The sequence below is a fragment of the Hyperoodon ampullatus genome (assembly GCF_949752795.1).
Source record: "Hyperoodon ampullatus genome assembly, chromosome: 13".
NCBI classification, from domain to species: domain Eukaryota; kingdom Metazoa; phylum Chordata; class Mammalia; order Artiodactyla; family Ziphiidae; genus Hyperoodon; species Hyperoodon ampullatus.
Genome location: NC_136926.1, coordinates 44,725,798 through 45,014,155, shown reverse-complemented (window position 1 = coordinate 45,014,155; position 288,358 = coordinate 44,725,798). Strand labels below are relative to the sequence as shown.

The following is a 288,358-nucleotide window of genomic DNA, read 5'->3' as shown; positions in this document are numbered from 1 at the left end:
GGCCTCTCCCGTTGCGGAGCACAGGCTCCGGACGCGCAGGCTCAGCGGCCATGGCTCACGGGCCCAGCCACTTCGCGGCATGTGGGATCTTCCCGGACCAGGGCACAAACCCGCGTCCCCTGCATCGGCAGGCGGACTCTCAACCACTGCGTCACCAGGGAAGCCCAGAAACACCTTCTTTTATTTTTTATTTTGTTCTCTGCTTCCCTCCTCCTACTCCACACACCTGTTAAGTCACCTACCTGGATTGATATCCCTGGAACTTTCTTCTTTTAAAATTCATCATTTCCGTTCTCCCTATTCCGACCTACACAGATGTCTTTCTCACATGTACACTTACAATATTCACACTTCTCACTTGTTTACATTCTCTGTTGTGTTGTTTTTCGACCTTTTTTTAATATAAATTTATTTATTTATTTATTTATTTATTTATTTATTTATGGCTGTGTTGGGTCTTCATTGTTGTGCATGGGGTTTCTCTAGTTGCGGCGAGCAGGGCTACTCTTCATTGCGGTGCGCAGGCTTCTCATTGTGGTGTCTTCTCTTGTTGCGGAGCGCGGACTCTAGGCACGCGGGCTTCATTAGTTGTGGCACACAGGCTCAGTAGTTGTGGCACACGGGCTTAGTTGCTCTGCGGCATGTGGGATCTTCCCGGACCAGGGCTCGAACCCATGTCTCCTGCATTGGCAGGCGGATTCTTAACCACTGCACCACCAGGGAAGCCCAAGTGTTTCTTTTTTTGTTACATATATTATTAAATCTTCAGACTAGATGTTTCTCTAAGTGAAAAGAGCCTCCCCTACATTTTTCTTATACATTCCACAACCCCTTCAGTTAGTGCTAAACCCAGAGAGATATCATTTTGAGCATTGCATTAACGAGGAAATCATGCCTACTTCATTTATTCTTTTATAATGATATATCTCTTTTGCTTTAATACCATGATAAAAGTTTTTTTTTAATCATTGAAAAAACAGAACACTAAAACACATTTTGGATTTATCAGATGAATGGTTTCAATAAAGATCTCCAAAAGTACTACAGTACAATGCGAGAGAGTTATATGAGCCCCCGCGAGATGGGATTTTTTTTAATCCTGATGTGCTGTAGAGATTTGGGGATAGATTTTAGGGCCTAGGCCCCCATATCAAATACCACTGTCTCACTTTCTTTCTTTGGTCATCAAACTCTTCCGTAAATTACTTGCAGCATGGGGGCTTTAAATATTAAGCAAGTGTTACAACTTATCTATAACAGAGCAATTTGAATTTAGACACAAATGTTAGGTTTAGAAATGTAAGAGCATGAGGTCCTTTAACAGCATGTTTTAAAAGGTCTGTGGTGTTGATTGTGCCCTGCCACTGTGAAGAGAGTCACGGCTGCACCCAGGTGACCCCTTAAATAGAAAGATTCCAATGGCCAGTTCCTGCCACTGCTGTGCTACAGCTGAGACCCACTGAGAGAGAGAGCCGACCCTTCCAGGACAGAGGAAGGAGGACCTCAGGAACCAGATGACTGGGAGAACAATTCCACCTCACCTCTTCTCTGCTGTTAGACTGTCCCTATCCTTTCGTTACTGGAAATTTCACAAGCCTTTCTTTAAATCAGGTTTTAAACAAATCGATTTGTTTAAATTTGTGTCTTGAGAAATGTAAATATCAATAGATATAAAAAATAGAAAGAAGAAAATGTTTTAGAGCCTTATAAGTCTCCCTCTCTTTCTCAGAAATTAACAATGCATTTAACTTAGGAAAGACTCTGAGAAGATCTGTAGTAAAGAAATCTATTTAACTTCGATTATTCTAGTCTTTTCCCAAGCTAATTTGAAGTTGAGATCTTTTATTTTTTTTCACAACATCGATAAACATTTTAGAATATATTCATGTTCCATAGGAAACATTGCTTAAAGCATTTTAAGATGTGACTAATGTTTTATCCTAATGGAAATATGGTCCATCCAATAACACTTATCAAAGTATGTACCTACACCCCTCCTTCTAGTTAAATAATTTTGTAACTTCTCTTTTTATATCTATATTACTAACAATCTTTTGTCATCAAATTAAAGGGTGATAGATAAGAATTACTTTTTACTTTTGTTAAAGGATTTAAAAAAAAAGTCATAATTCTCACGCAAATATAAAATGAACACATGTTCAAGATCTTATTTAATTTATTAGTTTATAATAAATTAGTTTATAGGGGAACCAGTAAGATGTTGCAGCCAGTTCAAAGAAGAATTCAAAGGATGAGCATATAAAGGCCATCACGAATGCTGAAATGAATTTACATGTAGAGTACATCTCCACGGGGCAAAATTCATTGGCAGTTCCATGGACAAGAATCATTTTGTATTATTAATTTTTCTACAATTTAACAGCTATAAAATAACTCATAGACAAAGGTGGAGCTAATCTAGAAGGGTAGAGAGTGCCCAGAAATAATGTTTTTGCCCATTTCTTAATCTTTCACAATTTTTCATGACACTTTTTAAATGCAAGACAATCCCATTTAATTTAACCACTATAAACAAGTCCTTTTCTTTGTATTCATTACCCTTTAAAGACCTACATACTTTATGTTTTCACCTTAGATTAGTGTTATTTTAATTACTGAGTGAGTACCATATACTTAACACTGTACTAAATGCTTACATGCATTATTTCATTTAATCCGCAAAATATGATAATATCTCATCGCCCGCCAGATGAGGATACTGAGATTTAGAGTGACTAAGTCTTCAAGGTCAAACAGAAATAGAAGTCACAGATGTAGAAAACAAACTTATGGTTACCAAGGGGGAAAGTGGGGGGGAGGGATAAATTGGGAGATTGGGATTGACCTATCCACACTGCTATATATAAAATAGATAACTAATAAGAACCTACTTTATAGCACAGGGAACTCTACTTAATACTCTGTAATGGCCTATATAGGAAAAGAACCTAAAAAAAGTGGATATATGTATATGTATAGCTGATCCACTTTGCTGTATAGCAGAAATTAACACAACACTGTAAATCAACTATACTCCAATAAAACTTAATTTAAAAAAGTCTTCAGGGTCACACAGAAAATATGAAGCAAAACTTAGTCTCAATACTGTCTGACTCTGAGGCTCACCCTCCTAGCCAATCTGTCAACTTGAATGTCTGCTTAACCCACAAACTTCAAATAGTGAAACACACTCACCTTAAGTTTAGCATGGACATCAGCCTTATTAAGCAAAAGTGTCTCAACAAGAACCTGATTACCTATCCATTTCCAGACCTCACCTCTCTCCTAGAGGCTAAGATTCCTATATTCAACTGCCTCCTCAGTTTCCTTTGGATGTCTAATGAACATCTCAAAATTAACTTTCCTCAGCCCCATAGCCCATCAGTCAGGAAATTTCAACATCTCTTCTGCAAACATTTATTTTAATCTTGCCTGCTCTTCTCTGTCTTTGTGCTACCACTCTGGATCATTCAATCATCACTTCTTAACTAAACTGCTTCAATAACTTCTCTTCATCAACAGTAAGGCTATACCTGGAGGACGGGAAAAGAATGGACCGAAACAAAACACTTGCATTGTTTTCAGCTCTCTTAGGTTATCTGGTCACATTGCCAAGGCAACCAGTTAAAAATGAATAACGAACATTTAGTCAAATAATTATTCTGTTGAAGTTATGCAAATCTAAATAATGGCTTTTCCCATTGAATAGCATGATTGCTTTTCCAAATAGGTCAAGTCAACTAGTTTATTATCTGGCATGTGAGTCTCCTGAATTTAGGAACAGTGTCTTATTCCTAGTGTCTTTTTAGTCCCAGCTCTACGATCAATGTGGAGCATATAATAGATGGTAATTAAATGGCATTGAATAAATGAAATGTCATATTAGATGCAGGTCCAATTGCTGGTTTATATTGCCATGTGGTACACCCAATCAGTTATAATAAATAAAATATAATAATAAATATAATATAATATAATAAATAAAATCAGCCACTAGTACCAATTAAAACGAAAACTCAAGGGCTGACCTAGTTGTTTCTTAGTTAATCACAAATGTTAAGACCTAAATGGTAGGTAATTTTAGATCATTAAAAACATTAACTCGCTGAACCCAAGAATTTCCAGATCTAATTTCTCATCCCCATGATGGAATATTTAGGTATGGTGTTTTATTAAATGATGAGTGAACTTCAAGGAAAGCGCGGGTTGACATGCTTTTTTGGTGGGACTGCCTGCTTAAAAATCTTTAGGGGGCTTCCCTGGTGGCGCAGTGGTTGAGAGTCCGCCTGCCGATGCAGGGGACGTGCGTTCGTGCCCCGGTCTGGGAAGATCCCACATGCCGCGGAGCGGCTGGGCCCGTAAGCCATGGCCGCTGAGCCTGCGCGTCCGGAGCCTGTGCTCCGCAACAGGAGACGCCACAACAGGAGAGGCCCACGTACAGCAACAAAAAAAAAAAAAAAAAAAAAATCTTTAGGGATTTTTGCAAGAAATTAAGTGACTAGTTTCACAAAATAATTGACTCTCTCATGGAAATTCAGATGACTATTTTGATCTTTGACTGTACCTTCTTTATGTTTTCATGGAGCTTCCTGAGGTTTCGTCAAGATATTTTGGCATATTTTTCAAATCTTCACCAAAAAAGACACACTATTCACAAAATAGGTTATGAACTTGCTCATACTATAATGTAATAGTAATAATAAATATACTCCAAAGAAATTAATGAAAGCAAATTAAATGAAGAAACTGAAATAGGAAATCAAGTCAAGGCTCAAAGCAAAGAGTATCATTATGATCTTGAATCCAGGAACAAGGTCATAATATGGAGCAATGATAAAGCCAGAAAAGTTGAGTTCTGTCAACACGTTCAAAACCAAAAAGCATAACATGTCCTATAATAAGTCCGAGTGTACCTGAGGGGTAAAATGGGACAGCACATTGGAAACCGAGATTGTTCTGAAAGATTTAAATATATGGCTCCTAAAAGGGAACCCTCTTGCACTGTTGGTGGGAATGTAAATTGATACAGCCACTATGGAGAACAGTATGGAGGTTCCTTAAAAAACTAAAAATAGAAATACCATATGACCCAGCAATCCCACTACTGGGCATATACCCTGAGAAAACCATAATTCAAAAAGAGACGTGTACCAAAATGTTCATTGCAACACTATTTACAATATCCAGGACATGGAAACAACCTAAGTGTCCATCTTCAGATGAATGGATAAAGAAGATGTGGCACATATATACAATGGAATATTACTCAGCCATAAAAAGAAACAAAATTGAGTTATTTGTAGTGAGGTGGATGGACCTAGAGTCTGTCATACAAAGTGAAGTAAGTCAGAAAGAGAAAAACAAATATTGAATGATAACACATATATATGGAATCTAAAAAAAAAAAGGTTCTGATGAACATAGGGGTAGGACAGGAATAAAGACATGGACTTGAGGACACAGGGAGGGGGAAGTGTAAGATGGGACGAAGTGAGAGAGTGGCATGGACATATATACACTACCAAATGTAAAATAGCTAGTGGGAAGCAGCTGCATAGCGCAGGGAGATCAACTCGGTGCTTTGTGACCACCTAGAGGGGTGGGATAGGGAGGGTGGGAGGGAGATGCAAGAGGAACGGGATATGGGGATATATGTATATGTATAGCTGATTCACTTTGTTGTACAGCAGAAACTAACACAACATTGTAAAGCAATTATACTCCAGTAAAGAGGTTAAATAAATAAATATATGGCTCCTAAATATAAAACCAACATATCAAGATAACAGAAGCTAAAGTTAAATCAGCAAAAGCCTGCAATCTGTCTGTCTCAGGGGAGCTGATACAGCAGTCTCAGCTTCCAAATGAGGCCTTCTAGAAAGCAAGAAATCAAGAAAGATTATATCCAACCCTTATCACTCATTATTTACATCCGAAAGATTGGCCTTCTCAGCCAATCACTGTGAGTAGATTAATTTAATTTGTAATAATGAAAACCACTGAGTGGTAAATACACTAAACTGTTGGTCTGATGGTAATATATGACCTTAACAATTAAAATATTTCTTCATTGTAAAAAATGGTGTTCAATTGTACTAAACAATAACTACTTGACTCAGGATAATTAAAGATAGTGGAAAGAGTATTACTTTTATTAATTTGGCCATTATTATAGACTGGGCACTATGGTATATCAATTATCTCATTTATTTCTCAACGCAGCTCTACCCCTATGAGGAAAGTAAGGCTCAGAGACGTTAAATAATTTTTCCAAGGGCACATGACTTTTTAATGATTACTGAAAGAAGTGAGTGCAGGTCAAACTGGGACAGTCCAACAGAAACGAGGATGGTGGTTTCTTTAGGAAAAAGGCCTCTGTAAATCTAATTTTTATTCTAATGGCTATTTTGAGAAATCAAATTATAGGCCCTTTGACTTTTTACAAACAATAAGTTTTAGGAAGACAGGAAACTAGTAAAGTGGTTACTTTTTAAAATCAATAAAGTCATTGGATATGATCACTCTAAACATAACACTGTTTGACTCGGGATGATGAAAATGAACTACATTCTTGATAAACGACCACTGTAGTGTCTGACTCCACTGCACCTTCCAACATCTGCAGTATCCACAGCAACAGGCCATCCACCCTCCATTCCCCTCCACTAACTTCCACCTTCAGGTGTGTGTCATTGCCTTTTCTCGCTAACAGGAAGACAAATATCTAAAAGTAAGGCTAGGGCTCACAGCTTATATTCCCAGAACTCATAATCACAAGTGCCTAATAAAGAACTTTTTAAAAAGTAACAAAAAAAAGGAAAGAAAGAAAAAGTAAAGCAAAGAGAAAGAAGTGAAATGAGGAGGAAGGGAAGGGAGAAGGAAATGCAGGAGGGAGGGAGGGAAGGAAGGAAGGGAGGGAGGGAGGACGGGCTACAATTTATATTATTAAAAATTTATCTTAAATTGTTAAACCAGTTGTTTTAAATATAATTTTTTAATGAATGTTTCTAAGGAGCAAGAATCAGTGAAAGAGACTCAGATTTAAAGTTAAGAGGTAATATCAAAATAATTCATTCTGTGCGATATAGACTTGTTAAGTATTTAAAGATTTAATCTAAAATGTAAAGAAACGTAAAAATTTAAGGTAGAATGTATAACGGCACCAAATCTAACGGGAGAGGTGATAATACCTGTAAAAGCAAAAAGAAATTTTTGTTGTTATTTTAAACTTGTTTGTGTGACCTTGGCAGCTTTGAAGAAATATACTTTCACTTGAGTTAACAATTATCTTAAATGATACATGGATCGTTTTGTAGACATAAAATACTTTTTGAAAATGAGTGCTTGTGTGACCTTTTTTAGCTTGATAACATGTAAAACATGTTAAAAGAAATGCAGTGGTCAACCTTTATAACAAGGAGTTACAAACAGAAAACTATTCTTAATAGTTTCATTAAAATCTAATATTTAGATTATCATACATAGGACTTCTGCTTAGATTATGAACCATAAGAACTTAATAAAGACACTATTTAAATGTTTATTTTAATTTTACCAGTTATACTGAGAAATAAAAGCATACAATAAACTACAATTTCTTAAAACGTACATTTTGACAAATTTTGCCTTCTGTATACACCTACGAAAACGTCACTACACTCAAAATAATTACTATATCTCTTACACCCAGAAGTTTCCTCAGACTCCCTGAAATCCCTCAGTCCCACCCTTCCAATCTCTCCTGCTCATTCTCTTATCATCAATTACCTTCTTTTTTGATTGTTTTTTTAAGTTTTTTTAAATGTGGACCATTTTTTAAAGTCTTTTATTGATTTGTTACAATACTGCTTCTGTTTTATGTCTTGGTTCCTTGGCCACGAGGCATGTGGGATCTTAGCTCTCCGACAAGGGATCGAACTTGCACCCCCTGCACTGGAAGGCAAAATCTTAACCACTGGGCAGCCAGGGAAGTCCCATCAATTACCTTCTTTCTGTCACCACAGGTTGACCTGCATCTTCTAGAATTATATATAAATGAAACAATATAAATGAATATAATGAATATAAATGAAATAATGCACTCTTTGTTCTAGCTTCTTTTACTCATCATAATCAATTTGAGTGTTATCCATGCTGTGGCTTATCAATAGTTCATTTTTTAATTGCTGATAGTGTTCTGTTATATTAATATACTACAGTTTATTTATCCATTCATCTATTGATGGGCATTTGCATTTTTTTTCCAATTTGGGGCTATAAAAAATAAAGCTGCTATGACCATTTGTGGACAAATCGCTGTGTAGACATATATTTTTATTTATCTTAGGCAAATATATAGGAGTAGAATGTCTTAATTATATGATGGATATATTATTAACACCTTAAGAAACTGCCAAACTGGTTTTCAAAATGATTGTACCATTTTATGTTCCCACCAGCAGTGCATGACCGTTTCAGTTGTTCCAACGTCCTCACTAACATTTGGTATGGTCAGTCTTAACCTTAGCAATTTTATCTAATAGGTGTGTAATGGTATCTCGTTGTAGTTTTTATTTATAATTCCCTAATGGCTAATGATGCTGACCATCACTTTATGTGCTTATCTGCCATCTGTGTATCTCCTTTCGTGAAATGAAGTGTCTGTATTAATCTTTTACCCATATTTTATTGGGTCATTGTTTTCTTATTATTGAGTTTAAAGAGTTATTTATATATTCTAGATAGAAATTCTTTATCAGATGTGTTTTGCAAATATTGTCTTCCAATCTGTAGCTTGTCTTTTTCTTCTTTTAACAGTGTCTTTCAAAGATCACATCTTAACGAGTCTAATTTATCTTTTTTTTTCTTTTATAACTTGTGCTTTTGGTTTTATATCTAAGAAATGTATATCTAACTCAAATCATGAAGATTTTTCCTAAGTTTACTTTTTTATATTTTTAGTTTTTATATTCAGTTAATCCTTAGTTAACTGTGTGTACAATGCAAAATGGGATCAAAGTTCCTTTTGAGATATATATATATATATATATATCCAATTCCTTTTGAGATATATATATATATATATATATATATATATCCAAGATATATATATGTATATCTCCAATTGTTCCAGCATCATTTGTTGATATTCTTAATGTTTTTAATATCTTAAATCATTATGAGGGGTATAGGTTAATAATGAAAACTTTTAGTAGATTTTTACATATATGCTTAAAGAATAACATTTTAACATTTTATCTTATGGTTCTTTCCTTATCATTCCATCTGTCCTTCCCTGGAAATATAGATTTGAAAACAGGCATTAATGGAGTTAGGTTAATATTTTTTGTGTGTAAATACATCCCCCAAACACTCATAAGTATAGAGCTTATTATCTTAGGGTCTAATTTAATTATTAACAAAAGTGTATTAAATGCAGAATGTAGAAATTAGAAAAATTAAGAATCGAGTCAACTTTTTAAATACCCTCTATAAAATGATTAGTTATGTGTTCATTCTTCCCCCATATCTATTCTCCCCTTCATCCTTTCCATAATGGACTCCCTCTCCCATAGAAGTGCACAGTCATAGCCAATCAGCTAAAGGCTACAATTCCCTTGTACCAGTGCAAGGCATTTTCATGGGGCTTAGACAACAAAGCAAGTGCAAAACAACGTGGGCAACTCCCAGATCACATTTCTATCACAAAGCTGTTCTTTCCTTTCCCCTCTCTGCTGGATGACAGAGAAATGGAAACCATGTAACCACACGCAGGGGTGGGCTGCGGGTGATCTTCTGGAACAAAACTCCCTCCTTGCCTTTACATCTTCCTGCCTCTGAACTGTTCAGATGAGAAAGAGAACATTCCATCTTATCTGAGAACTTTGGTTTCTGTTAGAATGTCATAGTCTATGCTCTAATACAAAACTTGATACGGACAATTGGTGCTGCCCTAACTGCAACTTCAAATATGTGGAAATGGTGTAATGGTCAGATCAGAAAGCTGGTGACCCTTGTCATGCCGTAGTAAAAATGTAGTAAAACTGTTTCCCATGAGAACTTGAGAGCAGACCCTTTGTCGACTAAGACCGCGGCTCTATGCGAACATACTTAGAAACCAACAGGGTGCTGGTGCGCTTACCGCCAATGCCAGGCGGTAACATACTGAAAAAGAGAGCATTCCAGCAGGGATTAACCACTTCCCATGTCACAAGCAGAGAACCAAATGAAAGTTCTGCTAAAGGAAGTTCTCTGTCAATTTGCTCAATGTCCAGGAATTTGGGGGCAGGGCTGGGTTGGAAAAGCCAATGTCTCTGTTCCCCAAATATCAGGAGATAAGGTTGATGCACAGAGCCTTTCTCCAGAGGCTTGGGTTAAGTGTTCTCAAAGGTGAGCCAGGTGGTGGCAAAAGCAGATGAAGGTTGCCAGTTGTTTCAAATGGCCTCCAGGTGGCAAGTGGTAGCTTGAGAGAAACCACTGGATGGTCATGAACAGAAATCAATCAATAAATGAGCATACATCAAGAAACAAGAGAAGGAGAGATCTTTGACCTTAGTGATTCTGACTAGAAACATTTGACTAAAAGTCTGCATGTTGTAGAGAAGTTGGCATTAAAAATTATGCCTTTCTGGGACTTCCCTGGTGGTCCAGTGGTTAAGAATCCACGTTTCCACTGCAGGGGGCACAGGTGTGATCCCTGGTTGGGGAACTAAGATCCCGCATGCCACGCGCTATGACCAAAAACAAAATTATGCCTTTCTGGGGCCACACAGCTTTCATAGCCTGCTTTCTTACACGGCAGGTTAAGAGGCCTGGGTGGGGTGTGGGGGTCCGTAAATTATCCTCTAAAGCTTTTGCCGTTCTGGCTTATAGTTTCTCTCCTTTGTCAATGTGATTCCTTCAAAATCTAAGTCAGAAAAAACATCCTAAAAAAGCAAATCTGGGAGCCATAGAAGACAATGAACAAAGCAGTTCCTGATGGAGCCTGGATCCAGGGTTTCAACAAGGAACTTTCTCCATGGCCTTCTGACCTACAGAATTTCACTATTGCTATGGACCAGTGAGTTCTGTGTTTTTCCCCATCTTCCATTTTCCGAATGAAAAATTTTATTGGGGCTATTCTGATCGTATTCCATTATTTTTTACTGGGTGTGACATGGGAGGTAGAAAAATGATTTTTTTATAGGTCATTGGGCATCTAGGAGCCACTTCCAAGCCTGTTGGAACATCACTCAGAGATCCTGGACTTTGAGTTGGATGCAGTTTACTGGATGGGACTTAGGTCATTCTTACTTGCGACAAGGATGATGTGGTATCTGTGGGAAGAAGGGTGCCCAAGGCAGATGGGGGTAGGGGTACAGCCATGGATCACGGCACACAGCCTTTGTCTCTAAGTACTAGTCTCCCTTTCTTCTTTTTAACAGTATAAACTTCCCTTGTGTTTTAGCTAGACACATGGCTGCTAAGCTACAGACTACATTTTCCAGCTCAATTTATATCCATTTCCTTTATTCCTATAAATGTCAGGTTTATTTATTGTACTTAAATACACATTAAGATACCATTCTCAAAGGACCATCAAAGCAGACTGATTAATATACGAGGCTGTCTACAAGGAATAGTAGAATAAAGAGTTTAAACACTATTTTGAGAACTCAGACTGAAGTAGCTTCAACAGGCAAATAAGACAATTGTTTATCTGAAAATATTCAACAAATTCTTTAGATACATCTCCATTAAATTTCTCTGTGAAGCAGTCACTTTAGTGGCTAGTTCAATGTGAGAACTGGTCTAGATCAATGTGAGAACTGGTCATATTTGTGCAAATTATAGTCACTTAGAGATCTAAAGCCACTTGGCTTTCTCAACATATCTAAACTTTTGATAGCTCTGGCTTAATGTGTATATATGCATATATGTATTTACAAATATTAGAATTCAATGTGTGTGTATTAGATGTGCATTTATGACTATGAAGGTTGTGATTATTGTTTTGAAAGCTAGAAAAAAATTAGCTAGAAAAGATAAGTTAATATTTGATAAGATAGTTGATACCCCCATTAAAAGAAACAGTTATTAGAAAAGAGGGGAAAGGCTTTTGCAAATTGATTCATAAGAACTGGCCTAGAGACTAATACCATATTGCTTTCCTCAGAGCTTTCCCTTTTGGAAAATACTGAATGAATATAATGTCATGTCACAACCAAGTAGAGGAAATCATGAAACTAACGGTTAATTGTGCCATTAAAATGACATTAAGTAGCTTTGGAGGGAGAGCAAGGCAGCTAAGGAGATGGCATCTGCCCAGCTAAGATGTTGTTTTGGTACATCTAAAGTGCAAAGTTTGAGCCGCCTGAGGCTCATGCCCACACATGCTGAAAGAACTAACCAGTGTTATGTATTCAGTTTGAGATAAAATTCAGCATTTATTTGAAGGAGAAAAAAAAGGCTGGTATGGACTGTTTTAAAAATGTATAAAGTAACAGATAAGAATTAAAAAATCATAAGATTGCAGCTAAATAGAAAGAATAAAATTTTTGCAAAGCCATAATTTCATGAGACAAATACATTTTTATGATATTTTATGTATAATGTGTTCTGATGCTCTTTAAAGCCAGATGGAATGTCAAAGTGTTTTGTGATTTTGATTTTACCTAAGCGCTTGTTTTATGAACAAAGAAAATAATTCAGGATTACAAATTTAGTAACCTATTAAGGAGATCTGTGGTTTAAGATGTTCACTTTATTAAATATCACATCATATTTATTCCTGTGCAGAAATTCTGGATAGAGTATGAAGGACAACATTTCTAAAACTGGGTATTAAATAATTCAGAACCCAAGAGTTGTGATCAAACAGATCTGTAGGCATATGTAAGTGCCGCTGGAGGTGAAAGTGCCAACCAAAGCAATTAGATGGAAAATTAATGTCTGGAGGTAATCAATGGCTGTGAGCTTTCACATCTGCATCATCTTTGTTTATTGCCATAGCTGGGCATCACAGAAAACCAACTCATTTCTCAAAGACAAAGAAAGGATGTTTCCCTCCATTTAGACATTCCTAAATTAAACTGGAATCTATAGGAAGTGATTCTATGCTCAGATCTTAAGATGATTTTTATTAATGTTGCTGGGCAGTAACGAAGATAAATGATAAGTACATCCCACTTAAGTCAGGAACTACAAATGCAAGGTTGGGACAGTTGGGAGTCATTAATTATATTCTCTCTGCAAGGGTTCATAGGGCACCGGGGTTACCTTTCTCTCTAATGATGGCCCCCTCTCCTGATGACAGCAGCACTGATGCTGGAGTTGGACATTTGACATTCTCCTCAGTATCCAAATGTGACTTAGGGGCATCATAATGAATGCTTCAAGATGAGCCCATCTTGGACATGATTTTTTACATTTCATAATGTATATTATACCTGCTGGTAAAATTAAAAATTCCAGCAAGACCCATTTTAGCAATCATGTGTATGATTAGGGAACCATTAACTTCTCATGGATAGAGTTCTCAACTTCTCATGAACAGAATTTTCCTGGGTAACCAAGGGGTTAAAAAGAAAAACCTGTTTTGCTTCAACCTAAGTAGCTGAAAAAATCTTTGAAAAATGAATTAGTTCACTTTACAGCCTTGCTAAGTACAGTATACTTAGGCTAATTTAATATTTCTTTTATGATTGATGACTTTTCAGTGCCTGGGGGTCAGTATGAATTGTTATTGAGGTAATATGCTGTAGTATATTGAGCGCTGAATCTGAACTGACCAGAAATTGGTTTATTTCATTGTGTTTTGCTTCTTTCTTCCTAAAGCAGAATACAGAAAAGAAATTCACTGGTGTTATGGTTCTAGTTAGAGCTTTTTACTGTATAGGTATATCACACACTGTGCTTCTTAGGACAGGGGTGGCACATAAAATATTAAAAGTTTACAATGATCCTGCCATGTGGTCTAAAATGGACAGACACACTGACGATTGTGTTCCTGAATGTGGGAGACTCCTACCAGCCCAACTCAGTTTACAGGTACCTTAGTGCTTAAACATCCTCTGAAATTGCCATGTTCCAATCAGTGAAGAAATAAACACAACTGTAACTGGACTGTAGTATCGCTAACGACTTCATGGCCAAGTTGACAGCCATGACAACTGTGCTCTGAATTCTGAGCTTTTACTAAGGAGATAATAATAATGATTTACTGACAAATTATGCCATCAATATAAAATCCCGTCCTCTGTAACAGTGGTGCCCCAGTGCAAGTCTGCAGACTGCAGACTGATACAAGCTTTCTCATCTTATTTGGGGAACTTTATAGAAACACAGCATCTAGGATTTTTCCTAGAGCTTCTCCTTCAGAAAGTTAAGAAATTGGTCCATCACTCTGTTTCTGTTTTTGTTTTCAGATCTTTTCATTTTGTTCAGACAAAGGAACCACAACTCTAAAAAAACAATAAAACCCTTGAGGAACAAATATAGAAACTACATAATGGACTCCTTAGGAATACTATATATAAGAGCTGAAGGGTCAATTCTCTCTACACCATTGTAAATCTAAGACTGCAGACTCCCATGGGAAATTACAGAGTGCTCCATGGTAATAGTGATGGCAGATCGGTCAAGGTTATTCCAAATGTTTCCATAACTTTTCTAACCTAAAGAATCCAAAGTCCTTAGGCTTTCATTTTGCTAGTTTCCACAACAGCACCACAGGCTCAAGAGTAGGGAACTTTTGGAAATATGTCTTTTAAAAGAACGAGGAAATCGCTCCTTCCTTGTATCAAGGAATAAGATGTGAGAAAGCGAGTGGGAGAATGTGGGATAAAAATCATTCATGGAGCACCTACTCTGTGAAGACATTCTAATAAGAACTTTATGTATATAACTTAATTCTCTTTTTAGTTCTATAAATAATGCAATGTTAATTCCATTGATAAGTGAAGAAATTGAGATTTAATGGTATTAAGTAATCTGTTAAAGGTAATAATTTTAATAGCAACAATAATAATTAGCAATAGTTACTATTTATGGAACGCCTGCTATATTTCAGGCATTGGGCTAGGTACTTTACATACATTATATAACTTAAATTCCATCACATAGGGTAAATATTACTCATTTTTTACAAAAGCAGACTGGGGCTCAGAGTTCTAAGTGACTGCCAGTGTCAAAGTAAAAGGCAACTGGGATTTAATTCAAGTTAGTCTGAGTCCAAAGCTTACTTTATTTCCACTATATCAACTTTAAAGGGGGAGATCTACACAACCTGGCTCCCACAAGTATTGGGTAAGCCTTACAGATCCAATCAGGGAGGGTGCTGAATGGAGAGTTTTGTCCAACAATTTAAAAAAATGGGTTTTTCAGAATACACAAGGCACAATTTTAGGCATTAAAAGGGATACCAAGAGGCATACAACATAGACTTTGCCTTCTAGGAATTTATGATCTGTAAAATACCCAGAAAAAAAGACAAGAGTGGCAGTTTATGATATAGATCAAATGACTTCTAATAATAGCAAATAGTTATTAAGCTTCTTTGGTGCCAGACATTTGTTTTAAGCTTTGTATGTATTAACTAACTTATCCTATAAGGAAGACAGGTAGGTAATGTCATTATTCCCCATTTTACATAAGAGAGACTTCTCTAAAACATAAGCTATGAAGATGTTCTGAGGATGAAAAGATCAATTTCTCCTAGGGGCATTAGTGAAAGGTTTTTGGAAGTGGTAATGGAAGGGGACAGGGCTTTGGAGAGGCTTCAAAATGGATCATGCTTCACACAACAACAAAAATTGTTTCCATTTCAACAGCTCGCTAAGCCCTTTAGTAAGAGTGAAAATTTACATAATGGAAAAATTCTGATATCTTTATATACAAATGGACAGTAACCAGGAAGCAACAAGAATAAATAGTTTATATAATAATCACTTAAAATCCTACCTATGCATATAAAATCCTACAAATATAGTGCATAGCCAAAAAAATTCTATGTTTATTTATATTTTAAAGAAATTATGGAAAGAACTCTTAATAAAAGGATTCTTAGTTAACATGACTAAAAAAAGAACAAGGAAAAGAATATAGATAACTTGAAATAATTATAGAATTAACATCATTTTTCCAATTATCCAGGGAAATTTTGAAGAAGGAGCAGAAATTCCATTGTCAATGGAATATTACCCAGCCATTAAAAAGAATGAAATAATTCCATTTGCAGCAACATGGATGGACCTAGAGATTACCATACTAAGTGAAGTAACTCAGAAAGAGAAAGACAAATACCATATGATATCACTTATGTGTGGAATCTAAAATATGACACAAATGAACATATCTACGAAACAGAAACAGGCTCACAGACATGGAGAACAGATTTTGGTTACCAAGGGGGAGAGGGGGTGGGGAAGAGAAGGATTGGGAGTTTGGGATCAGTTTGGGATGCAAACTGTTATATATAGGATGGATAAGCAACAAGGTCCTACTGTATAGCACAGGGCACTATATTCAATATCCTGTGATAAACCACAATGGAAAAGAATATATATATGTATAACTTAGTCACTTTGTTGTACTGCAGAAATTAACACAACATTGTAAATCAACTATACTTCAATAAAATTAAAAAATTAAAAAAAAGAAATTCCATTGGTAGAACCAGCCCATGTGGGAAGTAAATGGATAACAATGGCAGTGAGAGGTAAGACTACAAAATTTACCCCACCTCTCAACAGAGCACCTTTTTCCCCCAGCCTTTTTGAGGGAACGGCATGGAGTGGACCTGGGCATGAATCAGGATTACCCTGTTTTGCCTAATTTCTCTTCATTGAAGAGCTAAGTACCATATTTCATCTAATCTAAGGAACTGTCAATTGAAAGCACACCATTAATTTAAATGCCACTAAGAAAGAAAAATTAAACTATCATAATCAAACCATGACAAATACTCCCTTATCATCAATTATAAGGCCATCCTGATTTCAAAGATGCTAAAATGTGAACAAATGAGCATATTCCAATCAACGAAATATTACACAATCCAATTCTCAGCTAGGTCTTAACCTCAGCTAGTCTGCAAATCTATTCTGGGTTATGGAAAATCTGATTGTATGACCACACATAAACTAAGGATGGAAGAGTCTAACTGATAATCTACTTTAAAAGAATAATATAACTAGAAAGAAATAGCAAAGTATCACAGAAAAAGTATAGATTTTGTAATTAAAGGTACTTGGCTTTTAACTCCAGTCCCACCCTACATATATACGATGAAAAAATTTGTTTAATCTTTTAATCTTCCATTGTCTAATCTATAAAATGAATACCTACTGAGCCATCAGGGTTCTTGTGAGGGTTGAACAAAGTCATTTATGTGCAGGACCTACCACAATTTCTGGCCCAAGGAACTGTTCACTAACAGAACCACAGCAGAATATATGAGGATTGACAGGCTATTAAATTATGACATCAGGTGAGTTTTCAATATTAATATTAAAGGCACAAGGTTCTCTCCAATCCCAGATTAATTAATTGTCCCTTTCTTCCTCACAGATATCACCATATATTTCTCTAATGACAATGTGCCACAGTATGGAACCAATGGAAATAAATATTGAACAAAATAATGAATAAATCTAACTTCTAGATGAACTGGTAGAAATGCATTGATGACACCACAAATGAATGCAAAAGTGGAGTGTACAGGATTTAACTTGTGTTCAAGATTCATGAGTAATACGTGGTGTCACATTCAAGGGGAAAAGGACTATTGATGGCCACAAATTTTAATCTATTGGGTTTTTCTGAGGAATAATCTGTTGTAAAATGGGTTTTGTTTGTTTGCTTGTTTTAATGTGTTCTTCATGTCACAGTTATAATGATCTTTAGACTTAGATTTTGTTTCTCACTAAGGATTTAATAAATTAAGATTTCTTATACTGTGGCTGATTACATTTGCCTACATTAAATTCACTCGGTCTCTGTTGTACTCCATTGTAGCTTAGAAATGCTCTGGTGGACTTAATCTTTGTTTTCTTTTTCCTTCAGTAATATGTGCTGTCATGTTGACTTGTAGCCAATATGAAAAATAAGAAAAGTTTAGGAAAATCAGATCAACAAAATTCTGGGATGTCAAAAAATTAAACAAGCGAATTTCCCTGATTTTCTCAAGAAAATGTCTTTATGAAAATAAGGAGTGTCATTTTTTGGAGAACCCAGCCTTAAAAAACAAGAACCCTGACAATTTTAAAGAAATGCTTTATTTTCAATTATATCATTGGAACAAGGTTCAATTATTATATTTTATATCATTAAAATTAATAGCTAGCATTAAAATTAATAGCTAGCTGGAAACCTGAATACATATTTCAGTTTCTAGTATTCTTAGAATAAAGCACACATTGACGTGGTTAGAAATCATAATAATAATTTCACTTATATAAAGCCAGGTCAATACCAGGCCTAATAGCTACCTCAGGTACCTGTTTAAAGCAAACAATTAATTAAAACCAAATTAATCTAAGCCAAACAAAATAGGTTACTTGTACTTATAGGCAATATGGTCTAAGAAACAATTTCATGTAGCCACATCCACAGGCTTTGTAAGAAGTGTGCTGAGTTAAAGTAACTACAATCAGGCAAAAAAACCAGCTAAAGATTCTATTGCTTAGGATTTTTGTCATAATCATTAAATAATTGACATGTAGACATAAAACTGATATAAAATCTCTATTAACTCTGAATCTTGGATCAAATCAATGTTCTTGAAAGGAATAAAGAATTATTATAAAACCACAGGGAAAATTATTCCAGTCTAAGCCTTGCCGGGCCAAATTGCAGTGTATCTGAGCTCCATGCCCCCAGGTACATGAGGAAATAAAGATCAGTTATTGGGACATCTTAAACAGGAGATAACCTGAGTGTCTGAGAGAGGAGTCTCAGAGACTTTGAGGAAATCTAGGGTATAGTTCCTTACTCTATTAAAAAAATATCTCCCATTGATTGGGTATTATCAAGCAAGGCAGTTGTCTCTCTCTTCCACTGAGAAGTAGCCATGAATTTTGGCTGAGAGTACAACTTGGAACAGACCCGAAACTAGTCTTCACTAATTAGGATAATACATATCTCTTGCAACAGTCATACAGGATGGGTGGACATGTGGTCTAAGGTGATCCAATCAGTGATTTTCTTCTGTGGACACGAATAAGGAAACGTGAAGCCCTAGTTGGTGCTAGTAGTCTTTTCAATCATGCCAACTCATGGCAGAGGGGAGATCCAAAAGGGTCAGAGAGAAGCAAGACCTTTCCTGAATTCTCCTCCACACCCAAACATTTTAGTTACATGGCACAATAAATCCCCTTTCGTATTTAAGCCAGTTAGTTGCAACCGAAAGCATCCTAACTGAAGCAGGGGGGTGGGCTGACCCATTCATCCAGAACCTGGCTGAAATCAGTAGGTGTGTTTTCTATTTCCTAAGGCAAGAGAGAAGAATTACTGACCCAGCACATGGTGTGTCCTGAGATCAGTTCATCCTCTGATTTATCATCCCACTGGGAAATGGGGACATATTGAGCTAACTGTTGTGTGTCCTCCCAGCTTCTGTCACCTAAGCCGACAGCCTGCTTTAGGTCATCCCACAAAATTGTTACAGTGAAGCAAAGTTCCTTCATATCTGAGCAGATCTAGATAGAGTCCCTTCAAACAGCCACGACCGGGCTTCCCTGGTGGCGCAGTGGTTGAGAGTCTGCCTGCCGATGTAGGGGACACGGGTTCGTGCCCCTGTCCAGGAGGATCCCACATGCCGCGGGGCGGCTGGGCCCGTGAGCCATGGCCGCTGAGCCTGCACGTCCGGAGCCTGTGCTCCGCAACAGGAGAGGCCACAACAGTGACAGGCCCGCGTACCGCAAAAAAAAAACAGCCACAACTGTCAATTTGGAGGTGGCCTCCTCACCTACTCCTTACACTGCTCTCCCCCACCAATGAACACCTTTGTGCCAAAAGGTGAGCATTCCAGAAAATAACTAAGAATAAATAGCTTGATTCCTTTTTGATCCCACTACAGAGAATAAATAAAGCACCTGAGATTTTGTGCATTCAGCCACTCACCAGGTTTCAAAGAAAGTCTAGGCTTAACCAGATTTTCAAACAGTAAAGGATGAAGCCAGGAAGAGCAAAGGGAAGAAGCACATGGAATTCTCCCTCCTTCAGGACCTTGACAGTGGCTGATGCCATCCGCAACCCTGGAATTCCAAACCAGCAGACAGAGGCTTTCTTCCATCCCCTCAATCTTGGCAGACAGGAAAGCTGTAAGAATCTTCTAATGGTCCCAGATAGAGTCACTAATTCCAAAAAGACAGTCAACAACCAAAAATGTGTGACTTTATCTTCAGGGACAAAGATACACATGGATACATAAACAGCCTCTCCTTTAAGCATCCAAAACTTTCCTTAGTCCTCCATGTATCTGTAAAACATTAAGAGAAAGGGATCCCTCTGTGCTAGTGCACAGAAATACAACAGAACGTTAAACCAGAATTTTACTGTGACACCAAAATTAGCAGATATGAATGACGTCTCTACAATGAGGCGTCAAAGATACATATTTTCAGTAAACATTTAAATAAATACTTGAAACTTGTAGTATAACTCAAACTCAATAACGGAGAGGGAATAAAAGGAGAGAGTTGGTGAAGTGTCATGAGTCCCATTTCTCCCCAGAGAGAGGTTGGCAGGGGTTGGGGTGGGGGAATTGACTGCTCATCTCAATTTTAGTAAAAGGGGCTTCAAACAAACCACTGGGAAATCCTGATATGTGTACCCTGCGATTGAGGGGCACGGTAAGCTGTGTCTGATTCTTGTGCCCACACAAAAGTTTCTTCCCCAGTGGGAGAGAAGGATAGTTTCCTGCTACGTTGAGCAAATGAGATATATTTTCCTTGGGCAAAAAGCAGACCATATACACAGACGAGAGCAGGGGGTAGGTCCTACTCAGCCCAGCAAAGAAGGGTCCCCTAAAGGATGAACAGTCCTTAGGACAGAGAAGCTGAGCCAGATTCCTACCAACAGTGGAAAGAGCCAGAGAAGAGAGAATAAAGTCAGAATTTCCCAGCCACTCTTTGATCAACGCCCTGACTGATCAGAAACCAAGTCAGAAAAGTGGAAGAGGAGGATGTTGGAAAGAAAGAAAATGCTGACCATGTCTTCCTTCATCAACAGGGTACCAGCTGTAACAGGTCCTCGCTGGGAGAAAGGGGACATTTTGAGTTTGAGAGTTTTGAATTTTATGTGTGGTATGAATTCTAATTTCAGACTTTAGTAATTAAGAGGAACTTGTGGATCTTTTTTTTTCTTTTTGAGCCTAAGATTGATTGTAAAAGTCATGGAAGTGACCAAGTTTTCAACTGGACCATTAAGGAGGTAAGAATTTTTCTCACTGAACATAAGTTTAAAGGGGATGATGATGGAAGTCAATATAAAAAGTTATTTAATAATTTTTAAACATTATTGAGTATTTTTAAATAATATTTATATGATAAGATCCTTGGGGAGGAGGAAAGATCTCTGTTAGAACATCTCAGCACTACCAAGAGGTTGAGAGGTTGCAGAAGTAAAGGCCCTTTGGGGCAAGAGTTGTTCTTTATCTGATGGGTTAAAAGGCTGCCTATTTTGGAACAGCAACATTATTCTTACAGCCCACAGCAGAATTTGGGTCTGGGCAAGACACATAGAACTGTGAAAGCAAAAGCCAAAATAAACAGACTTCATGTCTACTTAGGGAGACTTTGTTGAATACATGAACAATCTCCTAAATCTAGACTTAATACCTTTGAAATTTTGTTATAATCTAAATGTTTTCTTATATTAATTTAATCAGATTTAGTTAACAATGCAACCTCATTAATATATAAAGAAATGCATGTTTGTTTACTACTACAAAAGTCTAGCATTGTCATCAATATACATTGTAACTCTATAGTTCGCGTTTCCTCCAAAGAGCTCAAAGCAAAGTAATTATCTCAGGTGTTTCTGTAGAGTAGGCAGGAGAGCACCTTATAATGAAAATAAATAAGAAACACAGTTTTGGGGCTTCCCTGGTGGCGCAGTGGTTGAGAGTCCACCTGCTGATGCAGGGGACATGGGTTCGTGCCCCGGTCTGGGAAGATCCCACATGCCGCGGAGCGTCTGGGCCCGTGAGCCATGGCCGCTGAGCCTGCGCGTCCGGAGCCTGTGCTCCGCAACGGGAGAGGCCACAACAGTGAGAGGCCCGCGTACCACAAAAAAAAAAAAAAAAAGAAACACAGTTTTGAAATGATTTTCCCAAGTTCACACAATGAATTGACTCGTGGCAGCTAAAATTAACTGCCTCTTTCTTGATTTCTACCTCAGTGTATAAGAGCGTTAGGATGCCTGTTTACCATTGTTTGTATAATCTTTAAAATGTACAGTGTGCATTCTTTTTCATTAATTCAACAAATATTTATTTGGTACCTACTCTGTCCAGGCACTGTGTTAGATGATATCATACAGATTTAAAGATTATAAACTATAAAAACAGCCATACATATTAAGTATACTAGGGATTGTGACAATATCATTAAATGATTTAATTTTGTTACTAATATAAATATTTCAATCTTATGTTTCCTAGGGATGGAAGAATGGAATAGGGAGCCATGACCCATATTGACTAATTCACTTCCAGGTTATATTCAGCCAACATATACCCTATCTCACTGATATAAACAACAACAACAAAAAAGATTTTATTTGGGGATGCTGAGGACTTATTCTGTTTTTATTCAAATATTTATTTCTTTATTCTGTTATATGGTTTTCATTTTTAAAGGATATAATTAAACTTTGAAAAAAATTGTAGTTGTATTACATTGTTCTTGCTTTTTGTTAGTTTGCCATACATGAAACTGGTTTTTTTTACATCACTGTAATCAGACAAGATGTGATTCTTTCTGTGTTTTTCTTCCCCCAACCACAAAATGTTCGCTAAAATCAACCTTAGAATTAATGCGTGTAGGCGCCAATGGTTCTTGCTCTGTGTTAGTTGAACCATGAACATTTTAATCCACATCCATAGTGTAGCATGTAAGTAAAGACATAAATACATAAATACCTTTATCTCTTTGTGTACTAAGTCATAAAAAAATCAAATTCATAGACTGTGTCAGAAAGGCTCATTATGTTGTCTGTGGTGTGTGTGCAACCCAGCACTGCCCCTCCCATCTAGACCACCCCCTATTTTCAGTGGCTAGAAGCCTGGCCATTAAGGAATTTCTCAGAATCCCTTGCCAGATGGATTCCAGGTTGCATTTTACCAATAAGCAGCATTTGTGAGAGATCTGAAAGGTGCAAAAGAGAAAGCAGTATTCATATAATTACTCTATGTCAGTTATGAGCAGAACTTGGTCTTCAGCAGATTTGAAGGTTTTGCAGTGACCTCCAGGTATTTCCTAGTGAATCGCGTACTTTGGTATTATAGGAAACTGTGTTCATTACTAATAGTTTTCCATGGCTTTTGAAATCCCCTGCCCCTCTGTAAGGCAGTAGTAAACTGAGAGTTAAGAGAGATCTTCCACGACCTTGGGTTCCCCAGGCATTTTAGCAATTAGGAAAGCTTCTAATGCCCTCCACTAAATTCTCTCCTGCTTGAAATAATTCAAGGAGCTGCCCTTATCCAGGTTGGACTTTCTGAGAAAATATTTGGTTCTGAAGGTGGTCTCAAAAATAGACTTTGAAAATGAGAAGTGCCTGGTTAAGTTAGGAGATAAAATAACCTCATTGCCATGATCCGTTATATTCAAAGATTTTTAAATAATCATTAACATATCACTGTAGTTGCCTGAAATGAAGTGCCTACTGAAGACAAGGATTTGGGATGCAAAGTGGTCACTATAATAAAGCATTCTGTTGCAGGTGATGACCAGGACTATGGGGCAACCTATCTACTTCTGACTGCAATATTTCTTTTTTAAAATTTATTTTAATGAAGTATAGTTGATTTACAATGTGTTGATTTCTGCTGTACAGCAAAGTGATTCTGTTATATATATATATATATATATATATATATATATATACTTTTTTTCATATTCCTTTCCATTATGGTTTATCACAGGATATTGAATATAGTTCCCAGTAGTAGGACCTTACTGTTTATCCATTCTATATATAATAGTTTGCCTCTGCTAATCCCAAACTCTCAATCCTTCCCTCCACTACCCACTCCCTTGGCAATCACAAGTCTATTCTCTATGTCTGTGAGTGTTTCTGTTTCATAGATAAGTTCATTTGTGTCATATTTTAGATTCAACATATAAACAATATCATATGATATTTGCCTTTCTCTTTCTGACTTACTTCATTTAGTATGATAATCTCTAGGTCCATCCATCTTGCTGCAAATGACATTATTTCATTCTTTTTATGGCTGAGTAATATTCCAATGTGTGTGTGTGTGTGTGTGTGTGTGTGTGTGTATATATATATATATATATATATATATATATCACATTTCTTTATCCATTCATCTGTCGATGGACATTGCAATACTTCTTTCTACAAAGAGAAACTGACAAGCTCAGGGTTTTACATTTTTAGCTCAAAGCATGATCAGAAAACAAAAGAGCTTCCTAAAGTTTGTCTTGTCCTTGTAGCCAAATGCATGACTAATGTATTTGGAAAACTAGGTTCATAGTCCTATGATGAATATGGAAGAATTACAAAGCACATTGAACTCACATCTTGCTTGGTATCTTATGTGAAAGTTAGGGTACATATTGGGGAAAAGTGGAGATTTTGGGTGGATTCTGATGGATTTGAGCCTCCAAATTCCACTGAGCCACCTTGAAAGTAGAAGGAGCCCTCATCCCCATCTGAAGAACCTACAGGGCTGCATTTGAGGCAGTTACTGGCTTGGTTAAAAAGTTGTTTTTTTGCATAAGCTGGCTCTAGTAGCGCTTAGTTGTCTTTAACTTCATTCAAAATGATTTTGTTAGATTGTATTGTGACAGCTGTCATATCAGCATGCATTTAAAATAAAACTTATCAAAATTGGTGAATTTTTGTGTAGCCATTTTAATATTGAAGATGGAAGAAAAAAAGCAACATTTTCAGCATATTATGCTTTATTATTTCAAGAAAGGTAAAAATGCAACTGAAACGTAGAAAAACATTTGTGCAGTGTATGGAGAAGGTTCTGTGACTGATTGAACATATCAAATGTGGTTTGCGAAGTTTCATGCCGGAGGTTCCTTGCTGAACGAATGCTCCATGGGGTCAGGTAGACTAGTTGAAGTTGACAGCGATCAAATTGAGACATTAATCAAGAACAATCAACATTATACCACGTGGGAGATAGCCAACATACTCAAAATATCCAAATCAAGTGTTGAAAATCATCTGCACCAGCTTGGTCATGTTAATCGCTTTGATGTTTGGATTCCACAAAAGTTAAGCGAAAAAAACCTTCTTGACCATATTTCCGCATGCGATTCTCTACTGAAACGTAACAAAGTTCCGTTTTTAAAACAAATTGTGACAAGCGATGAAAAGTGGACACTGTACAGTAATGTGGAACAGAAGAGATCATGGGGCAAGTGAAATGAACCACCACCAACCACACCACAGGCCAGTCTTCATCCAAAGAAGGTGATGTTGTGTATATGGTGGGATTGGAAGGGAGTCCTCTATGATGAGCTCCTTCTGGAAAACCAAACGATTAATTTCAACAAGTACTGCTCCCAATTAAACCAACTGAAAGCAGCACTCGAAGAAAAGCATCTGGAATTAGTCAACAGAAAACACATAATCTTCCATCAGGATAATGCAAGATCGCATGTTTCTTTGACGACCAGGCAAAAACTGTTACAGCTTGGCTGGGAAGTTGTGATTCATCTGCCGTATTCGCCAGACATTTCACCTTCAGATTTCCATTTATTTCGGTCTTTACAAAATTCTCTTAATGGAACTAATTTCAATTCCCTGGAAGACTGTAAAATGCACCTGGAACAGTTCTTTACTCAAAAAGATAAAAAGTTTTGGGAAGATGAAATTATGAAGTTGCCTGAAAAATGTCAGAAGGTAGTGGAACAAAGCGGTGAATACATTGCTCAATAAAGTTCTTGGTGAAAATGAAAAATGTGTCTTTTATTTTTACTTAAAAACCGAAGGAACTTTTTGGCCCACCCAATATATTGCTTGGAGTTGCTGATTCTCCACAAGATGTGTCTCATTACCTTGCATTGCTTCCAGACCCATCGCTACAATGAGATCACAGGAGAATTGGAACAAAGTCTGACTTGGGAGGGGGTAGCTTATCCATTTTGCTAATTTATATTGGTGGAAAGCTGGGGAGAAATGCTACAAATAGATTCTGAGAGTCCTAGTACAGGGAGACAGAAACAATTGGATTAAGCCACATTTATTAACATAATTACATTTTCATAGATATAATAGATTAAAGGTGTTTGATGTTTGGATGCACAATTGTGGCTCATCAGATTACTTGGTCAGTAGACTGAAACCTGGCTCCGTAGTGGCCAAGGCTAAATGAAATTGAGGTACAAGGATTCCCAGGGTATAACACAGATGAAGTTATACAAAGAAAGATAGAAATGCTAGTGCTGATTCATCAAGTATGACCTGCTACTCACCCCGTCACTGTGCTACTTAGATGAATTCTAAGGACATTCCTCCATCAGAGCACGAAGAAACATCAAATGAGGCCATGCATGACTATAGGAAGGAACTCCATTCAAATGGGCTTCCTAAGTTCAGTGCAGGATAATGGGATTCCAGAGAGAGGCAGAGTCCAAGAGGCTGTGCTGAGGCTTGAAAGCCAGAGACAAGTGGACATGATTCCCAAGTGGGCAGCAGGCTAAACAGTGATCAGAATGCCTTAAGCCACAGGAATCACAGGTGGAGGCAAATATTGGGTTGGCCAAAAAGTATGTACGTTTTCCGTAACATCTTACGGAAAAACCCGAATGAACTTTTTGGCCAATTCAATAGATCTTAGTGTCCCCTGGAGTGAAATAGAACTACTTGATTTTTCTGATTTAAAACATTCTAGATCTCATTTTCAGGTTTTTGGCACAACAGAGAGTCATGGCCTCTCCCTCAATTTCTAAACTCAGAGTCCCTGAAATGAAAAGTACGCCAGGTTCTTTTGAAGAAGTACCCTGTGTTTTTGCCAAAATAATAAACTGTAAACTTTCTTAGAGATTCCTCAGAGGAACCAATAGTCATCAACCAGAGTGACTGTGCATTATATAAAATGAGGTAATTGCCTCACTTTTTGAATGTATGACAAAGATATACTCTGCTAATGCCACAACATCCACACTGGTTCTGTGAGGCATGGGATATTAGGAAGCAATGATTATTAGCCCCTGGAACTGCTTATCCCTTCCAAATTGTAAACTAAATTGAAGGATGGCACAGATCCATGCCATCAAAACAAGACTAGAACAATGCGGATGTAGGATTCCTATCATACTTATATTTAATTGATCTATTTGACCAGGGCTGGAAATAGATGGCCTTAGGGAAAGCCAGTGGATTATCGCAAACATAATCAGGAAGTAACTCCAATTGCAGCTGCTTTTCCATATATAGTGTCTTTTTTGGAGTAAATCAACACATCACTGAGCTCTGGTAGGTGGCTATTGATCAGGCAAATGCTTTTTCAACATGTTATCAGGGGGAAAAAAAAAAACACAGCAAAGAGATTTGATTTCCCCTAATAGGGCAGCAGTATATCTTCAGTCTACTTGGACTCAGGACTAGGCCAACCATCTGCCCTCTGTCATAATCTAACCCACAGGGCTTAATCAGTCTGCTGTTGTATAGGACGTTTCATGGATCCACTACATTGATGTGATGGGTTGCATTTTCCAAGATGGATAGAAGGCTTCTCTTAACCTCTGATGAATCCAATCCAAGATACTTCGCTCTTTTGTTTGAGCAAACACTGTCCTGGGACTTTTGGTTATGAAAATTTACCAAAATGACCAGAGGAAGCTAAATGACTTTGTTCTATCTTTTAACATTGATTTTCCATTTTCTTTTGGTAGCTCAAGAGAGAAAAGTTTTACAGGAGCCCTTGGACATGAGGGAAAGAGATGATGAAGAAAGACTTCTACAGAGAGTGAGGGCATGAGTCAACCACATGGCATAAGGCACAGGCGAGGGTCTTCATAAAGGGAATCGCTGTGGCTTAGAAATCATGACACCTGATACTGATATGCAGGGCTTAGCTGTTACTGTTCCCTGCTGCTACTGTCATCCATTAACCTCCTACATTCAGGAAAATCTAAATACACTGTAGAAATCACCGTGGGACACTCCTCTGTTTTTTTTTCAGTGCTGTATCCAAGGACAAGAACATCACCTGGCACGCAGTAGTTGTTCAGTTAAAAAAAAAAAGTATAAATGACTGGATTAGTGGTGCTTTTGGAAATGTCTACATGATGTTTTGTCTGTGTTTGGGATAAAACATGAGAAGTGAAGACTGCTCAGTATACAGATAAAACAAAACAACTATAGGTGAAAACAAAACAGCGATACAGAGATCAGAGTAGGTGGTGTAGACAACACCATGTATTCAGGCACATATACCCTGCACCTATTGAAGAATCCTTAGAGATACTGGGGAAGGCACTGGTTTTCCCTCAATGACTTGAAATGGAGGCTCATGTGATTGTATGAAAGTATCAAAGAGAAGGTTGACTTCCTTAGGCTGAGGGACTTGGAGATATTAGGTAACACAGAATAGATTCATTTCAGCTAAATCTCATAAATGTGCACTCAGCTTGCTGAGTTCTAAATTACTGACCCAGCTCTTGTCTGAAAAGGGAAAATGCAAAAAAGCAAAGGTGTACAGTCAGACTGTAAACTAAACCAGTGTGCAATTGAAGAGACAAGTCCTACCAGCTGGCTGAACTCCGTGTAATTGCCATCTGACCAGCTCTTACATGTTCCCCTGGACCCTTGAAAGGAGAGGATCTCCCTCCACTGGAGGCTGAACAGAACAAGTCACTAATGGAGCACTAAGTCTGCGTGTGCAGGGGCCCAGATGGAGGACGGTGACTGTGGGAGCAGTGTTCCTGAGCACACAGATGTTCTGCCTTCTTGTAGCTCTCAGAGGGGCTGTCTTCTCAGACATAGCTCCTATTTTCTCTGTTCTCTGACGAGGCCCAGAGGATGAGTAGCAGAACAGTGGTAGGTGGTACCGGGGCTACGGAAACATCTGACTTCTAGGTGGGTTAAAAAGCAAAATGTTGTCTAAAAAAGCTTCACTCTAACCAAGTACCCAAACATCCTTTCTGAATGTTTCCTCTCCAGGAGTCTTGAATTTGTATTTAAATCTCAGTCCAAAGTTTGTACTAAATGCTAGGAGACTGGGCACTAATTTTCATGGTAGCAAAATTTAGGTGTGCAAATGGTAAATTTCTTTACTTCTCTACATCTGCAATGAATTTAGCACCCAAGCTCTGATTTCTGCTAATGACTGTGAATTTTATGTGGAAATCAAGGCACACTCAAATTTGTGATTACTTTGTCTTTTGGGTGTAAACTCATGCTCTTTTGGGTAATTTCTCAGGCTATCAGAATGTGTCCCCTTCTCTTTCTCTTACACATCTCCCCAGGGGCCATCTAAATTCTGAGTGTGCATGTGTGTGTTCAGGGGTGTGTATACCATCTTAAGCTTGGGGGGAAGACATTTGATCTAGAATAGTGCTTTTCAAAGTGAGGTTCTCAACCAGCAACATCAGTGCCACCCAGGGACTTGTTAGAAATGCCAATCGCTGGGTCCATCCCACACGGACCTACTGAATCAGAAACTCTAGATGAGGGACCCAGGAATCTGCATTCTAACAGGCCTCCAGGTGATTCTGATGTGCACTTACCTTTGAGAAGCACTGGTCCAAATTCATCAGCAGCCATCCACCTTGGCCTCTGATGAGATGTATGATCATTACTGGTCTTTGGTTTTGTGGCACCCAGCTCACTGCATGCATAACTGAAATGCCTTTCTCTGCTTATGGGCCACCTCTGTGTTCATTCTGCTTCCCCCTTAGACTCGCCTGGTCTGCTCCTCTGTACTTCTGTGCCTACTCAGACCTCACAATATTCTTACGTGCTCTTCTCCAGCCATTTCTACTTTATAGCTTGGGTTCCATGCTCAACACAGAGCTTCTCTAAAACTTGAGACCTTCCTACTCTATCTGAAAACTGGGCCATGCATCTCTTCCCTGGAATCCTCCAAACATCAGTGGGGTTTCCATCATCCTTACTCATTAGGGATTGATCTTAGGAGAGGGGATGGGGGAAGACCCAATTCTCAGGCCCCTAAGTCATAGTTTATTCTGCTTTTTCTGTATCTCATTGCTCTTTCTCCTCCACAGTCAGGAAGTTTTTTGTTTTTTATCTGTGCTTCTTATGGAAAGAAAAAAAAAATCCTGGTCAGACACAGAGACTTCCAAACTGACCATCTTTGATAGGATCCATCCTCTTTATATAAATCACTGTTTTCTCTAATAATGTCCACTCTTATCATTGAAAACCTTAACTTGCAATTCTATTGGCCCTTAAAAAGTTTCAAAATCTGTTTTCTGTCTCAAAGCCTTAGCACTGATTGGTTTTTTGCATCTCTGCCTTAATACTCCTCCTTTTCCTTTAGACAATCAATACCTCTGACTGAATAGAGGAAGTATACGGATGTGTAGAAAAGCAAACTCACTAATTAAAATGTTAAGATATTAGCACAGCACACCTTAATTTGAAACACTGTAATAACTTCCTAAGTGTACTACCTGATTCTAATCATTTCACACTAAAATCCTCCTGCTACTAAACTACATAAAATACTCCTTTTAACACATCATTTCCTTCCTTGGGTTCTTTCAACAGATCCCTTTTTAACATAATTTTAGACAAGTCTTTACTCTAAAATTCATATTTCCATGTACATGTACAATGCTTGATAATGAATGAGTGAATTCCAAGCCATCCCTGACCTGGTTTTGACTCTTGTATTAGACTTTGTTTCTAGCCTATCACTTACACTCAACCTAATTTACATCATAACGAGATTCATATTAAAAATGCAGTCCCCATTTGTGGGCTCAGCCTGGTCTGAGATCTGGCATCATTCCTTATCTTTGGCAAGAAATATTTAAGCAGCATAAAGCTCTAGACTTAGAAACAAGTCACTCTTATGGCCTAAAAGCCCTTTTATAATAGAACTTTTGCTTTACTCTCAACAATCAATTCTTACCCTATTCCCCATCATTATTTGCATGGCTCTCTTTCTACTCCACTCTCTTTCTTTCTGCATTCAATAACAATAGCACCATTAAGTATTCAATGATATTGTTTTAATTCATTGGAATTGTTCATTTTATCAGTACTATTAAAATGTTTCCACTGACATTTGCAAAATCAAGTTTTCCTCCATTTACTACGGTACTAGAGCTATGATATGACCCAAAATATATTCCATTTGTCAGGACATCACAGGGCTAGAGGACTAAATCCTCTTTAATGATTTATCCCACACTTTGGATTCAATAAAAGTCATATCTAAATTTAGAGTAACTAATCATAATTTATACACTTGTATAATGTAATCTTTGGCTAAAAGGTTTTTTTTCCCCATTAAATGTGATATATAAAGGTTACAGTTGCAGTTCCTATTTCACATTTCTAGTCCTCTGTATTTCATATTTCACTGCTCTGTGAAATTCTGTAAAATAATGGGGGTGGTACTCTGATAGTTTTTAAAAAATTCCTCACGGGAAACATAGGCAAAGTTTCTACAATTTCAGGCACTCTGTTTGATGACAAAATCATCTCCAACTGTTGTCCCAGGTATTATAGAGTATTTTATTATAACGACGCGTCCTCTCCTTTTCTATATCACCACCTCTCAATGCACTTCTGTAAGGAGATTGTGGCAATACAGTGGTGCTTCATGATTACTTTGTGGTTCTCTGTGACTCCTTTGAAACCCTCTTTTTCTCACTCACTCTCCCTCCTGGCAGCCTTTCAGGTTGGAGAAAGATCCACTTGTTCAAAATTACCCATATAGCCATGCGTCGAATTAGTTATAGAGAAAGGATCTCTGTTAAAATCGAAGGACTCCATGATAGCCACATTCTGGTCTCCCGGAGAGCTGTGTGGAAAACTAAAGACATAGATCCGCTAATACTCTCATAAACGTAACTTACAAAATGCAAATTCAAATGTGTATAACTCATGCATTTCTACTATGGTCATGCTCATTCTTACAAAAGTTGCTTTAAAAATCTGAAATAAATATATTACGGTATCTAAAATAATTCTGTGATTTTGTCACAGAATACTATTTTGAGTGTACATATTTTTAGAGTGTTTGTATTTAGTGGATTTTGAAAAGAATCAAGCCTTTTTGTAAAAAACTATATAAAATACTACACCTATAGAGAAGCTAATGTGAGTCCATTTTTAACCTACAATGATTTTTTTTACAGCCAAATAATAGGGCTTTGAATAACAGAACTACTATAATTAACTCAGTTGTCAATGAAGGCAATTTTTCCAGGGTATCCATTCATAGTCTGAAATATTTCTAAATACCCTAGCCTTTTGTCATTACTATAGCACTTCAGAAAAGAATGCCTAGCTGCACCTGAATCTTTTTTCTTAATCCTCTATTTAGTAAATGATTAAAATCATCTCTCAGATGCATTACAAGAATGTAGCGTCAATGTAACTAATATTATGACAAGAACTTTTGGAGAAGTTGGTGCTTTTCATTTGCAAAACGAAAACCACAATTGCAACTCTTCTTATGTCAACAAAATCCAATTCACTCTCTGGCTTAAATTGTTGCCTGAGCTGAGAGCAGTCTTCTGACCCACAGGCCTTTACATTTATTTAGTATTTCAATTTCAAGAAAAAAGAACTAAAGCAAAAGAAGTTACTTAAATTCAAAAGTAGCAGTCGGGCTTCCCTGGTGGTGCAGTGGTTGAGAGTCCGCCTGCCGAAGCAGGGAACACGGGTTCGTGCCCCGGTCTAGGAAGATCCCACATGCTGCGGAGCGGCTGGGCCCGTGAGCCATGGCCGCTGAGCCTGCGCGTCCGGAGCCTGTGCTCCGCAGTGGGAGAGGTCACAACAGTGAGAGGTCCGCGTACCACAAAAAAAAAAAAAGGAAAAAAAAAACAAGTAGCAATCAACACACTCAGAAGACTCACCAGCTGTAGAAAAACCCTTAATGATGTTAATCATAAACTATATACAGGTTTATTTAACAAAGCATAGACTAATAGTTGATTTTTAAATATTTCTCTATAATGTAAACAAATGTATCCCCCCTTTCTTTTTTTGTTTTTAAAAAAATTTTTTAAAGTAACAGCTTTATTGAGATATAATTCACACACTATAGAGTTCACCTTTTAAAGTGTGTAATTCAGTAGTTTTTAGTCTCTCCGGAGAGTTGTGCAATCATCACCACTATTTATTTATTTATTTTTTAATTTTTATTTTATATTGGAGTATAGTTGATTAACAATGTTGTGTTAGTTTCAGGTGTACAGCAAAGTGATTCAGTTATACATATACATATATCTATCCTTTTTCAAAGTCTTTTCCCACTTAGGTTAGTACAGAATATTGAGCAGACTTCCCTGTGCTATACAGTAGGTCCTTGTTGGTTATCTCTTTTCAATATAGCAATGTGTACATGTCAATCCCAAACTCCCTATCTATCCCTCCTCCGCAGCCCTGCCCTCCTAGTAACCATAAGTTCGTTCTCTAAGTCTGTGAGTCTGTTTCTCCTGCCCTTTCTTAAAGATAGTTATTTTCTTTAGGTAATCGGCTTTAAAAAATGAATCAAGATGAGATATTTATGACAGTGAAATGAAATATAAAAGCACTAAAGTATACTTTAAAGAAATTATAGTATTTTATATTAAAACAATTTAAGTCCTCAGTGAAATCAAAAAGATACTAGGCCTTGCCAGTATAAAGACTGGTGAAAAAGAGCTTCACAGTTGTTAGCTCCCATTGCTCACGAATGGAGGTGGAATCGATTAGGAAAGAGAGACAGAGGAGGAGAGTGCTGGGCGGTTCGCGAGGGTTCCTGTTGCCGGTACTGACCCTTTCTGGTGAAGGTGGCTTGGGTCACATCCCAGGAGCGTGGCGCAGGGTTCTCAGGGAGGATGCCCCAGAAGCCAGGTAACAGGAGAGCATGCAGAGAAGGAAGAGAAGACAGTGCTAATATGGCAATTACACAAGCTTCTAATTGGGAACTTAGCAAGCAGATTAAGCTTCAAAAATAAATCTATGCCAACAACTAAGAGAGCAGTTCTGTTAAGTGAATGTAAGAACATTTCCTTTCACCCCAAATGTTTAGCATCTTGTGAAAAATCTGTTGAACAGAGGTCTCATATTATTTTTAAATTGGAAAAGAGAATGTAGTTTGGGTACAGTATGTTTCTGAGAGACAGAAAATACTCTGGCTAAAACATTTGACCCCCAAACTTTCCCTTTTCCTGTGATGCATATGTATAGCATGCAAAATGATGCTGGAAATAATTTGGCTGGTGATAATTTTTCCATCTTTATATTCTTAAAAGGCACATTAAATCTTTTTGATCAGACTGGAGTTAAAAATGTATTATTATTTTCTAGCTAAATTTAAGGGTCACTGATCCCCATTTAACCTATAAAGGACATGCTTATCACAAGACCTTCTTTACTGCAAAGCGATTTTATGAAAAAAAGACTGCATGGGGAGATTAATATTATTCCCTAAAGGTCTCTGATGGTTTTGCTATACTGATTTCTACCACTTTATGAAGTATATGTCCTCTGGGCAACTTAGCTATGCAGCTGATTTTCCCAGATGCTAGACTGCAGACTAGTACCCTTTGTGGCAAATTTTTACTAATTCACAAAATGTTCATTTCTGAAAGGGGCTTGGAATGTCATCACCAGGTGGAAAACTTGTGGGTCCCTTACCAGCACCCAAGACGTCCCAGTGGTCAAGCAGTAAGATGCAGTGCTCAGTCACCCAGGGCTGGGGTCCTGCCCCCACAGGGTACCACGCCCTCCCTCCTCACCAACCATTCCTCCTCTTTGTCTCTCCTAAGATTTCCACATGCCTCATTCAACACAGATGGTCTAGTATCTGTGCTTTAAGTTTATCCAGCATTGATTACAGGCTTACACTGAGCTAGACACTGCCCAATGCACCAAGGCAAATAAGAAATCATTCCTGGCCTTGAAGAGCTTATGGTAAAAGGGGCTAGTCCAACACTAACAAACAAGGCAGAGCTATTCACAGGGAAGGAACATATAGCATCAGAGCTTGTAGCTCCACCTAGGGATTCTATCAGGGCTTCCCTGAGGGGATGATCCTGAACTAGTCTTGAAAGAAGAAGGCAACTTGGTCCTTTAAGAAAAAATGGGGAGGACTTTTAAGCCCAGATTATAGCATAAATGAAGGTCCTGAGGGTTTATAATGCTGTTACGTGTCTCCCCTTAAATTCATATGTTGAAACTCTAACGCCTAAAATGATAGGACTTTTAAATAATTATGGTTAAATAAAGTCATAAGGGGGGGGGGGATCCTTACCCAATAAGATTGGTGGCCTTACAAGAAGAGAGAGCTGTCGCTTTTTCTCCAAGTGCACACACCAAGGAAAGGCCATGAGAGCACACAGCAAGAAGACCACTGCAAACCGGGAAAAGAGCTCTCCCCAGAACCCAGCCAGGCTTGCACCTTGCTCTCTTCCACGCGCTAGAACTGTGAGGAAATAGATTTCTGTTGTTTAAGCCACCCAGTCTATAGTATTTTGTTATGGCAGCTAGAGCAGAATAAGACAAGTACTCCCATACATTTGGGTTACTTTAAAATGTACACTTATTAGACAATGAAGTTTGAGATGGGTAGTGAGTGAAATGACACTGGAAATATAAAGAAGAAGCAGAGAGGTGAAAAGAAAGGAATGGGGAACAGATAAGGACATAACTCTCCAGAGAAACTTTGGATAAGGGAAAAGGAGAAGATCATTCCTAGGGCTCCGGGAAGCATGTCATGAATTCTGGCATCCGCAGAGGGGAACTCTTAGCTTCCCTTTCTTCCTCATCATTCTGCCCCTGTTTGCAAAGGGGTCAACTTCATTCCCTTGAGCTGGCTGCCTAGACCCACTGGAATTCTGGTTCACTTCCGCCTTGGCTCCACAGCATAGAGAAACTGGAGAGTTTAGGGACATTTCTTTTGGCCTTTGACCTGTGACGGTAGTGTTCCAGCAGCTGTTGCAAAATATGACTATAGAGAATAAAGCTAATGCTGAAAACACAAAATCATTCGCATTATTAGGGTAATAAAATGCAACAGCTTAGAAATTCCAATTTCTCCAAAAGAGGACTATGTAGCTGTATATATATATATATATATATATATATATATATATATATATATATATATACTTTTTTTTTTTTTTTTTGCGGTACGTGGGCCTCTCACTGCTGTGGCCTCTCCCATTGCGGAGCACAGGCTCCGGACGCACAGGCTCAGCAGCCATGGGCCCAGCCGTTCCACGGCATGTGGGATCTTCCCGGACCGGGGCACGAAGCCATGTCCCCTGCATCGGCAGGCGGACTCTCAACCACTGTGTCACCAGGGAAGCTCTATGTAGCTATATTGATGACAAAGTTTAAATAACTGGCTTAATTATTGAAGACTGGGAAGGGAGAAGATATGGATAAAGGAAACAATTAATAAACAAGAGCCTCTTTGTTGCTATTTTGAATAAACAAATAGTTATGAATATATGTTAATTATTATGAGATAGCCACTAACAGAATTAAGCACAGGAAGTCTGCTTTCTAAAACACCAAGAATATAAAAATAAACAAAATAGCCTGTAGAACAGAGGCCAAATGGTAAGCAAACAGAATCCAGATAACAAAATTATCTAAGTCAGACCAACAAAATTAATGAGTATAGTATAAACTTCCCTCTTAAAAGGCAAAAGGTATCTGATTGAATAATCCAGTGATTTATTACTTTTAAGAGAGATTTAAATAATAATTCAAATTACAGCCGTGGTGGCAGCTTACACAAATGGGATTTAAAAGGGTTGTTATATACTGACAAAACCACAAACAGTAAAAAATAAAAATACTGAGTACCTAAAGCTTAATAGCTTAAAACACACAAAAGTATTAAAAATATAGGAAACGATGTTTTAAACACACAACCTTATCTATCTATCCTGTTATACATCAAAGGACTATAGGTAGATAGATAGACATATGAAATATCTCTATTTTTATATCAGTGTCTATATTATGAAAATTTAAGACATCTGAACAAGGTAGAATTGATTTATAGAATAACATTTATCCTCTGCTTTTCTGTTGGGAGATAATTCTCCATGGTAGTCTTGCATTTCTGCACATCCTGTGAGCAGAGGCACTGGATGCCTTTGTTCCAGACTTTCCAAGGCTGCTCTTATAGGAAATAACCTTGGAAGAGAGAGAGAATATCTCCCACTGAATCAAAGTGTTGGCTTGCTTCAAGTCTTGTAAGATAGAGACAGTGTCCTTACAGAACAAAGGAGAGGCATGCTTACTGCCTTTTATTAAAAAACCAGGTTCTCTAAGCTCAGGGTTCCTCTCCTGTAAATATCCACTGTGTGTGGAGGTGTCACCTGACCCTCTTCACCTGCTCCTATGGAAGTCACAGTGTGGGGAACTGACACAAAAATGATAACATTCTAGCTACTGCTATTGCTGCGAGTAATAAAATCCTTTCCCTCTGACACAGGAATGGCATGTCTTCCCAAACATTCATACAGGACTGGAAGCTAACTTGTTAGCTATCAAGTAGGGCAACATCCCCACCTTTCACAGTTCTTGACATTGCTGGTAACTTTCTTCATGTAAAAGATGCAAAAAGCATCTATGGCAATTGATACCACACCAAAAGCAAAGTCAGTAATCCAAAGAAACCAAAACAATGCACCACATTAACTGACAACAATGGAATAAAATATAAACTTTTCTGTTACTGAAAACAAGGTTCAACCACTTAGAAATGAACACACACCTTTCTAAAAACTACTGAACCAAGGAAGAGATAAAGAGTAATATACAAATCTGTTAAAGCAAAGGTGGTGTGCAAAAGTGAATTCATAAATATAAATATTTTTCTGTGTGTTGTGAAGAACCCAAACAAACAAAATTTTAGAAAAAGAAAATAAGATCAACTTTTAAAAAGGAAGAATCAGGTGACAAAATTAATTAATAGGAAATAAAAAATAAATAGATCCAAAATTTTTTTAAAAAATAGAATAAAAGCAAATGTCTAATAACATTATTAGTAAATGTTAAATAAAATTATGTAATAAACACAACATAACAATACTTTTAGAAATAAATACCAAATTTTGCTGAGGATATCAATATAAGAAAAAAGCCAACATATCTCCAAATGAATATGAATTTTAAAAATCACAAATAAAATCTTAGAACTTGACACTACATAAAAAGTCATCAAGTAGAATTTATCTCAGGAATGCAAAAAGAATCAGTATTACTTACTTTATCATTATAAATCATTAAAGTATTAGGTCAATTAAGAAAAACATAAACATCATAATTTTTGAGCAAGGCATTGAAAAAATTCAATGATCACAATTATTGAGAACACCCATAGCATACAGTATGCCATCAACATGATTAAAAATAGTTGCTTTCATACATTTCTAACAGTTAAACCCAAGGAAGATTTGCATTAAATGTGGAAAAAAACAATAATGATGTCTAACATCCTTATCAGAAGGTTTTGGTCAATGCTAGAAGACATGACTCAGAGCTAAGAGATAAATAAAAGACATAAAGAACAATGATTCATTTAAAGAAAATCCAAAATGATATCACAATTATTTCATTTATTACAAGGGAAAAATACAAAAAAACAATAGCATGTCCATATGCAGGTAATAGAAAATGTGGAAATAAAAGTATACAAAGAGGGGCTTCTCTGGTGGCACAGTGGTTGAGAATCTGCCTGCTAATGCAGGGCACACGGGTTTGAGCCCTGGTCTGGGAGGATCCCACATGCCACGGAGCAACTAGGCCCGTGAGCCACAACTACTGAGCCTGCGCGTCTGGAGCCTGTGCTCCGCAACAGGGGAGGCCACGATAGTGAGAGGCCCGTGCACCACGATAAAGAGTGGACCCCGCTTGCCACAACTAGAGAAAGCCCTCGCACAGAAATGAAGACCCAACACAGCAAAAATAAATAAATTAATTAATAAACTCCTACTCCCAACATCTTTAAAAAAAAAAGCATATAAAGAAATTTCACTCATTGTTGCAACAAAAATATAAAATCCCAAGAATCTACTTCAATAAACACACATTTAACATATGAAGAACATTACAAATATTTTTGAGAGATATAAATAACTTATGGCAAGACTATTCCACAGATAAAATTATTGTCAAATTAATTGGTAGCTAATGCTGTTCAAATAAAAATCAAATATGACTTGGAGTAATTTAAAATAATACTAAACTTTATGGAAAACACTCAGGTGAGAATAACCAGTAATTTTTTTAAAAAAGAATAATAAGAGGGAAAGATAAGTCTTCTCAAATAGTTAATTTATTATAAAGCTACATCAATTAAAGTGGTGTGGAACTGATGCAAATCAGAAAGACCCTGATCAATGAATATAAAAAATATATATGTCTCAAGTCTTTAGTGACTATCCTTGGGACAGCAGGCTAGTAATTAACTGTGGGGTTGGAGGTGGCATTTACTTTCGATCTTCACTTCGCACTTTGCATCATTAATAATCTGCAAGAGACATAGTGTGTGCAAGAATTAAATCTTTGTTAATTTAAGCCATTGAGTTTTAGGAAGTTTGTTAGAACAGCATAATTTAGCCTATCCAAACTGATAGTCATGCTCCAAGATATAATTTTTCCCAGTAAAGTTTAATGTTGACTCATAACATAAGCACACATTTAAAATATCTTTATCTTAAGTAACAAGGGCTTGAGTGTCTCATGGAACTAGGGTGCAGAACCCTAAGCTGCCAGTAGGTGTCATGATCTACATTATGCGATGCTGGCTTAAAAAAAAAAAAAAAAAAAAGCCTGAGCTTCAGACTCGTTAGACTCATTTATGAGTTGAGTGCCAAAGGTATGAAAGTAAGATACATAGTCCTATTTGCCAGGCGTTAACTCCTAGTAATAATAATAATAATTTTTAAAAATTAGCTTTCTATGGGAATTTCCTGGCAGTCCAGTGTTTAGGACACTGTTTTCACTGCTGAGGGCACAGGTTCAAGCCCTGATCCGGGAACTAAGATCCCACAGGCCGCTCGGCATGGGCAAGAAAAAAAAAATTAGCTCTCTATCTTATCAGTTGTACAATTTTAAAATTTTGTGCACTGGTTTTCTTCAATGTGGAGATGTAAAAAATAATAATGTTTAGTATCAATGTTTGATTGTCACATGGAACTTCATAATTGATACAAAATTACTGAAGCCATTGTTCAACCAGTTAAGTAATTCACAGCACTGTAAAATTTTAGTACTTGTACCGACACCTGTAACCCCTTAACAAGAATCTCTATTACAAATACCCAGCCTAAAATCCTTTATTCTCCTCCAAACACTGCCTCAGAGGCAATGGAAACCTTGCCGGTTTTCTGGTGGCTTTACTTGTTCTTTAGTCTTCTTTGTTCCATGCATGTTCATGTTTGCACCTAACACTTGTCAAGTAGCCAGTTTGGGTCTGTAACAGCAAATAAAAAGCAGCAATGATGGAAACAAAATGGGTAGTTAACAGTCAGAATGGTGTCCATAATAAACAGCTGTGAAACTGCATTAGGAAAGTAGAATCTACTCTGGAGGCATATTCAGGATACAAATATACCCTTCTATTTTACAAAAATAGATACAGCCCGAGGGAAGACTTCCTGAAGACCCCTGCTCTACACCAGTCAACATCAACTACATCCCTCTGAAGGTAAAGTAGCTGAGAAGTTGTTCTTTCTCAAATACATGTTTTTCTTTGAACCTGATGGATTTATCTGGTATTCTCTGGTGAGAGATGCCACAAAAACATTTGCTTTTTGGACTAGTTGGATGACTTCAGTTTCCAGAGCTGTCCGCTTGACAATTTTTACAAGTGGTAAGTTCAAGGGAAAGAAAATTTCTAAAGTTAAAGATCCGTTCTACAAAACATAAAAACTATACTAGCCTTAAAGGTTTGGAAGAGTCTGCTCTAAAGTATGAGCACCTCCTAATGGCTGGTTCAAAGAGCAAGGCCACTCCACTTCCATTTTTAGAGTTAGACATTTAAACAAAGCATTAAAAAAATCAACAGTGTAGGAGCTTCCCTGGTGGTGCAGTGGTTGAGAGTCCGCCTGCCAATTCAGGGGACACGGGTTCGTGCCCCGGTCTGGGAAAATCCTACATGCCGCGGAGCGGCTAGGCCTGTGAGCCATGGCCGCTGAGCCTGAGCGTCTGGAGCCTGTACTCCGCAACGGCAGAGGCCACAACAGTGAGAGGCCCACGTACCGCAAAAAAAAAAAAAAAAAAGAAAAAAAAAGTCAACAGTGTGATAGCTGACCATCCTTTTGTTCTTTCCTCCCCACTTACCCCCTCCTTATTTGTTTTATCTTGCTTGCTTGTTTTTAAGATACTGTAAGCTGACTCAGAAGAAATACAGATTTTTAAACATAGCATCGATCACAGAGAGCTAAGAAATTATATTAGCTATAGGGTTTGATTCAAAGGATAACAAAGGTGGAGCAATGTTTAGTGAAGACAAATGTGGTCAAAAGCAAATATTTTTAAAACAGAAGTTGGGAAAATGGTAACTAAGAGTACAAAATATTTATTTATTTATTTATTAACATCTTTATTGGAGTATAATTGCTTTACAATGTTGTGTTAGTTTCTGCTGTATAATAAAGTGAATCAGCTATATGTATACATATATCTCCATATCCCCTCCCTCTTGCATCTCCTTCCCACCCTCCCTATCGCACCCCTCTAGGTGGTCACAAAGCACTGAGCTGATCTCCCTGTGCTATGAGGCTGCTTCCCACTAGCTATCTCTTTTACATTTGGTAGTGTATATATGTCTGTGCCACTCTCTCACTTCGTCCCAGCTTACCCTTCCCCCTCCCCATGTCCTCAATTCCATTCTCTATGTCTATGTCTTTATTCCTGTCCTGCCCCTAGGTTCATCAGAACCTTTTTTTTTTAGATTCCATATATATGTGTTAGCATATGGTATTTTTCTCTTTCTGACTTACTTCGCTCTGTATGACAGACTCTAGGTCCATCCACCTCACTACAAATAGCTCAGTTTCGTTTCTTCGTATGGTTGAGTAATATTCCATTGTATACATGTGCCACATCCTCTTCATCCAGTCATCTGTCGATGGACACTTAGGTTGCTTCCATGTCCTGGATATTGTAAATAGTGCTGCAGTGAACATTGTGGTACATGTCTCTTTGAATTATGGTTTTCTCAGGGTATATGCCCAGCAGTGGGATTGCTGGGTCATATGGTAGTTCTATTTTTAGTTTTTTTTAGGAACCTCCATACTGTTCTCCATAGTGGCTGAATCAATTTACATTCCCACCAACAGTGCAAGAGTGTTCCCTTTTCTCCACACCCTCTCCAGCATTTATTGTTTGTAGATTTTTTGATGATGTCCATTCTGACCAGTGTGAGGTGATATCTCATTGTAGTTTTGATTTGCATTTCTCTAATGGTTAGTGATGTTGAGCATCCTTTCATGGGTTTGCTGGTAATCTGTATATCTTCTTTGGAGAAATGTCTGTTTAGATCTTCTGCCCATTTCTGGATTCGGTTGCTTGTTTTTTGGATATTGAGCTGCATGAGCTCTTGTATATTTTGGAGATTAATCCTTTGTCAGTTGCTTCACTTGCAAATATTTTCTTACATTCTGAGGGCTGTCTTTTCATCTTGTTTATTTTTATGTTCAAAATTTTGCACAAAGAGTTAAGAATTTTCGTTCTGGAAGAATATTAATTATGATATTGGTGTTTACAATAAATGCAATGTTGTGGAGGATCACGTCTGTTTTACTGTTAGTGAAGATTTTTTTTTTTTTTTTTTTTTTTTTTTTTTTTTTGTGGTATGCGGGCCTCTCACTGCTGTGGCCTCTCCCGTTGCGGAGCACAGGCTCCGGATGCGCAGGCTCAGCAGCCATGGCTCACGGGCCCAGCCGCTCCGCGGCATATGGGATCCTCCCAGACCGGGGCACGAACCCGTATCCCCTGCATCGGCAGGCGGACTCTCAACCACTGCGCCACCAGGGAGGCCCAGTGAAGATTTTTAACATTAACTTTGGGAAACTTAAAATAGCAAATATATTTTTACTTTAACTTTCATAATAATCTGATTTTGCTATATTGATTATAGGAGATGCTGTCAGTAGTCTGAACTGCAGGACATAGAGGAATGCAAAAGGATTCCTTAAAGGTGTATATCATGTGCAAGCAACTGGATTGATTTTGTGAGTTTTAAAAATAGACAAACAAAAAAAACAGGAAAAAAATATGTACCATAGGGGAACGCCTTTAAGGTTTTAGTCAGGGTCTTGGGTTAGTTTTTCTAGGCTCCACTGACCAAACTAAAGAATTTCCTCCTTATTCTGATCCTGATTTCCTCAGGCAGGAGCTATATGAACTCATCATCTATTCATCACTAGCTTTTGCCAGGCACATGGAATAGAAAAATCTCTCTAGAGTTTTCATCGTCCATGTTCCTGCTCACCATGGTTCTCCCTCCCCGCCAGCGTGTTCCTTACCCCACTGTTTCTTTTTTCTTTTTTTTTTTTTGCGGTACGCGGTCCTCTCACTGCTGTGGCCTCTCCCGTTGCGGAGCACAGGCTCCGGACATGCAGGCCCGGTGGCCATGGCTCACGGGCCCAGCCGCTCTGTGGCATGTGGGATCCTCCCGGACTGGGGCACAGAACCCGCGTCCCCTGCATCGACAGGCGGACTCTCAACCACTGCACCACCAGGGAAGCCCCGCCCCACTGTTTCTTTCCCCATAAACTCTATAGTCTGTACAGAGCTTCTGTAAGTTGACCTGTCCTCCTTAGAGCTAAGGGTAAAAGAAATTGCTTGGCAGTTTTGGTCTTGTAGTTTGTTCTCACTCAGAGAAGTTCTCCAATCTGCACACAGTCTTTTAAAAAGTCAGCTTTTTTTAAGAGTAATTATTTCCCTTATTATTAAAAACCGGCTTTTTCCTCCCATATGTTAATAAATTTGTTATTACTAATAAGTGGTTTCCTACCCAATTCTAATGAAAGGTAAACCGGATACTCTCAGCAGGAGAGATACATTTCTTAGAACTGATTATCTGGAACTAAAAATCTTCTGGTGAAATGGCGAATGATTTCTATGCATCTGTTAAATGGATGCTAATACCCCTCTGAATTCCAAGTTTGCAATCATCGTGTGGCTAAAACCTTTATAAATCCCTATAAGGTGAAGTGATGGTACCCTGTTGAATAGCAAGATGGCGAAATTCAACCTCATAAGGCTTCGAACAAATATTGGGTTGACCAAAAGTTTCATTCAGGTTTTCCGAAAGATGTTACAGAAAAACCCAAATGAACTTGTTGGCCAACCCAATAGAAGGTTTATACTAAGTGAGAGTGGAGAGCAATTAAATATTCAGTCCGTGATTCTCAGCACCAGGCGTGTTAGTGGGGAAAGCAGTAATGACCGTCCCCACCAGGAACATGTCACAATATTTTGGGGGGCAAGTTAAGGTAAAAGCACCTATTGATTCACATACATGTATTTGGGTTCACCTCCCCCAATGAAAGATTTTTTTTCTAGGACATTTTAGCACTCACATATAGTATGACAACACCAGAAAAAAAAATAGTTGAAGACAATTGTACTAATATATATATATATATATATATATAAATATATATATATATATATAAATATATATATAAATATATATATATATATATATATATATATATATATGCATTAGTTAATGAGATACTTCTTTCTCATCTACTCTAAATTTCAGGTTTGGATTACCAATGCTGCAAATTTATATCTTATTATTGTCTATTGGAATCATGAATCTAGCCATATTATATAGATAAATACTTCATCCTGCTTTGTTTTAGCTAGTGAGAAGCAAGTGAACACATTAGGTGAATACACACCCATGAATTGCTTCAACAGCATGTGGTAAAACCCTAAAAATAGTTTTCATAACTATTATGTACGTTGAGGATAGAGTACTTACATTTTTTAAGTTGAAAACTATAGGGGCTAAAACTATGATTTGGGACTAGGTAATCTGTGGAGGTGACACTATTTCTCTTAAAACATGGAGAATGGGGGCATCCTTAATTAATTGGAGGAGAGGCTGGGTCCCAGTGGGAGTTCTAAGCTGCTGCCATGGACATGGGCCTCCCTTGAGACTGATGTGTATCTCATCCTTGGGATGGGATAGATGACCAACTTAGACAGGGGAAAATATGAGCAATCATCCAACCTCCAGAAAATCACCGAGGGCTTCTTCTTTCCTCTGTCAAGCAATAAGTCACAGATTAAATCTGGACAGAGATAAGTAAGGTCAAGCCAGCAGCAGAGTGCAGTGTGGCATGAGCCTGTCCCAGCTGGGGAGACTCTTTACACACTTGTGCGGGGCAGACATTAGAAAACTCTGAACTCATGACCCAGGGAAAACTGAGGCAGGGTAAGGTGGCTTATCAAAATCTGGGAGGATTAAGTGAAATTCTGCATACTGAACAATTATCCCCAAGAAAGTCTCTCTAACATCAAAGACAGAGACAACAATACACCCTGCAAGAAAAGCAACAGAGAGGAAACCAAGGTAATCCAGTGAGCAGAAAACAACTTTTAAACACTATGTGAAGAGATAAGAAAAACTCTCACATCCATGAAACAAGAGCAAGTTTCTAAGAAAGAAACTATCAGAGAACCAAAAGCTCTTGGAAATTAAAAACACGATCAACTTTTCAACAGAAAGGCTGGAAGAGAGAGCTAAAGAAATCTTCCGGGAAATTTATTTAAAAGAGAGAAAGAAATTGCGGGGTGGGGGAGGTGAGAGAGATAAGAAAATTAAGGATTAATCTGTGAAGTTCTAAAAAACAGGAGTTCCAGAAAACGAAGGAAAAAAAAATAAAAGAAGCCAACATGTCTTCCTTAGTTAAAGCTTATACTACCTCACTAACAAATGAATAGGGCTTATTTTTGACTTAAAAACAAACAAAAAACCCAAAAAGTCATTGTACATCATTTCCACCTTTACAAAAATAACTCAAGAGGAGAATTTTTGAAGTATAAACAGGGTTTTAATATTTGTTGAAGTAAACAATTTAAGAGTTGAGAGTTAGCAGCTCACAACCCCACTAGCAAGCATCTGAGTGAAACTTTCTTGAGTGAAACTTTCTAACTGGCAGCGGTGACGATTTGCCCTTATCAAGAGATGTGCAAATTCTGGGAGAGGACAGACTGCACTGCCATGGATGGACTGTTACTTATCAGTTGCCCTGTTGTGTGGCCCTTCTTATCTATTCTAGATGCCAAAGGGCTGTCTGCATGCTCTTGTCCAAATTCCACATCCTGTGTTTTGTTTTGTTTCAAAAACTGAGCAAATGTTTACTGAACAATTACTAGGATTATGACCTTGTCCCTATGCTGTAGTTTGGCCATAGTCCACATTCTATCCACATACGAGCCCCTTACCTCATCAGAGAGCACAAACCTCAGGTGCTTTCTTTAGTCCCTGCCTTCTTCTGATGTTCACTTGTGTCCATTTGTCCCTGCCTCTTCTCACCCCTTCCCTCAGAGCCCTGATGATCAGACTCCTTAAAGAACTCTTCCCTCAACTGGAGACATCAGGTGTCCTAGGGATCCTCAAAGCGTCTGAAATTTCATATGGCTTGGATAAATTCATTTTGAAATGCAAATACGTGTTTTTTATTGGCCATCCTAACAACTTCAGAAGTGAGAACATTCCCATCTCCTGCAAACTCGTTTTTGAAAAACCTTTCTCAGGGATGACTCAAAATAATAGACCTCTCAGAAGGATAATGCTTATTTGTGATATCACTCAGCTCTTTTGAGCTATGTAAAGAATGAATCACAGTGACATACATTATAAATTCTGTGATAAATGGGACTATGGTTGATTTTTTGTGTTCACTGTTTAAAAGGAAAACTCAGATTGTATCTTTCCAGAGAGTGCTGTAATATAATCAACTCTGAATCATCTGTGAATGATCATGGTGCACATAACAATATAATTTTCTCAAGTATCTATGCATGAACATGTGTTGCTTTTGTAATAGAAAGCTAAATATGTTATTTTTAAATTTTCTGGATAAATGAAAATTAAAAAGGAGAAAGATTTAATAAGCACTTGGTGGCTTGTTGGTTATGCCATATCATTAAAATGTGACTTAACTTTTGGAACCAATTAATCATTCCTCTTGTGATAGCTGAATCCACAGCCTTAAAGAATTCCGTGTATTTCTATAGAACTTCTCTCTAAAGAACTAAATAGGCTTTACTGACATCCTTTTCTTAGTCCTCTCAGCATTTTTTGAGGAAAGTGGAATTATTTCTCTTCTACAGATGAAAAAACATGTAAAGAAATGAAGTGGCATGTTTAAGATTATTCAGCCAGCCATTGACCTGGGAAGAGAACACAGATATCCATAGCTTAATAAATACTTTATCAACTGCCTCTATTTTCACTGGAGGAAAGGGTACAGTCAATATAAGTTTAGATACTAAAGATGTCTTACTATCGTCCAAACACTGACAGTTGTATTTCAGAATTTTCCAGAAAGCAGAACTTTGCTTTTGAAAGGACATGAGGGCAAAATCTTGGCACCACTAAACGTTACCAAAGTCTTCAGTATGATTTGTTTTATTTTCTGAAGAGACGTTTAGCTTGAGAAATAGGCCATCTGACTTTTAAATAATCCAAAGTGGTGCCCCATAAATACTCACACTTCTGCTGTAGAAGGCAGATTTCTTGAATAGCATGCAAATCATATTTTCTCAAAGACAGGTGATCTTCAAGCAGGACTCATGAAATCAACTAGGAAACCTGGACTCTGGAAATGAGTAGGCAGAAAGTGGTTTGAGAACTTTCAAGAGCCAGGTTCACAGGAGAAAGGCTCTGAGCAAAATGCGTTGTAGTCCTGGTCTTGCTATTATCAACTTCTGAGATAATTCAAAAATGAATTAGGTTTCCTGTATGAAATCAATATATTAACATTGACTATACTGTTCCTATGAATACTTCCATATTCTCAGATTTGTTTTTATGCATTTTATAAAGCCACCAAATTTTTTATTACCTTTATCAGCCTGTGTGTTACTTACAGAGCCATTACGATCTACATTAGGGATTTCGGGCTATTCTGTAAAATTTGAGCCTCCCGAATAAAACTCTGATTAAAAGTCTCGGTGTTTTTTTTTTTTCAATTGCAGACAGAACTGGAGGAGGTAAGAGGAACATTCACTGAGATTCCTGAGTAACTCCGCTCCAAATCCTCAGTGGAAATAATCATACTTCATACACGTACAGATAAAAAGTTAAGCTCCTGGGCTTGCCTGGTGGCGCAGTGGTTGAGAGTCCGCCTGCCGATGCAGGGGACACGGGTTCGTGCCCCGGTCTGGGAAGATCCCACACGCTGCGGAGCGGCTGGGCCCGTGAGCCATGGCCGCTGAGCCTGCGCGTCCGGAGCCTGTGCTCCGCAACGGGAGAGGCCACAACAGTGAGAGGCCCGCGTACCGCAAAAAAGAAAGCTAAGCTCCTACTCTGTTGCTCTGTGTTCATATCAGGCTTTCTTAAGAAATTCTGGTATATTATCCACATTTGGGAGAGAGGGAAAAAGAGCCTCAGAAACTCACCCAAGTTCATGGAGCTAAGTCTACCTGAATTCAAATCCATAATCTGTTTATTACACCCTTCTACCTTCCAGAAAGGGATTTGGTGGTGCTCCTCCTAATACAGGGGCCGCTTGTGAATAACTTCCCTCGTCATGCAAATGTATAACTAACTCATTTTCTCACTTCCTTGACTGTATATACTTCAAGTGATAAATTTGGTGATATTTTCCATAAAAACTTTGAGTTTCGTTTTCAAATACTAAAAAAAAGAAAGGTAAATAATATTTCCAAACTAGAGTGGATTTTTTTTTTAAGCCAGGGTTTTCTTCTAGTATTGGAACAGGTCATGACTTCTCTCGGTGAGGATCAGAGGAACGGCTGGCTTGCACTTGGCTATAGGTTATATCAGAGATATGACTCTTGAAATGCCAGAATCACACTAAGATCATCCCATGAGATGATCACACTGAGAAAGGCACCTGAGAACGGAGACCAGTGAAAGGAAACTCAGACTTACATCTGCAATCACACATACTTTGAAGAACAAAATACCTGAGAGAAATACTAGACAAATCCCCAGCATTATTAAATTTTCCTTTTCTTGTTTTTAAACCATCCTCATTCCACATAGGTGAACTTTTCTAAAGTTAAAAGAGACTCCGTAGGGGAGACTGGGAGTAAGACTGAGTCCCAGCCAGGGTTCTCTACTTTCCAGCTAGTAGCCTTCTGTACGTCTTTAAGCTTCGGTGTTCCTGTAAAATGAGGGAGTTGCACAGACCACCTTTACGTTTCATTTAGAGTCCATGACTCTAAAAGGCCTATGAACTCAGGGAAGGTCAGTTTTAACAGACTAAAGCTGGCTGGGGAGAAACCTGCAAATGTGACGGCTACTTCCTAAGGGACAAGGGATAATCCCAGCTTGCCCTGGAGATGGGGAGAGAAAGGGGGAAGCGTGGAGGGCCTTGAGTTAACATTTGGGAAGGACACTCAGCTGGGTGTCAGAGGCCAAGACTAGTGTGTGTCCTGCCCCAGAGGTCTGCGTGTCTGGGAGGGGTGTGTGTATCTGGGAGAGGTGTGTGCGCAGACTTGACAACTACTGTTTGCATTTCTTTCCAATGTCAGGATCCTTTTAGAAAAACATTCACGTAATGTATGTTTAGCATCTCCTGTTTGAGAATACACACCAGAACAAAAAGTTATTATGACTTTTCTTTGAAATGAACGTTTAAAAAGGAATCATCAGGGCTTCCCTGGTGGCGCAGTGGTTGAGAGTCCGCTTGCCGACGCAGGGGACACGGGTTCGTGCCCCGGTCCGGGAAGATCCCACATGCCGCGGAGCGGCTGGGCCCGTGAGCCATGGCTGCTGAGCCTGCGCGTCCGGAGCCTGTGCTCCGCAACGGGAGAGGCCACAACAGTAAGAGGCCCGCGTACAGCAAAAAAAAAAAAGGAATCATCATGGCATTTACATGCACATGAAAACTTGCCATGCATGCAAGAGGCGTCATTTATTCAGTCTGTCTGTAATGTTTGATGCAGGTATTCATTTGCAGACCTCTTGTAGTAAATTGGCAGCAGCGCCTAGGTCAGAAATCAAGGGATTAAGCTGATTTTCAGTGTTATGAGTCCAGCCTTAGTTTTAATTATTATTTTTCTTGTTTCCCCCCCTCTTTCCCCCCTTCCCTCAAAATCAAGCTGTTTCTCTGGGTCACTGCCTAAGCCCCTGCAGCCCTGGAGCTGCGCAAGCTGATAGGAAGTCTTCAGACTGGCAATGCCTTGAGGAGAAGCTGAAATCCTGACAGTTGGGTCACCACTTGCCCAGAGAAATGAAAGGCCCCATTAGATTACCTTTAGAATGGTGCAATGAAAGTACCATTTGTGTTGGGTGTCAAAGTCAACACTAGATCTACTTTCATTAGCATCAAATGGATGCACAAGTCTCCAATAAGTTGATTTGAGACTAGGCTATCCCTTCTTGTGATCAAAGGCTGATTAGCAAGGTTTGGCTGACCACGTGATCAGGTTAAACTCAGGCAAGATTCCAAAGCAGTCCATAACCATTGAAGAGTGAGAGGCATGGAAGTTGGACATAAAATAAAATGCTGCCAATGCTTACCTGTCTGATTGAAAACTACTGGAATCAGAGAATTAGTTGACTGACAGGCATTCCAAAGCAGATTCTGAAGTCATAATAAGAGTTTAATTTATAAGGGGCATGGTATTTAAAGCTTCAAGCAAATAATACTAACAAGCAATAGTTATTCATGCTGAAATCTCTTCATCTTTCCGTTAATCAGAATGGCAATAAACATCAGTGGCTATTGCTGGGAGTGGTGAGGATGTAACTAAAGCCTCAAGTCCAGGATCACAGCTTAATTCTTAGGCATAGAGATGGGATCTATAAATTCCATTTTGGAATACAACAAAGGATATCCCCATATTACTACTAAGTGTTTTACTATTATGCATGACTCCTTGAAAGTGGCATTTATAAATACCCTATTGTGAGGAGTAATTTTAGGCCAATCAGCCATAGTATGACAATAATATCTAGCAAAGAAGGAAGAGAAAGAACAAGTGGGGCCTTTTGTCTTTAAATTTAATTAACATGACCTTCCTTATTCTTTTGAAAAGAAAATCCAGGAAAAAATTTTGAGTTTCATTTTTAAAAGGCCTACAATATTATGTTTTAATTAAAACTGCATAAACTTCCCTATGAATATTAAATTTTGAAAAGCCTAGCCAGCGACGGTACATTATTAAAAGCTGCATCACTTATGTCAAAGAAATTAGTACTTGATTTTTAGAGATTCATTATCAAGTCCTTAAATGATCAGTATCCTGAAACTCAAATTCAAATAATCTTAATACTTCAGTTACCCAAAAGAAGAGTAATGTACATTAACCGCAACGAAGTTCGATGACCTCCGAAGTGCTGAAACGCTTAGAAAAAAAAAAAAAACCCGTATTTTTATTTACCTGAAAAACCTTAAAAAAAAAAGTTCTGACAAAAACTTAATACCTCGCCAAAATCAATTGCTCCTCACCCTTCCCTCCATTCCACAAATGCTTGTGACCCAAACTTGTAAAGTCTCTCACTTTTTGTGAACCACTCCAAGTTCATGCCTTAAAAGGAGGAAGCAAATATCCTTTACTTGGTGCGAACTCTGAATCAGTCATTCATGTCTCAGATAATCCTATGTTCACGGCAAGTTCTGGTTTTAGGTCGTTTTCCCCTTTCTCTTTCTTTCTTTCTTTCTTTACTTTCTTTTGTTGTTATTGGGGGTGGTGTACGGAGGGAGGCAAAGTCCCTTAGACCATTTGCTAAAAATTGTGAACAGTATCACTAACGAGTAGAAACAGACAACGGGAGATTTCAAATAAAATAACACGCACTCTCAACCCCCCAGAGGGAAAAACAACAAAACAAGCATACACAAACTTGGGCTGTTCCAGCACATCCGCAAAGGAGGGAGAGGTGCGTGCGCCCGAGAGAAGCCACAGGGCCTCCCCCCTCCAGGCCCGCAGGTGGCTCGCGGCAGACAACAATGGCCAGGATGGGCTTTGCCTGCGTCGCCAGTTTGCTGTGTGGGCCCCTGCCCAGAAAAACAGCCAGAACAGAAAGAGAAGCGTGCGTGAGGCGACGGAGAACGCATTCCCTCTCCAAAGCCTAATCTCTGATTCCCCTTCGCGGTCCACAAATGAACCTGCCACCAATCAAGTTCCTGCGCAAGTTCTTTTCTTTCCCGCAGCCCCTCCACCTGCCGGGGCGGTGCTCTGCGCACCCCAGGCCTCCCTCCGGCGACCCCCCGCTGGCTGCAGCAAAAATGGGGCGCTTCGGCTGGGCGGGGGCGGGCGGCTGCCGCGGATCCGGCCGGCTACCGCTGCAGCTTGGTGGCCTCCGATTGGTCACGACGCGGGCGGGGAAGCTCGGCGGAGGAGGGAGGCGGGGGCGAGGGCGGCGGCGGCGGCGGGAGGAGATCCGAGCGGGGAGCGGGCTGCGCAGCCAGGCAGCTCGCGCGGGCGGGCGAGCGCGGGGAGAGCGGCGGCGGCAGCTCGCCCTAGTCGCGCTCGCGGAGGACGAGCGGGGCGCGCAGGCGGCGGCGGCGGCGGCGGGGGTTGGGGCGGCGCGCGCGAGTGAGCGGCGCGAGGCGAGAACCGGCGGGCGGGTTCCCGGCGGGCGGGAACCAGCAGGGGCAGCCGCGGCGGCAGCTACGCGGGACGGAGCCGCGGCGGCCGCGCGGGCCCCTGGCCTCACCCTCGCGGGTCGAGGCCAGAGAACAGTCTCCAACTCTCCCAGGGACCGGAAAGGGGAGCCCAGAAGGGGTCCTCAGCCCACACGCAGCGGGGGCGGCGGGACAGCTGCCCTTTGTGGGCGCTGCGCTCACGGCCCGAAGCGCCCTCCCCGCGGCGCTCTCGCCGCCGTCTTCGTCGTGCCGAGCGGCCCTGGAGAGGGGACCCGGACGAAGCAAAACCCCGAGACCGAAACCTCGCGTTGCGGAGCTCCTGGGGAGTGCCAGCCGCTCTTCTTCCACCTCCGCATCCTCCACCGGCCAAGGTCCCCGCCGCCTGCATCCCTCTTGGCTTCCGCTGCGCTTTGGGCAGAGCAGAGCAGCCGGCGCTGCCACCGCGGCCCTCTCCCCCCCACACACACTCACACTGACACCCTCACGCGCACGCCCGCCTTTTACCCCGCCCCCTCCCCAGCTCCTTGATCTCTCGGTCTGTTTTATTACTCGCGTTGCGAGTCCCGCGGACTCCGCGGCCCGCTATTTGTCATCAGCTCTCTCTCCATTGGCGGGGAGCGGGGAGCAGCGGCGAAGGGGGTGGGGTGGGGAGGGAAGGGAAGGGGGTGGAAACTGCCTGGAGCCGTCTCTCCGCGCTGCTGTTGGTGCTGCCGCCGCTGCTGCCGCCGCCGCCGCCGCCGCCTCCGGCTCCTCGCTCGGCCCCTCTCCGCCTCCATGTGCCGGATAGTGGGAGCGCCGCGGACCCTGCTGCCGCTGCTGGCGGCCCTGCTTCAGGTACGCGGCGGTCCCCGCGGGCCGGGCCGCGGGCGGGGTGGGGCGGGCGGCGCCGGGTCCCTTTGTTCCCCGCGCCGCTGCGGGGCCCGGCTGCGCACCCGGGAAGGGAGTTGCCGCACCGCGCGGCCGAGAGCTGCGCAGACACTAGGCTTGGGCAGGGTGCAAGGGCAGGGCTACCGGAGCCAGCCGGTCTCCCGCGCCTCTCTTGGCGGGTCCCAAAGGGGCCGGTCGTGGGCCCCCTCTGCTCCTGCGGGGTCAGGCGAGCTCGCGGGGCGGGGGGTGTCCCTTGGCAGCAGAAAGGTGAGGTAGGATAACACTCCGGTTTTGCAGTTTTCTGCGCTTCTCGCGCTTAGCATTGAACTTTGCTCCATTTTTTGTTTGTTTGTTTATTTCTGCAGGGATGGGTCGCGAGTTTGCAGTAGGAATTCTCACTCTGGTATCTTAGTTACGGGACTTGCTTCCACCCCACCTCACCCTGGCACCCGCGCGCCTCCCGGTGCCCGAGGGCTCCAGCGTCCTATTGTCTTTACCGCAGCTTAGAGTTGCTTCTTATTTTTGTTTTCCTGCCCTCACAATTTTTTTTTGTGTCGGTCCTACCTGAAAAGAAAACCTCGCCCCCTAGCCCCGAAGAGTCTACGCGGGTCGGCGCCTCCGCACCCAGCCCCTGGCCCCGCACGCCCCTTATCCCGCCGGGCGGGGAGAAGTTCCGTTACTCGGCTATTATTCTTCTCCTGTCCGGCTGCCTCTGCCCTGCGTGCGTCCTGGGGGCGCCTTTACCGGGAGCTTCCGCACTTTTCACGCCTTCGGGAGAGCGCCAGACAGCCTTTCCCTGCAGTCGGTGCCGGGAGGCTCCTCCGCGGCAGGAAGCACCTGCTGCAGGCTGCTCGCAGCCTCCCTCCCCACTCCGCGCCGCGGATCCCCAGCCCGGCCGAGCGCCCAACTTTCCCGCGGCGTCCGCCCGGAGGATGTACCGAGGCCCCTCCCGGCTGGCCAGTCGGGTCTTGTGGAGCGACGCCACGCGCCGCGGCTGCGACACCCGCGCTGGGCGGGGTCCGGGCGGAGGTCGCGAGTCTGCCCCCGCGGGCGGCGGGAGCCCCAAGCAGCTGCGGGAGAGGGGCGTGTCCGCCTTCACTTTAAGGCAGGATCTTCAGGGGAATCCGCCCGAAGGGCCCCCAGCGCACCGCCGACGGCTAGGGGTGGCCGGCCGGTGGCCGCTCCAAAAAGTGCGGGCGCGGCTTGCAAGTGCCGCTGCGACCGGGGCGACCGGGGCAGGGACAGATGGTGCGGATCGCCCCTCTCTGTGGTCTGCGTGAGTCAGGGCCTGGCGCGCTCCGGCCGCGGGCGCCGGGGGCTGGATCGGGCTGGCGCCCGCGGTCTCTCACACTCCCTCCCGCCACCCCCTAGAGGGGTGTGGGCCGCGGCTGCGCCGAGCCCTGTCCATGGTGCGCCGGCTCCGCGCTCTCCTCCCCCGGGTCCAGCTCTCCTACTTTCCGGCTTTCTCCCTCCCACTGGCTCCCGGGCCGCCCGGGTCCCGCCGTTCCTTTCTCCTTTCTTGGGTTTCTCCTTTTGTTCTTATCATCTCCAGCTGGTCTTTTTCTTTCCCCTTCCCCCATTCGCCAGTCCGCCCCCTCCCCCACCCCCATTCTCTCTCCTGACTCGGGGGTTTCAAAACTGTTAGACATTTTGGCCTCTGCACTTTTGGGGAGTGGATGGAATTTCTCCTAACTTGGGGGAGGAGACCTGCCAGTCACTTGCTAACAAAAGTACCTCCTGTTATAAAACCGCCCTTTATTCTGGGGGCGCACACTCATTCTTTCACCTCCTGTCACTTCATTTATTGTTTCTTCTTTTAAAATGGGGTTTATTGAAGAGGTTAGACTGAATGGGGAAGAAGGAGAAAAGTGCTACTTCACGTGTTTGAAGTTAAGGGGAAAGCAAGATAAACTTAACCCTGTGGACATCAGATTTAAAAAAAAAACAAATATGTCATAGATTAAACAAATGTCACTTTAAAAAACATTATGTTTTGGATATCATGGCATGGTCTGACTTACTTACAGGCAACTTATAATAAGTCCTAAGAGTGTGAGTCCAGCAGTGGATGGTATGCTCACCAACTTTTTGATCTGAAAGTAAGTTTTAATTGAATACTGTGCAGTGAAGTTAGGACAGGAGGAAACGTTTGTTGGTCGCTAATAACATGGGACTAAAGTGTGTACCACTGGAGCAATCTCATTTCCTCTTTGAGTCATCTGCCTTGAAACCAGGTGTAGATTTTGTAAGTCATTTTCTTTTATTTCCTTAAGCATTTTTAAAATATATCATTTATAAACGTCAAATCACGCCCTTCCCTTTTCCATTGAATGTTCTTTCTCAGTTTCTTCCAAGCCAATGTCATGTTGACTTTTATAAACCTCGAGGAGAGGGGAGATTAAAACTTTGTCATCAAGTTGTTTGGCTTATTCACGGGTTCGAGTCAAGCAATAACACTGAGTGATTTGCAAGGTCATTAGAAGTGGAAGCAGAGCAGTTTATGCAACATGGGTTTTAGGGTTAAGTGCACCTTGTGGATTGTACACACTGAGACTGGAAATGACTTTGTGCTAATGGTCTGCTTTACACACCAGAATAACACAGATCTATCTGCAAGGTGAAAATGGCCCCTCTGCAGTCATCTGCTATTAAAAGTCTAGGTTTTTGTTTGTTTGTTCATTTGTTTTCAGGCCAGACTAAGGAGTCACGAGTTTTAGAAAAGAGAATGAGTAGGTTATTAGTGTAGATACGGAGCCACCTTATTTTTTCAGAACAGTTAAAGAAGAATAATTGAATATTCAAAAGGACTTTATGCCTTTAATTAACTGAAGTGTTCTTTTACTTGGAACACTTTTTTCACTTTGAGAGAATCTTTACTAGTTGAGTTATTCTGTTACCTAGATTTACATAATTCTAGTCAATTTTGCATATTATGATATTCAGCTTTAAGATTTTCTCTATTCTTCCTCATTTTAGCTTGAAGCATTAGCATCGTCCTATTTTTAAAAAAAGCAGAATTTGAGCATTAAACTTCAATGTGATATCAAGGGATATCACAAAGTTATGACAAGCTTTCCTTTTAAATTATACAAGTGACTTTCAAATCCTTAAATAGATTTATTATCAGGAATAAAAACCAATTTTACTTTTACTACCCATCTGGTAATGAATAGATTAGAAGCCTGCTTTGTTTTTCTAGTTCACATTTTAATTGCATAGCTGCATTGTTCTAATTTAAATATGTTTGTATGGGTTATGAAGCATCAAGGACACCTCCTTAAGGTTCACAGATATTCTAGATTCTTAGTCTTATTGCCTTGGCTCTGCTTTCAACCCTGGATGAGGATGTATGAAAAAAGATGGACAAACCATATGTGATTTTCACCTATTAAATATAGACTTTCAAGGCATTAATATTCAACACGTGAAATGTAAAAAGCTTTGTTTTAGAATGTGGAAAATCTAGGATACAATAATCATTTTAAGTATAGACCATATATGTATTCACCATGTTTATTTGATTTTCAACAACTTTGTAACAAGTTCCTATGAAAGTAAGGAGAATTAACATAGTTGGTGTTCACAGTTTATTCCACTTATGCGTCTCTGCCCTTTTTTAAACTTGTGGCATGTGGCCATTACTAACAGGTGGTGCATTGCACATGTTCTAGGTGTGATTTGAAAAATAATTTGTGTATCCTAAAATACTATAAGCATATTTTAAAATTATATATATATATACATATACATAAATTAAAATTATATATATATTTTTAGGCCTTAATTGCAAGTTCAAAATTTACTTAAAAAGCGGACTTTCATACCTTCATCAGAGTTTACCCTGACCTTCTTCTAAAAGTTTGAACTGAGATTTTAAGGGGAAATTCTTTTAGATAGTTTGTATTTTTTACATGTAGAGACTCAATTATTCTTGGAACAGATTATTTTGGTGACAATGTATTGCACCAAACTGTCCTTAATTTCCGTTTTCATTAAAAATCTTCAATTCTTAAATCTGTTGTGCCTCATTAAGCTTTAGGGTTATTAATTGCGAAATGTCAAGACTTAAAGCAACAGTTAATCTTGCTTTAAAACGCCTTCAAAAAAATCTTCATCCCCATCGTGTTTTCAAAGGGATAGTCTCAAATTAGAAGAGTGATTTAAAAAAAAATCAGCTGTTATTTAAGAAGTGTAGTGTTTGTATGTACTTTCTATGGTTTTGCCCAAGTTAACATTATTCATATTTGCTCTTTTGGCTCAAATACAAAAATTAATCAAGTTTAAGCACTGCACAGACTTGTGGTGAATTTCATCAGCCATTTAAAAAATATGATAGATTTGGAATTTGGGTTTTGTTAATTGAGTAATTATTTCACATCTGCCATGAGTACACCTTCTAGAATCTATTTTCAGGTTGGGTTAAGAACTTTAAGCTGAAACATAATTTGTACCAACAAATCATTACGCCTCACATTTCTGTTTTTTCCTTCTACAAATTTATTTTTGTTTGAATTTTTCAGTAAATTATGCCAGTTAATTTGAGCGGATGCTAGTCTTTGTGTATTTAACTAAATGTAGATAAGTTTTAAATTAAGCAAACCTATTCATGCCAGGGAGGAAGTATATACAGATAAATATTGTAGTAAGAGCTACATCTTCTGCATATACCAAGTGATGAGTTTAAAGTAGGCAGAAGGTGAATTCAGGATCTAAATGGGACCTTTTGAAAAATTTGAACTTAAAGATTATGATTTGTGTTACAATTGAGTTTTTAAGCTCTATTTTAGATTATGCGTAAATACTGCTCAGTTTTTCCATCTTACTCTCTTTAGGACCCAGTGTACTTCCTTGTCTGAGCTTCCAACTGTACTTACAGCACCCAGGTTCTTGGGTTGCATATATATATACGCAGTACGTATGTTGAGGACTGCTATCTACATGTGTCACCTGCAACATGAACTGTCAATTGATAGTTAATTGATAACTTTGTGTGTATCATCCAAGGTGGTTTGGGCACAAAGAGTATAATAACTTTGTTCTGTGCAAGTGAGCTGCCCTGACATAGTGTCAAGGTCAAGAGCTAGTGTCAAGGGCAGAAAGCCTGGGGTTCTAATCCTGTCCAGATGTAGTTTAGTCTCTTAAACTCTGCTGACCTCATTTTCCTCAATAATAAAACCTCGGGCCTGGTTGGATTAGTTGATCTCTAAGGGACTTTCTAGTCTGTGACTCTTGGGGCTGCTTAAAATATCCCAAAATGATTCCTTTTCAAAGACTTTGGAATGACTTTAATAACTAACCTGAAATGCAGAGATTTTCAGGTATTCAGGGTGATAGAGTATGATTTTTGAGGGCTATTGACAATGGTTTATCATATATGATAGCATATCATTCAGAATTAAGAATATAGCTCTTTTGGATGGACCTAGAGATTATCATATTAAGTGAAATAAGTCAGACAGAGAAAGACAAATATCATATGATATCACTTATATGTGGAATCTAAAAAAAATGCAAACGGACTTATTTGCAAAACAGAAATAGACTCACAGACATAGAAAACAAACTTATGGTTACCAAAGGCAAAAGGGGGGAGAGATAAATTAGGAGTTTGGGATTAACATATACACACTACTATGTATAAAATAGATGAACAACAAGGACCTAATATATAGCACAGGGAACTATATTCAGTAGCTTGTAGTAACCTATTAAGGAAAATAATCTGAAGAAGAACTTATATACATATATATATGTATGTATGTTTAACTGAATCACCTTGCTGTATACCTGAAACTAACACAACATTGAAAATTAACAATAAAAAATAGTTCTTTTTAAAAAAAGAATATGGCCTCTTGACCTAGCAAGTTCTTCTCTAGTCATTTTTACAGATATGTCTGTATTCATGATGTATGCATGATATATATATTTACACATACAGGGATGTGCATTGAAGCATTGTTTATAATTACAAAAGATCAGGTTAGATGGTCTCTGAAAGTCCAGTAGGGACTGATTTAATAAATTATGGAGTAATGGGCAGTCAGATTTGAGAACCCCTGCTGTGTGGAACAAACATTTTAGTTCTACTTACAGTTCAAGAAAATTATTGTTAAACCACCTAATGTTTTAGCATAATCACTAGGTATCTACCTAGAAAAACTTCAGGGAAGGACAGCCAAAATCATCAGTGGGATTGCAAGGCCTCTGAATGAAGAGGAATTGGACATAGACCACAGAGAGAGGCTATAACTGAAGAACAGAAAATCAAGGAGAGTAGAAATAAGATGAAGATGACCTACACTAACACTAGAACATCCTAAAGTTGGGTTGAGAACAACCTGTAGCAGGCTGAGCTTATAAGTAAGTCCAAGGAAGATTGGCTAAATTTAATGGGTAGTTATGTAATAGATAGTTTCCATGTTGTGTCATAGAATGACCACACTGTGCTGAGTTACCTGTGCCCAAGAGATTATACTAGTTGGTTAAACTATTAAGATATTTCTTACATTCTCTTGACTGATTGAATATTTAATTTTTCACCTGTTCTGATAGTGAAAATGTAGTCTAAAGTGGACCTTACTAGTACCTAGAACTTGAGATGCAGAAGAATGTTTAGTATTAGAATTGGATGTTTTGGTCTACAGCCTCAATTAAGTAAGATATTTAACTTTCTCAGGTAGCATTGGGAGAATTATTGGTGTAATGCTTTTAAAACAGCTTGAGTCATTTAAAAGGAGGTGTTATTATAAATATAATATGGCATTCATAATCGAGTAACTTGGAGAAGTATTTGATCCATGATCTGTTCTTAGATTTTCTTTTGCAAAATATACCTACCTATACTAAAAATAAGTAAATAAATCTTGGAGTAATAGTGTACTTCTGTACTACTATATATTGTTATTTTAATATTGTTTTTTATATTAATTTAAAAACTTAACTTGACCATAGCATACTTATGTACGACCATATAGTTTTATATTTTTATGGTCTTAGTTTTAATGTTGGTTTTTGTGTTTTTTAAAAAATTGTACTTGACCATCATAATTTAAAACATTCATGTGGAGTTTCCCCACCCCCATTCTGTATATAATTTAGTGTTTTGGTGGATTAAGGAATTAGTAAAAAAAAAAATAAATAAAGGATCATAATTTGGAATCTTTATTATTCCAGAAATTATTGGAACTAGAAATGTGAAATGACTCTCTTTATCCTCATTATTAAAATAAATTTTGAGTTTATTCAACTTTCTTCTGTTGCATTAAATATCAAAATTTGTAAAATTTTGGCAAAGGGAAATCTAAATTGTAGGGACAGGAAATAGTTTAGTGGTTTCTGGGGCTAGATATGGATGGAGACAAGAGATTGGTTACAAAGGGGCATGAGGGAATTTTGGGGGTGACAGGAATGCTCTAGATCTTGATGGTGGTGGTTAGGTGAATGTGTAATTTTTGAAATTCATTGAACTATACTCTTAAAATGGATGCATTTTATTGTATGTAAATTATACCACAATAAAATTGGTTAAAATATAAATGACAATTCACACATTAAAAAAAAAAGTATCGAATTTCGTTATTACTGCTTCCAGTAAGGATTCTAAGGAATGCCCTTTCAGTGTTTTTTTTCCCCATATGCAGTTCTAAGACATTTCACAATTTATTTTATTTTTAGTAATAATCAGTAGGTCATTCATATAAGTCAGAAGAGCACACATGCCAGATAAAACTATTTGAAACTTTAGATATTTGCTGTCATCTCTTCAAATATTTTTTTTAAAACCAACATCTGGTAGTACTAAACCTTAAAAATGAAATAAGTTTAATTGCAGGGAAGGAAACTAACATGTTACCTCAGTTAATTATTTCTATATCCTTGTAACATAGGTGGTTTTATTTCCATTTTAGAGACTATCAAAGAGGGAGTCAGACAGTCTCAGTATTTATTGTGAGAATCCATAGTAGAACCATATCTGGTTATAGCAGAGTTAAGCCTGACTGCAAGGCCCAAGGTATTTTCCCTCCACCAGGCTGGGACCCTTTTAATATGATATTCAGGGAATGAATATCGAATTAGAGGGAAATTTCAATTCCTCACTACTGAGTTTATAAGGTTTTTGTAAAGTAGTTAACTTTTGAGTTACATTCTCTATTTAATTTTGACCTTAAATAGTTTGATTTATTTTGGCATCTGAAACCAAAATTTAATGCTTGGTTAAGATTTTCATTCTTTTTTTTTTTTTTTTTTTTAAATATGTTCCCTTAGAGAAAGAAGAAAAAAATCTTAGGTAAATGATTCATAGTCAGTTTTATGATGTTCTTCAAATTGTCTTGATCAACAAATAATGTGTTGTTAAGTACTCAAAAAATAATTTTTTGTGTGTGAATCCTGGAATTTAAAATACTTTCTAAGAGCCAAGAAAGCCTCAGGCTACGCATGGTTGATTTTGTTTTTTGGGGTTTTTTTTTTTGAAACTGTGTTTTTTCAGTGTTCTTTTCTGTAAAAGTAAATTCAAGAGATTCTATCATTGTGTTAAAGTATTTTAATGTTTAATGGCACATTTTCCATGTTTGAATAATTTGAATTACTTCTCCCACAAATGGAATCAGTTGACATCTTTTAAAAATATATACGTCTACATCTACAACAGGTTTTTGTGTGACTGTTTTGTGGCGTGACTGAGTACACGCTGATTTGTTTGCTGCCCAGAAAGCCTAGAACTATTTTGTTTGTAACTTGACCTATCGTTGGTGGGTGGATACACTTGGCTTGACTATAATAGCAAACAAAATGTCTCTTAGTTGGTTGGGGAGCTGTTAAGTGAACTCTGAAATAAATCACTTAAAAAACATTAAACTTATTAAGTTAAAGGCTATGATTTAATCCCTATGCTTAACACAAATCTTTAATAAATCAGAGGCTGTGACTACTTTAATTTTTTTTCTTTTGTTGTCTTAATTGGTTAACACAACAGTTCAAAGTCTGCAGTTCGTTCTTTATGGCTTTCTGGTCCAGTTAGTAAAGAAGAGTGTGTTTTGTGCAACCAAAATATTAGTCTTTCACAGCTCCTTTGGTATACACCCCCACAAGAGCAACTCCAAGATTGGGTTCTCATGTCTTGCTTCTCATATTTCAGGAAATTCAAAATTTAAATTTCACACACACACACTTACTCTTTATGAAAGTATCAAATGTATACGGGACAGTGCACGTATAAGTGGATAGCCTGCTGAGTGTTCATTAATTGATCATAGTATTTAATCAGCACCCAGTCAAGACACAGCATTTCCAGCATCCCAGGGGTACCCTCTCCAATTTTAGCCATCTCTTCAATGGTAACTATTTACTTGACTTCTAATAGCATATATCAGTTTAGCTTATTCCCGTACTTTATGAAGTCATACACTGTATGCCGTTTTGTAGCTGGCATCTTTCACTCAATTTGTAGAATCATCTGTATATTTGTATCTTATACATTTTTCAATAGTCACAAAATTTGGAAAGGCTCATGGACTCTGTAGAAGGATCTGGGGGATTAAGGAAGGTGAAAACTGAGTTAAAAACAAAAATAAAAATAGGCTGTTTCATTGCAGCTAAAGGTCACTTCAGTGTTTATGGTGTCAAACCACGAAACACCTTTTGTGGATTTTCCTACCTAGATATCTTCTTCTTTAGTTCTGGTAAATTGGCAATATTGTTTCACCAAAAACCAAAGACATTTGGAATTTAGTAAGGTATAGCTTTTCTTGCCCTTCCCTATATCAGAAGGAGGATGGAGACAAAGCACTAAATATCTTTTTGACTTGAAGTCTTAAAGCAGAAGGTTTGGATGTTAAGACTAATCTTCTCAGTGATGCTTCTTAATACCTTCTCTGAGCTTCCTAGCGACCCACTTCTCAATGAGGCCCTACCCAGATTTGTTTTTAATTAATTTTTATTGGAGTATAGTTGCTTTGCAATGTTGTGTTAGTTTCTGCTGTACAGCAAAATGAATCAGCCATACATATATATTTATCCCCTTTTTGGATTTCTTTCCCATCTAGGTCACCACAGTGCATTAAGTAGAGTTCCCTGTGCTATACAGTATGTTCTCATTAACTATCTGTTTTATACATAGTATCAAGATTTGTTTTTAATTTAAAAAAGGTTAAGTTGGGGGTTACAATACCACAAACTGCTAGTTTTCTGGCTGGTCAGTGCATCTTTGGGTAGAGTTGATCCTCTTTTATGTTTGTGTAGCTTTTTTAAATATCTGAGAGGTTGCCTTGAAGGATGCAGAGCGCCATCCTTGTCCCAAGCTTTCTTTCTGAGGGCCTTTTCTCTCCATTTATAATACGTGTTGAGTAGAGCTAGAATCTAGGTGGAGGATGCCGTGCATAAGGATGAGGACTAAGGAATCCATATCCAGAGGTAATGGCCCACCAGGGTCTGTTTTTTTTCAAGGCAGCTCTAATTTATTTATGTTTGTACATGAGTGGACTTTACAATATTTAGAAAGATTGTACTCTAGTGTGGCTTTAGCTTATTGATATCTAATTGGTATTTCACTTGTGTTTCGCCCTTACACATAGTTTTCTACCATAAAAGCAATTGTTTACATACAGTGTTTGTGTTTTCAGCATTAAATTTTATTTACAGTTCTGTCTTTTTTGTTTGACAGATAGCTAAGAACATTTGGGGAGAATCGCATAACTATTGATTTAATTTACCAACTGATTTATAGCTAAGTGCCTTGTAAATGAAACTGAATTAAATCCATGATTTGGTTTATGGTCTTTCCCTTTATTTGAGGCTGTCTCAATGGAGCTTTGTTTAAAAGGGGGATAGTGGTATATTTGAATGTAGATAACAACGGATTATGTGTAGATAGCTTATAACATTTTATGGCCTAGAATAAAAGCATTTTGGAAAACAGTGAGGTTACTTTTTCTAGTGTTTGTATATGTAATGGATTTGTTAAGAATCGTCAAGACTCTGATATCTTATTTTCTGAAGTCTTGGTTCTTCATAATTAAAATAAATAATATATAATAATATACATAACAACATGTAATATGTATTATATATTATATATAAGTAGTATATATATGAGTAAATTATATATAATAAATTAAATATATATACATATGGTGTGGTTCTGGAATACTAATTTGGTGGGTATGCCAAGATATAAATTGAGACTTTCCACCTCGAAACACAGTCTTCTCAAACATCATGCTGTATCCAGTTGTACTTACCTCTTTATATTTCCACATTGAGATATTTTGCTTATCTGAAATTTACTTTTGTATTTGGTATGAAGTAGGAGGTCTTAACATGTGGGTAGCTGTCATTTGTCAAAGAAAACTTCTGGTTTTTCTAAACAAATGCTTCCTCTATTAAGTACAGATTGCCATAGGCTTTTGGATGTCCTTTTTTCTCTCTCCAGTTGTGCTGATTGCCTAGCGAGGCGGTGTGCACAATGGTTAAGAATGTTGGCTCTGGAGCAGGACGACCTGTTTGGGGCCCTGGTTTTGACACTTGGCTGTTGTGTGAACTTGGACAGCATGTGTGGCATTTCTATGCCGCAGGATGTCCGTTTGTAAAATGGGGGTAATAAGTAGTATTTGTCATAAGGTTGTTAGGAAGAGTAGGTGGGTTAATTTATATACATCATTTAGAAAAGTGCTTTCATATGGTAAACAAGACATAAGATCTTTAACTGAAGATTTGGGGGGTATAATCATTACCCTCGTTTTACACAATCATAATCAAGGGGTAATTTAATTATTTGAATAAGTTTGAGTACTTGATACGTTCGAAGCTCTGTTCTGTGTTCAGTGTTCCGGGGGATAACTTGTCCCTCTGCATGGAATGCTGCCAGTGCCCCTTAGACGGCATGCGGAAGCCACAATTGAAGGGCGCATATTTTAACATTCCTCCTTCAATTCTAACAGATGTTGTCTAGGCTGATACAATTAGGGAAAGGGATGAATATATATGGAGTGTCATTCTGTCAGCAATTTGATTTGGGAATTACAGGTAATCAAACAGGAGCTATTCTGGTGTCTTCCTAGGTCTGTCTCTTTGCTTCTGTGATTTAATTCTTTAATGTTCTTTTATGGACACAAGCATGCGTGTGTGTGTGTGTGTGTGTGTGTGTGTGTGTGTGTGTTTTTGAGACTAGCCTGGAACCAGAGTAGGTTACTTAGTCTCTGAATGTTTTTAACATGATCATGAGGACCCAGCAGAGAGGAGAGGGTTAAGGGTAGTCTTATCATACTGGTTGATGCCAGTACAGAATCTGCAAAAACAGAGTGAAGGTAGATTCATTGTTCTTGTAGATGTTGATGATTTATTGATGATTAGATGCAGGAAATGTTACATTTAACTTAATTTCATTCTATCTTAATAATATTGCATTATTTTTGAGTAATTACTATGTGCAGGCACTGTTCAAAGTACTTTACATGTATTAACTCATTTAATTCATAAAAAAATTGTACTCCATTACGTATGAGGATACCAAAGTACAGATAGGTTAAACTGATGTACCCAAAGTTATTTTGTTAAGTGATGAAGCTAGAATTCAAAGACCAGTAGCCTGATGTCGGAGCCTGTGTTCCTAGGTTTGATATTTATTTGAATGCAGGTAAAAAAATTAAGGCAGGATAGACTTTTTAAAACAGCTTTTTCCATTGTAAAATGTGGTACATGTAGAGGAGTATATAAAGCATATATGCAGTTTAAACAATAATTAAAGTTTACAAAATATGTCCATACAACTACCAGACAGCTTGAGAAATAGAATATTACCAGTGCCTTGAAAGTCTCCAGAGTACTGTTCCCATTTCCCTCCTTCCTCCCAGACGTAATTGTTATCTTCATTTTTGTGATAATTATTCATCGATTTTCTTTATAGTTTTATCATCTATGTATACATTCCTTTTATATATGTGTAAATGTATATATATAGAGATGTTTATATAAACGTGTATATATCATGCATATATGTGTAAATGTACCATGTATATGTGTGTATGTATGTATATGTGTGTATATATACACAGATGTGTATATATATAATATATTTTTTGTGATTTCTTCTTCTCAGTATTATGTCCGTAAGATTCATTCAGCTGAGTCGTGTAGCTATAATGTATGCATTTTCACTGCTCTAGAGCACTGCATGCTATAAATATGGTACAATTTACTTACTCAGTTTATTGCTGATGGACTGTGTGTCTGGTTTCAGAATTTTGCTGCTGCAGACATTCCTGTACATGCCACCTGGTCATAAGTGCCAGGGATACTCTAGGGCTGCATTTCCCAAATTTTAGCTTATATAAAAATCACCTAAAGCTTGTTTAAACATAGATTCCTGGCCCGATCCCCTGAGTTCCTGATTCAGTACATCTCCAGCAAGCTCCCAGTGATGGAATGCTGGTCTGCTCTGGGGTATGTCCCAAGGAGTAGGATTGCTGGGTTACAAGTTATGTGCCTGTTCTTCTTCTTTTTTTTTTTTTTTTTGCGGTACGCGGGCCTCTCACTGTTGTGGCCTCTCCCGTTGCGGAGCACAGGCTCCGGACGCGCAGGCTCAGCGGCCATGGCTCACGGGCCTACCGGCTCCGCGACATGTGGGATCTTCCCAGACCGGGGCACGAACCCGTGTCCCCTGCATCAGCAGGCGGACTCTCAACCACTGCGCCACCAGGGAAGCCCGTGCCTGTTCTTCTTTACCAGCTACTGCAAGCGTTGTTCTCAAACTGGTCCACCAGCACCATGTACATACTTTTCTTTTTCCATAATCTTAGTATACATACTCTAGTTAAGCTTTAACATTTTTAACGACCTGGTGGACTGCATAATGATATCTCTTTTTGGTTTCAATTTGTATTCTTTTGGTTACTAACACGATGGAGATTGTGTTTTTATATATGTTCTGGCCTTTCCGTCTTCCTTGCGGTGTCTGCAGAGCCCTAGTCCATGGAATGAAGTTTGTAACTCGTCTGTAGCTTGTCCTTGCTATTTGTTGCCCATTCTCTTTGCCTAACGTTTTCAGTCATGGTTTGTATAGTATCTTTCCAAGGAGTGTGAGCCTTCTGGAAAGCTGACTCATGATTAAATCTATTATTTGTGGAGTGCTTACTATGTGCCAGGCCAAGCAGGCTGCCTGCATTGTCTTATGTAATCCTCACCTCAGGCTCCTGAGATAAGTCAGCATCATTATCATCATCCATTTTACAAAAGTCTGAATGCAGCCTGGCTTAACCCAAAGGCACACCTCTAGGAACCTCCCAGGGTTTGAGTATTTCTTCCTCCCTGGTAACAATCAGGTCCTTGGAAGTCTCCAAGAGCTGACCCAGGGGGAGCAAGATAAGTCTTTCTATTCAAGATTTTGTAGGATTGCAGCCAGGAGGAGAATTTGGACTCTAGAATGAAGACTTCAAGGATCTCAATTCCAGGGAGCAACCTTTGGCCTTATGAATGGGAAAATCTAACACTGAGCCAGTATTAGGCTAGGCTGCTGTGGAAGTAGGTGATTTCTGTCTCTGGCCAAACAACCCCTAGTGGTGATTTTAAGAGATGCAGGTAACTGATGATTGGTTGACAGTGCTGTGAATGCCCTGTTTTTCCCGACCTCAAGCCGGCTTGGCCCTGAACTGTAGACACCCATCGATGCAGAGGCACATTTGATTCTCTGTTCCCAGGACTTGGGCTTCCCCGAGCACTTGAAGAGACTTGTTTGTCTACTCTCAGACCCTCAGTGTCCAGCCATCCTAGTGGTCTTGTGGCCCTGCTGGCGGTCTAAGGATGTTATTTGGCCTGGCTTCTTTTTGATCTTCAGCCTTGGCCTTTGACTATTCAGTAATGTTGACACCTTCCTGGTAATTTTGGTGTCTTTGAAGAGACCTAATAAATAGTGCTTCTTATCCATCTAAGTTCTGGATAAATAAGACAAAAGAGTCAGCAGATAGAGAACCACAATACAACCTTTATTACTGAGAAAGACGAGGGTAGAACATATATAGGGTCGCTGAATTAATTCCCCTCCCCCTATACCCACCTCCCACCTTTAGTGGTGCTGGATGAGAGCCAGCTTCCCACCTAGGGATCCTGCTGTTTTAAGGTCATCTACAGCATAGCAACATTTGCGCTGTGGAAGGAGGCTGGGCTCCCAACAGAAAAGAGGTGAGGAAGGGACCAGGCTCTGTGTGCCCAGTCGTTTCATCCAAACTGATCAGAAAGATTGACAGAGGTTGGGGGGTGGGTGGAGGTGGGACGTTGCTCGTGTAGCTCTATATGGAAGGAGGGAGTAAGGGTTCCACTAAACCTTCCGCAGAGTTTGAATTAACCATTGAGTTTATTATGTTCTTACCCATCAAGTGTGTGCTCATCCCAAAGAGTGGCAGTCACCCTCAGAGGGAGAGATGGACTCTCTCAGGACAGTCTTGCTCCCGACTTCATGAAGTCTTGGACGATCAATAGCTTTACTTTATAAAGAGTCCTCAAACCTAATGCAGCATGCAAGATGGTCACAGCAGTGTGGGCACATCTCGGAGATACTGTGTGTTAGATTCCAGAGCAGTGTGATAAAGCAAATACCGTAGTAAATGTAGTCACAAATTTTTTGGTTTCCTAGTGCATATAAAAGTTATGTGTACACTATACTGTGGTCTTTTAAGCGTGCAATAGCATTATGTCTACAAACGCAATGTACATGCCTTCATCATAAAAGACTTTAGGGCTTCCCTGGTGGCGCAGTGGTTGAGAGTCCGCCGGCCGATGCAAGGGACGCGGGTTCGTGCCCTGGTCCGGGAAGATCCCACGTGCCGCGGAGCGGCTGGGCCCCGTGAGCCATGGCCGCTGAGCCTGCGCATCCGGAGCCTGTGCTCTGCAACGGGAGAGGCCACAACAGTGAGAGGCCCGTGTACAGCAAAAAAAAAAAAAAAAAAAGACTTTATTGCTAAAAAATGCTAACCGTCATCTGACAATGCACGGTTGCCACAAACCTTCCATTTGTAAAAAAGAAAATCAGTAACTGCAGAGTGCAATAAAGCTGCGTATGCCTGTAGTTGTGCAGCCTACAAAGTTGGAAAGCAAACCAATCCTGATCCTAGGAAAGTTTTTCTAGGCGACATTATGACCCCAGAGCCTGTTCTTAAATGTCCCAAAGACCATGATAGGAAGCGGGTGACATCTGAGGGAAGGACTCACCATGGGTGGCAAGAACCTTCCCTGGTTGAGTCTTTCCCCAATGCTAATGGGGCTAAGCCTCTTGTCTGTAAGTCGTGACCTTTGAACTAAACAGAGGTCAAAGGGGAAATGGAGACTTACAGAGACAGAATATGCTGGACGAGAAGGAAGGGCACCTCCGAAAAGATGGGGATCGCCACCGGGGGTATTTCTGAACCTTGCACATAGGTGGCAGTATCTCAAATGCCAGCTTCCTGAAAGAAAACCCAGAAGGCACAGGTGGGTCCCCTCCCCCCAGATAAATAGAGAATGCTAAATTTAACCTCCCACAGGGAGCCTCTCCCAGATGAATTTTGATTTGCAACCAGCACATTCAAACCTTCTACCTGGCCTTCCCCTGTGAGCACCTTGAGGCTGTCAGCCCGCCACTGTCCCCAGTGTGGGCTCTGTTGGGTAGATGACTGGGGGATGCTCTGTCTTGGGAGCAGGTGTTTTCTGTCTCTCACCACTTGCTGTGGGGTTGCTTTGGCCAAAAAAGGCCATCTGCAGGGGAAGATTTCTCAGTTTATAAAGATCAGTCCAGACTGCTTGGTGGAGGCTGGCCCTTGAGCCTGTGGTCAGGTTACAAGAAGCCAAGATGTGCCTTCTTTGGCCTCCGAATGCAGAGCAGAATTAGAGGCAGACAATCCAGTGCTGCCCTCCTAGACCTGTCATTCATTATTTGAAGTGAGAACCTCCACAAGGCTCTTGAGTTCACTGCCATTTAAAAATAGCAAATATTGTTCTGCTCACTAGTCTTTAGGCAGGAGATGTTGAAATAATCCCCTTTTTCTGTGCCTCAGCTATCTCTGCTCATTCACGGGCACCCCCAGCAGTCCTGAGCTGCCTCAGACCTTTACCAAGGCCGTGCTGCTACAGCCCTCACCCAAAGGCCTTTGCCATTTGGCTAAGGTCACCGCGTGGCCTGTCTCCTTGGTCCATGGCCTTCCCTGAAGCCCACTGTCTTTGCTCTGGGCCCTACCTCTGTAAACAAGCACTTTCCTAGAGAATAACCGCCGTAAGTTGTGGTCACACATCACGATCAAAATACCCTGTGGTTTAGGAACTAAAGCCTCTTGATGTTAAAAGCTACCTGCCCAACTATAAAAACCCACCACACTGCACAATCAAGACTACAAACCACCAAGTTGAAAAACAGGCAGGGCCCTAGGAAAGCACCCTTTCTCCCCTGCCCAGAACCCCAGTGCCTCCGGGACTGTTTTCTTCCCCAGCACTGGATTCCTTTTTTTATTATTTCTCAAAGTCTCCAGAGAGTACACCAAATGCCTAAGTCTTTGAAGGGGCCCAATAAATGGGACCTTTCCTCCCTGAACCAGGTTCTGAACAGAGTGAAATAGAAGCCATAAGAGTCAACAGTTAGGAAAGGAAAATCTCACCATGGTCCTGGTGAGATCTGGGCTGGAAGGCATGGCCTTTATCCGTGGGCTTGTCTATTGCCACTATGGAACTCCAGAATTCCATAGAGAAGCTCACTCAGTTGCAGGTGGTGCTGCCCCCCATCTACAAGTGCTGCAGGGGATCTGTGAGCTTCCAGCGTGGAAAATGAGATCACCACGCTTGTTCTCTGTGGACCTGCGACTCCCAGGTGGGAGGAGTAGGGGGCAGAGCCGGGCACCAGGTGCCGAGATTGTTATTTCGAATTCAGCCTTTAGATAAGTTCAGTTCGTCCCTCTTCTCTCTAGGGTAGCAGTTCACACATTTCTTGGTCTCAGGGCCCTTTTACACTCTTAAAAATCATTAAGTGCCCCAATGAGCTTCTATAATGTGGGTAATATCTACCGTTGTTTAGCATATTAGAAATTAAACTGAGGAAATTGTATGGTATTGATTTAATTCATTTAAAAGTATTAAACCCATTATGTAACACAAATACCAATTTTTATGAAAAATAACTATATTTTCCAAAGCAGAACAATGAAATTAGTAGGAAGAGTAGCATTGTGCTTTTGTATTTTTGCACATCTCCATGTCTGACTTAATAGAAGACAGTGGGTTTCCTGTATCTGCTTCTGTGTTTACTCTGTGAAGGTACGACACATCACTCACCCTTTGGAAAACTCCACTTGACACTCGTGAGAGAATGCGAGTGGAAAGGATAAGAATATTGTTATATTATGGAAGTAGTTTTGCCTTTTCAGTTTCCCTGGAAGGATCTTGGGAACCCATAGGGATCCCGAGACCACACTTTGAGAACTGCTGTTCAGAGCCTGACTGACAGGTGGAGTGGAAACAGATGAGAGTATTAGAAAAGCAGAGTTCCTTCCACACGGAAAGAAGCTTCGAGAAGGGAAGATGCACTCCCCCTCTACAGGTTATACAGTGCAATTGTCCAAATGCCAGACTTAAACTACTCAAGATAACCATAGGTGGAAGAAATGCTAGTCTTCAGTCCCCCCAAGTTGAACCTGGAACTGGTGATATTAGCCCTGTAACCTGTGGGTTAGCATGCAGGGCTGGTGCGCTGGCTTCTTCATGGCTTAACCTAGAACACCGCCGGGCAGGGTGCTGCTTTGGGAGCAGGTTCAGGAATGGCTTGGAACTCTGACGTTATTGACAGAGCCCTCTTCATGGCAGCACATTTCTGGAGGCTGTGCTGTGAATGTGATTTTCTCACAAGAATAATGGTATAATTGTCTTGATAATTATCTCATCAAGGACTCAGAATTAGATAAATCATCACCATGGCCAGCTATTCAAATTGAATCAGAGTTACAGGGACTAGAAGCACTGGTAACCATTTTTAAAAAGTGAAATCATGATCCAGGTTTTATGAAACGGACATAATTGTACATGAAGACCAAGGAGTGTGGGGTACAGAAAGTGTACAAAGAGTCTATCACAGGCTGTAATTATGCCCTCATCGATATATCGCCTACTGAAAATGAATATACTCACCATGGTGGGTATTTACTGATAATTTTCCATGTGTGCTTTTAGAAGAGTTTGGGGTTGATTATGGTGGAGGCCGAGTAGGGCGGGGAGTGGGGTGACTTAAAAAACAAGATGTTTATAAAAGTTTGACCTGATGTCTTCTCTCCGTTTTTTTCACATGGTGAACAGAAACACTGTAATTATTCTGTTAACGTATATCACAATCATATTTGAGAATCATATTTTAGGAAAAAATTCACAGTGGCAGCAGGTAGATTTGTCACTTGGTCTTAATTATTATAGGACAATTTCCAGCCTTTAGCCAATGTCTTAGGATGCTTCCTGATGGTTTGTGTGTGTGTGTGCATGTGTGTGTGTGTGAGATGGGGCAGTGGCTAACAGTGGTCCCCAAAGCCTTTTGGTGTAGGTTTGAATATCATCCGTAAATTGACTAGCTAAATGACCCATGGCGATTTCCCTTCAGTTTGCTTCCTTACCTGCGAAACAGCAGTAGTAATAGTACCTACCTTGTAGGGTTGTTGTAAAGATTGTTGAGATATATTCATGGAAAGCATTGTAGCACCGTTCCTAGGCACTCAGTAAATATTAGCAATCACCAATATTCAGTGTATTTAGTTAATTTCCAAGTTGATTATAACCACAGTCTGATGCTACGTACTCTACTACTTGATGATATTTTGAACCTTGTGTAAAAGCATGTTGCAGTCTCTGCTGAGTGTAATGAGTTGATGGGGCAAAATCAATCAAAGGCAGGATTGGCCACGTCTACTGGAATTGCTGTAGGCACTTCTGGAACTTTCAGTGGCAGTTTAATTGCATAACTGCCGGAGCCACTGTCTCATGATTATGTTATACTTTTATAAGCCAAGTTAATCTGTAGGTGTAGTGTTGCTACCCCTGACATTAAACATCCAGATGCTTATTGTAAACTCCTGTCTATCTTTTGAGACTCCATTCCACAAAGTCTTGATGCCTAGGAAGCCTCCCCTCACAGGGGCTGAAGAGATCAGCGACCACACAGACCTCTGTGGACTTGACTTGCTGCATGTTTGTATATGGTCCTAAGGTCTGATAGGTTCAACTCCTGAGAAGCCCACACTCTAAACTGCATCTCCGATGAGGCACTCTGATTTTTGTCTGTCAAGCGTTTGTACTGCAGTGCTGTCTTCCAGCTCAGAGTTCAAGGTCAGCACAGTTGTCAGGTTCCTGGACCAGCATCAACACCGCTGTTTGACTCTCTTTGTCCTTACTTGATTAAAAGAAATGAAAATCAGAAAAAAATAAAAGCACTGATACCAGAGATATTCAAGGACCTGTACTTATAACAGAATTGAAATAAAGATGGACACGAGGTGGGTCACAGGGGGCAGTGTGACCCCTGCACCTAAGGTGGTCTAGGTTGTATTATGAAGGCAAGAAAGAGTTAACCTGTTCAAAGCGCTGTGCTCTCTCTCCAGGACAGTATGTGACAAAACAAAAATATCAAAGTCCAGGGTTAAACTTCTGTATATTTCCAGGGGTATGAAATTCAAAGTGTCGTCAGTGGCATGACTTATGCAGAGAAAGATCTTTAAAGAGTGGCACTAGCTCTTGAATAATCTTCTTAACATAGCCTCCCACGTCATGGATGGAATCCTGTGAAATGTAGAGAATCTGGCAAATGTATGGTGATAAATTGGATTTAAACATTGAAAAAAAATTAGTCATGCAGAATTGGTCTTGAAGTGTTCCATTATTCTATTACCATGTACCCCACTAACTGCTTTAAAAGTGTCTTCACTAATTGCTTATATTTGCTTATATTGTTTGGAAGACATACAGGCATAATAAAAGCATCATCAGAGCTGCCCCCCCACCACCGCTACCCACCCACACCCACACATCACCTGTTATGAAAGGAATTTCACTTGTTTTCTTTTGTACATGTTTGTGAATGAAGTTTTATTCTTTGTCACCTTGGTTTCTTTTTTTTAAAATTTTTTATACAGCAGGTTCTTATTTGTTATCTGTTTTATACGTATCACTGTATACATGTCAATCCCAATCTCCCAATTCATCACACCAGCACACACCCCCCACCACTTCCCACCCTTGGTGTCCATACATTTGTTCTGTACTTCTGTGTCTCTATTTCTGCCCTGCAAACCGGTTCATCTGTACCATTTTTCTAGATTCCACGTATATGTGTTAATATATGATATTTGTTTTTCTTTTTCTGACTTATTTCACTCCATATGACAGTCTCTAGATCCATCCACGTCTCTACAACTGACCCAATTTCGTTCCTTTTTATGGCTGAGTAATATTCCATTGTATATGTATACCACATCTTTATCCATTTGTCTGTCGATGGGCATTTAGGTTGCTTCCATGACCTGACTATTGTAAATAGTGCTGCAGTGAACATTGGGGGTGCATGTCTTTTTGAATTATGGTTTTCTCTGGGTATATGCCCAGTAGTGGGCTTGCTGGGTCATATGGTAATTCTATTTTTAGTTTTTTAAGGAACCTCCATACTGTTCTCCATAGTGGCTGTATCTATTTACATACCCACCAACAGTGCATCACCTTGGTTTCTTTTCAGTATTCCTACTTCACAAAATTCTTTAAAAATATTTCTCGGGTATTTATGTAGCAAAGAGATAAAAGTCTTCACAAAAAAACCCCAACAATATCATGACAATAGCTAACCCTTGTCTTATGGTGAATCGGGTATTGTTGCTATGCTTCATAGCAATCCTATGAGACCAGTACTACTATTCTTCTTCTTCTCCTCCCCCCTTCCCCTCCCCCCTTCTTCTTCTCCATATTATTATTATTATTATGGAAGAGGTGGAGGCACAGATAAATTTATAATGCTTGTCAAGGTCACATAGGTAGCCAGAGGGGAGCCAGGATTTAAACCTAATCAGGTTTGCTTGGAGGCCCCGTCTTAACTACCACACATTCCTGCCTTTGTTTCCGTAAAGAATAAGGGGAACCAGACATATAAAGCAAAAAGAGTTTTCCAGCTTTGTGGACTGCATTTGATCATCTACCTTCTCAGTACTTTACTTGTTAGTAGATTCTGACCATCTGAAAGGGAAAAAAGGAAGAAATTGATGTTTGGCGGTGGGGGGGGGGAGCGCAAACATTCAATTGATTAAACTTAAAGAGTTTATGATAATCAGCAGAGCCTAGGTTTTAGGTAGGCTGTCTTCAGAGCCAGAAAGGATAGAGAAAGTTTCCATTAGGTTTGGGCTGCTTTCAGCTGTGAAACGTTGAGCCGGTCACCGTGACAGATCTTGATCAGGAAGAAGAGGGGGATGGAAAGGCCCACTCTGGCTTCAGTGGAATATTTTAAGAGCTTGGATTCAGGAGTGACTTGGAGGAAATTGGAAAGCAGAGCCAGTGACCAAGGAAGACTATAAAAAAGAAACACGGTAATAGGAACCTCAAAGAGTAGTGGACTCAGCTTGAAAGCTCGTGGTACTGAGACTATGGGAAAATCATAACGAGAATAAAAAGCGATGTCACTGTGGATTCAGAACCGGAACAGACAGACCAATCCTAACAGGCCCGCAGAACTTCTCCGCTCCAATTATGCTTGTCCTTTTTAGACAAGGAGGGCGATCTTCAGCCTGGGAAGAGTAGAGCAAATACTTGTAAGAGGAAATTGAAACTCAGGATAGGTGAGCTGGTTGTATGAGCACGCAGAGCAGCACTAAATGAGTTGGGATCCTCTGGCCAGCGTGAATTTCATCCTGGTGGGCCAGGAGGACTTGCCCACTGCTTTCATCTTGGAAGAACTGTGGAGAACAGGGGAATTACTAATGGACTGGGGATGGGTTAATGTCCCAATTAAAAGAAAAGCCAGGGCTTCCCTGATGGCGCAGTGGTTGAGAGTCCGCCTGCCGATGCAGGGGACGCGGGTTCGTGCCCCGGTCTGGGAAGATCCCACATGCCGCGGAGCGGCTGGGCCCGTGAGCCATGGCCGCTGAGCCTGCGCGTCCGGAGCCTGTGCTCCGCAACGGGAGAGGCCACAGCAGTGAGAGGCCCGCGTACCGCAAAAAAAAAAAAAAAAAAGAAAAGCCAAATCCAGAAAATGTGGTGTTCAAACAAAAGAATAGAGGGCCCCATGCTGCCCTGGGGCAGAATTCTCCAGCCAGTAATGAGGAAAGGTTGGCTTGCCATTTTCATTTTCAGATGTACACAGTAACTAGAAGACAGCATGGACTTGTTCAGAACAGAAAAAAATAATTGTTTCTTTATTCCCTTTTGTTGCAAAGTTATTCAACTTGGAGACTAGGGTGGAAAGGTAGGCATGCCCATACTGGAGTTCAGAAAGGTTTGGGGAGATGGAGGTATTGGGTTGGATGTGTGGCTGCCCAGTGCTGCACGGGCACTTGTTAAACATACTGATTTATCAACCACAGCTCTTAAGATTCTGTGTTAGTGAGTCTTGGGTTGGGACCCAGGAATCAGAATTTTTGGTGAATGTCCCAGATTACTTGCTATGCCGAGTAAGTTGGGAATGACTGGGCTTTAGGACAGATGTACGAGGTAGGACCATGTTGTCATCATAGTATCAATACTGATATTACTCAGGGCTAATACACTGAATAACCATGTGCCAGACACTATTCTAAGTGCTTTACACGTGATCTCGTTTAATCCTCACACCTGCCCTGTGCGTGGGTGCTGTCTCAATATACATATTGTACACATGGGGGAACTGGGACTTCTGAGGTCTCCCAGATAGTAAGTGATGGGCAGGATTCAAACTCAGGCAGTCTGGCGTGTTGAAAGTCTGGGCTGTCCCTCTTCAGAGCCTGGTTTATGGCTCTGGGTCAGTGGGAAGGGTCATGTCTGGGCATGTGTCATGCCCTGTCTTTAGCATCTGAGTAGCATCATTATGAAGACATTGGGGTGATCCAGACAGCCGGGAGGAATGACTAAATCTGGATGGGATTATTAATTTATCAAGATCAAGTCTTGGAGGGTTAAATGTAATTGCTACCCCTCAGGGCCCCAAGTCAGAGCAAAGATACTGGAAGCCAGTACTTAACAGTTGCCTGGTAAAAAAGACCTGGGTTGTCTGGGTTGACTGCGCGCTCAATATAAATCAACAAGGCCTTTGTCTGTGCTGTACCTTTTGCCTGGGATGCCCTTTTCCACTTCCTCCTCTTTCTCCTGGCAAAATTTTAATCATCTTTAAAGGCAGAGCCTAAATGTCACTGTAGCTATGGAGTCTTCTTTGATTTCTACAGGCAGATTTATCATCCCATTCTGCTGCTTTAGCACTTTGTTCCTGACGTTATAATTTTGCGATTATCTTTCTTAGTTTGTGCCACTCATGTCCACGGTCACTCAGCTGGAAACACGGAGGAGGAGGGCAAAACCTCCTTCCTCCCTCCCTCCCTCCCCTCCCTCCCTTCCACTCGAGTCCCTGCCGAGGAATCAATTTTAACTGTCTGCATATTGATACAATTGCCCCTTTCTCATTCCCGCAGCCCCTGCCTGATTCAAGTCTGTGCCCTAACTGTCGCCAACCTGTCACTTGTTGCCCCCCAACAAGACACACACGCTTCCCACGAAGCATCAGAGAATTCTCTATCAAACACGATCTGCCTGTGCTGAAAATGTGTGCCTGGCTCCCCACAGCCAACAGGATAACCCCAAGCCCCCAGCCGTCTATGATCTAACACTGTCTAACTCTCCAGCCTCAACTTTTGACTCCCTGCCTTGCTTCTTGGACTCCCGTGACACTGAACTCATTGTAATTCCCCAGGCAGTGTGCTGTTTCTTGCTGCCTTGTTCTGGCTCAAGCAGTGACTGCCTGGGATGGCTTCCCTGCCCCCCACTGCCTGACTCCTCCTGGACTCGCCTTGGGAGGCCCCCAGATCCCTGCCCCGGGCTCTCCCCGTGCCCTCAGCATCCCTCTACCTCTCACTGCCACTTTCTATTTGCAATTATCTCTATTTTGCTCTCACTTGAAGCCTTGAACTTCCTAAGTGCAGGGCTGTGTTTCCTCCTGTTTCCCGTGGCAAGTAGACACTCAATACATGTTTCTGCAAAGAATGGTAACTATTTGTCCTACTTGGCAAGACTAGAGGATTAGAATCTTGCCTTTTCCTCTTCCTGGAGGTGAGGTCCTGGGTATTCACCTCTGAGGGAGAATCTGTTTGCTTATTTGTAAAATTCGGATAATTACAGTCCCCTCGGGGGCTATTGTGAGAATTAAGCGAGATGGTGGTGTTTTATAAAACTTAGCGTCCTATTCCAGGGATCCACAAACTTCAGTCCTGGTGCCTGAGTTTGTATGGCCAAGAATCTTTTTCACATTTTTAAATGCTTTTTTTAAAAAATCGTAAGAATAATAATAACTTTTGACCCTTGAAAATTATATGAAATTTCAATTTTTATGTCCATGAATGAAGTTTTATGTGAATGACCAGAACCATGTTTATTCATCTACTGATTGTCCACTTTTGCACTTCGGCAGCAGAGCCGAGTAGGTTCAGTGGAGACCCTGTGACCTGAAAAGCCTCAAATATTCACTCTCTGGCCCTTTACAGAACCCGGGTGCTGAGACCTACGTTATTCAAGTTAGGAAAATGCATGCGATTCACTGCCCCCTCCTTGTACACGGAATTTTTTTTTTTTTTTTTTTTTTTTTTTAATTGCGGTACGCGGGCCTCTCTCTGCTGTGGCCTCTCCCGTTGCGGAGCACAGGCTCCGGACGCGCAGGCTCAGCGGCCATGGCTCACGGGCCCAGCCGCTCCGCGGCATGTGGGATCCTCCCGGACCCGGGCATGAACCCGTGTCCCCTGCATCGGCAGGCGGACTCTCAACCACTGCGCCACCAGGGAAGCCCCACGGAACTTCCTGAGAGGAGGCTTCCTCTCTTTGAACTTCTGGAGCCCTCCTCCTGGTCCCCGCAGTGATGAGTTAGTGTCGGGGGGAAGCCACAGGAGCTGGCTTTGGGCTTTCGGAAAAGGAGAACGTTCCAGTAAGAGTTTCTTGGGCTGTTGGGATAGATAGAGAGCTCCGCACTGCTGGGGGTGTTAAGGGTAGTGGTCACTGGTTTTCTGGGTCGCTGTGGAGCAGGGTGTCACACCATTGGCCCTATTGACATCTGGGGCTGGTTAATTCTCTGTGGTAGGGGCTGTCCTGGGCATTGTGTAATGGTTGGCAGCATCCCCGGCCTCTGGCCACTAAAAGCCAGTGGCATCCCCTCTTCCAGTTTCAATGACAAATGTGTCCAGATGTTGCCAGATGTCCCCTGAGGGGGCAGTACCACCCCGGGTTGAGAATGAATGTTGGAGAACGTTGAAGCATTATGGGTGAGACTACAAAACTTTCAATGTCCAAAAAGCTGTTGGCACTAGAGGCTTCATGAGTTGGACTTGGCTTCCCTGGATGGGTTGTGTCACCAGCTCCGGCGTCTCGCATGATCCCAGACTTAGTCCCAGCCCCTGTTTTGTAAGGTTGCTGTGAGCATTAGATGAGATATCCATGCATCTACAAAAGACCTGTTTGGAGATTGTATTCATTTCAGTGCTTCCTGTCTGCTTTAGGAACATGTTAATTTTGTTATTCCTGGACTGAATATTAAGAGGGGAAACTAATAATAAATTAATAGGGAGAAATATATACTTGAATAATTTTATGGAGCCTGTTTTTAAGAAAACACATTATAGGGGCTTCCCTGGTGGCACAGTGGTTGAGAGTCCACCTGCCGATTCAGGGGACACGGGTTCGTGCCCCGGTCCGGGAGGATCCCGCGTGCTGCGGAGTGGCTGGGCCCGTGAGCCATGGCCACTGAGCCTGCGCGTCCGGAGCCTGTGCTCCCCAACAGGAGAGGCCACAGCAGTGAGAGGCCAGCGTACCGCAAAAAAAAAAAAAAAAAAAAAAGAAAACACATTATAGAATAATAATAGCATGTTATTTTGTGGGTCCATTTTGTCTTGGGGAAGAAGACTTCAGAAAAGTTTCAGTTGTTTAAAAATATGAAAATCTCATAAAGTAATACAGGACGCCCATGGCTGTTTAATATTGGTAGCCAGCATTTGTTAGAGATGTGCTTTACAAACACGGTTTCAGGAATTCTCATAGCCACCCTGTGCGGGTAGTAGATGCTCTTTTCCTTGATTAGGAGAAGGGGGACAGAAGTTCCCTTTTCGGGGATAAGGCGGAGACGGAAGCTCAGAGGTGAACATTCACGGTGTTACGGATGGACTTGATGTGGCCTTGAATTCCCATTCCTGTGGGTTCGGATGGGGAGCACGTTGCTGCTTATTCCTCTCCCTTAGGGCAGATCCACAAGAAAACAAGACACTAGGAGTGGAGTTAAAGAAGAGATGACAGTTTTCCTCTAGTCTGTAGACTTCATTGCCCTCTGAGAGTTCACCTAGAAAACCACACGCTGCCCTAACCCTACCGCCCACAGGATGGAATGTGACCCTTGTTTGTCTCTGGCCTGCTGCCCGCTCCGAGCTCTGTTCCCATCTACCTCCTGGGGTTGGATCCCCACCACGGCTCCCCTCTGTAGCGGGAAGGCTGGAGGTAAAAAGGCCCCTTAACCCCTAACCTGTCACTGGGACACAGATTTAGAACACATTGGTCCAACTTATATGGCGAACTTGGGACTTCCCTTTGTTTGTTTTAAAAGTTAGCTAAAAGTTAACTAGAAGAGCATGCTCTTTGCCAGGGCCAGTATAAATGCCTGGATGTTTGCAGCTGGCAAGTAGCAAAATATCAACCTGTGTCCCAAACTCGATGGCTGTTGGAGGCCCAAGTTCTTACTTCTCAGAGTCCTAGCGATTTTCTCTTTCTCACTTTGAAATATGTAGAGCAGGCAGGGTATACAGGGAATGATATACTTTGCACCCACATGTCTGTGCACACCTTCACATTTTACCCTGTTTGCTTTAGGTTCTTTTAGAAAGAAATGAATTATGATAAATAAAATCAAAGCTGCCTGTAGGATTCTTCCTGATGCTTTTCCTGACTCACCTTCCCCCCGGGGTAGCGACTCTCCTAAATTTGGTGCTTATCGCTACTTTGTATATTTTTATATTCTTACTACATATGTATGTTGTACATTAGCCTTTCAATTCATACCTTATATATAAAAACAGTCATCAATCATGATTTGGATTTTTGGGTTTTGTTTGCACGATTTAGACTGCAGTGCACCTTGTTGCCAGTCTGAATGTGGGATGTCGTATGAATAGATTTCTGAACTTACTAAGGATAATAGTCGTTCCTAGGTTGATTTATAATTAAATTTTTCTTTTGACCTTACATGAAAGTTAAAGAAACTGAGTATTTGTTTTGAGATGGAACCTTGTGGATAGATGTAGCTCCAATTCTTCTACTTTAATGTTTTTTTTTTTTTTGACTAAGTGAAAATTTATTGGTCCATTTCTCCTATTGATGGGCGTTTAGGTAGTTTCTAGGTCCTGCAGTTACAACCATGCTGCAGTGAACATTGCTGCACATGTTGACAGGGGCGCCCATGGGAGAGTTTCCCAGGGAATATACCTGCCATGTAGGATATGTCTACTTTTACCTTTACTAGGATTTTCTGAATTGCACTCCAAGGTGATACCTGTGTAAGGGGGTTGATTGCTCTGTATCCTTGACTTGAGACAATCTTCTCTTGCCCTTAACAGACTTAATATTGTTTGCTAATTTGATGGGTCTGACCTAATATCTCACTGTTGCTCCAAATACGTTTTTGAGATTAGATACTGTGTGAGATTTAACAAAGTCCAAATGTCCTTTTCTCTTGATTTTCTCGGATCTGAAAAGAATCCTTTAAATACTAGATTAGTCTGGATTCTTGCAACTTCAGTATTTGCAATACTTCCCATGCATCATCCAGGAAGTCCTTCAGTTGTGAAGCTGTGCTGATTGGCTTCATTCAGACAACTGTTTTGAGGTCTCCCTATTTCTGGGACCTCCCTTTCTCCTTCGTCCCAGTTTCTGGTTCTCCTCCCCAGTGCAGACTGCTCCTAAGGCTGGCCCTGGAGCTTTTGAAATCCCTCCTTCAGGCAGCTTCTGTCCACTCTCTTCCTCCTGTATTTGGATCCCCATCAGGGCCGGGTAAAGATTTTTATAATTAACGTAAATGCTGCATGAGTTCTACTGAGGCTTAATCATCCTGTGATGATGTCAGTAGGAAGTAGGGAAATTAACTTGGGGTGGGGACGGTGGCGGCAGGTGGATAGCACTTGGTATGATGGAGATTTCAGCCCACTGGGTAGTTAGCTGTGTATGTGATGAGACAGAAGAACACGGCAAGAGAGAGTGACTTTCTCATTTTTAAGTATAAAAAGGAAACATAATTATATTAATTTTTATTTACATTTTTAATGTGTTCTTGCCCTTGATCAAATTAGAGAAAGATACACTTTTTTTCTTAATTGAAGTATAGTTGACTTACAATGTTGTGTTAGTTTCAGGTGTACAGCAAAGTGATCAGTTTTATATATATATATATTCTTTTTCAGATTCTTTTCCCTTATAGGTTATTAGACGATATTGAATATAGTTCCCTGTGCCATACAGTAGGTCCTTGTTTTTTATCTAATTTATATATAGTGGTGTGTATCTGTTAATCCCAAACTCCTAATTTATCCTTCCCCTGCCTTTCCCCTTTGGTGACCATAAGTTTGTTTTCTATCTGTGTCTGTGAGTCTAGAGAAATATATACTTTCGATTGACTGGTTTTACTTGGTATAAGACACTCTATATCCTGCAGTAAGTATATTGAAATTTTGTTTTTTAATTCAAGGGTATATTGAAACAAACTTCATAGAGAATTAGACGAGAATATAAAAATCAATATACTCAAACGTATACATGTTTCTTGCGAAGTTAAGTTAGTGACGGTGATTTGTGGAGCCTCAAAACTCTTGGGCTGTCCCCCCACCTCCTGCTTCACTTGAGTTTTTCATTCACAATGACCATTTTAATGGAAATGTTCAGCCCTTAGAAGAACCTGGAATCTGTATTATTTAGATTTTACTGGACAAGTGGGATTTGTTTCTTCTACCCTAGTTATCAAAAAGATTAACCCTTTGACCTCTACACTCTAATCGCAACCACTCTGAAAACAAAGGGGTTATTTGTACAAAATGGTGGGAAAAGCAAGGCTTTATGCCAAGTGGGATGTTTCTCGGTTGAAGGAGGTGGCAATCACCGCACACATTTTTGTCCTTGTGTTGCAGGCGTCTGTGGAGGCTTCTGGTGAGATCGCATTATGCAAGACTGGATTTCCTGAAGATGTTTACAGTGCAGTCTTGTCCCAGGATGTGCTCGAAGGACAGCCTCTTCTCAATGGTAGGATCTCAAAAGATACATTTGTACGCACAGCGTCTGTGCTCTTGAAACACTGTTCCACGCTGCAGTTGAAAAAGTCTCTAAATGATCTCTACTGTACAATAAGTATGAATTTTTCACTGTCCCTATAATGAAACTGTAGGGACTTTATTTTAGGATTACAGAAGAGCTCACGAATCTCTTATGTACATAACTGGAAGGCTCCCGATCTCTTGAAAACATCAGAGAGCTTTCATTTTTCACTTACAGTGGAAACCATCACACAATTAATATTTACAATTTTCTGCCTACATTTTACTTATGTTGAAAAATCATATTTACCAAATATCTGATTCTTCTGCTTTTAAAAATTATTTACAGCTATCATCTACTTAGTATTTTGAATCAAAGAAATGGCTATAATATTATCTCTGCTGAGACATGGCAAACTTTAATATTTAGCAAAATTATAATGAACAGATTTAGCAGGTAAAGTCTCAAGACAGGAGCATGAAATCCATATTTTTATTATGCCATTGTTTATAGAAATTACTAGATAGCTGCTTTAGTCGTAATATATGTGAATTTCCAATATAGACTCATCTCCTGTCTAAATATGGATCAAGGTCATCATAGTTATCATATGAAAACTCTTGCCAATAAGTCTAGATTAAATCTGAAATAAAACTTGAAATCAAAAGCAAAATTCAAAGTCGCTTCTGTTACCTCTAATTGAAAGCAAGTAAAATTTTGGGTAGTAATATTTTCATGGACTTACTTATCATTACACAAAATGTCATTGAAATAGGAAAGCAAGAAGAATTGATTAAGAAGTTGTATTTAGGTTCTAATTTCCCACAAATCGTGCATCTCTCTGAGCCTGTTTTAGACAGTCGCTTTTAGAAAATCTGAGCGACCTCAACTAATTAATTTACACAGGGCTCTACCACACAGCCTTAATTGAAGTGTCTCTGTAGCTCTGACAAACCTTAGTGGTACCATACTTAAGAATACCATAGACAGAGGACTTTGAAATGTAAATGGACCCTACTAAGCATCTGTGGTGCAGGTTATCTTTTATTTTCATTTCTGTTCTGATTGTGATTTGCTTAACACCTATGTGATCTTTCTGAAGTTGATTTTTTATTTAAAGACATCCTCCCGTCCCTGCCTCATCACATGGTATTTTAATGAGTAAATGTTAAATCAGTCTGTCTCAATGCTGAATTGCTATCTCATCTAGTGGTTAATGGTTGATGCGATAGAGGTTTAATTCAAATCAAAATGTGTAGATTTTTTTTTACTTAATGCAAGTCTCAGAGTTCTGCACATTTGACGTTTTCTTTAAATCTGTAAATTATTATGTGGCATCCTAGGACCTATGTGACCTTAAATATTATTTGAATGCTGAAAAAATATATTGATATGATTCTAAAGAATAATTCAGGCAGAGCAAAAATGTCAGTGGAATTTGTTGCATTTTATTTTTGAGATACATTTTTAAATGGATAATTCCTTCTCCTACTTTCTCCTTCTAAAAGCTTGTTGAAATTTGCTGGTTACAAATAAACACATGGTCTGTCTCTAGAAGCCATTGATTTAAGATGAAATACATTGGCATGCCGAATAGTTTTGAAAATGAAAGCCTGTTTTTTAGTTATTAGATAATGCTGGTGACAGTAGAAACCGGACACAGCTGATTGCCAGTGTCATTTTAGTATAACCTAGAAACTTGGGACTTTGCTAGACTTGTAAATATAAAAGATTGAAAATACTTCTGACTTTGTGCTCTAGCCATCTCTGAGGGGAGTGTGTATGACAGTGTCTGGTAAAATTTCTGCGCTTTCCGTATGCCCAGTTATTACCATTTTTATCTTTTAGCCTTTTTGATAAAACTGTTTCTCTCCTGACACACCATTATTTTTTTTCTTTATCATTCATAGAATATGTTAAAGAACACCAGCATCTCAATGTGTGAAACATAAAGTTCATAGTATTGATACGTAGAAAAAACTTTTTTCTTTGGAAGGAGGAAGGCTTTTGTGAAACATCAACATTCCTTTTTACAAGAGTGTTGTCACCGGTTATATTTATTTGGGGGAATTGTTACTTAGAAGAATTCTATTTATTTATTTATTTATTACCTTTTCTGTCTTTTTGGAGTTTTTAGTGAGATGATAATCCAAAGTTGGGTGTGTCCACTGAACCCAAATAAATACCATACCATAATTATATTCACGAATTCTACGTTCTGCGCTAAGTCCATTCACCGTGTATATTCTAAAGCTGAGAGGACTCTATTGCAAGGCCAACCAGAGTGATCACTCTTGCCATGGTTTTATGATTTACAGTGTTCAAGGAAAGAAGTAATTGTGCATAATGAATATGCAACAGTTTTCCAAGGCATTTGCCTCATGGCAGGTTCTACCATATTAAGGTTGACATTAGAGTCTAAAAACCTGTTGAAGTCATGACTCCTAACTCTTGATGCTTCCTTTAATTTCCCACTGATGACATTTGGGGAAAGGAGGACAGTAGTCCAACCGTATGTATAGGATGGTTTCATAGCGTACGTTCCTGGTGCACGAGACTTGTACAAAAGTTTAACATTTGGGTGTATAAGTGCCATGAAAGCTGATTCTTTTTCAAACAGTGAAGTCACAATCTTTGTGAAGGTGCTTGAGAAACATCAAGCATTGGATAGAGAGAGACAGTGTTATAGTCATGTTAGAACAGCGGGCTCTAGTCTGAAGAGCGTCCTCTTCTCCCCATCCTCCCCTTCTATTTTCTGCTGTTGTAATGAATTTCATAGAAAGACTGGACCCAATGAGCTAGTGCTATCCCTCCACTTTCTCTTACGGTTTTCATCAGTGAGTTTTTGGTAAAATCATAAAGAGGGCAAATGTATTTTGTGATAAACCTTCACGTTTCACATTATATCATGTTGAATATTTCCACTCTTTTGAAAAGAGGTCAGTACTTCAAAAAAATGGTTATCTAGGCCTCTCTCTGTTCCATTTTGTTAGCAAAACCAGATCTTACTTAACTGTGCCTCTATTTTTGCACTTACAGGTGGTTTCCAGTTTTTCTCTTACATATTGTGCTGCTGTGGAGATTCGTTTTTAGCAAACCCTGATTTTTCTTTAGGGATATTTTCTTTGGGGATTTGTGTTCAAAAGTAAAATTACTAGGCCAAAGGGAATGGAGAGTGTATTTTTTTTTTTTTTTTTGCATTTTTGTAGAACTCTTCAGGGCTGCAAGTATGTTAGTTCTTTTCTCCAACCTCATTACCATTGAATTTTACAATGTTTTTCATTTTCCTACTTCCCCTCAGGTGAAAAACATTCCTTTTTTATCCTGTGGTATTCTCTGTTTGCCTTTTGTAAATTAGGATCAATTTTAATACGTTTAGGTAGTCATTTTTACCTTGCATTTTTCTATTCTGTTTTAAAAGCATTTCTTGCCAACCCCCTCATTTTACAGGTAAGCAAATTGTATCTCAGAGACATAATAGGCTTTTCCCATGACTGTACAGTTCCTTAGATTGTTAACTATAGATCTGGAGTTAGAACCCAGGTTTCTGATACCTAATTTAGTGATGATGATGATGATGATAAAAAGCCATTATGCAATAACACAGGGAAGAGTGAGAGCTAGCCTCCCTGTCCATGTGTCTCATGACAAGTTTATCTTAGAGGTGGTCTTCTTTATTTCCCACTTAACACTATGGTTTCCGTGTTACTAGACGTATTTGGGAATTGGTGACGCTAAGGCAAACAAACCCCCCTATGATTAAAAAATATCTCTCAGTGATTGTCACTATGAGTATTTTGTGCATACCTGTTTACAAGCAGAAACATTTAGGGCTTTAGAAAATAATATTTAGTCTTGAATATTTAACTTACACTCCACTGAACTAGAAAAAATCTCTTATGGGAGCACATTACTTGAAATAAAATAACTGCAATCATAAATTTTCATTCTGTCACCAGCAGTGTATCTGACACTAGGAAATAACAACCATGCTGCAATATCAGCAGAGAGCATCTAAGCTGTTTTTAGGCTGGATGTGAAGAGTGATTTTCCTGTGTGTTTTGCATTGGTGGTCCGCATGCTTAGACATCTCGCTAAGTAAACTCCTCCAACTCCGGTCAACATAAATAGCAACCTGCAATTACCAAGAAGCTCTTCAGTAATGCATTCAGACTCACCAACTCTGGGCAGCCCATGATGATTATTTTCAACTAGATGGAATTTGATTTAGATTAGTTTACTTACTGATTGAGGCTCGTCTGCATTAACATGCTGAGAGGAAGCTGTCATATGGTATCTTTAGATACCAGTACTGAAATTTTTTTATTATCTAGTAGGACTATACAACTGCACTACTTTTTTAGTAATATAAGTGCTTGTGTATGTTACACATTACTGAATTGGGAAGCCATCTATATTTTAAGCAGTTCTGCTGTGTTCCAGGCTTGTATGAATATGTTAGGAAACCTTGGCTTTTGTTTAAATTAGTGTGTTTTTTTTTACATTTTGATAAATCTTTTTTTGTTGTTATTGAATGTGTAAATGTTTTAAGATATTTAAAAGGTAGGTTTCTAAGCATCTTGTTTATACTGTTGGGCAGCCCTTTACACTTTACTGATTCCCAATTGATTGTGGGAAAAGGTGTTAAGGACTGAAATTGTTCTCTTGGATATTGATGATAGGCTTTTAGGAGTTACAAATGAAATAGAGATTCTCAGGGGTGGAGAACTTTTTTTTTAATACCTTGTGACATTTATTTTTTAAAGAACTATTAAAGATGTAATAAGATCAACATAAGAACTAAGAAATTTCATCCTTGTTTTCATCGTAATCATTGAGACTTTATTCAAGACTTGGAATTTTTTATATCCCTTTCAATGTGATGTATTTTAGGTCCAGGTTTCTTAATGCACTGCTGCAAACCAAGATAAGCCAGTTTGGTTGGTCTCTCTTTTTTTTTTTCGAAGTCCTTTTGCAGTTATACATAGCCTTCAGTAATCTGGAGTAGCTGAGGTCTGCCGTCTCACAAACTAGCAGCCAGATCTGTGATAAAGAAAGTAAGTCACACCTCACCTGTGCAAACGTATCAGCAAGCAGGCACTGAACGGTTTAAAAATCTGTCCTCCGAAGATCAGGGAGCCCCTCTCGGTCTGTCCTTTTAGCCTGTCTAGTAAGCATCTGGTGGAGGGCAGAAAATAAACACAATAAGTAAGTAAAATTTACTTTATGCTAGATGCTATGGTGAAAACTAATGCAGAGAAGGGAAATAGAGAGAATGTGTGGTTTTGTTGTTTAAATAGGATGGTCGGGGAGGTGTCATTGCATAGGAGACATTTGAATAAGTATTGATGTTGCACATGGTCCAAGAGCTATAGATAACTGGGAGAGGAACATTTGAAATAACAGCAAACAGCAAGTGCAAAGGCCCTGAGGCAGGATTGTGTCTGAAATGTTGAAGGGGCAGCAAAGAGCCTCCATGTGACAAGACATGGAGAGCGGAAGGGGCAGAGTAGTAGGGGGTGAAGTCAGATGAGGCTGGAGCAGTGGCGGGCCACGTTGTGTGGGGTCCTGTAGACCACCGTGAGGACATAGGCTTTAACTACTAGGAGGTAAAAAGCTATCACAAGGCTTTCAGCAGAGGAAAGACATGATCTGACTGACAAAATAGTATTATTCTCGCTGTTGTGTTGAGAAAAACCCCAAAGGGGATATGAGGGGAAGAGGAGACAAAGTAGGAGGCTAGTGATAATCTAGGTGAGAGAAGACAGTGACTTGAACCAAGGTAGTAGTTGTAGAGGTAAGAAAAGGGGGTGGACTCTGAATAGTAAAAAAGTAATTTATTGAAGTGAAATTCACATAACATAAAATTAACCATTTAAAAGTGAACCATTCAATGGAATTTAGTGCCTTTCGGTGTTTTGTAAGCACCGCCTCTATCTAGTTCCAAATAATTTTTACCACTTCTAAGTAAAACTCCTTATCCATTAAGCATTTTCTCCAAAATCCTCTTCAGTTCCACAGATCTTTTGTGTCTGGCTTCTTTCAGTTTAGCATGTTTTGGAGGTTCATCCAGATTGTAGCATGTATCAGTACATCATTCCGTCTTACGACTGTTAGTATTCCATTGTACCTATGTATATGTGTATATAGTTTACAATTTGTTTACCCATCATTAATGGATGGACATCTGGGATCTTATCACCTTTTGGCTATTGTGAACAGCGCTGGTTTGAACATGGGTATACATAGACTTTTTTGAGTACCTTTTTTCAATTCTTTTGGGTATATACCTGGGAATGGAATTAAGAGGTCGTATGGTAATTCTGTGTTTAACTTTTTGAGGAACTGACAAACCGTTCTCCACAGCAGCTGAATCATTTTGCCTTCCCACCAGCACTATGCAAGCGTTCCAATTGTTCAGCATTCTCACCAGAACTTGTTGTTTTCTGTTTATTTTGATAGTAACCATCCTAGTGAGTGTGAAGTGGTACCTCTTTGTGGTTGTGAATCGCATTTCCCGAACAACTAATAATGTTGAGAATCTTCTCATGTGTATCATTAGTATATCTTCTTTAAAGAAAGGTCCTTTGCCCAGTTTTTAATTGTTTGCTTTTCATTTCTGAGTTGTAAAAGTTTTTATGTATTCTGGATACTAGACCCTTATCAGATAGATGATTTGTAAGTATTTCTCCCATTCTCTGGGCTGTCTTTTCATTTTCTTGATAACGTTCTTTTATGCAAAAAGTTTCTAACTTTGACGAGGTACAAGTTGCCTGTTTTTCCTCTTATTGCTCTTGCTTTTGGTGTCACATCTAAGAATCCATTGTAAAATCCAAGGTCATAAAGATTTATTCCTGTGTTTTCTTCTAAGGTTTTTATGATTTTAGCTCTTCTATTCAGATCACTGACCCATTTTGAGTTAATTTTTGAATGTAGTGTGAGATAGATGTCCAACTTTGTTCTCGGAATATGTTTTGGCAGTAGAGCTGACAGGATTTGATGGATTGGTTGTGAGAAAAGAGGGGTCAAGGATGACTCTGTGATATTTGGTCTGAACCCTGGGTAGGACAGTAGTCACTGAGATGGGAACGATCGGGAACTTGGTTTGAGTGTGTGGAGATGAATATCAAAGATAGGTAAGAAGACATTGAGTTGTGGGTTTGGGGTTTAGTGGAGTGGGCTGGGCTCTAGAATGGGGAGTCCTAAGTGTATGAAGGAAAGCCATGACCCAGGGTGAAATCATAAGAGGATTTTCACTAAGTGTGAGGAGGAGAGAACCGAAGAGAGAAAGAAATGGTTTCATATGGCGCCTTTGAGCACTCCAGGGTTAGGAAGTCAGGATTAAGAGGTGGTATGGAGATAAACAACAAGGTCCTACTTTATAGCACAGGGAACTATACGCAATATCTTACGATAAACCATAATGGAAAAGAATATGAAAAAGAATGTATATAGAGAGGTACATATATGTATAACTGAATCACCTTGCTGTACAGTAGACATGAACACAGCAGCAGGTTCCCACTAACTATCTGTTTCACACATGGGAGCGTATTTATGTCAAACCTAATCTTCCAATTCATCCCACCCTCCCCTTGCCCCCTGTGTCCACCCGTCCGTTCTCTATGTCTGCGTTTCTATTCCTGCCCTGAAGATAGGTTCATCTTGCTCTTTGATGACCTAGATGGGTGGGATGGAGTGGGGAGGGAGGTCCAAGAGGGAGGGGACATAAGTATACATATAGCTGATTCACTTCATTGTACAGCAGAAACTAACACAACATTGTAAAGCAATTATACTACAATAAAAAAACTTAAAAACTTAAAAAATAAGTTTACATTGTAAATCAACTCTACTTCAATAAAAATAAAATTTAAAAAAAACCCCAAAGATTGGTTTTATGCCTTTATCAACGTGATAATGGGCATTTCCTCTAAAATTTAGATAGTTTTTGACTAGGGTCTCAAATATTTGGGATATATGGCTGTTAAAATTTTATGCAGGAGCTTTTTCATCCCTTTACAGTTATGATTTCTTATTTTAAAGATATGACTCAAAAGGAAAAAAAGAGGAGGAATGGAGACCGAGAAAGAGTGACCAGAGAGTTAGGGGAAAAATCAGTAGGATGTGGTGTCTTCAAAGGCAAATGAGGGAGTGTTTCACAGGGAGGGAGTGACCACCTGTGCCAAATGCTACTGACGGGTCAGCTCAGATGAGGACTGAGAATTCACCATGGATTTCTCAGCATGGTGGTAGCTGGACGTCTTTGACTCAGGTGTATTCCACAGTCAGGTGGAGGAAGGAAGCTGGCTACAGGTTGAGTTTTCCTTTAGAAGGAAGGAGAGAAATTGGGTGGAGGTTGGAGAGGGAAGGAGGGTCAACCAAGGATGTTGGGTTTTTTTAAATTTTTTTTTTATTGAAGTAAAGTTGAATTACAATGTTGTGTTAATTACTGCTCTACAGCAAAGTGACTCAGTTATACATATATACATTCTTTTTCATATTCTTTTCCATTATGGTTTATCACAGGATATTGAATATAGTTCCTTGAGCTTTACAGTAGGACCTTGTTGTTTACCCATCCTATATGTTAATAGTTTGCATCTGCTAATACCAAACTTCCACTCCTACCCTCTCCCACCCAAGGATGTTTTTTGTTTGTTTTTTAAATTGAATTGTATACTTTATTTATTTATTTTAAAATTTATTTATTCTTTATTTTTGGCTGTTTTTTGGGTCTTTGTTGCTGCACGTGGGCGTTCTCTAGTTGTGGCGAGCAGGGGCTACTCTGTTGTGGTGCGCGGGCTTCTCATTGCGGTGGCTTCTCTTGTTGCGGAGCACGGGCTCTAGGCACTCGGGCTTCAGTAGTTGTGGCACATGGGCTCAGTAGTTGTGGCTCGTGGGTTCTAGAGCGCAGGCTCAGTAGTTGTGGCACACGAGCTTAGTTGCTCCGCGGCATGTGGGCTCTTCCCGGACCAGGGCTCGTACCCATGTCCCCTGCATTGGCAGGCGGATTCTTAACCACTGCACCCCCAGGGAAGTCCCGAGGATAGTTTTTAAGGATGGGAGTAACATGTTTGCATGTTGATGGCAAAGACTCCAGTAGGGAGGGAAAGTGATGGTGCAGAAGAGAGGAGACAATTACCAGGGCAATATCATGGAGTGGACTAAAAAATGAGATCATGTGGGACTTAGAAATCTGTACTTGTGATGAGCTCCGCAGATGTTCTTATGTACCTGCATTTGGGCACCACTCTAGCCCATTTTGTTGAGTTACTCCTAAAAGGGTTTTAAAATCCTCCCTTTCAGCTTGATGATTTTATGTCAGCAGAAGGTTTGCTGTACAGAAATGGCAGCTAGGATAAAAATGAAACCCTTGTGGTGTTCAATGATGTAAACAGTGTTTTCATCGTTGTAGCATCCTTGACAGATGGTTATCCAGTTTCTGCAAGAATACCACTGCTCCCCCCTCCCCCCACAGGAGGAGGAGATCACTCCTTTCTAGAATCTGCTCCATCGTTGGAGAGCTCTTACTGTTAAAAAGTGATTTCTGAAAAAGTTGAACTGAAGCATATGTTCCTAAAGATTTTACCCACTGGTGCCTGTTTCGTCATTTAGCACCGCACGGAGCAGCGAGTGTGTTCTCTTATGCTCTGAGGTAATGCATTTCATCATTTTTTGTTCAACGAGTATTTTTGATCATTCATCACATATCAGGTCCTTTTCAAGGAACAGGGCAATTCTGGTCAACAAGATGGGCAAAATCCTTGCAGTGGAAACTTACACTGAGAGATCCTTCAAATACCTGAGCATAATCACCTTGGCTCCTTCAATCTCTGCAGCAGGCTGAACATCAAACAGTTTCTGCCGTGGTGTTTGAACATTCTGGTTTACTCTTTCCTTTCAAACAGAGGAAACTGAGCTTCCCTCCAGGACTGAACGCGTACCTTCTGGGTCCTGCCTGTGCTGCCAAGGTGTCCTTCTCGCCTTTGATGCGGATGCCGCACTGGTGCAGCCCAGGGTGGACTTAGCATTGTGCACTGCTGCATCCTTCTGTTGGCTCCTGTTAAGACTGTGGTTAACGAACACTCATGGGTGTTTTTCAGATGAACTGCTACCATCTTGCACTTTAAAAAAATGATTTTTGAACTCGATCTGCTTACTGTCTTGCACTTTAAAAAAGTGATTTTTGAACTCAAATGTTAAACCTATACGTAGATTTTTTTTTTTTTCAAAAAGGCCCTAGCTTCAACACCATCTGGAGACCCCAACTGGCAACCTAGACACATAGAAGCCCCAGGAATCAATGCCAGTATTTCTTTTAAATCCTCATTTGAACGAAGGGCCATATGATAACATCTATACGTTTTAGATGACATAAGATGCCGAATTGGTGGAGTAAAGCATACACACACACATACAACAGACACACACTCACACACTCTTTAAATTGTTAAATGACCAAAAAGTGGTGGATGAGTTTCAGCCTATAGCAACTTCGAGACACATGTTAAGATTTTATTTGAATTCATGGTTTATGATTTTCTTAAAATAGGATTTCTCCATGTCAGGCAGTGGAGAAAAGGCCCATTGCAGATATGTGTAGGTATAAATAAGAGGGGATTTAGATCACCCCAGTTACTACTGCTGAAAAATGAATTTCCTTCATTTTAACAGAAAATAAAAATCATCTATTTTCAAGAATGCACATATCTTATTAAAGCACATCTGTAGGTGTTACAAAGTCTCCATTTCATCTTGAGGACTTTTACCTCAATAGATGGTTATCCCCTAAGTTGACAGAACATAGAACAGAGATGAACCTTTTATTGCATTTGGAGATGTGAGCACTGGTTTTTTTTGGTGTTTTGGGGGCTTTTTTTTTGGCCTTCAGTAACTTTGTGTTTTGAACCCTGTCTCTGCAGGATTCTAAAGTTTGCTTTTTTAATTGTTCCCCATTGAATCTTTTATAGAGCACCCTAGTAGGGGTTTGCTCACTTTTAAGGGGAAAGTCACTGATACCTCATTCTATTATTTTTCTTTCTTCAACGTGGACTAGTTTCCTTTTGTGGATATATTAGCTTGCTGTTATTTGGAGGGAAAAAATGTCTTTTAGGTTTGTTTTTTTCCCCCAAAGGGAATCATCATCATACGCTGTTGTTTCAAGAGTGAAATTGAGAATGCCAGCCACTGTTGAAGACGTGTGTCTTTGCACTGGCATGTGCCTTCTCTGAGCCTCACTGTAGCAGCCAGTCAGTCTTTGTGATGGTGCATCGTCTCTCCTCTGTGTAAGGTTTCCAGTCTATGAGGAGGTATCCCTGTAACATACAAATCCATCAAATTTTAATTGCACTGCCTTGTAATGACTGTTACATGGCTCTGCACTCTTTATATGCTTTTATTCTTTCGAGTGTAACTTTTGTTTGTAGTGTCTGTATTAAAAAGTACAGGAAATTACTCTTCCAGAGTTCTCTTAACTATTTTTTTTTAACCAATACGATTGGTTTTTAGACATTCCAGTTTTTACCGATGAAATCCAAGTGATTCTAATAAAGGTGGTCTTCCGCCTGACTTACACAGTTGGCCCTTAGTGTGTATTTACATGACAGAAACACAGATTAGATGGATCTTTAGAGGTGTTACACTTTGAAGGTTGTACATTACCTCTTCTCCAGTGCTTTTTTATGAAGAAGCCTACTTTCTTGTCTTTGTTTGGACAGCTTTGGATCAGCATCTAAAATAGATATTGATGAAACCTTTGTTCATGTTTACAATCCAAACATATCTGTGTCCGCTATTATTATATTTTTGTTTTTTTAAAACATCTGAATATTTATTTTACCAGATGAGGAGACTATTAAGTTCTAAAAAAGTGCTAATAAATCGAGACTAAGATTCTTCACTTACCTGGTAGAAAAAGAGTTACATCAAAGGAAATGGCCCATAAATTCTAATTCCTAGGGTTGAAATCTCCTCTTTCCTGGCCCCTTCATTTACTTGCTGATGTCGTGGTCTAATCCGGGGCATTTCTATCGGAGGGGAAGCACCCGATAGACTACATTTGATTTTCCTCTGACATCAACTGGCTTTCCGGAAGTTCTCCTTTCCTGTTAGCCCTTGACTTTATTGAGCAGTTTGTTGAATGACATTTTCATACCCTACAAACAAGGGCTAGTTCATTATTACTTTTGTCTTTTATTTCAGAATTTCACTTTAAATTAAGTGTCCTCAGATTAAGGTATTATGAATTTAACAAAATGTTGATTTGGAAATTCTCAGAGCCTGGGGAGTATTTGTGTTCCCAACATTTATTCAACAAATATTTGTTTTTTCTTCTGGGTAAGGAAGTCACTCTGCATTGCTTTGCAAAATGCCAGTGCCCAGCTCACACTTATTAGCTGTGGTAGCGGGGAAAATAGTCCCAATTTGTGGTAATTATTTAAATTATAAATGTTTCTTAGGAGCATTTCTGTGTGGTTTTAAAGGGCAAAAATAATGGGCCACCTTAATGAAATGATCGGCGAAAAAATTCGACAGAGCTGAATATTTGTTCTCCTAATTCCTTTGTGAAATTAAACCCTGCAGATTTTCACATTATGCATATATGTAATTATTCCTTCAGTTCAGTCACTTTGATTCGCTGTAGCATCTTTTGTTGACTTGTCATCTGTTCTGTCAATGTAGAAGACGTTTATTAAAGCATCTTGTTGCATTTATACTGTAGGAAAATGTTCCATTATGAGGTAATCTCACACTAACTACTCAAATTGATAAAGCCCCAGTATGGTATTGTCACTTTACTAATTAATGATTAGCAAATTAGTAGATAGTGTGAATTCTCAATCCCTATTAGTGCCACATTCTCAGAAGTTTAGTAGTTTTATATTTAAATGCCCTAATTGCTTAACCTATCTCAAATAATAATCATAATTTATTATTTTCCAAGCAACCATTTAAATAAACTAAGCAATTAAGAACAGGATGCATCCTTTGTTTTGCTGAGTATTGATATATAATGTCTGGTGGTTGCAGCATGCACATTTGGACAATGCTACGTTGAAATTTGTAAGAATCGCCTTACCTTCCACATTCAGATTAGTTATTTATAAGTGTATTATATTTGCATAGCATCTTATACTTCTTGAGAAATTTCATAGATGTTACTTTGGCTGCCCCAAACTCTGAGGCACAGCTAGGATGGGGCCCGGGGGTGCGGAGAGGGGAACATTTCTATGCTCACGTGATGAAAGTGAGTTCACGGAAGTGAGGTGATTCACTTGGAATCATGAGTAATGAGTGGCTGGATGTGGTCTGGATGTTGTCGTCTGATTTCTGTCCCTTGTACAGTCCTTCCCCTCCAGCTCATGAGGGCAGTGCTGCTCAGAAAGGCTGCTTCGGGTGGAACATTTTGTGCCCCTTTGACGCTCTCACCCCCCACGTGCCAGTACTCACTTGCTTGTCTGGGGTTTTAAAATCTGTGTTGCCAGACAAGGTGCAAGTTCATTTTCTCATCCGTTCTTTTATAAGAATGACCACAGGGCTTCCCTGGTGGCGCAGTGGTTGAGAGTCCACCTGCCGATGCAGGGGACACGGGTTCGTGCCCCGGTCTGGGAAGATCCCACATTCCGTGGAGCGGCTGGGCCCATGAGCCATGGTCGCTGAGCCTGTGCGTCCGGAGCCTGTGCTCTGCAACGGAAGAGGCTGCAGCAGTGAGAGGCCCGCGTACCGCAAAAGAGAAAAAAGAAAAAAAAAAAGAATGACCACAAAACCTTGCTCAGTTCCCTAGTGAGATCATCTGAGTTCTTCTCAGTCATTTGGTCCAATTGCCCCACCTTTCTGAACTCTAATAGGTTCTCAGCAGCTTAGGTGTGTTTTAGGGTTTTGTTGTTGTTGTTTGCTTATTTGTTTGTTTTTGTGGTGTGTCATCACTGTCTACTCAGCATACTCTACGCCCTGAATGTTTTCTACTTAAGAAATAGAAATTCATTTCTATGGAAGATGATAGAAGACACAGGTAGCCCTCATGAAGCAGCATCTTGGTTTTGCCAGATACAGCTCGTTGGGCACAGATAGAGAGATGAATCCTCTTGTTTGCCCAGAATACTTGTTGTTAATTGAAGATCTAGCATATGAGAGCTCTAGGCAGCAACAGAAGACTGTGTAAAAACAAGAGATTTCATGGTCCAATAATGATAATAGATTTTTTATTTATCAAGTGACTGTATGTTCCAGGTCCTTATAGAAGTTAAGTTTCATCTTTACCTGTGTTTCCATGTAAGGAAATACAGATGTAAACAGTTTTAAAGTGACTTCCCTGAAGAATACCATTAGCAAGTGGTGGAACTCGGGGTTGAGTCTGGGTCTGTGGGATGTCTACTCCTGTGCTCTTCCTGATGGACTGTGCTGCCTCCATAGGGTGTGCTGAAAAGTCAGGTCAGTGAGGGACCAGATCCAGCAGGGATGAGGTATTGGAGGAGGTGATTGAGCAACACTTTGGAGAGGGGCAGTTTGGATAGATAAGGAGGTGACATAGAATAAGGGGTGTGTGTCTGAGATCAGATGGACATGGGAGGAAGATTTTTATTGGAGAACACGCCCCCAAAATGTGGACTGATGGGACAAAGCCTTAAAGATCCTTGAGTTCCAGAGTGAGGGACTGAGTTGGCTGTTGAGGTGGGAGTCATCCAGAGATGGGAAGGAGAATTAGGTAATTACGGATTCTGGAGAGGACTATATGGATGAAGCTGACTTTAAAAGCTATAAACAGTACGTGAATAATGATTTGTGGTGAATCAGCGGCATGGTGGACATCATGGCAGCCTTCCCTGAAATTCATTCCTCAATTACTGTGCAGTTCTTAGCTTTAGGAGAAGCTTAACCCGCCTCCAGTTTTAGGGAAGAGGCAGCATAGCCTTATTCCGAGGACCACGGTGGAAACCTTTGGACCAGTGATGTCAAGTTTAGGGAAATTTTGCTCCTTCTCCACCTGCAGGGGCAGGAGAAACTGGTTTACAGGGTTATGGCCAGGAAGGGGAATTATCAAGACAGAGGTAAGAAAGGTGCTGCTTTGATCCGGGGTCTGTGCTTTTCTGCTAAGGACTTGAGATGGTGGTCAGCTCTATGTGGTGGGATGGGTCACTTATTTACCTATTATCCTCAGGGCCTCACACAATACCTCCCAAATCCTGGCTGTAGCTCTAGCTGATAGATTAAATGAGTGTGAACAAAAGTTTGGAGATTTACGAGAAATAGGAAATGAGGTCAAGGAGAGTATCATCTGTTGCAGGGAATAGTATGGAAATTAAAAGAAAAATGAAGTCTTTAGTAATTTTGAAAGATGTAAATGGGATGCTAGCTTGTGAATTGATGAAAAGTATTTGGGTAAAAGGAAATTTTGCCTAAGCTGTAGGGTCTCACTGTTTTAGGACACAAAAAACTGTTTTGGGAACAATTTCTTCTCTACTGTATCCTTATTTTTTTTTTCTCTCTCTCTCTAAATGGACCATTTTTTTTTCTAAATCTCTTCCAAAATATTTTGATTTTCTTACAAGAATATATTGTAAGATAGAAAAGTGCAGGAAGAAAAATTAAGGGCTTTTTCTAGGTCAGATCTTAATAGAAAATCACCATGGCAGTGATTGATGTGCTATGTGAAGATTCTATCAAAGTATTCCTGTAACTTGCCTAGAAGTGAAGTAAGGGATTGTCATTAAAAATCCTCAGGGTGGGGCTTCCCTGGTGGCGCAGTGGTTGAGAGTCCGCCTGCCGATGCAGGGGACACGGGTTCGTGCCCCGGTCTGGGAGGATCCCACATGCCGCGGAGCAGCTGGGCCGGTGAGCCATGGCCGCCGAGCCTGCGCGTCCGGAGCCTGCGCTCCGCAATGGGAGAGGCCACAACAGTGAGAGGCCCGTGTAACGCAAAAAGAAAAAAAAAAAAAAAAAAAAAATCCTCAGGGTGCTTGCATAGGAACCTTGCTATGGTCGTAGGGACCTTGCTATGGTCGTCTTCACCCTGTGGCCTCTTTTCTTACAAAGTAAGGATGCAAATGTCATTCAGAGGGTTGGATTTTTAAAAATTGAAGGAAATTCACTATCCAAGAAATCTTTTCCTTTGGTTTCTGTCTGAGTCCTTTTGGGCTGCTGTAACAGAGTACTGTAGACTTACACACAACAGAAATTTATTTCTCACTGCTCTGGAGGCTGGGAAGTCCAAGATCTAGACTCTGGCGGATACACTGAGGGCCTGCTTCCTGGTTCACAGACAGCTGTCTTCTCATGGGGTCCTCACACGGTGGAAAGGGCAGGGGAGCTCACTGTTATTTGGTTTTTTTTTTCCATAAGGACACTAATCCCATCATGGGGGCTCCCCCCTCATAACCTGATCACCTCCAAAAGTCCCACCTCCAAATGCCATCATATCAGGGAATAGATTTCAACATATGAATTTTGGGGGAGCCACAAATATTCAGTCTATAGCAAGTTCCTAGCATAAAATTTAGTATTTACTAAACATAAGTTTTAGTATTTTTGAAAAAGAAAAGATATATAATTCTAGATTTGTGAAAAGGACAGAAGAAACTTGAAAGGAAATCATCACTTTCAAACACTGTAGAACTTAGAATATCTTATTTGAGCTTTTTTGGGTAGTTGTATGGTATCTGTGGGTCCAAAATGACATTTGCTTTCTCAGATTTTTGGAACTATTTTTTTGGTTATATGTCTGGTTAGCTGAGGACATGGTGTAAAGAGATGTTTTTAAAAATAAAGATTCCACTGAATAAATGAGTATGTGTGCTCAGTTATGTGCCTGATTCTACATTTTTAATTAACTCTTAAAGGGGGTTCATCAAAATTGGGGATTACTGAAGTCTCAGCCTCCCATGGAAATTTAATCCTTTCACTCTTCTCAACTGCTTTAAAGAGGGCTTATTGCCCTCACAGTGGAACTCCACTTTGGAAAGTCTTGGCAGAATTACAGCTCTCAGGGCCCCAATGGAGGTAACATAATTTTAGACTTTAGTCCCTGGAGACGGAGCCCAAATCTTCTCCTGCAGGGCTCGCTGGAAGAGGCCTGCTCAGCTGCTGTGATGCTCTCTGTTTTCTCAGGACTTTTGCCGATTAATTCTGCCATACAGACACCAGCTTGGTGTCATTACTTCACAGATGCCCTGTGTGGGGTGGGTGTATACCTGTGTCTTTTAGGGCACTAGTTTTCAAATTGCTATGACTGGGAGATGTCAGAAATACATTTTATGATCCTGTATATATGTATTTCACAAGACAGTACACTTAGCCTTGACTGTGATGTACTCCATTTTCCATTCCACTCCAAATTATACTAATAATCTGTTGTTATCTGTACTTTGAGAAGCAGTGTATTCGCCCTGCTTTCTAGCGTGGAGGGAGTACTCAGCCCCAGAGTCTCCAGAGGGTTTCTGTCTGTTCTCCAGCAGAAGTGGTCCTCCGATGACCTGCCATGACTTACCCATGCCCACAGTCACTCTGTTAGTGCTAATGCCATTCCAAAGTGGTCATAATGCTTCTAACTAGTATTTATTTATTGAACACTGTGTGCTAGATATGAAAGGTTCTTTTGTGTGTTTGAATTACCACCCATTTGCTTTACAATCATCTGTTAGGTGTGAGCGCTGTGATTGTATATTTATTTTACAAATGAAAAGAGAGGTTCCTTATTCTGCGAAGGATGTAGCAGAGAAGGGACACTGCTTAAAGCTGAATTATTCCAAAAAAAAAAAAAAAAGCTGAATTATTCCAAAAGTAAGGCTTTTTAACCTAATAACACCTCTCTTATGTAGTTCTAGATTTCCTAAAAATAGGTAATAAAGTTATATAAATTATGACTGCTGACATATAGAGTCGTCATTCTTTTTTCTTGTATTTATTTTATTTAAAAAAAAATTGGAGGGCTGCATCAGGTCTTAGTTGTGGCACGCGGGACCTTCATTGAGGCATGTGGGATCTTTCATTGTGGCATGGGCTCCTCCTTGTGGCGTGCAGGCTGCTCTCTAGTTGCGGCATGTGGGGTCCAGACGCGTGGACTCTGTAGTTTGTGGCACACCGGCTCTAGTTGAGGCGGGCGAACTCAATAGTTGTGGCGCGTGGGCTTAGTCACCCTGCGGCACGTGGGATCTTAGTTCCCTGACCAGGGATCGAACCAACGTCCCCTGCATTGGAAGGTGGATTCTTTACCACTGGAGCACCAGGGAAGTCCTTCCTCATTCATTTTCTATAAGTTAATAAATTTTATTTTCCAAGTTGTGGCCAGGACTAGAGTCTCACTGGTATTCATCTGATTTGCAAATCATAAGCTGAACTTTCATTAAGAACAAGAAAGTTTTGATAGTTTATCTTTGGTTTATGTTTACCAAAGGAATCAAGGCCATCTTCTTTCACATATTTTTTGATAATTAAAGCATATTTACTTAAATCATGGATAGATTTTTATACACAGGTAGTTATGTTTTGTTTGTGAGTTTAAAATGTTTACAGCTATAATTTTAAAATGTTAAAGTGATGGAAGCAAATTCGTTTTCAGAGGAAAATAACTTAGCCTTAGGAATGTGTCAACTTTGGACTTGATGTTTTGAAAGGCAAATTACAATTTTCAGTGGAGTAGCTAATAAACAGATCACACAAAGGCAGTTCTAAGTTCTGTTTGTGTATAGAAGGGGCAAAAATCACATAATATGTGATTCCTAATTGTTTTGAGTTGACTAGGATACCAACTGAACCCTAGGGTCCTGAAACCTGTATATGAAGGTCTGATGTTATTAGAGGTAATGAGTGTGACCTGTCCATTGTTGGCTGCATCTGAAATTAGTTTACAAATTTACTTTCAAATATAAGCAAAACAGCAATTCAGATAGGCTTTGGCTTACACTGGTGTATCTGCAAGAACCAAATAAATAGGGAGTGTATTGAACATGTGGTAAAGCTCCTTCTATTTATCGTGTTTTTGTGTCCTTCTTTGGGAGGTAGCCTCATTAATAACGGGGTTAATGCTAAACCCAGTGTTCAGTGAGTTCCTTAACTCATGCCATTGAAACATATTAGAATAAAACTTTGAATACTGTAGGTTAACTATCAAGGTTCTTTGGAGGGTAGCTAAATATATGAGAAATAAATATACATACATCTGATATTTTGGGTACACACTTATTATTTCATACTCACAGAGTTCTTGATGCATAATTTAGGAAATTACATAAGTGATAAAATTATAAAACATAATTTTAAAAGTTTTTCAGCACCTATTAATTAGTTTTAATTTTACATTTGATTACAGAAAAACCAAATGAAAAACTGACAAGGAATTTCATGATAACATTATTAAAGTACATCAAAAGTGTGATAATGAGTTACCATGAACTCCTCGTACTTGTTCATGGCCTACTGATCACACTGTTTCACTGTTTCCTTTAGTCACATGTCCTGGGAACATCAGCAGTGTCCCAGGATGGCAGCCAACTCGTCATTGGTCACTTCTTCATCTTTTCAATTGTTAACTCAAATATTTGTCACTGTGCTTTTTTTTTTTTTGCGGTACGCGGGCCTCTCACTGCTGTGGCCTCTCCCGTTGCGGAGCACAGGCTCCGGACGCACAGGCTCAGCGGCCATGGCTCACGGGCCCAGCCGCTCTGTGGCATGTGGGATCTTCCCGGACCGGGTCACGAACCCGTGTCCCCTGCATTGGCAGGCGGACTCTCAACCACTGCGCCATCAGGGAAGCCCATCACTGCGCATATTTTTAAGGTTACAAGTTAATAGGTAATAGTTCGGCTTTGCAAAATATTTGACCACCATCACCTTTGGCCAGCGATACCCATGCCCTTTGATGCCTAAGCACATAGAGCTTCACAATATGTTAACCATACAGTTCGCTGAGTTCATGTGTTTATATGAAATGAAAGAGGAAATGACACACGTTTTTGTTCCTTTATGAAAGGATTTTCTAATTAAGTTCGTACTAAAATACATGCCTTGAAGGTCTTGTATACATTAGGGCAACTCTGCTTCCAACCATAATAAACCCCACTTTTTTCAGACCTAATTATATATGTCTGTAGAGGTTTTTTTCTTTTTTTTCTTTTTTCGGCGTGGCTTAAATTACTGTACTGTAGTCAGCCTTAGTGCTCTGCTTTTTTAAAAGATTAGTATCCTTATTAAAAAGTGGAATCAGCATTATTTTAATAACATTAAATAAAATCTTATATGTGTGTGTGAATAGGTAAACTGGTTTGACCATTGCTCACTAAAAAGTATCTTTCCTTCACCTCAGGACCTTGTACTGATGGCTGCTTCCCAGATTTCAGATAGGGTTCGAAGAACCTGTCCCTCTGGCTACCAGAACTTGAATTGGCTATTATTAGGGGGAAGCTTATAAAGTTCCAAGCCATTCAAAATTTGAATCCATCAGCCAAATCCAAAACTGCTGCCATGGGAACTGGGGGGAAAGCCCTACAGATTTTCATCTTATTTCTTCTGTATCAGCTTGGCGGATTGGATGACTTGACAGTCGTTCTTTTTCTATACAAAAGAAGATGATTTAATAAGTAACACAATGTTTATCTTTTTTTATAATAAAAATTCCTCTCCAAGTTATATTCCATACTGCTGCTGGAATTCTGTATACAGAATGGGTATTGTGTCTGTCGCCTGCCTAAGAGCTCACCACGGGTCTACACGGGCCAGCAGTGCTCTGAGGGCAAAGTGTAGCTGCCTGGTGTACCATGCAAGGCCTTCACCTGCAGGATCTGGCCCTCAAACTCGCCTCTGCAGTTACTTCGCCCCACGGCCCTTGGGGACATTCTGGGCCCCGTCACAGGGAACTATTACTGATGCGTCCTGGTTGCAGATTGGATCACGTTGCCATATCTTTGCAGGTGCTGATCTGTCTCTCCAGAACCTACTAGCCCCCTCCATCCACCTTGCAATTCTAGGAAGTTGGAAGTCACTTTTCCATGCTAGCTTTGCAGTTCTGCCAGGCTGACCTGTGTCTTATTCACATCTTTATCTCCTGTGCCAAGCACAGCACACTCAGCAATATTTGAAATCAATGATGGATTTCACTCACTCATTCTCTTTATTCAGGAGATTAGAGAATTGGAGCGATTTACCCAATATTAAAATTTTTTTCAAAGGTAATTATTTGTAGACGAGAGATTAGAAGCTCTCTGTGTTTTATATTTATGTACGTGTTAGGGGCTTAGATGTGTTGTTCAGCTTAATTATCTTATCAACCAGTGGGGTAAATTTTATATATATTTGAAAGGGATTGAGTAAACAGATTCGGAAAAAGCTAAAGAGTTTGCACAAGCACCTAGCTAGTATTTAAAAGATTCCATATTTTATCAAGAGGCTACGTGCCATCTCTCTAAGGCTAGCGTATGTATACACTGTTCTGTATTTTAAAGAAATGATTCATTTTGATTTTTAAAAGTTTATTATGTAGTCATATTATCTCCCCCTATTATTCTGTTTAAGTTTTATCTCATATATCCACTTGAGGACAGTGTATAATTAAGCAAACAGTCGTGGATATCATGGTCCATTTTTCTCTGAATGATAGCAGTCTTCAAAATAAATATAAAAACAACTGTACAGTTTTAAAAGCATAGCATCTGGATATTTCCTCTAGAATAACAATGTATGACCTTTTAACAATCTCATCTTATTAAACGTTTCCCTGTTTTTCTTTAAATGTGAACCCTTGTGCTGTCGGTCTGAGCAGTTCTAAGTGTTTAAACAATGCAGTTAACTGTAGACTTCATCTCTTTTCCTGTAAAAATACTCTACTTAAGGTAAATTTTCATGTTTTTCATTTTCCATACTATTTTCAATTCAACTTAAGGAGAATGATGACACCATCTTGCATATTTTCTACACTCCCAAATATTTCTGAAATGGTAAACATGTGTATTTTGTAATCAGGAGCTGTGAGTTGTAGGTCATAAACTGTATCTGAGATGTAGCCCCTTCAGCTTCCTTCAAATACAGAAGATAATAACGGTCCTTATTTTGCAAACCTGTTAGGATGAATAAACGAGTTAATATTTATAAACTGCTTAGAACAATGCCCGCCCATAGTAAATGCTACATAAATGTTCATTATGACGATTGAGGGTTCTTTATCGTCTACAGCTTCCTTTTCATCCTTGATTTTCAGAAATCAAGTTAATTTGCATTTAATATGTTAGGGTAGATAAGTCCATTCTTACAAAACAAGTATTTGGGTTGAGTTCCTCATTCCTCTCTCTCCTCAGTGTATTTCCACTTAATCTTGACCCCCTTTTGAAGAAGAAAATTAATTTTAATTTTGAGTCTTACTCTCTTCCACCTCTTGTCTTCTTGGAGTCTCTGCTGGCTGATATTAGTTTTTGTATTCAGTGTATTAATTGAGCGGGGGCAGCTACTTTATTCATTCTAGGTACTTTGTAAATATTGGTTAAATGAATCAATGGCTGGGCAGTAGTGTGCTGGGTTTCTGGCTTCTCGACCTTCAGAGGTCAGTTTTCTCATACTTTGTAGTCTGAAACATAAATATGAAAGTAGAAGTCTCTCCCTCCTGCTTCCCCAAATAGAAAAGTCCTTATTTTCTGCGTCACACCTATGGTGTTCTCCTGATAAAGTGGACATAAAGATATTAGAATCTAAACCCCAGGCAATTTTTAAAATAACTCATATTTGTATCTAATACTGTTTTCAAATAACTGTCTTAAAAATTTCAGAACCAACCCAGTGAGTAGGCAGTGTATACTCCATAATACTGAAACTGAAAAGCATAGCAACTCGCCTAAGGTACTGCACTGCACAGCCCTTTAGTGGCTGAACCTGGATTTGGATTGCATTCAAGTTTGAATCCAGTTCCGGGGCTAGATTTCCCCACCGTTACTGCCCTCCTCTGAACTACAATCAATTACTTTATTTTTTCAATGAGTCATCCTTTAATCATTATTGGTCAGTGAGGTTGAAAAGACCTAAGAGATAAGGAGGAGATGAATGCAGTGATTTAATCCTAAATCACTGTCTTCCTGTCTTTTAAATATGGTAATATCAGAGTAGTAAATATAGATGATAATAATGAGTAAATATGGTAGTGGATCAAAGTACTTAACCCGTTGAATTTGGAAGAGAAGGTGGAAGAACTTTTCAGAAATACTCCTTTAGCTGAAGTTTAGAAAAACAGGCTTTTCGCTTATTTGTTTTAAAATCGAGAATTTGAAAATGTAAAGACGGACACTAACGAAATTCGGAAACATGCTTGGCCTGGGTTCTGAAAACCAGGATAAAGGGGTGTATATTTACCCCTTGACAGCGATTTTTTATTGTAATAAGATCAGTTTGCAGCATATTCAGGCATTTTGAATGAAAATTGAGTTTGACTAAAGAAAATCATGTCCTTCCAAATGAAAATGAGCAGATGTACAAAACGAACCTTAAATTTAATCTCGGATTTACTCTTCCTTGTGATGTACGTGATCTTGTGAATGCGTCAGTTCACAGTCATGTTGAAAATGACAAGGGCGAAGGGAAAGCTGCTGCAGATTTAAAGTTTAAAAAAATCACTACAGACATAATTGGGGGGTTTCCACTGTATTGAACAAGTGTCTTGAGGAGACAGTTGCCTTTCTGCTTGAAGTCTACAAAGAAGACATTCCTCTTTTTAAAGTCGTTTTACCTTTAACTTATTATGACATCCTTTTTAAAACTGAGAAATCTTTGAATTGAATACAAGTTGTATCTCCCTGCCTCTTCTCTAACTGAATGCTGTCTATTATTTTAATCACGTTAATCTACTACTTAGTGGAAAACGCTGCTCTGTGGCTGCGGAGAACAAAAGTGCTTTCTGTTTCTCCTTATTCAGTGAACCGGCCTTCACATGGTGCAGAACAGTCAGGGCTTTAATCCGAGCTGATCAATACATTCCGAACCCTTTATTTAGTGAGATCAATACAGTGTAATGAAGTCTGTGTTCCAGCTTCTTTCCAAGCATTCCGGCCGGGCCAGGGAGGTGTCTGTTTTTCTGTTCTAAAGCACAATCAAAATTATGGGTAGAGGTTTTTTCTTATTATTCTGGACTGGGCAGCGCTTTTGAGCGCCCTCCGGACAAGCTCCACCAAGCGCACTCCCCAGTCCATCCAAAGACGTGTCTCCTATAATAATGAAGGCGTCAAGAGAAATCATGTGATTCCAGAGAGAAAAATTAGTGTCAGCAAAATACTGCTTCAGTAATATCTATGACTTAATCACATAAGATGACTGCTGCTAAATGGCTTGGAATAAAATACTTCTTTTTATGAAAGTATGCCCACAGATTAGCTGCGTGCTTGTGAAAAGTCTGTGGATTATCAGAGAGGTGATCTGTCAACTGTAATTTTTGTATAGATTCACTTGCAGCAGGAATACAACAAATTGGAATCTATCATACTTTCTTTTGAGTTTCTATGGTTTGTTCAGTATTTGCTCTTAGTGAGGCTTTTAAGCAGTTTTCATCTTAACTTTAAAAATATTTTTATATTTGGAACAGTGTTTTAGGGCATTTGGGATATCCATTTTTTAACTTTTGCATCAAGATATGCAGGCAGAACTGAAGCCTGGACATTGATCCCTTATATAAAGCGCTAAAACACAATTTGTCATCTTGTTGGCTGCTTATATCTTCATATATTTTTTTACAAACTTTCAGCATGACCTAAAAATGTTCTGAGATTGTTCTTGCTTGGCATAGTCTATCTCAATAAAGGTGGTCCTATTTATTAGAAACTACTTGTTTTTCATATGGCAGCTAAGTCATTAATATGAGACCCACTGGAGATTTTTTTATTTTCTAGTTTCTATTCTACGAAATGTTGTAAGCTAATGTTTATATTCTTAGGCAAGAATGAAGTACATGACTTCGAGCGTGCTAAAAGAGTGTTGTGTAAGGACGGTTGGAGGAATCACCATATAGGGTGTTGAATTAAAACTGTTTATTTCTCAGTGTTTTTTTTTTTTTTTTTTTTGGCCCTGCCGATCAGCCTCTTCTCTGGGATCTTAGTCCCCTGGGCCCTCAGGAGTGAAAGCACGGAGTCCTTACCACTGGACCGCCAGGGAAGTCCCTTCAGTGTTTTATAATTAGAAATCTTCATATTGACAATTTCTCCTTAACCATATTTTATAAGATCGAAGAAAAGACTAGAATTTTAGACTCGCAAGGAATTTTGCACGTGGCCTAGGCGAGCCCTGCCCCCCTTCCATGGGGTCCGTGAATTAAAACAGTAAACCACAATTTAGCTAACTTAATTTATGCTGACTTTGCTCACAGAGTAAAATGAGACTGTGAACATACTCAAGAATAAGAGCCAGGGTGAGGATGAATAGGAAATAAAAAACCTACTTGGAGAAAAGGCAGCACCTTTGAGCACCTGCTGTGCACGAATACTGTAGCGCAGGGGCCCAACCCCCGGGCCGCGGACCACTACCGGTCCGTGGCCTATTAGGAACCGGGCCGCACAGCAGGAGGTGAGTGGCGGGCAAAGCTTCACCTGCCGCTCCCCATCGCTCCCCATCGCTCTCACTACCGCCTGAACCAACCCCCCCCACAACCCGTCTGTGGAAAAATTGTCTTCCACGAAACTGGTCCCTGGTGCCAGAAGGTTGGGGACCGCTGCTGTCGCGCATATGTGGACAGAAACAGTTTTGCTTTGTCTGAGCTTTTCATCAAATAGTGGAGCTGAGCACAATGGCAGACAGTTGAAATGTTAGGGGATCCATGAAGGAGTGATTCCTTGTGTCTGTGGTGGTTGGGAAAGGCTTCCTGCAGGCATGGCCTTGGAGCTTGGCCTTAAAACAGAAGCATGAATCTGATGAAACCGACTGGGATTTTCTGCTTGGCATTTGTTGGGTAGGGGGTTCCGGGAGGAGAAGGGAGCCTAGCCTAAGACTTTTCAAGATGTGTGAGTAAGTATGAGTAACTAGAAGACTGCCGGTACCTCTGACGAAAATAAGGAAGCACCAAGACCAAATTTCAAGGGTGAGTAGGGAAGACCACCCTCCTCTTCTAACACCTGTGGTTCTGCTGAGCAGAGGATGTGTGGTTCCGTTGAACCTTTCATGGCTCATCACAGCAGTGTGGGTGTGGTTTTATTTTATGGCACGACAGTGACCTTGTTTTTCTTGGTAACCCTAATCCTGGGCACACAGTCAATACTCAGTAGATTTCTGTTGGATTCATGAGAGAGGATAAAGAATTCTGATCATTGGAAAGATAACTGAGGGGAGGACATCCAATAGTGTGGCTTGGGTTTACTTGGAGCTGGGGGAGAGGTTGGAGAACCTAATCTATCTAGTTAGTTACAGTTGGTGCTTTAAAGCCTAGAATCTAGAGAAGAGAAGAGTATGCCTTGGACTGCATCGTGGGATCCAAACGTGGAGCAGAAGCAGGTTAGGAGAGAAACCAGTACAGTGTAAACGAAGGACAAAGAAACTCTCAAGAATGAAGGAATGACCAAGGAGTTAAAGTACTGCAGGGAGGCCAAGAAAAATGAGACATAATGAAAAGGTTGCATTCGGTGAATGGGCAGCCTTTGAGGCCCTTGAGAGTAGTTTAAATTGAGCGGTTAAGATGAAAATATGTGTTTCTTTAAGAAAACATTCCCATGCTTTCACATGTTATTTGTAATGTGCTGGACAATTTAGTTTACTTAAGTGTTTTCTATTGACCCTTCACCCCTGGGCAACCAGCAGGCTGAGGATTTCTTGTGGTCATTTTAGTTGATTGAGAGCTGGTTACTGAGTAAAACATATTCTAAGTACTGGATACTTTTGTGAAACTGCACAGAAGAATAACATTAGTGTTTCACCGTGGTTTCCATGGATTTCTCTGTTTGTCCTTGACTTGTAATGAGCCTGTTAACGGTAAGCTGTCCCAGTGCCTGTGGATAGAGTCAAATTCCATGAGTAACAGCTTACACCTGTGGCCAAAGGGACTTTCTTGAGAAGGGCTGAAACCCTTGCCAAACAATTTGATTTTCGAATCAGGAAATTGTTATCAAAGGAAATAAAAACAAGAAGACAACGTTTGATAGGATGGGTGATGTCTGTGTCTAGGGATGACCGCTCTATGTTGTGTCTGTATTTCTTCAGCACTGTTGTTTCACTCTTAGGTTTACAATTTAGGACAGGATAGATGGGGTCGATGGAGTACCATAGGTTTTCTGTCTGACTCGGGCATAAATCATGCCTTCCTTTTATATCTATCACTTTTATAGTACTGCTCATCCGTCTTCTTTCTTACGGTCATGTCTTTTCAGTACACACAGGCTGTCTAGCTATGTCCTGTTGGATGCAATATCAATTTTGGTCATAGACAAGCATGTATTTGTTTTATACCTATGACTAGGTAACAGCAAAAACTTTCTGGAGAAAACTAAGTAATGTATACAACTTATGTATCAAAATCTGTATCTTTTCTGTGATAGAATATCCTGGCATTTCTTTGCTCAAGTTCTTGACTAGTCATATTTGAAAGCATCTAATCCAGACAAAAGCATTAGGGAGAGGAAGTTTAAGAAATATGTTAGGGCTGTCAGCAAAATATTCCATCCGAAAATGACTGGGGCCCATACACACATATATGTATAAGACACAGATGTATGATACATATATGTGTGTCTGTGTGTATGTTTCAATCGTGTGTATGTGTGTGTGTGTGTGTGTGTGTGTAATGTAATTTAGACGGAATACTTAGGGATAATTAAAAAGTGTGGGTTTTGTTCACTTGGTTTATGAATTACATAAGATAAAACTTTGGCTGTGTGAAACAGGAGCTAGAAATAACAATAACTTAAAAGGAAGGAAGTTTATTTCCCTCACATGTAGCCATTTGGAAGTTGCCACTGGGCATTCAGGGGAGGTAGGGTGACTTTGCTTCATAAAGTCACCCAGAGATCTTGGCTCCTTTGTCACTGTTTTGCCTTCCAAAGTGTCGCCCTCATTTGCACAGTCCAAGATGGCCCATAGTCAAGTTTACAGACCAAACAGCAGAAAGGGAGAGAATACCCCTTTTGTTTCAAGGCATGGTCTGGGAGTTGCACACATCACTGACCCTCACATCCTGTTGGCCAGAGGTTTCATAGGAAGCACAACCACCTGAAGGAAGGCAGGGAAATAACTTTATTCTGAGCTGCTGTGCACCCAACTAAAAGTTCTGTTACTTTGGAAGAAGTTAAGAATAAATATCGGATTACAGTTTCTGTCCTAGGGCACAATAGAGTTTGTGTATCTAAATTGCAGTAATGTCATTCTCTATATTTGCATTATTATAGATCATTTATTGAATGCTCAATATTGGTCAATATTAAGGCATTATTGAATGCTTTATGACTTATGCATAAGACATCTCCTTCAACTGGAAAACGTGATGATCTCAAATTCCAGAACTTTGATCTGCGGAATTTGGTTGTGTGGTGGGTGGCACTGAATTGCTGCTGGAGGCCCATTGGTTTCCCAGCAGGTTAGGGTTGGCCTGTGTCTGATGACTTCTTGAACGCTGTTCTGTTCATTCATTTATTTCAGTTTTTGTTAAGCTCTCCTAAGTGGAGGTCCTGTACCAGGTACTACATGAGATAGAAAATGAATGGGACATAGGCTTTAGCATTAAGGTGTTTACAGTTGTCTCCACATCCCTGTGAAAAACTGGCCTTGACGATCATGGCTGTATCTGGTGAAAATCACAGGCATAATTGCCCCAAAAGCCTCTTCTTCCTCATTCCATTCACTCAGAGTCTGCTCTGTACCATATTCCCTGAACACAATCCACTTTAGACCTGGTTGCTATCATGGGAAATATTTTTTGAAGGTTCAGGTTCTTTCTGTTCCTTGGATTTGTTTTTGGTTTTGAATTTTCTAATATATTACAAAGTTGCCCCCACTGTAGTCAATTGGTCATGTCAGGGAGCAAGGAAAATCACTTAATTTATGTCTGTTTAATTAGTGAATTTTCAGGATTCGAAAAGTTCTTTTTTTTTTAGCATAACAAATATACTTTTAGCTAGTAGTTATGCATATTCTTCTCCTTTCTTAAGCAATTCAGATATTAAAATTTCCCATTTAATCACACTATAACTTCTGGATTTTTTAGAATGAACAATCTTAAGCAATTAGAGGCTAATTTTAATACAAATTGATGGAATGCATCAATAACCATTAAGGTATACTGGCTAAGCCTCTCTTAGGTGCACTGGGTTTGATTCTTAAAATCCCATACACAGCAAAACCTGGAATGACCTTCATATTGCTTGCATCCTGAAATTAGCACACACACACTCATCAGACCCTAAATGTATTATGAAACGATAACATACTCAGCCATAAAAAGAACTAAATAATGCCATTTGCAGCAATACGGATGGACCTAGAGGTAAGTGAAGGAAGTCAAAGAAAGACAAGTATCATATGATGTTAGTTATATGTGGAATCTAAAAAATGATACAAGTGAACTTACTTACAAAACAGAAATAGACTCACAGACATAGAAAACAAACTTATGGTTACCATAGGGGGAGGAGGGAAGGGATAATTTATGTTTAAAAAAAGTAACAAAGAACTGGTCACCTAGTTTTATCTTTGTTTTTGTTATTCTCTTTTATGAGAACTTTGGACCTTGTTGTTTTTAGCAGTATTCTTTTGAAATTGTTTGATTATTTTCTTTGATTATATTAGAACAGTGAGGACCAATAGTGATGTTACTAAAAGTCGTATATAGTAGAACATGGAACACTTTGCTTGGCTGTAAAAATGCATCAGTACATTTGTGGCAAAATCAGCATTTGTTCCTAATTCTTTTTTTCCTATTTGCACTTCTGTCCTTTCATTTCTCACTCTTCTTTCAAACTCAGTCTATTCTCTGTCCTTTTATGTAGATATAAATGGATATTAATTATCATATAGACAAATCTTGAAAGTTTCTGTTTTACGGTATAGATAGAATCATATGATGGGGAAAAAACAAAACTCAACGGGGGCAAACAGAAAAGGAAAATGTCTCTATTGCCCTACACTTGGCGGAGGGCAGAGAAGATTTAAATAAAGATGGAGATACCACATCACTAATCTTTGTTTTGATTTTTAATAAATTAAGTCAGGTCAAGCACTTAGGTTGGGGTACGTGAAAACTCTTAATTTTTCCCCAGGACTGTACATAGTATTTAGATGACAGGCAGCCTAAGCTATTAGCTAGAGCAACAGTCTAGGAGTCAGGAAATTTGGGCTTCAGGGTCAGCCTGTTTTCTTATTTGTAAACTGCAGGGCTTGCACTATGTGATCACTAAGATTTCTCTCAGGTCTGTGATTTTCATTTTACTGGTTACTTTTATCTTAAAATTAACATAAAATAAAACAAAAAGTCAGCAGTTTTTAAAGCCACTTTCTGCAAAGCAGGATTTGTGCATAGATCTGTGCAATTCATCTTACCTTAAAGATACACACTTTTCTTGACAGCTTAAATTCTTCCTTAATAAAATTTGTGACCTAGTGATGTTAAGCTCTGGTCCCTGGGTGATAGCATGCAGCCTCTTCCTACTGTGATCGAGGAGCACTTACATAAAATCTCTTTGAACTAGTTCACAAGTGAAGCTGTGGGTGTGCATCTGGTGTGGGCAGCCGTGCCAGTTGTGCAACCCAGCCTGCTGGTTGTCTGATCTGCTGGTTGTGAACATTTGTCCCTGTTGTATATTTTTTCCTTTATCCGTATTCCCCTTGGATCACATGTCTGGCCATATGGATTTAGTTCACTTAATTTGAGGTTGGTATCTCCAGTCTCAATCTTATTTAGAACAGTTTGGTTTTCACAAGTAGGTGTGGCTTTCTCTTCATGTGTCATTGCTTCCCCTTTGTGTAGTAAGAGTCAATTTTAATTTGAAGGGAATATTCAATATCAGTATAAAAAAATGAGTAAGATAAACAAGCTACTCTTCAAAAGTTAGAAGATTTGTTTCAAACACATTGTAATTTGTGAGGGAGGGAGAGTACGAAAACCAGATTGCGGACACAGCTGTGGGAGATGAACCCTACCCCACCTACCATATTTAAGTAATCTAGCTTTTAAAAAGAGGAAATACTGATTCTTCCCACTTCATTCCTAAGACAGTACTTATTACATAAAACAAGGAGCTATTCCTTTGGAGTATGCCTGTATGAACTTTTTCAGTACCCTTTAGTAAGGACTGGTTCAGTTTCAGGAAGTCAGGAGTTCAGACTTCTAGTGGTTCAAACATTGAGTGTCTATTGTGTCACACTGATTCTGAGCTCAGGATCAAAGGCCAATAGGGAAATAGCTTGAAAACTGTTAACAAATGAAAGAGTTGTTTGGAAAAGTGTGAAACACATACTCTTTGCTCTTGACTGGTCTTAGAGAGAAACCTTGAATGTCAATGACCTTTGGTATCATCTTATTTAATCCTCTGGCCTTTTGGGAGTTCTTTCTAAAATAGGCACATGCATGGTCATTCACTCTCCATGTAAAATCTTACAGTGATAAGGAACCCACTTCCTACTGAAACAGTTATTTTTCTGAGAAACTTTGCTTTGTATTAAGCTAAAATCCGTGTGGTGTGATCCGAAATGGTTCATAAAAGGGTGTTCGAAATGTACATAGAGTTTGATCAGAAAACAAGTTAAAGCAATTAGTAAAATTTAAAACATTATGCAGGATTTCCCTGGTGCGTAGTGGTTACAAATCCTCCTGCCATTGCAGGGGACACAGGTTCAATCCCTGGTCCAGGAAGATCCCACATGCCGCGGAGCACCTAAGCCTGTGGCCCCAACTGCTAAGCCTGTGCTCTAGAGCCTGCGAGCCACAGCTACTGAGCCCATGTGCCACAATTACTGAAGGTCACGAGCCTAGAGCCCGTGCTCCACAACAAGAGAAGCCACCGCAATGAGAAGCCCACGCACAGCAGTGAAGACCCACTGCGGCCATAAATAAACACATAAACACATAAATAAATAAATAAATAAATAAAATAAAAACCACCATATTAAAAAAAACATTATGCAAATGTATCGTCTGTTATCACCTTCATTCTTATAGATGCTCAGGCTTCAAAGTTATCTAGTCTGAAAATTCTTTGATTATTAAACTCTGTCAACCAGTGGTCTCTCCCTAACAAGTTGTCCATTTTAGCATAGCAATTCCAGGTCATTTGGATTAAAAAATAAGTAAAATTTCCAAAAACAAAATTGCCTAGTGAAGGCTTTCACCCCAGTTTCTCAACCTCGGCACTGTTTACATTTTGAATCAAATAATTCTTTTATGTGTGCAACTGTCCTGGGCATTGTACCGTGTTTTGCAGCATCCGTGACCTCTACCCATTAGATGCCTCAGTATTTTGGTGACAATCAAAAATACCTCTAAAACCGGCCAATGTTACCTGGAGGGCAGAATCACCCAGAGTTGAGAGTCACTGCATTAAACAAGTATTACCATCATCTAACACCCGAAATGTCAGAATGAAGGATAAGGCTTCTCAAGGAAAGATAGTGTGGGAAACTTAAGCTGACCTAATAAAAATGCAGTATTAAAATTTTATGAGATTTATGGAGTTTACTTGTTTTCCGGATACATGTTTGACAGATCTGGACCAGATCATAGAAGGTGAAGTGGAGTCCAGATGCACCACTTATTCCGTCACTGAAAAAAATCATTGTAAAAATTCTAACTCACATAGGTGTGTTTGTATAAATGGAGGTAATAATTTTAACATCTGTTACGTGATTTTGGAGTATTCTAGGCAAACTGGAAATGGCCAGTACAGTTGTTGTGGTGGTTCTGGTGTGGTTCTGATGAGGGCCCTGTTGATCTTCATGACTGGGTAGCCAGGGGCCCTGACATCAGGAAATTCCCTGAGAAAGATATGGGGACCAGTGGGAAGTTTTGTCACCAGCCAGTAGGAAACACTGGCCTGTGTTTGAGAATCCTTAGGGGTTGACTCATTTGATTTCCTCTTCCAGTCACAAATGGGTGCTGAAGTGGTCAGACCCAGAAGAGCATGGTGATTCATGCTGGGGACATTCCTGCATCTTCCAGTTTGGAAGGTTTGAAGAATGAGGCAGGAATGAAAGTGATATGACTCATGCCCCCTTCCCACATGGCAGGTCTTGTGGAGGTCATCACTGTGGCACCTGTGGGTAGGGGGCTCTTTGTCAGGAATATCTCCCATAAAATCCTTCAGCCACTGCTACAGCCAGGAGCCAGCACTCTAGGTAAACCCAGTTCTTTCCAGGGTATCGCTTTGGTTCCCAGTCTTCAAGTACAGGCTGAAGACACCTGGCACTCCAGGGTTCTTAACTCATTGAGTTTCAATAGGCAAGATACATCTTCCAGGAATGAGAACGGACCTACTCCTTTGACATCACCGAGTCATCGCTTAGGACCTCCTGGTATTATTAGGGATTTGTCACACCCCTCTGGTGGGTTGGGCAGGAAAATGATTGAGAACTGGGGGAGCCTAAAAAATTTTTGACAGATGGAACCTAAACATTAATACTGTTTCTTGTAAAATATTTTTCCAATATTTGTTTCCATTATGAAGGCAGCCTACAATTTAGATAGAGGGTATTACAATTTTTTTTTTTAGAAGATGGACAGGTTGAGCCAAAGTTTACAATGTGTCTGATTAATAACTGATTCAAGGCCTCACAATTTTAGGTGCCCCATAACTAAAACCTCTCATGACATAGTAACCTAAGTATTTTACTGACATCAGATTTAGATGATGATAACATTGATCTACAGCTTTAATATGAGTCATTTTTCAAAACCATCTTTGACAGCTACATGGCATAGAAAGAAGAGGAAAAGAATACAATTTAAATGAAACTAAAGCTGATTTTATTGCTCATCAGTTGTCAGTTAAATTTAGAAATAAATTCAAATAAAAACTTAAGTAATCCCGATATGAAGAACTTAATTGCTCTTTTTTTTCTTATTCATCCCATGTTTCTGTACTAATTGTATGTTGGAGGATCAGTGAGAAAAATAATTAGTAGTGTGTGCATATAGGCCTGGGTTAAACTGGAAATGTTTTAGGACCGGTTCTCTTTTTTTTTTTTTTTGCGGTACACGGGCCTCTCACTGTTGTGGCCTCTCCCATGGCGGAGCGCAGGCTCAGCGGCCATGGCTCACGGGCCCAGCTGTTCCGCGGCATGTGGGATCTTCCCGGACCGGGGCACGAACCCGTGTCCCCTGCGTCGGCAGGCGGACTCTCAACCACTGCACCACCAGGGAAGCCCAGGACTGGTTCTCTTGTCCCACTTAACATCTTAATTGTTGGAGTGGAGGATGACACTACCAAATACCATGGAACCTGATTTCTTTCCAAATGACTGCTCATGTTTTACATTGCCTTTTTCCTTTGTCCTTTTCAAGATACTGTCATTTTTCCTTAGTTTTTTTAAAAGGTAAATGCATATCTTCATTATGCTTCCTTAGAGTTTGTATACTCAGTCTTTTATGGAAGGTAACTTTATATACACTAGGAATCATCATGAAAAGCTTGATGGAATGTATAGCAGTAGTATTCCATATTCCCTGTCCTTTTTTTCTGAGCTAATCCTAAGTTATTTTTTAAAATCATGCTCATTTTATACAGTATTCTGAGAAAGAAGATCTGTATAAATGCCTACAGTAGGGATGTTTCAGTCCCAATTGCTATGAAGTTCTCTCTGATGTCTAAGTTTAAATCGTTCATATTTCATGTATGCCTAATCTATCTCTATCTTGCCTTCCCTTCTCAGGCAGCAGACAATTTTGTGCCACATCTTTGGTGAACATATGCCTTTTTTTCATCTTGTTTTTTTTTCTCCTCCTGGCTTACAACAGTATTTTGACACTTCTGAATTTCAGACAATCAACTATGTGTGTATTTAAACGTTCTGTTTAATATGGTGGCCAGCAGCCCAGATGTGGCTACTGGACATTGTAATGTGGCTACTTTTTTGAAGACTGAGTACAAAAAAAGGAATATAAAACGTCTCCTTTTTGATTACATATTAAAATGATAGTATTTTGGATATGTTGGGTTAAATAAAATCTACTATTAAAATTAATTTCACTTGCTTCTTTTTTACCTTTTTTTTTTTTTTTGCGGTACATGGGCCTCTGTTGTGGCCTCTCCCATTGCAGAGCACAGGCTCCTGACGCGCAGGCCCAGCAGCCATGGCTCACGGGCGTAGCTGCTCCGCGGCATGTGGGATCCTCCCGGACCGGGGCACAAACCCGTGTCCCCTGCATTGGCAGGCACACTCTCAACCACTGCGACACCAGGGAAGCCCCATATGCCTTCTTTTTTTTAAAACTGACTATTGGAAGCTGTAAAATTACACATGCAACTCATATAATATTCCCACTGGGCAGCGCTGCTCCAGAATCTATTTAGTTTATTTGCATCTTAGAACCCAGATTCAATATACTCAGGGCCTGATAAATGTAGATGGTGTGGAAAGAATATTTACTGTCTTCATATTCTATGAATGCTTCCCTGTACTTTTAACCACTCCTCTAGTATTCTTAAATTTTAGCAAAACAGACAAATATATTTAAAAAATTTTTTTTGTTGTTCCACAGATTTGGCCCCCTTGATTTCCTTCCCTGTGTTGTCTCTATGCCTTTGACTTTCTTCCTTAAAAGAATTAGTGGACACCCTTTCAATGGCTGGGCCTTGTTTGCTTGCCAGCCTGCAGAGATAAGGGGTCATAGACTGCGCTTTGATCTGCTTGTTTGTGTTTGTAAATCTGCTACTTGAATGTGGGCTGAGATCCTTAGGAAGTTTTTTTGTTCTTCTTTTAAAATAAATTTTGAGGGATTTCCCTGGTTGCACAGTGGTTAGGAATCTGTCTGCCCGTGCAGGGGACATGGGTTCAAGCCCTGGTCTGGGAAGATCCCACATGCCATGGAGCAACTAAGCCTGTGCGCCACAACTACTGAGACTGCGCTCTAGAGCCCACGAGCCACAACTGCTGAGACTATGTGCCTCAACTACTGAAGCCCGTGTGCCTAGAGCCCATGCTCTGCAACAAGAGAAGCCACTGCAGTGAGAAGCACTCGCACCGCAACATAGAGCAGCCCCTGCTCGCCGAAACTAGAGAAAGCCCGCGCGCAGCAACGAAGACCCAAGGCAGCCAAAAATAAACACATAAATAAATAAATAAATAAATTTATAAAATAGATAAATTAAATTAAATAAATTTTGAGTGACCAATTAGAGGACATTTATAAGAAGTTACATACATTATTTCTTATAAAAATGACCAAGTAAGCAATACAATGTAGTCTTAAGAAACTTCCTTTTTTTTTTTTTCAAACCAGCCTGGTAATTTCTTTTAAGAGCCTTTGAAGCTTTCGTGAAATTCTACATGAACTTCATAGCCTTTTGTTGAATCTGTCACCTCGGTGCCTCCTTCAGAGGAATTTGTATCTGGCCTTTTCACTGGCCATTTGGTGTCCTCTCTACTGAGAACAGCCTGGAATGCTCTTCTGCTCATTAAGAGCCTGGTGTGGAATTCTGCGGGCAGAGACATCACTAACCCATCTGAGGACAGGGGCGCGGCAAGTCAGAAGGTTTTATTTTGGATCAGTGAATTTGTCTGTGGCTGTAGAGCTGAAACATGAAACAAACCAGCACTGGAGACATAGCGTCTTGCATTTGTAGTGGAAGAGATTTAATGAGTGGTCGGGTAGTAACACAGACATGATTCATGCTCTATCTCCTGATGACGAAAGACTCCAAATACGTTCAGTGTACTGATAGTGCATTTCTTAAATGCTAAATATATCTAACTCTTATCCACTAACTGTTTGTCAGGGTCATTGTCTGCTGCCCTTAAATGCTAAGGTCAAACTGTCTTTCTAGTTTTGTAGATATAAAACTCTTTCTCTGTGACAGAAGTTAGGAAAGAACATATATACAAAAATAAGTGTACACTTGGATAACCTGGTTAGCTTAAAATTTTGAAAGCAATCACTGGAATGCCCTTAAGCTATTTACTATTGTTATTCTTGTTGTTTACTTTATTCTTGTTATCTACTCTTGTTGAGTTTGGAACTGAATCATAGAACTTTAGATCTGGGGGGGAAAAAAACTTTAGAGATTGTCTGTTTCAAGCTGTTAATCTTTCCAAGTTGCATATTAGTAAACCCGGTTTGAAGTCTCCTTTCAAGTCTCCATGCTAATGATTAGCATAGGTTAAACCAAACTGAATTTCTGACACTTCCGTTTAGTGTTCTTTCTGCCAGCATTTGACTCTTCTCACTCAGAAAGTTTCAGGCAGATCCAGACATCTGTGTTTTTAATTTCAAAGAAGCAACACCTGCCTCTCTGATCCTCAGTTACTTCATTTATAAAATGATAGGTCTTGGTTAGATGATTCCTAAGATGTTTTTGTGCTCCCACAAATTACAGCACACGAGTTATTTCTTTTTTTAATGTGGACAGTGTCATTACCTCAACTGCATATGTTTCCAATCTTTAAAAAAGCCACTTCTATTTCAAGGTTATGTTAAGTAACATTCAAATTACAGCTGAAACCGAAGAGAAAAGAAGGAACGTGAGATTCCCTCGCCTGGGTGGGGAGGAGAGACTTGTGTACACGCTGTGTTCGCGCCTCATGCTCTCTGAGCATCTTCATCGCGGTCAGGGTGGGGAGGGGGCACTGAAGCCGAGGCCAGGCTGCTGGGCTTTGAGATCTGGTAATAGAAGTCCCGCTCTGTTGTTTTCTTCCCTGGCCCTATCTGTCCTGCCTGCTTCCAAGGCCTGTAAGTAGGTCAGGCGAGCCACTGAAGGTCAGCCTTGGGAGTTGATAGAAGAACTGATAAGAACTCTGTTACAACGCTGAGCAAGAAGGCACCTGATTCGGTGCCGACTGTCAGATGGGCGTGTTCTTTCTTCATCCTCTTTAATTTTCTACCAACCCAGTTCAGCTTGATTTACCTTCAGTCCTGCTGCGTCTCTGAATTGGACCGTGGAGGCAGTGTGGCTGGGTGAAGAGAACCCACGATTTGGAGAATAGAGATTTGCGTTCTGCAGCCAGCTGGGTGCCCTTGGCCAAGCCTGGCCACCTCTCTCTGGCTTCAGTTTCAGCTGCAGCCTACAGAGGCCTGGGCATCTTTCTCTTCTGGACTCCTGATGCAGTAGTAACAGGTTCACTTTAGCATTTATGTCCCACACTTACTTTGTGGTCATTACTGCCGTATTTGGTAGCAGAAAGTCATCCTCTGTATACCTTTGGCTCCTGAATAGCATGTAAGCTCACCGTCTCCAGATAACCCCTGCTATTGCTTAGGGGGTCAGCCCACTAGCTGGCAGTGCAGACTTTTAATTTAAATATTGGGGAACAGAGGCAAAGATTTATTTTCAAGAAGCAATTGATGCGGTGAAGGAATGTGGCTGATAGAGGGTCCCATGTAGGGAGACGCTGTTTTCTGTTAGTCTTTGGCTGGAACTAAAACAAAGCAGGGGGGACTTCCCTGGCGGTCCAGTGGTTAAGACTTCACCTTCCAATGCAAGGGGTACGGGTTTGATCCCTGGTCGGGGAGCTAAGATCCCACATGCTTTGGGGCCAAAAAACCGAAACATAAAGCGGAAGCGATATTGTAACAAATTCAATAAAGACTTTAAAAATGGTCCACATCAAAAAAAGTTCTTTTTCTTTAAAAATTAAAAAACAGAAAGGAAAACAAAGCAGGATTTACCAGAGGACAGTGCATCGCAGTGGTGATAACAGCAGAGGTCCCGCGTGTAACTAGTCCAGCTTGAGAGTGTTCTCATTTCATATGCTCGCATGGGCAACACCAAGCTCATAATTCAGAAAGACAGTCAACTCCAACAGGTTGATTGCCTTTCACCTCTTATCTCAAGAAAGGACAGCACATGGCCCTGTTTTTGTATACTCCTGCCGTGACAATTCCTTCTGTCAAAAAGGATTTTCTCCAGAAGGATAGTATGTAAATTCTTGGCTGATCATTCAAAAAAGGAAGGAAATAGTGTGTGTTAACTAGCATTTTTGACAATACGGCTTTGACGTATGAAAGAGGAATTAACAACCCCCTGTAAGTGTTGACACTATTTATGTACTTTTAATGATAATAAGAATACATAATTTTATAAACAGTAAAGAAAGTTTTCTTTCTGATCTGCTTCTCTAGACATGAAAGTTTGGGGTTTTTTTTTTTTTTTTTTGGTTTTGATTTTTAGAGTTTCATATTGCAAAGTAGTAGGGGAAAGTGTCAAAGAGATTTTGACACCAGCTATTTGTGAAATCACCTTGAAGGAAGACTTAGTTCTGTCTTGCATGATATTGAAATCTGCAATAATAAATCATTCCCCAGTTTGGGGGACTAACATTGCAAATTGTCTTATTTGTATGATCGTTCCATAGTAAGCGTCTCATATTATTTTTATGATAATACTTAGAAGGAGACATGGAAACTAACACAGCATTGTAAATCAACTCTACTTCAATTAAAAAAATAAATAACTAAAATAGAAGGAGACACGGCCAAAGAGTTCCACTTTAAGTTTTCATTATGCTCAGTAAACCTTTCTCCTTAAATCTTTCATGAACTGTAAGGGGGAAGAAAGTTTATTTCTAAATATGTACAGAAAAAGGAATTCCCCCCAGTTAAACTTAGATGGCACTCCATTATATACTTATCAGTTCTTTGTAAACTGGCAAAACTTCCTTCTGTCATAAGTGTTAAAACTTACACTAAAGGTTACTTAAGGTCACAAGCCTATCTACCAAAATTTATTTATTTTGCGGCCTAGGAATCTTGTTTCTATGGGAAGTTTTCTTAACTGGGCATTTCAAGAACAGACTTTCTCTTTTGACCCTTATTAGCTCCAATCATAGGAGTTTGTAGATACAGTATTTATGTCATTAGCAGTCTAATTATTTTCCCACTGCATGGTGGCCATGGTTCAGATGCTGGTTGAATAAGATTAGTCAGACTGCTTTTAGTACTGGAGAAGGCGCTGCCCTGTTGTCAAAGTATTATTTAATGTTCAACATGGACAGAGCCTGTAGAGGGATGACTGGACTTGGGTTTCATTTTTCTGCATTTCTTCACAGATCAGGTAAATGGAATTCTATAGACTACGAAGAGAGGGAAGCGTTTCAAATTTGTTTAGACATTTCTCTTGCTTCTAGTTAAGGTCAAGAAAATTTGGGAAAAGCTGTTCTGTTCTAACCGCGACCTGTTTTTTTTAAAGTACCCCTTTATGTTTTTGCAAAGCAGAGTTCACATCAATAGAAAATGGCTAGTTAAAACCTTCTGATATGTCATCTGCCTAATGCAAAATATTACCATAGAATAAACCAGAGTTTGTAATTTTATAATTGAGGTTTGTGTGTATCAGGCACGCACAAATGGACTTTGAGGACGTAGAATAAACTTCATTTCTCTGAAATTCCTCGTTGGATGGATGTTGTGTTTGACTGGTAAAGGGACACAAATGTGTCTTCGAGCAGCAGCTTGGTTAAAAGTTGAGCCCCAGTCTATTGGGATGAGTGAGAATTGGTCAGGATTCAAGGGTCTATGATTGCATTTCATCAGTTTGCTATCTCAATGGATGGATCTGTTTCTTTGAGAATTTGTAGTTCGTCCTTCAGCAATGACTAGATACACCACTGACTGTAGATGCCATGGACCACAAAGAGTTAATGATGCTTTTCAGTAGAATGTTATGTTTCCCATAGTAGTTTTTAAATTTACGGATCAAATAAGCAACTGGGAGTTTTCAGTACTTTTTCAGGTCTTTGGAAGTTGTCTCAAAAGCCTGATCCAAGGAAACTGATTTCACTTTTTATCTTTCCAGGGTTTCCATGCCCTCTCAACACCTATGTACTAATGGGATAAGGAAGAATGGTTTTCACTTCTTGGAACCTGCAGGCTATCAAATGGAGGGGGAAAAAATGGAAATGCTTCCTCTGTCTACCAGGTTTTATTATGGAAACTGTTCACCAGATAATTGGGTTTAATTTGAAACAGAGGGGAAGATTTGTATTGTAAACAAGAAAGTTCTTTGAAGATAAATCTCATTAGTAGCTGGAGGAAGCCTTGAGATATATATATATATATATATATATATATATATATTTTTTTTTTTAATGGCCTTGAGTGAGAGGCTGCTTTTCTTTCTTTTTTTTTTTTTTCACCCCCTTTCCTTCCTTTTTGCTAGACTCCAAAGTGTTACGGGGCTGGAAGGTGATAATTAGTAGTCTTCACCTGTTTTTTTGTTTGTTTGTTTTCTGGGTCTTGGGGTTTTTTGCAAGCTAATTAAAATGCATAAAAACTTTTACTTCCTTTGTTTGCCAAAGGGAAACATACTTCTTTTGACAACTGCCTTTCTGACCTTCTGCCCTCTTCTCTGCAACCCTCTTTGTTTTATTGACTGATTCTTATATACAGTAGAGAAGAACTCTAATATGCTTATTTGTAACTCTTAAATGTTAGGGGAATGAGTTCCACTTGTAAATGCAAGGCTTGTAGCAATATTATACTCCTATGAAGTCATTTATTCAGTTCTTCTCCTAGTTCTTTACATGGGGCTTTTTCTTAGTCTTGTGTCATCTTAAGGCTTTAGAAAATAGTGTTCCTACACTCTTAGATATTATAATATATCATGGATTCCACAGTTTCTGCGTTAATAGGCATTCCAGCTCTCATTCTAGACTTTACTGTCACACCAAGAACCAACTAGTTTTTCAACATTTTAAACATAACATATGTAGGTATTGGAGTGTTGTAGATATGTGTCTAGGTTCATTTTTAAGTTTTAGGTGTCTTGCTTCAGATAATATATTATTCCTGATGAGCTTTGATTTTAGGGTCTAAAATGGTGCTAGATTTTTATGAGACATTAACTCCTGCAAATGTACTGTAGTAGAATATTCTCGTTTTGTCTACTTTTAATTGTCAAACTTGTGGGGTTTTCCAATTTTACTGTCCAAGTTTTTCACCATCTCAGAAAACATTTGGCAGGGAATTGGTAATGAATGCTTAGTTTTGTGTGTGTGTGCACATTTCTAATTAGTCCCTCTTTGTATGTAATTTTGATTTTTCTATTTACATCCAAAATAATTTTCACTAAACATTTGTGTAGCTAAATGAACTGTAAAAAAAATAATTGCCTCATGCGACCTAGAATATAATTAATACAGTTAGATGTGCTAAATCTAAATTATAAATTATTTTAAGGACTTGAATTTGATTTTTAAAAAAGCTGATATATAAGATACTTATTCTATAGGAAAATAGTTTATAAAGAATAGTTTAGTTAAGCCAGAAACAAGAGTCTATGAAATGAGACAGATGCTCTGAATCTCAGAAACAGATGACTAGCTCATCTTGTGGACTTCCTCACTGTTGAGTACTTATAAGTTACATGATTTTTTTAAAAATCATATCTATAAATTTATAACTGTAGTGGACAATTTCTATAGATAGTTTTTTCTTTCTCAGATGAAAAATTAAATTCAAGCCACCTATCAGGGAAGAAGAAAAAACCCAGTAGGTTGATGCTCATAAGATACAGATAACACTTTCCAACCCCATGTTTGCTCATGGTGACTGAGTGCTGGCAGGAAATAAACATTTTCAAGAATCTCACATTCATAATCACAGAGCAGAGAACTTGTGAATAAGCCCTTTGAGGGAGGTAATAGCATGAGGATATTACTCAAGAGAATGCATTCTACTCATTTCCCATTTATTACAACATCCAGTTACTGCTTTTATGGTAGGTCCTCAATTAACTAATCCACACAGTTTTGTTTTGTTTTTTTTTTCCTGGTTCATTATAGTCATGTAGGGGTTAACCAGGCACCTAGTTCTATTCAAGCTTTACTTTTAAACATTTTTATGAAACGCATTAGAAGACTTCGGCTATTTATTATAACACCAATAATGAATGTGATTATATTTTTAATTAAGGACTGTGCATTGACCTGGGTGAATATTTTTGTGAATTTGAATTTTCATTTTAGAATTCTGTGACACGGCCATGCCCCAGAAGTTAGAGGAAAGAGTAAAAGGTTTATTGAATGACAGATACGAATTTGTTCTGATGTCAAATTGAACTTTTCCTCTAAGATTAGAGTAAAAAGAGTTTTTTTTTTTAACTTTAAATGTATAAAATTGATGGCTTCCGTTTAATTGAGGCTTACTGTATTTCTTCTTCTGAAAGTCTTACTTTGAAAAGGATAGAAGGAATCTGGAAGTATTCATACTTAATAGTATGAATAAAATTCATACTTAATAGTTTGCTTCATTCAGATTTATTTTGATTGGCATGTGATCCCTATGTTGTGTTCTGAAATATCCGAAATCACAACATCTTGATAGAGTCTTCTCTATTTTTGAATTGTTTTAAATAGTAACTGAAAAATTTGCATTAATTGAACAGTACCTTGTCATAACATTTGCTTTGTGTCATGAAAGGTTACCTATATTTGGAAGTAACATTTTGGTAAAAGGAAGATTATGGAATATTTATGAACTTTCTCTCTCACAGATTCATAGGTTATTAGAACAGGATGGAACTTTAGAGCTTTTCAACCACAACCTTCTCAATTTACAGTGGAAGGAAATGAGGTCCAGAGAGATTAAATGACTTGCCCAAGGACACACAGCTGAAGAGCTGTATAAAAAGGACTGTAACCCTGAACTCTTGGCTGCAGGTCAGGTATTTTTACCATGAAAAATTCTTTCCAATAAATGTACTATAACTTCAAAAAATTATGGTGTGAAGCTGGAGGGTGTTGAATTTTATTTTCAGTATACTTCATTATGGTGAATTAGTTTTTGTATCCACATATATGTTTAGGTAGTTAAATGCCTTTATTTGTATTAAAGTATGTTTAATTCAATTTGTGAATTAATTGCAAGAATAAGAATAAGTTTGTTTGGGTGAGGATAATTTTATTTATTTTCATGACCCAGTTTTAGGACTTTTGGTCCTTAATAAAACGTCCATAAGATAGTGGGGAGGAATAGGGATACTGTGTAAAACAACTAGTTTAAATTCTTGGATTACTTCCTGGTTTTTACAAAAATGTTTGAAGAAAGATGAGAATTAATTATCATCTGTTTATGACCCTTAGTTTCAATATACTAAGAGTTATAATTTCAACTTCGAGGTAACTGAATTTTATTCTATAGAACAGCTACCTGTGCACTTTTAATTACTTTTGTTTTAGTTAATTTCTTCAGATGCAAATGCGTGAGGAATCTTTTAGTGCATAGATTTGTGGTAAATATTGGGTTGGCTGAAAAGGTCGTTTGGGTTTTTCCGTAAGATCGTACAGAAAAATCCGAATGAACTTTTTGGCCAATCCATCCAATATTTTCACGGTCATAATATTTGGTACAGAACTAACAGAAACTGTTGATAACATTATTTATAGTATTCTTTCATTATAAATCTGTTTAAATAACCAAAATCAATAATATAACCAACTGGAGTTAACAGTGATTGTTTTCTTAGAGGGGCAGACAGAAAAAAGGCACAGCCAGTTGGCATCAAAGTATAGAAAGAGTTTAGTGCCACTGGCCACAGCTGGTGGAGTTTGCCAAAAAAGTGCTACTCCAACTTCTATCGGGCCATTGATATTCACATGTGCAGCCTTTTTTCATATTATAGAGCCCAAAACTTTTCTTTTAATTGCATTTTAAAATCCTGTTAAATTTTTTTTGGCATTTATAAATATGTAAGAGTTTATCAGTTGGGCTTAAGATGCTTACTTATGTTACTTCATTTATTTCTTAACTGGCTGTTCATTGATTACCTACCTACAAGTACCTGTTAAGTAACTAGTGAAAACAGGGTGCTCTTTCTAGGCAAATCATGTTTTGATAATTGTAATCAGCTCCGTTGTATGTATTTATGTATTTTTCCTGACTTCACATTTACACTCTAAATTTTTTTATAATCTGAAAGCCAGTTTCAAATTGCAGTGTTAGGCATTCTTAGGTAATTACCGTAGCTCAGTAGTTATTAATAGCCTCTTTGTATACTTTACAGTTCCTTCTAATTTCCATTTCTCAGGTAAGTAGTTTTGGGCCACAACCCTAACCCCCTGCCACCTCTCCCACAAATAAGCCAAATAAATAAGGCCTCTAATGACAAAACTTGGCTTCAAACCACAAGATAAGTTTTAGGATTTTCTGTGTTTACTTTACATTAAGTGCCCAAACTCTTGATTTAAACAGGCAAGAGAGTAATTTGCATATTCATTAAAAAATAAATAATAATCTGCTCTGCCACCGCCCTTCCCCAAGGTACCAGCTACTGTCACTCACTAATGGATACTCAGTGTGGGAATGGGCCTCTTGTCCTGCATAAAGTTCCACAGCCTTGACTGCCGGGCTGGATATATAGAACCAGAAAGCAGAGATTTGGGTCTATGGTAATGTACCCAGTATTTCTAGTTCAAACAGAACAAAACCAAAGAAAACGTTTCAAGAAATGATTTTGCAGAGATGTATCAGAATACCTAGGCTATGCTTGAAATTTTTCATTTCTTAATTCTTTAGGCATTGTGCAGTCCATCAATTATCAAACGCTTGGGGTTTCATTTCTCCATTTAATAAAGTTAAAAAAAATAATTTTTTTTTCTACGAAAATTAACTCATGATTTCTTGGTTTGTGGAAAACATCACAGTTTCCCCCAAAGAGAGTGAGGAACCACTCACTTTTACTTTCTCTTCTAACTGGGGAACGAAGACACAGGCCAATTTCATAGTAGAAGTGGTTTCAGCCCCTCCCATGGAGTTGCTAAGACTGGGGGACCTTTCTGTACAGATGGCCGAGGGAAAGGGGAACATGCATCAGCTTCTCACACTGCATGTCCATCGCTGGCTCCCTCTTGAGCAGTTTGAGAAACAGGAAGAGAAGTAGGTGGAAATGGAGAGGGCAGAGAAAACCTGAAACAGGTGCGCAAGTGGCTAAGTTTGGCTTTGATAGGATATTCATTAAGACCAAAGTAGGGAGTCTTGGTAGGGTGAAGTAATTTTATTTTTTACTTTTGCGTATTTGGAAGCCTTCTTAAGCAATCAAGGAAATTAGAAACCCTTTGATACTTAGGGCAGATTTTGTGATCTATTGTGTTTGGTTTCCTGGATTCCAGAGACGTTTATTCCTGTCCTTTAATCAATTCTTTCTCTTTTTTAAAACTGAGTCCCCAAGAACTGCTATTTCTGGCAAACATAATGTTGTACTCAAAATTGCACGTAGGTATTAAATAAGCTGGGTGAGATTAAATTCTGAAATGTGTTGTGGTGTATTTGTTTATACATCACAGGTGTGGGTACAGTCAAGTCTCCAGGTGGCTTTTGGAGAAATTTAAGTTAAGAGGGTGCTGTTCAAGAAATGCATACAGCTGCAGATGGCTTTGAGAGGCGGGAAAATTCACGACTAACTTCATTATGGGAGATGAAAATAAGTTGTGTGTAGTCAGGAGGGTCGTATAAATAGCTCCAGGGCTCAGATGACACTGCCAGGGAGGTAGCAGCTATGTGTGTAGCTGAAAATGGGAACATGGGAAGCTCTCGAATATTCTTGAACAGAAGTTTGGACATAAAAAATGTTAAGTGGGAAGCAACCTACTGAGGTTTTCTAGGTATAGTGTAACTAGAGAGTTATTTAAATCATTCACATGAATTCTAGTCATTAGCAACAGCTGTGTTAGAGGTGAAATATTATGTTTTATCATCCAAATCACCATGGTGAGTCCTCCACTCGGAGGTCCTAGAATCAGATATGAAGTGCCATAAGTAATATGATAGTAATACTTGTTAACAAATTTTACAGAATTTCCCTTTTTTAAAACATGTGTCTGAGTGAATTCCAGTTTACCCCTCTTAGTGGAGTTTGTCTTACTCACTTGCATTCAGACCTTGCTCAGTGGGACAGACAAGGGTAAAGTGTCAGCTAGGTGAAGCACATGTCATTGCCATACGGTGGCCTGTCCTGAGCTAGCGTCTCAAATTTACCGTAATAACTGTAGAGAGTCTAATAATTGTAGTCCTTTAAGTTCCAACAAAAAGTTTTTAGGTTTTTTAGAAATTTTTAAAATATGCTTACATGATGCATAGTCTTAAATATGCATAACATCGGATTGTCTCATGGTTGAAGAGTCTGCCAAGCTAGACTGAAGACCAGAGACATTGTGGCATATACCAGATTTGGAGAAGCTCAGGCCCTCTGTCTTGCTCGTATATACCATGGTAGTCTAGGATGGTATGCTACTGTATTACTAAGGGTCTTCCAGAGAAACCCTTATATATGTTTTACTGTATAAACCCTTATATATGATTTATTATAAGGAATTGGCTCAAGTGGTTATGGAGGCTAAGTCCCGAGGTCTACAAGCTGGAGACCCAGGAGAGCTGGTGGTGTAGTTCTGGCCTGAAGGCCATAGGCTCAAGGCCCAGGAAAAGTCGATGTTTCAGTTCCAAGTCCCAAAGCAGGAAAAAACTGATGTCCAAGTTCGAAGGCAGTCAGGCAGGAGGGATTCTCTCTTACTTGGAGGGGAGGATTAGCGTTTTTTGTTCTATTCAGGCTTTAACTGATTAGATGAGGTCTACCCACATTAGGGAGGGCAATCTGCTTTACTCAGATTAATTCAATTTCATCCAAAAACACCCTCACAGAAGCACCCAGAGTAATGTTTTACCAAATACCTGGGCAACCTGTGGCCCAGTCAAGTTGACACAAAATTTCCACATCACACATGGTGTCTGTACAGTGCCCAGAACAATACAAACACCAGTGCTCAATAAATATTGATGGATGGTTGGATGATGGATGGATAAATGAATGACTATTCGTTATGGAAGTTAAAGAATCATAAGTTTCCATTTTGTAAATCTGGAAATACTTCTGTTTTTGCTGGTTGAAAAGCCATAATTTCACAGATGTTTGTTGAAATATAATATTCTTTGAACCTTGCGTTTAACATATGGGCCAAGCCGAAGGTTGCTACCTTTGAGTGTACTCAAAGATACTCAAAAGGATCTAAACCTGTCTCTTCTCTGGAATTGCACACCATTCATTTTACTTGCTATTTGCTTCCCTTAATATCTCATTGCCTCTCAGTTTTTCTTAAATTTCCATGGCCTCTTTTTTCCCCTATCATCATGGTATTTAATATGTTTTTATTTATCTTTATTTATACTTAATATTTATCTTCTCATCACTCTAAGTCATTTTGGTTTGGTGAGTTCTGCCCTTAATGAGCTTCTTTCTAATGGATTCTTGCCAATTGCCTTTATTTTCACTGTGTTGATAATAACTTTTCAGATTTTAATTGATGAAAAATTGTTCAATGAAATCTTCCAACTGATAATAAACTTATTAGTATGACTACAAACACAAAAAATGAGATACAACATCAATATTTTAAAACTTATTTATTATATATAAATAACTTGAATTCATTTTCTCTTAATCTGGTATTTTCACCATAGGATCATAACATTTTCTTGACCTGCATTCCTTTTAATTCCTACAGAACAGACACTGTCAATGTTTAGGGGACATCATTAATGTTAAGTAACTCAATATTATAAAATGTTTAATGGTGTAAAGGGAGTTCTGAAAATATTATGGAAACACCATAATTTAGAGGATTTTGTTAGTAATCGTTTTCTTCCCCTAATCAAAAAGTTAACATTTGCTCTAGAAAGTTTGAATTGATAATCATGTACTTTCTAAAAACAATTGAAGTATGGTAAGTTTACTTTGAAACAGCAGATGAGCAAAGAGAAGAAAATAAATATCCCTCGTGACAGACCTCGTTGGCTGTGACATGGAGAGACTTCTGTTCCTAGTTTATCCATCTAGTTCTCCCCTATGACACTGTATGTGGACAGTAAATCCTTGTTATTCATGGATTCTGTACTTGTGAACTCACCTCCTCCCTAAAATTTATTTGTAACCCCCTAATCAGTACTCGCAGCCCTCTCAAGGTCATTCACAGCCAAGTGCAGCGTGGCAAAAATTTGTCACCTAACACACACTTTCCCTGCTGATACTGAGCAAAGCAACACTCTGCTTTGTTTCAGTGTTCATCCTGTAAACAGGTGTCCTTCTTACAGTCTGTTTAGTTGCACGTTTTGTTGGTGATTTTCTTGTACTCACAGGTGTAGTACTGAAGTGCTATCTAGTGTTCCTAAGTGCAAGAAGGCTGCGATGTGCCTTTTGGAGAAAATAGGTGTGTCAGATAAGCTTCACTCAGGCATGTGGTGTAGTGCCATTAGCCGTGTGCTCAACGTTAATGAATTATCAAAATATGTTTAATAAGTGTCTTGAAGCAGAAATACACATACCACAAAGTTATGTATTGATTAGTTGACATGAATGTTGTGACCAGAGGTGTGCAGGACCCTAACTCCGAATTTCTCTTAGGAGCAATAATTAAATATTCACTAAATCAGTGTTTGAAGCGATTTTATAGAACATAACTACAGAGAATAACAAGAATCAACTTTTTTTTTTTCACTTTTCAAAAATTGACTTCCACTATACATTTGTGTGTTTTTCCTTAATGGTGTATTTTGAATATTTTCCTGTGTTATTAAATATTCTTCGGTGTCTTTTTAGTGTCTCTGTAGCAATACAGTATGCAGATGCTCTGTCAGTTTATTTAATAAAAGTCTTTTTATAGAGCAGTAACTAACCCTCCCCCCCAACTTTTTGCTGTTGTATGCAATTCTGGAATAAACATCCTTGTAGCTTAATCTTTATCATGTACATGATTATTTCCTCAGGATAAATTTTCTGCAAATGAAATTTTGGAACATGGGGTATGCACATTGAGAATTTTGCTGTTTGTAAAATTCCTTTGTGATCTTTCTAATGTATTCTTTTCTTAAAAAAAAAGAAATTAACAAAAAAACCTATCCATTTTTATCAAATTTTGAAAACTTTTATGGGATTTTGAAAAAATTATAAAAGTTATTTTTATCTTTCATTTCAGTGGCCATTTATAGCAACTGTTTTCTAATATATTTAAGTTGCAGTGCAGTGTATTTAGACAGGGAGAGAATTGCAGATTAGATAAGAATGCACTTGCAGGAGCCCTTAGGGTTTTTTAGTCCAACCTTCTCTTTGTATTGATACAGTTGGAGACTGGTTTGAATATTTTAATGTGAATTCAAAATTTTAAAAAGAACCAAACTGGGGAATGGGGGAGGGATGGATTGGGAGTTTGGGATTAGCAGATAAAAACTATTATACATAGGATGGGTAAACAACAAGGTCCTACTGTATAGCACAGGGAATTAGAGCCAATATCCTGTAATAAACCATAATGGAAAAGAATGTATATGTATAACCGAGTCACTTTGCTGTACACCAGAAATGAACACAACATTGTAAATCTACAATACATCAATATAAATAAATAAATAAATAATAAATAAGTTCCTTTCCAAAAAAGAACCAAACTACATAGCTTTATTTTCTTCTGAATGTTATAACCCATAGGTATGGAGGAGAACTCAGACTCTTTACCTCCATTTACAACCCCTCTTTGATTTCTTTTTTCTATCTCTGTTAGAGATCTCTAAATTCAGGAAGCAAGAATCACACATCTGTTCTTTGTAGATGCAGGTGTGTAAGCGCAGAAGGGGTATCACTCCCTCCCCAGCCCCACAAGTCAGAACAAGTACACATAGACCCTCTGCTGCAAGGGAGATCCTGATTAACGCCTTAGGAGGAATCTGAACTGAATACACTGGAAATACAGAGGTTGGAGTAAATGTTACTTTCTGCTGTGAGAATTGGCAGCTGAAAGAGGTGACATGTGCACTAGACATTGAAAGATGACTTATGTTAATGGGAAAAATTATCTAATGCTATAAATTTGCATGCCTCTACTACATTGGCAGATGTTTAATTTTGCATATGATTTTTCTTGAGTAGTGAGCGTGTCTAGCTTATCATTTATTTTAAGCGTTGCTGCTACAAGAGAACAAATGTTGATTTATGCCATTTACTTCTTATTTACAAAGTACATGTGGCATTTCATAGTTTGCACATTTCCTCATATCAGATTTTTCGGTTTGTTTCTGCAGTGCCTTTGAGATCATAAATTATTGAATAAGTAATATTAGATTGTGTCGCTATATTTTAATTTGTTAACATTTTCCCCTAATTTGATCATTTTGGATTTTGTTCCACTTTTTGATTATTACAGATAATGCCAAATGAACAACTTAATGCTCACATCTTTTTTATTTCTTGTGGGATATTTTTAGAGCATATATTCCTAGGAGTGGAATTACTTGGAGTTGTTTCATTGCTTTTGTCGTGTATTTTCATACTGCTTTCCCAAAACGTGTTGTTAATTAATAGTATTCTTTACAATAGTTACCCCATCATCGTGTGTTATGTGTGTTATTTTAAAAAAAAAAGTCTTGCTTCCTTGGCGGCCATAAAATGTCATCTCAAGTTTGCTTTAATTTATGTATCTTTGATTTCTAGCAAGGATAGACCTTTTTCTAATAGAATTTACTGTTGGAATTTTGTCTTGTGTGAAATCATTATTCATAATTTTTACCCAAATACTTGCCCAGTGGAGCCTTTTCTTTGCCACAATTAAGGTCATTCCATTTTTTATGGAGTTATTCCATATACTTTTTATGTACGTACAATTTAAAGTCTCTAATATGTACGTTCACAGACCTAGTGGTACAGAGGGAACTGTACCTCATGTTATTGGGTTTTCATTTGGATCTAGACTAAGGAATAAATACATGTCTGAACCACCCTCATAATAACCCCTAAAAGAAGCAGAGCTAGTACAAAGGGCATATTTCCCATATAGTTTATTTTCTGACATTGGAATGCACCCAGTTATTCACAGTAATCACCTCTTAGGCCTCATACCAATTCGTTCATCCCTTTTCTGTTGTTATTATACCTCATGTACATGCTCCATTTGTGGGACTTAATCTCAGTACATCGTAATTATTTTTTATGTGTCTGTGTTCCCTCTTCCGGATGCTTCCTGGGAGGTGGAAACCCATAGTCAGATTCTTCTTTTTTTCTTTTTTTTTTAAATTCCTCACGCCTAACACATAACGATGCAGTTCCTCCTAAATTTGTTCATTAATTCAGCAAGTATTTATTGGATGTCTGAGTGCTGTCCTAAGATTTATTGGGCACAGAGTATATAAAGATGAGAAAGCCCTGGTGCCTGAAGTCTGGCCAGACTATTTATGGAGGGAAAACCTGGGTCCCTAGGTAATTTACAAGTCTGAGTTTAGAGCTTAAAAGGGTCTTAAGCACTAGAAAATATGAGTTGAGACACTTTTTTAAAGCAGCAATGATCAGGAATTATTGGAAAAATTATGTAATAACATGCTATAAATCTGTCAAAGGTTATTTTCCCAAACTTGATCAACTTTTAATTAAATTGGCCTGGCCAGCTATAAATCCCCACACTCATTCATTAAAAACTTCAAGTCCTAGAAATGTAGCATTCAGAGCTGGGAGAGATCTTAGAAATCATCTGTTTAAAACTCCTTTTTACAGTTGGGGAAGCCGAACTGCAAAGCGTTTGTGACTTTCCTCAGGCTAGCTGAGGTTTTTATTTCAAAAAGAAAATATTTCAAAAATGTAGAAGGATATATTTCTTAAGAAATATAATGAAGAACTTTAGGCACCTCTTTGCATATTTGAGCCTAAGAGTTTTTAATCAGATGCAAGAATAACTTAGGTTTGCTCATTCGTGGGCTGTGACAGTGTGTCCAATTGGCCTTTAGGGCAGTCTGTGCTCATATGCTACCCCATCTCTCATCATCCTATGTGTTCCTCCAGAAATGCTTCCTGTGTATGCTGTCTGCTTTTTAAAAAGTGGGATTGAAGTTTTGGGACTTTAGTTATAGTTCTCTTTGTGACAAGGACATGAACAAATTACTACTGGGGTTTGAGTTTTAGTTTTTCAGTATTCTCTATAATATGTAAAAGAATGAAACAGACTATGTCAAGGAAATTGTATTAGTCATGCAACCAGCTGGCAGTATTAGTGTTTTTCACAGTGTTTTGTCTGAACTTTGTCAAGTGCTTTTTTGTTTTCGAGAACAATCGAATGTTTTGTTTTGTCTTTTTTGGTTTTTTTTAACTTTGCTTAGACTTTAAAAGATAAAGACATATTTTTCTTAATCACACCAGACACAGCTAACAGTGGCCTCCATATGGGATTAGAATGGAGTAAAGGGCAGAAAGAAACCTTTAAAACTCTATAGTATCTCTTTACTGAGTTCCAAAAACTTAGAACTCCCACCTTATTACTTTATTACATGGAAACTCTTTCAGTTAAGATAAGGGCTCAGGGGCTTCCTTGGTGGCGCAGTGGTTAAAAAGCCGCCTGCCAATGCAAGGGACACAGGTTTGTGCCCTGGCCCGGGAAGATCCCACGTGCCGCCGAGCAACTAAACCCGTGCACCACAACTACTGAGCCTGTGCTCTAGAGCCCGCAAGCCACAACTACTGAGCCCACATGCCACAACTACTGAAGCCTGCACGCCTAGAGCCCGTGCTCCACAACAAGAAGCCACGACAATGAAAAGTCCATGCACTGCAACGAAGAGTAGCCCCCACTCACCGCAACTAGAGGAAGCCTGCACACAGCAACGAAGACCCAACACAGCCAAAAAGAAATAAATAAATTTATTTAAAAAAAAAAAAAAAAGATAAGGGCTCAGGGGCAAAAAACTCCAGTTAAAATCTTCTAACTTGGGCTCTGTTTCTGATCCATGTCAGAAGTTTTACTTCTTGAGTACTTTTTAGGGGAGTATTTGATTTTTCTGAAATGCCAAATTTTATATGTTTATATTTTTTTTTCTGGAAAATGGGATTTATAACATCATCAACAGTATTTTCAAAGGTGAAAGTGGTGACTTAAGAAAAGGCAAACAACTCTGTAGTCACTATCTTTTTGAACAAGTCCTTCAGAATGACAGAGGTGACAGTTCAGTGTTACCTACATTTGTGATTTGTTCAACAGTCTGAAAAGTATTCAGATTCATTGGTTGTCTTTGGAAAGAGATGTAACTTAGATGTAGGGCGGTGGCCTCGGCTTGAGTATTGAATGATTCTACTTGGTTGTTGAGAAAACTTCTTTTTGATGGACCTCATCCTTTACTGTTAAAATGAGGGGAAAGCTGTGAAGATTTCTGTGATTCTGTCTTTCTCCTATAATTTCATGCATTCTATGGAATGTAAATAAAATTAGAAATAAATACTAGAAGTGTGATTTGGTGCCACCTGGGTTATAGATTTTGCCTTGCTGTGGTTTCCTTAAAGATATGGTCTCTGACAAAAATAATATTTCTGTATTAGGATTTTCAACTGCTTAGTTTTTGTAAGGCTTTTACAATTTTCATGCTTTTGGTTTTTTGTTTTGTTTTGTTTTGTTCTCCTCTGATCAATATTTTATTCCTATTTCTTGAGATAGGGCTGTTGAAAGAATTTTGACAATTGGATTGAATGCCTCACCTTGGACTTCTGAGCGCTAACAAATAAAATTTGTGTGTCCAACTCTTCCTCTAACTTATTTATGTTGGTTTGATCATAACCATTCCAAATTTATACACAAAAAATAATCATTTCTTCAGTTATAAAAAGGCTAAGTTTAGACCACGACTAGCACTGACCGTTGTTGGTTTGGCGTCATGGTCAGTGATTTTCCTGACTTTCCCACAGTCTTCTTTCCTTGGCCTTGGAGATAAACAATGCTGGGCTGAGAAAATTAGACAGAAATGAAGAGGGTTAAGTTTTGGTTAGTGGGGATGTTACAGGCTGAATTTGTCCCCCTCCAAATTCATATATTGAACCTACGGTACCTCTAAAAATGACTGTATTTGGAGAGAAGGTCTTTCCAGAGGTAATTAAGGCAAAATAAGGTCATCAAGTCAAAATGAGGTCATCAGGGTGAGCCCTAATCCGATGTGACCTGAGTCCTTACAAGAGGAGATCAGGACACAGACGTATCCAGAGGGAAGACCACGTAAAGACACAGGGAGAAGATGGGCATCCATAAGCCAAGCAGAGAGGCCTCATTAGAAATCAAACCCTGCCTGCACCTTGATCTCAGACTTCCAGCCTCCAGAATTGTGAGAAAATAAGTGTCTGTCATTAGCCACCAAGTCTGTGGTACTTTGCTAGGCAGCCCTAGCAAACTAATACAGGGGGCCTTGTTTCAAGCTCAGTTAATCAACTGACAAAAATAAATCTATCATTTTCCTTTGGAAACAAAGTTTTTATTTAATGTCCCTTCCTCACAGTCCCTTTGAGAGTGTCCTAAAACCATCAGTATTTTGTTAATTTTCCAATGGCAGCCCCTTCAGGGAGCTGATCAATAGGTTGTCTTTAAAGTATCTTTTTCTGTGAAGCTTCAGGACACATATACTTTGAAAAATAATTTGCGTTAATCATTAGGATTAATTGCTGCACTCCCATCACAATATTATTTTATCTTCTTTGATGGTTTAAATTAATAAGTTGCTTTTTTCTTCCCCAATTTACAAAAACACATTGAAAGAATTGTGAAATATCTGCCAGACAGACTGAAAGACAAAGGCTCTGGCTAACTGAACTAGAGGGAATTAAACCCACTTAGTTACAGAGTAGGTGAAAGACAGCTAAGTGTCAGGGGGCATTTTTAATTTGCCATTTTCTCAAAGTAATTTAAGAATAATGGGAGAAAAAAGAAGGAAAGGGAAGAAAGTACAATTTTATCACCTCTGCTCTCAATTTGGTTTATGATCCCTAATTGTTGATTTCTAGTAGGAAAAACAAAAACGGAAGCAACCTTTTTGCAATCATGTAGGTATTACAGAAATCAGTACTCTTAAGTTTACTTTCTTCTTGTGGCTTCATATCAGAGTATATCTAGATTCTTTACAGCTTTATCCTGGAAAATATGGGAAAGTCGACCTATGCAATAAAATGCAAAATCAATGTAAACTGCCCAAAGGACTGACATATTGGGTATTAGCTTGTAGAGACAAATGCTTTTTCAGTCCTCTTGTGGTTCTACCACTATTGGATGTAGAAATTTAAGGCTTAATCTCTATTATCTCAATGTTCTAGTTGTAGGCAGAGTGAAAAGGAATAAAAAGACTTTTTTTTTCTTCCCCAATCCAGAAAGTTGCATTAGAAATATTATACTGGCTTCTGGGTGATTTTAGGCCATGATAGACGCAACCTTCTACAGTACAGTAAAAGAAAATTTGTCTTTTGCCCTGAAGTTATATTTATATAACTTATATAGTTATATAGGTTTCGTTAAGTTCTTATCTACCATAAGATTGGAAGGAGAAGATCTTGTAGAGCATTTCCAAGAGTGTACTGGAATGCAGTAGAATATATACACAGTGCTGACTTCTGAATTCTGTAAAGGTAAGGGAGAAATGTCCTCTTTGGAAGGAAGATTGTGGGTAGCACCGGAGCAGGGTTTATAGATCTTTACCTGGGTGGAAGCTAGTAGACCTCAGTGTTGTCAAGTTAACTATTCTGCTCATGGGAGTGTGACCTTGGCAAGATGGTTCCGTCATTTCTGGCCCTCAGTTGTCCTTCAGTGGTGACATGAGGGAGGTGGATGAGATTTTGGCTCTTTCCTTTTAGGGACCTCAGAATCATTGCCCAATACACAAATCCATATTAATACCACACATTTGCCACTATTCTTCAAATGAATTTAGATGTGATTGAGATAATTGCAATATGCATCCATTTAAAAGCATATTGAATTCAAAATAGTTCTTTCATTACCATTATCTTAGTCCACAGATGCTAAAAAGAACATTACTAATATGTGGGAGGAAGTCAGTTCTGTGTTTTGTGTACTTTTGTTTATAAATTAAACATTAGAACTTATATTCCAAAAGGAAAGGAACAGCCTCATTGACCTCTTAAGACCCTTATAGCTGTGGCAGCCAATAATTTTTTGAAAGTTGCTATCTACACTTTAGTTTCTCATCACTGAAACCTCAAAGGTTTACTAAAAGGATAAAATCAAAAAGTTTATAAAAACACAATTTACAGTGGGTTTGAAGGTTCTCTGTCTGCCAAACACGGATCCGAAGTGTGGACAGCTCCAGTGGGACAGGCATGGGGCTCTGTCTTGTTGCCTGCCTGTGTTCCTGGCACCTGTCATACACTGTTAGGTGGTATGTGACAAAAATATTTGTTGCTGACTGTATCTCTCGGAAAAAGACCTGGTTTCAGCTAACCTTACTTCCCCCAGTTTTTCTTTTAAAAAACAGTTATAGATATAACCAAATAGGAAACTGATAAATTAGATCTAACCATTTGCTTTAGAAAGATTATTGGGCCTGAACGAAATTGCAGTGGAACTTGTTTTACATCATTTAAAAATTTTAAATAATTAACTTTATAAATAATAATAATTAAATAATTGAAGCATGACTCTCTTTACAGACCATCAATTTATAGGCTTTTTAGGAAGAAGATTGTGAAAAAACAGATATTCTTCTATACAGAGAGGTACAACCATTTAAACTTTTTCTCACATTTTAGGAAATGCTGTTGACAATGAGAATAATTGTGATGTGAAGATTATATAATTATAATGTGAAGAAATGTGTGCAATTGGTTATTCTTTCTAAGTGGTGACTGAATATTATTGTTTGATTTTTCCGTGGTAATTATTATGTGGTTTCTGACTCCTTTATTTGAAGTCCTAAAATCTTTCTTCCAGAAAGTTAACAGTTCATCGTGTCCTTATCCGGCTTAGAGTCAGAGAAGTTTGTTTGGCATTTAGGTCTTTAGGAGGTTTGTTTCTACTGCAAGTAAAGGGAACATCCTTCTAATCTGTTGTCAAACTCTGCTTCTTTCTCTTTTCTATTCAATGTATATTCAGTTATGAGAAAGAAGAAATGAATAAAACTAAGCCACATAAATAATAATGAATAAAACTAAGTAGTTTTTTATTTGTTTATAAAGCTCTTTTAGAATCGCTATTATAAATTATTCTTTATTATAATAGTCTGTATAATAATTTTCTTTAAGTCAGCTTTGGTTTCCCTTTGAATCTGCACTGTAGTCTTTACCTGACACCCAGCATAAACCTCTTGCTTTCTCTCACGCTACGCAGGCTCTGCTTCCACTCAGTTCTCACTTACACTGTTTTGTATCCTTGTTATCTTTTGGTATGTACAGAGAGCCCCCAGTTTAGAAACACTTGACTTGCTGGGAAGGTACCTGCCATGGAAACCTCCCTCAACCCCCTAGGAACCCTTCCCCACCACTGGGGGCGCTGCTAGAGCTGGGAACTTTACTCTCTCTATCTGCTACTTTAGGAGGTACCCAGCTGACTAGACCCCTCTAGGACAGACCTACACCCAGAAAGGACATTTCCTGCCCCATCACTGTCAGGGTCTGCGTGCATTCAAGTACATGAGGTTCCTTGTGCTGGTAATGCACTATTTTAGAAAGGATTCTAGGTTAGAAAGGCTTCTCTGAGCTATCTTGGAGACATCCCTATGATTCCCAATTTAGTTTGAAATAAAAACTGTGGTTCAAGAGTCAGATTTGTAAATTAACTTTCAAACCCATGTGTATGTTCAGGACTCACATGTCTTATTTCTGATACTAGATTGTCAGTCTCACTGGGTAAGGGCAGTTGCTTAAAAGTGCCCAGAGCGATTTTTGCTTATCTACTCAAAAATGCAATTCACTTTTTGAGTACCAGTCTACACCCCCCACCCCATAAAAAAGAAAAAAATTATACTTTAATTTGATGTGAAACAGTCTCTTTTTTCTTTAACCTATTTTTGTCAATTTAGCCATATAACTTAGTTGCTTCTCATCCATTAAGCCTAATTGATCAAAGTAGTATTTCATTTTCTCTGACTTACTGTCTGGTTTAACATTTTCACTAAGGAGCCTAGTTACCAAAGAGTCATCTTTTCATTTTGACAAACTAAGCATGTCCATTGAGGAGCCTGTGTTTGTAAATTTTATATTCTACCCCCTCTGAGGGGGAAAAAAAGATGAGGAGACAAACAATACAAATCGCTAGCCTGAATTTCGCTGTCCTTGTACTGTAACACAGCTATAATTTCCCTGTCCCAGGGCTCCCAAGGTAAAAGTCTGGTCAGCATTATTTTTTGTTCTGTTTTCTTGCTGTTTTTACAACTGGAACAGAGGAAAAATATGTATTTCAGCAGGAGATGATGACAGCTAAGTGGCCTTGCCACACTTTTCAAAATATAACAATATTATATCCAAGGAGTGTATATTTGGGTATTGAGGTATTTGAGGTGTAGAAAGAAAGAAAGATTGTTATTTTATTTTTTTTACTTTTTAACCCAATGTAGTAAAAAGGTTGGATGAAGACAGTCCCAGGAGTAAAAACTCACTGTGTCCAAATGGTGTCTTTGCAGGAGGGCATGAGTTTGTGGTTTGTTTGTGTTGGCATGCAGGCATGTATAGAGGGTGGTATAAAATACCCTGGCATGTGAGAGAGCAAGAAGATGCTTTTAGTCCTTTAACCCGATTACTGTTTCTGTTAGAACATGTGCTCTGCTTTCTTCAGGCAGGCTTGTTGTGTTTACACCATTCCATCTTTGTCTCTCCTCATGGCATGGGGAGAAACACTTTATGCTTCCCTGCGCTTCTCTTCACACAGATGCACAGCCCTTTGTGTGCTTTGCATCAAACTTCTCTTTCATCCTGTCTTTTGTATCTTATGCAAGGAAATTGATCTCATAAAGAATGCTATCAAATTCATCACAGGCAAAAGCTAGCATTTCAGAGTATAAGGAAGAGGCATAAAAAGAATGCAATCGTAAGCTTGACTGTTTCAACAGAGCTGCTCAGCAGAAAATATGAAATCGGCCTTCATGCCATGAAATCACTCAGGGCATCACTAGCCAAAGAATTTCACAATGTGGATAACCTCCAGCCCTCTGACTGTATGCAAAGTAGAAGGCCTGAATAAGAGTATTGTGTTAGAAAACCTTAAGCTGGAGGGAGTCTAAAAAGCCCAATCTCACTTTATTTTGGACATTCAAATGCTGTCTAAGAGAAGAGAACTCATTATGACTCAGTTCCGTTAATTAGACGTAAATTACCATCTTTTGTCTGATACAAAAGAAGGTAAAGGGAACTCTGCAAGACCAGAGGATACAGAAATTCTAATGAGATGAGGGCATGGTCTGGGAAACCCGGACTGAACACAGGAGCCATTCAACTTGAGGCGAGCCCCCTAGTAGGGCTTGTGTATGAGCAAAAAGCAAAAACATACATTTGTAATTGTCCAGATTCATATACTATTTAGAGCCGTGGTCAATGCTCCCACAGAGCTCATAGGGTCCTGATTTTGACAGGATGTGAGGCTGACCCAGGAAATTTGCTCTTCTTATCCATTCCTGATTCCACTCTGAAGATTTTTGTTGTGTACACAGTCTGTTCTCAGTGGGAAATGAAAGACCTCAACCGTGATTGAATGATAAGTAAATGGACCTTTTAACTTAAAAACAATGAAGGCTTAATAAATCAAGGAAATTAGCAAACTTTGACCAGGAGACTTAAGGAGTTAAACAGAAGGAGAGAAATTGTTTAAGCTTAACAATAACTGGAGAAGTACAAAATTCTGCTGTTGGAAAGGACTGTAGGGTAATTCTGGAACTGAAAAGCTACTTCATTAGGCTAAGAAAATAGTAACCCCATTAATCCTTTCTTTAGAAATGTATAAACACCGTTCTTAATTGCATCAACTTCTCAATGGCGACCCAGGTTGTTCCAGAGCAAACTTAGCCTCACTGTTTCTGCCTGCTAGAAAGTTGAACTTCTCCCTTGTGTTGGGCAGAAATTAACAGGGTCTCAAAGGTCCTATGGTCTGGTCACTAAATGTCATTAGTTTCTGAAACAAGTGGTAAGCATGCTTCCTGGTGGATAATATTTTCATTCCCCTTTGAGAAGATGGGCACAGTAGGAGTTTATATCCTGTGTCCTACGCTGTTGACTATCATGCTCTGAGTTCATGTGGCTCTAATGCTAATTTTATAGGAAGTTATAATGTTAGAAGGAATTAGTTCATTCATTCAGCACATTAAGTACATATTAAGTCCCAAACACAGTGTTATGAAGGAGGGATTCAAGGATTACTGTGACCCAAGGATAGCGAGCACAGGACCAGACTTGGAAGAAAGTTCTCTCAGATCAAGTTGCCCATGAACATGGTAATGTCAGTCAGTGCCAAGTACCTCACTGAACATGGTTTTCTGAAGACGGCAGTTAAGTCCGGGCAAATAGGTCCAGATCTAGGAGTCCCCAGGAGGGAGCTGGTTGTTGATACCATACTGTAGTGGATGGAATCATTCAGGATGAGTGAGAAGAGCAGTGACTTGGGAATGATGCCCCCAGGGTACTAAGATTCAAGGGGCGGGTGGGAAATGAGGCACCTGAGACGGAAAATCAAGCTTGTTCAGAGAAGCAGTGTGAAACAAGTAGAGGCCATGCTGTGACTGCCAGGCAGCACAGTTCCTTTTCTCAGTATGCTTGAGTTGTGGGGGGCGTGTGTGTCTGTCTGTTTGCGTGAGTTGTGGTGGGAGGTGGGCGGCACGGAAGAAAGGGACTGCCAAGTAGAGCCTGAAAAGTGTAGTGATTAGCCTGGAGAGAAAAATGGTCATTTTGGAACAAGCTTATGGCCTGCATACAGGAAAGTGTAAAAAGAGTGGTTGAAAAAAGGAAGGGGGGGTGACCTATGTCTCTAGGTGAAATCAGGGTCAAGGACAAAGTTGGAAGGCTAGTCACCAATAGGAAGAGAACTTCCAACTGTAATCCTGGAGTTGGGAATGGGTGTGAATGCTGATAGCTTTATAGGTAGAAGAGTGGAGAATTGAACTTTGACCATGGCTGGTGGCCTCCATCTTCCCAGGAGAGTAGGAGGTAAAGTCACCCGTTGGTTGGGCGGGAGTCTAGTGAAGGTTCAGTATGGTCCCTGAAGGAGGGGGAGAAAAAAGTGTTATCAAAAACTTCATGCCGGGCTTCCCTGGTGGCGCAGTGGTTGAGAATCTGCCTGCTAATGCAGGGGACACGGGTTCGAGCCCTGGTCTGGGAGGATCCCACATGCCGCAGAGCAACTAGGCCCGTGATCCACAAGTACTGAGCCTGCACGTCTGGAGCCTGTGCTCCGCAACAAGAGAGGCCGCGATGGTGAGAGGCCCGTGCACTGCGATGAAGAGTGGCCCCCGCTTGCCACAACTAGAGAAAGCCCTCACACAGAAACGAAGACCCAACACAGCAAAAATCAATTAATTAATTAATAAACTCCTACCCCCAACATCTTCTTAAAAAAAAAAAAAAAAACTTCATGCCTACTGGTTACCCAATTAGGACTCAAGGCGTGCATTGGAGGAGATGCAGAGCTGCAAGATTTTTTTCCAGAAACTCTCAGCTTCTTGCATCTGGGTGAGATGGTGCTTTGCTATATCGATCCCAGTTTTCAAGTTTTGCTGGGTGGATGAGGTTGAAAGATCAGGCCAAAATGGAACAAACAGTCATTTAGGTGATCAGTAACCTAGTAAGGGTGGCCTGGGGCTTAGATATGTGGACCATGATGTCTGTGTGTGTGTTTGTGTGCGCGTGCCTGCATGCACACGCCATGGCTTCTCAGTACCCTTCCTTCTCTGTGAAATGTGTTGATAGTGGCTTGGAGAAACCAAGTAAACAGGGAGATTCTCTGGCCATTTCTCAGATGCTTGACCACAGATGAAGACACAAAAAGCAAGCCCTGAAGTGTTGGTGATTCTTCCTGTCATCATTTGGTACTCTTGAGTCTTCCGGGAAAGCAAAATAATGAAGAAACAACAAAGGAGGGAACATAAAAGTCCTTTCCCTGGTGTGTTTGAGCTCAGTGACTCTTTTGCTGAATCCACCCCATTGATGTCCTTAGAATTCTGAGTAAGGGGTTGAATTCTGTCTTCAATATTGCTTGCTAGTTTTCAGGCAACAAAGAAACTATGGGTACTGCCTTTGATATTTGTAAAAGCTCAGAGACTAAGAGGTATACAGAGAATTAAATAAATAGGATTCATTTATGCTAGCTGCCAGCCCTGAGTCATGTACCGTTGGTATTTGGTAATTTGAATTTCTCAGACAAAAGTCTTCATGGCTGATTTGTTTACTGGCTACCCAGGACAGGCTGCAGATTGTATGTGAACCCAGCTGGAGACAGCTCTCTAAATTCTGCAAAATTGCTCTCTGCAAGGCAGCTGGGGAGCTAACTAAACCAAAATATGTACCTTCTCATCCCCGTGTAAAAATGTGAATTTGAGGAGTTGGTCATAGAACCAACCTAATGTGTTCTCCAAACACTGAATTTAGGACAGTGATTATTGCCCACCCTGACGTTGTAATATCTGTGCCTGTTTCCATTTGCCTTAAGGAAAATCATGGTTTTAATTCATTTGACTATAGTGTGTGTATGTATATTTTCAGTCGGCCTTAAATTTGTCATACCTTTGAGGTATGAGAGAACATATTGAAATCAAGCTTCAGGGGGCTGGGGACTTGGTGAGTAAACCTAGGCCTGAAAATAAGGAAATCTGGGTTCTGGTTCTTGTTCAGCAACTAACCAGCTTCGTAACCTTGAGTGAGTCACCTATCTCTGGGGTCTTAATTTCCTCTGCCATAAAATGATCTTTAAGGTCTTTTCCAGCTCTTAATAATTCATGATTCTTTCAGTTGTGTTTGAAAGAGTTTTACAACAGTTGTTTTTTTTCTTGCTGTTTTCTACTCGGGTAAATGTGATCCACATTTTTTTTTCCTGGTACAACAGCGCTTGTGCTTAAACTATAGATTACCCAGGTTTCTGTTGGATCAAAGCCATTTCTTTTCAAATTCTTAGTCTTCTATGTGTCTCATGACTTTTGACTATTTGTCTATTCATTACCACCTCAGGCAGAGGTGGACAGGGATGATAAAATATAAGATTTAGGCAAGATACTGCTGTAGGCTTTGTCCTGATGTTGAAAATGAGTTTCTTGGGGGATGTTATCTTTAGTTACTTAATTATACTCTCTATGTCTCCAAGAGCTAATGGAAGGAATGGCTTTACAAACAGATCAACAACAGTACACATCTTTTCTAGGACTTCTCCCCTAGGAAGTTCATGGGCAGGAAATTTCATATCAGCATTCTTTTCTGCTTGAGTTGGCATAAATTGTTACTTGCTTTTAGGCTGCTCCAAAGTATTTTTAGCGCCTTTTAGTTTAGTCCAGTGTGAAGAAGAACAAACCCTACTCCTGTGGTCATAGACCAGGGTGGGAAAGAACCTGTGGGAAAGACCTTCGAGGTGATTCAGACCAGTCCTCCGCCAGTGCTGAAATCCTCCCCTTCAGAGAAGACCCTCACTCTCGCCTGTGGGTATTAACAGTATTTTTCCTGTTCTTCTTCCTTGAGTCCTAAATAATGAAAAAAATTTAAAGTGTGTTTGCATTAGATTCAAGAAACTAAAGCTGAAGTACGATTAAGAAAACAATCATTTAAGGAACAGCTGTGTGGTCATAAAACAACATGTGATGCACCCATTTCATAATCTAATATAAAATAGGATTAATGAAATGATAGGAATTGCTTTGTGAGTCTTTGAACAGTTTGTAGGAAAAAAAGGAAATTAATTTCTAGATGGGGGTGCCTCTTAAAATCTTTAATGTGACAAAGATACTTCATAGGAATTTGATCCACTGTGGCTAGTTCGAATCGACTTAGGTTATGAAGAAGTCTCCAGAGAAGAAATGTAACCAAGCCTAAAAGGATTGGTTGCCATTTTTAAAACTTAAAAATAAACAAAACAAAACCCTGAGGTAGCTGTGTTCCTTATAGTAATACGTAGAAAATATTTGGATCAGCCATTTGGTAACAATAAGCTTGCAAATAGTTCACAGCAAGATTTTTCTTACCAAACTATAAACTTAATTTTGAACTTGAATATGTTATGTGAGGCGCTGTTACAGAAAAAGGTACTGTTTAAGAGATGGCAATGAAGAAAATATGAACCTCTCGCTTTCTGACCTGCATATGCTGTGCATTTCGATCAGATGAAATACCCGGTTCTAAAATGTTTCACCTTTGGCAGACATTCACATATATTTCATTACCTTAATGTTAAATTATAGGTAAGGTTCCACAGCCACTAAGCTAACCATTTAACCATGCTGACATGGGCTGATGCTAGTAGCATAGAAAATAATTAATTTTACAGATGCGACGTAATCATTATTCAGCAAAGTCTTATGAACCATCCGATTGAAGCCTTATGAACCATCCAGGAAGCATTGTTACACATGATAGGTGAAATAATACAATTAATGTTGTGCTTTACTCATATAATAGAGAGTAAATTACTTCTGTAGGATGGTCTAAGAAGTAAGATTTATAATACTGCAACTTGCAAAGAACACCTTAGCAGATAAAATATTACAGCTGGTTTATAAAAAACTTTAAAAATAGCCTGTTTGTGAGGGATTCTTTGTAATTTTAAAACGCTCCCTAAAAGTTAATTTTAATATCTAGGTATAAGCTGTTTGCCTAAAAAATATTTTAAATGGCTCCACTCTGGGCTTCAGTGAATATTTATCTTGACTAGTACTTTATGAAGTACTTCAGGATATAAAAGGGACCTGTCCTAATGGCATAAAATATACCTGGGGAGAATTACTAATTTGAGTAAATAATTTAAAAGCAATTAAATGTAAATTGTTAGAGTTAAAGGAGAGATTATCCTGACCTAGATGGACGAATAGCATCTAGGGCTGGATCTAGAATGATGAGGGGAAGTGTGAGTGACTCCAGTGGTCTATAAGAGGTCCTGCTAGGCCCTTTGTGGATGGTAAGCCTCATAAACAGGCTTTTCTCAACCAGGAGCCCAAGTCTCAGAGCTTAGTCACTTGCCCTTGATCACAAAGCTACTTTGGGATAAGAAGACATTCAAAGTGGAAGGAATGCTTAAAAAAGGCACTGAGGTAGGCTCAGCTGTGCTTTCCAGGAGTTAGTGGCTGCTGAGCTTATAGGAAATCTGCATTACTGGAAAAATGATTCACATACGAGCCACGACCCTTTGGATTATCGTTAAATATCTTTCTTGGTATTTATTACAAGGTGTGGAATATCTTAGGTGCTCAGGTATCTTCGTTGACAGTGTGCAGGAGAAATGCATCTTTCTCAATTTACTGTATAATACTTAAGTTAGGTTGGTCATTGGGTTAAAAGTTAGCATGACCATGATTTCACAAATGAGCCATAAGTATTATACGAACAAAATAACTTTTTAAACTGTATTAAAACTTGTGGTAATTTGTTTCCCCATTCTTTGATAATCAAAGGTGTCAGATTTTTTTTTAAAGTACTTCCTTTTCCTTTGTTGTCTTGTGCTGTTAATTTTTGAAAGACCTGGTTATTAAATTTATGCGGTATTGTCTGACAACTTCAAAATTTAGAAAGTGAGGCATCTTTACAGCAAAAATCAACCAGTTTGCATTGTAAACTTGTGTCTTAGTGTAACTTCTGTGGAATTTTAATTTCTTTTTGAATAGGAACGGGCTATTTCAAGTTGCCTTATTAAATAGGAAATGAAAACAGAGATTTCTGTATTCTGGTGTTATTCATGGTTTTTAGAATATCCCTGAGAGGCCTCTGGGCTTGTGTTAGATTTCAGGTAGTGACCTTCAATATTCATGGCTAATTTCTCTTTGGCCTTACAGCAGCTGTCTTTTTAGGTTTTTTTCTTTGCCTTCAGGGCCTTGTCTTTTCTCCACCTTCTGGTAAATTAATTACCAGAATATTCTTTGTCTTTTGATTATCAGCCCTGAGGAATCTGTCATTAGTCACTGAAAACTCCTCAGGGTCCCTGAATCAGACTCTGGGTAAATTCATTCTAGAGAATTTCAGTTTACACGTTAGATGTAGGAAGATGTTTTTCTGACCTCATGTTTCCCTTAATGTAGAAAATAACGGGCCGGTTTTTAAAAATCAGTTAAGCCTGTATGATCATATGACACATTTTCTCCGGAAAAAATAATTCACATTTTATAAAGGTTACCCACTGTATCTGCTAGAATTAAAGTCTCGGTCATAGCGCCTTGCTCTAACAATGCAGGGCTGTGGTTTTGAGGACAGTGTCCTGTTGACAGAGCTCTCCCTTTCTCAAGTATGTGTCATCTTGCCTCTGACCTGATAACAGAACTGGAATTGGGAATCTTTACCACTTTAAACCATTGACCAGAGCATTCTTTTTTTTTAAGTAAATTGATCCTACAAAGGAAAAATATTCATTGGGATTATGGAATTTAAAGCCATGATCTCTTAAAAAGTAGGATAATTTGCATCAAGGGAAAGCACAGAGCTATAGAACAGCAAATAATTGGAGAGACCCAAATACAGCTGAATATGTATTTGATTGTATACAGACAAGACTCACACAAGATTGGAAACAATGTAAACCTTTCACTATGGCTCTCTTGTAAATAATATTTATTTTCTTGCCAGGTTGCCATATTTTAAGAATTAATGGAGAAATTAAAGAAAGGAATAGAAAGAATGATTAGAGAACAAGGGTTTTTATAATATATTCAGTGGATGAGAAATATGGCCCATCCCCACCTATGGAGGAGGAGAGGAGGTGAATTACTTTTTAACTACAGAGCTTTAGTTTGAGAAATTAAGCCAAGTGTATACTGAAAAAAAAACCTAAAAGTTGAAAATTATGTGTAAGAAGGAATCTTAATTTAAATAGCTAAATGTTAGATTATTTTCATTACTTATTTATCAGGTATTTGTTGAGCACTTACCATGTTGCTAGATGCAAAGATAAATAAGAAACATTCTCATAGGCTTGAGGAACTGAAAGTCCACTAGTAAAACCAGGTAAACAATTACAGTTCAAGGTAGGCTCTACTCTTGATTCGTATGTGGCAGACTGATGTTATGAGTGTCCAGAGGAAATTCCCATTCTAAGTTATCCCAGATTTGGTTGCTCAGCCCTGTGTGAAATAAGAACGCTCACAATGGAAGAGTGAGCAGTGGGCTTTGGAGGCATAAAAGACAGGGATGAAAAACTGCTGGGGAAAGGGCACAGAAAGCTGTGGATGTGTGGAAATGTTTTCCTAGAGCCTGGAAAGATAAGTAGGAGTTTTTCTGCTGGAGAAAGGTATTTCAGGCAGAAAGACTCCATGTGCAAATGCATGAGTGCTTGAAAGAACACAGTACAGTAAGTACCCTACATGCAAACCTTCAAGGTGCGAACTTTCAAAGATGTGAACGTGCATTCACAAGTCCAATCACGTGAGTTAATTCACGTGTCTGACGTACATTGTCACGTGTGTGCATCCTCTACAAGTGGCTGTGCTTTTGTGTACTTTACTGTACAGTACTGTATAGAGTACAATAGTACAGTGTCTTTATTTCAAGCCCAGGATGTCTGGAAGAAAGTGTAAAAGCAGCGGTGACGTAGCCAGTACTGCTAAGAAGCGCTAGCTGTTGTATTGTACTACTGTACTTTTCAAGGTACTGTACTGTAAGATTAAAAATATTTTCTTTATTTTTTGTGTTTGTTTTTTATGTATTATTTGTGTAAAGAGTATTATAAACCTATTACAGTACAGTACTATATAGCCGATTGTGTTAGTTGCGTACCTAGGCTAACTTTGTTGGACATACGAACAAATTGGACTTAACGAACACGCTCTCGGAATGGAACTCATTCGTATGTAGGGGACTTACTGTACTGGAAGGGAGAATTTAGTGTAGCTTGGGTATTAGATGTGAGGAAGGGGAGGCTCAGGAGGTGAGGCAGGCTGGTAAGATCAGGAAGCACTTGGTTCTGATGTTGGAGATATCATTCCACTCCCTTACCCCAGTTTCCCAGTTAGTCACCAGCGATTGCCCCTACCACCTCAACCTACCTTTCCTTAAGTTCTTCCTCAACACTCTACCTTTCCTGTTGCTGAAATATAGATACTCCTCTTTTTTTTTTTTTAAATTTATGTATTTAGTTTATTTATTTATTTTTGGCTGCATTGGGTCTTCCTTGCTGTGTGCAGGCTTTCTCTAGTTGCGGCGAGTGGGGGCTACTCTTCGTTGCGTTGCACGGGCTTCTCATTGCGGTGGCTTTTCTTGTTGCAGAGCATGAGCTCTAGGCACGTGGGCTTCAGTAGTTGTGGCTTGCGGGCTCTAGAGCGCAGGCTCTGTAGTTGTGGCACACAGGCTTAGTTGCTCCGCGGCATGTGTGAACTTCCCTGACCAGGGCTTGAACCCTTGTCCCCTGCATTGGCAGGTGGATTCTTAACCACTGTGCCACCAGGGAAGCCCACTCCTTTTTTTTTTCAAGACATTAGTGAATCAAGAAATTCATTAATAATTCTCCATCTGATTTATATGTGAACATCACTACTTTCCTTGTACGAATTCAATAAGTGTAGTGTTTGCCCAAGACATAAGATGACCTGGAAAGTTCTTTCAGCTCTGGAGAATCCTTTGAGTTAATCTGGAGGGTTCTGGGGCACAGAGTAGGTCTTAGAAAGCACATTCCAAGATCTTTTGAAAACTATGTTTTCATGTCAAGTGGAAATGCAAAAAGAATGTAATGTATTCTGTATGCAAGGACATTTTGCAAGTAGTTAAGTATATATGCCATGGCGTGGATGTCTCCTGGTATAAAGCTTACATCCAACTTTGTGTTCTCTGAACAGAGCCTAATGAGTTTTGAACTTGATAACCAAGTAGTGCCTCCCTTGCAATGACCACAGATTTGATTTAGCATCTAGAATTTTACAAAGCTTCCACTTTATAGGAGAATAAATGTTAGTGATAACCACTGTTCCTTTTCTTTTAAAACACGATAGATGTTTGCAATTTCTTTTAATTTTTTTCTGTTGATTTTTAGAGGAAGTTAAAAGATGATGATCTTTCCGGGTTTTCAGACAGCACTCTGTTAGAAGGCTTTAGTGTAACAAAAGCAGGAATTTTTGGATGTCCTTGTACTGATGATTTCCTTTACTAGAGGACATATCAATCTTGTTTTAATTTCTAGTTTGATAACGTCTTTCTTTATAAATTTACATTTTAGTCAATTTGAAGATTCTGAAATCTCTGATGTAATTTATTCATTTCATATTGATTCCAAGATTATGACTTCTGCTTTTCACAAGCAGAATAAAATGTTGTTACTCAGTTGTTGGTTTTTCCCAGTTTGAACATACTTAGAACAACAGCGTGGCCAGCGTACCAGAAAACAGTAACTATCTAAAATAGGAAAGATAAAATGAACATTTATTGCCAATTTGGCTACTTCATACAAATAGCACCCAGGTTTCCTTCTTAAAGTGAAAGATGAATAGATGCGTCTATAGATAATGATGACTGATGATTATGATAATGATGGTAATGATAATGACAAAACTTTATTAAGAACAGGAGATAGGTACCGTATAGAGTACTTCTCATGCATCATCTCGTTTAATTTTCACAGCTCTTTGCTTTTTCACCTATCAGAGATTGGCAAAGATGTTTGGGTATAATTTTGTGAGAGATCTGATGAACTAATCAGTGCATTCCCTAAAAACAGCGTTTCTCAAGCTTGGAATTTAAAAAAGGGCCTCTTTCACAGACGATTTAAATTCTATCATGTTAGTTATAACATGCAAACTATGAAACTAGTTAAGCCTTTCTTATAATACATCTCTCATAAAGGCAAAGTAGTTTTAAACCACACCAGCAAACTAAAAAGTCATTAAAGTTGGAGATAGAGTGTTAATTCAGTGTCATGGATGATGATGTTTTGTTGAAACAAGCATTACACAAAATGTGTCTGTGTTACGCTGATGGGTTCAGTGTTCTCATATATGTATGTGTCATATGGCAACCAACTTCCCTCACTGCTTTCCTCATTCAGTTGATTTCAAAGCTTCGTACAGCATTACATGGCATCATTTGACCTTTGCTTGACAAGACAGTATCATATACATATCAAGTCCACCTTCCCATGACTGCTTTGTACCTCTTTGTACATGTGGACACAAGTGGGCATCAAATACTCTTGCTAACTTGGTGAATAAAAACCAAAATCTAATTTAAAAAATCCTTGTAGAATGAGAATTTTAAGTTTCCCAGAATTCTTTGGGCACATCTGCTGCCCCTGCTAAATGAAATTAATACGGTGGAAATAATAAGAGGATGAATGGCTAGGTGCTGTGCTAAGCTCTTTATAGGCACCATCTTACTGAATTGTGCAGCAACCCTGGGAGCCAGGTCATCTTTTTAACCCTTTTCTATAGATAAGGACACTGAATCTTGGACATATTGAGTAAAGGCCTCCCAGGGTCACATGACTAGTAGCAAATGATTTTGTACCCAGGGACTTTCATTCTAGAGCCTGTAATACTCCCACAGTAGCTTCATTTCTTTACTAATTCTATAAATATATATGGTGTACTTTCTAATGTACCAGGTACCAAGTCAAATGCTTCCCATGCATTATAATCTTTACAAGAATCTCAGCAGAGTGGCACTGTCATCTGCCTTTGGTAAGCTGAGAAGGCTCAAGGTCACCCATTTAGTAACAGTCAACCCCCCACCTTAAAAAAATGTAAAGATTTAAAGACTCATTGTCTGAGTCAGCTTTAAAAGCAGAGTTTTAAAATAATGTCTTCATTTTCTAGTGCTTCAGGAGTTTGATTTATATTTTTCAAAGAAAAATAATCAACTAAGAGATCTTATATTTATATTGATTTTTTTAAAAATAAAAACTTAAAAAACGTCATTAGAAAACAGGCCTAGTAAGCTTTTTAAAGGCCTCTGTTGTATGTAAACCTTGACAAAGGATATGAAATAAATGCCTTGTGAAATGAAGTTATCAACATTAAAAATATTTTTGGTCAGCAAATTTTGTGGCAAATTTATCAGTGTGGTAAATATTTCATTTACTAATAGGGCTATTTGGAAGAAGGCTTGTTAACACTAGAGAACTGAAGGAAATGTAATCCAAATTACAGGGCATAATGATTCTCATTGATATTCTTGCAGTACCCTCTGGCTTATATGCATCTGTAAAGTGATCATTAAAAAAAAAACCACTCTGTGTCGCCATCTATATAATTTATGTGAGATTATTGACAATTAGTATACTGGTAGCTCAGTAATAGGAACTCTAAGTGTGTGTATGTGTGAGTATGCATGTAGGTGTGTATAGGCACACACACACACATAACTGTGTAACCCATGAATCTAACTAGAATTCATATGCTTTTGAACATTGATGGATTTTTTATTTTGAATTTATGATACCACTCATGTTCAAATATTACTTTGCATAGAGCAGAAATTATTGCCTTGGGTGCAAACAATTAAGGACTTTTTTAAAAAATGAAGTATAGTTAATTTACAATGTTGTGTTAGTTTCTGGTGTACAGCAAAGTGATTCAGTTACACATATGTATGTATTCTTTTTCATATTTTTTCCATTATAGGTGATTACAAGATATTGAATATAGTTTGTGCTATATGGTAGGACTTTGTTGTTTATCTATTTTGTATATAGTAGTTTGTATCTGCTAATCCCAAACTCCTAATTTATCCCTCCCTCCACCCTCTTTCCCCTTTGGTAACCTTGTCTGTGAGTCTGTCTGTAAATAAGTTCATTTGTATCATATTTTAGATTCCACATATAAGTGATATCATATAATATTTGTCTTTCTCTGTCTGACTTACTTCACTTAGTATGATACTCTCTAGGTCCATCCATGTGGCTACAAATAGCATTATTTCATTCTTTTTTAATGGCTGAGTAGTATTCCATTGTAAACTCTAATTCAAAAACATACATGCATCCCAGTGTTCATTGCAGCACTATTTACAATAGCCAAGCCGTGGAAGCAACCTAAATGTCCATCGACAGAGGAATGGATAGAGAAGATGTGGTATTTAAGGTCTTTTAATAGATTACTTCTGTTTGAAGGATAGTACATTGTGATGATGAATATATCCTAAAGTTCAGAAAGTCTCCCCATGTTACATGTAAAAGTTTCATGGAAAATTATTGTTTTGTTTTGGTTTTGGTCTCTGTCATTTAGATATGACCTTCTCATCTGTTCTGTTACTCAGAACTCTTGATTGGTTACTTGCTAAGTTCTGGAGCAGTAGTATGGGTAACTAGAGGGATGGAGTCCCTGACCTGGTGGAACTAGTGAGTCAGACAGACAGCTAACAAGTCATGATCCCAAATTGTGGTGAGGATGGAGAAGATTCATGGCAGGTTGAGTCTCCAAGGTTGAGCAAAGGAAAGAGAGAGCCCCGTGGATGCGGACGCTGCTCAGAAGCTGGAAAGCATGCAGTATGGCAGTCATATAAGGCTAGCCTGGGGATAGGTGGGTCGTTAGCTTGGACAGGCCAAAGTGCTCTTTATACCATTTAAAGAAGATTCAACCAGGGGGCCCTGGGGCACTGTCACACTCAAGAGAGAGGAGGAAGAAAGAGATAAGAAAAAGGCACAAAAGTGGGAGAGGAACAGGAGAAAATGATAACCAAGAGCTAGGTTAGGGGTGGGAGGGTGAAGGTTCAGAGCAGAGGGTATAAGGGATTGACAGTGTCAAATCTGACTGCATCTTTCAAGACGAGCTCTCTACAGAGTCGTTGACTTGGGCAACTAAGCAGTCATTGGTGGCCTTATCAAAAGCAATATCATTATCCCTATTGTCTATTGAATTTCTAGGATCTTAGAAGAGGAATTGTGTAAGAAAGTCCCATACATGTACACACTGCTATATTTAAAAAGGATAACCAACAAGGACCTACTGTATAGCACAGGGGACTCTGCTCAATGTTATGTGGCAGCCTGGATGCGAGGGGAGTCTTGTGGAGAATAGATACATGTATATGTATGGCTGAGTCACTTTGCTGTGCACCTGCAACTATCACAACATTGTTAATCGGCTATACTCTAATACAAAATAAAAAGTTTTAAAAAAATAAAAAAGAAAGTCTCATAAAACTAGTCCCTTTTTTTTTTTTTTTTTTTAATTACTTTTTTTGGCTGCGTTGGGTCTTCGTTGCTGTGTGCTGGCTTCCTCTAGTTGCGGCCAGCGGGGGCTACTCTTCATTGCGTTGCACGGGCTTCTCATCGCGGTGGCTTCTCTTGTTGCAGAGCACGGGCTCTAGGCGCGTGGGCTTCGGTAGTTGCAGCACTCCGGCTCAGTAGTTGCGGCTTGCAGGCTCTAGAGTGCAGGCTCAGTAGTTGTGGCGCATGGGCTTAGTTGCTCTGCGGTATGTGGGATCTTCCCAGACCAGGGCTCGAACCCATGTCCCCTGCATTGGCAGGCGGATTCCTAACCACTGCACCACCAAGGAAGTCCCGTCCCTTTTTCTAATGATGGTGGAACTACCATAGGCAGCATTGTTGCCACCCTTAGGGTTATTAGTGAAGTCCCCAAGGTGAGAAGGAGGAGTGAGGGGAGAAAGGCTTCCTCGAGCTACTTCAAGGAAATGGACAGTGTACATAGGCTCATCTCGAATTTTTAAGTGGCGGGATTTATCTTAAGTAGCTTATAAACAAAATTACTTGGGTTGGTTGCTGATTAAGAAAATGCATGTCGGCTTTTCAGAATGCCGGCGGTTTCTTATTTAGCAATAAAAGAGTTTTAATTATTTGCCTGCTTTTAACTAATGGGAAGATAAGGGGTGAGAAGGGTAGGGTGGGTCAGGGTCCTGCAGTCCCAGGAAGGCTGAGGTGGCCTCCTGTCCCCAGTGTTCTGCTGTGAAGGCATTGATGATGGAGTCACAGTTATGGACAGATGTCCCTCTGTCCTCCCCATCTCTGTTTCTTTCACTCACTCACTTGCCCTTGTGAACTTCCTGCTTCATTCTCCAGGGAGCAGAGATGACCTTCCAACTTGTACACACCTGAATTTTTGCTCAGAGCAGAGACGTCCTTCCAGCTTGTACACACCTGCTTTTTTGCTCACTCTAGCACTTTTTTTTCTGTCCCTTTAGGAACTGGGAAATACATATTTTCCCAGCTTCTTCCTCCTACTTAAAGAAAGGGGAAAAAAGTGGGGAGGGGGGGGAGGGAGGGAGCAAAACTTGACAGAAAACCTGCAAGAAAATGAGTTTAACATATTTGTTCAGTTCTGGATTTCTGTCTTCCAGTTCCTTAAATCTGTCAGAAAAGCTAAGGCCCTGCCCCCACGATGAATAAAATCCCTAAGGCCACTGTCTGAAAAGAGGGGAGATACACATCATTTTCTCTCCAGATTATCAGAGGAAGATCCATGCAGACAGAACCAAGACACAAGTCATTATCTTTGAATTATTGGTGGGAAATCAAATTAATGCTGGAGGCTTAAAAATGGGTGGGCTAATGTGGAGGAGGAAAAAAAAATAATTGAAAAACAGAATGTCTCATGAATAATAAATACGTTAAATCTAGTTGTAATTTAATCCGAATCTTACCACTAATGTATTGCTTGTAATTAACGGTGTGGCATGCTTTTTTACCATTTCCTGAAATTTCGCCTCTCTACCTATGCTGTCTGATAAATGCTGAAACATTTATCTTAGGATGTTTAATTACTTGTTTACTCTTGGTTGTCTCCAGTTAGGCCAGGGGCCTCCGTGGGAGCTGGGACCAGGCATACTGCCTTCTCAGTGATCCACCCACAATAGATGTTCCAGAAGGCTCTTGCGTGCATCAGAGAAAGTCAAGCGGTTTTCATTTTGTAGAGATTGATCTAGTGAGGCGTCCAGCTTCAGAAGAGAGGCTGGACTAGTGGTGTTCTCTTCCCGGATGCACTGGCTCCGCACTTTGCCCTCTGCATTTCGGCCCTGGCTGCTCCCTGGGCTTGTGGAGTTCGTCTCCTGCTGCAGGATGGAATGACCCCCCACTGCAGTCCACCTCTACTCCACCCCGCAAGAACCTTAGCAACTTTTACGCACTTTTCCCAGCCTTAGCAATAAGGAGGGTAATTATACCTACCTCCTTGGCTGGTAATAGGACTCAAAAAAGATAATTACTATGAAAGCACTTTGTAAATTATGAAGGCAGTAGTTGTAGTTAGGGTTGTTAAGAGGGCAGAGCAATAGCTGCAGATACTATACTTCCTAAGCAACCTTTACTCTTGGCAAGGTGCCCTATACAGAGAAGGTGATAGATAGATAGATAGATAGATAGATAGACAGACAAATAGATAGGTAATAGAGAGAGTGTGTGTGTAAATTTTCTTGACCTTTCAGAGTTCTTGCCTAATTCAAAGCTGTATCCCCCAACCACACCCCAGTTTTCCCATCTCTGGTCCTGTGCAGATCGGGTTAGCTGTCTGGCTAGTCACCGTGTTTCTTATCCTCCTGAGCCCATCTTGCCTCCTGGGCTTCTCATGGCTGTGGATGCACTGGAGGCCTGAAAGTAGACCTTCACTTTTTGCATTATTCTCGATTGGGAGGCTGCTTGTGTATCACATTTTTTTAACAGACTCTCCAGGGAAGTGGAACCTTCAGGGTTTTTCAAAGTGAGGTGGAGGGCAAGGTAAGTCATTCCCCCAGATGCATCCAGATAAGTTGGATGGTCAGCACTGAACACAGCTCAGGCTCATTATGGGGGCGACTCCACCATCACATGAAACAGGGTCCATGCCTTCATGTATCTCACATTCTGGTGGGGCATCTTATTCCTTGTGTGTGTGTGCTGTACTAACAGGCATCAGATAAGCTTGTGGAAGCCCAGGGACTGGGTACTGCTCATCTTCAGGTGAGATATCAAATGTTGTCTTTTATTCTCAAGATTTCAGAGAGGAATGCTCAAGGCAGTCCACCTGGAAGGTGTCCTGGAAAGTAGCGTTAAGATGAGTTGGTTGTCACTGGGTCTCTTGGTTCTGGACACTTGAAACTTGGAGTGAAAAAACATGGCACAGAGGCCAAAATGAGGAGGGCAGTTCCTTCGGGAAGAATGAAATTCAGTTTCCATTGCCTGGGAGCAATATTGGAGGTTCAGAAAAAATCGACTCTTTTTACCACTTAGAGAATAATCATATAGATATTTTCAGATTGTTACCTCGAAAAATTTTGAAGAAGCATGTCAGATTCTAGATTAACAAGACAAGCAAAGGGTAGCATTACAGTGCCAGTGTTATCGAATTTCCAAAATTGAAAATACTTACTGTAATATAAAGATATGTAGAAAATTCTTTGCATAAATTCTGAAATAATGTGCATCTCCCCAAGTAAAAAATGTGTCAGGATTACTACAATTTCAAATTGGTTGAGCTGAATGAGTTTTCATGGTGGTTCTATTTCATATGGTAAACAGAAATAGCTCAGTCATTTACCAGGCATAGTCTTGGTTAAGGGAGAATCCAGGACTATGCTCCTTGAGTAATATATGACTGTTCTCCAAAAATAGCAAGAGAGAGAGAGGGAGAGAGAGAGAAAGAATAAAGATGGTTTATTATATGGTGGGGAATGACTTGTCCTCTTCTTATTTAACCTCAGTTTCTCAGGTTATTAAACAGATTTCGGATTGAATAGCTTTTCACTGTTGATAGCATGGTGCCTATCAGGTTGTGTCAAATTAGTCACTAGTTAATGGAACAGCCCAGGATCTAGTTCACCATGATGAGTTGGCTCTACAGCTCTTCTTTAGCTGGAGGGCATTTCTTGTCAGCCTTTTTAAGACCAAGTTTAGTCTTAAAGCTGCTGCTACTGAGTGATAGTGGCTAATGTCATTATCTTCATGTATGAACATTAGGTGTCATAACCTTGCCACAAGGCTTACTGAAGCTATTTTGGTCATGCTGTTGACACTTCTGCTTTTAATACCAAGTGTCTGCATTATCGGCTGTATGAGTAAATTCGGTTTATTTTTAATTTGTTGATAAGTTTTGTGCTTTATCTGAGTGTTCCTTCTCAGATTGTTCAAAGTGGTCTTGATAGTGACATTATGAGTGTTTGTGTGTGTGCGCGTTTGTTAATTTTGCTTACTTGGCGCTTCAGAAATGCACACTGACGACTTATCATTTGGACTCTCTGGAACATTCTTTGTGTTTATAAATAACCACCATACTTGCTCATAATGTTGACAATTTAGAGCAACTAACTCTGATATTTTTTTTTCCTCTTTTACTCTTAGCTTTCAAAATTTGAAACACTGTGTGAAGTGCTTGGGGACCAGGGATCTTTTCTTTGTTCCTCCAGGTCGGTTCTCTGCCCCAGGAGGCTGGCCTGTATGGGCTACACCATTGGGCTCCTTTGCCCTCTGTTTCTGGATGGATTTAGCCAATGAAATCCTTGGCAGAGAATCAATTTCTAGATTCCTCATACTTGAAACTCAGAAATAATTTTTATTTCACCATAACTAGACAATCCATCATTTCATAAATGAGAAAATTGAGGCCCATATGAGGTGGTGAGCCTTGCTTTTAACTATTACAACTGGACTCAGGGACATTTAGTACTTTTGACCATAATCTTGAATGGAAAGTAAATTATTTTACTTTGCGGAGAGGATGCTTTGTAGAGCTTGATAGGATGAGTATATTTAGTCAAGAAAGTAAAACTAGATAAGAGTTACTATTTTTAAAAGTAGTCAATTGGAAGTAACCCAAATGTCCATCAGCTGATGAATGGGTACATAAAATATGGCATAGCTGTCTAAAATAATATTTTTCAGCCATAAAAAGAAATGAGGTTCTGTTACATTCTACAACCTGGATGAATCTTGAGAACATTATACTAAGTGAAAGAAGCCAGTCAGGAAGGGCCATATGTTCCATGTATATCTAAAAAATAGGTAGATCTATAGAGGCAGAGAGTAGATCATTGGTTGCCCAGGGTTCGGTAGTAGGGAGTTGAGATGGGGGGTGGTAAGGGAGGTGATAGCTAAGAGGGGCAGAGTTTCTTTTTGGATTAAAAAAAATTGTGGTAATGGAAGTACAACTCTGTGAATATACTAAAGGCCATCGAATTGTATACTTTAAATGGGTAAATTGTATAATATGTGAATTATATCTCAATAAAGGTATGAAAAAATTAGTCAGTGTCGCTGGAAATAAACAAAGAACAAACAAAACCCAAAACACAAACACAGGAATATATATACTGCATATTCAGTATGAGTTTACCAATATTTGCTTTCAGATTCTGTGAATTTTTAAAATAAATTTCTAGTTATTGCCTTTACCATGAAGTATATAAATCCATGCAGTCTATTTGTTAGTACATTTATAGAGTTTGTTTTCCCTTCCAGTTTATGAGGTTTTGTTTTTGTAGGTTTGTTTGTTTATGAGAAGAAAGATTCGAGTAGAAAACTAAATTTCTATAATGCTTTTATTTTAGGGCTTTTATTTCAAGTGTTACTTGAAATTTACTTTGGCCTTTTACATTTTTGGGCTTTGTCAGTTCTTTGATTTTGGAGGAGCATGTATACAAATGCTGCAAGAGTGGAGTCTTTGGAATGCTCAATGTGCTCATATTGTGGATTTCAGATTCTGACAATACACATTTTTGTAACTTACAGGTTAAATTTTTTTTCCATCTGATCCAGTGGTAAAACTTATCCTTTGCACCATTCAGATTCACCTGACTCTAATAGAAATCATTATTCAAAGAGTAGAGTAGTACCAGCCTTTCAGTGGCACCTAAACTGAAAAGAGAATTAGTAAAACGGTTTTAATTACATGCTTGTCTGTTTGATAGGCAGTAAGAAAAGGAGAGTTTAGCCTTTGAAAAGTGAAAGGGGTCTATTTGGAAAAGGGGGTTGTCAATACAATCCCATGCACTGCTATCAAGAATTATTCTGAAAACTGTTGATGCATTAAACATAAGAGCCTTTGTTCGAACTCTCGCTCTAAAGGTGGCAACCTTCAAATCTAAAAATACTCTGATTAGGAATCCAAGTTTTACTTTCAATCATGTAAAAGCAGTGTTTCTCTTCATGAAATATCTGCAATTTTGAAGTTCATCTGTAACTAGTTTTGAAAATAAAATTATTTTATATTTCGTAATTATCTGCTTTGGCTAAGTCTTTTCTTTTTCCTGTGTGCAGTTGAAATAGGCCGTCCAGTTCAATCCAGTTGAGTTCTAGCTTTTCAGGTAAACATTTTGAATTTAAGAATAATTCTTTTAAAGACAGTGATTAAGTACTCTTCAAACAGTTATCATAGAGAGTTGTGGCAGAAATTGACATGCAAATCTTGAAACTAGCAGGCTCTCAGATATTTGATGAACAAATAGGGAAGGTGGGGGGATGTAGCCCCAAACCCTATCACCTTCCACCCCCACTTTACACAGAAAGCCCCAAGATGCCTTCTTCCTCAGATTTACTGTGTATCTTAAGGAATAATCATCAGAGCCTAGGGAGAGTGAAATTGAATTTTGCGATCTTTTTCAAACCCCCAGCATTCAAGTCTGGCGTTGCCTACAAGAAATGAATGCTGGTGGTTGTCCTGCTTTTCTGAGTCATTAATCACCTCATTACCCAGGGGACTGACTAGGTCTTCCTCTAAGATACCCTTGCTTATGGTCTCCTGCAGAATTTAATATTGTAGAATTGGATAGGATGATGATGCTGCTGCTGATGACGATGACAATGACAATGACTACCATGGGGAAGATGTTGATGTAATATCTCTTATCACGTCAGCACTCTGGGAAAACAAGGAACCAATTCTATAGCAAGTGACCATGGATTTCCTTGGAAGTTGACAATAACGGGATTATCAGTGTAGCCGGCATTCTTAGCACTTGAGCCAGCGTCTGAGAATGTAGAACAGTAATCCCTCTTCCATATTAGGAGATGGAAGCATTTATAGTTGAAAATAGCAGTCCTTTCAGAAGATTTCTCTATGACATTTGCTCTGGGAGGGATTCTTCTTAACATACAATTTGAGTGCCTTTTTGAGTAATACATCTTCTGTAATTAAAGCATTGTTTTGGATTCTCCTTAATCAGCCTATTACCTGCATCCTGATATCTGGGTGTTACGTTGCATAGATGATCAATTGTGATGCCTAATAGAATTGGGGCCCTGGTTTGGATCTTGGCTTATATCTTATTACCTCTCTGAACAGTGAAGTATTAACATGAGATAAACCCCTTGATGACTGAGTTTCTGACTCTCCTCCCAAGAGCTCCCTTTACAAGAGGGACTGAGGCATGTTGAAATGAGCTACAAATGGGGCTGGTCACAGTAATTTATAGTTTTTTAGTGGCCACCGAGCACAGCACTTGAGTTGTAGCAAAACACCATTTGTGACGTGCTTGGGTCTGAGAAATCTGATGCTGGGAGGCAGCTGCTGGGAAGGAAGGGACCTGAAAATGCATGGTTCTTGAACAGGACAAGCCAAGGGAGGAGTAGGAAAGAGCAGAGGCAGGTTTATCAGGAAGCTAAGGAAACTGGAAGTTCAAGGCCCCTCACTTGCAGGCCCCGAGTGATGGGATTTGTTGGGGTTTATTCCAGAGTCTCCTCCAAGGGGACGAGAAGCCAGGTTGTAATCTGAAAACATTTCTAGTAAATGGTTTGAAGAAAAGAAAAAGAATAAATGAATGTGGAAACCAAGCCAGACGCATTCAGAAACCTGAAGCCCTGTTTAACAAAAGTACAAAATATAAAATGGAGTGAACATTTGCTTAAAATGAGAGAAATGAATCACCAAAAGTACTGGAGCCTTGAGAGATTCAGGTCTCTTTCTTCTGAGATCTCTTCGGGAAGTTCAGAACACTGGGAGAGGTGGCTAGTTACATTCATCCCTGTTTTTCTATTTTCGTCTCTATTTCAGTCCTTCTTTCTTCCTTTCTCTTTTTTTCTTCCCGCCTTCCTCACCCCCTCCCTCTGTGTCTCTCTCTCCCTCCCCTTTCCTCCCTCTCCTCCCATTCTCTACTTCAGTACACTCTGGTGTATCCCCATAAGCTCTGGCTGGTACTTCATGGAAAAATTTCTACTTTAGGAAGCCAGTAAAAGAAAAAGAATAGGGAAAACTGTTCTAATTCCCAGGAATCACTTCCGTACAAATACTAGATGCAGGGGTGAGGCTCCTTTCGAGACAGGAGAAAGAAACTCTCCCTCTCCCCCACTCCCTTCCCGCTTTGAGGAATTCATAGTTTTAAGAGATTTCCAGATGTTTCTCATCCAGACACATCTGGAGAAATAAGTGAAGGACAGCATATATTTTAACTTGTTTTGGCTGTTAACACCTCTCAGGCAGGCAATAAATATTGTATTACTTTTTCCTTTGCTTAAGTCGACCTTAACGATAGAATAAATTGGGGCTGGATGTATGCAGTATAATGTGCTGCTAGCGATTTTTGAAGATTGGAGAATGTAGATGGTTACCAGTAATAATAGGAAGCTCCTTTAGGGGAAAAAAAATGTAGAAAAGCCTATTAATGCTTTTTGAAGCATGAAAGAGGATACTTTGTCTACAAATCCCAGGGACGTGTAGCTTAAATGATGTGAAGTTTTACATATACACAGTTCCGCTGTCAGATCTGCCCCAGCCAGGGGAATTTGTCTCCGTAGACACCCCGCTACAGATCATTACTGGGTTCAAGCTTCCCTTTACGGCTTCCTGAAGCTATAGGCCTCCTGCTGACATTTAGTTTTGCATGCAGATGAGAAAGGAACCCTTGTGCAAAGTTTTTATTAGGGTGCGTTAATGATGCTTTCCTGCTCCATACGGTGGGTGAGAGGGATCTGCTGTTGTGCTGGGTGTGTGCCCCCATAAATAACTTGCCAGGGGTCCCCATTTCTCTTTCCTCCAGATGAGAAAGACTGCTTCTCCTCCCATCCCCCCAAAAAATGGGGTGTTCTCCTGCCTTTGGCCCGTGTACTCTTCCTCTGTTGCTGGTTCTTGACTCCCTGCCCACCTTTCTTTTCTTTTTTTCTTTGACACCAGTTAGTGGCTGTGTTATAGTAGTAATGAGATGTCCAGTAAAATGGTTGAGATTTGAAATGCAAGAAAACGGTATCAACGTTGCTGTCGCCCTATAATAATTTGGGGGGGGTGTGATTTTTGTCCAAGTCCTTTTTCATGAAATAAATAGAATTTTACAAAGCTATCTACTTTTATTTTTTTAGAAAATCACCCTTAAAATGACTGGCTTAAGAGGGAGTAGCTGCTTTTTAAAGCCCTGCTTGTTTTTCTATGATATTATAATATAGTCTGAACAATTTGGGAGCCTGTTAGGCTTTTATAAAACATGCATTTCACAATTTGTGATGTTTCATTCCATTTTTTTCCCTTAATGTTGTACCATTAAAATTTGGAAAGTTTTCATATAGGCAGCCGCCTGATTTCATGTTAATGTGGTTCCTGTTTGCATTTCTCAACTGCATAGTGTGGATTACCTGATTGGCAGTATCAGGAGATGTTTTCAAAAAAGCCTAGGGGGCTTCCCTGGTGGCGCAGTGGTTGAGAGTCCGCCTGCCGATGCAGGGGACACGGGTTTGTGCCCCGGTTCGGGAAGATCCCACATGCCGCGGAGCGGCTGGGCCCGTGAGCCATGGCCGCTGAGCCTGCGCGTCCGGAGCCTGTGCTCCTCAACGGGAGAGGCCACAACAGTGAGAGGCCCGCGTACTGCAAAAAAAAAAAGCCTAGGAATTATAAAAGTTTTCATCTATAGTATGCTGTAAAAATAATGAAAACACCCAAAGCTGAGACTCTATTATTGACTCAAGTTGAGTATATTAGATTATAAATCGCTGTCAGTTAGTTGAATGTTCTATAGTTTCTGTTGGAAACATCGCTAGATCCTTTCATTTAGTGGACAGGTGCATGAAAAGTTGCCAGGAGTCTATCCTATTCCATTATATTCCCTTCCTTTTGAAACAATGTTAGATACTTTTTAAAGTTAAAAGAGACATAAGTGGCTAGAAAAAAGATTAAATATCTCACAAGTTTATTGCAAAAAAATAAGTCTGTTCATTGCAGCTGTTTGTAAAATTTAAAGACAGGAACAAACCAAATGACTCTGAGTTGGGTACTGGTTGAATAGATTATAGTACATCCATCTGAGCAAGTACTATGCGGCTATAAAAGGAATGCGGGCTATCTATAAACTGCTGTGGAGAGATCTCTTAGATAAAATGTTAAGTGAAAACAGCACTGCCCAGGAAAGTGTACTTAAATAAACAGTGCTACTGCTTATTTAAGGGGGGTGTTTTGTGGATTTGACTCTGGAAATGTGTCCATATTTTACATAAGTATAAAACAAAATCAGTAAAATGAAGACAACCATTAAAGATGAAATAAAGAAACCTCACTGTATATCTAGTTTCTGGTCTAACCAGTCAGAGACAAATCATTTCAAATGATACTAAGACACAGAAGTTTGACTGTATATCCTCAGTGGATTATACTCTAAGATCTAAAAAAAGAGGCAAAGAAATTTTAAATGTTCTCACAATCATATTTGGTAGCAGTGTTCGTTTTGGAAACTGTTGTGTGTGTAATTGTGGGATAAAGCAAGTAAGTGACCATGTTTTTGATTAGGAGAAGGAAGATGTAAGATTAGTGTGACTGAGTAAAAATCCTGATACCCTATATCAAGTCAGAGGTATCAAAATGAATTCATCTTTAAAATGTTTATTTCTTAAATGTGTCCTTTAAAATACCTGAAAACAATGATCATCCTTCTAGTAGCCATGAGTTCCCCTGGGGTCCACACCGAGATTCACCAGAAGGAACCTCTTTGAAGCAATGGCTGATTCCAAGTGAATGGCAAGAAGTGTGTCGACTGAAAAAATGCACAACCTTAGTTGAGAATTATGTGTTATTCAGTGGACATACTGAGGACTTAAGCCCGAGAGTCAGCCTCTCAGATAGCTCTGAGGGACTGTTCCAAAGAGGTAAGGGAGAAGCCAGGGTATAGGATGTTTCGCACCAAAAACCAGTAGTCGGAACATCAAAAGATTACTGTTAATTAAAGAAAACCAGACATCTCAAGTTAATGAATTTAGTGCTTTTCTATGTATGGGAAGATGCAAGAATCTAGGCTCAATGAAATCATTTCTTTGATTTGCACCTTGATTACCTAAGGCCAGTATCCTCTTTTTCTCCATCCTGAATCCCCTCAGGTTGCACAGCTGAGGCTGCAGGGGCTGATGGCTCCATGGCCGCAACATCCTTTGTTTACTGATATGGCAGGTGACATTCTTTGTCCACAAGTATATGGGATGACCTGGAATATCTTGTTGCCCTACCACACAGCAACACAACTATCAACGATTACTTGTCTTATCAAAAAGTTTCCCCAAGTTGGGTCAGCTTTGGCATGAACAAGGTTAATGACTGCAGTGGAAAAAAACTAACCCATTTTGGTCACTGATTTGAAAATTGTTAAATAATGGGAAATAATAAAGTATTTATCTTGTTTTTTTCTATAATGCTTGATTTCATGGTAGCCCTATATATGAATAGATGGTGAGAATAAGTTCCTTTTTATAGAAGTATTGCAGCTAATACATGAAGAAGGAGCTACAGAAATCAATCATCACCATTTTGCATCTCTTATTGAAATAGTGTTTCTAGGCAATGATCACCAATGACTAAAAGAAAGAAACTCTGTTGTTTCCTTCTTATAAGAATACACAACATCATCTGTGGACTAGCCTCCCCTGACAAAAAAAATAATTAATAAGCCTGGATTTGATCGAGCTTCTAGATCTGTCAGCTTGTAAGAAACACAGAGGGCAGAGGATCATGTTACATGACATTATAGAATTACAATCAGCCAAGATCTAGATTGTGGGGAAATGCTGTAGCCCAAATGATCTGGTTTCTTCAGCAACAGCAAAAAACTTAAAAGGAAAAAGGGGATGGAAAACTTATAAATTAAAGGAACCAGTCTCACCGGAATCTGATTCAAACAAATGTGTATGTGTGTGTGCAGGTTTATAATAGACATACAGGTACACATAAAGTCTATACGTGAAAGAAACACATCTACATGCAAATGTGTATGTATATATGCATATGTATGTATATACATGACAGTCAGGGAAATTCGATTCCTGACTGAATATTTGGTAACTGTAATGAATTATAGTTCACTTTGAGATATGATACGTATTAATATCTTTACAAAATGTTTAATACTTATTAAAAAATTAAAGTAATACTGACTTGCCTGATTATGAATGAAGTCAGTGACTTAAGTTTTAGAGTTTTCGGCATTACATAGTATATTCGTTTGCTTGAGTTGTCATAACAAAATACCACAGGCTGGGGGGCTTAAACAACAGAAACTTACTTTCTCACAGTTCTGGAGGCTAAAAAGTCCAAGATCAAGTTGTTGGCAGGTTTAGTTTCTGCTGAGGCCTCTCTCCTTGGCTTACAGGTGGCCACCTTCCTACCATGTCCTCGTGTGATCTTTTCTCAGTGTATGTGCCTATCTGTGTCCAAATTTCCTCTACTTATAAGGACTCCAGTCATACTGGGTTAGAACCTGCCCATGTGACTTCATTTTACCTTCATTACTTCTTTAAATTCCTTATATTCTAAGGTACTGAGGGTTAGAGCTTCAACTTATCAATTTGGGGGGTAGGGACAAAATTCAGCCCATAACACACAGAATATAATGTTTTAGTGATCCGAGGAGAGAGATTGATTTCTTTTCTTGTTCAAAAAACAAGTTAGCTAGTTTCAGTGATCTAGCCTGTATATATTTTATTTTTAATTGTCTTTTCTATTATGGTTTATTACAGGATATTGATTATAGTTCCCTGTGCTATACAGTAGGACCTTGTTGTTTATCTATGTTATATATATATTAGAAGTTTGTATCTGCTAATCCCAAACTCCTAATATATCCCTCCCCTACCGCCTTTCCCCTTTGGTGACCATAAATTTGTTTTCTATGTCTGTGAGTCTATTTCTGTTTTGTAAATAAGTTCATTTGTATCATATTTTAGATTCCACGTATAAGTGATATCATATGATGTTTGTCTTTCTCTGTCTGGCTTATTTCACTTAGTATGATACTCTCTAGGTCCATCCATGTTGCTGCAAATGACATTATTTCATTCTTTTTTATGACTGAGTAGTATTCCGTTGTATATATATGTACCACATCTTCTTTATCCAGGTATCTGTCGATGGACACTTCAGTTGCTTCCATGTCTTGGCTGTTGTAAATAATACTGCTGTGAACATTGGGGTGCATGTATCTTTTCGAATTAGAGTTTTCTCCAGATATATGCCCAGGAGTGGGATTGCTGGATCATATGGCAGCTCTATTTTTAGTGTTTTAAGGAACCTCCATACTGTTCTCCATAGTGGCTGTACCAATTTACATTCCCACCAACAGTGTAGGAGGGTTCCTTTTTCTCCACACTCTCTTCAGCATTTATTGTTTCAATGATCTATTTCTTGGTGTCCAACAAGCAGAAGCCCTTGGAGAGCACCTGGCCACCTGGTCATGGCAGATATTTTCACTTTCTGTCCTTTGTCAGTTTCTGCTTTGTTCCCATGCTGGTTTCCTTTTCTTTTCTTTTGATGCATGTGCAACACTGAAGTTAGGGCACTGTCTAATCACTTGAAACCACCTCTCTACAGTTTTTGGAATTTCCCTCCCTTTCCAAACAAATACGAGTAAGACTCTATGGAGAAGCAAACCCTTAAATATGATGTTAGCTTTTTATTTAAATTAACTTAAGAAAGGATGTTCTTCAGAGTTCACTTTTAATGACAATGAACTCTGAGCAGTTTAAATACAATTTTTCATTCGCTGTTGTTACAGCCTAAATATAAACTAACATTCAAGTAATGATTTCTCCCCCTTTGTCTGTTTAATTACAAGTTTGATATACATATTGATACCATGTCTTCTCTTAGTCATACATCTCTTACACAAATTACTTTCCATGTGTTATAAATTGAAAATGGAAATTATGACTTGTCTAATTACTTTTTCATTTCTTCATTGTTCCTTTTGGAAAAGTATTGTAGTGCTGGGAAATACAAGTAATTTTCCTTGTGAAATAGACTATGATGGGAAAACAAACTTGCTTTAAACTTCGTAGACTGGTTATTCCATGATGCCAAACAGTTGTCATTGATTGTATTAGGGCTGTCATGGCATTGTGATCCTGTAAGAAAGTGTTCACATTTTTTGAGACAGATACCAATGGGATCAAGGATTTGCTTTAAAATACTTAAGCAGTGACAACAAAAGAGACAGAAGAGACACATACGGCAAAATTCTGATAATTGTCCACTCTGGATGATTGGTATGAGTTCATTGTGCATTCTCTCTTTTTGTGTATTTTACAGTTATTCCCAATTAAAATTAATGTCATGACATAATTATCATCATTACATAGTGAGTCCATAGAAAAATATATACCAGTAAGTATTTCATACAGTTTGTTTTCCTAGAGACACAGGCATTCCTAGCAGGCCTGATACAGACAGTGTGCTAGGAAGCGTAGTCATAAAGAATCTTGTACCAGGGGAAGGGCAATTCTACAGTTAGTAGGAAGCATTTTTGAGTATGGTTCATTTGCAGCAAAGGATTAAATTATTTTTTTATTAAAAATCTTGAGCACTAAAATCTTAATTTTTAAAAGTCAAGCATTCCTGATAGGTATTAGAATGATTCTGACATAGAATCTGTCATCTTACATGCAATTACCTCCGTTTACTTTATAGACTTCATTTCTTAGGATGAGCAGACATTTTTGGTTGCAAGCCTGATATTACTGACTGTAGAGATAATGTCATCCTATCAATTATGCAAGTGTTATTTTTAGTGCATTTGGTATCTTCGCAAGGTCATTTTTACTCCTAACATAATATCTAGTTTTCCTACATCTTAAAGTTTTGAAAGATCTTTACCCAGTGTCATGTTAGCTATCCTTTAGTTTCCACTACTATGAAATAGCCTGACCACCCTGAAATATTAGGAAATATATCTGATAAAACAGGAATTTTATGAGCAACAGGAAGTTAATGATAATTTAGTATAATGCTTAGAAGGACTGAGTCTCTGCATCAGAATCTTTTAAAAGCTACCTCAGAATCTTTTAAAAGCTACCATTCATAGGATAATATTCATAGTTATCTGTTTTTTGATAATATGCATAAGATTTAGAAATGGGGAAGGAAAATTGTTTGAAAGAATTGTTTGCTTTTCAGTTCTTAGTATGTATGTATAAATAGCCCTTATCAAGACTGAGCTAACTTAATGATCATAGATGAAAAGAAGTAAACTTAAGTATCCTCTTGAGCTAAAACTTATGGCTATCTTAGGAATTTTCTAGGTTGTACTTCTCCTTTACAAGAAGAGAGCTTTCAGGCCTCCCCAGAGGCCTCTCCTTGTCAAGTGGACCATCTGGGGGTGGGAATGGGAGAGCTATTTCAGTGCCAGATGAGTCCCTGCAGAGCAACAAAAATGAAAAAGACATTATATCTCCTCTGTGGAGTCAGCTTGTTCCTCCTTTAAACATTCTTAAATAGAAAAAACCTTTACTGAAATATGGTAAGTATTAAGGATGCACCTACTTGAAATCGAGAACTGCAGCCTATTAGCTTTGTGGTCTAAGTTACTTAACCTCTGAGTTTTGATTCCCTTATCAGAAGGGGAATAAAGTTACATTACGGGAATTGTTTTAAGAGTCAAATGAATAGAAAGTGACTGCTTTAGTGCCTGAGACGCTGAGGCTGAAACATCATATTTAAGAAATGGCAGCAGCTACTTACATGAACTTGGAGGGGGTTAAAACTAAGAAGGTCCAATTTGATTGAGGCTTTTAACTATATTCTGTCAGCAATAACGAAATCTCTATGTTTTTATTTCATCCTATACCATTATTTAACGTATAGACACTATTTATGATGATACGTTAATCCTATCATTATTAGTACTATTACCTTAGTGAGCTCTTGCCAAAATAATGCTGCATAACAGACCACTGCAAAAGTCAGTGGCAGGCACAGCAATCATTATTCCTGCTCATGCATTTGTGGACTGGGTAAGGCTCAGCTGCTCCAGGCTGGGCTTGGATACAAGCTGCAGACTGAGTGTCTATCTGCTCCACATTCCCTTCATCCTCCTGAACTCAGTGGTAGAGCGGTAGAGCCAGATCATGTTCCTTTGCACCGTGATGGCATCCACCAAGAAGGCAGGCCCCTCAGTGGAAGCGCGTTTCAAGCATTGGCTTGCGTCACGTCTATTAACATCCCCATGGCCAAAGCAAGAGAGATTCAAGCCCAACATCAATGGAACGGGAAAGTAATATTCTGCCCATAGCGGGGGAAGAAGCGAGTGAATATTTCCTGTCTCGTAATGCAAACGATTAAAATGATTGTCATCATCTGTCATTATTATTCATTGCATCTGGTTACATTGTATTGAAAGTTTCTAAAAGCAGTGAACAGGTCTGCAGGATATGGCTGGAAAGGTTTTTTGTTGTTGGTTGTTTACTTTTTGACACTGAATGTGCATGTGGCCTTGTCATGGACGTTATTCAGGGATGAGTTAATCTAGTCCCTCAGCATCCTTCTGGTCAGTACACTATGCCCAATGAACAAATGCATATAAAAATTGTAAAGCACATGGGTGCTTCTGTGGTATCATTAATGATCGCATCTAGCTGAGGATGTTTTCTGTTTTATCAGTCTGCATTATTCCATCTAACTTGCCCTTCAGTCCTACCGCAGTGTGTATTTGTACTGTTCATTCATCTCTGTGTGAAGAGTTTCATCTCTCACTGAAGGCAGAGTTTCAGGAGCTTGTTTAGCATTGTAACAGGTGAATTGGAAATAGCTGTAAAGCAACTAGTGACTGTTGTTTTGGCACAAGTACCACGTGCCCACGGCACGTTTTTGTGTAGACATCACAGAGGGGACTTGTAAAATGCATGCTGCTTCTTTCAGACTTTTCCTTGTACCTCCACATGACCCCGAACAAATCAATCATAAGCCCTCCGGTTGAAAACTTTTCCCATATATGATGTGACTCCAGCAGAATCTTTTTAAAGAGAACTGTGTTTCCCTCTAAATGTACAATAACTAGGAGCATCAGATGGGTTCAGGGAAAAAAATAGTGCCTAAAGGGGCATCAGAGGCTGCTGGGGATTTCATGCTGGAGTGAGCAAGTGGACTGCAAGGTTTGTCTTTCTGCTTGCATGCAGATAGTATTGTCTGTCTTCTCTTTCTCCCCATACACAAGTGGGAGGAGAGGGCTGTTCCACCTGCCATTGATGAAAATCAAACTCCCAATGTCTGATGGCAGGCTGCTCTTTCACGCTCTGCCGTTTCTGTTTCAACAGAAATTGAGTTTGTTGCTTTTGCTGGCAGTGTTTGCCTCTTCTGAAGTAGAGAGGCTGCTGCATTTAGTTAGGGGCTCAGCGTTCTTTCCTTCCATTCAAATTCGTGTCCCTGAGTATCGTGCTTCCGATATATTAAATAGAAACACCCCCACGTAGGCTGGGAAATAGCATCATGAATAACACTGTAGTTTTGAAGAAATGCCAGAAAAACTTTAACGTCAATCTCCTGTTTCCCACTTTGTATGCTTTGGGGACACTGGACCCACATTACATATCAAATTCAGTTACTCTTTATAACAACTGGAATTATTTATCACCACGTGACGCATATTTTGGCAGGGTTGTTTCTGTGTATACGTTTAACATGATAAAATCTTTGACCATCATGTCAAGTGAGAAGCAGAGAGGTGGAGCAAAAGTGTAACAGGAAATTTTATTTCAGCTCCCCTCCCCTTTTATTTTTTGGCATTTGACACTAAATAAAGGTAAAAAAAAAAATACCACATTTCAAACTCACCAAAGCATTATTCTGCATATGGAAATGACTGGCTAGCCAATCTGAAATCTTTTGTGGGACTTCATGGTGGCACAGTGGTTAAGAATCTGCCTGCCAGTGCAGGGGACATGGGTTCAATCCCTGGTCCAGGAAGATCCCACATGCTGCGGAGCAACTAAGCCCATACACCACAACTACTGAGCCCGTGTGCTGCAACTACTGAAGCCCGTGCAGCTAGAGCCCGTGCTCTGCAACAAGAGAAGCCACCACAATGAGAAATCCGTGTACCACAAGGAAGAGTAGCCCCCATTCGCTGCAACTAGAGAAAGCCCACATGCAACAACGAAGACCCAATGCAGCCAAAAATAATTTAAAATAAATAAATAAATAAATAAATAAAATGTTTTGTAATGAGAACTTAAATAATCAGATGAAAACTCGATTTTACCTTAACTGATTTTACCTTAACTGATAGTTATGGCTAGCCTGGCTTTAGAAGGCAAGTTTTAATGTTTTTTTTTTTTTTTTATTTTAAAAGGATGATCATAAGTATTACAGTTTATTGGCTGAGTGCTTGGGAGGCCAATCTTACCCTCTGGTCTTAAAACATCTTGGGATGTAAAATGAAGAGTATTTTGACATGTTTTCTTGCTCAGCAATGAATATAGAGAGTCAAGGCTTTCTATGGACAGATGTTTAACCTTTATCAGTATCTCATTTCTTCTTGGCTTCTAGCAAGCTTCTAGGTATTTAAATCTCTTAGTGCTTTTTTACTCAGCTGCCTTTCCTACAGTTCAGAATCCACTTCTTCTGGAAGTGATGGTAATTCGTTTGTGAACTCCCTGGAGCATGGCAGATAGATCACAAGCCATAGAAGATCTGAAGGGTAAAGGAATCCCTCTAGGAATCCCATCAAATACAATCATTTGGTTTCTCACACATCCCGGTAATGCCTGCTTCTTGAAATTCGTCATCTTCCTTTCCCAACTCTCCACTAGATTTCACAAAGGTAATATCGTGTACCTGCCTTTAAGGCAGCTTTAAAAGGAGAAATTTACTTCTGCTTAATCAGTCATGGCTCCTGTCACTTTCATCCATTATTCCAGTTCAACAGAAGTGAAATCTTAAATGCAAAATTATGATGTTTTGGGCTTCCCTGGTGGCGCAGTGGTTGAGAGTCCGCCGGCCGGTGCAGGGGACGCGGGTTCGTGCCCCGGTCCGGGAAGATCCCACATGCCGTGGAGCGGCTGGGCCCGTGAGCCATGGCCGCTGAGCCTGCGCGTCCGGAGCCTGTGCTCCGCAACGGGAGAGGCCACAGCAGTGAGAGGCCCGCGTACCACAAAAAAAAAAAAAAAAAATTATGATGTTTTGCTTCCAGAGAAGTTCATTGGAAAAGTCTAAACAATTTTTTTTCAACTGTTTATTAAACTTAGAATGGATAGTGCTCTTAAAGTCTATTAAAATGTCCATTCATTTCCTTTAGATTTTTTGATTGAGTAGGTTGAAACTGATGGATAAATTATGTCAATTTTATTCTGGTCTGTGACAATATGTAGAAGATCTGTTATCTAGGATGCATTCTGTAAATTTGCAGAGTGTTTTTCTCAGCACCGAGTCTTATATTACAACATAATTTGATTCAGGAATGTAAGATTTTCTTCTAAATTGTTAGTTCTCTTTACTTTCCCTTCCTTGAATCACCTTATGTCAAAAACTACTGATTTTTTTTTTTTTGGTTTCTGACCACATCTTTGCATATTTTCTTAATGTTTTATTATTGCATATTTATCAACATTTTTTAAAGAAGTAATTCTCTATTTTAATCAGCTGTCAAACAGTTTCCCCCAGTGCATTTTTATCTTCTTGTTTCCTTCTAAAACTTTCAGTACCCATTAAGGAAGTTATGCAACTTTACACTAAAGATGCCCAAATTTCCTAATAATATAGGAGATGATCTCAGATTACTAGACACAAGTAAGCTGTTTTCTGGTGTTGCTCAGTAATGCACCACATTGAAATTCTTTAGACCAGAAGACATTTATAAGTCTCTCAAATTGTCATTTAAGGGGCAGTAGCCATCTTACAAAAATGCACGCTTGACTCAGCCCCTTTTGGAATAACATGTCAGCTTCATCACACATGTGGTTACCTTAAATAGGGTATTCTGAATAGCTATGATGGAATGTCTTCTTAATTAGTAGAAATCATAATTATGAACAGTTATGATATTCTGTATTATTGTGGGTCCTGTGAGATTCTGAATGTCTTCAAACTCCGAAACATACTCTGAACTTTGCTTTTCATTCTTGAAATTCAAATTTTAAATCCCCTTAGCTGTCTCTTTCTGTTTGTTACCTTCATTCAGGGAGCATATATTAAGGGCCTGTTATGGGCCAGATCTGAGCTGATCATCAGTGACCCTAAAGGAAAAAGGCACAGCTCTGCCCTTTCAGTTTGGAAAAATAGGTACACAAACACATTAAATACAAGTGTGATGGAGGTATTTAAGGTTACATTTGCAACTGGTTACAGTTGGAGCACAAATGTGTGGGAGAGCTATATCTGCCGAGGCTTCATAAAGGAAATGACCCTCGAAAGATGCATAGCCACTTGCCAGGGTGCTGAAGGAAGGACGTTCCACTCAGATGGACCAGCAGGAACAGGCTGCTGTGGTCCAGAAACTGTAAGCAAGTAGATGTGATTGGAGCAGAGTTCACTAACAAGGCATGATGAGAGAATTAACTCTAGGCCATGGCCACATTGTCAAGGACATGTGTAACAGTCCAAAGAGCACGTCTTTATTCTCTAATCAATGGAGAGCTATTAATAGATTTAAACTTGATCTGCTTTGAGTTTTAGAAAGACATCTTCATTAGCTGTTGGGAGGGTAAATTTGGTGAGCTCTGCAAAGGCCAAGCATATCAGATAGGAAGCTATTGTTGGAAGCCTGGTGAGAGGCATAGAAGATCTTTGTGCCCGGACAAGGGGAGAGGATGGATTTGAGAGATGTTAAGGGGGTAAATTTTACAGGGTGGGGTTCGAGTGGGATGAGGAAAGAGTTTTAAGATGATTAGACTTGTGGCTAGGTGACTGATGGATGATGGTATCCTTCATTGTTCAAAGTAAGGGATGTACGAGAACCCAGATTGAAAGGAATGCAGATGTTAATTTTTCTTTTGGATAGATTGAATTTGAAATTTGAGGTCTGTCTACATGGAAAGGTCATAGAGACCCTTAAATCTGTGGCTCTGAATCTCAAGAAACGGCTTGGGGTTAAAGATATAGATTTAAGTCATAATGAAATTAAATGGCTGTCATTTATGGAAAACATTCTATATGCTAGACCCTGTGCTACTTATTTATATATATATATATATATATATATATATTCTTTTTCATCTTTAGTATAACTCTAGGAACAAGATATGATTATCCTCACTTTATTAAAGGGTAACTATGTTTTAGAGAGGTGAGAAAACTTGTGCGAACTTCCACATCTAATAATTAGCAGGTCCAGCATTGAAGCCAAACATATATCGTTAAAACTATGTTCACTGCCCAAGTGCCACAACTACTGAAGCCCGCATGCTGCAACTACTGAAGCCCGCGTGCTGCAACTACTGAAGCCCGTGCACCTAGAACCCGTGCTCTGCAACAAGAGAAGCCACCCAATGAGAAGCCTGCGCACCGCAATGAAGAGTAACCCCCGCTCACCGCAACTAGAGAAAAGCCCTCGCGCAGCAACAAAGACCCAAGGCAGCCAAAAATAAAAATAAATAAATAAATTTATTTTAAAAAAAATTATGTTCACTGTCTTTTCCATTATTTTGTTTTGGGAAGAATGGGAAGCAAGGGATGGAAGTGGTGACAGGCTATGTGTGCAATTGGACCTGGATTTGAAAGCTTATTGGAGAGCCCTACAGAGAATATCAGAATGTTGGCAGATTTGATTTTATCTTATTGGCAGTAGGGAACAGTGAAAGTCTTTAGCAGGGTAATTAGAAAAAAAGGAAATGAATTCAAATAAGGATACAAAATGAACCAGTGAGAAGGGATATATTGGGTTGGCCAAAAAGTTCATCTGGGTTTTTTCTGTAAGACGTTATGGGAAAACCCGAACGAACTTTGTGTCCAACCTGATAATATTAATGTTCTTTTGGTTACAAGTAACAGAAACCAACTTAAGCAAAAGGATTGTTTATTGGAAGAATCCCAAGAAAGTCTCCCAGAAACAAAGTAAGAGGTTAACAGCCAAGAAGTGGAGCAGTTTGTGGAATTTCCCCTCCAGGGTTCAGCCGAAAATTAACATGCTATCTGCAGGGCCCTGGGTTTCTGCATCTCTGTTCAAAATTTCAAGAAGCTGAAAAAGAGATGCACAGTCTAGCCGGGGGTGGTTCCTCAGTGCTGATCCTGTCACTTGAGATCATTCACTTGGAAACCTGGCCTCTTAAGCTCCTTTCCATCTCTTGTCCAACTTTTGATCTTAGGGAAATCATTTCTTCTATCTTTACTTTATTTCTTAACTTGAAATGAAAATGACATTTTTCGAAGGTGTGGGCCATAAGAACTATATATATATAGTTATATATATATATATATAGAACTGAATCACTTTGCCGTATACCTGAAACTAACACAACGTTGTAAGTCAACTATACCTCAATGAAAAATAAGTAATTGTTAAATGAATGAATGATTTTATGGCATGTTAAAGTGAGGTGATTTGTCTACTTATTTTCAACATGAAGAATACAACAGAATTTATCAAAGTTTAAGATGTGTATATGCTTTGGGTGTGTTATGTCAGGCCATCATTGGAGATACACCAACTATAATACCATTTTATAAAGAGTGGATTTTAGTGTCAAACAGATCACCTTAGATGTCATCTGAGGCAGGTTAATCATGGAATTACCAAAGAACCTCTAACTTAGAGTACACTTAAAGTAAAATAATAAAGCACTATTTCAGTAATTCCAATGCTATATTATTGGCTATTATAAAAACAGAAAATCTTGTCTGTGAATCAACAGAAAAAAAAATCAATTGGTCTAAATACAATGTTCAGAATTTTGTTTCCTTTATACATACAGTCAAAAAAATTTAACAAAATGTATTAGTAAAATATAAAAACACATATATTGTTAATAAAAAGTGCTTATTAACAATTTGGTGTTTCAAATATACCAGCTACGGCTTTCATATTTCCTGTTTTTAAGATGATGATTGCCCTCCTAGTATACAGCTGTTTCTCAGTTGTAACTACAAAGGGTGTAACAAAACCTAAGAACAACTATTTAAAGAGAAAATCGTTTCTTGGTATTAATTCATTTGTTTCATCAATAAATTATATTTTAAAAAGCTTTCAGCTATAAGATGAATAAAGTCTGAGGATTTAATGTGCAACATGGTGACTATAGTTGATAACACTATATTGTATATTTGAGTTTTACTTAAACAGAACTTAAATGTCCTCACCAAAAAATAAATATAAATATATATACACACATATAAAATATGTGAGGTGATAGATGTGTTAATTAACTAGGTGAGAGGAATCTTCACAATGTACACGTATATCAAATCATCACAATGTATGCTTTAAATATCTTACAGTTTTATTCATCAGTTATACCTCAATAAGGCCAATGAATGAAAAAATTGTATTTAAGTGAAATCAGGGTTACATACTTAAGGTAATTGGAAACATTTTGATAAAATGGTATACCTTTGTGTATTCATTTTTAGAAAATAAACACATTTTCATTTCATCCATTCTTACGGTTATTGGGAACTTTATAATTTGCTCATGAATTACAAGGAAATATGTAAAGTGTAGGATTGTTAAAAAGTGCCAGATGGACAGCACTTAGCACACAAGCTCTCTATCAGTTCAGGAACAGGTATAAAAGTGATGAGGAGGCAGGTTCTTGTTTCTGCAGTGCTTCTTAATTCTGCTGAGAATGATTCATCTCTAAGAAGGAAAGGAAAGAGGTGGATTGATCTCTAGGCTAATTCTATTCCTAATCTCTTTGAGCCTGCTAACAGTGTTGCTTGCACTGCTGTGGCATTTTTTCCTGTTGTCATGGACACTTATCCATTGAAAACACACAGATGCCTGCTGACTGTCCATTTTTTTCACTTTGCCTAGTGAGTCTTGGGTCTGATTCAGGCTTTGATTAAAGCAAGAAGTACTCAGTAGAAATCCATTCTTCTTATTTCATGTAAAACTCGATGTGTGATTCCAGTGAGAAATTAAATGAATTGTGATTTTTTTTTTAAGAAAAGTCAAAAAGATTTATGAAGCCCAGGTGCCTGTGGATACCTTATTTTAACAGATTTTCACAGCAGGAAACCACTTTTACAAACATGCCAATTAAGAGAGATTGTTTCACGAATGTATCAAACGATAGGATTTCATTATTTTATAAATGTGTAATCTAGTGTGGTTTCTAAGGGAAAGATAGTTTTATTCATAAATATATTGATTCATGGCAAGGCTTATGTTTTTACTCTCCCCTTGTGCTTGCTATGGACTCCTCTCCCAAAACTGAAAGGCAGTGAGGTATTTTTGAAAAAGCATACATACCAGGCTTTGGAATCACACAGCCATGTTCAAATACTAGTTCCACCACCGTGTGACCTTGGACCTGGTACTTTATCTCCCTGTAACTTGTTTTCTTTCTTCTTTTTCTTTTCATCTCTAAAATAGCATCTACCTTTTAGAGTTGTTTTTAGGATTAAATGAGATAGTGTATGTAGTGTGTCTGGCATAATCACTGAATCAATGGACCAAAGATCTTTCAATATGAGAATGATGAGCTAGAATCCTTGGTCTTTGTTTTTCTTTCACTATCCTGTGAGTCTCTGGAGCCCAGGACTGGAGTTCCCCATCTTGTTGTTCTGTGTTTAATAGTGCTGCACTTAGTAGGGTATTCACTATAGTGAGGGTTTGCAGAATTCCACTTCAAAGCTCAGCTGGACTATGTCAGTTCAACTTCTCCTTTATACTGTTTCCTCTGCTTTCTGCATCTGATGTTTTTCAAGCAGTTATCAATTTTGCAACCTATGGATGACCTTGTTTCTGACACTTCTGTTAACAGGAGGTAAGACTAAGAATTTTTGTGTTGAGTGCAGATCTTAGGAACGCAGTGTTTATCAGGGCACTGACCTAGGAAAATTACCATGCTCTGTTCCTCACGGAATTTTAGCTACTGGGAAATGAGTTAATTATTTTGCCATTGGCATCACATTTTTGGAGGACTGCCTTAGCAGAAATCATAATTTACCCTCTGCTTATATGAAGGCAGTTTTGTAGCTCTTCAAGCGCTATATAGCGGTAGGATAGTGGTCCTATTATTATCTTAATCAGACAGTACAGCTGATATAATTCCCTTTGCTAAAGAGCAGTGTCTTAGCTGTAAAGCAGAGCAAGCGGAAAGGACCACAGCGTGACACACACTTGCTTGGACACTTAACTCCAAGGCCCTGGGCACAAATGCTTAGTCAACATTCAATAAGCATCACCGGCTCCAAGTAAGAAAATAGATATTTGTTCTTTGGTGACACCATCGTAAGGTATTATCATAATAAAAACTATTTGCAACTTTTATTTGTGCTCAATTATCAAAAAAGGCTTTGCTTCTATTTTTGGCATTGCTGGTCAGTCATGACAATAGTAAAGCCTGCGTCATCATCAGAATATAGTTTAAAAGACATTGACTCACTGTTGGTTGCCTAATACGCTCCTTTTCTTGCACCATGAATGTTGACTTACTTTAACTTTGCTTCCTTTGTGTTTGTGGTGTCACTGTAAAATACCAAGATCTGTTTTATAGTCACACAAGACTAAATTTGGGGGATTGCTTATCCCTACAACTAGTAGAATTGGAGGGAAATTATCCTTACAAATTAGTCGTGAGAAAAACCTCGATTTGACTAAAAAAACACATGATGCATACTGTGAATCCTGACTTGGCACTGATAGAGCAGAAAATAGGTCATTTAACAAGCCATCAGCTAAATGTGAGCTAGAAACCTACCATTATTTGTAGTTCATTTGGTCCCAAATAATGGCAGTTTGTTCTCTTTGACAGTCGTGGGACCTCCGGCAGGTTGCTTCATCTCCCTGAGCTTTAATGAATTCATTTGTAAAATGGAAATATGAGTTGCTGCCTACTCAGGCTGGAGTGAGTCATCAGGTACCATTAGGGTCATGTCTGGGAATCACTGAAATGTCAGCGCCAGTCTCCGCCAGTCTCCCCCATCCCAGAGCAGATTGGAAGGAACACTAGAAGAATGTAGCCAAGTGAAGGGGACCACTGTGCCCATGTGCCCTGACCTCAGACACCTGCCATCCCATGCATCATATGTCCCTGCCCTCCCCTGAGCCTCAGAATCCTCAGATGTCAGAACTGGATTCATGCAGTATAGATTGTGGCCTCACCAGAGATAACTTTCAGTGACTGTGGAAAGGAGAGAAATGAAGGGATTCTTTGTGACATGAGACCCAAGCCATAAATCTGGTAGAGCATTAAGCAAGGGACCAAGAACTTAAAGAATGACTCTTAGAGGCTGCTGCCACCCTGTATACAACACCAGAGATGGAGCATGCATGGCTCAATGATCATTAATCCTTCCAAAGATTTTCAGGCTCGGAAGAAGTTACCAAGCCTGCCTAAGAGTTACAAAAGCTGAAAACTATTTTACATTCAGTAGGTACTCAAGTGTTGTTGGCAATAATTCGCACCAGCATTGGAGCTCTTAAGAATTTAATTTTGTGAGTTTTATGTTCGAAAAAGGTAGTAGCAAGTTAGAATGTGGTGCAGAGGAAAAAAACACAAATTACCGAAGGTCCAGGAGTAAAGAAGGGAATAGATTTTATAAGGAGGAAAAAAAGACAAAAGCTTGACTCAATAAGTTTTTATCTTTTTGAAGAGATGTCTGCGGATGAGATGGCTATCAGGTGTTTTCTGTCAATTAGACAACTAAACAAGATCACCTCAGCAGGAAAATTTTAGATTAGACATGACTCTCCCTGAAAGATTTCACCCCATCCCTGTGACTTCGGCTGAGCGCGCGATTTGTGTGTCTGTCTCTCTAATCAAACTAAGAGCTCCTTCAGATAAGGTCTGTAGAGTAATTTATGAATTCCTTCCACCTAGCCCCATGTCAGGCATTCAGAAGATGCACGATTCGTATATTGTTTTTAATGCTAAATTAAATCAGCAGTTCTGGAAAGGAGTCTTTCCTAAAACTATTTCCTCCCTCAAATGTAGCCCATTTCCACTCCTCTTTTTAAACAGTCAGCTAGACTCAAAACATTGGAATCCTTTTTGACTCCTTACGTTTCCTTCCTAGCCGTTTTTCCTCCTCACATCTAATTAGTCTTCTGTTCCTATGGATTCTTTTTTCAACGCTTCTTTGAATCTGTATTTCTTCTTTGGGATTCCTGTTGCCACCACTGGCTCGGGTCCCTAGATCATGCTCAACCACTGATCTCTTCAGTAAAATGTCTTTGGCTTTTCACTCTAATCCCAGCCTGTGTGTTTAAGTTAGGTCATTTGTCCCAAAACGCTACTTGCGATTTCCCTGCCCAAAAATCTTCAGTATCTGTCTCCCAAATTTTTACAAGAGCTCTACAGTTTGTCTATACTAAATCTGTAGGTGTATCTTCCACTCTATCCCTATATTAACTTGATATTTCAAGCAGTGGTTAGCTTTTGCCTTTCCTTCGGTATGTTGTAAGTCTTCTTTCCTCTGCTCTGGGTTATTCCAGTTACCTACCAGAATTCCCTTTCTTCCTAGTCTCATCTTCCCAAATCCTCCAAGGTTCACAATTGTCCCAAGATACTTCTGTAGACTTCCTCACTGGTTCCCACAGTACTCTCATGCTATACTCAACTATTTAGCATATGGTATCAACTGGAAAGTTAATTGTTGAAAGGGGGATGTTTCAGAACAAGACAACATCTGACTAGCCATTGTTAAAAGTAATTCTGCCTTCACACGAGAACCCTATCTGAAAACCTTATAAAGTTTTTTGGAACGTTTAACGTCTGTAGCAATCTGAGAGAAAAAGCACTCAAGAATCTTGTGTCTACCCATTAGCGAAATTATTTGTAGGCATGTTTTACACTTTGAGCCTCTTTCCTTTTAGGTGCATTTAGAGCATAGAGTGCATTTCTCTAATTACGAAATTTTGTATTTTAACAAGTATTCTCCGACACACTCACTTTGACATTTAATCTTGGATTCATACCCAATTCTGGGTACAAAACCAACAAGTCCTTACCAGCCTTAATGATCTCAGAAGCACTTTGAGTGCTGCTGGGTACACAAAGCACGTTCATTATTGACCTCTCATTCAAGTTGCTTCTTTGGAGAAAGCTACAGATATTTTTTACTTAACGAATTGCTAAGTAACAGGTGACGGAGAGTGACTAGCTGACAAAACTAGGTAGAACACTCATCTTAAGAGAACCCAAAGGGGGAGATTTGTCCAAAGAGAAAAGCTGTTTCCCCCGACCCCTACCCCCACCCCCAAGAATTTATTCTGTTGTATTTTGTTTTGCAAACAGACAAAAGGACCGGCAGAGCTCAGGAGGGTTTTGTGTTGCACCGAGGTTGGGGGCAAGAATTTGAAAGGGATCAGTGAATCAGATGTAATGTGGACCCTGTTGAGCCACGCAATCTCTCTTTTTTGCTGACGGTCAGTATTCCAGTTATAAAAAGCTGCCGAGGCATTTCCGCCCGCTCGAAAGAACTTTATCCCTGTTTTTATTCTGACATACCTATTATGACTTTGTTCACTAAGCAGAAGGAATTATGGGAAATGGAAATTCAATGGCATGTTTTTATTAAAGAGCTATGTGTGTATCTTCATGGAGAAATTAAAGAACCGAGCAGAATCCTACGTTTTCCTTTCAGGTAACAGAAATTGCCTTATTCATTCTCACTAACAGTGATTTGGTTGAACCAGAAAACAAAGTAGCATAAAATGAGAAGGCTTATATACAAAGCATATTTTATATTTAAAAAAAAGAAGTCAGTGACGCTATGAATTTCTGTGATTCTAAAAATCAAATTAAAACATAATCACAGGGACTTCCTTGGTGGTGCAGTGGGTAAGAATCCACTTGCCAATGCACAGGACACTGGTTTGAGCCCTGGTCCAGGAAGATCCCACATGGCGGGGAGCAGCTAAGCCCATGAGCCACAACTGCTGAGCCCGTGAGCCACAACTACTGAAGCCCGTGCACCTAGAGCCCGTGCTCTGCAACAGGAGAAGCCACCGCAATAAGAAGCCCCTGCATCACAACGAAGAGTAGCCCCCGCTCGCCACAACTAGAGAAAGCCTGAGAGCAGCAACGAAGACCCAACGCAGCCAAAAAAAAAAAAAAACATAATCACAAAAAACGTGTGCACATGTATTCTGTGGGGCAGGGGTGGTGATTTAAGGAGGGAATGCTTAAAAGCCATATTTTTCCTTTGCCTTCCTTAGCGCTGTAAGTATAGAGAATTGCACATCTTCAAATCCAGCTGCTGATACTTGGCAACAGACTCTGTTGGTCCCTTTCTGTATGTAGTAGACATTTTCCTGCAAACTGCAAATAAATGAAAAGTTTACAAGACACATGTTTTTGTGGCAAACTTTATCCCTTTTGCGATACTCTATTTAAACATGTTTTTAAATGTCACCTTCAGCTTTTTGATTTCGTGGCCTAATTTCCCTAATCCCCACTATGTAGATCTTCATCTTAAATCACATAATTTGCTAGAGAAGTATTTAGATGAGACTGTGACTTCCTTGATGGTAGAACACTTGCCGTGTTTACGTTTAGATTTCAGCTCCTTCCTTACAGGAGGACAGACACGTTCAGACATGGGAAAAGGAGTAAGAAAATAGAATATCAGGCAGCTATGAAAAGGAATCTTATAAATAGAAAACAATATTAATGTCCCTTTACATTTTAGTTCATATGTCTATATTTTTACAAATCTAATTTATTTGAAGCGTGATTAACTTGTATTTAGTTGCCTAAATGTGTTTAAGAATGTGTCGCATACTTCTCTTACTTAAGATCTACTTTGAGTTTAGTAGATCTTCCTGAAAATAAAGTCAAATTTAAAAGTCCTTGGCTATGAGTCATCTTTTTTTTTTTTTTTTTTTTGCTGTACGCGGGCCTCTCACTGTTGCGGCCTCTCCCGTTGCAGAGCACAGGCTCCGGACACGCAGGCTCAGCGGCCATGGCTCATGGGCCTAGCCGCTCCGCGGCATGTGGGATCTTCCTGGACCGGGGCACGAACCCGTGTCCCCTGTATCGGCAGGCGGACTCTCAACCACTGCGCCACCAGGGAAGCCCTATGAGTCATCTTTAAATAAGAGATCTCTGTTAACCTAAAGTAACTCTGCAAGTCTGAGAAATGAAGGTTGACCTCACTAATTTTGTAAAAATTTGCCAGACATCAAGGGATTTGAAACTGCCTAGAAAATAATAAATAAATAAAAATAATAAGATATTCAACAAAGTTGCTTGTTTTAAAGGCTAAAGTGTAATCCATGAAAGAATTATCAAAAGGTGGTGTGTGCATATAAAACAGGCGGTTTAAAGAAATTGACTTTGAACCTGAAAAAAAAAGAATGCTACTCATTAGAAACCAAAACTTGCAGCAGAATGTTTTTGTATGGCCATTATAATAAGAACTGAATAAAGAATGTCTCCTTTATAACAAATACTGAGTTTATTTTATTGGAAACTTTTAAAAGAACATACGTCATGTAAAAGTTAAAGAAGCACCTATTTTACTTCATCTTGAAATAGTCATATTGGTTTTCTTGCCATATAATCTCCCAAGGAACTTTGTAGGTCTTCAATTTACCTCTCCTGAGGAGCATTTATGCTATCAAAATTGCAAACTTAGGAGAAATCATGGATCGCATCTTTAGTTGTCTCGAATGCATATTTTTATCTTCCAGAGTTTTTATTTTCAGAGAAATATTTCTAAAGAACTGTTTTAAAGAAATGTCTTCTAAAGAAGTTCAGGCTTTACCTCTTCTCATCTCATTGACATTCTTTTTTGTTTTTTTTTTTTGAGGTACGCAGGCCTCTCACTGTTGTGGCCTCTCGCGCTGTGGAGCACAGGCTCCAGACGCGCAGGCTCAGCAGCCATGGTTCACGGGCCCAGCCGCTCCGCGGCATGTGGGATCTTCCCAGACCGGGGCACGAATGCGTATCCCCTGCATCGGCAGGCGGACTCTCAACCACTGCGCCACCAGGGAAGCCCGACATTCATTATTTTTAAAGGGAGTGAGGAATAGAATTTGGAACTTGAAACTGTTCGTATCTTTTGCCTTCAAAGATTTGTACTCATTGTGACACCCTAGTACAGAAATGACTGAAATCTGTTCATGCAAAGACGGTGATTGGTCTATCAGAGGAAGAGTTGTGTTTCAAACAGAATATCTTAAGCTTCTTTTACTTTTCTTGATGACATACAAATTCTAGTAAAAGGAAAGCAACCAGATTATAAAGTACAATTCATTAATGCTCATGTAATTTGTTAACCTCTTGAAAGGAGGAGTGACCATTGAATCATTGTCATGATTTCGGTCACTCTAGCTGTTGCTGCCCTTTCATCCATCGTTACATGGAATGTGATACTTAGATTTTAACTTTGCTCTGGGATTGGATAGCTTTTAATAACTAGAGAACAATACATTTAAAATGATTTTATTCCTGTAGGAGTAGTCCTTTGCTTTTTGTCTCGGAGAAGCCATTGTCTTTTACTTAAAACTTACTCAACAACAATTAAAACAAAACAACCAAAAAAAAAAAAAAAAACCAGTATCATGTTCGGTGGTAATATTCACTCAGGGATTTGTTATGATACTGAATTTTAGAATATGTGTATGCATATGTTTAGTGCTGTAAAAAGATATTAGCAGTCTTCCAGTGAGACTTTCCCATAAGAAATGAAGATCCAAAGCTGTTTAGAGGATTATTGGGCATCAGTGGGACGGCAACCAGAACTGAATTTACTGACTTGTGGTCCTCTCTTCTCTTTATTTTTTGCAAACAAGAACAGAATGTTAAGGAAAAAAATCTCATCATCAATGCAGTTCCTTCTTATTCAGAGAAAAGTACACTACGTCAGACTAGTTGAGGGTATGGTTCAATTGAGTATAAAACGGTAGTGTTTTAGTGGAGATTACTTATAAAATACATGAGATTAGAGTTGGCCTTTATACAAGCAGTGTTTTTTTTTTTTTAGTATCTTTTAGCTTTATGAATAATTCATCTGATTAGAAACTGAAGTTACCTCTGTACTGTACTCCAAATTAAAGTGCATATTTAGTGCCCCTGTTGTTTGGACTATAATTTATTCAAGGCGTGCTTGTTATATAATGAGTCTGATTTTTCTGTGTGACTTGCGGAATCAATCCTATTTCTTAATAATCACATCTTGCATATGATACTGTGTATTTTTGAATAATTCCCAGGTTTAAAAAATGCCACTCATGGTCTTCCTCATGTTAAGAGGTCACCCATGGGCTCCGGAAAAGGGGAAATGCTAAGCCTTTTTTAAAAGCTAGAATGGCATTTAAGTTTTAACACTGAATCCTACTGTCACATAGGCATGGTATACACTCACACTGCCCCTGAATTCTATGAACCAATTTCATGTGCATCAGTGATTAGATTGTTTGCTTGTACCTCTGTTGACATTTCTTCTTTTAGCTGAATGGATTTCAGTCTACCTGGAGACTGCTTCTCTCAGTAAAGCCTTTAGCCCATAAAACTCCCTCCCCCACAAAGATAATATGTCCCCAAAACTCCTTGCCAAACAAATTTGCCCTAGAAAAAGATCCTTTACAGATACTCATCCTTAACAAAGGCATTGAGCGAGGAGCAGTTGAGCTGATCCAGACACCACTCTTTCCATAAACACTGATGCCTCTGTGAAGGCACCATCACTGCCAGACTGCCATGCCTCGGTCATGTTGAAGCCACCACCTCTCGCCTGTCGCCTCGCAGCCTATCGGAGTCCTGTTCATTCTTCTCTGCTCAGATCAAAAGTCGGCTGCCATTTCACTACATCTTTACTGATCCCTTTTTTCCCTTTGGTTGTAATTGTCAAAAGCTTTGGTTTGGCCCATCTTGTTATATATTGTTCTACTTTACTGTTAGTTATTGAAGCCCTTTCCTCCTAATTTTAAACTCCTAGAGATTAGGGATCTTGTTATCTTCATTTCAGTATTCATCTTAAATGGCAGACAAGGAATCCTTCGGCTAATTTTCATTGAGAGTGGGCTGTTCGGGGAGAAATGGAAATCACCCTTCGTCCTGAGATGTAATGGGTGCTTCTTAGGATGCCCCCCAAAGAATTTCGGGCAGCAGTGGCCACACTCTCCATGTGATGAGGGAACTTACACTCTGTGGCCTTCTGTTTCCCTGTATATAAAGATGGGCAACTAAAGAAAGAATAGGAAAAAATAAGTACATGAAAGTATTTATATCATTGTAGGTGATATTTAAATGAGACATATCACAAACATTCTAAACTCTGAACTCTGGACTTGGAAACAGTAGTAGTGAGAGTATTAGTTGACTGCTTACTCTGTACATGCTGAGTTACTCTGTAAGTTGACCACCTACTCTGTAGATACTACTTATTCAGAGTACAGCACTAAGTAGACAGATAGATGGATTCACACATACATACAAAATAAGTTCATGTGATGTTATTAACTAGTACTTTTGGATCTGAGGAAGAGGGTGAAATCCCCACCTTTGTCTTTTGTTTCTTTATATCAGATCATCCAAGGAATATAAAAAAGAATGTGTATATATATGTATAACTGAGTCATGTTGCTGTACAGCAGAAATTAACACAACATTGTAAATCAGCTATACTTCAATTTTTTAAAAAGTTTTTTAAAAAGTTAAAAAAAAAAAAGCCATCCTATCCACCTTCTCATTGAAGCAGTTTATAGTTGGTGGTTAAGATGCTGAAACCCACAAGTTGCTTTATGCTCATTCTTAGTGGTCCCCAATTCTGAGGAGACTTCATGCATCCATGAATGATCACTAGCTCAGCACTAGACTGTTGTTGTTTGCCTTATTTTTCACTGTTGAGGAGCTGGTTGGAATTTGTTCATTCCTCCTGCGAGTTTTCAAACCACCATTGTTTGAGAGGTCATGTAGTACAGTAGAGCACAGACTCTGGGTGGTCTGTGGCATCCCAGCCATGGCTACACGTTTTGCTCATTAGGCCAATGACGAGGCTGCAAACATCAAAACACTTTTGTTTGCTGCCTCTCTATTTGCTTAGCTCTTATTAAGATGCATGATATGCTGTGCTCCTCCCCTATGTGTTCTATGATTCCTATTACTCATCCCTAGTCAACCCAGGTAATAAATAAAAAGAGGGTCTTGCATTCCTTTTATTCATTATCTGGTTTGATTGGAAAAAGTCAACTCTAATCATGTATTGCTATCAGTGACATGGAAAAAAAAAAGAAGCAAGTTGGAAAAATTTAGGAAAGGTAACTTTATCTATAAAGGCTAAAAAGACTAAAATTAACCTAGTGGTCTTTTACCTGGGCAACTGATTAATCAATTAATTGATTAACTATCAATTAATTAATCAATCTCCTGCCTGCCTGTTGTCCAAGTTTCTTACTTCCTCTCTTATTCTTTCCTTTCCTCTCTCCTGCGTTGTGTAATATTTCAAATATACGGAAAAGGGCCTGGGGCAGGAATCAGTGTGGCTTGTTAGAGGAATCACCAGACCGCCTACGTGACTGTGGCTGCCCAATGAGCTCCAAGAGGAAAGGAGGAAGAGGTTGCAGGGCCAATGGCTTCTGTTAAGGATTTTGTTCTACATGGTGTGATAGGAAGCCTTGGAGCATGATTTAATTTATGTTTTTAAAAGGCCACTCTAGGTGTCACAGAGAGTGGGAGTGATAGGCGAGTCAGAGGCTCCAGCTGTAATTCAACCCAGATAATGGCTGGTGCCGTGGGGGTGATGAGAAATGGCCATATTGGGGATATATTTTGAAAGCAGAGCTGACAGAACTTTCAAATAGATTCCTTTTGGAATAAGACAGGAGTCAAGCTCAACTCCTAGTCTTGTAGTCAGAGCATTTGGGTGAAGGGTGAAACTGTTCACCCTGGCGTTTGTTGAGGGATTGGGGGCAGAAGTGAATCAGGAGTCGGCTTTGGAACCTGTTCAGTTTGAGTTGCCTATTTGATGTCCAAATGGAGGTGGCAAGTAGGCAATTGGATATAGGAGTCTAGAGCTCGAGGGAACAGTCAAGGTTTATATAGACTTGCTCAACAATCTTCTTTGTGTAGGTGGTTTTTAAAACCTTGGGGCTGGTTGAAATCACCTAGGGTGAGAATGGAAAGAAGTGAAGATCCTGGGCTGAAGCTTGAGGCATCTTACAGAATTGGAGAAGGAGTGGCCAGTGGGATAGAGTGAACCAAGGAATGTTCCATGAAATTAAATTCATTTGGAGTGTGTTAGGTTCTGATTGTTGATTTCGCTGACTGTCCTTAGTATTAGATTGTTTGATGTATGATGACTTGGGATTGTGGAATTTTTGTTTTCATCTCTCATTCTGCCCTTGCACAAAACCACCCTGAGCCCAGTCCCAGCCCCGTTCCCTGGCCTCAAATGGCAACCTAGATGCTGTGCCTTACGTCTTCTGACCTTCAAGCCCCTTAACCCAACAGAAGCTGAACTTCCAGTTGTCCCTGCCTGCTTCCTCTCCAGGTGGCAGTTTACATTAAGTTCATTTCTGGTCCACAGAGATGTTTATTTTGCTTCTGAGTGTGGCTAGGTTTTGTCTCTCTCTTTTTAAAAACTCTTTATACTTCATCATTGCTGCCTGTTTGGAGCAAGGTGGTCCATTGAAAACATGACCCGACTGTGCCATGCCATGCTATCCCGAAGTCTCCTTCATACCTTGCATATCTATTTGTTCTTGGTTTTTATATCCCTCTTTTTTTTAAAATGGGATTTTTTAAGATGAAAAACTCACATTTAATAGATCTTTCATCATTCCTGTTTAGGTGTATGTTTTTCTGTCTTTGTCTCAATTATTTACGTCTGTTGTTTTCATTCATTTTAATGACTCTGGAAGTCAAATGTCTAAGTTACTTTTTTAAAAATAGGGCTTTTAGTATATTATCCTAAAACATTAGTATTGTTGGGGCTTTTAGGCAAAAAGATGTAATTCCAACTGGTCTGCTTAATGCATCTACTTATCAGGATGGGATAAGGATATTGTTTTAGCCTAATGCAATTTATTGTGGCTAACACATGCGGACTGAGAATTGGTTAAGTTGGGAGTAAATAGTGTGTACACAGGATACTTGCCTTGACATCCTCTTGGTTAATGTAGTGAAAATCCTTTAATACATGCCTGTGTATTCATGGGGTAAATCAGACATGCAAAATCTTTATCTCTGTAAAACTTAGAGATACCCTGACCCTTCATAAGTTTACCTAAGAGCTGGACTAAGTGCCATAGTGTCATTTGGAAAAGCGGGGGTAAGAATAATGTCCCTGGGCAGAACACTCATGCACCTAAGATGTTTTCAGATAAATCACAGTGTGGAGCATACATGAGCTGGCCATAATACTACAGTGTGTGACCATTCATCCCATGCACTTTGTTATAATTAAGGAGAATGGTGAAATAGAAGTGTAATCATTTCTCCAAGAGGGAATGTCAACCCATTAATGAGTAGAAGGCTTATTATTGTCAGTTGAAGCAGCAGATTTTTGCCCAGCAATTTGGATTGCTGAGTTGGTGTGTTCACAGAGGTAGATGTTCATTTCAGGCTGTGATAGAAGGGAGGGGAACACTTTTGAAGAGGATTTTTTGTTTTATTTTTTTTGTTTGGTTGGTTCTTTTAAACCAATGACAGCATTTTGGAATGACTGCAATTCTGGGCATTATAATAAAAATTTAATAAGCATAAAATGTAATTTCTAAATATAAATAAGGAAAGACATTTAAAAGAGTATTACTCAAGTATTTATGCATTTGCGTAAAACCAAATAAATCTTGAAATAGCCCTTTACTACTATTATATTGATGCACTAAAATCATAGCCCATTTTTTTTTATTATATGTCATAGATTACTTACCCTTGTTTTTCTTGTGACTATCTGCAGTAGATCAGAGTAAGTACTAAGAAATACTATCTGGTTAGGTTGTTAGAAGAATACTTTCATGCTACTAGAGCAGCTTTCTAGGGTTTATACAATAATTCTTCAAAAAGTTGGAAACTGGTCTACTGAGACAATAAAAAGATGGAGGCCATGTTTTTCCCCAGGTTATACGGTGATGTTTACCAACTAACAACCCATTAATTGAATTTACATTAGAATTTGTTCATTGCTTTTACTACTTAAGTTTCATTGGCAACTCAGGGACTTCATATAATTACTTTGAGCAACTTCATTGGCTCTGTGAAAGACATAGTAACATTGATGACATTTTTATGGAATCCGACATATGTTAAATACTTAATACACATCATGTTGCTCACGTTCAGAAAAATGTAGACAGCCTTTAGAAATAACGCATGTAATATTGTGGGTTTTGGTGTTGCTTTTGTTAAATTTTTAGTTTGTTTTCTGTAGAAAGTCCAACTTTGCTCTTTGCAAAGTTCTTTCCAGCAGCAAGTGAGCCAGTATTTCTTTTGGGGGAATTTCACAGTAATAATTGGGAATTCAGCTTTTAAATTATGAGTTATGTATTATGGCAGATTTTCAAGAGCTGTTTTATATATCAGTACATTGTCATTTCGTCATATATGACAAGGATATTTTTCTCTAAAATCGAGTAAAGGAATAAATATTTCTTAAATTGTTTTAAGTGTTTAGGATGAAAATCTTATCCTTTCTGTTTTGTAACTTTACTATCAGCAAATAATTTGGGATTTAATAGTTTAATAGTTCAATGGACTTTAATTTCCATTCATGTGATATCATGTCATACTGTAGGACTGAGTTGCTTAATGAGCATTATGTTCTATGTACCTCTTTCTTTTATTCAAATTTTATAAAATGTACAACATCCTTTTGTTTCTTGGTATACCCATGTCTTAGTAAGTTGGGCATTCTGGGGAGACATTCCCTCTTTCTGGTCTCTGTGGCACATTTTTAAGCCACATTGTTGAAATTGATTTAAACACAAGATTAGTTTAGTTTTGTTTTTTCCTTTCTAGTGGGGTACTTGAAAACTCCAATTAGCAAGAATTTCTTTTTTCAGCAAAGTTTATTAGGAGAACTCTATTTTCTTTAAAAATTAACAAAAACCTGTCACAAAACTTAGGAATTAGGATCCTTCTTTGTTGACATAAGTAGCCTGAAACATAAAGCTAACTAAATTGCATCAGATTTCAGAGACTAATAATCATACATTTGGGAAAAAGAGCTTCCACACAACCTGTGTTTTGTCAGAGTAATTTAATTAGAGGTAGTGATATTTCAATGTAATTTGTTAATGGGCACATTCTGCAAAAAAAAAAAAAAAAAGAGTAATTCTGCCTGAACACTGATCATTTTATATATTTTTAGCTGGATTCTGTCAAAAGAAAGGGTTTTCACTGAATTTCATGAAACAGAGATGCCTGGAGGAAGAATATCAATGAAGTGAAGAACAGAAGAACAGTTTAAATTTTTTGAGTTACTAGAATTGCATATAAGGGAGAATATAATAATCTTGCTGCTCTTCCAAAGGTTTAATATATGAAATTGTATGCATAGCATTATTGGACAATTGAAAATCTAAATTTCATATTTTGAATGTCATATCATTATCATCCCTACTGCTTGTTTTGATTTTTTTTCAGTTTCACAAAGAATATCATAGCTCTTTATTCCTTTCTTTTATTTGTGGCAACTTGTATATAGATGTTAGTTAAATACTACATGACTTGCCCTGGAAAGAAAATGAAATAACAGCTTCTCTAGATTTTATAACATTTTAGAGAACATTATAATAAAACCTCTTGCTTTTGGTGGGGAAATACCAACGCTTTTAGTAGTAAGAAGTATTTTAGTTGTATTAATTTGATCTACAATAAGTTTGATTCTGAGTTATTTCATTTCATAGACACTTCATCCTAATTCTGCTGTAGTGAGAGGGATTTAGGTCACTCAAGTTGAGACCTTATCATGATAGGCTAGGATGTGCTGCAGTAACAATTACCCCCATTCTTCTGTGCTTAACATAAAAAATGTCAATTTCCCCTTCCTGCGAAGAAGTCTTTGGTGGAAGCAGGGGACTCTCCAGGGCAGTTCTCCATGGCTGGGCTCATTCACCCTTGGGGGTTCGATCCTGTTATTATCTGTGTTTAACATGTCCTTTCTTAATTGCCACTGCAGGGAAAGAGGGCATCAACTTTTTTTTTTTTTAATTTCTCCTGTTCAGCAAAGTGACTCAGGTGGCTCTCTCTCTTTCTCTCTCTCTTTCTCTCTCTCTCTCTCTCTCTCTCTCTCTCTCTCTCTCTCTCTATATATATATATATATATATATATATATATATTCTTTTATATATTCTTTTCCATTATGGTTTATCCCAGAACATTCAGTATAGTTCCCTGTGCTATACAGTAGGACCTCGTTGTCCATCCATTCTCTATGCATCTACTAACCCCAGACTCCCAGTCCATCCCTTCCCAACACCCCCCACCCTGCTGCCCCTGGCAATCACAAGTCTGTTCTCTATGTCTGCGAGTTTTGTAAAGAAGTTCATTTGTGTCATATTTTAGATTCCACATGTAAGTGATATCGTAAGGTATTTGTCTTTCTCTTTTTGACTTACTTCACTTAGTATGATAATCTCTAGTTGCATGCATGCTGCTGCAAATGGCATTATTTCATTCTTTTTTATGGCCGAGTAGTATTCCATTGCATATATGTACCACATCTTCTTTATCCATTACCTCTCAATGGACATTTAGGTTGTTTCCGTGTCCTTGTTATTGTGAATTGTGCTGCTGTGGACATAGGGGTACGTGTATGTTTTTGAATTACAGTTTTGTCTGGCTGTAGAGGGTATCAAGTTTTAAATGCTACTGCTGGGAAGCGATATGTGTGACTTCAATCCCCAGATTTTATTGGCCAAAGTAAGCCACATGGTCATGCTGAAGGCCAAGGAGATGAGAAGTGTCATCTTTCTGAATGTTTAGAAAGAGGAGAAAAACTGAAATTATTGGTCATTATTCGCAATGCCAACTGAAGCATTAATATTTCAGCAGTATGGCAAAATAGATCAGTGTTTCCCAACCAGATTGCCAAGAATGGGATATAAGTGTACTGTAGATACTCATGGTTGAACTTTTTTATAGTGTTAAAAATGTGAAGGCATTTTTATTATAAAACAGGTCAGTAAATTAACTCACAATAGTGAAAATTACATTTGAATGCTCTTTCATGGCTTTCTGTAAAAACTTCCTGAAAGTTTTTATTATTTTTATTATTTTTCTCTTTTACTAAGACTTGCATAGACCCAAGTCTCCACATAGCATCTCCCCAGATCTTTTCATTGACCAAGTACTCGCCGCACATGGAGTGAGCACCAAAATGTCCCCTTTCCCACTGAAGCCCCCCAGTCACCTGATCATTGTTTTTATATCAGTGTGTTTATCCTAAGTGAAAATTTTATGCAAATGTTACTTTTATTATTCTTTCAATTTAATTTGCTTGCATCTTTTGCTCATACTTTTCTCCATTTAATTCTAAAAGAGAAGGTATATATAAATTTTATCTTTTTATGTTTTTGTCAGGTACCAGAGAATTATTAACTTTGTTAGATTTCTCAGTTGTTTATTTCTTCCCTCCTTTTTCTTTTTTCCACTTTCTTCTTTTGCTTTTTTTCCTTTATTCCTGTTGGATTTTAAAGTTAACAGTCAAAATCTTTTCTCGATGGAAACCAATAGTTAATTTTTGTGTGTTTTTTAAAATTAAAATGTCTCTATTATGTTAAATTTATAGGGCTTCCCTGGTGGCGCAGTGGTTGTGAGTCTGCCTGCCGATGCAGGGGACATGGGTTCGTGCCCCGCTCTGGGAGGATCCCACATGCCGCGGAGCGGCTGGTCCCGTGAGCCATGGCTGCTGAGCGGGCGCGTCCGGAGCCTGTGCTCTGCAGTGGGAGAGGCCACAACAGTGAGAGGCCCGCATACCACAAAAAAAAAAAAAAAAAAAATTTATATAGGTTTTTGGAAACATATTCCTTAGAATTAAACTGATTGGTTTTTCTGGATATAAAATTTACTAAATTACTAAACAGGACTGTAAGTTGCAGAAATGAATTGCTTTCAAAATATTTTTTGATTATCCAGAACTGTAAATAATGATTATATTTTGTACATTTTTAAGACTTTCAATTATTTTTTTTTTTTTTTTTTTTTTTTTTTTTTTTTTTTTTGCGGTACGCGGGCCTCTCACTGCTGTGGTCTCTCCCGTTGCGGAGCACAGGCTCCGGATGCGCAGGCTCAGCGGCCATGGCTCACGGGCCCAGCCGCTCCGCGGCATATGGGATCCTCCCAGACCGGGGCACGAACCCGTATCCCCTGCATCGGCAGGCGGACTCTCAACCACTGCGCCACCAGGGAGGCCCTCAATTATTAAATTAAGTGAAAATTAATATTCACTATTCCAATTTAGATTACAGTATGTTTAATTTTCCAAGCTTTTCATATGCCTTATATTTAAATGTTTTAACAATGCAGAAGACCTGAAATATATTTATTTTATAGTTGTAATATTTACAATATTCATTAGTATATTATAGGACAATATTACTTATAGTTTACTATTTATATATTATGTATATTATATATTATTTACACATAGATTTTCTGAAGTTATACATGCCTGCAGTCTCTTTTGTCTTTAGATTTCATTTTAAAGTATGTTTACTTTCCCAACCCAGTGAAAAATGAAAAGACTTCAGTTACAAAAACTCCTTCAAATGTTTTCCCTCAAATTGGAATTCATGAGTGCTTATAATTATTCTCACACTTGGTCTAAAGGTTTTATTTGATGCAAAAGTGAGCCAGTGAAGCTCCATGCAGGACTAATTTTGTGGTCACTGTACCCCAAAACCACCAATTTAGGCAGAAGAAATTTTGGATTCTCTTAAGCAGAAAGTAAAGAAATTCCTTTATAAGATTGAGTATATCACTACATGATCAAGCTCTAAAAGCCATTTATGGGATTTTACACTTAATGCCTTAGGCCAAAATGCCTCACACAAAGGCAGAATTTCTTAGTTTACCAGCCTATATATGTATCATCAGTGCTATACTGGAAACCAAGGAAGTAGAAGAAATAGAAAAGGAGCCACTTTTGAGTAATACACTCAGGAGAGGTACTGTTGGCATGTCACACATCATGGTGACAGCACTAATCAAAAAGATTATTCGATCAAAAGAGTGATCATTGCATGTTGATGACTTTAAGGAATTAATAAATATGTTGGTTAATAGCAGTCGTGAGAATCCTTGACGAGCATTACTCATTTTGAAAAAAAAAAAAGGACGACAAACTTTTGTAAATCATATATTCAAAGACCCAAATGAACACTTTAAAGCAAGATTTTAAGCAAATATTACATGAGGCTGATGCTCTGGCCATAATGGCATGAAGGTATAATGGCTATAAATGGTATGAAGATATAAACATCAGGAATTTAATCTGAGAGCCGCATGATTCTGTTAGTTTTACTCACCTAGAAAGTCTTGTATATAAAGGTTTGCTGATAAATCTTAAAACCACATAAACTGATATTATGAAAATAAATGTCAACAGCTTTATGCAAAGATCAGGGATTAGAAAACCATATTTGCTGATATATACCAAAGTGCCCAAGCTGTCCAAAGGACACTTTTTTTGCAAGAGTTTATTAGCTAATAGAAAAATGGATGTGTTTGAATGTTGTTCACTGCAGATTTGTTGAAGGAGAGTTATTCGCTTGAAAAAAATAACCCATTTAACTGACATTTTGGAGCACCTGAATGAACTTAATTGAAAATCGCAAAGGCCATGTAAATAATATTACACATACTCACCAAGCTTATGGATTTGAAGCAAAGTTCAACTTTGGAAAAAGGATAAAAATGATTCATTTGTGATATTTAGTTGGTCTTACATTTTAAATCCTAAGGAAAAATTATTGACTGTTAGAGCAATACCTATATATACTTGAAGTCAAGTTTTATCATTATTTTAAAATACTTAAGATGAAAAAAATATGAAAACTTTTGCATTTCCACAAGGAATTTCAACATTGTATTTTTCAATTAAGAAAAAGAAGGACCAGGAAATATAATCAGTATATCCCTCATGGTTCATGACAAGAAAGAACTTTCTGTCAATTGGAGACAAAGTGATGAACTCTGTGCTACCCATTTGCTACCACCAACTTTTATGAATAAAGTTTGCCTTGGTGGTAATTATCAAGCATTTGATGTCTCCATCATAAAACTTGTTATTAAAAAGGCATTTCATGCAAATAAGCTTAAATTTCTTATTAAAGATTAAAAAATTTTTTTTGTATGGAAGTTTTATGTGTATTTAATAGTATGTTTCCCAAAACTCTGTATTTCATTTTTCTTATCATAATTATATGCTATAAAGAAAATGTAATGACTTTTTCCACCAAGGTCCATATGGAAATTTCCAAACTGTCTCTAGTGTATCCTACTGTGCATATGTGAAAAGGATTGGTAGACCCTAAATGGTTCTAGGAAAAATTGTTCCTCAAATTGAAACTCAGAAAGGGCCTAGAGTAAGCGAAGAATATCTAAGCAGACTTATGAACAAACCTGCACTTGGTAACCTTTCTCCATTGGAATCTGTAAGTAAAAACACCATGAAGTCCTTAATATTGAGACAGTTCTCTACCTTCCTCCCTATCACTTCTTCACTAATAGACAGCTAGCTCCTTAATAAATATTGCCCTGTCCCCATAGAAGGAGAACGTCTGTTAACACTGTGAAACTATTTGTTTTCCCAATATGCCTTCAGAAATAGCAATTAATGTGGGAAAAAAATACAATAAAAAAGTCAAAGGGATATTTAGGCACAAAACTATTTTACAGTGTTCTCTTATAATTGTTTCTAAATATGGGTGATGTTTTACTTAGGCAAAAATTATGAACTGTATTTGTGTATTTGCACATTTTCATTTCTGTGGTTTATGTAACTGCTAATACATTTAATATATAAGATCTGTGGTTTGCCGTTAATATTTTATAAGGATATTATGGTTTTATGGTCAACATTAATTTTAGGTATTGCTTTAAGAGTCAAAAGTACTTTAAAATAATTATTTCACTGGTGTTTAATTTCATATTAATCATGTTAACAAAGTTTTATGTAGGCTAGAACACAGTAACTACGTATTATATGTAAACTATGCAGTGGCTCTAATATTAAATTTCTTGTTTAATATGATGATGTTTTTAGGCACAAACATTTAATTGTGTTAGAGTTGTTTTAAATTTGAATGATCCAGTGGATCAAGTTTGTTTTTTCAGTTGTCTAAGGCAATTTATTTCCTTTTCTCCTATGTTTTGAAATTCTGCAGCTTCTACTCTTAAGTTATTTGAGCACTTAAGCAAAATTAATGTTTTAATGTAAAGAAGATTGTCAGAAAAAAATATTTCAAGTTGAGTTCGATTGTTTTTAAAATAACAGAATTTCAACTTTATTACGTGTCTGGTAAAATATTATGACTTTCATGAAACTACATTCAGTATCTCTATACATAGGGTGTTTATGTAAAGTTATTGATTCAGTTATATTATCCAGCTCCAGCTAATACCACATTGGGGCAATTCACTGGAACTCATGTTTGGGAGAGACAGGATATTGACAACTGTCTACTCCTTTTAAATATCTAATAATATAGCTAGTTCCCCTAAAGGAAGTATTTTTTAAATTATTAATAGACTTTATTTTTTAGAACAATTCTAAGTTTACAGAAAAATTGAGCACCAAGTGAAGAGTTCCATATCCACCCCACCCCATAGTTTTCCCTATTATTAACGTCTTGCATTAATGTGGCACATTTGTTACAACCAATAATGATACATTACTGTAAAGTCCTTAATTTTACTTTAGGATTCGCCCTTTGTGTTGCTCAGTCCATCAGTTTTGACAAACGTGTACTGTCATGTATCTGCCGTCACAGTATCATACAGAATAGTTTCACTGCTAAGGATGCATTTTAATTTAAAATAAATGTATCATCACCTTTTCTTAAAAACCTATGCATTAAAAAATGATCAAGGGCTTCCCTTGTGGCGCAGTGGCTGAGAGTCCACCTGCCGATGCAGGGGACACAGGTTCGTGCCCCGGTCCGGGAAGATCCCACATGCCGCGGAGTGGCTGGGCCCTTGAGCCATGGCCGCTGAGCCTGCGTGTCCGGAGCCTGTGCTCCGCAACGGGAGAGGCCACAACAGTGAGAGGCCCGCGTGCTGCAAAAAAAAAAAAAAAAAAAAAAAAAAGATCAAACTGCTTCATATTTTGGAAAATAAAGGTTGAAAATCTTATTATATTACTCAGAATTCTTTACCTACTATCCATTAGGAAAATATGTTAATAACAGAAACAGCTTGGTTCCAGTGAACTATATATTTCTCCTCACAAGTCATATAACTATGATGTTTGCCTTCCTCATCTTCAAAGTTAAAATTTAAATCTAATCTTAATTTTACCATGTCCCTTGAATATCTCTTTCTCCCTTTCAAGTGGCTTCTGTCCACTCTCCTTTTTATTTTTAACCAGGTTTTTTGGTAAACATATTTTGCCATAGTCCTCCTGAAAACCGTTTTGAAAGTCCATAAATGGTAAATAAATATATTATACAAATTATAAATATGTATTAGTGCTGTAACTAAGATTCTATAATATAGCGGTTTTCCACTTTTTTCTATTAATTTCTATGTTTCTGTAAAAACTTTCTCCTAAGTAAGTTTCAGCGCTTGGTGCTAGGGCAGAAGTGAATCTGGTCAATTTTGAGAAAATATTCATGGTGCATCTAAGTCATAAATGAACAAAACAACACACAATAAACACTGACCAATGGTTAACAAATGGAATTCGTGTATTATCCATTTACTAGACTACAGAGTGGGTGGTTTAAATGACAGAAATTTATTTTCTCACAGTTCTGGAGGCTGGAAGTCTGAGATCAAGGGGCCAGCCAGTTTGGGTTTTCTTGAGACCTTTCTCTTTGGCTTGCAGATGGCCATCTTTTCCTCTGTTTGTACAATGGTCTTTATGTATATGTGCATCTATGTCCAAATTTCCTCTTCTTATAAGACACCAGTCATATTGGTTGAGGGCCCAGCCGTATGAGTTCAATTACCTCTTTAAAAACCGTATCTCCAAATATACTTATATTCTAAGGTACTGGGAATTAGGGCTTCAGCCCGTAAATTTGGGGGAACAGAATTCAGTCCATAACACTCATTGAAATTAATAAGCTTTTTAATTTGCATGACTTGAAAACAGTAAAACCTGGTAATTATTGATTAAGCATGTGAACCAGGCATATTTTGTGCATTAAATCATAACCACAGGATGAAGTCAGGGTTGATACTTCACTAAGGAGAACTTTTTCATTTGGCAATGGACCTTGAGTTGAGGTATTGATTCCACTGGTTGAATGTACAAAGGGAATTATGTAATAATACAAGACCTTTCTTTAAAACTGAGTAATGCCCCAAATGCTGCTTATTTTAATATTAAAGCAAATGAAAATTACCAATTGTTTAAAAAACCCAGAACAATTTAATAACAGAAATATTAAACCAATGGGGGAAGGGGTATTAGAAAAGCGAAACAATTTTAAGTAACTGACTATTATGCAATTTCCTCCCACGTGTTTTCTCTGATGTCAGACTCTCTGGGATCACCCACTTCTCATTCATATGATGTGCAGTGACCCTTTGTAGAAAAAGGCACATTTTTTCCTTCTTTGCTAATACATTTTTTCAAAGGCCTCTATCTTTCCTAGCCTGCATCTTTCTGACACCTGAATCCAAATAGGTAAGCTGAGTACCAAATTAGCCAAAGTCAGTGGCAGTAACAGTGAGTGTGAATTTTTCTCATTTGCCACACACTCTCATTAGCCCGTGAGGGGCTCAGCTCCTCCCCTCTGTGGGACATTCAAGCTATGCTCCAAATGAAGAACTCCTTTTTAATATGCTAGTTACTTTGGTACTTTCAGAGATCTAAATGTGGCATTACTCTCTTCCCAAGCATCTATCAAGCCTCTTTTACTTTACTTTCATTGTCTATTAAAGGTTTAAGACTTGAGTCATAAGTTGAGTTAGATCCCTTTGTGCTCTTGTAGGGCAGACAACCACTACGAGTCAAACAGCATGGAGCATTGGTGGCTTTCTGCATTTTCTTCCCCATCTGTAGAACGGATAAAGTGATTCCTACTTTGGGTGGTTATTCTTAAGGTTAAAGCAAATAACCTTAAGTGTCTTGTTCAGTGCCTAGCATTCAACAAATGTTAATTCATTTTCTTTCACAACCCAACAACCTAAGTGTTCATCATCATATGAATGGCTAAAGATGTGGTATACACACACACACACACACACACACACACACACACACACACAATGGAATACTACTCAGCCATAAAAAAGAATGAAGTTTTACCACTTGCAGCAACATGGATGGACTTGGAGGGGACTATGCTAAGTGAAATAAGTCAGACAGAGAAAGACAAATACTGTATGATATCACTTATATGTGGAATCTAAAAAATACCACAAACTAGTGAGTGAAACAAAAAAGAAGCAGACGCACAGATATAGAGAACAAACTAGTGGTTACCAGTGGGGGGAGGGGCAATACAGGGGTGAGGGTGGGAGCTACAAATGATTGGGTGTAACATAGACTATAGGGGTGTCCTGTACAACATGGGGAATATAGCTAATATTTGGAATAACTGTAAATGGAGTGGTGTAACTTTAAACAAAATTTTTAATGAAAATTTAATAATGTAAAAATAAAATTTTTGTGTTTCATGTTGCTACATTTTATTTTTAACCTAATCAGGATATAGCTTTAGATGAACAGTTGCTTTTGCCTTTGTGGTATAATTAGTCTTATGTATTTATTATCTTTTGCAGTGAAGTTTAGCAACTGCAACGGGAAAAGAAAAGTACAGTATGAAAGCAGCGAACCAGCAGATTTTAAGGTGGATGAAGATGGCATGGTGTATGCCGTGAGAAGCTTTCCCCTCTCCTCTGAGCACTCAAAGTTCCTGATATATGCTCAAGACAAAGAGACTCAGGAAAAGTGGCAAGTGGCAGTAAAATTGAGCCTCAAACCAACCCTACCTGAGGATTCAGTGAAGGTAGAGTATCCAAGTATGGCTTTGGATGGAGTTATGTTTGCAGATCAGAAATGTGCAGTTTGAACTAAATACATACTTTGCATCACATTAATGGGTGGCCAATATTTGACTTTGTATCAACTTCATTTGCTACAATAGTATTTTGCTGTTTTTAACCTTATAAGATGCTTAGACAAAATGTATTATCAGCAATCCTAAACTGTATTTGAAAGGTTTGTTTATACTTTGAGATTTATAACTTAATTTAAATTAGAAGTAGTTGTTTGTTTTAAATTTCTTAGAAGCTTTATAAGGTATTAAATTTAACCACAAAATAAACAATTGTTTGTAAGATGTCACCAGCCAAATTTATTAGATGGGAAATACAGATTTATAGTAGTAGAAGGAAAGCATTTGTCAAGGAGTATTGGGTTTTTGTCTTGTCTCTTAATAATTAAATTGGGGAGTATGAATTATTTATACTACCGACATGACTTTTAGGAATAATATACTCCCTCTGGTGGAAGCTGCTATAAGCCAAGATAAAATAAATAAGATACATTTCTAACAGAGTAAAGTTCAATTCAGTTCAATATTTATTGAGCACTTATTTTGTGTAAGGCACTATTTTAAGAATTTTAAATAGAAACGTTAACTTCTTCAGTAAAGTTATGATAACATTATTAGTTCTGAATATTCTAGTCCTTTGAGTTGATTAATATAATATCAAGTCCATGATTTTATGAACTATGACTATTACATTTTGTATATTTGTTGTACTGTGAGAGATAAGAATACGTACATTCTTTTCTGGTATTTAATTGTAAATGTGAAATACACAGCCATAATCAAATATGAATAAATATTAGAGAAAAAGATATTTTTTCTCTTATACCAATGTTGGACTTTCATTATGTGAAATGTAATTTGTTAATCTATTAACTGTTAGGGGGAATCCTGTCATTTGGGTACTATAAAGTAAGGAACTGGTAACTGAGTGAAAAGATGCTTTGGTTGTTGTTGATGATTCGCTGTGTTCCAGCAAACTAGCTTGGATCTTTGCATTGAAGCAGCAAGGGCTAATGGCTAAAATGTCTACAGACATAGGGAGAAACAGAAGAAAATGTTGACACCCAGCAGAGATTAATACCCCATGTGCAAAGTGGGTCATCTACAGCATCCATCATGGCTGACATAGGTTTAGAATAAGTACAGCATTAATTCTGTGGGATTTAATAGGGTCATAAATATTTGAGACGTTCCTTAGCAGTATGTATTAAACTTCTTTTGAAATCCAAATTATATTTTAGCACATCAAGATCTAAATTTAACGTACACAGTAGCACCTTACCTGAACTGTGGTTTAAACTAATGAGAAATGTATAAGAGGGTACTATTAAATTTTGCTCAATATTAACTACTATCTAAGATGGCTTATAGAAACTGCAGATAGTTTACACAGCTGTGCCACATAATAAATTTTTTGGAATTCAATTTTTCAGTGAACACTGTCACCCACAATTTTATGGTGTTTTCTATTATTTTAATGGGGGGACGAGGAGAGGGCCTCCAGACCTATTTTCTTGTTCATAATAAACTGTGATTCCTACGCTTACAGGTATCCATTGATATTGATGTACTTTCAGAAAATGTTTTCCTACTACTCAGGAATGTCTTCTTGTATTTTAATGCAAAGGAATCACAAGAAATTGAAGAAATAGTATTCCCAAGACAATTGACTAAGCACAATGGCTACCTACAAAGGCAGAAGAGAGACTGGGTTATCCCTCCAATCAACTTGCCAGAAAACTCCAGAGGGCCTTTTCCTCAAGAACTTGTCAGGGTAGGGTGACACAATTTCATTGATCTCCATGGCATGTGTCAAGTGTATGTTAGAAGTGCTTTTGTCTCTTTTTTCACAAGGTAGAGTTTACGACATGTATGTACTAAAACATATTTTGTTTTGTATTGACGAAATGTCTGTAGTGTTGTAAACAGTCTCTTCTCCATTTTTTCATTACCTCAGATTATTTATAGATAGAGCACTCTGTGGATCGGTCGTATATTTCATGGATGATAAAGTTTGTTCAGTGTCTGAATACATACGCCTTAGCTCCAACATGCTTCACACCCACACCATACCCTTTCCCACACACCTTACCTTCCCTGTCTGAAATCTGCACTCCCCGTGATGATCTTTGCCCTCTACAAATAGCTTTTGGGCCAAAGAAAAAATAAAGGGGCAATCATTGCTAAAAATGCCAGTACCAAGTGCGTTTGAGAGTTTTCTAAAGAAATAAAAAATGACCTCTGATACCATTAACAGACTCCCTGGGGCTGTGCAAAAACATAGGCTTTCAGAGCTGAAGAGTGAGATTTTTCTCCAGTTACTCTAAATGCATACCATTAGACCAAGAGAACAAAATGACAGATATCTCTACATGTTTAGTAAAATGAGCAACCTTTTATTTATTACAAAAAGAAAATAGGGCTTCCCTGGTGGCGCAGTGGTTGAGAGTGCGCCTGCCGATGCAGGGGACACAGGTTCGTGCCCCAGTCCGGGAAGGTCCCACATGCCACGGAGCAGCTGGGCCCATGAGCCATGGTCACTGAGCCTATGCGTCCGGAGCCTGTGCTCCGTAACAGGAGAGGCCACAACAGTGAGAGGCCCGCATACCGTAAATAAATAAGTAAATAAATAAATAAATAAATAAAAAAAAAAAAAAAAGAAAATAAAACAAAGTCATTGTATTCCCATCTAGTAGAAAGTAAATGTTTCTGTATAGGATTAATTTAACATTCCAATAGATACATACAGAAAGCTGTATTTTTTAATAAGTCATTTATTTGTGTTGTATAGTCTATGGTAATGTGCATTATAATTCAGTTTAACAATGAAAGACGTAGCCCCCAAATCGAGGTATGTTCTGTGTTTCTACTTTAATGGAGAATGAGAAAAGAAAAGAATTTTGCCTTAGCTAAAAAAACAAAACAAAACAAAAACTGGATTCTGTTACTGGATTAAAGGTATTTACCTAATACACAAATATCTCGTATCATCACCTCCACACAGTATTGCTCAACTGGCCCTTTCTCTGTACTGTTTTCCTTCCTCCCTTTTTCTAGCTTGTTCCTATGACCACTCATCTGTAAACTTATTTTTCCGGGAATTGTTGTATTTGGAGGAGAAGGCAGTGAGCCTATAATGGGTATAATTTGTAAGAGTAATAGAAATATATTATAAAATCATTTCTTGCATGCTTTGTTATTAATAAAGAATTTGGGGTATTAGGTGCCACCTTAAAATAACATGGGAAGCTTTGGTTGCAGTGAAAAACATCAGCACGATGCAAGTACAGGAATCTCACTTCCAGGCTCACCCATAATCTTAGAGTTCCCATGTGAGGCTCTTTCACACTATGGTGAGACAATTATTTCTTATCCTAACTCATGCAAAAAGTAAACAATTTTTATCTTCATTAAATTGGACACCTGTTACTGGGTTAAATAGTCTAACCTCCAGATTCCCAGGAGAGACTTTGATTCTGTTTAAAAACTGATGCTCCTTAATTTTGACTTTTGCACTACTCCTAGTGTGTGTTCTTTTAGATGTTAACATTGCCCCCAGTCTTTCTGGTGATTGGTAACATCTCGTTTTGAAGCCCATCACCCAGAAGCAAGGAAAAGGAGCAGGACAGGCAGAGCTTCAAGGGTTTTCTGGGAAGAGATGGTATACGTTTGTAACTGGAAGAGACCATGAGGTGTGGCATGCCCTGTCTCTGATAATAAGCTTATTTAGTCCCTTGTTTAATATGATTGTCTTCTTGACCCTCAGATCAGGTCCGATAGAGATAAAAACCTCTCTCTACGGTACAGCGTAACTGGGCCGGGAGCCGACCAGCCTCCAACTGGTATCTTCATTATCAACCCCATCTCAGGTCAGCTGTCAGTGACCAAGCCTCTGGATCGCGAGCTCATAGCCCGGTTTCATGTAAGATTTCAAACAGCTGATAATTCTCTGTATTAATACTCTTCCAAATATGTGCAGGGTTTAACATTTGCCTCTCACATCAGTCTTAAAACTTTGATCCTGAGCATTCTAACACCAGAAATGTACTTGTAGCCTTTTCAATTTATTTTTAATAAGTTTACTGTTTTCATAAAATTGCTGAATGCTCATGGTAAAAAACAAACAATGCCAAAGAAAATACTAAAACTGTTTAAAATCATATTACTGTTGACATGCTGATACTTGCCTTCAGATATGTGGCTAAGAATTTATAAGAACAAATTTACATGAAAGGGGTCAAAACTGTTTTCATATAAATTATATAAAAATCACAACATTTTTAATGGCTGTATAGTATTCATTGAATATATAAACTATCATTTTAATAGCAGTGTCTTATTAATATACCTTTATGTTTGTCATTTTATCTGTTCCTGGTGGTATTATTATTACCATTAGAGTCGTAGAAAATGGATAGCACATTTTTATTTTATTTGTTGGTCATATTAACTCCAGAAAGATGTGCCATTTTGATCTGCCTACTGGGAATTAAGATTTCCCTTTTCCACATAACCCTGCCAATACTTGCTTTCATCAATCTGCCAATGTGAGCAATCTTTTCTTAGATATATTATCTGGTTATATTTCTTATGCTAATTTTTGTGTTACTTTTCTATTTTATTCATTTTCCTATTAAGTTATAACAGCTTTTGTATATAGTTATATGTTCATATTTTTAATATACATATTTGTTTGAAACTGATTTAAAAATAATATTGTAATGAGTATTTTAAAACTCAAGACTTACCTAATATTAAAGTCTAAATTCCAGAAAGCATTTTTCTTTCATTTTTTTCTAGCCATGCTTGCACATTTTTCTGGAACAGGATTTCAACAGTTTTGTCATGCATTTAATATAGAAACCTAAATTGATCTTTATTACTTCTCCAATTTCTATATGAATTACTAAAACTTTTAATGAAGGTATCATTTTCTCTTAGAAAAGAATATTGGCACATTGTAAAAACTTTTCAAATAATACAGAAATGAAATTTTTCAAATAATACAGTATTAATAAGAAAGTGAAAAGAATTTGAAATCCCAGTACATAAAACTAACCATTTTCTTTTTTTTTTTTTTTCCTAACTTTGGTGATATTCTGTAAGATATTTCTCTGTGCATAGGTTCATAAATGTATTGTTTTGAAATTGGGATCATTCTCTGAAACCAGCTTTTGTCACTTAGCAATCATAAGATTTAGCATCTTTCCATGTCAGTAAATCACTATTTATATCATGATTTTTGATTGCTCTAACATAATTTTAAGTAATTACCTACTGGTAGATATTTGGGTAATTTAGTTCTTTCAGTTTTATTTTATAACTACTGTATAAATAATGTGACAATGAACATCTCTCTGTACATTTTCGCATTATATCCTTGGAAAAATTTCCTAAAATTGGAATTATTTTGATAAATATAGTAAAATTGTTCTCTAGAATAGTTGTATTGTGTTGCATTACGTTCCCACTATATAGTAGATACTTTCTACTCCATTATCAATTCCAGGCATTATTTATTTATTGCCAGTACTATTGGTAAAAGAATTATCTTGACGTTTTAAGTTGCATATGTTGCATATTATGATATCCTTACTCCTGTCTTATGTTGAATTTTGGCAGGGGGTTGTTTATCTTTTTCTGTACTTTTAAGAACCTTTTATCTACTAGCGTTGTTAATACATGATTTGTCATATCTTTCCCCTTTTGTTGTTTGTTTTTAAACTTTGTTTATAGTTTTTACCTTACTATAACTTATAGTTTTTACATGGTGATGTTTGTTGTTGTTGTTTTAATTTTATCAGGCATTCTGGCTTTCCAGAGATATTTATAAAGGTTTTTCCTGCTCCAAGATGCTAATCTCCTCCATTTTATCTGTTTTGTTTATTTATTTATTTTTGCCTCTAAATGTTCAACCTCTGTGGAGTTTAGTTTAGTAAAAGAAGAAAGGGATATAGATCCACTTTGTTTTTCCTTTACGGCCAGCACAGTTATCCCAACACCGTATATTGAATTAGTATTCCATTGATTTAGCATGTCATTCCATACTTTTTACTCCACCTATGCATGTGTTTGTTTTTAGACTCTTATTTTTCTCATTAATATATTTGTTGAATTTTTGCACTTGTACAAACTTTTAAGATTATTGAAGTTTTGAAAATTATTAAGATATTGATATGTGGTAGAGCAAGACTCCCCTAGATATAAACAGGCAAATAAGCATATAAAAAACTAAAAATGTTTTAAATCCGGAGTATCACTCAGCTCCCTCCTCCCAAAGGCCTTGATTGTTCTATCAACCAATTCTTCTAAAATCCTTAAGGAACATGTAATTCTAATGCTTTTTATATTGTTCTAAAACATAAAGAAAGAAGTAAAACTTGCAAGCCTTTCACAAAAACAACATCACATTAATAGGAAGACTTAATAAAGGCAGCACACAATAGACCAGTCCTTAATTAGACTAGTTTCTAATTTATGAATACAAATAATATCAATATCAAAAATTCTAAACATCTCTTCTGTGCGAATTCTCACTATCTGAACTTTTGTGGTTAAAAATCAGGAAATAAATATTTTCAGGTCAATTTCAGGGTAAATTCTTGATCTCCAGATTCTCAGTACTTGCACATACATGAGCAATATCCATAACAAAATAGAATTAATTATAGAATGGCCAGGATAGTTCATTATTAAGAATCTCTTAATGTAATGTAATGTATTAAATAAGTCAAGGGAAAAAGGGATTCTTTCTGTAGGTGTTGAAAAGGCCAGTGTAATAAAATTTACATTGTTTCATGTGTTAACCTCTAAATAAAAAAAGGATATGTTGATGATTCTTTAGGTTGATAAAGCATATCCGACAGAAACCAGCAGCCAGCATCATACTTAACAGGAAGATCATAGAAGCATTCTCTTTAAAAGAAACAATTCAGTGGAACACTACATAGCTTTTGAAAAGATTGAAATGGTTTTCTATGTTCTGGATGAAAAGATTTTGAAGATATTTTGCCAAGAGTAGCTGAGTGATTATATTTGTTTAAAAAGGAAGAAAAAGATAAAATTTCTAGAAAAAATACCTATAATACTGAGAACTCAACCTTGGGAAAGGAACAACTGTCTTATGTACTTTTAATATTTATGAGTGAGTGACTTTTACAATTAAAAAAGAGTCAAAATTCCTTGTACACACTTAATTCTTTCCAGATTCTCTCCTTTTCTCTTTTTTTTTTTTTTTTTTTTTTGCGGTACGCGGGCCTCTCACTGTTGTGGCCTCTCCCGTTGCGGAGCACAGGCTCCGGACGCGCAGGCTCAGGGGCCATGGATCACAGGCCCAGCCGCTCCGCGGCATATGGGATCCTCCCGGACCGGGGCACGAACCCGTATCCCCTGCATCGGCAGGCGGACTCTCAACCACTGCGCCACCAGGGAAGCCCTCTCCTTTTCTCTTGTTCTCTATGACTATTCTAGGCCAGTACCACATTTTTAGTTACCCTGACTCTTGTACGGACTTAGCAAAAGGATTTGGGAGCTGGACAGAACCGGCTTTGGACAGGGGCTCTGTCAATAAACAAAGTAAAGTTCCTTAGCTTTCCTGAAGCTCCATTTCCTTACCTTCAAATGTGGATTTGTTTCTGCCTCACTCTTTTGTATATATATTAAATGAAGTAAAATCCACAGAGCTCTGAGCAGGGTGCCTAGCAGATAGCAAGTGGTGACCTTTTGCTGCTCCATCTCCCCTAATTATATAGAGTTTGGCTAACTTAAATTTTGATGGGACAAGTAGCTTTTTTTCCCCCCCTTTGGCCATACCACACTGCCTGTGGGACCTTAGTTCCCCAACCAGGGATCGAACCCGTGCCCTCAGCAGTGAAAGCTCGGAGCCCTAACCACTGGACCACCAGGGAATTCCTTTTTTTTTTTTTTTTTTTTCTTTTTGATGGGACGAATAGCTTTTGGTTTTCGGTCCATCTGTGCTGTTTTGGTAGCATGGGTATGTTGTCTTTTATCTTCTCACTCGAGACCTAAATCTGTTAAATTGTTTTGTTTTCTAATTACTCTTGCAGTTGAGGGCGCATGCAGTGGATATTAATGGAAACCAAGTGGAAAACCCGATTGACATTGTCATCAATGTTATTGACATGAATGATAACAGACCTGAGTTCTTACACCAGGTTTGGAATGGGACGGTTCCTGAGGGATCAAAGCCTGGTAAGTTCAAAGATCATAATTTGGAGATTGCTTGAGGAAATGCAATGTAATCCAACATATATATAAGCAGGATAAGGAGAAATCACGTGAGCCTTTTGTGCCATTTTCTTTCTTTCATGCTGCTTTTAGGCAAAAAGGAAGGTAACTTAGGGAAAAACAGATTGAAGAGAGAAAACAGAAAAATACACCTCTACTGCCCACTATAACTTTTTCCACCTTTGAAAAAATATATGCTACAGTATCTGACTCTAGACTGTAAAATCTATACAATCCTTTGATTCTGCTATGGTTGATAAAGGCCATGCAGCTAGTAAGTGAGCACTGGAAGACCAGGGGCTTTCTGTTTGTAAAGTGTAGATTTTATCTTATTAGTCGTAGCAGCACCTAAAACAACTGGAGTGTCTTAAAACACGTGGCGTTCCTAGGACCAGGCAGTGGGGCAAAACCAAAAGCAGAGAAGGGGGGCTTGGTGACAGCTGAGATTGCTGTTCTCTAGCTACACAAGATACTTACTTTTAGGGTGACCCTAATGTCTTCTGCAGCCCTTGCATTTAAACTAGTGTCATGGAAAGTGACCTAGCCTAGAAAGAGCAGTTGCCAGAAAGCCTCTCGCCATTGTGAAGTGATATTTGACCAAGATTTTAGATTCTTGTACTGAAAACCCTGTAAACTTCAGTCACAGTGGAATACCAAGGCCAGAAAGGTCTATTGAGTTTGGAAAACTTGTGGACAAGAAAATCAGTTGGGATAGAGATGGTAAAAGGAAACATTTTGCCAGCTTTCCTGAGATGTTTGGGTATTTAGAGAGACTTAATTAATTATAGTTTAATATTTTGTATGTAAGAAAGCCTCAACATTTAAACTTACGCTATGCGTTTCCTTCGTCATCTATACTGGATTTGCATAAGCCAATTTATAGATATAGCCAACTATGCCTTAAACTGGCACTTTTCCTGGTCCAAATACACTTGTCTGTATCCTCAGAAGAGTGGGGTGTGCAGGCAGCTGGGTGGGAAGACAGAGGCTGTGCCGGAAGTTCAACCATCTGTGGCTCTGAGTCACATTTCAGAGTCGCATTCGTCAGTATTTTAAAATACAGGGAAAAAAAAATCAAAGCATGTTAAACATATCCTTACTAAAACACAAGGCTTTTACATATATTCTAAGGATAAATAAACGTTGTGCTTTTTTGCCTGGGGAAGGGTTTTGGTCTTTTAAAATCATTCATTCTCTTTTTTCCTTTATTATTTCTAATTTTATCAAAAGTATTGTTTCATAAAAATTGTCAAAAATAAACCATTACAGATATATTTATTACGCATCTGACCATGAATTGCCATAAATCCCTCCCATAAATAAATGACTCTCAGTGATCAGGAGACATGAAGACATTTCATGAGTCGATTTCCTGCAGTGTTCTGTAAGTTTGAAAACATCCTTCTAGGCAAGGTTTGATAATGCCATGAATCTTGAGTTAGACTAAGATGCAATATTGTAAGCAGTATTTGGTTCAAGATTCCAAAACATATTTTTTGTTGTTTTAACAATTCATTCATTCAACAAATGTTTATAGAGCACATGCTGTGTGCCAGGCAGTGTTCTGGCACTGTGGATACAGCAGTGACAAGTTAGTTGTGCCCTGTTGGAGCTTAAAATCTAGTAGAGGAGAAATGTAAAAGGCAAACAAGAAAGTAAATGTGCAGTAAAATTTTGGGAAAAAACAATCAAAGTTGGCACATAATCAAACAGGGTGTCTTGTTTAGAGGGACAAGCTCTGAAAAGAGATTTTTTTTTTTTTTTTTTTTTTTTTGCTGTACGCGGGCCTCTCACTGCTGTGGCCTCTCCCGTTGCGGGGCACAGGCTCCGGACGCGCAGGCTCAGTGGCCATGGCTCACGGGCCCAGCCACTCCGCGGCATGTGGGATCTTCCCGGACCGGGGCTCGAACCCGTGTCCCCTGCATCGGCAGGCAGACTCTCAACCACTGCGCCACCAGGGAAGCCCCTGAAAAGAGATTTGAATTATGTGAACAAGCCTTAGTTAATTCTGGGGCGAAAAAATGTACCCTGTAGAGGGAACAGCAATGGTAAAGGCTCTAAACAAGAACTGACCATAGGGTACTTACAAAGATGGTAGGCTGGAGATGGAACATTTTATAATCCAGTTCTTATAAAGATCACAAAGAACAAACCATCTTTAATAGTAACTACTTTTCTCTCCACTTCTCAATTGCACAGTTTGTCTAGCTAGTTGGAATTTATTTGATCCTGGTGCTTTGTAGACTTCCTTTCCACAATATCTAGTAAATTGAAGTCCCTGAGTTTGTTACAATGTTCTTTTAATCTCCTAGGAAATAATGAACCACAATGCAAAACTCCCTATTCAATGTACCAAAACAGTCATGCATGGAATGATTCCTCACGACCTCAGTAAATGGAGTGTGTGTCCTTACGCAGCTGGCTTACTTTCAGAAAGTGACTTAGGCATTGGGGAGAATCATGCCCAGCATGTCATTTTAGATGTTACTGCATAACGGAAAAAATACGGCAGAGGGAAGGCATTGGTGGCCATAAAAGAAGTTTCAGATGACATCTATGTTACTTATTATTTGCATTTTATATCAGTGAAGGTCTAAAGGGATTCTTTCTTTGAATCATACAGTGAATTTGTCTTCTAAGTATATGGAAACATTGAGTCTTTATACATGTAAATTTAAAAAAAATAATTTTCCTTTCAAGCATCTCAGCCATGTTCAGTATTTTTTGAATTGAGTACTGTTCTTATCAGTAGTGTTTTTAATCAAGTCTAAATGATTACATGTTGCTTTGAAAAAGTGGGATGAAGATTGATGGAGAAGGTAAATATACCTTCCGTTTGGGAGACCCTGACATGAAGTGTGACCATTCATTTTCCATGTCTGCTATGTCTAGGAACATATGTGATGACGGTCACTGCGATTGATGCTGATGATCCAAATGCCCTCAATGGGATGTTGAGGTACAGAATCCTGTCCCAGGCACCAAGCAGCCCTTCGCCCAACATGTTTACAATCAACAATGAGACTGGGGACATTATCACAGTGGCAGCTGGACTAGACAGAGAGGTAAGCCAATTGACATCTGTATTTGAATTTGTTTGTAATCTTAAAAGTGCACAGGGTCACATACAGTTTGTCTCCAGGTAATAACATCTCCACAAGATTTTTCACAATGCTCACAGTCACGAAGAAATCTGTTGTACTCCTTTCTACAGAACTTCAAGTTGGTCACATGATCTAGGTATCCTGGATAAATCATTGCTGGTCCATGTAATATTTAATGTGATCATTGACTAAGTTATGCCAATAACCCTTTGGCATCTAATTTTTACAGTTCTTGGGGCATTTTCTGTTTTCCCTCATATTCAAAGGTTTTGGTGAGGAATTAAGTGAAAAATCATGCCCAAATAAAGTATACATAAATTTAGGATAATTTTTAACATTCGTATTTCTAAGAGGCTACAAATAACATGTATGATGTGTTTTTTTTTGTGGCCTCCTGATTTAGTGCGGAAGAGATGATCTCCTTCCCTTTAACTCTAAGATTAACTTATTTAACAGGTTTGAACACCAAGAATGGCATTCATTCTGCTGACAAGCCTTTAAAGTTATAAATGCAGAGAAACACATTTCTGGCCTAATATTTTGTTGCAAAGGCATAAAATCTTGACAGTATTGAACTATTATGTAGTATCACAGGCTGAGAGGGAATAGGTATTTCAGTCATTCCAGATGGGTCATCTCGCTGTGACAGACCTGAGCCCACCATGCTCCGGCACCCTGCTGTGTTTTGGTCACGTGATTCCTTCTGCCAGGAATGTCTTGCCCATTTTTCTTGATCTTGAACCTTCCAGTTCTTCATGCTGCCATTCAAGCCCTGCTTATATCCTTTCCTGAAGACTCTAGCCCTTACAAATTTTTTACACCCTTTCTCTATTCTGTTCTGACCATTCCCTTAGAGATTCTCAAGGTCATTAGCGACCATCGGTAATCACTGTGTGAGTGAATTATCCAGGTGCCAACTCATAGAGATCCATGCTTGTAGATTTCTGGCTGAGCCAGCTTTTATAGTGATAAGATCTCATATTATGTGTGTCAAAAGGAACCAACCATTAGACCTATCATAATAAATATTACTGACAAGGATTTTAGGAGTTGGTTTTTATGACGCTTTATTTGCCTTAGTAAGTAGCATCCACTTGAATTAGATTGAATAAAACATTACTATTGCAATTCATTATATACGCAAGATAGTGCTAGCAACACTTTAATAAAGTAATATGAGCCAATCAAGATTACTTAATTCACAACTGAGCTGAGACCTTACTTAGGAGTTAGATGTATGGCTATTACATTGTGCTTATTAATTCCCACGTGTCAACAATTCTTCCTCTAGGAATGTTTTGCACCAGAGATTGTTGAAATTTAGTTTTTGCAGTAGTACCTTTAGTTCAGTGATATTTGGAACATGTATGTCTTTACATCTCTTCCATTACTGTATGAAATACTATTCTTAAATGTCAGTAAATTCAGCATGAATGCTATATTTTATACAAGAATATGGTATATTTCTTAATATTGTCACTTGAGTGCCAGGCTGCTCACATACTAAGTAGGTATAGCTCATCTCCCAAAGCTAATATTTCTCTTTCATTTCACACTCTCATTGTGAGATACAGAAGTGGGACTTCATCTTGTTTTCATACGGTAATATTCCTATCACATTTATCCTCACTGTTTTATGAAAAGCAAGAGGCATAGAGAATGAAAGATAGTTTTGCCAAAGCAAACCAACTGTATTTAAAAATCAAAGAGACTGTATTTAGTTTAGAGGGTGAAAGTCAGAAGTCAGGCTGTACTTTGGGTAAGTATGTCTTGCGGTGAATGGAAGCAGCTATCCACGACCCGATGAAATGAATGTGGACGTGAATTCAAAACTGGTGAATCACGGGTTAGATACAGTATGAGAAATTGCTCCTTGACAGTGAAATTATTAAACACAACAACGAGTTACTAGGGAAAATTATAGAAAACCTTCCTTTCCTAAAAGTCATTTAACATGGGGAAAATGTATCTATCTTGGACGGTTTATGGTAATTCTGCCTAAGGCCAGGGGTACCTTATTCTGACTTCTCCGGGCCTCCGTGCAGGCTGGAGATGCTTTTATTTCTATTAGAATTCACAATTTTTTTTATGTTGAGTCATTTCCCTTGTCAGTGATTCCTAATCACTGAAATGCTTACTGAGATTCAGCTTTTTATTTACCTTTCATCTCCAGGTTTAAAAAAATTCCAATTCTTGGGGTTTTCCAGGCCTAAAGCTGTACCCACCATACTTGCCAGCCTTCAATTTTTTAACCTCCACTTGATTTCTTTTTTTTTTTGGTTTTCTAAATACATTAAAAAAATTTTTATTTTTTTTTTTTTTTTTTTTTTTATTTTTTGCTTTATCACAAATTTAATCAGTTATATGTATACATATGTTCCCATATCCCCTCCCTTTTGCGTCTCCCTCCCACCCTCCCTATCCCACCCCTCCAGGCGGTCACAAAGCACCGAGCTGATCTCCCTGTGCTATGCGGCTGCTTCCCACTAGCTATCTACCTTACGTTTGGTAGTGTATATATGTCCATGCCGCTCTTTCACTTTGTCACAGCTTACCCTTCCCCCTCCCCATATCCTCAAGTCCATTCTCTAGTAGGTCTGTGTCTTTATTCCTGTCTTACCCCTATGTTCTTCATGACCTTTTTTTTTCTTAAATTCCATATATATGTGTCAGCATACAGTATTTGTCTTTCTCTTTCTGACTTACTTCACTCTGTATGACAGACTCTAGGTCCATCCACCTCATTACAAATAGTTCAATTTCATTTCTTTTTATGGCTGAGTAATATTCCATTGTATGTATGTGCCACATCTTCTTTACCCATTCATCCAATGATGGACACTTAGGTTGTTTCCATCTCCGGGCTATTGTAAATAGGGCTGCTATGAACATTTTGGTACATGTCTCTTATTGAATTATGGTTTTCTCAGGGTATATGCCCAGTAGTGGGATTGCTGGGTCATATGGTAGTTCTATTTGTAGTTTTTTAAGGAACCTCCATACCGTTCTCCATAGTGGCTGTACCAATTCACATTCCCACCAGCAGTGCAAGAGGGTTCCCTTTTTTCCACACCCTCTCCAGCATTTATTGTTTCTAGATTTTTTGATGATGGCCATTCTGACTGGTGTGAGATGATATCTCATTGTAGTTTTGATTTGCATTTCTCTAATGATTAATGATGTTGAGCATTCTTTCATGTGTTTGTTGGCAGTCTGTATATCTTCTTTGGAGAAATGTCTGTTTATTGAAGTATAGTTGATTTACAATGTTATGTTAATTTCTGCTGTACTGCAAAGTGATTCAGTTTTACATATATCCTTTTTATCAGTTTTATAAAATATTCTTTTTCATGTTCTTTTCCATTATGGTTGATTACAGGATATTGAATATAGTTCCCTGTACTATACAGTAGGACCTTGTTGTTTATCCACCTGACTTCTTGTTGCCTGATTTGGTGGTACCCATTCCTGGCATTTTCTTTTCTCCAGCTTTTATATGTCCATCTCCTTCCCTTTTCGGTCAGGACTACTGATGAGTTACCCTCTGCTTCACTAGATTTGAATAATTATGGCTTTGCCTGTGATGGGCTATTGGACCTTCAGTGTATTAACCTGAAACCTCAGCTCCCCCATCTGTAAATGGGGGTGATAATATTACATCTACTCCATGGGACAGTTGTAAGGATGACGTAACACAAGGCAGAAAGTGTTCAGGACAGTGTCCAATACATATTAACTCTCATTTTCCCTGCTGCCATCATAAATCCATTCCCAGAATCCAGTGGATGATCACCATCACTTTGACTCCTCATCATAGTTTTTCTCACGATGAAGAAAGAATTATGCTTCCTATTTTCCACACCACATAATACGTTTACTTGTGCCCTGAATTCTGTGTTCTCTCCTGAAGGAATGTTCTCCTGTTTTCTGTGGTCTTGGTCTTCCCTCCTCTGCAGGTTCCCTCCTACAGACCCCACTGGTTCCTTCATAATCCACAACCCACAGCATGAAGTCAGAGCTCTTTAACGTGGTGCTCCAGACCCTCTAGGACACTGGTCCCAAAGCCTTCTTTAGTCCAAGCTCCTAGAATTCCTTACGTCCTGCTAAGGAGCCAGTGATGCCCTCCGCCCATACAGCCACATGTCAGTCCTTGTACAGATCTGAACTTTTCTATTCTTCTCTGTCTTTTGTTTCCCCTGCCTGAAGATTTCTGTCCCATCTCTCTATAGAGCAGGCTACTCCTCACTCTCCAAGAGCCGGTCCTCAGCCCCTCCCCAGGGCACACACAGTGGCGTGTGTTCCTCCAGATACACGGAGACCGTGTTACATGGACATCATATCTGCCTGCTAGCTCCCGATATTCATTGAGGTCCACGTGCTCCTCTTCTTTTCACCTTGAACGGGAATGTGGAAGAAAAGTTCAAGTTATTCAATTTTCTTCTTGTCAACACCAGACTCCTAAGAAGCGCAGCCCATACTCACCTCTCACTCCTACCGTTTCCTGGTGTCTTTGGAATCTGGCTTTCCACCTCCTTCCCCCACTCAGGATTCACTCAGGTCGTGCATATATTCCCACTTGCTTGGAGGGCACTCATATGGCGCAACAATTAATGGTACAGACTCTGGACTCAGAGAGACCTGGATTGAAATCTTTTCTCAACTGCTTATGACTCAGTGTCAATGGGCAAGCTTCCCTGGCTCCCTAAGCCTTGGTTTCCTCCTCTGTAAAATGGGGATGAAAACAGTCCACCTGCCTTATAGGTTTATTTTGAGGACTAAATGAGACACAGTGTATAGTGTGGCTCATGGTTAGTGCTCCTTCGCAATAAATGTTATTTTTTATTATCAAGGCCCTTAGAACAATGCCCCGGTATACAGTAACCATTCAAAAAAATTTTTTTAGCCCACAAACTTATAAGGTAGATAGCACTGTCAGCCCCATTTCACAGATGAGGGAACTGGGGCTTTGCATTTAAGAATTTGAACAGGGTCACAAACCTGCGCCTCCCTCCCAAGTTCTCAGACATTATTACTTACTTGTCCATCCTTGAGCTCAATGCATCTTTTCAAGAGCAAACCTATCATCTCCCTAAATCTGTGCTTCCTGAGGAATTTTCTATTTCATGTGATCAGTGTGCCACCTCCCCAGTTTCCCAAGATCATGGTCTATACCTCCCTTTCCTGTGCCCTGCCTTCCATCCACTGATTGATTTGGCCGTCAAGTTCCTCTCCGTCTACCCCCAAAATGCGTCTTGCATTCACTCCTCCCTCCAGGCTTGGAGGACTGGTTGCAGGCACCCTATGAAAGCTTCCTCCCATCACTTCTTCCTCCTCTCACTATGGTTGCATTGCACATTTGGCCCTGTGGCCCATTCATATTTGTCTCTTCCACTTAATGGCAGCACAACCATCTCTGGTTTTGTTCATTATTTTGTCCAGGTAAACACTACACTGCCTGGCATCTAGTAGACATTCATTAAATGTGTGCCAAATGGATGACTGAATGTTCTCACCTCTTCGTTCACTTAGAGCACTCCAGTTCAGTGCTCTAGTTTCAAAAGTGTGGCACACAAGTATAATGATTTTAACTGATACACGTAGGGAAGCCTCTAGGGAAAACCAGAGACCACAAGTCTTTTAGATGCTACTCCATCAAGTAGAGACTGCCAGAGCACAAGCATTGTATTGTGTTTAGTTTTAGAGTTATATTTATGGCAAGTGATGCTAGTTTTCCATTTACAGTACTTTTACAATAAATTGTTTTTTAAAAGGGAGTTCACGTCAGGATAAATAGTAAGTGACTCATGGTGTAGAAATATGAGGATATAGCAGAATTGGGAAGATGGTATATGAATCAGTTTAGCGGTTTGGGAAACAGTGAGCTAGTTTATGCTCCCAGTATGTATGTTTTAATGAATAAATGATAGCTAGCCATGTAAATAAGGAGATGGTTTTTCCCAAACCTGAAATGATTTTTATACTATAATGCAAGGCCCAAGGTTTCCTGTACGTTCATCCACCAGCTACAGATTCAAAAGTATTTGTCCCTTGCTTATGCTGTGTCAGGCATTACGCTGTATGCCAGGGACATAAACATCTGCAAAGCAATGACCCTGGGGAGGGGTGTGGGTATGCGTGTATGTAGCCAGGGAGGACAGAAAGATGGACTGATAACAGTCTCAGAAACTAGAAACAGTGATAGAGGTGTGTCCTGAGTAGGTAAACAGCTCTTCCTCAAGGACTTTCAGAAGTCATCTCTGAAGTGACTTTAAGCTTTGCGTTTGCTAGGCTCAGATAAAGGGGGAAGGGTATTCTGGGCCAGGGTTTCTCAACCTCGGCTCTGTTGACATTTTGGACAGGATAAGTCTCTGTTGTGGGAGCCTGTCCTGTGCATCGTAGGTGTTTAGTAGCATCTGTGGTCTCTACCCATTAGACGTCAGTAGCACTACCCAGTTGTGACAACCAGAAATGTCTCAGGTTATTGACAAATATCCCCTGGGGGAGATGTAGGGCCAAATCGCTCCAGTTAAGAACCACTGATTCAGGCAGAGGAAAATGCCAAATGCAGTGGCGCAGGGATGCGATAGGCATTTGAAGGTAAATACAAACAGCTCAAGGTGTGGGGTCAGTGAATGGAAGGTGAGAGCTTTGGTGGGAAAGGTGAGTCACAGACACGGAAGGATTGACAGCAAGCAGAGGGGTTGAGACTCTGTCCTTTCTAGAACAGAAAGCAAGGAAACGTTTTTAAGCAAAGTCCCCTTGATCAGATGCGAAACTATGAGGGTGGGAGTCAAATTCTTATGAAATCTAAATGTCATTCAGAACCAGATGCCAAGTGACTAAATTAGGCAGGAAGCTCTAAATAGTTTGGTTGTCTAAAACACAGACCGTGATGACTTCCTTACTAAATGTAAAAGCATTGTACCAATCAGGCACTTAAAATTGGAGATTATATTATTTACCAAGTTGGTATTTTTCTTTACTCGAGGAAACACTGCATTTTAGAAATAACAATGTTCTTTTGTAACTTAGATATCTGAAGACTAGCTTGAAGCAACAGGAAATTTCAAGTATTAGCTACTGATCCCAATCTTTCAGCTCAGTGGAAAATTGTACATATTATGCTTATATAATTCTAAAGACCACTGTAAAGTAGACATTAACAAAGAACCATATCTCCAGATAATACCTATGTACATTTTTTATCTTCTGTAAAAAATTCCATTTTTTTCTTTTTCGAGAATGTTCATCTGTTTCTGCAAATAGCAGCCAACAAAAATGGCATTTCAAAGTCATAACAAATTTTTATTTTTCATGATTTTCAGCTGGGAGGCTGAATTGAATGCCCTACAAAATTCTCTTGTTAACTGTGAGAGCATTAAGCTGAAATGACACTCTTGATTGGGAATGGAAATCATTGAGAAATATTTTAGCCTATGTAAGCATTATGGTGAGGGGTTATAGGTTAAGAAAAATTAAAATGGCTCAACCAACACTATTCCTTTGTTTCTTTTTTTTTTCCAATCAAAAAATTGGGTGGTTTTTTTTTTTTTTTGAAGACAAAGGAAAAGGAACTGAAATAACTGCTAGAGATTGGCATCTTGGTGGACAGACACTAAAAATTGAATGTGTGAGGTTTGACTTTCCCTCCTACCCCTTTCTTTGCCTTGCCTTTCCCACTAACAACTAAAGCAAAAGCTACAATTTGTGTCTGTTCTCTCTAAGCTCCAGAAGTCCCTCAAGAGTGGCCATTCATAATGTTGGCTATATTTAGAATTAGAGTAAACTACTCTTTGCAGTGATTGTTTATCTTTGTATGAAGAAGTGAGTTTTGTTGTTCAGGATGTTTTAACATTTTTCAATGATCTATATTTTTTATCTGTGCCAATTTCCACAAAGATTTCTAATGATTTCAGGTATTTGTTTTGTTTAGGTTTTCCTAATACAGAACTTCATCAACTAGTGCTGTAGACATTTCAGACAATCTCAAGATTTTTCTCTTAGATACATTACAGCTGCATATGGCTCCCCTTTAAAAACTTCAGTCTGGAATTTTAAAGCACTGATGCCTATTTGATATTAACCATCTATATGAAATGTATCCGTATTCATTATAGGTCTGTGGACCCAATGAGTGTTATGCCCAAATAGCAGTCCACTGAGTATGCAACTATTAAATATCTACTGTGTTACAAAATGAAGGATATAGACATAAACCCTTTATTCTGGTTTTGACTTCATTTAACAACGTCTCTCTCCTCTATAGTTGTAAATAATATACACTAATGGAAATTAGGAGAAAATTACTGTATCAACCTTGTTATAATAGAAAGAACATCTGTAAGGATACATAAAAGGAAAGCATATATACTTTATGAATTATATATGCTTTCTTCTCTCTCAAGTTTCTTTATTGTTTTCAGTATCCTAAACCGAGTAGAAATTAACGTATGAGAAAGTAAATACAAACCACATGCCTTGAATGCTTGATGACAATGCTGTGAAGTTCAGAAGAAAAAGAAAGGTTGAGACCAGATGGAAGTTTCAGCTTCCCAGTGAATTTCACACATCTGCCATGCTTTCCTTTCCACGAGTAGAGGCGAAAACGTATAGTTAAATCTCTCTAGACAAGGACCAGACCTGTGCTTCACAAGTTAAAGTAAACTCCACTTGGGAAATTTTGAGTCCTGTTAATCAGAGTGAAAAATGCTGTGCTTTCCGTGTGTAATCAAAGCCATTTACAGAACAACTGTTACGTCTTCTTGAGGAATTCGTTTCATTTAAGTTGTTATCTTTATGTCTTTTTAGAAAGTGCAACAGTATACATTAATAATTCAAGCTACAGACATGGAAGGCAATCCCACATATGGCCTTTCAAACACAGCCACGGCTGTCATCACGGTGACAGATGTCAATGACAATCCTCCAGAGTTTACTGCCATGACAGTAAGTACAGACTGTCACTCACAGAAGTCTAGGCCTGTGGTCCATTACTGAGAAGTTTTGTCATGAATAATAAATGCGTTAAACAGAGCTAGAACTTGCTTCATTCTTCTCGTGGTAGAATGGCTACTGACTCCTAAGTTTCCTGTCACTTACACCAGGGTTTTAAATAAGGCACCGAAGTAATTTGTTTTTTCGTTCTCTCCAAGTCCACTGATAAAATTGTTAAAACATGCTGCCTGGAAGAAATGCCCTAAAAAGACTTTATGCTGTTATAACAAAATATTTATAAATATCTCCAGGTGCACGAACCACGTGACTGATAGATGCTACTTTGTCAGCATATAATTGTGATCTCTTGAGTAAAATGATTTCCTTCAGACAAGTCCTTTCCTCCTGCCCACTGCCCCCCACCATTAATCACCCAGATACTCACAGAAGGACACTAATTTTAATATTAATGAAACTGTAACATAATTTAAAAAAAACATTTGAGGGCTGAAAAAAGTTATAGTATTTTTAAAGTCAAACATAAATGCTGTGATTACCTGCATGACCAATCTCCTCGTTTAGTGTGGATAATAAAGATTTAATGGGGTGGTAAAATCAGGGCAGTGTGGTCATCAAGACACACTGTCCTTCAGCGGTGCCTGTCGCTTCTCTGACTGAGCTTTGTCTTTTCTTATAGTTCTATGGCGAAGTCCCTGAAAACAGGGTAGATATCACAGTTGCTAATCTAACTGTGACGGACAAGGATCAGCCCCACACGCCAGCCTGGAACGCCATCTACAGAATCAGTGGCGGGGACCCCGCCGGGCGCTTTGCCATTCAAACCGACCCCAACAGTAACGATGGCTTAGTCACCGTAGTAAAAGTAAGTGCGATGGTCTCTCTGATGGCCACTCTGCAGCAACCCATATATGCCACCTACCCCTTAGTTTGTTATTGAATCTCAGGACTTTTTCTTTTGGACATCTCTGAATCTGGGTTAATGTATTTGTAGGAGTCACGTTTGTTATTTTTCACTTATGCCGAGGCCAACATAGATAGTCTCACTTTATCCCTGGAATATGGTTGTTTTTCAATCATCGGGGAGTTTTAACAGTGAAGACAGGACAGCCCTCAACAGTGCTGTCAGTGCCATGGATGTGTTCGTGATACGTCACATCATGGATTTTTGATGGCCGATTGATAGCTGTTAAGAAGGATGCCCCACACGTACTATTCTTATGTCTACAGGTTGCTATTAGAGTATTGGCTCAGGGAACAAACCAGAAAATATCACAGACGTAATACAGGGTGAATGTAGGCAAGGAGAGGGCCTACGCTCTTAAAAGGTTTTGAATTTACATTGCTGTTTTTTTGTTTTTTTAAAGTATTAGCTTGCATTTCGTTTTGGTGTTTTTTTTTAATTTTTTATTTAATTTTGGCTGCGTTGGGTCTTTGTTGCTGCACGTAGGCTTTCTCCAGTTGCCATGGAGCGTGGGCTTCTCATTACGGTGGCCTCCCCCATCGTGGAGCACAGGCCCCAGGCGCACTGGCCCCAGCAGGTGGCTCATGGGCTCTAGAGCACAGGCTCAGTAGTTGTGGCGCACGGGCTTAGTTGCTCTGCGGCATGTGGGATCTTCCCGGACCAGGGCTCGAGGCTGCATCCCCTGCATTGGCAGGCGGAGGTCAACCACTGTGCCACCAGGGAAGTCCCTACATTGCTGTTTTTAAGTGCTATTTTCAAGACTTTAAGAAATTGGTTCTTCTGATCCTTAACTGTCAAAAAAAAAAATAAAACAAAGCTGAGCGCCGGAAGTAAAAGGGATGTTAACTTCAAGGGGAACAAATAGATGGTACTAACGGATGGAAGAGCTCTTTGAAGCGATCATCTCTTTGTAGCCACCCAGGGAAGAGAGTTGCTTCTTTGCCTCGCATCCCAACATTCTTGATTCGTAAGGGAACCTGAATGTTGGTCTTATAGGGAAAGGTGTACCAAGGGCTCCATTGCCAAGAATGTTATATGTGCGTGAGTAGAACGGTAATCTCCCCCTTGAGGTGGGAGTGGGAAATTCTCTGAACACAGCATAGTGAGTGACAGCACCACCCCTCTGTGTTCGAACCCCAGCTCTGCCCTTTGTAGTGGAGACAACATGGCAGGTTTTTTAAGCCTCAGGTTCTTACACAGACAGTGAGGAGATACCTGGTACCTAAGTCTCAATGTTGTTCTGTGGGATAAATAAGCTTAATACCCATTAAAGGTCTTGGCATAAGTAAGTGTTGTCAGGTATGTTTCATGGAGCTAATGCGCTTACTTAAAAGAATTGTCTTCTTTCCTGGCTTCTTTGCCGTCTTGTTGAAAATAATTCAGAAAGGGAAGTTGAACTGGGGATTGTAGAGTGAGAAGAAGAAACTCTGAAGAGTTGAGGAGGTGGTCTAGGTGAAGAAACCGGTGTGGTCTGTGCTAATATTGTGGCTTTCTCATAGCTGCTGCCCTTGGTCCTTCTTAGACCCTCCAGGATGGCATGAGAGCTCTCCAAGCTCTTTTTTTCATACTGTTATGCACAGTAATGCTTATCTGCACCTCAGCTAGAAGATGATCAGGGAAATTAAGAGGGAAAGTCCAGTGTGGTCCCTTGACTCCTGGTAACTTTTCTATTGACAATGGGATTCAGTGGAACTCTGGAAGTTAATATTTACATTAAGGTTATTTGCTCATTGCCTTTATCTAGAGTGGCATTCTTAGATTTGGGATTTGTACAGACCAGTAAAATCCCCAAAATTATTCTGGAAAACAGCCAGAAAAAATAAAGTTTTTAGTTTGCTAACAAAGGAAAAAATAAAAGTCCTTCTACCTACAAACACTACTGTTTATTTAAGGTGTATATGTATGTGTACTCTAAAATGTATACTTCAAATTATGAATGATACTTTTAAATAGAGTAAGTTTAGCTTTAAGAGGAAAAAAATCACATTTTCTAGTTTTTGTTTTGTCCACTTCATCACAGCCTGGTAAAAGCTTTCCTGGATGAGGAGTGGTCTTTGTACCAATGTTTGAGAGTACAATCTACACCATCATGTTCTCACTTGATTCCAGATTATTTAGTATTTTTTATTTTTGGTCAACAGTGCTGTTCTTAAGAATAACTAAGTTGTTAGATGTAGCTAAATAAATACAGCATGCAATAGTAATAAGCATTATTTTGTGAACATAAATCTTTGAAATGCCCAAGATATATAAATATCTTATATAAGTAGGTTAAATTGCGATAAATGTTTCAGTCAATGGTCATGCTAATGCATATTTTCCAGAAATTTGAGAGGAACCTATGTTGTAGTGAATGAAAAATTAATGTTTTAGAAATGGAGTTGCTAGAAGGATAAACTGCAGAATGCAAATATTCTTATTTCCTGCAAAAATATGGTTTCTCCTTTAAAAAAATATTTTTTATTTTTCCAGCCAATCGACTTTGAAACAAATAGGATGTATGTCCTTACTGTCGCTGCAGAAAATCAAGTGCCATTAGCCAAGGGTATTCAGCACCCACCTCAGTCAACTGCAACTGTGTCTGTCACAGTTATTGATGTGAATGAAAACCCTTATTTTGCCCCAAATCCTAAGATCATTCGCCAAGAAGAAGGTCTTCACGCCGGTACCATGTTAACAACGTTCACTGCTCAGGACCCAGATCGATATATGCAGCAAAATATTAGGTATCAAATGCAATTTTGTAATTTACGTTCTATGCTGTGCACAAAATCTATTCACCATTTGAGTGAGAAATTTTCATTAGCACCCAAACTCCTTATTACAAGATTTTTTTTTTTTTTTTTTTTTTGTGGTATGCGGGCCTCTCACTGGTGTGGCCTCTCCCGTTGCGGAGTGCAGGCTCAGCGGCCATGGCTCACGGGCCCAGCTGCTCCAAGGCATGTGGGATCTTCCTGGATTGGGGCACGAACCCGTGTCCCCTGATCGGCAGGCGGACTCTCAACCACTGCGCCACCAGGGAAGCCTACAAGATTATTTTTAATTATTTGATGAAGTTTCTTCAGTGGATCCATGAGTATATTATATCGGAAATATAAGATGGATCTACTCATGTATTATTTAAAGAAATAAGTTTTCAGCCTCTTTTCTTCTGTCCTCTTTCCTTTTTTTAAAATCTTTAGTAATAATTTAGCCTATGCTTTTATGCCAACCATCACATAAAGTTTCTCCTGTGAGTAAATAGGGGAGTCTCAGAAGCTTATAACATTTATCTCTTCCCCACACATCAGGAAGAAAAGAAAACTCATGCCAACACCAAGATATAAGAGCTAATTATTTTCATCCCTCACCTGTACAGTGGTTATAGGACTTACAAAACATATCTGTAAAGATTTTCAGCCTCCGCAAAGTCTAACTTATCCTTCCTAATGAGGGAGTAGACGGTTGGCAGAGCATACTCCACATGACTATTATCCATCATTGGTGATGGTAATTTTTAAAATTAGCTGATATTTTATTTAACTTCTTTTAGAACTCTTGCTAACAGATAAATAACTGCATATCTTCTTCATTTCTCTATACATTGGAATCAAGATAGAGAAATAGCTAGTGAATAGGTATACTGGACTCCCGCAAATTTTTACCTTTCAAAACATAGGATATGTTTTCCAATTTGTCTTATTGGTTTCCCAAGCTTGAAAAGCTTATCCCCACGCCAAATAAAAAAGGAGGTTAAGCTGATACAGATAAATCTGCTCAGACCATGGGACTTGCCTTGAAGGGTGTAGTTCTGAGGCTTGGCCCAGGTGGGGAGATCCTACAAGGAATGGGAATTTGTGGGGGGAGGGGTCCTCCCCACTGTGACCACATCTCCACCATGATAAGATGGTAAACGTTTTAGGAGTGTTCTGTGATAGAAAATTCAACTTCTATTAAAATTTCTCTTAAGCCCTATACGTTAGGGCTCCTGCTCACTTAGAAGATATATTTGAGCTATTTTTTTCTGCACCGTTGCTATCCTATGAACTAGATAACAGCTTAAAATCAGATCTGTCAAATCCCCCTTAACCCCAACCTGCAGTAGGGAGACTGGGCTCCTGGTCTTTTCCCTGGAACACCTATGCAGTGTTTCCTGCACGCCTGCCCACACAGCACACAACCTTCATGTACCTCCCCAAACCACTGCCACAGAAATTCTTTCCCGCGTTATGGCTGCATGTCCAACCATCATCTACAAAAATGCAAGTTAACGCACTGGTTTCATCTGGGACCAAACCTGAAAAATAGGCTTTATTTTTTAAGTGTCGTGTCAAAAATATTAAATGTATTGTGCTTTCATTTTGTAGATACACAAAATTATCTGATCCTGCCAACTGGCTAAAAATAGATCCTGTGAATGGGCAGATAACTACAATTGCTCTTTTGGACAGAGAATCTCCCAATGTGAAAAATAATATATATAACGCTACTTTCCTTGCTTCTGACAATGGTACGTAATTAAATATAGTCACTGTATTATCCTGGATGTTGTTAAGAGCATAGAGCCTTATCACAAATGCATCATCAGGAAATGAAGTTTTCTACAAAACCCAATTGTCTAGAAAACTGACCTTCATTCTTCTAAGGCCCCAATTTCTATTTTCCATTTCCACTGGGCTTTCTGTGATACATTCCCTGTCTTCTGTAATGAATGTTCCCAATGTCCTTATACCCTCCGTGGTCGCCTAGTATTGTGATCACAGGCCTTTGTTGTTTTTCTGCCCTGCTGCACCTTGATGCCTCAGTGGCCCAGACACAGTGGTTTTTGAGATGGTCTTTTTATATTTCTTCTAGTCAATGTGTTTGTTGCCATCAGTTTGTCTGTATCTAGCATTTTTCCTCTCGCTAATTCTCTACCTCTAGTCTGCCGTAGGCTAGGAAACTCTAAATTTCATGCCTAAATTGAAATAATTGAGTACTTGAGCTTTAGTGTGTTGGTTTTGAAAAACATAAACATATAGTTTAGCATCTTTTTTATTTCTGGGTCTCTGCTGGATTCTAAATGGCTGATATTAATAGAGCACTTTTTTTTAGATATGTAAGATGAAAATGACTCACGTTAAACTGGAGTCAGACTTGTTTCAGCTCTCAATATGACATGCTTTAAGAGTGAAGCTTTGAAGTTCCACCTGACCCCCAGGGTCCAGACTCCAGTTCTATCATTTTCTAACTGCAGGACTGGCAACAAGGTTTTTAATCTGTCCATTTCCTTCTTCTGTTAAATAGGGATCATGGTAGCAGTATATAACTCATAGTGTACAGGGGAAGATAACAAGGCTTGTCCATGTAAAGGTTTTAAAACAGTGCCTGGCACAAACTAAACACTCAAAAAAACATTTCTATATGTGTTAATAGTTTTAAAACTGAATCATGACCATCTTTTAAAATCATTTTAATGTTGGACTGTGAACGTTAGCATCTAATAAAAATAGTAGGCTTTTCTATTTGGTGGCCGAGATACGCAGTTTGAAAAACGTCGCATATCAACATTTTTGATAAGAACAGTTTCAAAGAACCTTTCCAAATCCTATATAATAAGATTCAATGAGATCATTATCTGTCAGAAATCTACAAGGTGACAGGGCCAAAGCAATATTTCTTATCCTTTCTAATATGAGACCTACTGTTCAAATATTTAGAATTGAAACTTGGTAGGAACCCCTTCTGCCATTTCACATCAAAGCACAGCATTCGTGTCTGTTGTATATTGTCTCGCCATATGTAAGTGGCAGCTTTCTCCACAGTGAAACTTAAAGTAATATATCTTGCACCATTATGTTGAGATTTAAAGAGCTATAAAATTATATGTATATATGTTGGTTGTGAGTTACAACCAGATTTTTTCATTCACCAAGGTGGATTGTTTTCTACTTGAAAGGGTGTTTGATACAAGAGAGAAGTGAGCAGTTAAATCTGTGTAGCTGTGATGCTTTGCAAATGCACTTGACTTTAAATCACAAGACTGGATTTAGAGCCCCAGTTCTCCTTAATAATTGGACAAGCTGTTATAATCTCTGTGCCTTTGTTTCATTATTGATTGTTGTTTTTGCTGCTTGCTATTCTATGAAGTTGTTATGGCAGTCAAATAATATTAAATGTGATAATAAATGTGAAACTAACTCAAACTACAAAGAATCATAGTGGTTCTGGTGCTATTAGAATCTGGTGAACAGCCATCCTACCGCTCCACCTTAAACTCCCTGCTCTCAGAGCCACCCGTACTCCTTAGAGAGGTCCGTGGAGATTTCTCCTCGTCCCCTCCTGAGGATTGTATGTGTGCACCTTCCTAGTTTCATGACCTTGGGCAGGTCACTTAAACCTCTGGGTTTCAATATTCAGCCTTACTTAGAAAATTCCTATATTTCTATTAAATTAGATTTATATAATATAGATAAATTATATAATTAAATGTAATTGTCTTATATATTTAATATTATGTTTATATAATGCTTTCATTACATTTTATGTATTTGTTATATATTTATTTCTAAATATTCATAACACAGCAGAGTCCAAATCACCAGTCTAAATTTTCACAAGTGGTAAGTACAGAGACCACATTTTATAGTGGAATGAGAATGGATTTGGGGTCAGGCAGACCAGTATTTACTAGCAACCCTACCACTTCTAAGAGGGTGCGACCGTGACCAGTTTACAGAAACTTCGGTGCCTATCTGTTTAAACCTACTTCGTAGGATGACAATGAAATAACATATAGGGAGCAACCTAATACTTTCTCAAGGAGGTAGTTGGTTGATCAGTAAATACCATGTCTCTTCTCCATGGGCTCCTCCCCAGGATGAGGTCTGTGGGTCCATATCACTTCTCTGTAGACTGTTTCGATATTTCAGAGCAGTGTCTGAGCTTGAAAAGCATTCTCGGGTACTTTTGTGCACACGGCTTGGTTCTCCCTCAAAGAGTAGGGCCCAGGAGATCATGAGCCCGGGGTTCTGCTTCTCTTACATCCCCCGGTGCCTATAGGAGCGCGATGTGCACGGGGCCCAGAGTAAGGACGGCGAGGGTGCCGGATCACCCTTGGTCGGGCCAGGGCCGTGCGCATGCGCCTTGTTACCGCCCCCTCAGCGCCCGCAGCCCCAGCGGGGGCAGCACAGGGTCATCCTGAAAAAGAGGCATGAAGTGGCCTTGTACCAAAAACAGTCTGCCGAGAGATGCTGTGGCAACTACATTCTTCCAAGGTTACGCAGTGATAGGGGCAAGCAGGCTGGAAACTTAGTTTCACCGTAAGTGAGTCTCAAGGGAAAGAATTGTTCAGCATCGGTTTGTGGTTTTTTTCTCCCTTTTAAGGAATCCCTCCTATGAGTGGAACGGGAACACTGCAGATCTATTTACTTGATATTAATGACAATGCCCCTCAAGTGCTACCTCAAGAAGCAGAGACTTGCGAAACTCCGGACCCCAATTCAATTAACATCACAGCACTTGACTATGACATTGATCCAAACGCTGGACCATTTGCTTTTGATCTTCCTTTGTCTCCAGTGACTATTAAGAGAAATTGGACCATCACTCGGCTTAATGGTGAGAACAGGTTCATTATTTGAATATATGTGCAGTTGAGAGGCTTTGACCTGGCATGAAAAGTTTATTTTAAGTGCTTTATTATCTTCCCCTTAAATGTATTTTAAAAGCTACTTAAAGTTTAAATAAGATATTAGGAGCCCTTAAAGACAAAAAAAACCCAAAAAACAAAAACAAAAAACTTTACAGTGCAGGATAGTTGAAAACTGCTTTATATGTACCATTCAGAAGTAATACGTTCTGGAAAATGCCATGTGTTTTTGAATCGTATAATGTATGAACTATCAGACTGTATTTTTCCCTTTTTTGTATAGGTGATTTTGCTCAGCTCAATTTAAAGATAAAATTTCTTGAAGCCGGGATATATGAAGTTCCAATCATAATCACAGATTCGGGTAATCCTCCCAAGTCAAATATTTCCATCCTTCGCGTGAAGGTTTGCCAGTGTGACTCCAACGGGGACTGCACAGATGTGGATAGAATTGTGGGAGCAGGGCTGGGCACGGGCGCCATCATTGCAATCCTGCTTTGCATCATCATCCTGCTCAGTGAGTACTTTCCTCATCTCTTAGGTGTAATTCTTGTTGCTTCTAGGATGTTTAGCAAAGTAACTTTTTATTGTCACCTTTCATCGTAATCTAACAACTCTCTTCCACCTCTGAGCATTTTCTTGCAGCCACGCCCACTTCAGAATGAGAGAAGCCCTGAGCATCCTTGCAAGCACTTACATGTTTGCAGCAAACCCAGCCAGCCCACCTCTTTCGTGCCCTGTTGCAGTTTTCTGATGCTGATCGCCTGGGGAGCTGTAGCAAACTCTTTTCATAGAAAAATATTAGACAGTGCTCAGTTGGAGCCCTTCTCTTAGGATTCGAGTCTGAATTCATGGCACGTAGTTGGTGATTTAGGAAAATAAGTATATTGCTTTCCTTTGCTTTCCTTCATATAAAGTGCAGTCAGCAACCTGCTCCAGTCATGCAAGGATCAAGGTATTTGTTTTTGACGGGCTGCATAAAATAGTGAGAGATTGTACTTCATACAGCACATTGGATAATAGAAATGATTGCACAGCTCAATAAATTGTCTGTCTTTACAGCAAGTCTAGATTAAGGAATTGCCTCTTTTTAAAATACTTTGCAGTCTTTGGTTCAGTGGAATGCAAGGAATTAACCACTGGAAATTACTTTAGGAACCACTTGTAAGCATGCAGGTTAAAAGAATAAATTGCCTGGACCCTGTGTTGTATTGTTGAATAGCAGCAGGACTTAGTTTACTGTGCAATCATGCTATGCACCAATCACTTTCTTGAAAATGTTGGCCATTTCTTTTATGTTTTCTCCATTTGCAAGTGTTCTAGTAATTTAGAATCCTGTCCCTTTTTTTTCTAAGCAATTACTGTAGAAGGCTAAGCATTTTTTACTTCCTATGTGGAGACTACTTTGACTATAATTTGAAACCTACATGCTATACTAATAATCCACTTGCTAGATTTAGCCCTGGAACAATGGCAAATGAGATCATGTATCTGGCTTTAAAAGGAGGATATTTACTTTTATGGCCAATAATAAAAATGTGCTCAAATAGAGTCATTAAATCTTTTGCTTCAGGATGTAAACTGATAGCCCCAGATTTTAGAAGGAATGTGCACTAGATGTACACTTAAGGATATGTTTCAGTTTCAACTAACATGGGGCATATACACCAACCTTATCAAGAAAGACTTAGAGCTGATGGATTGTGGCATGAAGAAGTGACTCAAGCCATTTTGAAGGAAAATGAATCAATGCTGATTTTAACATCAACGCACTGGAAAATTTATGATTCTAATCCTGGCACAGAAATGTAAAGCATGAACGCCTAATGTTATTTCAGTGCTCAAACTAATCCCCTGGGCTTGCTACCTGAAACATGCAGTTGAATAGGAAAGGGAAAAGCACAATAGTGCAGTAGTAAGACCCAGGCCCTTGGGAGTCAAAAATCCTCAAGATCAAGTCGCTGATCCAGGTCTCGTGTACTACCAAAGGCATCTTGGCAAGCACGTCCTGTCCTTGACAAGTGCCCTTCTCTCTGATTTGGGGAGTAGAATGATGATGGATCAACTGGAATGAAACAGCAATTAAATAATGAGTGACTATTTCACTTACTGTTGTTTGCTGTTCTAAAATTCACAAGCCATTATATTAAGCGTATCCTATCCTCTGGCAAGACAAAGTAAAAGACAGAAATAGTTTTTGTCCCCATTTGTAGATGGTAAAACTGAGGACAGACGTCCACTCAGTGAGTTCACAGGGCACCAGTTTGCAGAACCCAGGTCCTCACACTCTAAACCTAACGCTCAGGGCCTCTGCTTTGTCTTGTCTCTGGTCATGTGAGGCCAGAAATAGGTAACAGAGTAGAAGATGCATTACAAGTTTTCCAGCCATATAAGTATAAATTTTTAATGTTGAAGACTGTGATTAGACAGGTCTAATCACAAGTTTTTAAAATTACAATACTGTATGTCTTTACTCTCTTTCTGCCTAGTCCTCGTTCTGATGTTCGTGGTATGGATGAAACGTCGGGATAAGGAACGCCAGGCCAAGCAACTTTTAATTGATCCAGAAGACGATGTAAGAGATAATATTTTAAAATATGATGAAGAAGGTGGAGGAGAAGAAGACCAGGTGAGCAATGTTTTAAATCTTTAAATCTCTCAGTGAAATTTTATCATCTTAAACTTAAAGTGATGGGGAAAATATTAATACATAGAGTAAAAGAATGGGATCAAGTTTCTTTTCCTTTATCACATTACCAAACACTTGGTGAATTCTTTCCAACCTGTGCTGCTTATTGATTTTTTTTTCCAAAGTGCCAAATGTCATTGTATTTATTTTGTGAGAAGATCATTAACATTGATTCAAGGACCCCAGGATTTACACCTAATACGAATTATATCCGTACTGATAAAAATGTTTTTCTTTACAGTTTTTCTTCATTGCATATCCAAAATAAAAGTAAAAGTAGTTTCTATGTTGGAATTTGGATTTCTATCAGTATGGCAGAAAAAGCACAGGCTATTCATTTCATAAACATTTACCAAGCACATTCAATAATCCAGGCACTATTTTAATCATTGGGGAAACAGAGGTGGGCAGAGCCAACAAAGATTTGCCCTCAAGAGTCTTACTTTTGTTTCTTTTTGGCCACTCCACATATGGCTTGTGGGATCTTAGTTCCCCAACCAAGGACTGAACCCGGGCCCTGGCAGGGAGAGTGCAGAGTCCTGACCACTGGACCGCTAGGGAATTCCCAAGAGTCTTACATTCTTGAGAAATATTTGCAGATAGAGACAATATCTAGTTCACCTCTGTACCCGTGATGTCTGTCATGGGGCCTGGCTTATAGTAGTTGCTTAATAAATGTTGAGCTCCTGACTGGTTATAGAATAACATGAGCTTCTGTGTGTACATAAGGAACTGCATCCCTGTTCAAGGATGGGAATGACCAGTAGGTGGAAAATGAAGGATTTTATCTGCTGGGAAGCAACATTTTAGATATCATTATAACTAACACTTTCAAGGTCTGTACTACATACCAGGCATTCTGCTAAGCACATTAAATGCTGTTACCTCTTAAATCTTTGAAAGCTGTGTACTGTATTGTGACTACCTCCACTTTTGTGTTAGCAAACAGATCCTAGGGATTGTTGGAGTCTATAAATTAACACAACTAGGAAGTGATAGAGGTAGGATTTGAATCCAGCTCTGTCTGATGATATAGCCTAAACTAACTATATAGTTATCAATATATAGTTCCTTTAGAAATTATCTGGAAGGTATGAGTATAATCCATGAGCAGTCACTGTGAGAGGTATTTCTTAGATACATTGGATAGCTCTCACTTCCATATACTAATGCAAGTGTTGGGGGTAGTAGTCAGAACCCAGAATCCTTGGGTCTTGGATCATTATCAGTAACTTCAAAATACTCTGTCTGCAGAGTATATACATAGACATTAGTGATAGGACTGTTAACTTGAAAAATTAATTCAAGCAAATTTCTGAACATATGTTCTCTTTCTCTTCTTTACTCCTTTGAGGAAATAATATATCGCTCTTTGTTTTACAAAGCACATTCACACCCATTGTTGTGTTTCATCTTTGTGGCAGTCCATCAGAGTTTTCCATTTTCCATTTGAACAGGTTTTGTGATTTGCTCTCCAAGTCTGTAACTGGCAGAGTCAGAACTCAAGCCCGCTTCTGATTCCTGGTTCCATGCTTGGTTTACAATACCTCAATTCTCTCATTTAGAAGAGATGTGTATTTTAAATCTGTTGAAAACTTGACTCATGTGTAAAGCTGTTTTGAATACTGACTAATTAAAGTGGCTCTATAAATATACCCCAGGGTTTCTTGCTTATAAATAATGTCTTTGGATATTAAATTTCATGTTTGGCTTAATCCCTCATTAATCTGTCCTTTCACTTTCCTGAGCTATGTTCAAGAAGAGCAAACGTTATACTGATCACATTATCTCATAAATCTTCTTTCAGCATTTTATTTTTCATGTCATTATGCATAATTTTCTAGGCATAAACCTAAACCCAACTCAGTGAAGCTTCGGTAAAAATAGTAACAACTAGAAGGATACCAGTCATGACCGGATGCTGCACAGAATCAAGAACCAAGATATTTCACAGCATCCGAGGGTCTGGACCAGGGTACTTGATGTCAACTGATCTGGCTCATCAATCTTCAACCTCTTCTTTACCTGACCCAGGAAATTTTCTCTGCTCCCAGATCAACTCTTGGGCACAAATGTGTCGCTTCCTACCCACTTTCTTGATAGTCCAAAGACTCTTCTGGAACTTGATCTGGATTGACCTCAGTGGCTCATTTCTTTATTGAAATAGTGCTGGTCTTCCTGTGGCATCTTTCTGTTGCCTCTTGGTTCTTTGATGGCAGTTTAGTCTAGATCAAGAGCCTCCACCCATTCTCTGATCCTGTTACAATTCCCATTTGCAGTTCTCATTATAGAAAATTGTGACAAAATTAGATGACGGGTTTTTTACTCACTCTAACTTTTACCTCATAATAGCGGAATAAAATATGCAGTATAGGAAGCCTACACCGAAGGTTCTGTCTCCTCTGCCTCTAAAGTGGTTCATGAAATCCATTCACTTTCACCATCATCCAGGACACTGCCTTCACTTAGGTCAGAAACATCACTGACCTGCGGCAGCCTCCTCATGAGTGTCCAGTCTCTGGATGCACACCCCATCTGCTCTTTGGAAATTATCAAATCCAAACTCCCTCCTTAGTATGACAGGTCTGTGGCCCTGCACCCACCCTTTGGTGGACCCCCACTTTGTGCACTAGGTAAAGGCCTATGGGAAGGAGCTGGTGGTAGGTACAGGCTCCCCAAGGATGTGACTCCATCAAGCCTATATCCACTCATGGCCTCTAAAGTTTCCTTCAGAGTCAGGGTGATCTGTCCTTTTACCATTGAATGACTCTTCTCACTCTTCCTCCAGGGATAAGAACAGTTATGGGTCTTCTTTCTCCTAGAAAGGGCTTGCTGGTTTCTTTATTTTCATTCAGTTAGATCTCATTATGTTTTTAGCTATCTTATGTTCTCAGAAATCTGTGATTTAGTAACATAGCTGGCTTGTTCTTAGCATTAGAGTGTAAATGATAATCTCATGCTTTTCTCTATCCCAACCAGAAGCAGAAGGCTTCCTCCCTGTTTAAGAGTATAATCATCACTCATGTCAACAAAGCATGTTTCCATTACCCCCAGAAACTTACTGTGTACCCCCCTGTCAGGCAGTATGCCCTGTGTCAAAAGTAACTAGTATTTTTTATTTCTATCACCATAGATGGGCATTACCTGGTTTTGGATTTTATTATAAAAATGGATGTCATACAGTAGGTACTTTTCCTGCCTGGCTTCCTTTACTCAATATTTTATCTGGAAGATTCATCCATGCTACATTTAGAAGTAGTTCATTTCTTGTCATTGCCAAATACTGTTGTGTTGTGAGAATTGACCACATTTTATTTATCCATCCTACTACACTTGGCATTTGAGTTGATCCAGCTGAGTTATTATGAATAAAACTGCTATGAATGTTCTTATGCCTGTGTTTTGGCGCATTTCTGCTGGTATATGCTCAGGGATTGAATTTTTAGGTCCTAGAATATGCATATATGCACAGCCCTCAGTACAATCCTGCCAGTTTTCTGAAGTGATTGTACCAGTTCACACTCCCCCAGCCACAGCGGCATATGAGACTTCCAATTGCCCTACATCCTCACTAGCCCTTGGGTTTTTTCAGTCTTTCAAAATTTTAGCCACTCTGGTAGTATATGCCTCATTATGATTTAATTGGGATGTTCCTACTGACTTACTTGCCATTTTGATATCTTCTCTGTGAAGTGTCTGTTCAGCTTATTTGTTTACTTTTCTATTGGGTTGATTGTCTTTTTCTTATTGATTTGTAGGAGGGCCTTATATACTATGGATATCAGTTCTTTGTCGGATAAATGTATTATAAATACCTTCTATTCTGTAGCTTGCTTTTTTATTCTCTTAGTGGTACCTTATGATGAAAAGAAGTTTTTAATTTTAATGAAGTCTAATTTATCGTTTTTTCCATTATGGTTAGTACATTTATACCTATTTAAGAAAACTTTGTCTCCCTGAGTTAATGAATGCCCCCCCCCGCAAAAAATCTTGCCTTCTTGAAGCTTTATGGTTTTACCTATTATATTAAGTCTGTGATCCATCTGTAATGGATTATTCATGTAGTATAAGTAAGCCAGAAAGAGAAAAACAAGTATCGTATATGAACGCATATTTGTGGAATCTAGAAAAATGGTACAGATGAACCTATTTGCAGGGCAGGAATAGAGAAGCAGACGTAGAGAACGGACGTATGGACACAGAGGGGGAAGGGGGGGTGGGACAAATTGGGAGATTAGGTTTGACATATATACACTACCATGTGTGAAATAGCTAGCTAGTGGGAACCTGCTGTATAGCACAGGGAGCTCAGCTCGGTGCTCTGTGACGACCTAGTTGGGTGGGATCGGGGTGGAGGGAGGTCCAAGAGGGAGGGGGTATAGATATACATATAGCTGATTCACTTCATTGTACAGCAGAAACTAACACAGCATTATAAAGCAATTATACTCCAATAAAAAAAAAAGATATAGATCAGGGGTCTTTTTTGTTTTCTTCCTAGCTGGCTATCCAGCACTGTTTACTAAAAAGATAACCCATCTCCACTGCATTGAAGGGGTTCGTTTATCATAAAGCAGGTGGTTATATATGCTTGGACCTGTGGCATGGCTTCCAGGTGCTCTGTGCTGTACTAGTTGTCCTATTTGTCTATTCTTAGGCCAATACCATGCTGTTTTCATTACTAGAGCTTTCTAATATATCTCCCTATCTGTTAGGATATTTTCTCCAATAGAATTCATCAAGATTTCTATTTTAAAGTTTTGGATGGATTTTATCATTTACTTTTTTTTCCTTAAGAAAAAGAACACTTTATTTAATACTCTTACTTTCTAAGTGAATTTATGCCAAATGCTTCTCCATGTTCTAAACAAGATACCATTGCTTTTTAATCTTAAAATCATAGCTGGTTCCTGAGAAGTTCAGTTTTGTGAAGTACACTGTATACTACTGTCCATAATTCACATGTGGCTCCCTGTTAGAAATTCTATTTCTTTGAAGCATGCATTAAGCCTTTTTGGCAACAGACTTTGGCTCATATTTTTTATTGTTTTTTTTTTTTAGAAGACATTATGTTTTTACAAGAGTGAGCCTCGGAAATGGAATTGGTGCCATGTTACATTCTAGACAAGTTTTGGTCGATTTTTATTACACGTAGCTGGTATTTTACAGAGCATGGGTGTTACCTCCAGATGTGGTTGGAGACTGTGCCATAGGAAGCAGACAGCTTGTCATGATCAGGCTGTGGTCTGCTGGACGTCTCCGCCGGACAGTCTTTCAGAATCATCAGCTTTCAAAGATGGGTAGATCTCGGTGGAGGCTTGTGGCTACAGGCAAAGGCAGGTCTGCAGCAGCTGTCGCCAGGAGGCTATGACGCCTAGCCTAAAGCTGGCTTAGCCAGAATTCTTATTCTTCCTGCCCAGAGGAAGTATCCTTCAGGAGCTCACTGATTAGAAAGAAAACAAAGCAAAACAGTCCTTTACAAGGGAGCCTTTATCTTCCCTGCTGTTGATTAGCATCTCTGTTTAAGTTCTGTGCCAAAACACAGGTTGCTAGTTTCTTTAACAAAATAGCTAAAAATATAGAGCCTAAGAAAAGAAAAACAAACCAAAAAAAACCACCTCCATATCTTTTCTCTTGTCTTGTGTACAGTAGACTTTTCTCGGTGCGTGTGGATATTCTGCTCTGGTTTCCATTGTCATGTGACTAGGTTGGGCCTGTCTTTGAAACTGGCATTAGATGTGTTCTGAACACAACCATTATTTCCTCACAGTGCTGTTGGCAGTTGGACAGACTCAGTATAATGCCCAGTCTCTTTTCAGAGGGTGAGGTCCCTTCTTTATCTGCTTCGCTGCCGTGATCAGGGGGTCTTTGGGTGGTTATCAAGTCATGTTTAATTATCCTCATTAGTAGATGTCCTTCAGTGCCCTTTTGGTCAGTGGAGCTGGTTGCAGACACTGTATCCCTTTTCAGGATCTTTGTTTCTGGTTCCTTCCATATTAGCATCACTAATAAAATACGGGTGAATGTACAGTGTAACCACCTGGTAGTTCACTTCTCCTGGAACCGTCCCCTTTTAGCCCCAGGATGGGAAACAGAAACTGTTAGCTTCCTGCTCTTTAAAGCTCAGACTTAATTACGATTACTGTTACATTAAACAGACATATACTGAATGTATATTATGTTTATAATACTCACTAGTGCTGTCTTTAAACAACCTCTGCCTAAATCTCTTGACATTATACAGCTTCATTCTCCATAATAACAGCAGAAGCTATTGTTGGGGGGTGGGGTGTGTGTGGTAACCTATGTATTAGGCACTGTACTGAATACCTGTACTAAGTGCTTTATATCCATAATTTCATTTGACCCTCCCCCAGTCCAGCAAAGAAGGTCCCCACTGTTAGAAAGTAGTGAAGGTGGGGATTAAATCCCAGTAGGCCTGAGCCCAAAGAAGATGGTACCTTCCTTGGCAAAGCTCAAGCTCAGCCTGGCAATGAAAACAGTGCCTTTCAGAATGTCATCTGAATTTATCAGAAGAAGGCCGTCCCCTCCTTGAAGTAGGCTCCAGGATCTAGAGTAGTTTTCTCTGCTCTTAAATTTTAACTTGGGAAGATTTTCCGTTCCCGAGGCCTTGGGCTGTTTGGGGGCTCTGGGTCTATGAAAGAAGGTGCTGCTATGCACGTTCCGAAGTTTATCCAGTGACAGTCAGTGGACGCTGGGAGCCTTAGGACCACAGCTGGTTGTTCAGGAGAACAAGGGTAGCAGTAAGGGAGCAGGCTTGGCATCTGCACAAGCAGAGTCAACTCATTTGAGATTAACGCTGATGCTGGTCAGAGCTGATCCTGACCGAAAGTGTGAAGAGCTGCGTGAAGACGCCACATTGGTTTTCTCTGGGTCACTCTTGGATTCTCAGCCCTTGTTATCGACTGGGTACCACTCTGAATTCCCATACCTACTGCTGCTGTTGAGCATAGCCTCACAATTGGCTAATAAGCTGTTTGCTCTCAGTCTCTTGCCCCAAGGCCCAGCACCTCTTGGGCTCAGCAGGCTTCACATTCCAGGCCGATGGGGACTCTGGGAATGCCCAAATTTGGTTTCTGAAGTCTTAAGAGACATGCTCTGGGCTAGTTTCTTTTGCACTAGAGATGGTTCTGAGCTCTCTGAGTAGGTACCTGCTACCAGCCCTGATGGTTTGGGGCCATGTCAGAAAGCTGGATTCTGGATCAGTTGAAAGTCTCCTGTCCTCTCAAGAAGTGGAAAGATGGCCTGCATTCTGACATGGCAGTGATTGTTGGAAACTAAACAGAGACTTCTTGAAGCAGCAAGCACGTCCCAGTAATTGTTGGTTTCCTTTTTTCCATACCAGGCCAGCTTTATGGATTTATGTTATCAGCCTATCCTTTGTAGATACCCCTTTTTGCAGACTCTGATTCAATGATATAATAATTATTATGCTTTGGATGAACAAAAACAAATTCCTATGGGAAGGAGGAACTACAGTGCTCTGAAACCATAGGATAGTTTCCTGTAGTACTGGTTTTTGAAAAAGAGAAAGAAAGAAAGGGAATTAGCCACAAAATATATTTAGGCAGATCTCTTAGTTAAAATAGGCTAGCTGCTATAACAAGCTCTAAGATTTCAGTGACCTAAGCCTCAGTGAAGTTTATTTCTTGCTTACTTGGCCATAATTGGGTTTCGAGTCATGGGAGTTTGGAATGGGGAGAGAAAGTTTGTGCCATTCCACGCGGTCACTAAGAGCGCCAGTGACTCCCCCATCTTCCACATGTGGCTTCCAAGGTCATCCTAGCCATACATACATGTGTCACTGGGTGACAGAAGGGCAGGAAGGATGATTTGTGGGAGATTTTCATGGGCCAGGCCTGGAAATGAGACACATCACTTCCACTCCTGCCTTGAGAAGAATAAATGGGTTTGGTGACCAGCTGGAAGACTCTAGCCACCCTGGTTAGGTACCTGAGTTTAGAGAATCTTCCTGAGGTTCTGTGAGAACATGCTTTCTCACAGTAACTACCCACAGCTAGATCAAGAGCATCGATCTGGGGCTTCCCTGGTGGCGCAGTGGTTGAGAGTCCGCCTGCCGATGCAGGGGACGCGGGTTCGTGCCCCGGTCCGGGAAGATCCCACATGCCACGGAGCGGCTGGGCCCGTGAGCCATGGCCGCTGGGCCTGCGCGTCCGGAGCCTGTGCTCCGCAACGGGAGAGGCCACAACAGTGAGAGGCCCGCGCACTGCAAAAAAAAAAAAAAAAAAAAAGAGCATCGATCTGACCCATCCAGATGTGTCAGAAAGAAGTGGGTCCCTGGACACAGAGGAGACACAGGAGGTCCAGCAGGAAAATGGGACACTGTGTGTCAGGCTCACCCAAATCCAGGGAGAGCAGCTGTCCCCCACCTGGGGAGCACTGCCCCTGCGCCCCGGGGATACTAAAGTCTTCTTGATGGAGGCCCAGCACTTGCACGTGAAAGGAATCACATATTTAAGGATAAAGGGAGTCATGCCAGGAGATCTTTTTAGTGGGCAGGGATTCCAAAACCCAAAAGATCCAGACGTGATTGCTGTACGAGTGTCAACTGGCTTTTTTTTTTTTTCAATGAAATTATGTCTTATGTGATCTCTAGAAATTAGTCTCAGTATTTCAGTAGATCAGATCCCCAGCATCTCCATGACACAGAAAGCACATTTAACAGAGTTGAAGTGCCTGAGATGGGGAAAGAACCCACAGTTCCTGTGACTCAGGGTTTGGCTTTGAGGAAGGGGGACTCCGCGGGTTGATGACTCAGTTTTACCTCTCATTGATCCTCCCCCTTGCATTTTAAACTGCAGTAGAATTGAACTTCCTATACATCTAACCTGTCTCACGCTATTTCACACTTTTTTTTTAAATGTATTTATTTATTTATGACTGTGTTGGGTCTTCGTTTCTGTGCGAGGGCTTTCTCTAGTTGTGGCAAGCGGGGGCCACTCCTCATCATGGTGTGCAAGCCTCTCACCATCGCGGCCTCTGTTGTTGCGGAGCACAGGCTCCAGACGTGCAGGCTCAGCAATTGTGGCTCACGGGCCCAGTTGCTCCACGGCATGTGGGATCCTCCCAGACCAGGGCTCGAACCCGTGTCCCCTGCACTGGCAGGCAGACTTTCAACCACTGCGCCACCAGGGAAGCCCACGCTATTTCACACTTTTATGGCTTAGTCCACAGTCTTGCCCTACCTAACTCTATTCAGCCCCCAAGATTCCATCTCAATACATCTCTCAGGGTCGCAGGCTGAATCGAGTGTCTCTGCTGCATGCTCCCGCAGCATATCCCGTGTCTGCCTCTATTTTGAGATCTTGTGTGCAGCCCTGGTCCTGACCTTAAAGGCCCTGAGAGCAGGGACTTGTCACATTCATTTTTTTATTCCAGTATCTAGGACAATTGACACCTCGCAGGCACTCATAGAATGTTTGTGCATTGGGCCCTCTTCCAGAATCTCTTAGTTTGCAAGTCTTTCTACAGGGTTAATTGAACCATTACCGCCTGATAACTTCACTTTCATTTTTTGAAATCTATGATGGCTTCAGGAAATGATGATCAGATTCATAAATGCCAGTGTTTCATTACATACTTATCCTATGTCGGGCACTGGGCTCTGCTCTCAGTTCACGTGTCTTTTATAATCCCAACAACCCTATGCAGTAGATATTGCCATTAGTCCAGTTTTCAAACCCAGGTCCACGTGACTTGAGAGGCCCAGCTCTTATGCGCCGGGATGGAGGTCACATGAAAGACGCTTTATTTACTCTTGCTTGTCTATGGCAGGCAGGTGTTACTTGGTAGAAACAGTGAGGCTGGGCACTTACCCTCAGTTTATTAGATGACCACTGGTAATCTGGCTCTAGAACAGGCAAAGGGTAAGACCCAATTAATTCATTAAGCATGGCTTGCAAAATTGAGCACATTTTGACACTGACAAATGTAGAATCTGGAAAAGCAATTTGAGGAGCCAAGTTATTAAAAGACCTGAGATATAATCTGGGCAACAGGTACTAAAATCTAAAATCCACGCTGGATACCTAGACGGAAGGATGAGGCACAGGTACAAGAAAGCACCTGGAGACCAAACCAGCCACTTCCCTGAGACCAGGGATCTCTGCTTGAGCCAAAACGGTCTCTAAAGATTACTCACCAATCTCAGGAACCAGCCCCAGTGTGGACAACCAAGCCTGACCCTCTGACTCAAGCAGAGAATGAAACTGGTATATTTGATTCTTCGAAATAACTGCTTTACAAAATCATTCTGCTTTATAAACAAGCTAACAGATGGCTGACTCTGGACATAGCTGTGGAGACCACTTTCAACATTTTCATTGTTGGCCAAAGAACACCGTTTTAAATATGTTCCCAAGTTATTCATGCATTTATACCCACCTGCAAACTCCAGTATGTATTAGCTATTGAAAGAGTGACACTGATTTCACAAGAGGAAAATTTCACCAGGAATTTGGGTTAGCACACTGCCATCCCTTTTTTCATGCTGTTTTCAAAAACCCTCATGGCCAGGTGACTCACTGGTAGGCTACAGACAACATATGGTCTGAACTGGTTGGTACCCATTACCTACTGGGCATTCAATATTTTTAATGTGCAGTTGATTTGCACGTGACTTTTTTATTTACTATCCTGATCACTTCACGTAAATTAACACAATATTTTATGTAATTCATCTTAATGTTTATTCTTCCTGACTGATTTTAAGTTTATTACATTTAGTTTTAGAGCAATGGAAAGTTACCCAGCAATACAGAGATAAAGATTTGTATGCCAAGTATGTGTTACCAGGATGTAAAAAAAAAGCTAAGATATTAAGTGGTATATGCCAGACTTCTGCCAGTTGGCCAAATCTACCAGTTGCCTATTTTTATAAAGTTGTATTGGAACTTTATAAAAATTCCATTTTGTGTGGCCTTGCGCCATGTCCACAGCTTACGTACTGCCTATAGCTACTATTACACAGCAGCAGCAGAGTTGAGGTATTTTGACGGAGACTCGATGGCCCAAAAAGCCTGAGATATTTACTATTAGGTCTTACAGGAAAAGTTGATCCCTGCTATAGACTTCTTTCCATTAATGAAGTCTTCATTCACTCTTTTGTCCAAAGGTTGAATACTCTGAAGGTTAGCACAGGAAATTTATGTAATCTGCCCAAGGTCACCCAGATAGATAGGGTAGAGCCAGGATTTGAATCCAGATGCTCTGATTTCAGAATCCATTTTTAAAAATCACAACACTATACTCCCTTTTCTGTATTGATTTCATTTGTAAATTTATCTTAAAACAAAGACTATATCTCTTTAGGAAATTCCAAAACAACGTGACATAAATGAGTGAAGGATTTTGATGCCGTCACCATATTCCCAACCAAATACTGCCATTACTTTATTACCTATCTTTAGATTTCCTCCAAGATAGAAAAATAGGTCACGCTAAGATAGAATGACTTTGACCTTTTCAGAGTGGTGACATTTTTGTTTTACGTAAGGAGAAGTTGGGGCTTGGGGTGAGAATGTATTACTGAAGATGCATTCGGAAAGCTATACTTTTTGTCTCCCAAGACGGTGCTTGAAAGGGTTAAGAAAACATGTCCATGTTTATAGGGCTGTAACTGAATTACATAGAAAGAATGGGAAATTACAAACATTAGGATAAAAAATAAATCTCACATTTTGAGAGGAGCATCATTTTCTGAAGCCCCTGTTACTCTGCTAGAAATGATTTATGTATCCATATCCTTATTTCTTTCAGCAGCACCTCTTTCACAGCTCCTTACACCTTCATTTTCCATATTTTTGTAATAGTTTTATCTATTATGTTAAATTTATATTAGCTTTAAATGTGTCCTTTTTTTTTTTTTTGCGGTACGCGGGCCTCTCACTGTTGTGGCCTCTCCCGTTGTGGAGCACAGGCTCCGGACGCGCAGGCTCAGCGGCCATGGTTCACGGGCCTAGCCACTCCGCGGCATGTGGGATCCTCCCGGACCGGGGAACGAACCCATGTCCCCTACATCAGCAGGCAGACTCTCAACCACTGCGCCACCAGGGAAGCCCTAAATGTGTCCTTTTAAAAGACACTAGACTAAAAGCTCTATGAGGTCAGTAATCAAGTCTGTGGCCCAAGAGACTCTTCAGAAAGTCTTTGTTGAATCAAATTGAATTGCACTGTATTTGCTGCATTTGTTTCCAAAAGAACGTGCCATAATTTTACAATGGGAAATAAGTTGTGATAAAATTTCAACAGTGCCAGTTTCTGAAGCAGAACCACAATTTTGCACCAAAGAATGTGCTCATTCTCGAAAACAGAATTTTAAAAGAAGCTGTGACAGGGCAGCATGAACGGTAAACCACGGAAGCAGAAGCAGTGAATGTGTTTAATGGAGACTCACCTCCCTCCCACTGTGGGGAGTAGTAAAGCGGCTCTCCAGTGAGATGAAAACGTGGATGAAAACAGAGAATGGGGGACCTTCATCTATATATTAAGTCTCCAAGTTATTTTATTTCTATTAGGCTTATGATTTAAACCAGAAAAGCTGTTAGAAAATCTTTTGTTTCGGGGGCTTTTGTAATCCCTAGAATCAACCTTGTTTTCCACATCAGTTCCCCTGTGTAAATAGTTACCATCATAACTATACCTCACTGGGGAAGAAAATCAGGTTGTAATGTAATTTACATAAAGCTTGCAAGTGTATTCAACTTACCCGTCAGCAGCTGTGTAGTAATGTGTTGACACCTCGTCGCTATTTTATTCAATTATTTTAACGCCAGGAGCTATATAGGGTGAGGTAATAATGTTTTCCTTTTCCATCTTCCATTCCTTTTTGTGTCTGACTGAAGGGTTTCTTACCTGTGCCACAGGCAAGAAAAAGAAAAAAGTATCGGGTACCTTTTTCTTTTCCCCCTTGAGAATTTTGTCCACTTACTTTCATGTTAGTATTTTTATTTCTCTCACTCAGTCTTGAAACATTAAAAATATTTACCTTATCTATATGGGAATTTGAAAGTTACTTGCCTTTGCTACTATAAAAGGAACATTTTCCACTTGCACCAACCAGCCAAACTGGCTCTTGTGTTCCATCCCTGGTTCTCACTGGTGGAGGCTGAGAAAGGACCAGGAACTTTGAGAGCCCTCCCCCTCCCTCACGTGACAGACTGTTGTTGGACCCAAGTGAAGACTCCTTTCTGACTAAAAGGCAGTGAGGCTTTAACCAGCTGTGCACAGACCGGAGTCCTGGATTCCAGTGCCTAGTTAGCATAACCACCTTGAACTTCCCTTCTGGCTCCTAAAGCCCCTCATTTTCCCCCCTTCAGCAAATTCTGTCCCTTTCTTCACTGGCCCAGGCAACAAGGTACAGCCTTTTTTTTTTTAAAGTATAGTTGATTTACAATGTTGTGTTTAATTTCTCCTGTACAGCAAAGTGACTCAGGTATACAAATATATATTGTTTTTCATATTCTTTTCCATATTCTTTTCCATGATGGTTTATCACAGGATATTGAATGTAGTTCCCTGTGCTATATAGTGGGACCTTGTTGTTTTTCCGTCTTATATGTAATAGTTTGCATCTGCTAATCCCAAACTCCCAGTCCTTCCCTCCCTCATCCTGCCCCGCCCTTGACAACCACATGTCTGTTCTCTATATATGAAGATGCAGCTTTTTTTAGTTGTTATTTTGCTTGCCTGGTGGTCTCTGTTTGCTCCTTCCACACTGTTTAACTGAGTCCATGATCTTGGGCAAATCATTAACCTCTCCGAGTTACGAGAATCAATGGGATAGAACAACACTCTCTTGGCAGGATTTTGCTTGGAGCGTCTGAGATATCACATAAGGAGGCACCTAAGGTAACTCCTGACAGATTATGGGCACCAGGTAAAGGTTGGTTTCCTTCTTTCACACTCTCAGAGCTAAAAATGGCATCAGGCACCCAGTAAGCTCTCTTTAGATACTCATGATACGGTAAATGAATATTTTCATCGCTCTCTAAAACAGACGTAATTAGGGCTTCCCTGGTGGCGCAGTGGTTGAGAGTCTGCCTGCCGATGCAGGGGACACGGTTTCGTGCCCCGGTCCGGGAAGATCCCACATGCCACGGAGCGGCTGGGCCCGTGAGCCATAGCCGCTGAGCCTGCGCGTCCGGAGCCTATGCTCCGCAACGGGAGAGGCCGCAACAGTGAGAGGCCCTCGTACCGCAAAAAAAAATAAATTAAAATAAATTAAAAAACAGACATAATTGCACGATTCTGTAGATTCTACCAGCCACAGAGCTTTCTGAAATTTCTGCCTGGGAATCTAGAATTTCACTTTATACTGAAGCAGCATTTTATTTTATTTAAACGTAACCAAATGCCTTCAGGTCGATTCGTGGTATCATTTTCTGAACCAATTATAAATCATTGCAAGTCGGGGAATTTAATAAGAAAAGGCAGAACCAGAGTTAAAGCTGCTGACTAACTCTTACTAACTCTCCCAAAATTGTGTCACCTTTAAGACATTTTAAATCATAGACCCAAAAAGAAGTGTTTTCAGTTACTTGCAATGTTAATATTTAAAAACCCTAATTCTGTGCCTGCTTCTCATGATCATTGCCAAATAACACATATTCCAAACGTTAGTTAAAATAAGATTTTCCATGGCCTTCGTTTGAAAACTGGATTTCTCTGGGAAGTTAATGTTGACAAAGTAAGGTTGACAATCGTAAGAGAATTTTTAGATCCACTTTTTCTCTAGAGAGTTTTAGGAACCAAATAAGATTTCTTCTGGGGTTCTTTCTAATCTTCAGAAGTAAGGCCATGAACCCAGTGACCCTGAGAATGTTTTCAGTCTCTGTAATTCTCTTTAGAATTCTTATCCTACATGCTGTAATTTGTGTGTTTAAGTAAAGCATCATGGGATTATAAAGATATATAATTCAGGATGTATAATTTCACATAGAATGACCCCTTATCAAAAGGCTTAAAATTGGATCCTCGGGTCAGGACTCTGCCATAGAGCACAGATGGATGTGGACAGAAAAACCCGTCTCTGTGATCTGAAGACACTTCTGCCCACTTCATACCACCATCAGATTTTCATATCCCGTATTTGCAATAGACAAGGGAAACCATCACAGAGAAAAGTTAAGCTGCGTGCTTTAACCCAAATTCTAGTTTCCTGTAAATCAGTGGTTTTGTGCCTCTTTTTTAGATGTCAGTGTATCTGAGGAACATGACACGTTTGCATCATGGAGGGGAAGGTACTCACCATGGCAAAGAGTCTCAGCAATGGGACCCGGGGTCTTTTTCCCTTCCTCCCCATTGTGAATTACTGCCATGGTGTGTCATGCGATCCAAAAGCACATTTCTTGCTCTTGTGCACATCTGGCATAATATCATCCCTGAGAATTTTCTTCAACACATTTTTAGTGAGCACTTTCTATGGGCCTGACATATTGACCACAGACATCTTTAGATTTCCTGCTCTGGTTCTTAAGATAGTAGGAAAGGGCTATCGAAAGAAAGGTAAGAATCTGTAAATGAATATACTGATGCATGTATACACTAATAAGTGAAGCAGGCCAGGTGGACAGACTGTCCTTGTCCAAAGGAGATAGATGCTCTCAGCTGTAACAGATTGCTGTGTCAGAAGTTAAGCCTGGTTTTACACCACATCTTCCTATTTTCAGGTAAAATATCCCAAAGTCTGTGTGTTGACGACTTATTAGAAAATTTTTTCAACACTGTCAACCAAACATAATGCATTTCTGCTTGTAACCTTTGGATAGAGTGGGAGCTGTATAAGAAATCAGGGTGGACAAGTCCTTTCCACGTAAGAAACATCCCACTGCCTCTCGTGGCTCCAGTTACGCCAAAGAAATCACTCTGTATTCTTATATGGAGTTGTCGTGATATACTGAGGCTGGTCAAGGAATGTGTCACCAGGTTAAAGACAGTCCTCAAGCATAAGATTCAATTACTTAATTTCATGTAATTGAGACCTCTAATAGACCATTTTTCACTCTCAGTGTAAAAATATTTATTAACTGTCATCATCCCTGTACTTAGTCTGTTTTCCCCTTTCTACAAAAAGCTTCCATCATTGTCAGAAGACACGCTTACTCATGGTTAAGCCCCTCTATTAAGCTTGGTAGTTATGTAATTAAACATCGCCTGGAAAACGATGCTTATTCGTGTGTAAGCATTCAGAATTCTCTAAATGAATCCCCCTTCTTTATTTTGTATAACATTTTAACATTGCAAAGGCTTTCCCGTCTGTCATACCATTATGTGCCTCTGCTTTAAGATAGTCTATAAATAACTCACACGTCCTATAAAATTTTAAATGGAGCCCATGTGTGCAAGATCAAGGTGTTTTCACTCAAGTTTTGTATGGGTGCTTTGAAATACTCTACCCTCACAAAAGGAGACAGCATCCCCATGCCTTTGCTCACGTTGTTGATTCCCCCAGAATGGTCCTTTCTCCCAAACCCACGTGTCATTCAAGGTTGGAACCTAATGCGCTCTTTCCCTCTCTAAGCGTTTTTTTTTTTTTTTTTTTTTTTTTTTTTTTGTGGTACGCGGGCCTCTCACTGTTGTGGCCTCTCCCGTTGCAGAGCACAGGCTCCGGACGCGCAGGCTCAGCGGCCATGGCTCACGGGCCCAGCTGCTCCGCAGCATGTGGGATCTTCCCGGACCGGGGCATGAACCCGTGTCCCCTGCATCAGCAGGCGGACTCTCAACCACTGCGCCACCTGGGAAGCCCCTCTAAGCGTTTTATACTTGGCGATGTACCAACCGTACATCCCACTCTGGCTTGTCCTACTCTGTGTGCCTGCCTCCCCTCCCGTATCACCTTGTCCATCCCTCAGAGGAGGAGCTTTTCCTGAGTGCCTTCACTCGTTAGCTTAGTTGAAGCCCTTGGTTAAGAGTTGTTTAGGGGAGGGTTGTCAGAACAACTAAGGCGTCTCAACGAACAGAGTTCAGTTTTAGATTGACATTTGGAAGTCAGACACACCTGGTTTTGATTCTCATGTCAATCGAATACCAGCTGTGTGACCTTGGACAAGTTACTCAACCTTTCCGAGTCTGTTTCTTCATCTAAAATTATGGTAATAAAGCATTCTTCAGAAAGAAGAAAGGAGAAAATATCAGTGAGAAGACACTTACAGGAGGCTGGTATAGCTCCTGGTACATAGTGGGTTGAATGTCAGTGACTCCTTTGTTGTTTTAATCATTCTTCACATTCCTGCCCCTTTTCCCTCATCCATCCAACCTTGTAGCTGGGACTTGACTCGCCCTCCCAGATGGCCTGTGCCAGGAGCTAGGCTTTAGAGTCTAATCCATTTGAAGTCAGAGCCTGTCTCTGTGTCTCAGTAGATCTGGAGCCATCGACAGATGACTTAGGTGATTTGAGACTCAGTTTCCTCAATTCTTAAATGAGGATAATAAAACTTAACGTCACACAGTGTTGTTCAGACCATTAAGTGAGGAAACATATGTAAAGGATCTCGAGCATTTTCAGAACATGGTAAATATTCAAGCGTCGAATGAATCAAAACCACTACAGAGATAACTGTAAACAGTTTTGAGCTGGTTGCAGACAGAGATGAAGCCTGAACTAAAAAGAGTACCAGAAAATCTGTACTTTCTGTAAATATCAACAGTGAATTAGAGAATTTCAGTTAAGCTGGGGATGTGACATTTTATATCACCAGAATTTAGAGGTTTGAAAACTATCAAGTATTTGCCCAAACCTAAAATGTTGATGCATTTCCACATTATAGTTAGTGTCTTTGGACTTTCCTGTCCAGCTGGATGATGCTAAAGCTGAAAATAGTTCTGAAGGTCCAACCAATGCCCAGAGCATCCTTCTTCTCAAGTTCTTCTCTGCCCCTCAAAGTGGACAGGCTGTATTTCCAAGACATTCCCACAGGACTGCACCAGAAGAGAATCCACACTCCCTGGCTTCTTACCTCTGGGCCAGAGGTTGGAAAACTTTTTCTTTAAAGGGCTAGATAGCAAGGCTTTGGGGGCCACATATAGTCTCCGTAGAATATTCTTTGTCTTCTTTATTGTTACCGTTGTTTTAAATAATCCTTTAAAAATGTAAAAGCTATTCTTCAAGAAAAACAGGCCACAGATCAGACTGGACCCACCAACAATAGTTTGCAGACTCTAGACCAGTGGTCCCCAACCTTTTTGGCACCAGGGACCGGTTTTGTGGAAGACAATTTTTCCACGGACCGGGGTGGGGTGGGGTGGGGTGATGGTTTGGGGATGATTCAAGTGCATTATATTCATTGTGCACTTTATTTCTATTATTATTACATTGTAATATATAATGAAATGATTATACAACTCATCATAACGCTGACAGGAGGCGGAGCTCAGGTGGTAATGCGAGCGATGGGGAGTGGCTGTAAATACAGATGAAGCTTCACTCTCTCACCCGCCACCCACCTCCTACTGTGCAGCCTGGTCTGTGCCCTGGGGGTTGGGGACCCCTGCTCTAGACCACTGAAGGGAGGGAGGAGTGAAGTGGTTTTGAAACCTTGATGAACTAATACCTTCCTCTAAGTAAAGGAAAATACGCTTGCAACAATTTTTTTTAGTATGAAAGCAATATAACATTGTAGGGGAGGAAAAAGTTTTCTCGACCCTCAGGTCCCTGGCTGGGTCTGAAAATTAAACCAACAAAGACAGATTAACAAGAGAAGAGCACACACATTTGATGGAACTTTTACCTGTACATGGGGGCCTTCACAAGAGAATGAAGACCTGGGCTTCCCTGGTGGCGCAGTGGTTGAGAGTCCGCCTGCCGATGCAGGGGACGCGGGTTCATGCCCCGGTCCGGGAAGATCCCACATGCCGCGGAGCAGCTGGGCCCGTGAGCCATGGCCACTGAGCCTGCGCGTCTGGAGCCTGTGCTCCGCAACTGGAGAGGCCACAACAGTGAGAGGCCCGCGTACTGCAAAAAAAAAAAAAAAGAGACAGAATGAAGACCTGAAGAAGTGACCAGAGCATGAAGAGTTTATACCCTTTTAGACAAAGAAACAGTAAATTTGTAAAGAATTGACAAGACAAAGGGTTTGGGCTAAGAGTAGTAAATGGTGAAGTAACTAGGAAGTTAAGGGTTAGTTTAAGAAGGTTTGCCATAAAAAAAAAGAAAGAAAAAAAGAAATAATGCCATTTGCAGCAACATGGATGGACCTAGAGATTACCATATTGAGTGAAGTAAGTCAGACAGAGAAAGACAAATATCATATGATATCATTTATATGTGGAATCTAAAAAAAGGGTACAAATGAACTTATCTACAAAACAGAAATAGAGTTACAGATGTAGAAAACAAACTTATGGCTATCAGGGGTAAGCGGGGGAGGGATAAATTGGGAGATTGGGATTGACATATACACACTACTGTATATAATAAAATAGATAGCTAATAAGGACCTACTGTATAGAACAAGGAACTCTACTCAGTACTCTGTAATGGCCTATATGGGAAAAGAATCTAGAAAAGAGTGGATATAGGTATATGTATAACTGATTCACTTGGAAACTAACACAACATTATAAATCAGCTATACTCCAATAAAAAATTTTTTAAAAAAATAACATTTCGTTATAGTAATAAAATACACCCAAATATGACTGCTGCATTGCAGAATTACAGATGAGATTGCTTTCTTTATAATTTTTTTATTTTCTGAGTTTTATATCATAAACATGTAATTCTTTTATCATTAAAGAAAGGTTTGTTTGTGCAGAGTTCCAGGTCCCAAATCCTAGTCTCTGATGATGAAGAGGACTTTCCTCCTCCTGGTTCAGGAGGGGGCTTTTCACACGGGAACGTTATGACCTGTTTCAGGGAAGAAGGGTGAGGTGGGAAGAGTCAGTGACGTTCCTGTTTCTGCCATTTTTAAAAAGAGTGCTTGAGCTTCAGATATTTAATATGCCACGATGCCATAGTTTGGGGTAGCCTGTCCTGAACCCCATCAACATTAAGCTAGTACTTTTACTTCTATGGTACGACTATATTTTCTAGTCGGTTTTTTAGTCACTTTGTAGTGGGACCTCATCTCACTGCTGTTTCCCATTGGAAACTGATGAGGAACATAGGAAAGCAGATGGCGCACAGACTGTCGAAATGAAAAACACAGAAGAAAGAGCTGCGTGAAAGAAATATTTAATCATAACATGAAAAGCTCCTAGTGGCAACTTTTCCATTATGTTAAATTTCATTCATTTCTATGCATTCTGGGTATGAGAGGTTGTAACTTTCCATCTTAATGCCCATCTCCCATGGGGTGTTGGTTTTGTCTCTTGCAGGACTATGATTTGAGCCAGCTCCAGCAGCCCGATACCGTGGAGCCGGATGCCATCAAGCCGGTCGGAATCCGACGGTTGGATGAGAGACCCATCCACGCTGAGCCCCAGTACCCAGTTCGATCTGCAGCCCCGCACCCTGGGGACATCGGTGACTTTATTAATGAGGTGCAAAGAGAGACTCACTTTTTTTATAAGGGTGTTTATTTTATGCTAACAGTTAGTACTGTGGAGACCACAGCTTGCTGGGAATACAGCTATGTAGTTCATTAAAACACAATTCTTTTTCCTAACTTTATCTTTATGCAAAAGGAAATGTGGCTTCAGTAACAGAACAGATGAGATGGCTTTGGTCAGCCCAAAAGAGACGGATCAGCTAATATTCTGCATTTGTAAATGACATCCGTATATATTATCAGTATTAGTCACACTCTCTCCAAAGGATTTTTTCCCTAGATTACAAGTAATAAATAGGCTAACGAATTATAGTGAATTCTAATTTCACTTATTAGCACTGATACATGTAATAAGAGTTCACTTTTATTTTCCTCACAATGTACCCTTTGAATGCCACAAATGGTGAGAATTCAGTGCCTACCCAACAACGAGAGATCCATCAAATGAGATTAGCAGGAAGAGCAGCTAAATTAAATATTATGTAAGTGATTTAAATACTTGTCTAGTTGAGGAGTTTTAAGAGCTTCTGCAAGAGGCAGCTAATTCTCTGTTGAATATAACAGATATGATTTCCACTGTCAAAATTATTACAGCATTCTCTTATTTCATTACTGACCAAGAGTTCTGCTACACTTAATCCTTAAGTTTTGAAGTCAGATGATTTATACAGCTTCTTTTTTTTTTTTTTTTTGCTGTACGCGGGCCTCTCACTGTTGTGGCCTCTCCCGTTGCGGAGCACAGGCTCCGGACGCGCAGGCTCAGCAACCATGGCTCACGGGCCCAGCCGCTCCGCGGCATGTGGGATCTTCCCGGACAGGGGCACGAACCCATGTCCCCTGCATCGGCAGGTGGACTCTCAACCACTGCGCCACCAGGGAAGCCCCCTATACAGCTTCTTTTAATCATGTCTACAGTTTTACTGCAATTCTTCTTTTGAATTTTTATTGTTAGTATAAGAGAATGATACATATTGATATTGATCGCAAATATATGTCAGGGCCCGTGTTCTCTGGCCAGATCCTCCCACTCAGAATCTCCAAGATTAGAATTGGTCTCAGTGCCTTACAAAGTGGAAAACATCTGTTGTATATATTGCCTTCAGTCCCGTGCAGATAAGACTCATTTCCTGGGCTTCCTTGAAATAGTTGTATATTACATCTACATAATCAATCTACCTTAGATTTTTAGATGCTCTTCTAGTTTGTAGGAAAAGTTTTGAAACAAAATTAGCTTATCTGTCTTTACAATATTCATTACTATCTATTCCTAAAATACATGCTACTTTTTGAACTTATCTGTTCACTTCTGTTAAATTGGTAATAGGTTAATTTGTAGTAGACACGATTTAAAAGCTGATAGAAGGCAAAAACAGGATGCTGGTAACTCCTTTATGTACAAAAATATGCCCCAACTTTTCCAGATTACTTATATATGTATAGGCCTGGTTAGGGGAATTAGCAGGAATATATATGATATAAATATAATATATATATTACATAAAATAAATATATATATTATATAAAATATATTTATATATATATAAAACTAGATATTTTTGAATATGTAAGAGTGCCTGATGATTTTACTTCTAATTTAGCTTTCATCATTACAAGAAATTGTTTATTTTATTCCTGTGGTTGTCAGGTTTCAAGATATAGTGAACCTTTGACTGTAGGTGTAGGCACTGGACTTTTTTCAAGCAAGAATTCTGGCTTTGGTGTAATTCAGCAAATACTTACCTGAATGTTTCTGCCAGTCCCTGAAGTGTCACTGTTCTGTGGGCTTCCATCCCATCCAGGACACTCTGCTTTTCTCGTGATAAAATTCGAGCACTAAGGGTCATTCTAAGGCTGTTTGTAATCTGATTCCTGCCCTCTCTTCCCTCCACATTCCCTTTCTGTGCTGCAGCCCCCTGAACTATTTGTAGTTCCTCAAAAGCATCACAGATTTAACTATAACTTTTGCAAAGCCCTTCCTTCTTGACCTTCAGTGAGACACTCATTTAGCCTTCAGATTCAACTCAAGCACCCCTTCTCTGTGAAGCCCCTTTGATACCCCTGGGAAGGTTACAAGACTCTCCCTGGGTAGTAGCCCTCACCATGGGGTGTCACTGTTAGTATTTATTTCTTCCTTATGAGTGCATCCATTCTCTCTGAAATGGGGGCTATTTCCCGTTCTTCTTTGTGTAACCTAAGCATCTACTATGTTGCGTAACTCTTAGATTCTGTTGTTTCAAGGAATTCAAGGACTGTGGCAGGTGTGTAGGGCATGCAGCCATGAGCACCACCCATCTGCATTTGGCTGGGATTCACTGGGGCCCATGTCTGGAGGCTTTCACTCTCACTGGTGCTGATTACATTCAGGAAATGAGGATATTGGCTGTTCCAAGTTGTGTGTTTTGTGTGTACCTTGTGTTTGTGTCTGGTGTGTTCACTCATTTTTTTTTTTTAACATGACTGGATTTTCTTCAGTAGAGAGAGGAGAGTATCTAGTTAGTATGGTTCAGTTACCCAACCCTTCTAATGCCACAGTAGGAAAAGGTACACAGTAGGAATTTCCATTTGGAATCGCCTTTTCCTAAAACAGCGGCCAGGTACACGGTCTATAAAGTGGCTGGAGGTCGTAGCAAGCATGCGTGAATACATATATGAAGTTTGTTCTGAACAACTGACTTGCAGATTAACTTCCAGAATACAACCCATGCATAATTTGAAAATTGTCTGCATTTGTTAGAAATGGCTCATTTGGAAATCATCTTGAGCTTGGTTAAGGATTATTCATTTACCAAGATAACTACCGAATATCTATGGTGTGTACATCCTGTGCCAGTGATATGTAGATAAGACATTAGACATAGATTCTCTGTGTGAGTTCCCTGCGCTGCTGCTAGCGTGATCGCTGTACCCGGCAAACATTCCAGTATCTGAACTCTTACTTTGCCAGGCACAGGACACCCATTAGATCTGGTTCTTATTAGGTGGTCCGGCTTCATCTCAGGCCCCTCCCCTACCTGCATCCTACGGGCCAGCAACAGAGATCTCTACTTGTAATTTCTTCTCAGCTTGTGATTCCATGCCAGCACCAGTTCCCACAGTGTTTTTCCTGCCTGGAGTGTCCTTTGCCCTTTTTCTAGACATTAGTTAAGTCTTTACCAGACCAAGAAGGGTCAGGGACACAGAGTATGGGTGGGCGCCATCCTGCAACATCCCAATGTACCTAGAACTCGCATCCCTCCATGACTCCTATCCCAAGCATCCCTTCTACCTCCCCTCAGGGCCCTCCTGTGGTCCAGGGGAAGAGGTGTATCCCTGGGGAATCATTGTGGGGCACACTGGTTTGGTGAGTACACGAATGGACAAAAGGATCACATTTGGAAATGATTCCCCAAACGGCTACTGAATCCTTGAAATTGAATGTGATTTTAAGGCAGAGGAATATGGAGTAGAAAGGGGAACCCAAAATCTATACCTAGAAATGCCCTACTTTTGGACACAGGAAAAAGAAAGTCTAAGGTGTTTAAGGTGTCAGAAAACAACTGAAAAGAGGGTCGAGGGATGTGATGGTCAGGTCTGTGGAAAAGTCCAAAGAGATCAAACTGTTCAAAGGCCTAAATCAGAGATTACATTCAGACTCACTGTGTAGATTCTTCCACCTAAGACACGCATTAAGACTTGTACAGGGCTTCCCTGGTGGCACAGTGGTTGAGAGTCCGCCTGCTGATGCAGGGGACACGGGTTCGTGCCCCGGTCCGGGAAGATCCAACATGCCACGGAGCGGCTAGGCCCGTGAGCCATGGCCACTGAGCCTGCGCGTCCGGAGCCTGTGCTCCACAATGGGAGAGGCCACAACAGTGAGAGGCCCACATACCACAAAAAAAAAAAAGAAAAAAAAAAGACTTGTACAGTATCTTTCTGTACTTGGACAGATAAAAATAAATACAGGTAAAGTTTTAAAAGTGGTTGAAGTCACCTAGAAAGACCTCAAGCACATGTTATAAATACATTTAAAGTACAAACAGATTTCTTTATCTCCAGGTTTTATTTGGTTTAGCATAGTACCGAATGTTCCAAAGGAAGAAGAATATATGGTGATTATAAGTGGAGTGTGTTTATAGGTGTAAGGAATAGGTAAACGCATGAGAAGTTTTTCTAGTTTGTTTATTTAAATAATAAATCTCAAAAATGATAACGTTTCCAGATGGTAGGTAGGGTAAAACAAATCACACATTTTTGAATTTTAAACACAGAATTTCATTCTATTTTGAGGTTTTTAAACAAGGCCTTCAGATGGCGAAAAGTTGAAACAATGTCATTTAATCTCAGCCCGACAGTAGATATTAGCATACCTCCCATAATGATACTAATTCTGTATATGTCTTTATCTCAGGAATCTAAAAACCAAGGACATATTTCTATTAAAGGACCGACTTTTGATTAATATTATTAAAAAACTTATGGAAGGTGCTCCTGGAATACTTTGTTTAAAACTCCTGAAGTTTAAAATTTTTGCCTTTTTTCTCCTATTAATTAAATTTAACATATTCTTTTAAAAATATCTTTGTCCCCTCCTACAAGAGTTAGGTGTTTTAGTTCAAATCCAGGTGCCTCATTTAACAGCTCTGTTACCTTGTACAAGGTCAAGGTCTTTGGATGTAACCACTTGGATTTCTAGTTTTCTTATTCATAAAATGGGGATGATAATAGACCCTTCTATTAAGATTGCAGTGAGAAATGAATAATAAAATCGACGTAAAGTGCTTGGTATAGTGACTGTTGCATAATGAAATCTCTTAATTATTATTAGTATTATATTATCATTACAAGTTACTATTCAGGAGTAAAAACTTTCTACTGCCCTATAACTGTAAATAAAACAGAAACCTCTCCTTTCCAAAAAAAAAAGAATGCTTTCAGTAAAATGAATTTCCCAGAAGGAGACATAGTAATGTTGGTGTTGATAAGTCACAGAATTCCACTGTCATGTGATCATGGTATACTTTTATGTCCTCAGATATTTTAAACCTAAATCCTAGCTTCTTCTGAAAGGTATAGATATAAACATGAACGAGGTGCTGAGGAGAAAAAATTAAGCCCAGGACAACAGTACAAAGCTACCATCTAGAATACTTACTGGATGTCAAGCAGTGTTTTGGACAGCAGATATGAAATGAATACAACACCACCTCAGCAGAAAGGGATGTCACAATCTAGTGTAACCAAAACATGGCAATAAAAGTAAAGAGGACCAGAGAGACCACAGGAATTACTCTCGGTCATGGTTAGGGGAAAAATTCCAGGCAGCAGAAGTGACTTTTTTTTTTTGCGGTACGCGGGCCTCTCACTGTTGTGGCCTCTCCTGTTGTGGAGCACAGGCTCCGGATGCGCAGGCTCAGCGGCCATGGCTCACGGGCCCAGCTGCTCCGCGGCACGTGGGATCTTCCCAGACCGGGGCACGAACCCGTGTCCCCTGCATCGGCAGGTGGACTCTCAACCACTGCGCCACCAGGGAAGCCCAGAAGTGACCTTTTTAATGGGCTTTAAACAGTGGATGGATGGATGGAAATTAAATGAAAAAATGAGATGGGACATTTTAAACAAAAGGAATCCCATTTCAGCTAGCAGGAAATGAATGCATAAATAACATGGAGGTACACTAAGAACATGACTTTTTTAGGTTTTTGGAGATTTTGGTGAATAATTTATTGAATAATTCAGTTATGGTTGCTGGAATTGAGAAGAGTTGCAACAGAAAAGGTGGGTGAACAGATTAGGTTCACTGAATGCTCCTCAGAGGGTTTTGACTTCATCCTATAGCTTACCCTAACATCAGGCATCAGGCATTTGAGTAACACCTAGTTTTTTCCATGTCTGCAAACTTCATCTATGATGTACTTATTAAACTTTTAATTAATTGTAACTTCTTTTTTAATAAAAATAATTGTTTTAAAGTGCCTGTTCACCAATTAAAAATCACCTTGCATACACCTAGGGGGACTCCTCCCTTATTTTGGAAACACTGCTGTAGGGGGTAGCAATCAGAAAGTTTTACTTGGGGTGGGGAGGATGTGACATCAAATAATCAAATAACTTCTGAGAAAGGAACCAATAGTAGTTTGTAAGTAAGAAGCAGGAATAGGGAATTCCCTGGCAGTCCAGTGATTAAGGCTCTGCGCTTTCACTACCAAGGGCCTGGGTTCTATCCCTAGTCTGGGAACTAAGATCCCACAAGCTGCACACTGCCCTCCCCAAAAAAGCAGGAATAGTCCTGGGGACAGAGAGACCAGTCAGGCCTTTGCTGTGGTCCAGGCAGGATATAATGATGGCCTGAACTGAGGCAGTGGATTTGAGACAATAGAGGACTGAATGTAAGGGATCGATAGGACCTCTTTCCTCTTACATCCTTCATGTGTTTCTCACCCAAGAATGTGGGTTTTTTATAGTCCCTATGAAAGCATGTCTCCATCCCTAAAGCATGGGATCAGAAGTCTATAAATATAAGCTCAGCAAGAATTCAGCCAGAGCCACAGCTCTTTGATTTGACAGAGGCAGTTCACTATGGAAACTAGTTCAGATTTATCCAGAGTTCAAGCTCTGCCTCTCCAGGAAAGGTGAAACAAGCACATCCTCTTCTAGATTTAGTCAAACCCAGGTAGGGAGAGAGAAACACATGCAGTTAGTCTGTAAATTTGGCAACAGTGTGTCACACATCATGTGAAGTGGTGTCCACACGTGCAAATAAAGGAATCCCATAAGGGAGGACCACAGCTCCTGTGCCCCGCCTCCCACTCCCAAATTTATCTGTACATTCACCCTGGTTGCCGGCCTGTCACCATCAGTTTCTCAGGACTTGACTATGATCTTTTTAGAATTACCAAAATAGTACCCGGAATTTATATAATGCCTCAGCCGGAACAGTCATATTTTATTCTCGGATAAAAATCAGTGCTCTCCAAGTGGAGGGGACTTAAAGTTCTTAACCTTCAGCCTAGAATGATGTCTCTTGCCTAAGAATTCTTGAAAAATTCACTGGGTTTTTGCTCTTTTGTAATCATGAAAACCTGAGGCAGTGTTTGATGTTCTGGCTAGCACAGTGACCTCTCAGGGGTTTTATAGCCTTCACCCTTTTTTAAAAAAGAAGTAAAACATAGATTCAACAACTATCAGAATGACCAGAAAGTCAGGGCAGGAGATAAAAAAATTTTTTAAGAAATATTTTTGAGAACCTCGGTGGTGAGTATGGAACTGGATTATCACCAGTGTTATAATTGTTTTAAGGAAATTAATTAGGTGGCGTAGACATTTGATGAAGAGTCTTGGGCCCTTTAACACACCGGTGAAGACGAGGGAGCTTCTAGCATTTATTTTAAGTCACAGGAAACACAGGCCATGGCTTTCATCTCCAGGGAATCCAGGCACACATGATGCCCTGCCATTGACCCTTTCAAGTTCATCTTAGTCTTCACCTTTCCGTATTTCCAGTTTGGTGCTGATGCCATGATTCACATATCTTCTGTATTTCAGGATCCAAGCAGAAGGAAAACTTTCCTCTGGGGCAGGCTCTTCTCCTGGCAGAGGGGGAAAGGCGAGGGGACTGGTGGAAGCATGTTAGACTCTTCGAGTCTCCTCCACGCAGCTGCTTCCATTCATTGGCCAACACCAGTCGGGTAGCCAAGCCTGACAGTGGGTTAGGGAAGTCAGCTGGCTCCGGAGTGGCACTTGTGGTGCTGCGGGCGTGTGATCCACCCACAGGGAGAGGATGGTGAATCATTGAGGACAGTAACACAATCTACCACAAAAAGGAATTAGGAATTTTGAGAAATTGGGAGTTTGCAGTTCTCCATCTTAACAGAATTGCCCTGTAGCTTATTCTGTAAATATGATCAAGAAACTCCTATCTAAAATTATTTGTGTTTTATATACTGAAGTAGTTCAAGGAAAACTTGTTTTACTTTACTTTACACAGGCATGTCTGGGTTGTAAATAGTCTACCTGAGAAGAGGAACAATGGTGTTTAATTAAAGGTTAGGATTGCTGGTGAGACAGACTGGGATGGGGAAGCAGTAGGGTGTACTTTTCTTTCTGGTTTTTGATTGAAGTCAAGCAGCTGCCATTTTGTTTGTAAAATGCTATGTCTTCACATCTATTTTTCTTTTTTTTCAAATTCCAAAGCAAGAATTTTTTTCTCTAACCTTAAAAGTTAAAAAAAAAAAAATTCACTAGTATTCCTTGAGCTCTAACAAGTGCCAGACACTGTGGTGAGCCCTTGGGTCCCTTTATTTTATTTGGTCTCCGTAATGATCGTATTACTGTGATTACAGTTGCAGATGAGGAAATGAAGCTGGTAGAACTTAGCCCAGGTCCCACAGCTAGTGCTGTGCGGAGCCGAAGCGTCGCCCCAGAGTCTGAGCTCTTAACCACTACGTGTGCTGACTCCGACCTTAATTTTCATGCTCTTTTCCCTCTTCCTCCTCCTTTCTGCTGATAAAAAAACATATATGTACTCATAAAACACATGTGGATTGGAAGGACTGATCTAAAGATGGACAGTTCATCACGTGTTGGTTGAGTGAAGCCACCATAAGCCCACCGGCATTTTTTTTTTAATAGATCTTTACTGGAGTATAATTGCTTCACAATACTGTGTTAGTTTCTGTTGTACACCAAAGTGAATCAGCCATATGCATACATATGTCCCTATATTCCCTCCCTCATGAGCCTCCCTCCCACCCTCCCTATCCCACCCCTCTCGGTCATCGCAAAGCACCGAGCTGATCTCCCTGTGCTATGCAGCTGCTTCCCACTAGCTATCTATTTTACATTCGGTAGTGTATATATGTCGATGCTACTCTCACTTCGTCCCAGCTTCCCCCTCCCACCCTGTGTCCTCAAGTCCATTTTCTATGTCTACATCTAAGAGTTGTGGGAAAAGAGAATGATTGTTTGGAGACTAACATTGGTATATCTTGGACTTACTAGAATGGAAGTGGGAAAAAATGAGAGAAAAAAATACTTAGTATTTTTAGTATAAAAAAATAGTATGTGGCAAAAAGACATAGCATTAAATCTTTAAAGTTTTGTAGAGCATAATTATGAATTACAATAGCGTCAGATACATGAGTTATGTATAAAGAAAGCATCTTTTTGCAGGAGTTAAGTGTATTGATAAGCATTTCATTGATTCTTATTTTTCCAGTTCTTTTTAAGAGCCATGTATATACTATTATTTTACATTGGCAGGATCCTCTTCCCCAATGTTTATACTATGTAATGATATTGGATCATGACGTTTCTAAAGCCTGTGGGAGCTAGAAGTCACTCCGTTCTTAAAAAATAATACCTGATCACAATTTATCAATTAAGTTCACATTTTATGTTCTGTTGAGAACATAAATGATTTAGTGAATAACTTTCCTTGTATTGTAATCACATCCGGCCCGTCTTCTTCTTCCTTTGACATCCTTCCAAATTTATGTCAGATAGAATGCCACTTCCTCCTTGGACGCGTAGCTCTCATTGCCGGTCGAAGTTTGTTTTCAGCATTCTGATGATTTTTGTCTAGACTTCATAGTTTTGGTACTTATTTATCATTTATTTCACCCTACAATAATGTCTGTTACGCTAGACTGTAAGCTTACAGAGGGCAAGGATCATATGGCACTCATTTCTATGTCCCTCTCTTTTTGCCTTGCCTATAATTCCTTTTAAGCCAGTTTGTTGTCAGAATCCTCTGACTGACCCTACATAGATTAGGGTCCACATACCACATGATTTCATAGCCTTCTGTATTATTTCATGTAACTTACTCTTCCAGTAATTATTCAAAACTGGTCTTGACCGATGTACTGTTACAGGAATGCATTACCAGACTTCACTTAAGATCTTCCCCTCACAGCTTCAGGCAGTTGGCCATTCATTTCTGTCACCTGTCAAACGCATTCTCCAATGAACCCTGTCCCATGGTATGTTTCAGCCTCACTGAGCTAGACTCCTTAGGGTTCTTTCTTTGCAGAGGAAAGACAACAGTTAGTTTTTGTCTAACTTTCCAACATGGTGATAACCCCAGTCTCTCTGGGTTGCACATGCAGTGGTCTGCAGGTGGAAACTTAAAAACAAGTGTTTGATGCCACGGGACCACTAGCGTCTGCTTGTGGATTTGCTAATTGTAACCCTCTCTTCATCCTTTTCTTGTCTTCCAAACTGCAGGGCCTTAAAGCCGCTGACAACGATCCCACAGCTCCGCCATATGACTCCCTCTTAGTGTTTGACTATGAAGGCAGTGGTTCCACAGCCGGGTCCTTGAGCTCCCTTAACTCCTCCAGTAGTGGAGGCGACCAGGACTATGACTACCTGAACGACTGGGGGCCCCGCTTCAAGAAACTTGCCGACATGTACGGTGGAGGTGATGACTGAACTTCAGGGTGAACTTCGCTTTTGGACAAGTACAAACAATTTCAACTGATATTCCCAAAAAGCATTCAGAAGCTAGGCTTGAACTTTGTAGTCTACTAGCACAGTGCTTGCTGGAGGCTTTGGCAGAGGCTGTAAACCAGTTTGGGCTCAGAGGGAATATCAGTGATCCAATACTGTTTGGAAAGACACTGAGCTCAGTTACACTTGAATTTTACAGTACAGAAGCACTGGGATTTTATGTGCCTTTTTGTACCTTTTTCAGATTGGAATTAGTTTTATGTTTAAGGCTTTAATGGTACTGATTTCTGAAACGATAAGTAAAAGACAAAATATTTTGTGGTGGGAGCAGTAAGTTAAACCATGATATGCTTCGACACGCTTTTGTTACAATGCATTTGCTTTTATTAAAAATACGGAATTAAAGAGACAAAACCACTCATGGAGCAATTTTATTATCTTGGGGGATGAGACCATGAGATTGGAAAATGTACATTACTTCTAGATTTAGACTTTAGTTTGTTTTTTTTTTCCACTAAAATCTTAAAACTTATGCAGCTGGTTGCAAATAAAGGGAGTTTTCATATCACCAATTTGTAGCAAAATTGAATTTTTTCATAAACTAGAATGTTAGACACATTTTGGTCTTAATCCATATACACTTTTTTATTTACTGTATTTTTTCCACTTCACTGTAAAAATGGTATGTGTACATAATGTTTTATTGGCATAGTCTATGGAGAAGTGCAGAAACTTCAGAACACGTGTATGTATTATTTGGACTGGATTCAGGTTTTTTGCATGTTTATATCTTTCGTTATGGATAAAGTATTTACAGAACAGTGACATTTGATTCAGTTGTTGAGCTGTAGTTAGAATACTCAATTTTTAATTTTTTAATTTTTTTTATTTTTTATTTTCATTTTTGTTTGGGGAGGGAGAAAAGTTCTTAGCACAAATGTTTTACATAATTTGTACCAAAAAAAAAAAAAAAGGAAACATAAGAAATGAAAGGGGTGGCCTGACACTGGTGGCACTACTAAAGTGTGTGTTTTTTTAAAAAAAATGAAAAAAAAAGCTTTTAAACTGGAGAGACTTCTGACAACAGCTTTGCCTCTGTATTGTGTACCAGAATATAAATGATACACCTCTGACCCCAGCGTTCTGAATAAAATGCTAATTTTGGATCTGGTGACTGGTTTGAACTTTTTCTTTTCTACTTGAGCTGCTTTGAATGTTGCAAAGATCCAGGTCCTGGAGTTGCGTTGAGAACCGTAGTACAAAAGCGTGTATTAGTTCTTGCACTGTTCACCACTGAAACCCTTATTAGCGTGGCAGCCGTGTCCAGTGGGCAGCAGAGAGAACCACTGTGGATCTTCTCATCGTAGAAGAAAAACATCAAGTGACACAAGAATAGACCACACTGAAGGTGGTATACAAATCGCATCCTTAAGTTCAGTGAACGTTGTGTCATTCTTAACATCCTTCATGCCCTTCTGCTCACGCTTGCGGTTACAACTGACTCCAACGGGCCTTTCCCACTAGAGCACCGATTTAAAGAAAAGCTCACTAAAAAGGGATAGAGCTGGCCCTGGAAACTGCAGCGGATGCCAGGAATTCCCAGGCAATCTGTTGAAGCCACTGTTTGATGTATCTAGTGAAATACACTTTGGTTTGACTTCTGTTCACTGACTGGACCTTTTTTTTCCCCCAGCTTTATTAAAGAGGTATAACTGACAAAATTTTGTATATTTGAAGTGTACAATGTGATGACTTGATATACGTATACATTGTGAAATGATTTCCACAATCATGTTATTTAATGAATATCACCTCACATAGTTACCATTTTTGTGTATGTGTGGTGAGAACACTTAGATCTACTCTCTTAACAAATTTCAAGCATATAGTACAGTAGTAGCCTGATGTAGTCACAGAGGACAGAAAGGCAAACCACCTTCCTCAGTTTTGTAAAGCTGTTCAGTGTCATACTATGACTCATAAATGGATTTTAAGAGACTTGAAAAAATTCTCACTCTATTTTCCTGTATCCCTCATGATCGTTATCTCACTACATATGCTTATGTTGTACACTTTGAAAAAAACTTACACAATATACCTCCTCTAATTAACTCCATGTGGTTTTTTGCTTAACTTAAAGATAACTTTATATTAGTGAAATTTACTTTTCTATTGATTCACTCTGTAAGCAATATTTTCTTGTTACTTTTCTAATCATTAAATGCCAGACTTTGCCTCTGGGAATTTTCATAATGAAACTTACTAAATTTGCTAATTGGAATAGTCTCTTTTTTTAAATGGAGTTTAGACTGTGCCTCTGTGCTGCTGTACATCCAAATGAAAACTGAACTATCTTCTTAAATTCAAATGTTGCAACATTTAAACTTCACAGCACTCAGGTAAACAAATATAATTACTTTCTTTTTTTAAATTTTATTTATTTTTGGCTGTGTTGGATCTTCCTTAATGCGCTCGGACTTTCCCTAGTTGCAGTGAGCGGGGCTACTCTTCGTTGCAGTAAGCGGGCTTGTCATTGCAGTGGCTTCTCTTGTTGCAGAGCATGGGCTCTAGGCGTGCGGGCTTCAGTAGTTGTGGCGCACAGGCTTAGTTGCTCCACGGCATGTGGCATCTTCCCAGACCAGGGATCAAACTCGTGTCGCCTGCATTGGCAGGTGGATTCTTAACCACTGTGCCACAAGGGAAGTCCCCCAATTACTTTCTTATGGTCGATGTTCAGTCACAGACTATCTCTTAACACAGGCATACATTGTTCTATTGCCCTTTGCTTTATTGCTCTTCACAGAACTGCATTTTTTTACAAAATGAAGGTTTGTGGCAACCCTGCGTGGAGCACATCTATCATGCCATTTTTACAACAGCATTTGTGTAACTGCTTGTTTCTGTGTCACATTTTGGTAATTCTTGCAATATTATAAACCCTCCACCAACAAAAAAGATTATTGCTCACTGAAGCCTCAGATGATGGTTAGCATTTTTTTTTTACCAATAAAGTATTTTTTAATTAAGGTAAGTGCATTTTTTTAGACATAATGCTGATGCCTACTTAGTAGACTACAGTATGGTGTAAACGTAACTTTTATATGCACCAGGAAACCAGAAAAAATTTGTGTGACTCTATAGCGATATTCACTTTATTGTAGTGGTCTATAACTGAACCCTCAATATCTCTGAGGTATGCTTGTGTATATAAATATATATATGTATACACACACACACACATATATATATATAAATTTTAAGCACTAATAAGCATTTTATATATATACAATCAGTAAATGTAAACATAGTATTTTTCAAAAGTTCGCTTTTTTTGCAGGAGTAATTCATGATTATATTTCCTTTGTGAAAATACTTTTTCAAATTAAAAAAAAAACAGGAAACAAAGTAGAAGCCCCCTGCCCTGATACAGGAGGAACATCTGTTTAGCTATTTAATATGTAATTTCTAGTCTTTTCCAAAAAAGCATTTTTACACATATATTTCCATAAAGATTTTATTTTGTTTTGTTTTCATGAAAGTGGGATTGTACATTATGTATTTTCTGTAATTTGTCTTTTTCACTAGGAATGAATCTTGGAAAATTTTCCATATTAGTGTACATATCTACTTCATTCTTTTTAATTGCTACATATAGTATACCTTAATATTGCACATAGAGTTTAACACTTTCCCAAGTCAGCGGTCCCCAACCTTTTTGGCACCAGGGACCAGTTTCATGGGAGACCGTTTTTCCACGAATGGGGTGGAGGATGGTTTGGGGATAATTCAAGCGCATTACATTTATTGTGCACTTTATTTCTATTATTATTACATTGTAATATATAATGAAATAATTATACAACTCACCATAATGCAGAATCAGTGGGAGCCCTGAGCTGGTTTTCACTTGCCACTCACTGATAGGCTTTTGATGAGCCTGCAAGCAATTGACTTATTAAGGTCTCTGTGCAGTCAAACCTCTCTGCTAATGATAATCTGTATTTGCAGCCGCTCCCCAGCCCTAGCATCACTGCCTCAGCTCCACCTCAGATCATCAGGCATTAGATTCTCATAAGGAGCGCACAGCCTAGATTCCTCGCATGCGCAGTTCACACTAGGGTTCGCGCTCCTATGAGAATCTAATGCCGGTGGAACTCACGTGGTAATGCGAGCGATGAGGATCAGCTGTAAATACAGAGGAAGATTCACTTGCTCACCCGCCGCTCACCTCCTGCTGTGTGGCCCGGTTCCTAACAGGCCATGGACCCGTACCACTCCTCGGCCCAAGGGTTGGGGACCCCTGTTCTAAGTAATTGGGTGTTTCCAACTTTTTCACTACTACAAACAATGCTGCAATCAGTTAACATCCTTCTGCCTGTCTCTTTGCATGTTAGATGCTTGGAGGTGAAATTGCTAGATTAAAGAATGTGAACAGTAGTTAATTAAATATGGCTAAAATTATAAGTGTTTTAATGTTACTTCAAAGTGCCTTTTAGCTAAAAGATGATGAGGCTTTCTAAAAGCCAGCAACTTCCTTCTTTGGCAAAAGGATTTTATGCTGCTCAAAATAGTAACCACAAAATGTAAGACAATCTAGCCAAGGCCTTTTTCTTTTTTCTTTGGAAGGTAGCCTTTGAGTCAGGCCACAGTGCTAGTTTCAAAATACTCTGTAAAATGACTGTAACCATGTAATGTAATAAAACCTTGAAGACTATATTTATGAACGTGGTTTATGGACCCCATCAAGAAACATGTTTTTCTAGGTCATTTCTAGTGATTTAGATCACTTCTGCAACATTGCCAATAAAAAACTTGCATACAAAGTGCTAGAAGCTCTGTGAAGTGGGTTATTTTCCATGACAAAAATGTCTGCATTTAAAATTTTAAAGAGACATGACCAAATTGCCCTAATAAACACTACACCAATTGACACTCCCGACAACACTGTATATAAAATACAATCTTCAACAATCTGGGACATTACACGTGTTTAAAATTTTGCCAATATGATACACAACATAAGATAAACTCATGCTAATTATGACTTTCCTGATTACTAATGAGATGGGTTGGTGATTTTTTTCTTACATTTATTAGCCATTTGTGTTTCTCTGAATTGCCTATTTTTATTTCCCTATTGAATTACTTGGCTTTTTCCAATTGATTAGTAAGAATTTGTTACCTGCATTTTTTTCCCGGTCTTTTGCTAGTCTTGTAAATTTGTCTATGGTGTTTTACTGACAAACACTTGATTTATGTGGTTTACTCTGTCAGTATTTTCAACCGTAGATTTTTGAGAGGGTCTTCTCACTTCCAAATTATAAAATTATTATCCTATGTTGTTTTCTGTTTTTTATGGTTTTGCACTTATTTAGCTCTTTAATTTACCTGATAATTATTTTGTATGAGGTAGAAATCTAACTTTTAAAATCCTCTCTAGGGGCTTCCCTGGTGGCATAGTGGTTAAGAATCCACCTGCCAATGCAGGGGACATGGGTTCGAGCCCTGGTCCGGGAAGATCCCACATGCTGCAGAGCAACTAAGCCCATGCGCCACAACTACTGAGCCTGCGCTCTAGAGCCCGGACTCCGCAACAAGCGAAGCCACCGTAATGAGAAGCCCGCACACCACAACCAAGAGTAGCCCCTGCTCACCGCAACTAGAGAAAGCCTGAGTGCATTAATGAAGACCCAATGCAGCCATAAATAAATAAATAAATAAATAAATAAATAAATAAATAACTTTCTAGATAACATGGTCTGTTTTCCAAACACCATTTGTTAACCCAATCATAACCCACCTTTATCATATACACAATTCCCATAGAAGTGTATGATTATTTCTAGACCATTTATTCTGATCATTTACTTAATCCCTGCACATTACTAGATCTTTATATTAGAATATCATTTGACAAGCCAGTCCACACAGTTCTTTCTTCTAATCAAAATTTTCTATATTCTTAATCTTTCTTTTGTACGTTAATTTTAGAAACTTTTTGTCAAGTTCCATAACAAATTTTCTTGGAAATTTTATAGAGCTGTGAAGAGTTAATAGCTTCATCTATTCTCCCATCCAATACTACAATCTCTCTTGCTTTTCCAATTATATATAGAGTTTTATTAAACATCTCATTTTATTACACTTTTTTATAATTTTTGCTTCCTTAGTGCAATCTACTTTTGCAGCATTTTTTTCAAATGATTCTTTTACTGCTGTATTGGAAATTTATCCACTTTTATTTATTTTTCTTGTTTCTGTCATTTTACTCTTATGTTATTTCTAATAGCTTTTTAGTGATTCTCTTGGATTTTTCTGATAGATAATCATTATTGCATACAATGAGGTTTTTTTCCTTATTCCAAAATCAATACTAAGTTTATTTCCTGTAGAGTTAGTAGTAATGTCAATCATAGCTTTTATTGTTTCTATCTATAGGACAGTTTTGTATATTTCATCATTATGTATAACATTTACGATAGGTATAGGTATATTTCATGGTATAGCTAGCTTACTTTGAGATTTTATGTGTATGTGTTGAATTTTATAAAATGCATTTCCTTCATCCACAGAGATACTAAAATATTAATCCATTAATATAGTGAAATATGCCATTAGGTTTTCTAATATTGAATCAAACTTTTTTGAAATAAACCCTATTTGGTCATAATGTTATTCTTTTAACAGACTGACGTATTTGATTTGCTGCCATTTTACTTAGGACTTTTAAATTACATGTAATTTTTTGTACTTTTATGTTTTTCCACTATTCTTGCTCAATATTAATCCTAGATTTATTCTGGCCTCAATAAAGAATTAGGAAGACTGCCATTTTTTCTGTGCTCTGAGATAATTTATATAAACTGGGATTATCTATTCATAAAAATTTGTTAGAATTCTACAATTTTACCATTGTGGGGAGAGGCTTTTCCCAGTAAAAACTGGTGTATTAGACATTATGCTTCTTTCTGACCAATTTTCACAATTTACATCTTCCTGAAAAAGTGTCTATCTAACATTCTAAAAATTTATTGATAGAAAGTTCCATATAGGATTTAAAAAATCTGTTTCATATCTGAAGTTATGTATCCTTTTTTTTCTGTCTTTTACTTTTTTTTCCTTTTTCCTTCAGCAGAGTAGTTTAAAGTGTCTATTTTTCTGTTCAAATAGCTAGCTTTTTGATTTATTCATATAGAATATTTATTCACTTGATTACAGGGTACACATTTTTCTAAACCTGTTTCTTTTATTCTTCAAGTATTTAGTATTTTACTTACTTTTGACTTATCAGTTTCTGTAGCATTTTGGATTTCTGTATGTCAGGCTATATTGATGTGTGCTTAAAACTGTTCTATCCTCTAGTTTGGTTTTTAGCTTTTATCAGTGGGAAACATCTTGCTTGACAACTTTTAGTGCTTTTGGCCCTAAATTCCATTTTGTTTGTCCTTCATGTAGCCATACCTGTCTTTCTTTTCCTATTGGTTTTGTTTTAGCATTTGCCTGATATAGCTTGGTCCATGTCTTTATTGTTAAGGATTTTTGAATAATTTTGCCTTTTATATCCTTGAAACCAACATACAAATTTAAATTTGTTTTACTGCCATTTTCAAACAGGCACTATAAAAGAGGATGGGTCAAAACATCAGTCTTGATAATGGTTTTTACAATTTGGTCTTGATTTGGTTTTTATAATTCACCATCTCTGCAACCAGTAACCTCCAATCATGTATTTTTAGAGGTGACCTCAGTGAACTGGGCATATGAGGTGACCCTCCCACTAAGAGTTCACGCTGCTTTTCATGGTATCTCCAGACCAATGGCATGTGAACTGATTGACCCCTATGGTATTAAAACAGTAAAGGCATTAAAAAAATAGGTCTCTTTCCACTCTAATTTTTACCTTGCAGCTTTACAGTTGTTCATTTACATATTTTTTCCTCATTGGGAGGGGAAAATGTATCATTTTCGTATTCAAAGGAAAAATTGGAAGACCTAAAGAAAGCCATACTACCCTGAACTGTCACTTTTTTTAACTCACAGGAGATGCTAGTGAGATGATACAAATATAAAATACCTGACAGGTGTATTACTACCGTGTGTTCAACAACAAACAAAAACCCTTCTTCTTGGAAAATATCAGTTGATTAACCCCCTTTAAGAAGGCATTTGGGGGACTTCCCTGGTGGTCCAGTGGTTAAGAATCAGCCTTCCAATACGGGGGACACGGGTTCGATCCCTGGTCGGGGAACTAAGAGCCCACATGCCTCGGGGCAACTAAGCCCTCGCGCCACAACTACAGAGCCCATGCACTCTGGAGCCCAGTGACACAACTAGAGAGAAGCCTGCACGCCACAATGAAAGATCCCACCTGTCGCAGCTAAGACCCAATGCAGCCAAAAATAAATAAATATTTTTTTTAAAAGAAGGCATTTGGAGGAGGAAAGCAACAAAACTCTTTTTCTTGAGGCAGCAAATTCAGTCTTACTATAGATACTACTTTTTGATTGATTGTGAGCATTTCTATAAGGTTGGTAATGAAAGTTCATATATCACCATTTTTCTCTGTTTGTTAGCCAGTCTAATTAAGAGTTCAGTGGGTGGAAATTAGCAGCTAAAATAAGTTTGTGGGAGATTATCTATAGATTTAAAGTAATTCAGATTCCCTTAATTTCTCTTACAACAAATGGTTGTGCTGAATATAGGTGCAACTTGAAAGTGTAAGAATATATTTATTCTTTTGTTTTAACAAAATGTATGTCCATGTAAGGACTGTGATACTGATTATTTTAAGTGCCTACTCATAGATGAAGAATGGGCTGGGGTGGAGTGGGTCTCTTGACTAGAAATGCTTTTATGAATCAGAAACATGATGGTGGGCTGATATTTTTGAGGTATTCTATTACTCTAAATCAATATATATATTTAATATATTGGATTCATTTATTCAATTTTTAAAGTTTCAACATGTTGACCTCAAGGATAATTCTTAAAAGTATTTATTTGTTCAGGAATGCATGATGAACTTAATTACTGCATGGATACCAGTCAGCTGCTACAGTAATTTGTTTTTTGATCTTTTTCTGCAACTAATGTACTTTGAGTAAGAAGCTTCAAGTTTTACAATGGTACCTTTATCTTGTATGTTAATATACATATATCAGTGACAGTTTATTTTTTCAGTTTCTACTTTGTGGGAAATACAGTTTGCATAGTACAATTTTAGAGTTTGCTGCTTTTTTCTAATAGGGTTTTTGATTGTGTGTGGTAAAAACACTTACTGTGGTAACATCCAAGTCAGAAGAGAAATATGACTGGTTTGTATGAAAATATTTTCTAATTTAGTTTATTTTAATTTTAAATGGCTTCTGGATTTGGAGGTTTACTTGAGACTGTATTTTAATAATGTTTTTCTTGCTTCATGAGATTATTTTTTACCTTCCTGTTTAAATCCCTTTTGATCATTAGTATAAATAAAGGCATCAACAACCACAGGCTGAAAGAAACTTCTTCCTTTGCCCCAGGGTTTTTTCACCTTCTGTACTTACTTAGTTCATATTACTGCACTAGGATCTCTACGGCCTTCAGATTAAGTCAAACTGAATCAATGCCCTATCTTCCCAGTCCCCCTATGAACTTATAAATTGAAGTTGACTCTTGTGTTTGGAGAAAATATGGCCTCATAGACTCTATTGAACTAAACCTGTTGCTCACATATACCCCCAAAACACATACACACTCAACTACATGGAAAAAATTTAACCATACTGAGTTCTTTTTATGTGCAAAGATACTGATTTATTCACTCGGCATATTGGCTCATTTAATGCTTACAGTAATTACCTACTTCATCACCTCTAATAGACTTATCATTTTTTCCCCCACAATGTAATAGTTCTAAGATCAGAAAGCATCATACAATTATTGAGTGAATCCCAGCCTGGTGGTGCAGCACTATAGTTGTGTTAACAAACTCAGGTTCAGAGCTTCCCTGGTGGCGCAGTGGTTGAGAGTCCGCCTGCCGATGCAGGGGACACAGGTTCGTGCCCCGGTCCGGGAAGATCCCACATGCCACGGAGCGGCTGGGCCCGTGAGCCATGGCCGCTGAGCCTGCATGTCCAGAGCCTGTGCTCCGCAACAGGGAACTCAGGTTCAGCTGCTCATTGCTCAAAAATACAATACTGAGAGACAGGTGTTGGGTGAAAGAAACGACAGCTTTATTGAGGAAGCTGGCAATCATGGGGAAAAGGTAGACATGTCCCAAAGAACCAACTCCCCACTCGCTAAGTTTGCTTGGATATTTTATAGGGAAAAGAAGAACGGACTATAGGCTGGGTAGGGAACAGTCTTCTATTTTCAGAGATGATTGTCTCCATCGTGCAATTTCAAGTAGCCGCCATGTCTCGCTTGTGGTTGTAACATTATCTGAGCCATAAATCTCTGCTCAGCTAGTCCTTCTGGTTCCAACCGGTCTGAGGTCTACATGCTTGTGGGCAGCATACAGTTAACTTCTTCTACCTGCTAGGGGATTCAGTACCTTCAAAACAGCTCAAAGGATATGGCTCAGAATGTTATGTATAGCCCTTGAAGAGGAGCCATTGTTTAATGGCTAAACTATTATTATTTTGTCTTGCTTGACTATTTTCCTTTGTTTCTGCATTTTCTCATATCTCTGATTAAATTTATCCTTTGGAACTTGGGGAAGGCCTAAGAGGCTAGAGTTTTGTTTTTTGTTTTTTGGGTTTTTTTGCAAACAAGGCAGGCAGAGGACATGAGAGGCTGGCAGGGCGGGGGCAGGTGGCTGTCCAGAGAAGGCCCCATAGCGTCCTATTCTGTTAAAGTTGTGTGAAAACTCCCCAGTGATGCCTTTTGATAAAAACAATAAAGCACTAGCATCAGAATGGCTTGGAGTCTATGATATATGTATTAAAGTATATAAGGTCTCTTCTATTTCCCCCAGTTTCTTTAGATGGAGAAGCCAGAGCAGAAGTTACATGGCTTGTCCACTAACACTCAGCTAGTAAGTGGCAGAGCCAAGATTTAAGCCCAGCCGTCTGGCTCCTGGGCTGACACTATCTCTGTCACTCAGTGGCAGCAGGCACTGAGTGAAAAAACACACGGCTGAGTGAACAAAGGAAAAAGCAGCTCTATTGCACACTATTCTTTATGTTAGGGGTACCATATAGGCTTGCCATTGGGGATGTCAAGACAGTCGAATATCTTTAATTTACATACCTCAGTTAAACTTTTAAATGAGTGCAACCTAAATTTTAAAAATAAATCATATATTTTACAAGGAAACATACATATACTATGACACTCTGAGAACATCAGTGAGGAGGTATGTGGGAGGGAGGGGAGTCGGAGACCCCAAGATGAGAGGGAATTTTTTTGTTTTTTGGTTTTTTTTGCAGTACTCGGGCGTCTCTCTGTTGTGGCCTCTCACGTTGCAGAGCACAGGCTCCGGACGCGCAGGCTCAGCGGCCATGGCTCACGGGCCCAGCCGCTCTGTGGCACGTGGGATCTTCCTGGACCGGGGCACGAACCCATGTCCCCTGCATTGGCAGGCGGACTCTCAACCACTGCACCACCAGGGAAGCCCGAGAGGGGAATTTTTAAATTTCATCGTTCCTTATACTCACTAAGGCATTTTCTCGGACTGTTTATACCAAGACTGGTACAGTCCTAGCATTCTTACTCATCAATCCCTTCCCCAATTCTAGGCAGACAGCACTGTGCCCTGTTGACCCAAGACCTGGAAAGCTGCTCCAAGCATCCTTCCTCTCCCAGCCTCTATCAACAGTCTCTCTCATTCATTCATACAAGACCCACCTGTCATCTCTAGCCCAAACGTTTCATTTTCTGGTGTAAGCTGAATAATTTTGGAAATCAAAGTAACGTTTCCAAGGCTCTGGGGGAACATTCAGTCTGCCAGCAGAAACTCATTTTCTTCTCAGCTAAGAAAGATGAATCTTTTATTCTGTTCCTTTACCCAACATAGACGGTTTGTTTGTCCAATATACTAACTTCTGGCCTGCCAGAACACTGCAACAACCTCAAGTGCCTTGAGGAAAAACTAAACTTTCTCAGAAGGCACAGGCGGCTGTGATTCTCCCTGGGTTCGGATCCTGCTTCTGCCCATTAATTGCTTCATATCTTCTGACAATTTGCTTGGTCTCTCAGTGTCCTTGTCTGTAAAATAGGGGTACATCACAGGGCTGTTGGGAGAACAGTGCCTGTGACCTCGATCATAGTAATCACTCCACAGAAGTTAGTTATTGTTATCTACTGTCATTAAGACATAGTCATCTTTATCTACCTATCCATATGTCCTTTTATAATTTACAAGAGAAGAAAATGCTTTCACTTTCAAAAAGCTTTCTCACTTTAACTTTCAATGTTATCTCTTATTTTTTCAAAGATTATTAACCAGGTTCAGTTGGAACTTTCATAAGAACTTTAAGATTCTATAATACATATTCTTTCACCTTTTCAATATGTACACCTACCTTGATAAAAGACTTTGTTTTAAAAACATCCCAAAGTTAGCAGAAGGAAAGAAATCATAAAAATCAGATCAGAAATAAATGAAAAAGAAATGAAGGAAACGATAGCAAAGATCAATAAAACTAAAAGCTGGTTCTTTGAGAAGATAAACAAAATTGATAAACCATTAGCCAGACTCATCAAGAAAAAAGGGGAGAACTCAAATCAGTAGAATTAGAAATGAAAAAGGAGAAGTAACAACTGACACTGCAGAAATGCAAAAGATCATGAGAGATTACTACAAGCAACTCTATGCCAATAAAATGGACAACCTGGAAGAAATGGACAAATTCTTAGAAATGCACAACCTGCCAAGACTGAATCAGGAAGAAATAGAAAATATGAACAGACCAATCACAAGCACTGAAATTGAAACTGTGATAAAAAATCTTCCAACAAACAAAAGCCCAGGACCAGATGGCTTCACAAGTGAATTCTATCAAGCATTTAGAGAAGAGCTAACACCTATCCTTCTCAAACTCTTCCAAAATATAGCAGAGGGAGGAACACTCCCAAACTCATTCTACGAGGCCACCATCACCTTGATACCAAAACCAGGCAAGGATGTCACAAAGAAAGAAAACTACAGGCCAATATCACTGATGAACATAGATGCAAAAATCCTCAACAAAATACTAGCAAACAGAATCCAACAGCACATTAAAAGGATCATACACCATGATCAAGTGGAGTTTATTCCAGGAATGAAAGTATTCTTCAATATATGCACATCAATCAACGTGATACACCATATTAACAAACTGAAGAAGAAAAACCATATGATCATCTCAATAGATGCAGAGAAAGCTTTCGACAAAATTCAACACCCATTTATGATAAAAACCCTGCAGAAAGTAGGCATAGAGGGAACTTTCCTCAACATAATAAAGGCCATATATGACAAACCCACAGCCAGCATCATCCTCAATGGTGAAAAACTGAAACCATTTCCATTAAGATCAGGAACAAGACAAGGTTGCCCACTCTCACCACTCTTATTCAACATAGTTTTGGAAGTTTTAGCCACAGCAATCAGAGAAGAAAAGGAAATAAAAGGAATCCAAATCGGAAAAGAAGAAGTAAAGCTGTCACTGTTTGCAGATGACATGATACTATACATAGAGAATCCTAAAGATGCTACCAGAAAACTACTAGAGCTAATCAATGAATTTGGTAAAGTTGCAGGATACAAAATTAATGCACAGAAATCTCTGGCATTCCTATACACTAATGATGAAAAATCTGAAAGTGAAATCAAGGAAACACTCCCATTTACCATTGCAACAAAAAGAATAAAATATCTAGGAATAAACCTACCTAAGGAGACAAAAGAACTGTATGCAGAAAATTATAAGACACTGATGAAAGAAATTAAAGATGATACAAATAGATGGAGAGATGTACCATGTTCTTGGATTGGAAGAATCAACACTGTGAAAATGACTCTACTACCCAAAGCAATCTACAGATTCAATGCAATCCCTATCAAACTACCACTGGCATTTTTCACAGAACTAGAACAAAAAATTTCACAATTTGTATGGAAACACAAAAGACCCCGAATAGCCAAAGCAATCTTGAGAACGAAAAATGGAGCTGGAGGAATCAGGCTCTCTGACTTCAGACTATACTACAAAGCTACAGTAATCAAGACAGTATGGTACTGGCACAAAAACAGAAAGACAGATCAATGGAACAGGATAGAAAGCCCAGAGATAAACCCACTGACATATGGTCACCTTATCTTTGATAAAGGAGGCAGGAATGTACAGTGGAGAAAGGACAGTCTCTTCAATAAATGGTGCAGGGAAAACTGGATAGGGACATGTAAAAGTATGAGATTAGATCACTCCCTAACACCATACACAAAAATAAGCTCAAAATGGATTAAAGACCTAAATGTAAGGCCAGACACTATCAAACTCTTAGAGGAAAACATAGGCAGAACACTCTATGACATAAATCACAGCAAGATCCTTTTTGACCCACCTCCTAGAGAAATGGAAATAAAGACAAAAATAAACACATGGGACCTAATGAAACTTAAAAGCTTTTGCACAGCAAAGGAAACCATAAACGAGACCAAAAGACAACCCTCAGAATGGGAGAAAATATTTGCAAATGAAGCAACTGACAAAGGATTAATCTCCAAAATTTATAAGCAGCTCATGCAGCTCAATAACAAAAAAACAAACAACCCAATCCAAAAATGGGTAGAAGACCTAAATAGACATTTCTCCACAGAAGATATACAGACTGACAACAAACACATGAAAGGATGCTCAACATCTTTACTCATTAGAGAAATGCAAATCAAAACTACAATGAGATATCATCTCACACCAGTCAGAATGGCCATCATCAAAAAATCTAGAAACAATAAATGCTGGAGAGGGTGTGGAAAAAAGGGAACCCTCTTGCACTGCTGGTGGGAATGTGAATTGGTACAGCCACTATGGAGAACGGTATGGAGGTTCCTTAAAAAACTACAAATAGAACTACCATATGACCCAGCAATCCCACTACTGGGCATATACCCTGAGAAAACCATAATTCAATAAGAGACATGTACCAAAATGTTCATAGCAGCCCTATTTACAATAGCCCAGAGATGGAAACAACCTAAGTGTCCATCATCGGATGAATGGGTAAAGAAGATGTGGCACATATATACAATGGAATATTACTCAGCCATAAAAAGAAATGAAATTGAGCTATTTGTAATGAGGTGGATGGACCTAGAGTCTGTCATACAGAGTGAAGTAAGTCAGAAAGAGAAAGACAAATACTGTATGCTGACACATATATATGGAATTTAAGAAAAAAAAATGTCATGAAGAACATAGGGGTAAGACAGGAATAAAGACACAGACCTACTAGAGAATGGACTTGAGGATATGGGGAGGGGGAAGGGTAAGCTGTGACAAAGTGAAAGAGCGGCATGGAAATATATACATTACCAAACGTAAGGTAGATAGCTAGTGGGAAGCAGCCGCATAGCACAGGGAGATCAGCTCGGTGCTTTGTGACCGCCTGGAGGGGTGGGATAGGGAGGGTGGGAGGGAGACGCAAAAGGGAGGGGATATGGGAACATATGCATATGTATAACTGATTAAATCTGTTATAAAGCAAAAAAAAATTAAAAAAAATAAAAAAAGACTTTGTTTTACCTCTTTAAGTTGAAGAAAATCTCAGTTTTCTGCAGTCTATTTTTAAAACTCTGTTATCTTTATTAAAAGCAGCATTAAATATAATTTATATAATGTATTTGGCCCTAATAGTCAAGTTTATTGAAGCAAAATAGTCCATGATTCCAGGCCCCAATGACCAGACCGCTTCAACACCTATCAACTGTTTCCTTCATCACCAAGATTAAGAACATCCAAGTACATCCAGGAAACTTGGAACTACAGAAATTCTAAAAACTGAATAAATTGACTGGAAATGATAGATCCTAAAGAGAGAAAACTTTATTACTTTGGAAATTTTCTTTGTGGACTTCTGCAAAAAAGATTCAGACTTAATAACTGAGCTATGTGAGCAGAATCATCTATTTTAGCTTGGCTCACCTAATCCTAAATCCACTTTCTAATATTTTCCTTCTTAATAGTACCATTCCTCTTAAGCCCTTTGACTGCATGTATAGGAATCTTTCAAAAATTAGGTCATCATGCAACATTAAACCTTAATAACTGGATGTATAGAGCATAGCAGCAAATACATTAAATTGCTTTTTGTTAATCATGATTACATTCTGTACAAGAACTTAATGCCAGTATTACCCAGTTTATTAAATTATTCGGCACAACTGGAGAATGTCAAATGAGATAATTGATGTGAAGATGTGTTATAAACTGTAAAGGGCAGTATAAATGTTAGGTCACAAATATTAAATTCATAACTTGGAAAATTGAACAGCATATGTATCTTCAGAAAGATACTACATAGATTGAAGCCTCAAATATGTGTCTCCCTTATGTATTAAAAGCTAGTACCTAGCTATCCCAGAAATTACTGATGTCACACCCAGAGAGGACAAAGATAGAGCTATTAGTTTGTTCTTTTGTTTCAGCATTCGTTTGCTTGATAATTTTTATTTTTCTTAAATAATTTATTGTAACTATGGACTTCTTAATGGTGGGATAAAATAAGTAAATAGTGTGACAAAATAATCCCTTGTCCTTTGATGCATGGTGTCTGTTAAGTTGATTCTTCTATTGTCAAATCATAATTCTAACATGACTACACTAGTTCTCTAGGAAAGATGCAATGCGTAAATAAATCATGGAGATCTTGAAGAATGAAGGAACCATAACCTGAGCCAAGGACACTGAATTCACTCATGGGTCTCAGGGTTGAAAAAGCATGGCTCCGCAGATGAACATTAAGTAAAACTATTCCCCAAATCAAACACAAGAACGTCAAAGAGATAGCAAGGGTTCCTTCAATAAGGAAGTACAGCCAGGAAGGTAGAGAGACTTGAAGTGGCAGAGTTATTGGCCAGTGGTTCCTGAACTTATCTACACACTAGAATGCTGGCAATATTTTAAAAATACTAATGCCTGGCTCCCATCCCAAAATACCCAAGGCCACACTCTGAGCAAATGAACCTACCATGTGAAATCACCCAAGCAAAGAACCAGTCCAGGTTTGCCTAAAAGTATTGTAGAGGTCCATTCTGACTTGAGAGAGTTGGTAACTACTTAGAGGAGCACTTAAGTAAGAACATGTCCCGGGATGAGTTCCGAAGGAAGCAGATTCTGAGATGATTGGCATGCAGGAAGTTTATCAGGGAGGGCTCTGGTGATCCATGTTTGTGGAAAACAAGTGAAAGAAACCAGATTAGGAAGAAGGAGATGATGAGCTGCCATGCTGTCTCAAAGAAGACCTCAGCTGACATGTCAGGCTGTTATAAACCTGCAATGGTCCTTCAGAGTTCTAAATTGAGGCAAGGACATTGCATCTCTACAGACCCACTAGACCAATCACTGGATGCATGGTGCCCTAGGAGGGTTTTTGACGTAGATAACTGGGCACTCTCCAGTAAAGGCAATCTTGAAAGAAGACTGCCCGTAGGACTGTCTGTCGGCAGCTTTCTCAGCTACTGGGGAACTACATTCTCCAATTCTCAAGAAAGTTCTGGGAGGCACACCATAATGAATGCTTATTAACTTTTTAAAACTTTAGTACCTAGCCATTTTATTACGTGGTCTAGTTAAACCACCTGGTATACAAATTCCTCTTACAGGAAATAAGGCAATGTGTAGGAACATAACTTCTTGGGGTTGAGACCGAGTATAAAAGAGGTGAATAAAGAATATCATATTTGAAATCCAGAAGAATGAGAGTGGTGGTGTGGGGTGGAAGTCAGAAAAGCATAGGGGTAAAGATGAGAGAATACCTATGATTAAATAGCATTAGGGAAAAGATTAATGTGAGGGATGTTTGATATTCAACTTCAGTTTTTTAGCACTGTACTGCATAAACCACCCCTCCATTTCCACCATAAAAGACATGCAGGAGGGTTTGGGGGTTTTGCTTTGTTGTTTGTCATACTGTGTGCTTCTGGTGTTTTGTGGAAATCAAATAAAGATACATCAGAAATATTGATACAGAGGGGGGTGGGGATTGACAGACTGAAATAGAAGTAATGGAGCTCTTAAGGACACCGAAACCCCAGGAGACATCTAAAATTGTAGCTATTTTTATTACTTCCAGCGTTTGCCCACAGCAATTAGCTCATACATGCATGGGCTTAATGTGCTTGCTTTGGTGCCTGCAAGGAAGAAACTGTAGGGAAACTCACTAGGTCCTAATGTACAGCCAAATCAAAGGAGAGGAAGTCCAAGAAATAAAGGTGGTGGGAAATGTAGGCTTCAGTCCCAAATATACACAGAAAGAAAAGTCATCTGATCCAGAAGGCCCACAAACATTCTCCTGACAAACAGAGATAGTTCTTTGTGTAAACCTCTAGGGGTGTAGTTCTATAATTTAAAGGAGTTCCTTCTATCCAGACTGTAAATATCATGCCCCCTGAATTTTTAAATTCCTTGTTAAAAATGTTTTTGCTTCCCTTCAAATATCCTAATTTAGCTGGTAAAATTTGCATGTACCTACATGTTAGTAGACCAGCTGATTGGTGTGCACGCCTTAAATTCTATTAGATTATATATACAGAGTAATTTAGATATGACATTGCACTGTACTGCTCAATGCTGCTTAAAGAACTAATTTTTCACAAATGCCCTAGAGGGCTTCCCTGGTGGCGCAGTCGTTGAGAGTCCGCCTGCCGATGCTAGGGGACACAGGTTTGCGCCCCGGTCCGGGAAGATCCCACGTGCCGCAGAGCGGCTAGGCCCGTGAGCCATGGCCGCTGAGCCTGCGGGTCCGGAGCCTGTGCTCCACAACGGGAGAGGCCACAACAGTGAGAGGCCCGCGTACAGCAAAAAAAAAAAAAAAAAAAAATGCCCTAGAGGTTTGGTTCCTCAAGATAAAGAAAATATTCAGAAAGTAATAAAGT

General features: G+C 39.1%; 1 protein-coding gene across 2 annotated transcripts; it reads left to right on the top strand.

Moving 5' to 3' along the window:
• Positions 1–53,909: 53,909 nt before the first annotated feature.
• CDH2 (cadherin 2) lies at positions 53,910–269,277 on the top strand (the record flags this gene model as incomplete). 2 transcript variants are annotated; one of them, XM_079717757.1, is made up of 16 exons in its annotated part: positions 53,910–53,969; positions 84,353–84,464; positions 206,500–206,726; positions 208,402–208,548; positions 210,541–210,696; positions 214,841–214,985; positions 217,914–218,086; positions 226,934–227,071; positions 227,757–227,942; positions 230,514–230,767; positions 232,388–232,530; positions 235,386–235,619; positions 235,934–236,167; positions 238,140–238,279; positions 258,695–258,859; positions 269,071–269,277. In XM_079717757.1, 16 exons carry the CDS (start codon positions 53,910–53,912, stop codon positions 269,275–269,277), a joined length of 2,721 nt encoding a protein of 906 aa, XP_079573883.1. The 2 variants fall into 2 exon arrangements, with proteins under 2 accessions (XP_079573883.1, XP_079573884.1); XM_079717758.1 differs by lacking the exons at positions 53,910–53,969; positions 84,353–84,464 and adding an exon at positions 187,161–187,239.
• Positions 269,278–288,358: the final 19,081 nt, after the last annotated feature.